The sequence below is a fragment of the Tachyglossus aculeatus genome, chromosome 7 (assembly GCF_015852505.1).
Source record: "Tachyglossus aculeatus isolate mTacAcu1 chromosome 7, mTacAcu1.pri, whole genome shotgun sequence".
Classification (NCBI taxonomy): domain Eukaryota; kingdom Metazoa; phylum Chordata; class Mammalia; order Monotremata; family Tachyglossidae; genus Tachyglossus; species Tachyglossus aculeatus.
In genome coordinates this window covers 37,041,460-37,329,817 of record NC_052072.1, presented here as the reverse complement: position 1 = coordinate 37,329,817, position 288,358 = coordinate 37,041,460, and the positions used below count along the sequence as shown (strand labels likewise).

At 43.3% G+C, this 288,358-nt stretch overlaps 1 protein-coding gene across 13 annotated transcripts; it reads left to right on the top strand.

The window, feature by feature from the left end:
- The first annotated feature begins 45,628 nt into the window (after positions 1 to 45,628).
- Positions 45,629 to 286,809, top strand: DLG1 (discs large MAGUK scaffold protein 1). Of its 13 annotated transcripts, none has more exons than XM_038749481.1 (25): positions 45,629 to 46,271; positions 49,235 to 49,366; positions 69,220 to 69,386; positions 121,276 to 121,440; positions 178,270 to 178,368; positions 185,692 to 185,745; positions 198,053 to 198,103; positions 201,148 to 201,272; positions 208,734 to 208,903; positions 211,349 to 211,485; positions 211,738 to 211,882; positions 219,386 to 219,506; positions 231,493 to 231,649; positions 234,012 to 234,114; positions 251,303 to 251,417; positions 254,332 to 254,508; positions 255,366 to 255,435; positions 268,869 to 268,965; positions 273,520 to 273,561; positions 276,100 to 276,150; positions 278,274 to 278,375; positions 278,632 to 278,804; positions 280,084 to 280,193; positions 280,879 to 280,970; positions 285,038 to 286,809. In XM_038749481.1, the coding sequence occupies exons 1-25, from the start codon at positions 46,253 to 46,255 to the stop codon at positions 285,142 to 285,144; spliced, it is 2,781 nt and encodes a 926-aa protein (XP_038605409.1). In that variant the 5' UTR covers positions 45,629 to 46,252; the 3' UTR covers positions 285,145 to 286,809. The 13 variants fall into 13 exon arrangements, with proteins under 13 accessions (XP_038605409.1, XP_038605408.1, XP_038605411.1 ...); XM_038749480.1 differs by having other exon boundaries at positions 268,866 to 268,965; XM_038749483.1 differs by lacking the exon at positions 268,869 to 268,965 and adding an exon at positions 269,556 to 269,589 and having other exon boundaries at positions 45,630 to 46,271.
- The last annotated feature ends 1,549 nt before the right edge of the window (positions 286,810 to 288,358 follow it).

The following is a 288,358-nucleotide window of genomic DNA, read 5'->3' as shown; positions in this document are numbered from 1 at the left end:
ACAACAATGCAGCAATGCTGTAATGGCATTATGGATGGCGTGCTCCTTCACACAGCCCCCAAATCCTACTATTAGGGCAGCCTGCTATTGCAAGAAACGATGTTTGGAAACTTGGAACATCAGCTCTGGGAGGAGAGAGGATTCAGCCTGAAATCAAAGATCAGTGGCTACTGCTATCCAGACACGAGGCATAGACCCCCATGCCAAGCCATAGAAAACCATTCCAACTAGTTTCTCTAATAATGGTGATTTTTTAAAATCTCCTACTATGTGTCAAGTGCTGTAGTAAACACTGGCGCAGATACAAGATAATCAGGCCAGTCACATGGGGTTCACAGTCTTTATCTCCAGGGGATAGCTGGCATAAAATACAGTTTTATGCCAGCAATGGAAGCACGGTAGGTGAAGAGTGGCTCTAAGTCTGGAATCAATCAATCAATCGTATTTATTGAGCGCTTACTGTGTGCAGAACACTGTACTAAGCCCTTGGGAAGTCCAAGTTGGCAACATACAGAGACAGTCCCTACCCAACAGTGGGCTCACAGTCTAAAAGGGGGAGACAGAGAACAAAACCAAACATACTAACAAAATAAAATAAATAGAATATGAATTAGTGCCAAGCTTGTCTTGCGTCACAAGCCTCACACCTTGGCCTCTCCCTGTGTGTCTTGCAACGCATTGGAGGCGACAGGATCCAAGTCTGGCCCCCATTTCCATCAGGGGACTCCATCACGATCAACCTCAAAATGACAGGAAGTCGCTGGTGTCCCATCATTAAAATCGAACATCTTCTCCTAAGGGAATCTGGGCTAGAAGCTCTTTGTTCCAATCGGGAATGCGATGAGTTGCAGGGAAAGCTTAATAGCAAAAGTGAGAAATGCAAAATGACAGAGATTAAAGTGCCATTATTCCACAGAAGAGGTGACAGCAATAGCAGCAAGTAATTCATTTTATAAAATATTCATGGTTCTTTGGCACTTGATAAGAACAGGCATGGAGCCCTGGGGACTGAATTCTTGCTTTGATATAGACTCGATTGCCTTTCTAAGCCCAGAGAGGTGGAGCCATCTGAAACTAGATTCTTCTCTTCAGGCCCTTTTTGGGACTTCATTCTCATCTGCTGAGCTGGTTTAGCCACAGTCTCTGACCTGAAGTCGGGGGAATGGATTGAATGATCTCTTGCGGTCCCTTCCTGACTTGTGATTCTAAGATTTCTTTAAATCCCACGAGCCGTGCCGGCCACAAGTCTTTTGAAAATGAACGAGGACTGGGTTGCTAGCCAAAAAGGGCAGCAAATGACGAACCATAAATGGAAATAGGTGCCTGAACCGAAAAGGATTTGTAGTTGTGGTTTCCTCTTGCCGACGACCTTGCAGTTATTCTTTTAGCTAGAGGAACGTGAATTAAAAAAAAGAAGTAAAATCAGTAGAAGTCAGTAGGCAGAAGAATTGCATCATCATCATCATCATCATCATCAATCATATTTATTGAGCGCTTACTGTGTGCAGAGCACTGTACTAAGCGCTTGGGAAGTACAAATTGGCAACATATAGAGACAGTCCCTACCCAACAGTGGGCTCACAGTCTAAAAGGGGGAGACAAAACAAAACATACTAACAAAATAAAATAGAATATATATGTACAAGTAAAATAAATAGAGTAATAAATATGTACAACATATATACATATATACAGGTGCTGTGGGGAAGGGAAGGAGGTAAGATGGGGAGACCATCATGGGCAGACCTGACCTTAGGGGAGGGCCAGTTGGAAAAATGTCCGAGACCCCCACTCCAGGACCAAGGTGGGTACTGATGATGCCTATGGTTACTGGAGAAGCAGCGTGGCTCATTGAGAAGAGCCAGGACTTTGGAGTCAGAGGTCATGGGTTCAAATCCCAGCTCTGCCAATTGTCAGCTGTGTGACTTTGGGCAAGTCACTTAACTTCTCTGGGCCTCAGTTACCTCATCTGAAAAATGGGATTAAGACTATGAGCCCCCTGTGGGGCAACCTGATCACCTTGTAACCTCCCCAGCGCTTAGAACAGTGCTTTGCACATAGTAAGTGCTTAAAAAATGCCATCATATTATTATTATTATTACTGCACATGAATCTGTGAGTGTTAACTGGACACACACAGCAAAATATAGCAGGAAGCAGCATGGCCTAATGGGCAGAGCAAGGTCCCGGGAGTCAGAAGGACCTGGATTCTAATCCCAGCTCTGCCACTTGTCTGCTGGGTGACCTTGGACAAGTCACTTCATTTCTCTGTGCCTCAGTTACCTCATTGGTAAAATGGGGATTAAGACTGTGAGCTCCATGTGGGACCTGGGCCATGTACAACCCGATTAGTTTATAACTGCCCCAGCACTTAGTACAATGCCTAGCACGTAGTAAATGCATAACAAATACTACGAAAAATTATTTTCACCTGTGTTTATGTTTAAAAGGAATTCCTGCTCTAGAACTGTAGAAAAAGACATGAAAAACACTGCCTCCTTCCTCTTCCTAACCTTTTAAAGTCAGGCAGGGCCTCTCCTGCCTCACCCCAACCCATGGTGGGTAAAAGTGAAAAGAAGCAGATTATCTGAATGATAATAATGGTACTTGTTAAGTGCTTACTATGTGCCAAGCACTGTTTTAAACACCGGGAAAGATATGTTACTTAGGTTGGACACAGTGGTTTAGTGGAAAGAGCATGGGTTTGGGAGCCAGAGAACGTGGGTTCTAATCCCCGCTCCGCCTTTGGTCAGCTGTGTGACTTTAGGCAAGCCACTTAACTTCTCTGTGACTCATTTACCTCATCTGTAAAATGGGGATGAAGACTGTGAGCCCCGCAGGGGACAACCTGATCACTTTGTATCTACCCCAGCGCTTAGAACAGTTCTGGGCACATAGTAATAATAATAATAATAATGATGGCATTTGTTAAGCGCTTACTATGTGCAAGCACTTAACTAATGACATCATTTTTATTATTACATGGGGCTCACAGTCTTCATCCCCATCTTACAGATGAGGTAACTGAGGCCCAGAGACGTGAAGTGACTTGCCCAAGGTCACACAGCAGACATGTGGCAGAGCAGGGATTAGAACCCAGATCCTTTTGACTCCTAGGCTTGGGCATTATCGACTAAACCCTGCTGCTTTGTAAAGGGCTTACTAGGTGCCAAGTACTATACTAAGCACTGGGGTAGATACAAAACTATCAGATCAGAAAGAGTCTCTGTCCCACATGCTGCTACCCTTTCCTCTAGGTTAGCTGGGAGTTCATTTCTCCGCTTCCTCTCCCAGAGAACACAGCACAAACAGAAAGGAACCAGATCAAAGTGGACTCTGCTGGAATCCTGCTTCAGGAATAACTTCAAGGGCATCTTCTAGACTGTGAGCCCGCTGTTGGGTAGGGACCGTCTCTATATGTTGCCAACTTGGACTTCCCAAGCGCTTAGTCCTGTGCTCTGCACACGTAAGTGCTCAATAAATAAGACTGAATGAATGAGTCTGTGGGGAAAAGAATCAGGTCCATGGGTGAGTCTACTGAATGCTCTCTCTCTCTCTCTCTCTCTCTCTCTCTCTCTCTCTCTCTCTCCCTCTCTCTCTCTCTCTCTCTCTCAAAATTGTTCAACAACCTGCCCTTGCATGTGGACTGCTACTTGGTGGAGTGGTTTTTCAATCCCTTCTAGCATGAAATGATATTTTTCACTCCTTTCCTTTCTGAATCTATTTATTTTATTTTGTTAGTATGTTTGGTTTTGTTCTCTGTCTCCCCCTTTTAGACTGTCAGCCCACTGTTGGGTAGGAACTGTCTCTATATGTTGCAAACTTGTACTTCCCAAGCGCTTAGTACAGTGCTCTGCACACAGTAAGCGCTCAATAAATACGATTGATGATGATGAATCAGAGCTCTTAGCTCAGTTTCCATGAGTGTCTACTGAACGCTCTCTCTCTCTCTCTCTCTCTCTCTCTCTCCCCCTCTCTCTCTCTCTCTCTCCCCCCCCTCTATCTCTCTCTCTCTCTCCCTCTCTCTATCTCTCTCTCAAAATTGTTTAACAACCTGCCCTTGCAGGTGGACACTGCTACTTGGTGGAGTGGTTTTTCAATCCCTTCTAGCATGAAATGGCATTTTTCACTCCTTTCCTTTCTGAATCTAATAGAGCTCTTAGCTTAGTTTCCATGAGTGAGCCTACTGAACGCTCTCTCTCTCTCTCTCTCAAAATTGTTCAACAACCTGCCCTTGCAGGTGGACACTGCTACTTGGTGGAGTGGTTTTTCAATCCCTTCTAGCATGAAATGACATTTTTCACTCCTTTCCTTTCTGAATCTAATAGAGCTCTTAGCTCAGTTTCCATGAGTGAGCCTACTGAACGCTCTCTCTCTCTCTCTCTCTCTCTCTCTCTCTCTCTCTCTCTCTCTCTCTCTCTCTCTCTCAAAATTGTTCAACAACCTGCCCTTGCAGGTGGACACTGCTACTTGGTGGAGTGGTTTTTCAATCCCTTCTAGCATGAAATGACATTTTTCACTCCTTTCCTTTCTGAATCTAATAGAGCTCTTAGCTCAGTGACAATATGGATGACTAAAAAGCTCGGTGTATAGACATCTCAAAGGGACACAGGTAGCTCTCCACCTTGAGTGCAATTGATTATTCAGGAGCCTAGGGCTTGAGGCAAGCCTTCAATCATGAACCTTGGAGTAGATATCGTCTGTACTGTTCTCCCTCTCAGTGTGGCTTGTGGAAAGAGCATAGGCTTGGGGGTCAGAGGACGTAGTTTCTGATCCCCCACCTCCGCCACTTGTCTGCTGTGTGACTTTGAGGAAGTCACTTAACTTCTCTGTGCTTCAGTTACCTCACCTGTAAAATGGGAATTAAAAGTGTGACCCCACGTGGGACAACCTGATTACTCTGTATCTACCCCAGTGCTTAGAACATTGCTTAGCTCATAGTAAGAGCTTAACAAATACCATAATTATTTTTATTATTATTATTATCTCTGGTATTAACGTGTAGATCTTTTTTAGCCCACATTTACAGCGGATATCCCAATGAGTGATCAAATATCCAGGGCAGTGCAAGAGATTCTTATCAAATTGGCCTGTTTCCAAGAAAGATGTAATCCTCTGCTTTTCACTCAAAGAATAGCTTCTTTGTTGCAAAAGGACAGATCAGAAGCAACCATTTCTACAATGTCCCCAAATCAATAAATAATTTGTGTCCGTCTCCCCCATTAGACTGTAAAATTCTTGTGCGGGCAAGGATTGTTACGTCTTCCCTAACCTTCAAATCAGGCAAAAACTCCTCACTCTTGGCTTCAAAGCTCTATATCACCTCGCCCCCTCCTACCTCCCCTCCCTTCTCTCCTTCTCCAGCCCAGCCCGCACCCTCCGCTACTCTGCCGCCGCTCACCTCCTCACTGGGCCTCCTTCTCGCCTGTCCCGCTGTCGACCCCCGGCCCACGTCCTTCCCCTGGCCTGGAATGCCCTTCCTCCACACATCCACCAAACTGGCTCTCTTCGTCCCTTCAAAGCCCTACTGAGAGCTCACCTCCTCCAGGAGGCCTTCCCAGACTGAGCCCCCATTTTTTCCTCTCCTCCTCCTCCTCTCCTCCCCATCACCCCCTCCCTCTGCCTTACCCCCTTCCCTTCTCCACAGCACTTGTGTATATTTGTACATATTTATTACTCCATTTTATTAATGATGTATATATACCTATACTTCTATTTATTCTGATGCTATTGATGCCTGTCTACTTGTTTTATTTTGTTGTCGGTCTCCCCCCTTCTAGGCTGCGAGTCCGTTGTTGGGTAGGGATTGTCTCTATCTGTTGAGGAATTGTACTTTCCAGGTGCTTAGTACAGTGCTCTGCACACAGTAAACACTCAATAAATACGATTAAATGAATGAACTCCTCTTCCTCCACTCTCTCCTCATTCCAGTGCATACTTCACTCTGCTGCACCTTTCATTTTTCAAAAAAAAAAAAAAAATTCAGTCCAAGTCTCCCCACACTTCAAAAAAAACCCCCTAATAGTTGCCCATCTACCTCTGCATTAAACAGAAACTCCTTACCAGGGGCTTTAAGGGACTTAGTCAGCTCTCTACTTCCTACCTAATCTCACTAATCTCCAACTACAACCAAGCCCACACACTTAACTCCTCTAGCAGCACCTAATCACCCAACCTCCATCTCATCTCTTTCACTTTCTACCCCTGGCTTACATCTCCCCCTGGCCTGACCCTTTTTTTCCCCCTCCCTATTTGTGTGCCCTTTTGTGCCCACGGGCATGTACCCCTTAAACACTTTGATACTTAACCCAAGCCCAGAACCACAAACCTTATGTATGTATTCTTATATTCAGCCATTTCCTAGATCTGTAATTTATTTGTAAGTTCTTTGAGGGCAGGGATCGTGTCTACCAACAGTATTGCATTGTTCTCTCCCGAGAGTCTAGTACACTACTCTGCACACAGAAATCATTCAGTAAATACCACTTATTGATTGTTGGACTATCTTTCACCTCTGTTATGATGTCTCAAGTATTTAGTACCAATCTCTATATACAGAACAAATACTGCTTGTCGGATGGTGTTCATGCTAAGGCAAAGGCAGAATCTGCTTTGTACAGAAATATGCATTTTTTGATTTTGGAAACTTAGCCTTCTAACTAGCATTAGTTAAGAATTTTCTCCTCTGAATTCCTTGCTCTGCTTTGGCTTCACATTCCTTTGTTTATAGGGTTGGTTAGTTCTAGCTACAGTGGGTTTTTATTTGCTAAAAAAAAAAAAAGCAGTGTAAACTATTCCAAAATTGTTTCCGTGTTTGCTGTGAAGCAGAGGCCCAGGCGGTGCCACGGTTCGGACTCTGACTAGGCCGAGTGTCCTAAGAGTGGAGCCTGTCAAGCTAGGAAGAGAAGAAAGGAGAGAGGGAGGGAGGGAAAATGGGAGAGGGAAAGAGAAAGGTGGAGGGGGAAGAGGGAGATGAAAAGAGGGAGGGGAAGAGGGAGATGAAAAGAGGGAGGGGAAGAGGGAGATGAAAAGAGGGAGGGGAAGAGGGAGATGAAAAGAGGGAGGGGAAGAGGGAGATGAAAAGAGGGAGGGGGAGAGGGAGATGGAAAGAAGAGGAGAGGAAGAGGAAGGGAAGGGGGAGAGGGAGAGGAAAAGAGGATAAGAGGAAGAGGGGAAGAGGAAAAGAGAGAGAGGAGAGGGAGGGAAGGGGGAGAAGAAGGGGAAAGAGGGGGAGAGGGAGAAGACGGAGAAGGGGGAGAAGGCGGACAAACTGGCCCTTCTGCTTCCAGACACTGTGGGGTAAGGCAGCAGGTTCTGGGCTTGCCCAAGGGAGTGTCGGCCCTAACTGAGTGAGTTGGGACCGACTCGGTGGCAATCACAGTACCAACACCGACCCTGGTTTCGGAATGGTGATTGCCACTACAATTACTGTCACTGCAGCTGTGTTCCTGCAAAAATAGCACAAGTATCCAGCTGCTACTTGAGCCTGGGCCTTCTCCAGCTGATTTCCTCTCTTTAAGGAAGTTTTTCTCGTTTTGTTTTTACAATTATTCCCTTCCCTTTCCATATGCTGAACACCTACACATTCTCGCATGCTGTGAACCAGAAATGAATCCGCACACACAGACATGCTCGCACACACTCGCATAAGCAGGAATGCTCTCTCTCTCACTCACACACACACACACACACACACACACACACACACACACAATATCACTGAGGGGAGAACTCTTTCCCCTCCTCTGTCCCATGACACTGAGCCCCACAGCACTCATGTCCGCCGTATTTGTAATGTATTTATTTATATTCATGTATTATATTCTCTTTGCCTCAGTTCCCTCATCTGTAAAATGGGGATGAAGACCGTGAGCCCCCCATGGGACATCCTGATCACCTTGTAACCTCCCCAGTGCTTAGAACAGTGCTTTGCACATAGTAAGCGCTTAATAAATGCCATCATCATTATTATTATTACTTGTCAGCTGGGTGACTTTGGGCACTTCTCTGGGCCTCAGTTCCCTCATCTGTAAAATGGGGATGAAGACCGTGAGCCCCCCACAGGACATCCTGATCACCTTGTAACCTCCCCAGCGGTTAGAACAGTGCTTTGCACATAGTAAGCGCTTAATAAATGCCGTCATTATTATTATTGTTATTACTTGTCAGCTGGGTGACTTTGGGCACTTCTCTGGGCCTCAGTTCCCTCATCTGTACAATGGGGATGAAGACTGTGAGTTCCCCATGGAACATCCTGATCACCTCGTAACATCCCCAGCGCTTAGAACAGTGCTTTGCACATAGTAAGTGCTAAATAAATGCCATTATTATTATTATTATTATTATTACTACTTGTCAGCTGGGTGACTTTGGGCACTTCTCTGGGCCTCAGTTCCCTCATCTGTACAATGGGGATGAAGACTGTGAGTCCCCCATGGGACATCCTGATCACCTTGTAACATCCCCAGCGCTTAGAACAGTACTTTGCACATAGTAAGTGCTTAATAAATGTCATTATTATTATTACTATTATTATTATGTCTGTCTTACCCTCTAGACTATAGAGGACTGTGTCTGTCATATTACCATAGTCAACTCTCCCAAGCACTTAGTATAATACTCTGCATACTAAGCGCTCAATAAATATGATTGACAGGCTGACTGGCTGATTCTGCCCTGTTCCTAGCTCGTTGTGGGCAGGATATGCGTCTGCTTATTATCCTATTGAACTCTCCCAAGCGCTTAGTACAGTGCTTTGCACACAAGTGCTCAATAAGTATGATTGAAGGAATGAATGTTCCTGCTTCCCGCTGTCTCTCTGTCTCTTTCTTTCTCTCTCCCAGGAATTGGCTCAGTACTCCTTCTTTCCCTGAGCAAATCCCTCAGGGAATTGTATTATTATTGCTTTATTGTATTATTGTAGTCTAGTCTCCCAAACACTTAGTATAATGCTGTGCACACTAAGTGCTCAATAAATATGATTGACAGGCTGGCTGGCTGATTCCGCCCTGTTCCTAGCTCGCTGTGGGCAGGAAATGCGTCTGTTTATTATTCTATTGAACTCTCCCAAGCGCTTAGTACAGTGCTTTGCACACAAGTGCTCAATAAATACGATAGAAGGAATGAATGTTCCTGCTTCCCGCTGTCTCTCTGTCTCTTTCTTTCTCTCTCCCGGGAATTGGCTCAGCACTCCTTCTTTCCCTAAGCAAATCACTCAGGGAATTGTATTATTATTGCTTTATTGTATTATTGTAGTCTAGTCTCCCAAACACTTAGCATAATGCTCTGCACATTAGGCACTCAATAAATACAATTGACTGACTGACTCTGCCCTGTTCCTAGCTCACTGTGGGCAGGGAATGCGTCTGTTTATTGTTCTATTGTACTCTCCCAAGGGCTTAGTTCAGTGCTTTGCACACAGTAAGCGCTCAATAAATATGACAAATTTGATAAATATGATATCTTATAAATATGATAAATATGATATGATATAAATATGATAAAGCACTCAATAAATATAAATATGATTGAAAGAATGACTGTTTCCTCTTCCCTTTGTCTCTCTCTGTCTCTCTCTGTCTCTGTCTCTTTCTCCCAGAGACTGGCTCAGCACTCCTTCTTTCCCTGAGCAATCCACATGGTTCAAGATTCTCTCTTCTTCCCTGCTGCTCCTTCTCCTCCTTTCCAAAATAACTTTCTCCTGCCAATTACCCCCTGGAAACCGGCTCTGGGCTAAACAGAGGGCTCTGTGGTGGTAATAATAATAATAATAATAATAATAATAATAATAATAATAATAATAATAATAATAATGATGATGCTATCTATTAAGTGCTTACTATGTGCCAGGCACGGTTTTAAGCGCTGCGGTGGATACAAGCAAATCGGGTTGGAAAAGCAGCATGGCTTAATGGAGAGAGCCCAGGCTTGGGAGTCAGAGGATGCGGGTTCTAATCTCAGTTCCACCATTTGTCTGCTGTGTGACCTTGGGCAAGCCACTTAACTTCTCTGTGCCTCAGTGACCTCCTCTTTAAAATAAGGATTAAGACTGTGTGTCCCCATGTGGGACAACCTGATTACCTTGTATCTACCTCACTGCTTAGAACGGTGCTTGACACATAGTAAGAGCTTAATAAATACCCTAATAGTAATAATTATTATAAAGTCACTATCTCACGTATGGCTCACAGTCTCAATTCCCATTTTACAGATCAGGTAACTGAGGCACAGAAAAGTGAAGTGACTTGCCCAATGTCACACAGCAGACAAGTGGAAGAGCCAGGATTACAGTGACAGATACAACTTCTACTTTTTACATATCATTCCCATTTAATAATAATAATGGCATTTATTAAGCGCTTACTATGTGCAAAGCACTGTTCTAAGCACTGGAGAGGTTGCAAGATGATCAGGTTGTCCCACGGGGGGCTCACAATCTTAATCCCCATTTTACAGATGAGGTAACTGAGGCACAGAGAAGTTAAGTGATTTACCCAAAGTCACACAGCTGACAATTGGTGGAGCCGGGATTCGAACCCCTGACCTCTGACTCCAAAGCCTGGGCTCTTTCCACTGAGCCAAGCTGCTTCCCCATTTAATAGTATGATGGAGTTTAGACAGTGGTCTTTAGCGATTGGAATAATGAAGATACCCTGTATTATGTATTTTAGGTTTTTTATTCAATCATATTTATTGAGCGCTTACTGTGTGCAGAGCACTGTACTAAGCGCTTGGGAAGTCCAAGTTGGCAACATATAGAGATGGTCCCTACACAACAGTGGGCTCACCGTCTAGAAGGGGGAGACAGAGAACAAAACAAAACATATTAACAAAATAAAATAAATAGAATAAATAAGTACAAATAAAATAAATAAATAGAGTAATAAATACGTACAAACATAAATACATATATACAGGTGCTGTGGGGAGTGGAAGGAGAGGAGGGGGAGAGGAAGGAGGGGGCTCAGTCTGGGAAGGCCTCCTAATTTTTATTGGATTATAAAGTAAAAAACATTAGTTTGCACACTCCCAAGAAGAGGTTGCCAACAATTAAATGTAAGCCAATTTAAATACTTCTTAAAATAAATCCGTATCCATTACACTATCCCCTCATGGAAATTAAATAAGTAATTTGAAAAGGAATTTACAAGGCAGGCACATGTTCATAGCTGAGGAAAGGGGGTGATCGCAGAAGCTCCCGAAATTGAAAGCATTAATGCTAGTGAGGGTTTTGTCCAAATAAATAGATATCCTTGAAAAAAGATCAGTTCATAGCTGAGGAAAGGGGTTGATCATAGAAGCTCCCAAAATTGAAAGCATTAATGCTAGTGGAGGGTTTTGTCCAAATAAATAAATATCTTTGAAAAAAGATCAGTTCATAGCTGAGGAAAGGGGGTGATCGTAGAAGCTCCCGAAATTGAAAGCATTAATGCTAGTGGAGGGTTTTGTCCAAATAAATAGATATCTTTGAAAAAAAAAGAGCAACTGTACCAAACTGTACAAACATCCTTTTAGTACCGCCCCAGTGAATGAACAGATGACCTCAAATCACATGCCAATACATTCGCAATTAGACAATTACTCAAGATGCAGCAAAGCACATAAAATGCCTGGTGGTTAAAAACGATTAACAAATGAAGCTTCTGTGTTTTATTCCCTGAAAACAAGGGCATATTCTTCTACGCACTGGAAAGGAAGAGTGGGATTTGGTGGAACGAAAGGGCAAAAGTTAGTCAATCCTCTCATCCCGACGTTTGCTCAGGGCACTGGATCGGAGCAGATCCATCTCCACCTGGTTGGTGTGCGTCGGATTGACCTGTAGATCCATTTTGGAGACTAAAACTTTGACACCGAAGGTGACAGTTCCGAAGGGGTGTTCTTTCTGTTCATTTTTTTTATCTGTTCCAAAATGTTGTTCCTTTTGGCTTCCCTGGTTTGAGGATCTGGGGATGCAGTCTTAAAAGCAGTTAGATTTATCTGCTGAGGGGCTTGTCTGGCATTATTAGAAACATCCAATAATTATGATCAAAGCTCTTTTATACGGCAATAAAATCAGTTTTCTTTTATTATTATTATTATTAATAATAATAATAATAATAATAATAATAGTGGTATTTAAGTGCTTACTATGTGCCAAGCACTGTTCTAAGCTCTGGGGTAGATACAAGCTAATCAGGTTGTCCCACGTGCGACTCACAAGACTGTAAGCTCCTTGTAGGCGGTGATCACATCTACCAATTCCATTGTACTGTAATAAAAATACTAATTGCTATTATGGCATTTATGAAGTGCTTACTATGTGCAAAGCACTGTTCTAAGCACTGGGGAGGTTCCAAGGTGATCAGGTTGTCCCATGGGGGGCTCACAGTCTCCATCCCCATTTTACAGATGAGGTGACTGAGGCCCAGATAAATTAAGTGGCTTGCCCAAAGTCATACAGCTGACAAGTGGTGGAGCCAGGATTTGAACCCATGACCCCTGACTCCAAATAATAATAATAATAATAATGACATTTATTAAGCACTTACTATGTGCAAACCATTGTTCTAAGCGCTGGGGGGTTACAAGGTGATCAGGTTGTCCCACGTGGGGCTCACAGTCTTCATCCCCATTTTACAGATGAGGGAACTGAGGCCCAGAGAAGTTAAGTGACTTGCCTAAAGTCACACAGCTGACTTGTGGCAGATCCGTACTTCCTAAGCCCAACTTGTACTTCCCAAGCCCAGCTTGTACTTTCCAAGCGCTTAGTACAGTGCTCAGCACACAGTAAACGCTCAATAAATATGATTGAATGAATGAATGAAATCCAGGATTTGAACCCATGCTGCTAATAATAATAATAATGGCATTTGTTAAGCGCTTACTATGTGCAGAGCACTGTTCTAAGCGCTGGCACTGTTCCCAAGCCCGGGCTCTTTCCACTGAGCCACACTGCTTCTCATGGTACTTGTGCCTTCCCAAGTGCTTAATGCAATGCTCTGCAAAGAGTAAGTGCTCAATAAATACCACTGATTTATTGATTGATTGATAAACTTTTTTGTATTTAAAAGTAAGACTTGTCAAGTGAACAGCAGTTCCTTCTTTAATAAAAAAATATTTTTAGTCAGTCATATTTATTGAGGACTTATCGTGAGCAGGAGCACTCTACTAAGCGCTTGAGAGAGAACAAGCATGTGATCTGAGAAGCAGCAAGGCTTAGTGGAAAGAGCACGGGGCTTGGGGATCAGAGGATGTGGGTTCTAATCCCAGCTTCGCCACTTGTCTGCTGTGTGACCTTGGGTGAGCCACTTAACATCTCTGTGCCTCAGTGACCTCCTCTGTAAAACGGGGATTAAGATTATGAGCCCCATGTGGGGCAACCTGATTACCTTGTACCTAACCAGAGCTTAGAACAGTGCTCAAGCGCTTAGTACAGTGCTCTGCACATAGTAAGCGCTCAATAAATACGATTGATGATGAACAGTGCTTGACACATAGTGAGCGCTTAACAAATACCAAAATAATAATTATTCCTACAATATAACTTAGACAAGTTTCCTGCCCTTTTCCACCCCATATACATTTGGCTTAGAAGGCTTCTCAAGAGGGATCCAGGGCTTGGCTGACTTTAATTATGTATATATGTTTGTACATATTTATTACTCTATTTATTTATTTATTTTACTTGTACATATCTATTCTATTTATTTTATTTTGTTACTATGTTTGGTTTTGTTCTCTGTCTCCCCCTTCTAGACTGTGAGCCCACTGTTGGGTAGGGACTGTCTCTATATGTTGCCAACTTGTACTTCCCAAGTGCTTAGTACAGTGGTCTACACACAGTAAGCACTCAATAAATACGATTGATTGATTGATTGATTTAATTGGACACTCACTTTAGTTGTTTATGGTTTTCCTCAGAAACTACATACAAGTCCATGTAATTAGCATGTAGTAAAGCTACACTGAGCCCCCTCCTTCCTCTCCCCCTCTTCCCTCTCCATCCCCCCGCCTTACCTCCTTCCCTTCCCCACAGCACCTGTATGTATGTATATATGTTTGTATGGATTTATTACTCTATTTATTTTACTTGTACTTATCTATTCTATTTATTTTATTTTGTTAATATGTTTGGTTTGGTTCTCTGTCTCCCCCTTCTAGACAGTGAGCCCACTGTTGGGTAGGGACCGTCTCTATATGTTGCCAACTTGGACTTCCCAAGCGCTTAGTCCAGTGCTCTGCACACAGTAAGTGCTCAATAAATACGACTGATTGATTGATTGATTGATAAAGCAAAGGATACTACTTCCCAATGTCCCTTGGGGCTCATCGGCTTGGGGATTTTTTTCAGTGTTGGGCTTTTCCCAAGAGGATGACAATCTTTGTAGTTGGCCAGAAACTACGGGAAGCACCCATCTTCCTTGGAAGGGAGAAATTTGGGGGCTGTCTTTGTCTTTAATGGGGACATTCTCCTTCTCCATTCATTCATTCATTCATTCATTCAATCGTATTTATTGAGCACTTACTGTGTGCAGAGCACTGTACTAAGCGCTTGGGAAGTACAAGTTTGCAACAAACTTCTGCATAGCCTAGCCACTTGAATCTGTATCCTTTAAGCTCTCGATATCCACCCCACCTTCAGCTCCACAGCACTTATGTACACATCCGTATTTATTTATTTGATTAATATCTGTCTCCACCTCTAGACTGCAAACTCCTTGGAGGCAGGGAATGTGTCTGCCAACTCTGTTGTATTCTCCAAGTACAGTGCGTATATTCATTCGTTCAATCATATTTATTGAACGCTTACTGTGTGCAGAGCACTGTACTAAGCACTTGGGAAGTACAAGTTGGCAACATTTAGAGACGGTCCCTACCCAACAGTGTAGTACAGTGCTCTGTGCACAGTAAGCACTCAATACATGTCAATGATTGATTGAATGTTTGACATGAGCCTGTGAAGAATAGCATTCATTCATTCAATCGTATTTATTGAGCACTTACTGTGTGCAGAGCACTGTACTATCATCATCAATCATATTTATTGAGCGCTTACTGTGTGCAGAGCACTGTATTAAGCACTTGGGAAGTAAAAGTTGGCAACATATAGAGACGGTCCCTACCCAACAGTGGGCTCACAGTCTAGAAGCATCAGTTTGCCATGTTTCGGATCAGGCCGGAGAATCCCTCTAGGAATCCGTGCCTTGTCCTCAAATAGGCTGCTCAAGAGGAAAAAGCAATTAAAAGGTTTTTGACAGGTTTTTTTTTTTCTGTTCTGGAAGTCTTTAATTACTATCTTCTCCCTGTTCCAGGTATTCCCCCGCTCCTGCTTTCCTGCTGTAAGCTTTTCTTTAGCAAAGTATGTCTTGGGTGTAGTTTCCCTGATTGGAATCTGGCAAGTTGGAGTCAGCATGGTTTGGAAAGATTTGGAGTAACTGAGCTTCTGAAATTTCTGGCTTCTCCCGCCCACTTTGAATTAAGCATAGATTGTAGGGAGGGTTGACCAAACTTGAAATGGAAACTACGTCACTGGCAGCAGAGAAAGGCCTGTGAAGAATATATATACATATATATATGCATATATACTTATATATATGTATATATGTTTGTACATATTTATTACTCTGTTTATTTTACTTGTACATATCTATTCTATTTATTTTATTTTGTTAGTATGTTTGGTTTTGTTCTCTGTCTCCCCCTTTTAGACTGTGAGCCCACTGTTAGGTAGGGACTGTCTCTATATGTTGCCAACTTGTACTTCCCAAGCACTTAGTACAGTGCTCTGCACACAGTAAGCGCTCAATAAATACGATTGATTGATTGATTGATTGAAGTACAGTGTCCATTGGGTGACGCTGACAGTATTTAGCCCCGTGTTTTCCACATTAGGGCCAAAGAAGAGTTTCTGGGGGTCTCTAACTATCCACCCCTCTCAGTCCCCTTGCAGCCCAGACTTTATAATAATAATAATAATAATGATAGCATTTATTAAGCGCTTACTATGTGCAAGGCACTGTTCTAGGCGCTAGGGAGGTTACAAGGTGATCAGGTTGTCCCACGGGGGGCTCACAGTCCTCATCCCCATTTTGCAGATGAGGGAACTGAGGCCCAGAGAAGTGAAGTGACTTGCCCAAAATCACACAGCTGACAAGTGGTGGAGCCGGGATTTGAACCCATGACCTCTGACTCCAAAGCCCGGGCTCTTTCCACTGAGCCACGCTGCTTCTAGGTCTAGGGGGCTCCCAGCCAGTCAGTCAGTCACATTTATTGAGCGCTTACTATGTGCAGAGCACTGTACTAAGCACTTGCTAGAGTACAATATAACAATAAACAGACCCATTCCCTGCCCACAACATGGCGTAGTGGCTAGGGCACCAGCCTGGGAATCAGAAGGTCATGGATTCTAATCCTGGCTCTGCCACCTGTCTGCTGTGTGACCTTGGGCAAGTCACTTCACTTCTCTGTGCCTCAGTTCCCTTATCTGTAAAATGGGGATTGTAACTGTGGGACAAGGGACTGTGTCCAACCCAATTTGCTTGTATCCACCTCAGCGCTTAGCACAGTGCCTGGCACATAGTAAGCTGCTTAACAAATACCATAATTATTTATTTTTATTGTTATTATCACAGTCTGGGAAGGAACAATGAAGAATTGAACCTTCAAGCTTCAAACCTTGAAGGGGAGAAATGATTTTTCAAATTGAAGAATGCCTGAGAGTAGTCTCTGTAACCGTGAGCAAATTGTAAATGCACTAATGCAAATGTAGAGAAGCAGCGTGGCTCAGTGGAAAGAGCCCGGGCTTTGGAGTCAGAGGTCATGGGTTCAAATCCCGGCTCCGCCAATTTTCAGCTGTGTGACTTTGGACAAGTCACTTAACTTCTCTCGGCCTCAGTTACCTCGTCTGTAAAATGGGGATTAAGACTGTGAGCCCCCTGTGGGACAACACGATCACCTTGTAACCTCCCCAGCGCTTAGAACAGTTCTTTGCTCATAGTAAGCGCTTAATAAATGCAATCATTATTATTAAATGTACACTTGGGCCTCCTAATCATTCTGGAATGCAGGCTGGGGAAAATCTCCAGGGAAATCCAGGTTATCAACATTTTCTTTAGTCTACGGCTTGACGTCTTCTGATTTGTGCCTGCCTATCTGTCAAAATTCACACCCGCTTCACACTTGGGCACACAAAATGCACTTGTTTTGGTTCCTACTTCCTTATCGACCTGTGAATTATTTCACAGTAGAGCTTAAGATCTGTGGTCACAACTCCAGGTCAGGAAAAGGCCAAAGATTTTGCCAAGGTAAGAGCTCTCTGTATCTGAAACCCTCCTTTACATGAGAGATCCCAAGCTAGAGAATTCTGGGTTTGGGGAGCAAGTTGATTCTGCAGCCCTTGGACATCTTAATCTTCCAAAGGAGAATCCCAATTTAGTTTCTTTGACCTTCATTCGGTGCCAAGACCTGTGCTAAACACTGGGTTAGGTGCAAGAGAAGCAGCGTGGCTCAGTGGAAAGAGCCCGGGCTTTGGAGTCAGAGGTCACGGGTTCAAATCCCAGCTCTTCCAACTGTCAGCTGTGTGACTTTGGGCAAGTCACTTCACTTCTCTGTGCCTCAGTTACCTCATCTGGAAAATGGGGATTAAGACTGTGAGCCTCCCATGGGACAACCTGATCATCTTTTCATTCATTCATTCAATCATATTTAATCAATCAATCAGTCAGTTGTATTTATTGAGCGCTTACTGTGTGCAGAGCACTGTACTAAGCGCTTGGGAAGTACAAGCTGGCAACATATAGAGACATTCCTAACACTTCCTGTGTGCAGAGCACTGTACTAAGCGCTTGGGAAGTACAAGTTGGTAACATATAGAGACGGTCCCAACCCAACGGCGGGCTCACAGTCTAGATGATCTAGAAGATCTTCTAACCTCCCCAGTGGTTAGAACAGTGCTTTGCACATAGTAAGCGCTTAATAAATGCCATTATTATTATTATTATTATTATTATTATTACTATTATTATTATCATTTTCCCTCCCAAAACCAGAAAAGGAATGTGGGTCCCTAAGTATAAGAATGTAATAGGCGATGGGAGCTTTGGATCAACACGTTTATGTCATTAGTTGATTGATTAGTTCTATTTATTTCAATTAAAATTTTCTTGGCACGACATTTTTCGGTCTGTTGAAACTAGAATAATTAGAAAGTAGAATAAGCCATGTGGCCTAGTAGAAGAAGAACGGGTCTGGGAATCAGAGAACCTGGGTTCTGGCTCTGCTAATTAATTAATTAATTAATAATGGCATTTATTAAGCACTTACTATGTGCACTGTTCTAAGCACTGGGGAGGTTACAAGGTGATCAGGTTGTCCCTCGTGGGGCTCACAGTCTTAATCCCCATTTTACAGATGAGGTAACTGAGGCACAGAGAAGTTAAATGACTTGCCCAAAGTCACACAGCTGACAATTGCTTTCCTGCTGTGTAACCTTGGGCAAATAGCTCAACTTCTCTGTGCCTCAATTTCCTCACCTGTATAATGGGAATTCAATACCCGTTCACCCCGCTGTTTAGACTGGGCACCCCATTTGGGACAAGAACTGTGTCCTACCTTAATAATTATGATATTTTGTTAAAAGCTTACCATATGCCAAGCACAGTTCTAAGCACTGGGGTAGATACCAGGTAATCAGGTTGCCCCACGAGGGACTCAGAGTCCTAATCCCCATTTTACAGATGAGGGAACTGAGGCACAGAGAAGTGAAGTGATCTGCCCAAATCACAGCTGACAAGTGGAAGAGCAGGTAATAGGTCATGGGTTCAAATCCCAGCTCTTCCAGTTGTCAGCTGCGTGACTTTGGGCAAGCCATTCTTTCCACTAAGCCCCACTCCCAAGAGTTTAATAGATTGCACTGCACACAGTAACCATTTAATAAATATGATTAATTGATTGAATCAGCCCCTGTGCTTAGAACAGTGCTGGGCACATAGTGAGCGCTTAACAGACACCAAAATATCTGCTTCAGTCAAACAGGGAGAGGGTGAAAATATTTTGGTCCATTTTATACGTCTATTCGAATTGGATGGAGAAATGGTGAGAGCGAAACAGGATTATGGAGACACACAGAAAATTTAGCACACTGAGTGGGTCCACATGTTTTCTTTTAAGTCTGGATCCTTTTCAGCGTGCTGGCTTATTTTAGACTGGCATTTTAGGAACAAGTAAAAGTAGCTCGAGGAATAGACGTGAAAGGTTAGGAAGTTAGATGAGCAGAGTAATAAGAAGTTTTCCCGAAAGAAAAAGAAAATAGCCAATAACACTTCCACACCCACAACAGAAAATAACAGATATGAACAGACAATTTTCTTTCTTGAGGAACTAGAAAGCCAAAATCCGATTAAATGCCCGTCCTTGAATCTGTGCGATTGCTTTTGTAATCCATTATTCTGATGGCATTTAAGTGCTTTGTTTTCTTTATAGCATTTGTTAAGCACTTACTGTGAGCCAGGCACTAAACTAAGCCTTGGAGTAGATTCATTCATTCATTCAATCGTATTTATTGAGCACTTACTGTGTGCAGAGCACTGTACTAAGAGCTTGGGAAGTACAAGTTGGCGACATACAGAGACGGTCCCTACCCAACAGCGGGCTCACAGCCTAGATGAAAGATATTCAAGTTGGATACAGTACAGGTCTCACGAGGGCTCACAGTCTTCATCCCCATTTTACAGACGAGGGAACTGAGGCACAGAGAAGTTAAGTGACTTGTCCGAGGTCACACTGCAGACATGTGGCACAGTCAGAATTAGAACCCAGGCTTGTGCCGCTTCTCATTAACATTTACATAAGCTGCTCGCACATCAATCCCTTTGCAGGCTCTGTGCGGAAAAACTACTGAGACACAGGAATTCTCCAGGCTTCAGGGGAAATAGGAGTCCTGGGCATTTTAAGTAGAGGAAAAGATAAAACAATTGGCTGTGACATTAGCAAAAATCAATCAATCAGTCAATCAATCGTATTTATTGAGCGCTTACTGTGTGCAGAGCACTGTACTAAGCGCTTGGGAAGTACAAGTCGGCAACACATACAGTCCCTACCCAACATTAGGCTCACGAAACAAAAGGAAAAAGAAAAACACAATCGAAGCAACAGTCCACTACAAGTACATCTTGCTTATTGGATCACTTTTCTGTAATCACTCCTCTCCCCCAAAACAAAAACAACCCCTTTCTCCCCAAAACCATCTCCAATAGCTTCCCATTGTCTCCCACACAAATAAAAGCTCCTTATGCCTTCTTTCTTCCACTTCTGCCCTGTCCTTTGTTGATTTTGGCCTGAGGGATGTCAGCAGCTGCATCAGCAGGAAGCTTTGAATCAATCAGTCAGTGGTATTTATTGAACTCTGACTGTGTGCTTGAAGGCAGCAAATAGTACTATCAATCAATCAATCAATCAATCGTATTTATTGAGCGCTTACTGTGTGCAGAGCACTGTACAATGCGCTTGGGAAGTACAAGTTGGCAACATATAGAGACAGTCCCTACCCAACAGTGGGCTCACGGTCTAAAAAGTACTAGTTATAGTAGTAACAGTATTTATGTGTGCAGGGCAGAGAAGCAGCGTGGCTCAGTGGAAAAAGCCCGGGCTTTGGAGTCAGAGGTCATGGGTTCTAATCCCTTCTCTGCCACTTAGCTGTATGGCCTTGGGCAACTCACTTAACTTCTCAGTGCCTCAGTTACCTCATCTGGACAGTGGGGATTAAGACTGTGAGCCCCACGTGGGACAACCTGATTATCTTGTATCCCCCCCACAGCGCTTAGAACAGTGCTTGGCACAGAGTAAGCACTTAACACCATCATCATCATCGTCATCACTGGGAAAAAATACTCAGGAGGAAATTAGACACAGTCCCTGCCCCTCAGGGAGCTCACCATCAAAAAATTAACCGAAGGGAGAGGGTAATGGAGAGATACATGAGGAGAGATGAAACAAGACACTAAGACAACCTAAAGACAAATAGAGAGCTCCGTGGCTCAGTGGAAAGAGCATGGGCTTTGGAATCAGAGGTCATGAGTTCAAATCCCGACTTCACCAACTGTCAGCTGTGTGACTTTGGGCAAGTCACTTCACTTCTCTGGGCCTCAGTTCCCTTATCTGGAAAACGGGGATTAAGACTGTGAGCCCCCCGTGGGACAGCCTGATTACCCTTGTAACCTCCCCAGCGCTTAGAACAGTGCTTTGCACATAGTAAGCGCTTTCATTCATTCATTCATTCAATTGTATTTATTGAGCACTTCATTCATTCAGTAGTATTTATTGAGCACTTACTGTGTGCAGAGCACTGAACTAAGCGCTTGGGAAGTCCAAGTTGGCAACATATAGAGACGGTCCCTATCCAACAGTGGGCTCACAGTCTAGAAGGGGGAGACAGACAACAAAACAAAAAAACACCATCATTATTAGGGTACTGTGACTAGAGAAGCGGAATTTCAGGCTCCTTACAGGTCTACGGTCACAACCACTTCCACGGCAAGCAGGAACATCCATCCGATCAACCATAGCTGGGTGTTTCTGTGGGGTTGTCTGCTCCACACAGACAGCTAGGAGCCATCTTGGAACAATCGGCAACCTTTATTTGTATGTATTTATTCTATTTATTTTATTTTGTAAATATGTTTTGTTTTGTTCTCTGTCTCCCCCTTCTAGACTGTGAGCCCACTGTTGGGTAGGGACCGACTCGATATGTTGCCAACTTGGACTTCCCAAGCACTTTGTACTCCCCCTCTCCCCCTCGCCCCCCTCTCCATCCCCCCCACCTTACCTCCTTCCCTTCCCCACAGCACCTGTATATATGTTTGTACATATTTATTGCTCTATTTATTTATTTATTTATTTATTTTAATTGTACATATCTATTCTATTTATTTTATTTTGTTAGTATTTTTGGTTTTGTTCTCTGTCACCCCCCTTTAGACTGTGAGCCCACTGTTGGGTAGGGACTGTCTCTATATGTTGCCAACTTGTACTTCCCAAGCGCTTAGTACAGTGCTCTGCACACAGTAAGCGCTCAATAAATACGATTGATTGATTGATTGATTAGTACAGTGCTCTGCACACAGTAAGCGCTCAATAAATACGATTGAATGAATGAATGAATGAAGTCTGCAAGCCCTATTTTGCTCAATCCTGCTCCAACTATCAAGCAATCTATCAGTGGTATTTACTGAGTGCTTTCTGTGTTCAGAGCATTTTATTAAGTGCTTGAACTCTGCTCTGAGATCCCAACTGTCTCCCCAAGGCCAAGGTGGGAACTCTTGATACCTTCCCAGGCTTTTGAGTTCCCAGTAGGCTCTGAGATTGGGAGAAGCAGCGTGGCTCGGCGGAAAAAGAGCCCGGGCTTTGGAGTCAGAGGTCATGGGTTCAAATCCCGGCTCTGCCAATTGTCAGCTGGGTGACTTTGGGCAAGTCACTTCACTTCTCTGGGCCTCAGTTACCTCATCTGTAAAATGGGGATGAAGACTGTGAGCCCTCCGTGGGACAATCTGATCACCTTGTAACCTCCCCAGTGCTTAGAACAGTGCTTTGCATGTAGTAAGTGCTTACTAAATGCCTTCATTATTATTATTATTTTCCTCTCCCCCACCAGCATCTGAGGTCAGCTAGTGTTTTCTGAACTTCCACTGGAAGGCTGGAGAAGGAGAGGAAAGGTTTGAGGTCACAACTCTTCAGAACTCTTCCCAGGCCCTCAAAGCAATTCATCCTGTATATACGTATATATGTTTGTACGTATTTATTACTCTATTTATTGATTTATTTTACTTGTACATATTTATTCTATTTATTTTATTCTGTTAATATGTTTTGTTTTGTTCTCTGTCTCCCCCTTCTAGACTGTGAGCCCACTGGTGGGTAGGGACCGTCTCTAGATGTTGCCAACTTGTACGTCCCAAGCACTTAGTACAGTGCTCTGCACACAGTAAGCGCTCAATAAATACGATTGAATGAATGAATCCTGTACACTCCACTCAGTGTCTGGCCTCCGCCCCCCCCCCCCCCCGTACTCTAAATGCAAAGCTGGCACTCCTTAGTTCCCAGCCAGTGTCCTGTCAATCAATCAATCAATCATATTTATTGAGCGCTTACTGTGTGCAGAGCACTGTACTTGAATCTATTCTTCCAAGTGCTTAGCACAGTGCTCTGCCACACAGATTGCTCCCTTCCCACCACCAACTTTGTGAAGGGCAGCTGTACCACCCTCTTTGAGAGAAGTCAAACGGCCCCTATTTTGGAGAAGGGCCAGTTGACTGCCGTCTTAGAAAGGCCTTCCCCCATTTGGGGGAGGTCCCACGTGGCTGTCCCCAGCTGCCTAGTATTTTCATTTTCCACCTGGAGTCAGACCTAAGAGTGTTAGATGATCGTGTGCTGAGGTGAACTGCAATCAATCAATCAATCAATTGTATTTATTGAGCGCTTACTGTGTGCAGAGCACTGTACTAAGCGCTTAGGAAGTACATGTTGGCAACACATAGAGACAGTCCCTACCCAACAGTGGGCTCACAGTCTAGAAGGGGGAGACAGAGAACAAAACCAAACATATTAACAAAATAAAATAAATAGAATAGATATGTCTTTGGAGCTGAAGCAGCAGGAAAGTAATTTCATCCTTGTCTTGACTGTACTACTCATTTAACAGATACAAGTCATTGTTATTACTACTACTGTATTTGTTAAGTGCTTCCTATGTGTCAAGCAGTATTCTATGCATTGAGGTTGATACAGCTTTATCAGATTAAGAATAATGATAATGATGATGGTATTTATAAGCACTTACTTACACTGAACTAAGCCCTGGGGTTGATACAAGTGAGTCGAGTTGGACACAGTCCCTGTCCCACGTGGGGCTCACGATCTCAATCCCCATGTTACAGATGAGGTAACTGAGGCCCAGAGAAGTGAAGTGACATGTCTAAAGTCACACAGCAGTCAGGGGGTAGAGCCGGGATTAGAACCCATGACCTTGACTCCCAGTTCTGGATATGCTGCTTCTCATGGTTAATCATGTGGCCATCCCTGTTCCACATGGGGTTTACTGTCTAAATAGGAGGGAGAACAGGCATTGAATCCTCATTTTACAGATCAGGAAACTGAGGTACAGAGAAGTTAAGTGACACACCCAAGGTCACAAAACAGGCAGGCAATGGGATTGGGATTAGAATTCAGGTCCTCTGATTCCCAGGGCTGTGTTCTTTCCACTAGCTCACACTCCCAGACACTGTTGGTTAGTAAGTTGCTCAATCTTTCCTAGTTTCCGTTTCCCAGGCAAAACATCAGGGATCATAATTCCATGTCTGGGTGTTGCCTGGGGTTAATTAACACTTGCACAGTATTTTGGGATCTAAGCAGCAGGAAACCTGCCAGTGTCAGCGTAACCATTGTTTCCTATTGCAACCTGTTTATAAAGAACTATATCCTGATCTGCAGTCTCTTAAACACTGGAATCAATTCATACGATTTTCCCTGTCCGTGGGACTCTGATTTCAATACTTGGAGTTATGGCCTTGGACAATTTTAAGCGTTACTGAGAGTCAAATTGAGGTGGTCGTCCATCTCATCTCAGTCTTCCTCTCAGGAAAGGCCCCTGCTTTTCTCTTAGCTGACTAAAAGTAAGAGGTTGTTGGCCAGTAAAAAGTAATTACTAATAACAGCCGGAACATTAAAACTGTAATTAGGAGATACCTGGAATTCCTAATCCAGGTCACCTCTCCATTCCCACCCTTCTAGACTTCATGGAGAGGGTTAATGAGCTGTTGCAGTTGAGTGAGAAGTTGGATGTACAGGGGGCTCAGAGCTGGTTTTGTCGTAACCTTCTGAACTGAGGACTTTGAAGCATCATTCTCCTCTTCGCAAATCTTTTGAATGGTCACTCAATCAGTGGTACTTACTGATTGCTTACTTACTTGGAAGAATAGATTCAAGGACAGGACATTGGCTTGGAAATAAGGAGTGCCAGCTTTGCATTTAGAGTATTCGGGGAGGGGGCAGACACTAGTGGAGTGTGCAGGAGGAATTGCTTTGAGGGCCTGGGAAGAGTTCTGAAGAGGTGCGGCCTCAAACCTCTCCTCTCCTTCTCCAGCCTTCCAGTGGAAGCTCAGAAAGCAGTAGCTGACCTCAGAGGCCGGTTGGGGAGAGAAAAATCTAACCTCAGAGCCTATTGGGAACTCAAAAGCCTGGTAATAATAATAATAATAATAGACTCAATAGATAGGATCGAATGAGTGAACTACTTACGACATTCAGGCTCAAAAAATGCACGTCACCTTAAATTCAGGTGGATGGTAGTCTTGGGCCTGAAATTTCTAGGTAATTGAAGCCCGCTCTGGAGAAATAGAAAACACTGAGGTGATGACTTTGGTCAACGGGATGAGAGTTTGACAAGAATCCAAAAAGCCTGACAAGATGACAATTGCAGTTTTAAAATTTTTGTAGTTTGAGCCCCATTTTCCAGGTCATCCATTCATTCATTTATCGGTCGTATTTATCGGGGGCTTACTATGTGCAGAGCACTGTACTAAGTGCTTGGAAAGTACAATTCGTAAAACAAAAATTGGCAACTGGTATGTTTTGTCACAATTCACCAAGGGAATTTTAGGTTGAGCTCACGGAAAAAAGTCCATGGAGCGAGCCGAGGTATCTGTTTGGGGGAGCCAGGAGCTCTGCCCTCCTTCCTGAGTTCACTGCTGGCTTTTCTGGATCATGGGGACCTCCCTGAGGCCACCAAGCATGAGTGGATCTGGGGATAGGGATGAAGAATGGAAAAGTCAGAGTTTACCCGGGGTTTCTGGGGCAGGCCAAGAGCTTGGGACAAGCGGGTGATACCTCCCTGATGATAGCTGCATCTAAATAGCCCAAACGCTTCGTGGCTAAGTTGGGCCCTGAAAAGTCAAGCTAAAATACAACTTTTTACTTCAGTTTTCTTTGGGCAGAATACCTGTTCCTAGTATGTACATGGCCTGAGGCCAGTATGAATTATCAGTCTGAAGGGCTGGTGGTCGTAATCATCAGCGTTGAGAGGCTTTAGGTGGGTCCTTTTTTTTCATCTATTGCAATAGCCAAAGGGGGAAGAACACAATATTAAAATCATTCATTCATTCATTCATTCATTCAATCGCATTTATTGAGCGCTTACTGTGTGCAGAGCACTGTACTAAGCGCTTGGGAAGTACAAGCCGGCAACATATAGAGACGGTCCCTACCCAACAACGGACTCACGGTCTAGAAGGGGGAGACAGACAACAAAACAGAACATGTAGACAGGTGTCAAAATCGTCAGAACAAATAGAATTATAGCTATATGCACATCATTAATAAAATAAATAGAACAGTAAATGTGTACAAGTAAAATAGAGTAAAACATCTTTACAAATATAAACAAGTGCTGTGGGGAGGGGAAGGAGGTAGGGCGGTGGGGTGGGGAGGAGGAGGCGGAGGAGGTCATGGGTTCTAATATCAGCTCTGTCACTTGTCTACTCTGTCACCTTGGGCAAGTCACTTAACTTTTCTTCAGTGCTTTGCACATAGTAAGCGCTTAACAAATGCCATTATTATTATTATTATTATTATTATTATTTACCTCAGTTCCCTCATCAGTAAAATGGAGATTGAGACTGAGCCCCACCTGGGACAGGGACTGTGTCCAACCCAATTATCTTGTAACCACCCCAGCGCTTAGTAAAGTGTCTGGCGCATAGTAAGCACTTAATAAATACCATAATTATTAGAAGGCGCCCATGAAAGAGAATAAGAATGAGAGTCCAGAAAGATAAGAAGAGAACACGAGAAGACAGTGTCCATGAGGAAACAAACTATGTCTGACACTAAGTCGAGCTAAAATGCAACTTTTTACTTCAATTTACTTTGGGCAGAGTGCCTGTTTCTAGTATGAGAGCAAATATGAGAAGCAGCGTGGCTCAGTGGAAAGAGCACGGGCTTTGGAGTCAGAGGTCAGGGGTTCAAATCCCAGTTTCTCCTGTTGTCAGCTGTGTGACTTTGGGCAAAGTCACTTAACCTCTCTGTGCCTCAGTTACCTCATCTGTAAAATGGGGATTATGACTGTGAGCCCCCGTTGGATAACCTAATCACCTTGTAACCTCCCCAGAGCTTAGAACAGTGCTTTGCACATAGTAAGCGCTTAATAAATGCCATCATTATTATTATTATTAGTATCAATTATCAATCGAAAGGGCTGGTGGTCGTAATTATCAGAGAATTATGAGAATTTGAGAAGCAGCATGGCTTAGTGGAAAGAGCACAGGCTTGGAAGTCAGAGGTCATGGGTTCTAATCCTGGCTCAGCCACTTGTCAGCTGTGTGACCTTGGGCAAGTAACTTAACTTCTCTTTGCCTCAATTACTTCATCTGTAAAATGGGGATGAAGACTGGGAGCCCCACGTGGGATAACCTGATTACCTCGTGTCTAACCCAGTGCTTAGAATAGTGTCTGGCACATCGTAAGTGCTTAACAAATACTAACATTATATTATTATTATTATTATTATTATTATTATCAGCATCAGGCAGACAGTCAGTAAATTGTATTTACTGAGCGCTTACAGAGTGCAGATCACTGTACTAAGGGCTTGGGAGACTACATTATAACAATAAAGAGACATATTCCCCGCCCACAACGACAGTCCAGAGGGGGAGACAGATATTAATATAAATAAATCACTGGAAATCACTGGAATCACTGGAAAGAGCCCAGGCTTGGGAGTCAGAGGCCATGAGTTCAAATCCCGGCTCTGCTGCTTGTCAGCTGTGTGACTTTGGGCAAGTCACTTAACTTCTCTGGGCCTCAGTTCCCCTCATCTGGAAAATGGGGATTAAGACTGTGAGCCCCACCTGATCACCTTGTATCCTCCCCAGCGCTTACAGCAGTGCTTTGCACTTAGTAAGCACTTAACAAATGCCATTATTATTATTATTATTAAATCAATATAAATCAATTACAGTTATGTGCTGTGAGGCTCTGAGTGGGAATGAATACAGGGAGCAAGTCTGGGTGAGCCAGAAGGGAGTGGGAGAAGAGGAAAGAAGGGCTTTCCAAGGAACTCTTGGAGGAGATGTGACTTTGATGTGCCTTTGAAGAAGGGGAGAGTAATTGTCTGTTGGATATGAGAAGGGAGGGAATATCCTACTTATTTTATTTTGTTGGTATGTTTGGTTCTGTTCTCTGTCTCCCCCTTTTAGACTGTGAGCCCACTGTTGGGTAGGGACTGTCTCTATGTGATGCCAATTTGTACTTCCCAAGCGCTTAGTACAGTGCTCTGCACATAGTAAGCGCTCAATAAATACGATTGATTGATTGATTGATTGATTCAGGCCAGAGGCGAGAGGTAAGTGGTGAGATAGATGCGATACTGAGGTACAATGAGAAGGTTAGCATTAGAGAAGCGAAATGTATTGGCTTGACTGAGAAACCTCAGATAGGTCTTATTTTTTTTTAACCTATTGCAATAACCAAAGTGTGAAAAACACAATATTGAAAGAGAAACAGGCACCCATACTTGTTAAAGGTGACTATCCCAACTTCCTTCTTTTCTAGTTCCTTTACTAAATTCACTCTACCTCTTTTCCAGTTTTGCCAAAGACGGCAAGAAGTGAAAAGCTGCTGGAAACCAGCAGACCCACCAAGATATTTTGAGCTTTCAACCTATATTCATCCAGTAAAATGAGGCCCAGTAGAATGTATTTTCTTCAAAATAACATGCTAAGACATGTTTGAGAAAATATATGATTTCCCAGCTATAAATCATTTTTTCTTCTTGAATGCAAATCTGAGGCCTTCCCAGACTGAGCCCCTTCCTTCCTCTCCCCCTCGTCCCCCTCTCCAACCCCCTATCTTACCTCCTTCCCTTCCCCACAGCACCTGTATATATGTATATGTGTTTGTACATATTTATTACTCTATTTATTTTACCTGTACATATCTATTCTATTTATTTTATTTTGTTAGTATGTTTGGCTTTGTTTTCTGTCTCCCCCTTTTAGACTGTGAGCCCACTGTTGGGTAGGGACTGTCTCTATGTATTGCCAACTTGTACTTCCCAAGCGCTTAGGACAGTGCTCTGCACACAGTAAGCGCTCAATAAATACAATAGATTGATTGATTGATTGTATATAATTTACCTGGATTAGTACAGTGCCAAGCGCTTAGTATAGTGCTCTGCACACAGTAAGCGCTCAATAAATACGATTGAATGAATGAATGGATTGACCTTTTCTGTTAACGTTCAGTGCCAGTATTTTCTCTTAAAAGAAGTCACTGTACGGTTAAAAGGTGAAGTAATCATTCATTCAATCTTATTTATTGAGCACTTACTGTGTGCAGAGCACTGTACTAAGCGCTTACAAAGAGAAGGAAACTGGAAGCCAGGAGTTATTCACCCAAGCAATGAGGCAGAGCCCAATTTTAAAGGTTGTACATTTCAAAGGATCCTCTCTCTATTAAATCTGTCCTCAAGTTCGAATGAAAAAAGTGAACCCAATAACTAAACTGAACTCTAGTTCAGACTTCATACTCGTCTCCTGCCTCTTCAAAAACCTCAGCTGATTACCAATGGCCTCTCCACTGCCAACTTGTACTTCCCAAGCGCTCAGTACAGTGCTCTGCACAGAGTAAGCGCTCAATAAATACGATTGAATGAATGAATGAATGAATGCAAACAGAAATTTCTAAACATTTGCCTACCGTAAGGATAAGCTAAGTGCTTGGTTCATTTTGGTAGATGATGGAAATGGAAGGGGTAGGACAGGGCAGATTTTAGGGATTTTGCAAAGCTTGAGTCAATGGGGTTTATGGAGCGTGGCTCAGTGGAAAGAGCCCGGGCTTTGGAGTCAGAGGTCGTGGGTTCAAATCCCGGTTCCGCCAACTGTCAGCTGTGTGACTTTGGGCAAGTCACGTCACTTCTCTGGGCCTCAGTTCCCTCATCTGTAAAATGGCGATTAAAACTGTGAGCCCCCCGTGGGTCAACCTCATCACCTTGTAACCTCCCCAGTGCTTAGAACAGTGTTTTGCACATAGTAAATGCTTAACAAATACCATCATTATCATATTATTCTCTGATCCTCAGTGACCTCATCTGTAAAATGGGAATGAAGACTGTGAGCCCCGTGTGGGACAACCTGATTACCTTGTATCCCCCCAGTGCTTAGAACAGTGCTTTGCACACAGTAAGTGCTTAACAAATGCCATCATTATTATTATTATTATTATGCCACCGCATTGACTCCTACCCATAGCGACTCCATGGACACATCTCTCCCAGAAGGCCCCACTCTCCATTCGAAAAATTATGCTCCTATACACGCTACATCTCCCCTTCCGCCTGGTCAGCCCTTCTCTGTCACTACAGCGCTTTAAGTACACATCCTACACACCCTATGATGTAAGTACTAATTCATATTTGCATATTCCCTTTTTCTTTTTCCTCCTGTCATTCATTTTAGTGTCCATCTCTCCAGCTAGATGGAAAACTCTTTGAGGGCCGGGATTATGCTTACTAATTCTTTGGTTCTCTCCCAAGGACTTAGGTAAAGCTAATCCCGCTTTACCTCCTTCCCTTCCCCACAGCACCTGATATATGTTTTTACGTATTTATTACTCTATTTATTTATTTATTTTACTTGTACATATTCTATTTAATTTATTTTGTTAATATGTTTTGTTTTGTTGTCTGTCTCCCCCTTCTAGACTGTGAGCCCACTGTTGGGTAGGGACCGTCTCTATATGTTGCCAACTTGTACTTCCCAAGTGCTTAGTACAGTGCTCTGCACACAGCAAGCGCTCAATAAATATAATTTATTGACTGATTGATTGGAGGCTTTATCTCTACTTGTCCTCTTAGTGTATCTGAAACCTTTTGTTTCTGATCTAATGAAACACGTGCCTTAGTTGTGGGACCCTTGATACCTTGATCAAAATTCCCTAGTGGAGCACTTTTTCTTCTTGGTGTCCCTCAAAATTTTCAAGACTGATTAATTGATGTTGAAAGAGCGTGTTTATCTGAGCCCTTCCATCCACACAGACTTATTTGCTGTCTTACTTGAGAGCAAGACCGTGGTTTAGTGGAAAGAGCCCGGGCTTGGGAGTCAGAGGTTGTGGGTTCTAATCCTGACTCCACCTCTTGTCAGCTGGGTGGCTTTGGACAACTCTGTGCCTCAGTTGCTTCATCTGTAAAATAGGGGGGTAAGACTGCAAGCGCCACCTGGGACAACCTGATTACCTTGAGAAGCAGCGCAGCTCAGTGGAAAGAGCACAGGCTTTGGAGTCAGAGGTCGTGGGTTCAAATCCCGGCTCTGCCAACTGTCAGTTGTTTGACTTTGGGCAAGTGACTTCACTTCTCTGTGCCTCAGTTACCTCATCTGTAAAATGGGGATTGAAACTGTGACGCCCCCCGTGGGACAACGTGATCACCTTGTAACCTCCCCAGCACTTAGAACAGTGCTTTACACATAGTAAGCGCTTAACAAATACCATCATTATTATTATTATTGTATCTTCCCTAGAAGAGTGCTTGGAACATAGTAACTGCTTAACAAATACCATCATTATTGTCAGTCGCTTAGTACAGTTAGCACACAGTAAGCACTCAATAAATATGAGAATGAATCCCCGCTCTCATTGTCATTATTTACAATGAGCCTCGGCTCTAGCAGAGCACCCTGATGATTTCTCTCCCGTGTCTCCCCTGATGGTGATGATGATGATGGTATTTGTTAAGCACTTACTATGTGCAAAGCACTGTTCTAAGCGCTGGGGAGGTTACAAGGTGATCAGATTGTTCCATGGTGGGGGGGCTAACAGTTTTAATCCCCATTTTACAGAAGAGGTAACTGAGGCACAGAGAAGCGAAGTGACTTGCCCAAAGGCACACAGCTGACAGGGCCAGGATTTGAACCCATGATCTCTGACTCCAAAGCCCCTGTTCCTCTACCTCCTGCCTCCCCTCCACCAGAGATCTCTTCATCCTAGAACGAGAGGAGGCTACAGGAGAGGTGCAACTGGCTGTCAGTCAGTCAGTTGTATTTATTGAGCACTTACTGAGTGCAGAGCACTGTACTAAGCCCTTGAGAGAGTATGATACAACAATAAACAGACACATTCCTTGCCCATAACAAGTTAGAGTGGCACTCTCTCTGAAGGTGTGCCCCGTACCAACCCAAGGAATCAATCAATCAATCATATTTATTTATTTATTTATCTATCTATCTATTTATTTATTTATTCATTTTTAATGGTATTTGCTAAGCACTTATTTATCTATCTATCGATCTAATCTATCTATTTATTTATTCATTTTAATGGTATTTGTTAAGCACTTATTTCTTTATCTATCTATCTATTGATTTATTTATTCATTTTAATGGTATTTGTTAAGCACTTATCTATCTATCTATTTATTTATTCATTTTAATGGTATTTGTTAAGCACTTATCTATCTATTTATTTATTCATTTTAATGGTATTTGTTAAGCACTTATCTATCTATCTATTTATTTATTCATTTTAATGGTATTTGTTAAGCACTTATTTATTTATCCATCTATTGATTTATTTATTCATTTTAATGGTATTTGTTAAGCACTTATTTATCTATCTATTTATTTATTCATTTTTAATGGTATTTGTTAAGCACTTACTATGTGCCAGTCACCGTTCTAAGCTCTGAAGTAGATATAATAATAATAATAAAAATGACGGTATTTGTTAAGTGCTTACTACATGGCAAGTACCGTTCTAAGCGCTAGGGCAGATACAGAGTCATCGGGTTGTCCCACGTGGGGCTCACAGTCTTAATCCCTATTTTACAGGGGAGGTAACTGAGGCACAGAGAAATTAATATGTTTTGTTGTCTGTCTCCCCCTTCTAGACCGTGAGCCCGCTGTTGGGTAGGTACTGTCACTATATGTTGCCAACTTGTACTTCCCAAGCATTTAGTACAGTGCCCTGCGCACAGTAAGTGCTCAATAAATACAATTGAATGAATGAAAGTGACTTGCCCAAGGTCACACAGCAGAAAAGTGGGGGAGGTGGGACTAGAATCCAGGTCCTTCCGACTCCCAAGCCCATGTTTTATCCGTTAGGCCATTTACCGAGTGCTTACTGTATGCAGAGTACGGTGCTGAGCGCTTGGGAGAGTACAGTCTAACAAAGTGGTAGACATATTCCCTGGCCACAGCAAGCTTACAGTTTAGCGGGAGAGACTGATATTATTAGAAATAAATAAATTACTGTATTTATTTATTTATTTATTTATTTTTAATTACATATATATGCTATCAAGCTGAAGGAAGGGTGAATATATATATATATACGCACACACACACACATATATATGTGTGTATATATATATTCACCCTTCCTTCAGCTTGATAGCGTATATATATGTGTGTGTATATATATATAATAATAATAATAATAATGGCATTTGTTAAGCGCTTACTATGTGCGAAGCACTGTTCTAAGCGCTGTGGGGGAGACAAGGTGATCAGGTTGTGCCACATGGGGCTCACAGTCTTAATCCCCATTTTACAAATGAGGGAACTGAGGCTCAGAGAAGTTAAGTGACTTGCCCAAGGTCACACAGCTGACGAGTGGCGGAGCCGGCATTCGAACCCATGACCTGTATATATGTTTGTACATATTTATTACCCTATTTATTTATTTATTTATCTTACATGTACATATCTATTCTATTTATTTTATTTTGTTAGTATGCTTGGTTTTGTTCTCTGTCTCCCCCTTCTAGACTGTGAGCCCACTGTTGGGTAGGGACTGTCTCTATGTGTTGCCGACTTGTACTTCCCAAGCGCTTAGTACAGTGCTCTGCACACAGATTGATTGATTGATTAAATACGATTGATTGACTGATTGATTGATTGACCTCTGGCTCCCAAGCCCGGGCTCCTCCCACTGAGCCACGCTGCTTCTCTCTCTCTCTATATATATATCAAGCTGAAGGAAGGGTGAATAAAGGGTGTAAATCCAAATGCAAGGATAACACAGAAAGTGGGAGAAAAGGAAATGAGGGCTTAGTCAGGGAAGGCCTTTTGGAGGCAATGTGCCTTTGATAAGCACTTAATACAGTGCTTTGCACGCGGTAAGCGCTCAGTAAATATGGTTGAATGAATAAGGCTTTGAAGGTGGGGAGAGTGATTGTTTGTTGGATATTCATTCATTCATATTTATTGAGCGCTTACTGTGTGCAGAGCACTGTACTAAGCTCTTGGGAAGTACAAGTCGGCAACATATCGAGACGGTCCCTACCCAACAATGGGCTCACATGTGAAGAGGGAGGGTGTCCCAGGCCAGAATCAGGGCATGAGGGAGAAGCAGCCTGGCATAATGGAAAGAGCCCGGCCTTGGGAGTCTGAGGGAGTGGGTTCTAATTCTGACCCCATCACTGACCAGCTGTGTGACTTTGGGCAAGTCACTTGACTTCTCTGTGTCTCAGTTACCTCATCTGGAAAATGGGGATTAAGACTTTCAGCCCCACTTGGGACAACCTGGTTACCTTGTATCTACCCCAGCGCTTAGAACTGTGTTTGGCGCATACTAAGCACTTAACAAATTCCATCATCATCATCATCATTATTTTTATAAAGCACTTAGTATTATTAGTATTATTAAGTGCTTAGTACAGTGCTCTGCACACAGTAAGTGCTCAATAAATACGATTGATTGAATGAAGCCCCTGGCCCACGTCCTTCCTCTGGCCTGGAATTCCCTCCCTCCACACATCCACCATGCTAGCTCTCTTCCTCCCTTCAAAGCCCTACTGAGAGCTCACTTCCTCCAGGAGGTCTTCCCACACTGAGCCCCCTTTTTCCTTTCCTCCTCCCCATCTCCCCCACCCTACCTCCTTTCCCTCCCCACAGCACTTGTATATATATTTGTACAGATTTATTACTCTATTGATTCTCCTTGTACATATTTACTATTCTATTGATTTTGTTAATGATGTGCATAGAGCTTTAATTCTACTTGTTCTGACGATTTTGACACCTGTCTACATGTTTTGTTTTGCTGTCTGTCTCCCCCTTCTAGACTGTGAGCCCGTTGTTGGGTAGGGACCGTCTCTATATGTTGCCGACTTGGACATCCCAAGCGCTTAGTACAGTGTTCTGCACACAGTAAGCACTCAACAAATACGATTGAATGAATTAGTGAATATATTTGTACAGATTTATTGCTCTATTTATTCTCCTTGTACATATTTACTATTCTATTTATTTTGTTAATGATGTGCATAGAGCTTTAATTCTATTTGTTCTGACAATTTTGACATCTGTCCACATGTTTCGTTTTGCTGCCTGTCTCCCCCTTCTAGACTGTGAGCCCGTTGTTGGGTAGGGACCGTCTCTATATGCTGCCGACTTGGACATCCCAAGCGCTTAGTACAGTGTTCTGCACACAGTAAACGCTCAATAAATATGAATGAATGAATGATTATCATAGGGGGTACTCTAGGCCACAGGGAAGGCCTGCGATCTTTGCCTTTCTTACACATATTACACACCACACACGTTTCCTCCCACCCTGGTTGGTCAGTCATGGGATGGGTCACAGAAACAGTGAAGATGCTAGATAAACTAATAGGCACTGTATATAAATGTGTGTGCCATTAATTTATATACATATGTCATTGAGAACCCTCTGCATTGCCCAAGCCGTTATTAGAATGCTGCGGTGAATTTGGAAAGGCTCCAACAGGGGCAATGACAATATTACAGGCACGGAAAATGAAATCTAGGAGGAAATTATAAAGGGGTTGCGATTATTTAGCCTGGGGAAGATAGGGAAGAAGGGTGGCTTAATTACCCCCTTCATCTATATGAGGGATAATTAGAAGCAGATGCGCACAACAGGAAATGGGCTTAAATTGTGGCAGGCTGGATTTAAATTAGATATAAAGGAGCTGATGGCTGTGAGGGTTATGAAATGCTGTAATGGATTTCTTGGGAGGATCCTGAAATCCCCAGCTCTTCATAGCATTGAAGAACAGAAGATAAACCAGGCTGCTTCGGGGGGCTAAGGTCGGTCAGATCTGGGATGGTTTCTCCTCCAGGACTTAAATTTCTCCCACCTCGGGAATGTGTTTGTGTGGCTGAAAAGGCCCATGCAGGACCCACAATCCTGGCCTCACTGTGAACCCAAAAAGACTCCCCGCTGTTGTGTTCTTGTTTTCTCAAAACATTTCCTCTGCTCTCTTAGCTTTTGGTTTCCCCATCTCAGCTGTTTCAGAATGCTGCCGTCACTCCTTTTCCTTTTCCTATCCCCCTCGTCCCCCATCCCCCCATCTTACCTCCTTCCCTTCCCCACAGCACCTGTATATATGTTTGTACATATTTATTACTCTATTTTACTTGTACATATCTATTCTATTTTATTTTGTTAGTATGTTTGGTTTTGTTCTCTGTCTTCCCCTTTTAGACTGTGAGCCCACTGTTGGGTAGGGACTGTCTCTATATGTTGCCAACTTGTACTTCCCAAGCACTTAGTACAGTGCTCTGCACACGGTAAGCACTCAATAAATATGATTGATTGATTTCCCTCCCGTGTCCCACTCAAGATAGCTGGGTTAAGGTGTGCGTAACTTCAATCATGGGCCTGTGCATGTGTGATAAATGTATTGGAAACTGGGAATTTGCAAGCACAAAGGATAAATGAGTGAGTGTCGGTGTGCATGTTGGAAACTGGGAGTTTGCAAGCACAAAGGATAAATGAGTGAGTGTAGGTGTGCGTATATGTTTTGGGGGAGCGTGTTTTTCTGCTCCCAATCTGTGAGCAAGAGAGGAATTCTTCCTCTTTAGGAGACCAAAGGAGAGCAAGAGAGATTGACAGAGAGCGTGTCACACTCACTTAGCCACACACATGCACACAACTCATATCCCATGGTTGAAAACTCTTCCCACCTTCAAAGCCTTACTGAAGGCTCATCTTCTCCGAGACCTGTTTCCCAACTAGGTCCTCATTTCTTCTTCTCCCACTCCCTTCGGCATTACCCTTGCACATCTGCACTCTTTATTCATCCCTCCCTCCCTTCAGGGCCCACAGCACTTACGTAAATATCAGTAATGTATTTATTTATATTAACATCTGTCTCCCCCTTTAGACCGTAAGCTTGTTGTGGGCAGGAAACGTGCCTTCCACTCTATTATACTGTAACCTCCCAATAATAATAATAATAATGATGACATTTATTAAGCACTTACTGTGTGCAAAGCACCTAAGTGCTGGGGAGGTTACAAGGTGATCAGGTTGTCCCACGGGGGGGTCTCACAGTCTTCATCCCCATTTTACAGATGAGGGAACTGAGGCCCAGAGAAGTTAAGTGACTTGCCCAAAGTCACACAGCTGACAATTGGCAGGGCAGGGATTTGAACCCATGACCTCTGACTCCAAAGCCCGGGATCTTTCCACTGAGCCACGCTGCTTCTCTGTTTCCCAACTAGGTCCTCATTTCTTCTTCTCCCTCTCCCTTCGGCATTACCCTTGCACCTCTGCACTCTTTATTCATCCCTCCCTCCCTTCAGAGCCCACAACACTTATGTAAATATCAGTAATGTATTTATTTATATTAACATTATTAACACTATATTAACATCTGTCTCCCCCTTTAGACCATAAGCTTGTTGTGGGCAGGAAACATGCCTTCCACTCTATTATATTGTAACCTCCCAATAATAACAATAATAATAATGATGGCATTTATTAAGCACTTACTATGTACAAAGCACCTAAGCACTGGGGAGGTTACAAGGTGATCAGGTTGTCCCACGGGGGGCTCACAGTCTTCATCCCCATTTTACAGATGAGGGAACTGAGGCCCAGAGAAGTGAAGTGACTTGCCCAAAGTCACACAGCTGACAAGTGACAGAGCAGGGATTTGAACCCATGACCTCTGACTCCAAAGCCCGGGCTCTTTCCACTGAGCTACGCTGCTTCTCTGCTGCTGCTTCTAAGTGCTTCCCAATCAATCAATCAATCGTATTTATTGAGCTCTTACTGTATGCAGAGCACTGTACTAAGCGCTTGGGAAGTACAAGTTGGCAATATATAGAGACAGTCCCTACCCAACAGTGGGCTCACAGTCTAGAAGGGGGAGACAGAGTATGGTGTTGTGCACACAGTAAGCACTCGGTAAATACGACTGGTTGATTAACTCGGCGGCACTTACAAATGGATACCCTTTCTGTGATTTCCTTGGCATGGAGTATCAGGAGATGGTAAGAGAAACAATTGCATAATGTGGGTTCTGCTACTATAGGAGCCAGTGAAGTTGTGAATTCTACGCAAGAGTTGGCAATAACTGAGGCATCGGCGCTAGGCTGGGCTTCTCTTTTCTTCTGCCATTGCTGATGCCACTGTTTCTCTGATCAGGGTGTACTCTTCACAGAGCATAGCAGCAAACAATTACCTTTTTCAAGTAGGCTTCCTCTGTGTATACTCTTATTTTTGTTAATATCCATCCGGTCCTCTTCCCGAATTCATTGAACTGTTTTGGACTCAAAGCGTTTTAAATGTGTTGTTTTTTCCTTACTTCTTTTAGTTACATGGCAGCAAATGCAGATGGCAGGAGAAGTGGTGTGGTCTGATGGATAGAGGGCACAAGACTGCCCACTTGTCTGCTGTGTGACTTTGGGCAAGTCATTTAACTTTTGTGAGCCTCAGTTTTCTCATCTGTAAAAGGAGGATAAGAACCTGCTCTCCATCCCCCTTATACTGTGAACTCCAAGTGCTTGGCACACAAGAAGCACTTAACAAATACCACATACCACAGTTATTGTGGTCCATGGCCAATATTACTTGTATTTGTATTATTTAAAAGTACCTGAGATCATACGAAGGCATGACAAAAAAAATAAAAGCTTCTGACAAAGTACTGTACATAGTTATCAATGTTATTTGTTGAGCATTTACTGTAGACAGACAATTGTACTAAGCACTTGAGTGTGTAATGCAGAGTTGGTAAACACTTGGCTACAGCTACAGGCTGTGAGACAAATCTTCATGCCAACCCAAACATTTATGAACAGCTTCATTTTAAAAGAAAGTTTTAGAAGAGGAAATCCTTCAAAATACTCTGGAACAATTAAAAAGAATAATAACAGTTAATAACAGAAAAGTTTTCCATAGTCAGAACTATTAACACCACACCAGCATGAGAGACAGAGACAAAGCCTTCAATAGAGAGGGAACAGGCTACAGGTGAGCCCCCTTAAAGCAGAATAGGACCTTACAAGTGGGGACGGGATAGTAGAGGATGACTAAATGGGGACCAGGAGAGGAACAAACTCATCATAAAGTCCTACCAGGGTCCCTCTCTCTCCAAAAGCTAAAACAGAGCTGCCCCAAACTCTTCCCCTTATGGGGGGGGAAGAGACTTTAAGCTCCTCCTCTAGACTGGAAGCTCCGTTGTGGGCAGGGAATCTGTTTATTGTTATATTGCATTCTCCTAAGCGCTTAGTACAGTGCTCTACACACATTAAGTGCTCAATAAATGCAACTGAATGAGAGATTGAGAGAGAAACAGAAAGACACAGAGAGACAGAGATAGAGAAAGAGATTGAGAGAGATTGAAAGATAGAGAGAATGAGAGACAGAGATTGAGATACAGAGAAAGAGAGACAAAGAGAAAGAGATGTTGAGGCAGAGAGAATGAGACAGAGAAAGGGAGATAAAGAAAAGAGATTGAGAGATAAAGGGAAAGAGACACAGAGAAAGAGAGATTGAGAGACAGAGAAAGAGAATGAGAGATAAAGAGACAGAGATAAAGAGAGAGAAAAGAGAAATTGAGAGATAGAGTGACAAAGAGAGGTTGAGGGAATGAGAGACAGAGAGAGATTGAGAGGCAGAAAGAGACTGAAAGAGACATGAGAGACAGAAAGAGATTGAGAGACGGAGATTGAAAGAGATTGAGATACAGAAAGATTGAGAGATTGAGAGACAGACAGAGATTGAGAGAGATTGAGAGACAGACGAAAAGAGATTGAGAGAAAGACACGAGAGACAGAAAGAGACTGAGTGTCAGAGAGATTGAGACAGACAGAAAGAAATTGAGACACAAGAGACAGAAAGAGATTGAGACAGACAGAAAAAGAGTGAAAGAGACACGAGAGACAGAAAGAGATTGAGACAGAAAGAGATTGAGAGAGATATGAGAGGCTGAAAAATATTGACACAGAGAGAGATTGAGTGTCAGAGAGAGACTGAGAGAGACAGAAAGATTGAGAGAAAGGGACAGGAAAGACAGTAAGAGATTGAGAGAAAGAGACACGAGAGACAGAAAGATACGAGAGACAGAAAGAGACTGAGAGACAGAGAAAGAGCTTGAAAGACACGAGAACCAGAGAGAGATTGAGAGAAACATGAGACAGAAAGAGATTGAGAGACACAGAGAGATGTTGAGAGACACGAGAGACAGAAAGCGATTGAGACAGAGTAAGAGATTGAGAGAAAGATACGGGAGACAGAAAGAGGTTGAGACAGAGATTGAGAGAGAGACAGAAAGATTGAGAGACAGAGAGAGATTGAGATTGAGAGAAATGCACAAGAGAGAAATAGACTGAGATTGAGAGACAGACGGAGACACTGAGACACAAAGAGAAAGGTTGAGAGACAGAGAGATGGAGGCAGACAGAAAGATGAGAGACAGAAAGAGACTGACAGAGAAGTAGATTGAGAGAGATAAAAGAGACAGAAAGAGATTGAGAGACAGAGAGAGGTTGAGGCAGACAGAAAGATAGAAAGAGCAAAAGAGAAATTGATTTCATTCATTCATTCATTCATTCAATCGTATTTATTGAGCGCTTACTGTGTGCAGAGCACTGTGTAAAGTGCTTGGGAAGTACAAGTAGGAGAAGCAGCGTGGCTGAGTGGAAAGAGCCCGGGCTTTGGAGTCAGAGGTCAGAGGTTCGAATCCCTGCTCCGCCAATTGTCAGCTGTGTGACTTTGGGCAGGTCACTTAACTTCTCTGGGCCTCAGTTCCCTCATCTGTAAAATGGGGATTAAGACAACCTGATCACCTTGTATCCCCCCATCGCTTAGAACGGTGCTTTGTACATAACAACCACTTAACAAATACCATCATTATTATTATTATAAGTTGGCAACATCTAGAGACGGTCCCTCCCCAACAACGGGCTCACAGGGGGTTTGTGTGAGAAGGAGGGGGAAGATTTTGCTGAGCCCACCATGGGACAACCTGATCACCTTGTATCCCCCCCAGTGCTTAGAACGGTGCTTTGCACATAGTAAGCACTTAACAAATACCATTATTATGGTATGGTATTATTATTATTCATTCATGCATTCACTCAATTGTATTTATTGAGCGCTTACTGTGTGCAGAGCACTGTACTAAGCGCTTGGGAAGTACAAGTTGGCAATATTTAGAGACGGTTCTTACCCAACAGTGGGCTCACAGTCTAGACAAAACAGCGTGGCTCAGTGGAAAGAGCCCGGGCTTTGGAGTCAGAGGTTGTGGGTTCAAATCCCCTTCCGCCACTTGTCAGCTGGGTGACTTTGGGCAAGTCACTTCACTTCTCTGGGCCTGTTACCTCATCTGGAAAATGGGGATTAAGACTGTGAACCCCACGTGGGACAACCTGATCACCTTGTAACCTCCCCAGCGCTTAGAACAGTGTTTTGCACATAGTAAGTGCTTAATAAATGCTATTAAAAAACATATTAACAAAATAAAATAAATACATAGAAGTTCATTCATTCAATCGTATTTATTGAGCGCTTACTGTGTGCAGAGCACTGGACTAAGCGCTTGGGAAGTCCAAGTTGGCAACATCTAGAGACGGTCCCTACCCAACAGCGGGCTCACAGTCTAGACAAAACAGAACATATTAACAAAATAAAATAAATACGTACAAGTTCATTCGTTCAATCGTATTTATTGAGCGCTTACTGTGTGCAGAGCACTGGACTAAGCGCTTGGGAAGTCCAAGTTGGCAACATCTAGAGACGGTCCCTACCCAACAGCGAGCTCACAGTCTAGACAAAACAGAACATATTAACAAAATAAAATAAATATGTACAAGTTCATTCGGTCAATCGTATTTATTGAGCGCTTACTGTGTGCAGGGCACTGGACTAAGCGCTTGGGAAGTCCAAGTTGGCAACATCTAGAGACGGTCCCTACCCAACAGCGGGCTCACAGTCTAGACAAACCAGACCATATTAACAAAATAAAATAACTCGCTGGCCGGGGCGGGCTGGCTAGCTGGAAAAGGCAAGTGGTAGCCAGGCCCTACTGAGAGCTCAAGGCCCTACTGAGAGCTCACCTCCTCCAGGAGGCCTTCCCAGACTGAGCCCCTTCCTTCCTCTCCCCCTCCTCCCCCCTCCATCCCCCCACATCTTACCTCCTTCCCCTCCCCACAGCACCTGTATATATGTCTGTACATATTTATTACTCTATTTATTTTACTTGTACATATCTATTCTATTTATTTTATTTTGTTAGTATGTTTGGTTTTGTTCTCTGTCTCCCCCTTTGAGCCTGTAAGCCCACTGTTGGGTAGGGACCGTCTCTAGATGTTGCCAACTTGGACTTCCCAAGCACTTAGTCCAGTGCTCTGCACACAGTAAGCGCTCAATAAATCCGATTGATTGATTGACCTATTCTATTTATTTTATTTTGTTAGTATGTTTGGTTTTGTCCTCCGTCTCCCCCTTTTAGACTGTGAGCCCACTGTTGGGTAGGGACTGTCTCTAGATGTTGCCAACTTGGACTTCCCAAGGGTTTAGTCCAGCGCTCTGCACACAGTAAGCGCTCAATAAATACGATTGATGGATTGATTGATCTATTCTATTTATTTTATTCTGTCAGTATGTTTGGTTTTGTTGTCTGTCTCCCCCGTCTAGACTGTGAGCCCACTGTTGGGTAGGGACTGTCTCTATGTGTTGCCAACTTGGACTTCCCAAGGGCTTAGTCCAGTGCTCTGCACACAGTAAGCGCTCAATAAATCCGATTGATTGATTGATTGATCTATTCTATTTATTTTATTTTGTTAGTATGTTTGGTTTTGTTCCTTGTCTCCCCCTTTTAGACTGTGAGCCCACTGTTGGGTAGGGACCATCTCTAGATGTTGCCAACTTGGACTTCCCAAGTGCTTAGTCCAGTGCTCTGCACACAGTAAGTGCTCAATAAATATGATTGATTGATTGATTGATCTATTCTATTTATTTTATTTTGTTAGTATGTTTGGTTTTGTTCCTTGTCTCCCCCTTTTAGACTGTGAGCCCACTGTTGGGTAGGGACCGTCTCTAGATGTTGCCAACTTGGACTTCCCAAGCACTTAGTCCAGTACTCTGCACACAGTAAGTGCTCAATAAATACGATTGATTAATTGATTGATTGATTGATTGATTTTATTTTGTTAATATGTTTTGTTCTCTGTCTCTTCTAGACTGTGAGTCTGTCTGCACTTAAAGCACAATTCCCTTTCAAATTCCCCTGCTCCTCCACATCTTATGTATATATGTTTGTACATAATTATTACTCTATTCATTCATTTATTTTATTTGTACATATTTATTCTCTTTATTTTATTTTGTTAATATGTTTTGTTCTCCGTCTCCCCCTTCTAGACTGTGAGCCCACTGTTGGGTAGGGACTGTCTCTAGATGTTGCCAACTTGGACTTCCCAAGGGTTTAGTCCAGCGCTCTGCACACAGTAAGCGCTCAATAAATACGATTGATGGATTGATTGATCTATTCTATTTATTTTATTCTGTCAGTATGTTTGGTTTTGTTGTCTGTCTCCCCCGTCTAGACTGTGAGCCCACTGTTGGGTAGGGACTGTCTCTATGTGTTGCCAACTTGGACTTCCCAAGGGCTTAGTCCAGTGCTCTGCACACAGTAAGAGCTCAATAAATCCGATTGATTGATTGATCTATTCTATTTATTTTATTTTGTTAGTATGTTTGGTTTTGTTGTCTGTCTCCCCCTTCTAGACTGTGAGCCCACTGTTGGGTAGGGACTGTCTCTATGTGTTGCCAACTAGGACTTCCCAAGGGCTTAGTCCAGCGCTCTGCACACAGTAAGCGCTCAATAAATACGATTGGTTGATTGATTGATCTATTCTATTTATTTTATTCTGTCAGTATGTTTGGTTTTGTTGTCTGTCTCCCCCTTCTAGACTGTGAGCCCACTGTTGGGTAGGGACTGTCTCTATGTGTTGCCAACTTGGACTGCCCAAGGGCTTAGTCCAGTGCTGTGCACACAGTAAGCGCTCAATAAATACGATTGGTTGATTGATTGATCTATTCTATTTATTTTATTTTGTTAGTATGTTTGGTTTTGTTCTCTGTCTCCCCCTTCTAGCCTGTGAGCCCACTGTTGGGTAGGGACTGTCCCTATGTGTTGCCAACTTGGACTTCCCAAGCGTTTAGTCCAGTGCTCTGCACACAGTAAGCGCTCAATAAATACGATTGATTAATTGATTGATTGGATTTTATTTTGTTAATACGTTTTGTTCTGTCTCTTCTAGATTGTGAGTCTATCTGTCTGCACTTAGAGCACAATTCCCTTTCAAATTCCCCTGCTCCTCCTCATCTTATGTATATGTGTTTGTACATATTTATTATTCTATTTATTTATTTATTTTATTTGTACATATTTATTCTCTTTATTTTATTTTGTTAATATGTTTTGTTTTGTTCTCTGTCTCCCCCTTCTAGACTGTGAGCCCACTGTTGGGTAGGGACCGTCTCTATGTGTTGCCAACTTGGACTGCCCAAGCGCTTAGTCCAGCGCTCTGCACACAGTAAGCGCTCAATAAATCCGATTGATTGATTGATCGATCTATTCTATTTATTTTATTTTGTTAGTATGTTTGGTTTTGTTGTCTGTCTCCCCCTTCTAGACTGTGAGCCCACTGTTGGGTAGGGACTGTCTCTATGTGTTGCCAACTTGGACTTCCCAAGGGCTTAGTCCAGAGCTCTGCACACAGTAAGCGCTCAATAAATCCGATTGATTGATTGATCGATCTATTCTATTTATTTTATTCTGTCAGTATGTTTGGTTTTGTTCTCTGTCTCCCCCTTTTAGCCTGTGAGCCCACTGTTGGGTAGGGACCGTCTCTATGTGTTGCCAACTTGGACTTCCCAAGGGCTTAGTCCAGCGTTCTGCACACAGTAAGCGCTCAATAAATCCGATTGATTGATTGATCGATCTATTCTATTTATTTTATTCTGTCAGTATGTTTGGTTTTGTTCTCTGTCTCCCCCTTTTAGCCTGTGAGCCCACTGTTGGGTAGGGACCGTCCCTATGTGTTGCCAACTTGGACTTCCCAAGCGCTTAGTCCAGTGCTCTGCACACAGTAAGCGCTCAATAAATACAATTGATTGATTGATTGATTGATTGATCGATTGAAGGGGGAAGGAGCCGCGAGGGCCCGACCACCTGTGGGGCGGCCCTGAGGCGGCTCCTCCCCGGGCCCGGCCGGTCCCGTCAGGTGGGCGGCCCTCTTGGCCCCGGCCGCCTCCTCACTTGCCATTGGCTGAGGGGCGGGGAAGGCGGTCACGTGACCGCGCGGCCGGCCACCGCCGGCGCCGCCATCTTGGGGGGAAAGTTTGGGGGCCCAATGGAGGCCGGGCCCACGCAGGACCGGGACGACAAGGACGGGCGGGACTGAGGGGAAGGTGGCCTTCTTCCCACACGAATCCCCTCGGCTTGACGGGGGGACGCGGCCCCGAAGGCGGACGACGAGGCAGGGAGGAAGTTTGGGCTGTGGAGGGCATTGCCAAGGGATGTGCTTGACCTCTGACCTCTGACCTCTGACCCGACGAGGAGCCATCGGCCCGGCCTTGTGGGCCCATCCCCTCCCCGATGGGAAGCGGCTAAATCCCGCCGGCTTCCAGGGAAAAACCCGCCCCTCATCCCGAAGACCTGCGGGGGGGAAAAGCCTGCCAAAGGACCGGTTCACCTGGGCCGCCGTTTCCGGTCACTTGCTGAACAACTTTGGCGTCGAAAGTCTGAACAACTTTCTAAAGTCTGAACAACTTCGGCGTCTAAAGTTCCGTTTTTTGTTTTTTTTTTTTAAAAAAAGAAGGGAGGAAAAAAGGAGATCCAACTTGAAGCTGCAGTCCAGGGAAAGGAACTTCCTCCGCCGGAGTTGTTTTAACACTTTGGCTGGGACTTTTGGGGCGCCTTTTTGTGGATGCGTGTGTGGAGAGGCGGGGTGTCTGGGCCTGGGCAAAGATGCCTGTCAGGAAACAAGGTGAGAACGAATAATCGATCAATCAATCGTTTTTATTGAGCGCTTACTGTGTACTAAGCGCTTGGGAAGTCCAAGTTGGCAACATATAGTGATGGCATTTATTAAGCGCTTACTATGTGCAGAGCACTGTTCGGTCCCTACCCAACACTCACAGTCTAGAAGGGGGATAATAATAATGGTATTTAAGCGCTTAGTACGTGCCAAGCACTGTTCTGAGCGCTGGGGTGGGCACTCATTAATTCAGTCGTGTTGAGCAGGGAAGCAGCCTGGCTTAGTGGGAAAAGCCCGGGCTTGGGAGTCAGAGGTCTTGGGTTCTAATCCCGACTTCGCCACTTTGCATTCATCCAGTCGTATTTATTGAGCGCCGACTGTGTGCAGAGCACTGGACTAAGCGCTTGGGAAGTACAAGTCGGCAACATAGACGGTCATTCATTCATTCATTTTTATTGAGCGCTTACTGTGTGCAGAGCCCTGGACTAAGCGCTTGGGAAGTACAAATCGGCAACATAGACGGTCATTCATTCATTTTTATTGAGCGCTGACTGTGTGCAGAGCACTGGACTAAGCGCTTGGGAAGTACAAGTCGGCAACATAGAGAGACGGCCATTCATTCATTCATTTTTATTGAGCGCTGACTGTGCAGAGCACTGGACTAAGCGCTTGGGAAGTACAAGTCGGCAACATAGACGGTCATTCATTCATTCAATCGTATTTATTGAGCGCTGACTGTGTGCAGAGCACTGGACTAAGCGCTTGGGAAGTACAAGTCGGCAACATAAACGGTCATTCATTCAGTCGTTTTTATTCATTCATTCAGTCGTATTTATTGAGCGCTTACTGTGTGCAGAGCACTGTACTAAGCGCTTGGGAAGTACAAATTGGTAACATACAGAGACGGTCCCTACCTAACAGTGGGCTTGTTGAGCGCTGACTGTGTGCAGAGCCCTGGACTAAGGGCTTGGGAAGTACAAGTCGGCAACATAAACGGTCATTCATTCAGTCGTATTCATTCATTCAATCGTATTTATTGAGCGCTTACTGTGTGCAGAGCACTGTACTAAGCGCTTGGGAAGTACAAATTGGCAACATATGGAGACGGTCCCTACCCAACAGTGGGCTTATTGAGCGCTGACTGTGTGCAGAGCACTGGACTAAGCGCTTGGGAAGTACAAGTCGGCAGCATAGAGAGACGGTCATTCATTCAATCATATTTAATGAGCACTTACTGTGTGCAGAGCACTGGACTAAGCGCTTGGGAAGTACAGGTCGGCAACATAGACAGTCATTCATTCATTCATTCAGTCGTATTGAGCGCTGACTGTGTGCAGAGCACTGGACTAAGCGCTTGGGAAGTACAGTTCATTCAGTCGTATTTATTGAGCGCTTACTGTGTGCAGAGCACTGGACTAAGCGCTTGGGAAGTACAAGTTGGGACCATATGGAGACGGTCCCTACCCAACAGCGGGCTCACAGTCTAGAAGTACAAGTCGGCAACATAGAGAAACGGTCATTCATTCATTCATTCAGTCGTATTTATTGAGCGCTTACTGTGTGCAGAGCACTGTACTAAGCGCTTGGGAAGTACAAGTTGGGAACATATAGAGACGGTCTCTACCCAACAACGGGTCTAGAAGGGGGAGCCCGACAACAAAACAAAACATGCTTGCTGTGTGACCTCGGGGAAGTCACTTCACTTCTCTGGGCCTCAGTTCCCTCATCAGTAAAATGGGGATGAAGACTGGGAGCCCCACGCGGAACAACTTGATTACCTTGTAGCAACCCCAGCGCCTAGAACAGTGCTTGACACATAGTAAGCGCTTAACAAATGCTATTATTATTATTATCATCATCGAGCACTTACCGTGTGCAGAGCACTGGACTAAGCGCTTGGGAAGTATGAGAAGCAGCGTGGCTCGGAAAGAGCCCGGGCTTTGGAGTCAGAGATCATGGGTTCAAATCCCGGCTCTGCCAATTGTCAGCTGTGTGACTTTGGGAAAGTCACTTCACTTCTCTGGGCCTCTGTTCCCTCATCTGTAAAATGAGGATGAAGACCGTGAGCCCCACGTGGGGCAATCTGATCACCTTGTATCTTCCCCAGCGCTTAGAACAGTGTTTTGCACATAGTAAGCGCTTAGCAAATGCCATTATTATTATTACCATTATTAAGTGGCGGAGTGGGATTAGAACCCACGACCTCTGACTCCCAAACCCGGGCTCTTTCTACTAAGCCGCGCTGCTTCTCGGTGCAACTCATTGTGCAACATTGGATCACTGTGTTAGTTTTCGGTTTTTTCCTGTTATTTGATAATGTTTTTATTACCTTGAAAGTGAAATCTTTGGTGAATCAGACAATAATATTTTGGCCAGTGAAATAACTGGCGTCCAGACTCACATTGGCCGTTCAAAACAGCATTTCTCTCCTTGCCATTTAGCCGTGTCGGCATTTTTCTGGCTATTGGGAGAAGTGAAAGATGATTTCCACCAAATCTTGTGTTGCTGAACACCTGTGTGATAGTTTGCCGGGTTCCTCATGGAGAAGTAGTTGAGAGTATGTTTTGCTTTGGACTAGCAAGATGATTGTTGAATCAGGCCATTTAATTTTGTGCCTCAGTAGGTTATGAAAGAGAAATTCAAGTTAATCTCTTCCTTGATAAGGTATCATTACAACTTTGCAAGGTGGTGCAAGTGTGTAACAACTCGGTTCACATCTTGCCCCATTCCCCGCCCCTCCCCTCCCCTCGTCGAAATCGTATAAATGTTTTAGACACTTTAGGGAATGGCAGTTAAATAGCCAGTTTGAGAACTGCAAGGGAGAAATTTCAGTCCAGTTTGCAAAGAAGTTCCTCAGGCTAACCCGAATGATTGGATCAAAATTTGGGAATGCCTAGGCGTTTAGATTCAATACTCTAGAGTAGGTGAAAAGTTTGAGATAATTTCAATCATGCTTTGTTTTTCCTTCTTAGATACACAACGAGCTTTGCACCTACTGGAGGAATACCGGTCCAAACTGAGCCAAACAGAGGACAGGCAGCTCAGAAATTCAATAGAGCGTGTCATCAGTATCTTCCAGAGCAATCTCTTTCAGGCTTTAATAGGTAGGAATTCAAACTTTATCCTGTTTTCTATTAAATGTGCTGAAAGACTTAATGCTTGTTGAATCTAGGTAATATATCCTTCTTAATTGAAATAGAAGGGACTAAATAAATCATGGTGATTTCAACAGTTTGAATTTATTTTCAGAGTTCTCTAGTTGTGTATTTTCTTCCCACCCTGCACATTATGCTTTTATCGATCGGAAACATTTTATTTCTAAGCCATTATCTTCTAACAGGTTTTGCCGCTTGCCTTAGCTTTTAAAGTTTGCATGTTACTTGGACTGCTGTAAGTCATCCAAGTTAATTTCTACGTTAAGGCTGGGTCTGTATTGACCAGTGCCTTTCTGTTTGGTTAATGAAGTTGTTTGCCCTTGGCGCTATTAATTTAGCATTTCTGAGGAACCAAGACAGTGAGTTAAACGAAAAGGCTGGGCCGAAGAAGGGAATGGTTTTAAGTTTTATTTGTTTTCTAAGTATGGGCTTGGCCGTAATGCCTTTTAAAATATTACGTTTAGTTGTACTTATGGTCAAATGTGTTAACAAGGCAAGTAGAATGCTGATGCTTAAACAGATTTAAATGGAGGGCCCCTTTCTTTTAAAAGTTCAGAAAAATTGTACATTTAGGGTGGTTTATTTGAAATGAGATTTATATAGGTGAGTTCAGATCTTAAATATCATAGGGATACAAATGACATACATATCTAAGCACAATTTTGGGTGCCGTAGTAGGAATATTGCAGCACATCGCGAGGTGCACCATACTAAATGGGTTACTTATATCAACTCGGGAAAAACAGAGAATAAGTTCCAAGAATGGAATAGTATTTTTGTGTTGTGACTAGAGTCTCAGTTTTTTTGTGCCCCAGGCTCTCTCCTGTTTCAGAGATGGGGTGAGGGACCCTAAACTTAAAAATTGACAGTATTTTCTTGTCATCACTGGCAGTAAAATCTTGAGCAAACCCATCATATAGTCCTACAAATGATATTTAAGTAATCAAAGTAAGTAATATGCGGTGTGTAGTTTAAAGGATGAGTTGCTGGATTTTTTTTTTTCATGGTGCTTTGCTGTGTACTTTAGAGGTTAGAGTTGATTTTCTCATTGTTGAATACAAGTCTGACTATAACTTGGTTTGTAGAGTTGAATAATGCTTTTTTTTTTTGGACTGGAACACATTTCCATATGAAATCACTTTCAATTTTGAGTAGGCACGTATTGAAAAAGTCAGGTTTTAGTGTATCTGATGCTCAAAATAGATAAAGCTTTTGGCTCATTTCTTTATGCTAAAAGAGTTTATAGGCACCCATAGGCTGAGATAGACAGAGTTAATGCTCAATAAAGTGTTCACCCCAGAGTAACTTGAAATTATTGTTATTTTCTCCCTAGTCTTAAAACATTTGTGTTCTAGTACGGCCCAGTAGGTTTCCAGCTTATCTGTCCCCTTTACGAACTTTCTCTTGACATTAAGAGCCAGGGTAGCCTCAGTTTTTTCCCAAATTGTGTAAGAGGAATTTGGGGTGTGGGAATTTGGGGTATGGCGGAGCATCTCAGATGCAGCTGGATCAAGTAGTATTCTTGAAGGAGGTAGAAAGCCTGATTTTGGGAAAGAGGAGAATCCCAGCTCTTCTCTTGGCCTGCTCTGTGACTAGTTCCTTCATCTCTCTGAGGGCAAGTTCCTTATCTGTAAAATGAGAATAAAATATGTGCTCTCCGTACCTCTTAGATTGTGAACCCCACGTGGGACAGGTACTGTTTAATCTGATTGACTTGTTTATCCACCCCAGTGCTCAATATAGTGCAGGGCCCATAACAAAGGGCTTAATAAATGTAAGTAGGTGGCCTTATTTCTGCAGATACTGAACTAGTGCTTCTTAAATGTCAGGTATAAAGTGCCAAAAAAGCTTCTGATTACTTGTAGTGTGGGAGCCAATGTTGGGTGAATTATCTATGGAAAATTCTGAGAGGTGTGTTTCAGTGAAACTCATACTCATCTACTCTAAACTGCTTTTATAGTTTTAAAGTTTATGTAGTGGGACTGTTAGTCCAACGGATGCATTTTTAGTTGCTATATCTTTTAGCTTGGGTGTCATTCTTTTGAAATTCCTCAGATTTAAAGAAATTGTGTCGAGTGTAATTCTCTTAGTAGCTGAAGAGACTTGTTGCTTGTGGTTTTGTATGGGGTATATCAATGCTGGAGTGTTCAAATGAAGCAAATTTTATTAGCGTTCATATGAAAACAAATATATGTTAGAGTTCTATCATAAAATTAAGTATCCCCAGTTAAAGTCTATGAAAACATTTACCCATGGATTTTTAGGGTAAATGTATAGAAGTAAGACATCACTATTCAGATGACTTTGTAAAAGTATATGTAACTTTTTAATATGAATTATTGACAAGGCTTGAAGTTTTATGGTTACTCCTGTAAGATCAGAATTGGCTTGGATGATCTTCAGTTTATTTTTCTGAGTACTGTAGAACATCTTTGGCAATTGTTGCTCTTCTGGGATGAATAAAGATTGTATGAGGCTGACAGTGGTAAGAGTGTTGATTTTATTTTTCACTATGCTTCTTGCTGCCGGACTAGGGAAATTTATGGGTTTATCGATTTTTGGCATTTGGCAAGGCTGTATAAAAGATAAATGTCTAAAAAAGAACTCGTCTTCCCACCCAAATCCTGTCTTCCCCATTTTTCCCACCACTACATAACACTATCCTCCCCTGTCTCACAAATGTGTAGCCTTGGCATTATTCTCAGCTCATCTTTCATTTTGCCCACATATTCAGGAATTGTCACCAAATCTTGTTAGTTCTACCTTCACAACAATGTTAACCGCCCCCCCCCCCTTTCCTCTCTATCCAGACTGCTAGTATGCTGATGCAAGCATTGTACTTACCCCTGCTCTGCCACAAGTCTGCTGTGTGACCTTGGGCAAGTCACTTCTCTGAGCCTCAGTTTCTGTAAAATGGAGATTAAGACTGTGAGCCCCATGTGGGACAACCTGATCACCTTGTATCCCCCCCAGCTCTTAGAACAGTGCTTCGCACATAGTAAGTGCTTAACAAATGCCATTATTATTATTATTATTATCATCCCTCCCTGACTACCACATAAGTCTCCTTGCTGACCTCCCTGTCTTTCTCTCCAGATCATTTTTCTAAAAAAAGTTCAGTCCATGTCTTCCCCCTCCTCAAGAACCTCTACTGATTGCCCAAACTTCCGCATCAAACAGAAACGTTTTACCATCAGCCTTGAAGCACTTAATCGGTTTTCTCCTTTCTTCCATGCCTTGCTGGTTTCTGCCACACTCCAACCTGCACACTTTGATCCTCCAACACCGTCCTGCTCCCATTACCTCGATTTCACCTATCTCAGGGAAGCCACATGGTGTAGGGGTTAGAGCACATCCTGGGAGTCATAATCCCAGCTCCTCTGCTTGTCTCCTGTGTGACCTTGGGCAAGTCACTTCTCTGGGCCTCAGTTACCTCATCTGCAAAATGGGGATTGAGACTATGAGCCCCACGTGGGATAGCAACTGTGTCCAACCCGACTTGCTTGTATTCACCCCCGCCCTTCGTACAGTGCCTGGCACACAGTAAGCACTTTAACCTTACTTAAGTAAGCATCAGCTACATACTTGGAACTTCTTCCTTTAGACCCTTGATATGAAGCCCATTCTCGGCCCCACGGCACTTAGGCACCTCTCTGTAATTTATCTCAATGTCCGTCTTCTCCCTCTAGACTAAGCTCTGTGGGCAGAGAATGTGTCTTCCAACTCTGAATGGTATTCTACCGAATACTGAGTGTGCTTTGCACACAGTAAGCACTCAAATACCATTGATTGATTGTTAATCATGAGCCTGTAAAGAGTGGGCCAGCTTGCAATGTTTCATCTCAGGCCGGGAAGCTAGACCATCTGAAGCTGTGCCCTGTCCCCAAGTGGGCTGAAAGGTGATGCTCAGAGAAAAACAACTGCAGATGTTTTGTTCTGGAAGTCTTTAACTTGGTGAATATTCTGATGCTTTCCTTGGCAAAAACTGCCAGATGCCCATTTTTATAGTAAGATATAATTCTTTTCTGTCCAATTCAGGACCCTTGCCTCAAAAGAAAGATTGGGGGTATTGTTGAGTTTCGAATTAATTCTAGAGTTCAGTACACCCAAGATTACTATGCATACACCATCAGATAGATGGCAAGCGTTCCTTTAGCCATATGCATCCTTTGCGAGCCCACTGTTGGGTAGGGACTGTCTCTATATGTTGCCAACATGTACTTCCCAAGCGCTTAGTACAGCGCTCTGCACACAGTAAGCGCTCAATAAATACGATTGATTGATTTGCAGTGTCAGAAATGAGTACTCCTATCAAAGGAAAAGTTGCCATGCCAAGTTTTTCTGCAAATCATGTCAAATGAAATTTTTGAAATTTGAATCCAAATATTTTACTACGTTAGAAAGAGAAACCAATAACTTCTCCTTAATTATATATTCCCCCAAAATCCATTCCCCAAAGATAATTCCAGGTGATTTTTTTGTCACGCATATACACAATAATCTGACAGTGTTCATAGTATGGAGTCTAGGAATATTAGGTTTTAGAAGTATTTGGTGTTCCACCTTTTTGAAGCACTCTTGATCGTCCTAATTAGAATTAAGTGGAGAAAAACTCAGATTGAGAAGGATTGGATAGGATAGGATTTGAATTTGATGGGGAGTGTGGTGGGTTTTCAGATATGAAGGGGGAGAGAGTCCCAGCTTGGAAGAAGCAATAGAGCATTATGTAGGTGTTATGGGTGTCGGAGGTGAGGAGTACCCAAGCGGTTAAGTGATCTAGGAGTGCTGAAGTGGCAGTTGGGGGATTACGGGGATGTAAAATGAGAGATTAATCAGGGAAGGCCTTCTGGAGGAGATGTGATTTCAGAAAGACCTTAGAGCAGCCGTCTGCCAGATCTGGAGGATGGACTTCCAGACAGAAGGTGAGTCACGACCAAGAAGTCGGCAGTTAGAGGGATGAGAACAAGGCACAGTTAGGTTGGAGGGAGAGAAATGAAGTGAAGACAAATAAGGGGAAGAGAGATAATTTGTCTCATGAAGCCAATGATTAGGAGTTTCTGCTTGATGTCCAGATGAGTGGGCAGCCATTGGACTCTTGAGAAATGGGAAGACTTGCACAGAAAAAGATATTTTAGAAAAGCGATCTGAGTAGCAGAGTGAAGTATGGAGTGGTAGTTGGGAAATGAGTGAGGAAGGGACTGATACAGGGGTTGAGTTGGGACCCCTTGTCTACATCCTCTCTCTGACATAAAAGGAACCATCTTCCCCTTCTTACCTGACAATCCACCACTCTCACCCCCTTCAAAACCCTCCTAAAGCCACATCTCTTTCAAGAGGCCTTCCTTGACTAAATTTTCATTTCTCCTACTCACCCTCCCATCCGAGTCACCCATGTACTTACTTGCAGACCACGGAAGCACTTTGGTATGCAGCACTCTGCCATTTCCCCATCTGTAACTTAATGTTTGCTGTCGCTGTAGACTGTAAGCTCTTTGCAGGCAGAGATTGTGTCTTTCAACTCTATTGGATGATATTTTCCCAAGCACCCAGTACAGTACTCAGGGTACGGTAAGCTCTCGTAAATACGTCTGATCGATGGTGACAAGTGTCTGGATCAGCTTGCTGGCAGTTTGGATGGAGAGGAAGTGTCAGATTCTTGAGATGTTCTGGAGGAAATACTGATAGGACTTGGTGACAGACTGAATAGGAGAGATGAAAGAGAGAGAAGAACCATGGATGATGTCATGGTAATAGGCTGAGTGACAGGAGGATAGGGGTGTTGTCAACTAAAATTGGAAAGTTAGTTGGAGAAGATAGGGAGAGAAGATAAAGAGTTCAGTTTTGGGCATGTTGAGCTTGAGGTGCCAGTGGAGACATCTACGTAAAGATGGTCTGGAGATGAGTTTGAAGAGGAGGTGGGGCCAGGGCTAGTGAGAGAGATTTGGGAGTCATTCATGGCCAGAAGGATTAGGTTCAATCATAATTCAAGGAAAAGGCATTTGGAAGGTCGAGAAGGTGTCCGGCAGAGTGGAATCCATTTGATTTGGTGAGCATTGGTGACTTTTGAGAGAGCAGTCTCAGTAGAGCAAAGTGGTAGAAAAAGGGTCAAGGAAGATGATGGAGGAAAGTGGAGACAGTGGGTGTAAACAGGCCATTTGAGGAGTTTAGATAGGAAAGCTAATGAGATAGGTTGTCAGCTCAGTGGTACAATAGAAGGAAGAGGTGAAGGAAAGTAGACAATGGGGCAGAAGGGTATGGTCTGAGAGGGAGCTCAGAGTTGGTGGAAAGAACCATTCATAATTTTAGAAGTGGAGTAGTGCCAAGTTGTGAGTAGCAATCTGGGTTTTTTTTGGGTGCGTGTGGGTCTAGGAATGAAAACTGTTCAGTAAGTTATTAAATGAGAAAAACTCATTCTAATCTGTTAATGTGGAAAAAACATTAATGTGGTTGTGAGGTTCCTTCCCGCCTGAGGAAGATGGTATTCAAAGAATTTGACGTGAAAGTAATTGCTTTAGGACTAAATGAGAGAGACTCTCCAGCTGCATGATTTTAAGGAACTATGGCAACTCTTTTTTGGATGTCAGTGTTTTGGGGACAGATTAACCTAAAATCTTGGAAAACTACTGCGGCAGATAAGATTTAAGAGCATTTTGTGAAATGCCTTGAAAGCGGGAAGATAGACACTTGTGCCTAAAAGGCAATCAATACTAAATCTAAGATGAGGGGTTATGCCTTTTTTCACATTTCCTATGAGTAGAGCTTTTTCAGTTTTGCTCATACGTGGGATTGTTACATTTCTGAAGTCCATTCCTTCAGTTTCTGTGTTGATTACTTATTAAACCTGAAATCCGTAATCATTTTCTCAAAGTATTTTTTTTTCTGAATCTTTCCCTTTGTATACTTGGCAGAAGGCAAATAGTTCCTTTAGATTAATTCTTTCCATATTAGTAGCATTGACTTCAGGGATATACAGCACAACAAAAGCTTCTTTAAAAAAAACTTAGCTTCAAGGAGTAAATATAACAAATTTTAAATTGCCCCTTGCTTTACAGTTGAAAGAGATAGCGCTTTGAGCACTTTCACTTTTTTTTTCCTTTAGTCTTTTTGAGGAGTGGTAAAATCAGTGTTCTATCCCTTTGAAATTGTTCCAAGGGAGACCGTTAAAATGTTGAGAAGTTATGAGTACCTATCTTTTAAACTTTTGAAACGCCATGGTGAGGAGATATGGCATGGCTTAGGGAAAATGGCTTTGAAAACTACTCCATTTAAAGGTACATGCTACCTTTTTCATGCCAAACCAAAGGCCTATTTTTCCTACTCTATAAACCATAGTGTAGCGTGGAATAACACAGGCTGCTTTGGTTGTTGTATTTTAGAGCGAAATAGAGCTGGAGAAGATACAGGGAAAAGCTTGGGTAAATGGCTTGGGTAAATTAATGGACTGGTGGTTTGCAGTGCATTACTAGAGGGATAAGTTGGGGCTATCAGATGATACAACTTTCATAATTAGGAAAGTTGTCAAGGAAATACAGAATTTCTTCAGCCATCCTGTTGCAGCTGTTGGAAAAATAATTCTGGGTAAAATGTGCGTTTGGTTTGACCCTGGAATTAGCATTCTTATGTTCGTGTGTCTTGCCGAAAGCAAGGCTTAAAACACTACACATAGGAAAGCAAGAAATGCATTATTATCTTGCAGTTCATAATCTTAAGTGAGGCCTACAAAATTTGTGACATGACATGCAGATCAGTCTAAGGAAAATCTCTGAAGGTGGCAGCAATATGGTGTTGATATGTCTTTTTACCCCCAACCTGTAGCGAGCCCTTGTGAAGAATAGCAAGCTGGCCACATGTGAAGACATCATTGTAGCGCTACCTTTTGAGAGTTACAACCGCAATCCAAAACCATGCAAAATGGTTGTAATTGTGGGGTTTTCCTGCAGAAAAGTACAAGCAATAAAGGGAAGGAGTTACTATTCTCGTCTCTGCGTGAGTAATTCTTAAATATGACACAGGATTTTGAAGGTTCCACTGTAATCCCTATTTTCAAGAAGGACTGATTGTGGAAAACACTGCTTTCCAATTGTTGGCAGTATTCTAGCCAATGTTCTTCAGAATTTCTGTTAACCATTTGTACATACTTATTCTATATATTTTATTTTGTTAATATGTTTCATTTTGTTCTCTGTCTCCCCCTTCTAGACTGTGAGCCCACTGTTGGGTAGGGACCGTCTCTATATATTGCAAACTTGTACTTCCCAAGCGCTTAGTACAGTGCTCTGCACACAGTAAGCGCTCAATAAATACGACTGAATGAATGAATGAACCAGGAGAAGCAGCGTGGCCTAGTGGATAGAGCACCATTCTGGGAGTCAGAAGAACCTGGCTTTTAATCCTGGCTCTGCCAATTGTCTGCTGTGACCTTGGGCAAGTCACTTTATTTCTCTGTGGCTCAGTTACTTCATCTGTAAAATGAGAATTGGACTGTGTCCAACCTGATTATCTACTCCAGTGCTGAGTACAGTGCCTGGCACATAGTAAACACTTAACAAATACCATTAAAAAAACTTGACCAAAAAAAAAAAAAAACCCAACAAACAACTTCCCGAGTCACCATGTGGCTTCAGGGCAAAATGCTGACAGCAGACATTAGATTCAGAAGTGCAGGGTGAAACACCAAGATACCTGCTGAATTTGTTGACCTTGCAAATGCTGTTAAAACTGTCAATCAGTGGTATTTATTGAGCGCCTTATTGTGTGCGGAGCATTGGACTAAGCACCTGGAAGAGTACGCTGTAGCAGGTAGGCACAATCCCTGCGCACAAGGAGCTTGCACCATCGCTAGTTCTAGGTGTTGAGCACTACTGAGCAAATTTAGCCGCTCGCAGAAGTGCATCTCCACAATAGAATAGTCAGTGGAGACAGTTGAAGTCCGTGGCTCACCACTTCCATATCGTCTATGGAGAGAAAGCAAAATCCGGGTCTTGCCCAGTCCTGTTCAACCAAGTCTAGTTGTACTATATGAGGATTTGAAGAAGGACCTGGAAGTTTGTCTGAATGTTTGACGTTCAGTTCTTCCAACTCGGCATACGGTAAGCACATCAAGGTGGTCATTCACCGGCCGCTGTGTGCAGTAATATTGCTTTGGAGGGTGTTTAAGAGAAGATAGGAGGCACGTGATGAAGTGTGTATCAATCATTGTGTATTCACATGCAGTGACTACAATAGGCTTGGAGAAAAATGAGCTTTTATACCCACCAGAAACTCTGCACATAAATGGGTTGGTCAAAAGCTGGATGTATTAAACCTAGAGCTACCCCACCCTTGTGGCTTTTGGGGCCTGAAATGGGGCATGAAGGATATCTAGTGTGTCCCACTTACCTCTTGCCGTCCCAAGGGTGAAGACCCATTATGATGGAGTAGGATGCACAGAACTTTGGCTTCTCAACTTGTAGAGTGCTGGGAAAATTGAACTTAAAGTTGGCCCTGCCCGGAGCAGCGAAGAGCCTGAGCTCCCTTTCCTTCCGGCAGTTTTATTCTGGTGTTTTTACCGGTGATTATGATGATGATTTTATTGAATCACCAACCTTGCTGAGTTTGCCCCCGTTTCTTTCCCAGTGTGTCTATCCTGTGTGCCCTTTTTCCCTGCCTTTTAAATCGTGACTCTCCTAAGGACCATTCATGTTGTTTCAGATTTTTGTTCTTTTCCCCAGGAGTTAATACAGTGTTTTGCAGGAAGTACCCAGTCGTATTGAATGCTTTCTGTGTGTCAAAAACTGTACTAAGTGCTTAGAGTACAATAGAATTAGTAATAATAATAATAATAATGATATTAAGCACTTACTATGTGCCAAGCACAGTTCTAAGCACTGGGATAGATACAAGGTGATCAAGTTGTCCCACATGGGGCTCACAGTCTTCATCCCCATTTTACAGATGAGGGAACTGAGGCCCAGAGAAGGGAAGTGACTTGCCTAAAGTCACACAGCTGACAAGTGGCAGAGCTGGGATTTGAACCCACGACTTCTAACTCCCAAGCCTGTGCTCTTGCCCCTAAGCCACACTGCTTCTATAGTAGACACAGTCCCTGCCCTTGAGAAGCATACAATCTAGTGGGGATGGCAGGCGTTTAAATAAATTACAGGTAGGGGAAGCAGCAGAGTATAATGATATATTCATTAAAGCTGTGAGAGTGGGGTGAGTATCAAAGTGCTTAGGAGGTATGGACTTAGGTCCAGAGGTGACACAGAAGGAAAGAAGACTAGGGTGGGGAGATGAGGTTAGTCAGGGAAGGCTTCCTGGAGGAGAAATGATTTTAATAATAATGATGGCATTTGTTAAGCACTTACTGTATGCAAAGCACTGTTCTAAGCATTGGGGGGGGATACCAGGTGATCAGATTGTCCCACATGAGGCTCACAGTCTTAATCCCCATTTTACAGAGGAGGTAACTGAGGCTCAGAGAAGTTAAGTGACTCGCCCAAGGTCACACAGCAGACATGTGGCAGAGGCGGGATTAGAACCCATGACCTCTGACTCCCAAGCCTGGGCTTTGAAGATGGGAAGAGTAGTGGTCCAACGAACATGAAGGGAGAGGCAGCTGCAGGCAGGAGGGAGGATGTGATGAGTGAGGGGTCGGCATCGAGAGAGGTGAAATCCTCCAGAGCAGTTTCTTGTGCTCCTTCATTGTGCTGTGTGTGCTCCTGGGGTTGGACAAGAGTGCACGGGGCTTAGCTGGACAGTGTGACTCTCCCCTCCATCCTCTGCTTCCTCCCAGAAAGCAGCAAATTTGAGTTGTCCGCACTTTACGCTCAGCTCAGTAATGCTGGTTGGACGTGTAAGGAGAAGGAACGATAGCAAGTTAACCAAACACCTGCTCCGTGGAGAGCTGGAAGTGGGAAGCGGTTTTTCCGCTGCAACTTACATTCCCTGTCGCTTACTACACTGCACTGTGCCTGCAGATTATTTTGCTGTCTGACCTAATCCCCGTCTGTCCACTCTCTAAGGATGCACTGGTCATCATCAATGGTATTTGCGTGCTTACTGCGTACTAAGCATTTGGGAGAGTACAGTACATTAAAGTTGGTAGACACGTTCCCTGCCCACAACGAGTTTCCAGTCTAGACAGGGAGACAGGCGTAGGAAACGGGGTAAAAACCCAAATTCAGCCTCTTAGTCTTCCAAAGGATATGCTTACCTTCTGGATAAAATGACCAAGGGCTACCAATTTTATTACCAATTTGAAAACTTTTACAATTTTGAAAGATCTGGGCTCCACACAGAAGGTACATTGTATCAGCCTCCTCACTAATCTCCCTGCCTCCTGTGGTTTTTTAAAAATGATTTTTAAGTGCAAAGCATTGTGGTAAATACAAGTGAATTAGGCTGGACATAGCCCCTGTCCCACATGGGGCTCACAATCTTAATCGCATTTTACAGATGAGGAAACTGGGGCACAGAGAAGTTAACAGACCTGCCCAAGGTTGCACAGCGGACAAGTGGCAGAGCCGGGATTAGAACCCAGGTTCTTTTGACTCCCAGGCATGTGCTGTATCCACTGGGCTATGCTGCTTCTCACAGTGTTGCCCCTTTACAATATATACTCCACACTGTAGCACAGATTATTTCTTTCAAGTGTCATTTGGCAAACATCTCTCCATTACACAGAGCTGGTTAATGGCTTCCCTTTTCCCTCTACATCAAGCAGTGTCTCCCAGTTAGTTTAAAGACTCCCTAACAACTTTCACCATCTTCTGTTTCTACTTTCTTCACCCATTACTCCCCTGTCATTCTCTAATTTTCACTGTACCTAGCTCTCAACTCATCATCATCGTCATCATCAATCGTATTTATTGAGGGCTTACTATGTGCAGAGCACTGTACTAAGCGCTTGGGAAGTACAAATTGGCAACATATAGAGACAGTCCCTACCCAACAGTGGGCTCACAGTCCCTTTGCCCACTCACTCAGGTTGTTCTCTCGGCTTGTACTTCCTCCTTCCCCAAATCTGCCAGATCACAGCTCTCCTCATCAGTCAGTGGTATTTACTATGTGCAGAGCACTGTACTAAACACTTGGGTGAGGGCAGTACAACAGAATTAGCAGTCATGTTCCCTGCCCACAGTGAGTTTACATTCTATTCAAAGTCCTTCAGAAAGTCTCACTTCCTTCAATAAGGCTTCCCCCTTTAACCCCCAAACCCTTAAACTATACAAACACACCATTCATTTCCCGGCTCTGTCAATCAATCAATCAATCGTATTTATTGAGCGCCTACTGTGTGCAGAGCACTGCACTAAGCGCTTGGGAAGTACAAGTTGGCAACATATAGAGACAGTCCCTACCCAACAGTGGGCTCACAGTCTAAAAGGGGGAGCTGTCAATTGTCAGCTGTGTGACTTTGGGCAAATCACTTAACTTCTCTGTTGCTCAGTGACCTCATCTGGAAAATGGGGATTAAGACTGTGAGCCCTACGTGGGACAACCTGATCACCTTGTATCCCCCCAGTGCTTAGAACAGTGCTTTGCACATAGTAAGTACTTAATAAATGCTATTATTATTATTATTTCCAGGACTTAAGTATTTTATACCCATCCTCAGCATGTGCATTTATTTCTTCAATTGTATATTTGATTATCAAGCAACCAATTGTATTCATTGAGCGCCTGCTGTGTGCAGAGCACTGTACTAAATGCTTGGGAGAGAAGCAGAAGCGGCGTGGCTCAGTGGAAAGAGCCTGGGCTTTGGAGTCAGAGGTCATGGGTTCAAATTCTGGCTCCGCCAATTGTCAGCTGTGTGACTTTGGGCAAGTTGCTTAACTTCTCTGAGCCTCAGTTACCTCATCTGTAAAATGGGGATTAAGACTGTGAGCCCCCCGTGGGACAACCTGATCACCTTGTAACCTCCCCAGCACTTAGAACAGTGCTTTGCACATAGTAAGTGCTAAATAAATGCCATTATTATTATTATTATTATTGGGAGAGTACACTTTAACAGAATTGGTAGCCCTGTTCCCAGTCCACGAGGAGCTTGCAGTCTACAGTGTGAGACAGATGTTAATATAAATAATAATAATAATAATAATAATAATAATAATAATGGCATTTATTAAACACTATGTGCAAAGCAGTGTTCGAAGCGCTGAGGAGGTTACAAGGTGGTCAGGTTGTCCCACAGGGGGCTCACAGCCTTAATCCCCATTTTTCAGATGAGGTCACTGAGGCACAGAGAAGTTAAGTGACTTGCCCAAAGTCACACAGCTGATAATTGGCAGAGCCGGGATTTGTACCCATGACCTCCGACTCCAAAGCCCGTGCTTTTTCCACCGAGCCATGCTGCTTCAATTGTAAATGGATATGTACATAAATGGTGTATGGCTAGGAGTGGGATTTTGCTGATTGGAAATATTTTTTATGTATGCCTCTCTGTTAGCGTGTAAGCTCTTTGTGGGCAGGAAGTAAGTCACTTGGTACATTGTAAATTTAGGGCACCCAAGAAATTCTGTTACTTTTTTGAGTAGTTTCAGCTGTTCCTACAGCTTCAACTACAAACCTTAAACAACATCAGGTGTCAGGGAAAGACTACCCACAATGATATCTTGGATGGTGCCAGCTCATCAGTGTGAGGTAATATTGATAGCTGCACAGTTTTGCTGGATGGGTTGTGAGACGAGGCTGGATAGTAGAGAGACTAAAGTGGTTACCGTAAAGTGAATTGAAATGTCAAACCCAAGGAGGGAGAGAAGATCAACCAGTGAAGCATCGTCTTAATGTGATATACTAGCATATTGCAGAGAGGCATAGCAGCAGACATTAGCCTGACATTTGGCAATCTGGAGAAGTGCTTTCTGAGTAAAGATCTGGGGAAGAATGGGAAACAGGGGGGCAGATTGGGGAACAGACAATTGCTGCAAGTTGCAAATCCATCAGCATGTCAAAAGGCATGCCGTGTACATCTGTAGTAGATTGACTGGAGCGGAGGTTCTTGTCAATCCCACAGGCTCTCCCCATCACATCCATGAATCAAATGGCATATATGTGAAGGGTTCATTAATTCCTTGTGCATCTTTAAATTTTAATTACCTTTGACACATGAAAAATACATTTTGAATGACACTATTTCATTTCAGCTGACTGTTGACTTTGTCTTTTATCGCTGCCCTATATTCATAAGGGAGGAATCTGAAATCAAAATTGAGTTTAAATGAGTAGTTTGTAAATTTTAAAAGCAGTAGTGAATTTTTGAATTAAACACCACTGAAAGTTTCTACCATATATACCTGTCAGATGTTACCAGTTTAAAGTTACACGGGAACTTGCATGGTGAAGTAGCACGGCCTAGTGGATAGACCACGTGCCCGGGGTTCAGAAGGTCTTGGATTCTAATCCCAGTAGTTCCGCCTTGTGTCTGCTGTTTGACTGTGGGCAAGTCACTCAACTTCTCTGTGCCCCAGTTCCCTCAGCTGTAAAATGGGGATTCAGACTGTGAGCCCCGTGTGGGACGCGGACTTTGTCCAACCCAATTATCTTGTATCTGCCCCAGTGCTCAGAACAGTACCTGGCACCTAGTAAGCGCTTAACAAATACTGTAATAATTATTATTATTAACTTGACTAACACCAAGTGTGTAAAAATATATACATACCTTGGGGATGTGGCAGGACAGGGAAAAGGTGGGGGGAGAGAGAGAGAGATAACCCGAGGGAAGGTGAGAGTTACTTTGATTTATAGATGAGCCCTTGTGAATTAGGCAAGGGGATAGTCCTTGGGGGCCTGTGACCCCAGTGGGCTTGGCACTGAGGAGGCGAAGCCATCAATTTGTTTCTTTTAGTTTTTGGGCAAGAATGGGCAGCTGTAGGTGGTCCACTTTGCCTCTTGAAGCTGAAAAGGGACCAGAAGCACCCTGTCAACAGGCAGGGGGTGACTGCCACTACTTTCTCACCCTTGCTGGCTTTCAGTGCTGATTCCCTGGCTGCTCTTGCTGAGGTAGCAGCAGATGCCAGAGTGGGAAGCGGCTTGGGGCTGCGGCAAGCTTTAAACCAGCACCATGACTCTTGAGCTGAGACTCCCGCCTTGTCCCTGGAGAGTCTCCCAGCTGTCTGGGTGGACTCAGTGGGGATTGAAGTGGATGGAGAGTCCTCGCAGTAGGTGAGAAGCTGAAGAGGTGATGGTATTTTGAGAGGAAGGTCAGGGGGACTATTTTCTCCCCAACCACCCTCCTTTTTCTCTCCCCTGCCTTCCCCCCTCCGATTCTCTCTTCCCCATCTCTCCTATACTTACTTTGTGCTGCTTTCAACTAAAATGGAGAGACTGTCTTTAAGTGTCTACCTAAACAGCATGGCTCAGTGGAAAGAGCCCAGGCTTGGGAGTCAGAGGTCATGGATTCTAATCCCGGCTCCACCACTTGTCAGCTGTGTGACTTTGGGCAAGTCACTTAACTTGACTTAACTTAACTTGACTCCTTCCTCCCGAGCTCACCGTGCCTAACTCTTGGCTCTCCCGCCTCTATTTCCTTGGTTTTGCAAAGCTTTTCCCATATCTGGAACTTCTTTCCCATTCAGATTATCCACACCGAAACTCTCACAACTTAATCAATCAATCAATCAATCATATTTATTGAGCGCTTACTGTGTGCAGAGCACTGTACTAAGCACTTGGGAAGTACAAGTTGGCAACATAAGCTTATTCACCTGTCCTTAGCACTTACATAACATGATGATGTACAGTAATTTACACTTATCTGCTTATCCTGCCATTTTCTACCATCAGCAGTTGCAGCATTGTTCATTTTCCTGCTGCCAGTGTTTATAAAATCATTTATTCATCTTCTGCAGTTTGATTGTAAGCTCCCTGAGGCTGACAGCTCCTTATTTTAGTTGCGCTCTCTGAAGCAAGTAGTTCCGTGCTTTGCACTCAGTAAGTACTGTGATTGTTGAGTGTGCAGTTATTTAGATTTGTGGGATGGGGGAGAAAGGTTTCTTAGGGCAGAAGGAAAAAACACCGAATCAAGAATAAAAATCACCTGCCAAATATGCAGCTGCATATGTGGATACAGATTTCCTAGAACAGAGCATTTGCAAGTCGGGGTGGTTCTTGCGGAAGGCCCCATGAAAGAGCTCAAAGTTCTGTTTATCCACCCAAAGGCAAACATTCTGTGTCACATCGGTATCTTTGCCATCCATATCTTTGTTAACATGTTTCTAGCATGGTAAATTGAGCTGGAATAGGAGTGGGTCCTGCTACTGCTTAGTAATAATATAGAAACTTTGGCTAGACTTTCTTTGTGTCATTAATTGGGGCTATCTTCTGATCTTAGACTTTTCTAAGTTTCAGTGTCTTGCAGGCTCTTATTTTGCTACTTACCAAATGTTTGGTGTAGGTTTTAGAAATACATGTACGGGCAGTATTGAACTTGATTGACTGTGAATTTAAAATGAAATGTAAATGGAAAGAGAAGTTGATTCAGTGTCAGTGACATGCAGGGGCACATGGGAAAAGCCTACCAAAAAAAAAGATTATTTTCTTTTTTGCCTCATTCATTCATTCATTCATTCATTCAATCGTATTTACTGAGCACTTACTGTGTGCAGAGCACTGTACTAAGCGCTTGGGAAGTACAAGTTGGCAACATATAGAGACAGTCCCTACCCAACAGCGGGCTCACAGACTAGAAGGGGGAGACAGATAATAAAACAAAACATATTAACAAAATAAAATAACTAGAATAAATATGTACAAATAAAATGAATAGAGTAATAAATCCGTACAAACATATATGCATATATACAGGTGCTGTGGGGAGGGGAAGGAGGTAAGGCGGGAGGAGGGGGAGAGGAAGGAGGGGGCTCAATCTGGGAAGGCCTCCTGGAAGAGGTGAGCTCTCAGTAGGGCTTTGAAGGAAGGAAGAGAGCTAGCTTGGTGGATGTGTGGAGGGAGGGCATTCCGGTCCAGGAGGATGACATGGGCCAGGGGTCGACAGCAGGACAGGCGAGAACGAGGCCCAGTGAGGAGATTAGCGGCAGAGGAGGGAAGGGTGCGGGCTGGCTGGAGAACGAGAGAAGGGAGGTGAGGTAGGAGGGGGCGAGGGGATGGACAGCCTTGAAGCCCAGGGTGAGGAGTTTCTGCCTGATGCATAGGTTGATTGGTAGCCAATGGAGATTTTTGAAGAGGGGAGTTACGTGCCCAGAGCGTTTCTGCACAAAGACGATCTGGGCAGCAGCATGAAGTATGGATTGAAATGGGGAGAGACAGGCGGATGGGAGATCAGAGAGGAGGCTAATGCAGTAATCCTGTCGGGATAGGATGAGAGATTGAACAAGCAGGGTAGCGGTTTAGATGGAGAGGAAAGGGCGGATCTTGGCAATGTTGCGGAGGTGAGACCGGCAGGTTTTGGTGACGGATTGGATGTGAGGGGTGAACAAGAGAGCGGAGTCGAGGATGACACCAAGGTTGCGGGCCTGTGAGATGGGAAGGATGGAAGTGCCATCAACAGTGATGGGAAAGTCAGGGAGAGGGCAGGGTTTGGGAGGGAAGATAAGGAGTTCAGTCTTGGACATGCTGAGTTTTAGATGGCGGGCAGACATCCAGATGGAGATGTCCTGAAGGCAGGAGGAGATGTGAGCCTGGAGGGAGGGAGAGAGAGCAGGGGCAGAGATGTAGATCTGAACAGGTTAGGTGAACTTAACTTTTTTTGATGTAGTAGATAAGCTATCGTTTAAAATTTGACATTCATACTAAAATTATAAAAGATGAATGGGAAAATGTCATAAACATCCAGTCTTATGTAAAAGAATTGATTTACACTGCTCTCTCTAGGCTTTTAGGATTAAAATAGATTTTTACAATATAATGCAGGTAGCCACAAGTAGTTATTGGCCAGCTTGTAAGCTACTTGAAAGGGAAGAAGCCTTCATTCAGATGTGGCAGAAAAGGGTACAAATAACAATAGGTTTCAACCCGTTGGTCAGAGTTTCATCTCTGGGGATTAGGGATGCTCTCAAGGAAGTCTTGTTCTGGGCTGTGATTGGCTGTCTTTTGCAGGTCACGTACATGCTAAGGAAAGCATTTTTCAGTTTGGAAAGAAGATTATCATGAGAGAGGGATGGAGAGAGTCAGAAGGAAGGCTTAGGCATAAATACCTTCTGATTCTCTTTTTTTCATTTTTACATTTGTAGTGATAGCTCAGCAGGGAATTCTCTCAGGACACTTTTTCTTATCTGCTCAATAAGAAAGTTGGGCATCTGTGGAAGGCCAGGAAATTTTATTTTCACTTCTACCTGATGATGTGGAGGAGTGATGACATGAGAGCATCATGGGTAGTTGTGGACATTTTTCCAACAGTAATAGGACAAAACACTCCTAAATAGAGTCTATTCCCCAATCACAGAAGATGGAAGTAAGGAAAGAATTGTGTGGTGTTATGTCAGAATAGAGGGACCAGCTATCTTCAATATGCCCTCAATTTCAAGAAGCCCGAGCGTTGCCTCCATGTAAGATCTTATAGTAGTCACCTCTCCAACAATGCATGCACATGCAATTTGTTAGATAAGGCATCTTGAGTCCAAATGGGCTGGCGTTGTCAGCCAAACATTCCCCAATTGGATTCTAGCGAAATTGTGACCTTAAAGCATAGGTTATGGTAGAACTGAGTGTATTGGTTGATGAAGCCCCTAGCTACTAGTGGTTAAGATACTGTTAATTCTCCTATTCATTTTAAGAAGTTTCCTTAGAAAGTTAGTTTATTGAAGCCTTAGATTTGTATTTAATCTTCATTAACACACCCAGTTCTCTTGAAACATCTCCTGTTCACAGCGTCCTCTAGACTGTAAGCTTATTATGGGCACGGACTATGCCTGCTAATTCTCTTGTATTGGACTCTCCCGAGCAGTTAGAATAGTGCTTTGCACATAGTGCACAGTAAATACCATCGATTGATTTTCATCACCGCTGCGTGCATGCACATGTTCCATTAATTTCGAACACCACAGGAGCCCCTTCCCGAACAGTCTCACATCATCAGATGGGACTTTCCCTAATTGTCGGACACGTTCTAGTTAAAACCTATAGTGAAAATATTTATTTTGTCAGATTGGGGAGTGCTGTTGCCACTAAGCAAGGCAAGATCTCTCCCTTCGAAACAGAAAGAATTAAAGGCTCTGATGGGATGCGCAGCTCTAGCACAATTTGCTTCTGGAAAGTGAGTTGGGTTTCTTTCAGCGCTGCCTTTTTTAAAAAGAGGATTAGGGTATTTTCTGATTACAACAATAAAATTAATAATAATAATAATAATAATAATGGTATTTGTTAAGCGCTTACTATGTTCAAAGCACTGTTCTAAGCGCTGGGGAGGTTACAAGGTGATCAGGTGTCCCACGGGGGGCTTACAGTTTTAATCCCCATTTTTACAGGTGAGGTAACCGAGGCCCAAAGAATAATAATAATGATGGTATTTGTTAAGGGCTTACTATGTGCCAAGCACTGTTCTAAGCGCTGGGTAGGTTACAAGGTGATCAGGTTGTCCCACGGGGGGCTCACAGTCTTCATCCCCATTTTGACAGGTGAGGGAACTGAGGCCCAGAGAAGTGATGATCTGGCCCTCTGTATATTTGCTATTTTCTGGGGTAAGTAGAATTTCAAGTTTTTTTGGTAATGATTTACTGATCTGTTTCCATCTTTATACAAGGTGAAAATTCCTGGGTTTTATTTTCTCTATCCCAGAGCCTATATCCACTTATTTAGCAGCTAAGAACTGATTCAATTACTTAAAACACTTCTACAATTTTCACCTTTCTTGCCTCAAATTCCAGATATTCAAGAATTTTATGAAGTGACCTTATTGGATAATCCGAAATGTATTGACCATTCAAAGCCATCTGAACCACTTGAACCTGTGAATACCTGGGAGTTTTCCAGCCTTCCAAGCACTACAGTAACTTCAGATACAGTGCCAAGCAGCCTTAGCCCCGGTGTAGAGGTATGAAGGGTCTGATCTTCATTTTGAAATTGGGTTTTGGTAGAAGAACTATTAACTGCTCTGTTTTAATAAGGCGATTATTTGCTAATTTTTTTCAAGCTTTGGGTATGCCCCCAAATCATATCTTGATTTTTAAAGTGTTATTTAAACAGCCACACCTCACACAAATCTTCTCTTTGGAATTTTGACAGAAACACCTCAACTGTGTGGACATCTGTATTCTCCATTTTTGCCGTTTTTTTTTTTTTTTCCAAGTTTGTATGTGACTGTCATCTATCCTGATATATCCCAGTTATACCTTTTCTCTGGTTTTTACCTTTTGGATCAGTAGCCCGCTTTAGAGGTTCTGACCCCTTTCCCTGCCACAGCTCCTCTCTGCCAAATTCCCTACCTTCTTGCTCTAGTCCACTGCTTTCCATATCCTTATTCTCACCTACTCCAGGTTCCTCAGTTACCCACTTCCAGTCACCCCTAAGGGGTCTTTTGTATATGGGGTACTGTCCTTGATATTCTTTTCCATTATCTACCTCTTTTACTTCCCCTCTTCATGAGTCCCATGGAAATCTCTGTTCAATTTTGGGCAGAATAGTTCTGGACATTCGCCTTTCACACATTTCACCAACTTTCACCTGACCCACTCTTGAAGATTCCCGCATCTCTTATTCTATCACTCGATAATATTTATTGGGTACCTACTGTGTGCAGGGCATTACACTAAGCACGTGGGAGAGTACAAATAGAAATTAGTGTGCATCAGCATTATATATAAGCTTTCCTCAAGAAACTTACAATCTTGTGGGGGAGGGATTACTGAAGTATGTAAGATGCACCTAAGTGCTTAGTTGTGGGTAGGGGGAAGTGCTGATTTCACTCATTGTCATATTTATTGAGCGCTTACTGTGAGCAGAGCAATGTACTAAGCTGTTGGAAAGTACAATTCAGCAATAAAACAATCCCCACCCATGCCAGGCTTCAGAAATAAGGTTGGGGAGAGTAGAAATTAATTGGAGAAGGCATCCTGAGATGTGATTTCAGCTGGGTGTGTATACTACAATATGAATTTTCCTTAATGTGAATTTCAAAAGTGTAAACTCATGATATTGGTGACGTGGCTGTCTTAAAATGTTGAGCGCTGCATCATAATAATGATGGCATTTATTAAGCGCTTACTATGTGCAAAGCACCATTCTAAGCACTGGGGAGGTTACAAGGTGATCAGATTGTCCCATGGGGGGCTCACAGTCTTAATCCCCACTTTACAGATGAGGTCACTGAGGCACAGAGAAGTTGTGACTTGCCTAAAGTCCCGCAGCTGACAGTTGGCAGAGCTGGGATTTGAACTCATGACCTCTGACTCCAAAGCCTGTGCTCTTTCCACTGAGCCATGCTGCTTCTCTAATAGTATCAATCAATAGTATATGTAGATCCAAATAAACTACAGAGAAAAGGACCAGCATTCAAGGCATCTCTGTTCATTTATTATCCTCTAGACTGTAAGCTCCTTGTCGGCAGGGAAAATGTCTACCAGCTCTGCTGTTAGACTCTCCCAAGTGCTTTGTATATTCCCCTATGCACAGTAGACTCTCCATAAATACCTCTGATTTATTGTCACTGCTGTTGATACCTTGATTGACTTTGGAAAATCAAAGCTGTGAATGAGTACATAAAGAAGGGATTTATAAGTCTCTGAAGACAGGCTAGGGAATTTGGGGGGGAAAAATGCATTTCAGCGGAGTTGTCCACCCCAACCTCGACGTTCTTTCTGTGGGGCAGCAAGAGCTGGTGGGAAAAACCCTAGCCTTGGCAATTAGGAGGTGTGGGTGCCAATCCCAATTCTGCCACTGTGACTCTGGGCAAGTCACAGAATTTTTCTACGCCTCAGTTTCCCCATCTGTAAAATACTTACTGCGATGCCTGCTCTCTTATCTTAAATTGTGAACCCCTGGGCTAGGAAAAGCTCTTCTAAGAATATCTTATATCAATAAATCATGTTTATTGAGGGCTTACGGTGTGCAGTGCACTGTACTAAGCACCCAGCAATATAAGAGTTGGTAGACATGTTCCCTGCCCATAAGGACCTTATTCATTCATTCATTCAATCGCATTTATTGAGCGCTTACTGTGTGCAGAGCACTGTACTAAGCGCTTGGGAGGTACAAGTTGGCAACATATAGGGACGGTCCCTACCCAACAGCGGGCTCCCAGTCTAGAAGAGCAGGCTCACAGTCTAGAAGACCTTAGCCCAGTAAGTGCTTAATAAATAGAAGCGGGATGGCCTAGTGGAAAGAGTATCAGCATGGGAGTCAGAGGACCAGGATTCTAATCCTGGCTCCCCTACATTTCCGCTGTGTGTCCTTGGGCTGATCACTTAATTCTCTGTGCCTCATCTGTAAAATGGGGGATTAAATTCTACTCCCTCCTACTTAGACTGTGAGGCCCATCCTGATCACCGGGTAATATAATAATAATAATAATAATCATGATGGCATTTGTTAAGCGCTTACTATGTGCAGAGCACTGTTCTAAGCGCTGGGGGGGATACAAGGTAATCAAGTTGTCCCACGTGGGGCTCACAGTCTTAATCCCCATTTTGCAGATGAGGGAACTGAGGCTCAGAGAAGTTAAGTGACTTGCCCAAGGTCACACAGCGGACATGTGGCAGAGTTGGGACTCGAACCCATGACCTCTGACTCCAAAGCCCGTGCTCTTTCCATTGAGCCACACTGCTTCTCTATAAGCAGTAATGTGTCTACCCCAGTACTTAGAATGGTGCCGGACACATAGTAAGGGCTTAACAAATACTGTAGTAGTAATAATAATAATAACAATAATAATAATAATAATAATAATGATAATAGAAATGAGAATTTAGGGCAGAAGGTTAACATGAAAATTGGCAGCTTGTGTGGGACAGCAGAACAGTGAGACCATAGAGAGCTACTTTGTAATGATTGATTAGAAAAGGAAATGAAAGAAGGAAAGACATTAATTGTTTATCCCCTTTACAATAATAATGGTATTGAGTTCTTACTCCATGCATTGGGGTGGATTCAAGGTAATCAGATTGAATACAGTCTCTGCCCCACCCCAAAGTTCTCAATCTGTGTGGAAATTTCGGAGAACAACTATTTTACTCCCGTTTTCATAAATGAAGAAACCGAAGCACAGAGAAGTTAACCATCTTGCTCAAGGTCATATAGCAAGCAAATGGTGAGTGAAGTGTGTATTATGCCAGTGTACTAAAAAAAGATGCATTTTGCAATCCCTTATGTGGAAAAACTGAGCGTTATATATCTTTTAGTACTATTTGAATAATTATTTTTGAAAAATATTTCAGTGCCAACCTTCTCACTGTACCTCGATCTTGCTGCCGACCTCTCACCCACATCCTGCTTCTGGCATGGAGTGCTCGCCCTCATCGTATCCAACAGCCGATCTCTCCCCACTTCCAAAACCTTTTTGATGACACACCTCTTCCAAGAGTCCACCTCCAACTAGGCCCTTATTCCTCTTCTCCCGTTCCCTTCTGTGTCACCCTTGCACTTGAATTTGCACCTTTTCTTCACCCACCCCTCAGGCCACGGCACTTGGGTACATATTTGTGGTTTATTAATCTATCTCCCCCTCTACAATTTAAGCTCATTGTAGGCAAGGGACTTGTCTACCAACTGCTGTATTGCACTCTCCCTACTACTTAGTACAGTGCTCTGCATGCAGTAAACACTCACTAAATACGATTGATTGATCGACATATTGTAGATTTAGCCTTCTCAAAGAAAATTTGGAGACTTTGCTAACATAAGGTGGGAGCGGGCCAGTTGGTGGAATGGCGTGAGAGAAGGGAACACACACTGATGGTAACACCATCACGATCTTCTGAGCATGCCTCGACTACTGAGACCACAGCCCTTCAAAAACAGAAAAATGACCAAAATGCCCAGGGGTGACTTTAGCTCCAACTTTTGAGGAAGTTGCAACTGCAAACAAGCCCTGAAAATGACTAGGACTAAATGTTTAGATGCCTTTACAAGCCCTTCAACATATGGGGCACTGAAGAAACTCCACGGTCCTTCAGAGATCCATGCTGTTGGCCAAGTGAGGACCAGGTGAGACACAACATGACTGAGCCAGTGCAGTCAATAGTATTTATTGACTGCTGATTGTGTGCAGAGCACTGGACTAAGCCTTTGGGAAAGTACAACAGAACAGAGTCAGCAGACTTGCCCACAGCTAGCTTACAGCCCATCACTACAACTTGGGAAAAACAAAGTCACTGAGGTGAATATGACTGTCCACTTTCCTTCCCTTAGTCCCCTAAATTGTATTCCTATGAAAGTAGTCCCCTCTGAAGACTGTATTCATATGTTAGTGCGTGCCTGCGCGTGTGCACACACAAACACATATGGACCATAATGTAGAGATTGAAAGTCCTCACCATTTTTTTTTTAATGAATGTTGACAACTACTTTAGACTCCCGTGGAGGGACTGGGTAGGGAAGAGCCAATTAGACAGGTAATATATTTGTCCTCTCTGTTCCCGATACCCTAAATGTTCCCTGTGGGTTTTTTTTTTCCCCTTTAAAAGACTGGTCCTGGACGATTTAGTTGGAAAGCTCTTTAGATCCTAGGAAGCTGAATATTCTTTGCTGTTGGCGAATGCCCTATTTTTTTAAAGAGTCTAGTCCATGAGGAATGAGTGGGCTATCTTTTTTGCAAGATGTGCTGGAGAGGGAAAAGCTGGATGGACATTTCTCCTGGAAGTCTTTGGCAGCCACCTCTTTAGACTGTATAATCTAAAGAATATACAGTGTTGCACCTGATAGAGTGATAGATATTTATCCTGATGACTTGACACCTGTCCACATGTTTTGTTGTCTGTCTCCCCCTTCCAGACTGTGAGCCTGTTGTTGGGTAGGGACCGTCTCTATATGTTGCCAACTTGTACTTCCCAAGCGCTTAGTACAGTGTTCTGCCCACAGTAAGCGCTCAATAAATACGATTGAATGAATGAAAGAGTCCTCTTCACATAGGCACTCAGGTAATACTTAGGGCGATGATGATGTTGGTCACATTTTAGTCACATGTGGTCACTTTTTGACATGGTTGCTCAGAGAAGTGATGGATAGAGCTGCTCTTTTGCTTGGACACAAAGGTTGTACTTACGAAGTGTAAGTGTCACTTAAACTGGATCTAATTTCCATCTGTATATTGTCTCCCAGCGCTTAGTACAGGGCTCTGCACCCAGTAAGCACTTAATAAATACCATTACGTAGAGAGACTCACTAGCACATTTTGCAGATTAAAATGTGAAATGAGCAGCAGTGTGTCCTACGGATAGAGCATGGGCCTAGGCAATCAGAAGAACCTAGGTTCCAGTCCCGGCCCTGCCACTTGCCTGCTGTGTGGCCTTGGGCAAGTCACTTCACTTCTCTGTGCCTCAGTTACCTCATCTGTAAAATGGGGATTAAGACTGGGAGCCACCTGTGGGACAGGAACTGGGTCCAGCCTGATTAGCTTGTCTCTCCCCCAGCACTTAGCACAGTGCCTGGCGCATAGTAAGTGCTTACCATTAAAGAAGATGGTGAGAACTGGTCAGACAGACCCAAGGGTGATGTCCAACCTCTTAATGAGGTTGGACAGGGCTGCCTGTTTATGCAAGTGCCATCAGGCCATGCACAGAAATTGTTTCTGCGGGAATGGTGGTGGTTTGTGCTGAGCCGTCGACACTCTCTCCCTCATCCCACCACCACCACCAGCAGCCTGAGCTATGGTTGGGTTTGCTCTGTGAAGGATGGTCAGGGTCCTCTCTCCATGGTAGCAGTAGTCATTTGGGTAACTGTAATAGTGTGAGAGAGTGGGTGAATGACTGCCTAAAAGCCTCCATCTGTTGGCAGTCGAGACCTCGCACTGCTGCTTTTTATTTGGAAGAGTCTGAAAGGCGGGCGGAAAGGCTGACCTTTTGGAGAGTGGAAGGGAAGGCCTGGTCATACGTGCCATTTCTACATATAATTTTTTGCCAAAGGGCAGAGGTGCAGATGTGGGACTTTTTTCACCCGAGGTGTGTGCAGCAGAAATTTTAGGTGATTCCATCTGTGGAGGAAACATCTGCTACCAAGTCTGAGAAACTACAGACCTACAACATTATGGATTAAAGAGGAGAAAATACTTTAAAACCGTTACCAGAAAATCCGTAAATAAATCTAAGTAGGTCCGTTGTTCACTTGGGTAATATATACATCATATCAGACAGTGAGCCCACTGTTGGGTAGGGACCGTCTCTATATGTTGCCAACTTGTACTTCCCAAGCGCTTAGTGCAGTGCTGTGCACACAGTAAGTGCTCAATAAATATGATTGAATGAATGAATATCATGAAGCCCTGTGGGCCATTGAGGAATATGATAAATAAATCAATAAATATTATTGATTGAAGTGACGCACAGTGGCGTTCCTCTTCTTGGAGAGCTAAGGATGGGTGGGAGAAGAGGGTTCAAGCATGCAGCCCCCCTCTGTTCCATAACAAGTTTGGCTTTTGCATGCCATAGTGATGGCATTTATTAAGCGCTTACTCTGTGCAAAGCACTCTACTTTGCAGATGTGCAAAGCCCTCTGTCAGTCGTGTCACCGGAGATGTGTAGATGCTTCCAAGGTGGGTTCCATGCCCTTCTCAACAAGCTGTGCCGCTTTGTTGTCCACCAAGGAGGAAGGCAGATGAGGCGGAGACCTTTGGCAGCTGGGGTGAGAAGCAGTTGGGACGGTGGGGGGTCGTGAAAGAAGAGATGAGGAAGGGAGAAATACCTTCTTGCTCTGGAGGAAAGCGGTGGAGCCACTTGCCTCTGGGAGCAGGGAGAATAAAGAAAAAATGCGGAGCTACCAGAGAGACTTACTTGAGCTTTTAGGGAAAGGAGAGGGGATAACCACAGTCAACAGAGGATCTTATGTGAGCATTGGTGGTTCAGTGGTAGAATTCTCACCTGCCAAGCGGGAGGCCCAGGGTCGATTCCCAGCCAATGCAACAGATGTTTTGAGCGCTTAGAACAGTGCTCTGCACATAGTAAGCGCTTAACAAATGCCATTGTCATTATTATCTTAAAGCGCGGATTATGAAGAGTAAGGGTCAGCCAATCGGCGATGGAAATTAGAGAGGTAGGAGTTCCTGGCCAGCGTTCCATCCAGGCGGGGTAAAAAGAAGTGGGTCGTGGAAATCTAGTGAGATAGTAGTCTTGGCTACGACTGATGGGGTCAGGGGGCGAATGGAGGGGAGTGGGGGCTTGGGGCGCCCAAAGAGTACCGTGGAGTAATTGGGCTGTAATAGCCATGGAATCTTGTGCCAGGTCAAGATGGTACTTCCTACCTTTGTATGTAAAATACAGCTGTACTCTGTACTTGGAGGAGACGCCGCTGATGATGATGTTCACCTACGGGTGCGTAGGACACGGTGGGACCCACGGTCCCCACGGTATCGTGCTCACCGGAAGGTTGTACTGCATGTTGGTAGGGCGTAACGCTGGTTTTAACACTTACCCCTTTGTTGACTCATCATCCCCTTGAATCTTCTCAAAAAGAGCGCCATTTCTTGATTGCCGTGTGGCATTCTCATCTTTCTACCGCTGCTTCTTGGTTTTCAGCAGAAGTGCAGAAGCATCTGAAGCTTTATTTTGCTGCACCCTTAAAGTTTGCTCCGGACCTTTGTTCTTGATAGCATAAGCAGTGTGGCTCAGTGGAAAGAGCACGGGCTTTGGAGTCAGAGGTCATGGGTTCAGATCCTGGCTTTGTCAGCTGTGTGACTTTGGGCAAGTCACTTAACTTCTCTGGGCCTCAGTTACCTCATCTGTAAAGTGGGGATTAAGACTGTGAGCCCCCTGTGGGACAACCTGTTCACCTTGCAACCTCCCCAGTGCTTAGAACAGTGCTTTGCACATAGTAAGCGCTTAACAAATGCCACCATTATTATTATAAGCAGTGTGGCTCAGTGGAAAGAGCACGGGCTTTGGAGTCAGAGGTCATAGGTTCAAATTCTGGCTCCACCAATTAGCTGTTTGACTTTGGGCAAGTCACTTAACTTCTCTGGGCCTCAGTTACCTCATCTGTAAAATGGGGATTAAAACTGTGAGCCCTCCCCCGGACAACCTGATCAACCTTGTAACCTCCCCAGCGCTTAGAACAGTGCTTTGCACATAGTAAGTGCTCAATAAATGCCATCAATATTATTATTATTATAATTATAACTTAACCCTCACCATACTACATTTGTTAAGGAATCCTATTGTTACCTATTCTTTTCAGTTTCCGTTCAGCCAAACTATTTCAAAGGGAGTACAAGGACTGGTTGATTAGTGCTTTTAATTGTTTCCATGAAAAGAGTGCCAAACAAAGCATTATTTCCCATAAGAAGTGCGGTATTCCCTGGACATTGGTGGATTTTTTTTTTTGGTTTGCGTTTTCACCTAATTTGTAGTCGGAGGTCCCAAAACTTAGAATGGTAACCATTGAGAAGCAGCATGGCGTAGTGGATAGAGCATGGGCCTGGGAATCAGAAGGTCATAGGTTCGAATCGCAGCTCTGCCACTTGTCTGCTGTGTGACCGCGGGCAAGCCACTTCATTTCTCTGGGCCTCAGTTACCTCGTTTGAAAACTGGGGATTAAGAGTGTGAGTCCCGTATGGGACAGGGACTTTATCCAATCTGATTTGCTTGTATGTACCGCAGCGCTTAGTACAGTGCCTGGTGCATAGTAAGTGCTTAAAAATACCATAAAAAAAACCAAAAATACAACCATTGGCCCTGCCCCAATACACTGCTGTCTGCTGTCTCTTTGGTTACCATCAGCTGCAGGCCCACCTCTTCACTTGGCCACACATGCCCTCTCCCTCCCTCCCGAAAGCCTGGGGCAGCGGAGAACTGGAGGATAAACTTTCTAGTGCTCTAAGGGTAGCTGCCATCAGGTAGAGGTGGTATTTGCAGTTTAGCCTCATTCGCAGATGGTTCTCTACCCAATCTGCGAGTGCCAAGGAAATACTTTAAGGAAAAATGCACATATTCACTCCCAAGATGGAAAAAAAAGTGACGAAAACACTATAATAAAATGTTTAAAAATTGCTGCACAAGCAAATAGCAATGTTCAAGTGTATCTGTGTTAAAATACGAATTTGTGTGATGAGTATGTATTAACTCATTTTTGGTATGATCTCCCTCAAACTATTCAACAAATGCATACGGTGGTGCTAACAGTTTTGCTAATGCTACATAATTAAAGATCGAACAATTGGAGAGTATTAACTTGAAGTAGTCTAATTATGAGCAGAGAACGTCTACCCAAACTCTATTGTTCTCTCCCAAGTGCTTAGTACCGTGTTTTTTACTCAGATTCCACTGATTCGATATAAATTATTTATATTAATGTCTGTCTCCTCCTCTTGCCTGTAAACTCATTTTGGGCAGGGAATATGTCTGCCAACTGTGTTGTATTGGACTCTCCCAAGCACTTAGTGCGCTCTGCACATAGCGCTGAATGAATGCCGTTGATTGATTGGAACCAGTCTTACAGAGAGACAGCTTGGTCCAAAATGGGAAGATCATCATTCTGGATGGCAAACACGTGGATTCTCGTCCCCCTTCCGCCACTGGCTTGTTGCGTGACCTCAGGCAAAGCACCTGATTTCTCTGTGCCTCAGTTTCTGTAGCTGCCATGGTGGAGATGATTATGTCTACCTCTACACTCACTCCCTTGGTGAACTCATTTGCTCCCACAGCTTCAACTACCATATCTACGCAGATGACGTCCAGACCTGTGTCTCCTCCCCTGTTCTCTCTCCCTCCCTCCAGGCTCGTTATCTCCTCCTGCCTTCAGGACAGCTCTACTTGGATGTCCTCCCGCCACCCAAAACTCAGCATGTCCAAGACAGAACTCCTTATCTTCCCTCCCAAATCCTGTCCCCTCCCTGACTTTTCCGTGACCGTGGACGGCACAACCATCCTTCCCATCTCACAAGCCCGCAACCTTGTTGTCATCCTTGACTCCGCTCTATCCAGTCCATCACCAAAGCCCTTCAGCCTCACCATCACAACATCGCCAAGATCCGCCCTTTCCCCTCCATCCAGACCGCTGCCGTGTTAGTACAATCACTCATCGTATCCCAGCTGGATTATTACATCAGCCTCCTTTCTGACCTCTCAACCTCCTGTCTCTCCCCACTTCAGTCCATACTTCACTCTGCTTCCCAGATTACCTTTCTACAGAAACGTTCTGGACATGTCACCCCCCTCCTCAAAAATCTCCAGTGGTTGCCTATCAACTGCCATATCAAGCAAGAGCATCTCACTATTGGCTTCAAAGCTTTCCATCACCTTGCCCCCTCTTACCTCACCCTCCTTCTCTCCTTCTACATCCTAGCCTGCACACTTTGCTCCTCTGCTTCTGACCTCACTGTGCCTCGTTCTCACCTGTCCTGCCTTTGACCCCCGGCCCACGTCCTACCTCTGGCCTGGAACGTCCTCACTCCTCAAATCCTCCAAACAATCACACTCCCCCCTCCACCTTCAAAGCCCTGCCGAAGGCTCATCTCCTCCAAAAGGCCTTCCCAAACTAAGCCTCCTTTTTCCTCAGCTTCCCACCCCTCCGTGTTGCCCCGACTTGCTCTCTTTGCTCTACTCCCCAGCACTTGTGTGTATACGTACTTATCTGTTTACTTGTTTTGACGTGTATATATCTATAATTTATTTATATTGATGCCTGTTCACTTGTTTTGATGTCTGTCTCCCCCCTTTTAGACTGTAAGCCCGGTGTGGGCAGGGATTGTCTCTCTTTATTTCTGGATTGCATTTTCCAAGTGCTTAGTACAGTGCTCTGCACACAGTAAGTGCTCAATAAATACGATTGATTGAATGAATGATGTGCCGAGGTGAAAGTAAGTTAATTGACAAGAAAATATTTTCGAAAAACAAAAGCACTGTCCAGCTTCAGAGTGGTGTGACAGGTATTAGACTTGATACACTTTTATTGGATAAGTAGCCAAATAAAAGGCGTTGCTGAATAATACATTAGAAATCTGAAAGTATATATTGCTTTCTGAATCCTACTGGGTTTTAATAACTGAATAGAGAGAGGATGGTTTCTTGTGGAGTTGGTTGGGAGATGCTTCTAGACTGTGTTTCAAGTCTTCTAGATTGTGAGCCCATTGTTATATAGGGACCCGTCTCTATATGTTGCCAATTTGTACTTCCCAAGCACTTCGTACAGTGCTCTGCACACAGTAAGCGCTCAGTAAATACGAATGAATGAATGAATGCTTTCTCCTTCGCTCTCTTTCCCTCTCCCGTGGATGGCCGTTCTTATCCTGCAGGAGAGGAGTAGCTTGGTTCAGCTCCAGTTTAGGTTTTTCCTCCTCTGGGACCTCTGTTCTTTCCTTTTCCAGCTGGGCAGGAAAGTGAGTCAGGCAGGTAACGGTTTAAAGCATGGCTGGTTTAACACATTTAATGTAATCTTGTTAGAATCAGTGTCTTCCATTATTTTTGAGTTAGGAGTAGGCTTTTAAAAGTGTGTAGTTCAATTTTTATGCCAGTTTTTCACACTGATTTATTTACAGCACTCTGAAAGATGTGCTCCAGTTGGATTTCATTTAACATGTGCCAGATTGGTGGCTTCATAAATGCTCATTACTTTTATTAGTAACAAGTAATATTCAAGGATCATTTCCACTTTAAGATGCCTTGGTTTCATTCTCTCTGCTCCCCTCTTCAGAAAATGCAGTGGAATATTCCATTCATTACTGCCTGAAAGAGTCAAATATTTTTCAGGCTGCAGATGCTGAAATGGTTTGATGGAAGAATTGTTTCCTTGCAGTAGTTTCTCTGTGCTGGAATGAGGATTGGGGTTTTTTTGGTTTGGTTTGGTTTTTTTTAAAGATCTTGCTCAGAAACAGGGGAAAGTGGATTTTAGAGCTCATGCATCGGACAACCTCCTTGTGTAGCATTTTATCAAATGATTCCTTGTGAATCCCAAGTCTTAAATCCTGAGAGAAACTGCTTCTAAAGGACCTTTGGAATAAACTCTGGCATCTTGCATTGCTTTTTCCCCCTTAGGATGACTTCGAGCTCTTCAGCCAAAGATAAAAGTATATGAGCATGAAAAGAGGGTTTTACGCTGTTCACCGCATTTGGGCTTTGGTGTCTCTTGCTTCAGTTTTAGAATAAAAATTGTTATTACCTCTGAGGATGGGGCTTGAAGAGGGCCTGAGACAAGTTCCACATCTTTGACCCCTGCCTGTCCTTAACTGACTACTTTGTTCAGGCAATTAGCTCACTTAAATAGTTTTTCATTAAGCTGTTTCAATGTGTAAAAAACTTGCTGTTATGGTGGAGTGATGGACTGCCTGTGCATTGTAACCACAAAGGTAAGCGAGAAAATGCTTTCCACAGTTCTCTGTTCGTAGCCACTTTAGTTCAAATTTTATGGTTTAAACTAACTTGTAATGAAATTTTAACCGTGGTACATGTTGGTTTGAAATTGTAATTCGTAGTTTGAATCGTGTACTTTCGGTCAGTGTCTGGTACTGTTCTAAAATGATCATGTTTCTAAGAGCTATTTATGGCAGCACTGGAAAAGCCAAGCCAGGGCAGTAAACTGATGCATTTCTTAGTTCTGCTGAAAACTTTCTTCTCTTTTAAGCAAATTGTAAATGGTTTGGTTTACCTTTCCAGTATAAAGCCTTTATTAGATCCAGATGGCTACTTAGTACATCTCTGGCCCGATTGGCTCCTTATACTTTTTATTTCAATTTTAGGCATAGTACTACTTAATTTCAGTGCTGTGAGGAATGAATGTAATTGGTTTTAAATGGCTGTAATTTTAGGGCTGGCTCTCTTGCAAGAAATATTTTCCATTTGGCAGTGCTTTCCCTCAATTAACGGTAAACATTCAATACCGTCTTGATTTTTGACCTAAAGCAGGGAAGCGACAATGAGTAATTCCTTGGAAATATATTTAATAGGGATCAAAACTATCAACTAGGTAAGCACCCCCTCTCATTCTCCCACTGTATCTCTCTTTTTCTCCTCCGTCTGTCCCCTGATCGAAACATACCTTCCTCAAGTAGCACTAGGTTGTTGGGATCCCACTGAAAGAAAGCACCACGTAAAGACAGAAGATAGAATCTGATGCCTTTTTAAATATCTTTTTCTACAGGTAAATACTGGCAGCTTATAGCTTAGCAATTAGAAAAGAGTATACCTGGAAAAGCTCTTCAAATAGAGTTTTGGTTTTTTTTGACAACCAAAGCGGGTCTCTTGTACCTGTCACTATCATGTCAAATATAACTCTTATCAAAGTGAAGCGCATACTTTAGAGCGTCTCCAGTTTGTAATTCATTACCTGTTATATTAACTTAGCCCTAAGTAATGTGCAAAGCGTTATTCAGAGCTTATAATGTACCTAAGATCTCTGAAAATAGTAAAAAGCTTAAATAGGGATTTAATTCCCTCTCTCTCCCCCAAATGATGAACTGTAATAATAAACTTCTGTGGGGGTTTTTTCCAGCTCTTTTAGCAAGGTATGCCAAACCTGAATTTTGTAAATGGTGAAATGGGTACTACTTAGGATTTGCACCAAGGGAATCGGGTCTCATGAATAGAGAAGGAACAGCAGTCGTCTGGGTACAATACCCAGGTCTGCAGTATTCCCAAACTATTCCCAGGGAATAGCTGTAAAACTTAAAAATTTCCAGCTCTGGGTGTGGGGTACACCTGGTCATGCCTCCTGTTTGTAAATGATTCTTTGTATTCCTTCAGCTGGGAGTTGGTTACTCAAAATAAGGTCATGAGTGTGTAATTCTGGAACAGTCTTTTAAAACTTAACGTTTTTGTCACATAGTGAGCCTAATAACTAGTTGCCCTGGGTGATTTTCTAGCTTGCAGTTTGTACAAGTAATATTTAAGGACCGAGAGAAACCTGACTGCTAAACATCTTCTAATTTGCCCCCTTCCCTTTCAGCTGAGTACTTGCATCATAAGCGATTGTGGCTTTGAATGCACTTATGCATAAATTTAGCTAGTATTTGATTATATAACTTAAAGTAAAAATAGGTGAATGTAGGTTGACAAGGAAGAAGCCTTAAGTTATTTTTTGCCGTGGACAAAGGTGAAATGCATTTTAGTCTTCTTTTCTGTTATAGGAAAAAATGTGTGAGATTTTAGTCATTTCACAGCAGTTACATGAGGAAAAAAAATCCTTTATCATAGGAGCTAGAATTCTGTTAGTCCTTGAAAGTGACACTTGTGTCAGTTTATGAGCTGTCTTTAGGCGTGCATTTAGGGTCTAGCAATTGATTTGCTTTAACTCTCATCCCATTAATAATTAAAGCCTTTTTCCAAGTGAAATGCTTTCACCTTACTCCTACTTCTGTGGGCAAAATGAGTTAGGCATATTTACATCACTGCAACCATGGATACTCTTAAGAACTGGCAAGTGGGTTGAGCAAATGCAACAATGGTGACTTAATTAGCCTTCATTTTTATATCACTACGTACTTTCAGAGGAGGAATCATCTGCGAGGTTTTCAAATTAGTTTTTGGTGAAACTTCACGTCCAATTCATTACTAACCATGAGGTGTCAACTCTGCCTAGGCATATAATGGTATTAATGTCATTTAGCAAGGGCTCGATGACAAATTTTAATAGCTACAGATTCATTCTCTTGGGGTTCATTTGATTTTGAAAGCATATCTGGAAACAGATGCTTCTCTAAAAGTGAGGTAGCAAACAGATCAAATCATGGTGTGAACTCGGCAGAAGTCTGATGGTGGGTAACTTCTGTTCTCACTGCCGACTGAAGCCACCGAGTTAGGATTTTCCTGTCCAGGTTCAAGGCCCCTCCTCTCTGGTCGGGCCTTGGGCAGAGCACACTTTCTCTCCGTGCGCAAGAATATGGAGTCCCTAACCTAGAAAATGTAAAGGCAAAACCTCGATACTGCTCAGCAACAGAAAAAACCCCGGGACGTGACAGAAAAAGCTCAGTAGATGGGAATCGACTCAGTCACCGGTCAGACTTCCTTGGAGGCCGTAACCACCAAAGGGTTCAGGGCAAATTCCCACCTTGAGAGATGAGATCCGGGTTCACAGCCAGTTGAATAAACGGTAGAAATGAAAAAATAAAAATGGGGTGAGTGGGTGAATGTAACAACCGTGAATCACTATTTGGGCAAGATATCAGCGCGTAGAACAGTGCTTTGCACATAGTAAGCGCTTAATAAATGCCATCATTATTATTATTGTTATATCAGTGATAGTATAATATGTGTATATACCCATATGCCCAAATAGTGATTCAAGTGATATGTTTGTGTGTGTGTGTCCTAGTGAATAGAGCTCCAGCCTGGAAGTCATAAGGCCCGGGGTTCTAATCCTGTCTCTGCCACTTGTCTGCTGTGTGACCTTGGGCAACTCACTTGGCTTCTCTGTGCCTCAGCCCCCTCTTTTGTAAGATGGGGCTTAAGACTCCATGTGGGACATGGATTGTGGTAAACCCAATTTGCTTATATCTACCCCAGCGCTTAGTACAGTGCCTGGCACATAGTAAGTGCTTAACAGATGCTACTATTATTACTATTATTGTTATGTGTAATCTCAAAATATCCTCTTCAGCATTTTGTACATGGAAAGCTGTGCTAATGCAGTTATTTCATACAGGGTTTGTCTCTGTTTACAAGCTTGCTCCTTGGTATCCCAGGAGATTACACCTCTTTGAGGGTGCCATTGGGCAACAACCATTTAGCTGTTAGCTGGTCTATGTCAAGTCCTGAGGTGTCTTTGGAAATCCCCAGCTCCTGGGGATGCATTCCTGGTCTCCAAATGCTGGGAGTTGGTCTGCAGGCTTGGAGTCCAAGAATTAGTTTTGTGGATTCACCTATCCTTGAAGCCGTGTGATGTTCATGGGACTTGGAAATGAGTGACTTCAAATATTTCTGTTCATCGAGGACTTCTGGAGTACTGGGGCTTTGTAGATGGTTTGAAGATATTTTTCAAGCTCCTGGTGGGCAGGGAACACATCTACCATCTCTGTTGTAGCATACTCTCCCGAGTGCTTAGTACAGTGCTCTGCACACCATAAGCAGAAGCAGAAGCATAGATTGTGAGCCTGTCTTCTAGACTGTGAGCCTGTTATTGGGTAGGGATTGTCTCTTTGTTACCAAACTGTACTTTCCAAGTGCTTAGTACAGTGCTCTGCACACAATAAGCGCTCAGTAAATACAATAGAATGAATAGGCCCTCAAGAAATACCATCGATTGATTGACAGTAGCACCCTGAGTTTAAAGTGGTGTAATCCTGAACAGAAAGTGAAGTTGATAGGGATCCAGAATCCCATTAAGAACGGGTTGTGATTAGTGCTGAATTGAGAAAGTATTGGATTCTAGGTTCAGCGTGAGTGGGACAGATTGATTGTACACGTCTAGTCCGTGTCGTAAAACATACTGCAGGCCTGCCGTTGGTCCAGAGGAAAGGACACGGCTCTGAATCAGGAGAAATTGGTTCTAATCTCAGTTGGGCCTTTAGCTGGGCTAGCCTGGATGAGGCTCACACACATGTGCTTTGCTATGTGCTGCACCCTCGCCCGCCTTCTTGCTTGTTGCACCCTGCATCCCACTGAGTCTGGAAGAGTATGACTGTCCAAACTCTTAGCCACTATAATCAGCTCCTCCACAGGTTCAGTCCTGAGACCTGAGACACATCAGTTGAGAGTGACTGGAGACCCGACCGTCAAATCATACTGTACGTAGTCAATCGTTTTTCTGGTAGTCTTTCAAAGTTCCTTTTGGTGAGAGCATATCTGGGTGATTTAATCCAGATTTATGAGAGTGGAAGAGGGAATTTTAGAATGACAATCTTGGAAAGGGACCTTTGAGATGTTGTTTAATGGGCCCTCAGCCATCTCGCATGTACAGCCAAACTCTTCATTTGCACAACCTGTGTTAATAACTAATATCGATGTTTTATAACTTTTCACTTTAAACTGAATATCAATCCATCATGCTGGGCCTTACTCCCACTTTCTCGTATTCCCATAACAGAAATGGTTGTGCCAGGCATTGTACTTACTGCTGGGGTAGATAGAGTTGGACACAGCTTCCATGGGGCTCACAGTCTTAATCCACCGTTGTATTGATGAGGTAACTGAGACACAGAAAAGTGAAGTGCAGCCCAAGGTCACACAGCAGACAAGTGCCAGAGCTGGGGATTAGAACCCAGGTCTTTCTGAGTCCTAGGCCTCTGCTCTATCCAAAATCTGGCTCAGAAGCTTTTGTATAATTCCATGAAAATAGCTGAAGATCGCCAAGCAGCTCGCAACCACGTCTGTTCGAAGTTAGATATTGCTACGTTCCCTTTGTCTTTTCGAAATTAATCAGTAGGTATTTATTGACCGTTTCCAAGATGTGTGATGCTGGTTTGTACAAGGCAATAGAAGTGGACTTTTAAGAATAGTGATGGTCTCTGTTCTCAAGGAGTTAATAATATGCTATGGGGGAAAATGGCATACATATGTTTCCTCATAGGATTTCTTTTCTATCCGTTGTGGTTTTCCTGAAAGTTCTTCATGCCTTCTTAAATGGTAGAATCTCAAACTAGATACATTCTAGTCAACATCTGACAGGGCAGACAGTGTAACAGAAGAATTACCTCAAGCTGAAACTTAATATAACTGATATTGCAATCTCATACTTATTTTTTTAGCGTGCCATATCAGAAATAGGGGAGAGCTCTATCAATCCTTCTCTACCTGGGTATTGAACATCCCTGAAGCTGGTTCTTTCTAAGAGGAATCAATTCATAAGTTGTGAAATTGGCCTCACTTCCACACTCCAGCCCCTTGAAACCCAAACCGGTCTCCACAGGTCTGTTGTCTGTCTGTCTCCGCTCTGCTCATTGTCAATTATCAAACCAAATTTGTGGATTGCATTTACTGTGAAAGTCAGAACATGGTGGTTTAATCTAGGTTTAGGACCCCAGAGGAAGTGCCCTAGCTAGGAGAGTTCTTGGAACCACCCCTGTCCCTAGACCTTACCAGATCAATCAATCAATCAATCGTATTTATTGAGCGCTTACTGTGTGCAGAGCGCTGTACTAAGCGCTTGGGAAGTACAAGTTGGCAACATATAGATATGCTATATCCTTTGTAAGTTCTCCACACTAAGGAATGAACTGATAGACAGAGATGCTTTAAAGTAAAAGACATCACCTGTATCTACCATGAGCCGTGGGCAAATTATTGGGTGTGAGAATTCAGGAATATAATTCAGATTTTTTTTCGTTAAATAAACTTCAAAACTCAAAGGAGCTGAACAGTCATTCATTCATTCAATCGTGTTTATTGAGCGCTTACTGTGTGCAGAGCACTGTACTAAGCGCTTGGGAAGTACAAGTTGGCAACATATAGAGACGGTCCCTACCCAACAGTGTAATAGGATTTTGAAGGAATAATTGGCAAGGTAGTAGCTCCTTACTTGAAGATGGAAGTACAAGCAATCAGTAGTATTTATCGGGCACTTACTCTGAACTAAGCCCTTAAAATGTAGTTGGCGTATCCTCAAGAAGGTAACTCTGTGCAAGTTAGTTGGTTTCATCGAAGCACTGTCAATGTTGGAGGCATTTCCTGCCCATATTAGGTTGTTATATAGGTGTCTGAAATGAAAACTTCCCCAACTGAACAAGTTCTATTCGTAGACGTCTCTGCCGGTTGGAATAATTTGTCAACTGCAAAATGGAATTTTTCCTCAAATGCTAAATATTAGTATAGAAATGCTGCCCTCTGCTGTTCCTCAAGATTTTCTTATAATGCAACATTTTGCGACAAGCGGAAATATTTTATTGCAGCATAACTATTGTTAGTGTAAAGTGTAACCTTATTCCGATTCAAAATTCTATTGTTTATTGCTATTTAAATACCATTCAGCAGGTTTTTAGGACCTTCTAGGCCATCTCTTTAGTGTTGAAAATAACCCGATAGAGTGGACTTTGTACATTTCAACTTCTGTCCCTGCCTTCTGTTTCAAAATGGACCTTATTCTTCTTGGACCTTTAATCGCAGATTGAACATGACCTATAGAATCCTGCTTTACTTCATTAGGGATTGTGAGAGGTTCAGATAAATCAGTCAATCAGTGGCATTTATTGAGCTCTTCCCGTGTGCAGGGCATAGTACCAAGCACTTGGGAGAGTAAAGTACAGCAGAGTTGGTTGACACATTCCCTACCCACGGTGAGCTTACAGTCTAGATAAAAGCCCCTTCTGTTTCGATATGGGCAGCTCTGTACCATTGTAGGAGAATCTTAGGATCTTGTCCTTATATGTTGTCCTGCTCATAAAGAGATTTCCTACTTTGAGAAGTAGAAAGAGCCAGCAGTGAACTCCCAGTTAGGAAAACCTGGAATAGTTTTGTGGATTTAATCTGGGGGTAACTGGGGACTCCCTCTCTTTGGCCCATTTGTAAGGGAGAGGACAGCATGCATTTAGTGTTTCCTGAAGGAACCTCAGAATGGCTAACCCCCTATTTCTTTGGAAACACGGTGCATTTTATGTGACTTTTGGGGTACCCGGGCCATGAGAAGCACCGTGGCCTAGTGGAAAGAATCTGGGCCTGAGAGTCAGAGGACTTGAGTTCTGATCCCGGCTCTGCTACTTGTCTGCTGTGTGACCTTGGGCTAGTCACTTAACTGCTCTGGTTTCAGTGCCATTATCATTGAATAGGGATACAGTGCCTATGTTTCCTCTTAGAATGTGAGCCCCATGTGGGACCTGATTATCTTGGGTCTACCCTAGTGCTTAGTACAGTGCTTGACATGTAGGAAGTGCTTAACAAATTTTATTATTATTATTATTATTATTATTCAGGAGTGGCTAGAAATGCAGTCTCTGTATTCATGGATGTAGATCATCATGCCTTCAAGATCATCATGCCTTCAAGCCTCATCAGCCCCTGGGTCGAGGGAAGAGAAGCCCCATTTCATGTGACAACACTCTACTCACATGTACTATTTTGTACTATTATTCTATTTATTTATTACTCTATTTATTTTACTTGTACATGTCTATTCTATTTTTTATTTTGTTAATACGTTTGGTTTTGTTCTCTGTCTCCCCCTTCTAGACTGTGAGCTCACTGTTGGGTAGGGACCGTCTCTATATGTTGCCAATTTGTACTTCCCAAGCGCTTGGTACAGTGCTGTGCACACAGTAAGCACTCAATAAATACGATTGATTGATTAGCCGCTCAGTCCTCTTGAAGATGGAACCTGGAACAACCAGGGGGCTAGAGTTTCCAGTCTCGACTGGCTAATAATAATAATAATAATAATAATAATAGCATGTATTGAGCACTTACTATGTGCAAAGCACTGTTCTAAGCTCCGGGGAGGTTACAAGGTGATCAGGTTGTCCCACGGGGGGCTCACAGTCTTTATCCCCATTTTACAGATGAGGTAACTGGGGCACAGAGAAGTGAAGTGACTTGCCCAAAGTCACCCAGCTGACAGTTGGGAGAGCCGGGATTTGAACCCAGGACCTCTGACTCCAAAGTCCGTGCTCTTTTCCACTGAGCCACGCTGCTTCGCGATCCTGGCCCAGACTGGGTGAGGCTGGAAAAGTCATTCAGTGCTGGGTTTTCCAGATAGTGGGCTTCCCTTCCCCTGACCTGTGAGGAGAATCTCAAACCCCCTGATTCCCCTAAACAACAATAATTATGCTGCTGCATTAAGCACTTACTCTGTGCCAAGAACTATGCTAAGTGCTGGGATAATTACAAGAAAATCAGATGGAACAAAGTGGGGCCCAAAGAGGGAGGAAGAAGAGGAATTTCAACCTCATTTTACTTGAGAAAACCAAGGCACAGAGAAGTTAAGGGACTTGCCAGTGGTCACACAGCAGGCACCGCACACAGAACTCCCAATCTCCTGACTTTAAGTCCCGTGCTCTTTCCATTAGGCCATTCCTGGTTTTAAAAAATTTAAACAGTGGCTTGGGGTGAGCAGTGAGCCCGTTCTCTTGAATTCATATTGGTTGGATCCTTTGTATTCTGCTTAGCTGCTGTACAGAATTTTTCGTGATGATCTCTTTATTAAGTTAAGCATTTGTGCATCATCCATAGTGTTTCATTCAGTCATATTTATTGAGCGCTTATTCATTCATTCAATTGTATTTATTTAGTGCTTACTGTGTGCTGTACTCAGCACTTGGAAAGCACAGTTTACCATGTGCAGAACACTGTACTAAGCACTTGGAGAGTACAACACAGCAATAAAGAGAAACAATTCTGCCCACAATGGGCTCACAATCTAGAGGTGGGGAGAGAGACATCAGTACAAGAAAACAGGCATTAATATAAATAAATGGAATTATAGATATATGCATATATACATAAGTGCTGTGGCGGGGGGGGAGCCAAGGGAGCGAGTCGTGGTGACGCAGGAGGGAGGGGGAGCAGGAGAAAAGCAGGATTGTCTGGGAATAATAATAATAATAATGGCATTTATTAAGCGCTTACTATGTGCAAAGCACTGTTCTAATCGCTGGGGAGGTTACAAGGTGATCAGGTTGTCACATGGGGGGGCTCACAATCTTAATCCTCATTTTACAGGTGAGGTAACTGAGGCACAGTGAAGTTAAGTGACTTGCCCAAAGTCACACAGCTGACAATTGGCAGAGGCACGATTTGAACCCATGGCCTCTTACTCCAAAGTCCGGGCTCTTTCCACGGAGCCACGCTGCTTCTCTGGGAAGAAGTGGGAAGTTTCCATTCCCACTTCTCTCAGCTGTTCAGGTGTGCAGACTTAGATTTAGATGGTGGTCCTGTCCTTTGGTGCGTATTTGTTTTTGGTGGGGGCAGGCAGGATGCTGCTGCCTCAGAAATTCTGTAATCCTATCATGAATTCCTGGTGAATGGGTATTTTCTTGCGAGCAAGCCAAATGCCATATTTATGTGCCGAATTGCCCCATCCCAAAATTGGAGGAGAAAATTAGAGAGTACTTTTGGTATCACATGATTGTAAGTAGTGAGCAAGTTGTGACCCAGGAGAGGAAAAGGAGAATAAGAACGATAGGGCGTTAATTGGGAGAACCTGTCCCTGAGGGAGGGGGGTTTCTTTTTATTCATTCATTCATTCATTCATTCATTCAGTCGTATTTATTGAGCGCTTACTGTGTGCCGAGCACTGTACTAAGTGCTTGGGAAGTACAGGTCGGCAACATATAGAGACGGTCCCTACCCAACAGTGGGCTCGCAGTCTAGAAGGGGGAGACAGAGAACAAAACAAAACATATTAATAAAATAAATAGAATAAATATGCACAAATAAATAGAGTAATAAAACCCCAGTAGTTGTTGAGGAGAAAGAGAAGAAAGTTGGGGAGGTTAATTCCTTGCATGCCTGAAGTGAGAGGGTCTCAAGTGCCTTTTTACTTCTCTCTGCCTTCTCTTTTCTGTTTGATCGGCTCTTCTCCCGCTCCTATTATCGCTAAACGCAATTCTTATATGACCCCATGAAGGAGCCCACCCCTGTTTTAATGTAGCAAAAATGATCATGGGGGCAAGTACATGAGGAAATATGGTAGTATGAAATGGAAATAATTTTTGATTACCTCTCAAGATGTTGAAGCATTTCATGCTGAGTAGAACATCATAGCATTTTCTGACATTTATTTGGGTTCATTGGGTTCTGAGAACTCATAATACGGATTATTTCTGAGTGAAGAATTAATTTCAAAGGAAACCCATTAATAGGACAGGCCAGCAACCCTGTTGACAATATATAAGAATAGTCTTTGTTTGAAAAGAAACCAGTTGGCTGATGTATGCCCTAGGTTTTTGTGGTGTATAAGGAATTTTTGTTGGCCTGAAGGAATATTTGAACTGTTGGGAACTTGTCATTGTGTTCACGGGGCTATTTCAGTATGTTTTTGAGTTGGTTTTGTTATGTTGCGTTCATTAGAATGTCAGCTCCTTGCGGGCCCGGTACAGTGATCGGAGTAGGCAGGGACACTCCCAGCCAGGGAATAAATAGCCTCACTAACAATTAGGTTGGGGGCAAAGGCTAAGTTGGAGTCAGTGGTCATGGGTTCAAATCCTGACTCCGCCAATTATCAGCTGTGGACTTTGGGCAAGTCACTTAAGTTCTCTGTGCCTCAGTTACCTCATCTGTAAAATGAGGATTGACTGTGAGCCCCCCATGGGGCAACCTGATCACCTTGTATCCCCACCAGTGCATAGAACAGTGGTTTGCACATAGTAAGCGCTTAATAAATGCCATCATTAATATTATTATTATTATTACTCTGTTGCCTGAAAATCTACAGCTAACATTATTCTCCTCTTATGATAAAATAATGTACCAGCAAACACAGAACAATGGTGCCCAAGAGAGTGGGTTTGGTTAGCACAAACGGCTCACTATAATTTATTTCTGGATAGATGGCTCAGTGACCTTGTGGTCCATAAATATAGAGTTTCTAGAGGTGAAGAGGCACCCACCGTTTTGACAGAAGAACCCATCATAGCCTTTTCTTCCTTTTTTTCTTTGTAACTGGACTAATTGTGTTGGGCAGCAGCGGCATGGAAGAGAGTCGAGGGCGGAGACTCAAGTTTACTGCACGGAAGGAGGGAATGGTAAACCCCTTCCATATTTTTACCAAGAAAATTCTATGGATACACTACCAGAACGATTGCACGTGAAGGCGGGGCACTCAGGGATAGATGTGTCCATGGCATCACTATGGGTCAGAGACCTGTGAGCCCACTGTTGGGTAGGGACTGTCTCTATATGTTGCCAACTTGTACTTCCCAAGCGCTTAGTACAGTGCTCTGCACACAGTAAGCACTCAATAAATACGATTGATTGATTGACTCGACGGCATAATACAGTAGTGTCAGGATACTGCAGACTGTTTTCTCCTGAAACAAAAATACCATGCCATCATTCACAACTCACGAAGCTCTACATTTGTAAATTGCAATGAAGAAGAGCAATGTTTCTAATAATAATGATGGTATTTGTTAAGCACTTACTGTGTGCAAAGCACTGTTCTAAGCGCTGGGGGGATACAAGGTGATCAGGTTGTCCCACGTGGGGCTCACAGTCTTAATTCCCATTTTACGGATGAGGTAACTGAGTGAGGCCCAGAGAAGTGAAGTGACTTGGCCAAAGTCACACAGCTGAAAAGTGGCGGAGTCGGGATTAGAATAATAATAATAATAATGATGGCATTTATTAAGCGCTTACTTTGTGCAGAGCACTGTTCTAAGCGCTGGGGGTATATATGTATATATGTTTGCACATATTTATTACTCTATTTTATTTGTACATATCTATTCTATTTATTTTATTTTGTTAGTATGTTTGGTTTTGTTCTCTGTCTCCCCCTTTTAGACTGTGAGCCCACTGTTGGGTAGGGACTGTCTCTATATGTTACCAATTTGAACTTCCCAGGCGCTTAGTACAGTGCTCTGCACATAGTAAGCGCTCAATAAATACGATTGATGATGATGATGATGGGGGGGAATACAAGGTGATCCAGTTGTCCCACGTTGGGGCTCACAGTCTTAATCCCCATTTTCCAGATGAGGTAACTGAGGCTCAGAGAAGTTAAGTGACTTGCCCAAGGTCACACAGCAGACATGTAGTGGAGCCAGGATTCGAACCCATGACCTCTGACTCCCAAGCCCGGGCTCTTTCCACTGAGCCGCGCTGCTTTCTCTGCTTCTACCGAGATTGATCACAGGAATGTTAACATCCGACAGGTGACTCCCAGAGGACCTCAATCTTCAAGTTTGTAGAAATATCCAAACACCGAAGGATCACATTAAACTTCATGGGCGAGCGGGGGTGGGTGTCTCTTGCTCAGCAAAGGTGTATCTATCATCTATTGATCACTGCACACAGTAAGTGCTCAATAAATATGATTAAGTAGTTCTTCCTCCTCCGGAAGACCTGATGGGCACATGCATAACAGAAACAACCACATCTCATTTAATTATGGATAATAATAATAATAATGGCATTTATTAAGCCCTTTCTATGTGCAAAGCACTGTTCTAAGCGCCGGGGGAGATACAAGGTGATCAGATTGTTCCACGTGGGGCTCACAGTCTTCACCCCCATTTTGCAGATGAGGGAACTGAGGCCCAGAGAAGTGAAGTGACTTGCCCAAAGTCACACAGCTGACAAGTGGCGGAGCCGGGATTTGAACCCATGACCTCTGACTCCAAAGCCCGGGCTCTTTCCACTGAGCCACGCTGCTTGTCTGGATCTTGGCAGACATGGGTGGAACAGGGAGCTGAACTGACCGTTGTCCGATACATCCAAACTCACACAGAAGATATTCAGTATATCCAAAAATTAGCCTCATGAAGAACAGGACTGTGAGCCCACTGTTGGGTAGGGACCATCTCTATGTGTCGCCAACTTGTACTTCCCAAGCGCTTAGTACAGTGCTGTGCACACAGTAAGCGCCCAATACATGCGATTGAATGAATGAATGAAAGAATCATCCAGGAATTGCTGTGTGAGGGTGACAGTGCCCTAGAGAGCGTGGCTCAGTGGAAAGAGCCCGGGCTTTGGAGTCAGAGGTCATGGGTTCAAATCCCAGCTCCACCAACTGTCAGCTGTGTGACTTTGGGCAAGTCACTTCACTTCTCTGGGCCTCAGTGACCTCATCTGGAAAATGGGGATGAAGACTGTGAGCCCCCCGTGGGACAACCTGATCACTTTGTAACCTCCCCAGTGCTTAGAACAGTGCTTTGCACATAGTAAGCGCTTAATAAATGCCATTATTATTATTATTATTATTATTCTCTGGGCCTCAGTTCCCTCATCTGGAAAATGGGGATGAAGACTGTGAGCCCCAAGTGTGACAACCTGATTAGCTTGTATTGCTTAGAACCGTGCTTGGCACATAGTAAGCGCTTAACAAATATCATCATCATTATTGCAATACAGCAGAAGTAGCAGACACATTCCCTGCCATAACAAGCTTACAGGCTGTCCCTTCTGCGTCGTCTCTCATTTGGGTCTGTGACCTTTGGGCATTTGGCATTGACACCCCCTCCGCCCCCCACACAGCACTTAGGTACATTTCTATAAATTATATATTATAAATTGTTTATATTAGTGCCTCTCTCCCCTCTAGACTGTAAACTTGTAGACAGGGAATGCGTCTACCAACTCTATTGTCCTCTCCCATGTGCTTAGTATACAGTACTCTGCACACAGTAATTGCTCGATAAATACCATTGATCGATTTAATAAAGTCTGTTGTAGAGTGTGCATTACCCCCACCTTCCCAAGATCTAAAAACCACAGACGTATTTTAACCTCTCCCCTTCGAAGCAAACAGTGGGCTCATCCGTGGGCCCCCATCTTCCCTCCTTCCCTTCCCCATAGCACCTGTATATATGTATATATGTTTGTACATATTTATTACTCTATTTATTTTACTTGTACATATCTATTCTATTTATTTTATTTTGTTAGTATGTTTGGTTTTGTTCTCTGTCTCCCCCTTTTAGCCTGTGAGCCCACTATTGGGTAGGGACCGTCTCTATATGTTGCCAACTTGGACTTCCCAAGCGCTTAGTCCAGTGCTCTGCACACAGTAAGCGCTCAATAAATACGATTGATGATGATGATGATTTGAGCATGGTTATTGTTGAGTAAAGACTTGAGCCGTAACATCCGTTTGCCCTTTCAGCGTTGCCTTTTTGGGGCGAGGGGGTTGCGGGGAGACTCCTGAAGTTCAGCGATGGGATCACCAGAGAAATGGATGTGCTTAGACGTGATTTTTAGCGGTCAGTGCCGTCAAAATATATTAACGTTAATATGTCCTCAGCTAACCAGGCCAAAATTAGCTTGCTCTTAGGTCTTCGAACCTTTAAACTGTGAGGGTGGTGTTGAACCAATGCCTCAATTCATATCAGTGGTAATGGTATTTATTAAGTGCTTACTGTGTGCGACGCACTGTTCTGAGTGTTGGAAGAGAGTTTTCTGGCGGGAATTAGGCAAAGACCCTTTCCATCGAGGGGCTCGCAATTACAGGCCACATTCCAGTACAGCGTATCTGCCGAAACTGTAGGTTAGCTAATAATTGGGGATTAAAACCCTCCTCTTCGGACTGGGAGCCCCATTAGGGACAAAGGACTTTGTCCAACCTGATTATCTTCTGTCTATCCCAGTGCTTATTAAAGAACCTAGCACATCTTTTAGACTGTGAGCCCACTGTTGGGTAGGGACCGTCTCTATGTGTTGCCAACTTGTACTTCCCAAGCGCTTAGTACAGCGCTCTGCACACAGTAAGCGCTCAATAAATACGATTGATTGATTGATCTTCTAGACTGTGAGCCCACTGTTGGGTAGGGACCGTCTCTATATGTTGCCAACTTGTACTTCCCAAGCGCTTAGTACAGTGCTCTGCACACAGTAAGCACTCAATAAATACGATTGGTTGATCTTCTAGACTGTGAGCCCGCTGTTGGGTAGGGACCGTCTCTATATGTTGCCAACTTGTACTTCCCAAGCGCTTAGTACAGTGCTCTGCACACAGTAAATGCTCAATAAATACGATTGAATGAATGAATGAATGAATCATAAGCACTGAACAAATACCATAAAACAAAAGCAATATATTTGAGCAGGCAGAAGAATGAAATGAGGAAGAGAAGACATTTCTGAAGCAGTTGCCAAAGCCAGGATGTTTAGGCAAAGTAGAGTGCAGATAAAAAAAAATTCTTTTTTTTTTTTTTTGTCAGCTAAGCCAGTGCTCTTAGTTGTTTTGATAGCAGCATGCCCACTTAGCTCCTTGTAGATAATAATAATAATAATAATAATGGCATTTATTAAGCGCTTACTATGTTCAAAGCACTGTTCTAAGCGCTAGGGAGGTTACAAGGTGATGAGGTTGGCCCACGGCAGGGCTCCCAGTCTTCATCCCCATTTTCCAGATGAGGTCACTGAGGCCTAGAGAAGTGAAGTGACTTGCCCAAAGTCACACAGCTGACAGTTGGCAGAGCCGGGATTTGAACCCACGACCTCTGACTCCAAAGCCGGGGCTCTTTCCACTGAGCCACGCTGCTTCTCAGTCTTTTTTTACAGGTTCACCGCTGTCTGTTAGTTACTGTTTGAAGGGAAGGGAGAAAAACAGTTATGATGTTGAGGAGCTGCTTGGAAGGACTTTCCTTACTACCAGTTACACGCCCTGAATATATATTAATCTTTAGTGCAGCTTTGGTGCTATAGAGGTCTTCAGATTTCTTGCTGATTTCTAGAGCATTCTGTCTTTCCTTCTGCTTGTCACAAGGTTGCAGCGTGGCTCAGTGGAAAGAGCCCGGGCTTTAGAGTCAGCGGTCATGGGTTCAAATCCTGGCTCCACCACTTCATCATCATCAGTCGTATTTATTGAGCGCTTACTATGTGCAGAGCACTGTACTAAGCGCTTGGGAAGTACAAATTGGCAACATATAGAGACAGTCCCTACCCAACAGTGGGCTTACAGTCTAAAAGACCCACTTGTCAGCTGGGTGACTTTGGGCAAGTCGCTTCACTTCTCTGGGCCTCAGTTCCCTCACCTATGCAATGGGGATGAAGACTGTGAGCCCCCTGTGGGACAACCTGATCACCTTGTAACCTCCCTAGCGCTTAGAACAGTGCTTTGCACATAGTAAGTGCATAATAAATGCTATCATTTCATCATCAATCATCAATTCCACTTCATCATCATCAATCGTATTTATTGAGCGCTTACTATGTGCAGAGCACTGTACTAAGCGCTTGGGAAGTACAAATTGGCAACATATAGAGACAGTCCGTAGTGGGCTCACAGTCTAAAAGACCCACTTGTCAGCTGGGTGACTTTGGGCAAGTCGGTTCACTTCTCTGTGCCTCAGTTCCCTCATCTATGCAATGGGGATGAAGACTGTGAGCCCCCCGTGGGACAACCTGATCACCTTGTAACCTCCCTAGCGCTTAGAACAGTGCTCTGCACATAGTAAGCGCTCAATAAATACGATTGATGATGATGATCATTAAGGTTGAGCATTGTCCTGCCCAATTGCTTAATGGAAATGCCCATTTATTTGCTTGGGCATACATCTCTTCTTCCCTTCCAAAAAGAGTGGACACTCATTCGTTCCATTAGCATAGTGCAGCCACATTGTGGTGGGTGCTCCGTCTGTCAGCCGCATTTATTGAGTGCTTACTGTGTGCAGAGCACTGTACTAAGCGCTTGGGAGAGAAGCAGCGTGGCTCAGTGGAAAAAGCACGGGCTTTGGAGTCAAAGGTCATGGATTCAAATCCCCATTCCGCCAGTTGTCAGCTGTATGACTTTGGGCAAGCCACTTTACTTCTCTGGGCCTCAGTTACCTCATCTGTAAAATGGGGATTAAGACTGTGAGCCCCCCGTGGGACAACCTTATTACTTTGTAACCTCCCCAGTGCTTAGAACAGTGCTTTGCACATTGTAAGTGCTTAATAAATGCCATTATTATTATTATTATCACTGTCTGATCTGTGACCTTGGGCGAGCCGCTTCATTTCTTTGTGCCTCAGTTACCTTATCTGGAAAATGGGGATTAAGACTGGGAGCCCCATGTGGGACAGGGACTGTGTCCAACCTGATTACCTTGTATCTAGAGAAGCAGCGTGGCTCAGTGGAAACTTGTACTTCCCAAGCGCTTAGTACAGTGCTCTGCACACAGTAAGCGGTCAATAAATATGATTGAATGAATGAATGAATGAATGAATGGAAAGAGCCCGGGCTGTGGCGTCAGAGGTCATGGGTTCAGATCCCAGCTCCGCCAATTGTCCTCTGGGTGACTTTGGGCAAGTCACTTCACTTCTCTGGGCCTCAGTTCCCTCATCTGGAAAATGGGGATTAAGACTGTGAGCCGCCCGTGGGACAACCTGAGCACCTTGTAACCTTTCCAGCGCTTAGAACAGTGCTTTGCACATAGTAAGCGCTTAATAAGAAATGCCATTATTATTACCCCAGCGCATAGAACAGTTGCCCGGCACATAGTAAGTGCGTAACAAATGCTATTATTACTATAATTATTATCATTACGCACTTACTGCGTGCGGACCGTACGGATATTGTCCCTGCCCCGTACAAGGCTCACAGAGAGGCAAGGGAGAAGGCTTCAACCCTGTTTCGCAGCTGAAGAAATCAAAGTCCAGAGAGGTTGTGGCTTGTCCATAGTCCAGCCAACATCAGGGCTGGAATTCGAATCCCTGCCCGCTGATCCCTGCCCCACTTCCATGACCCGGGCAACGGGAAGCTGCCTCACTCTCTGAAGGCCTTTCAGTCTAGAGAGGGAGATAAACACAGGTTGGAGCCACAGTTCATTCATTCAGTCGTATTTATTCATTCATTCATTCAGTCGTATTTATTGAGCGCTTACTGTGTGCAGAGCACTGTACGAAGCGCTTGGGAAGTACAAGTCGGCAACATATAGAGACGGTCCCTACCCAACAGCGGGCTCACAGTCTAGAAGGGGGAGACGGACGACAAAACAAAACATAGTAACAAAATACAATAAATAGAATAGTACATATGTACAAGTAAAATAGAGTAATAAATATGGGCAAACATATATACAGGCTCATTCATTCATTCAATCGTATTTATTGAGCACTTACTGTGTGCAGAGCACTGCACTAAGCGCTTGGGAAGCACAGGTCGGCAACATTTAGAGACGGTCCCTCATTCATTCATTCATTCAAGTGTATTTAATGAGTGCTTACTGTGTGCAGAGCACTGGACCAAGTGCTTGGGAAGTACAAGTCGGCAACATATAGAGACGAAGTTAGGCAACTTCTCAGGACATTTAATAACTGATTAATAGTTTACAGCCACACTGCACAAAAGTTTAGGTTAGGAAATGAAAGCTGCCCAACTGATCGGGAGAATCTGACCATAAGTGAATATTAAAAGAAAGCACTTTTTATGGTATTTGTAAGCACTTTTGAAATGTCAAGCACTGTACTAAGCCCTAGGGTAATAATAATAATAATAATGATGGCATTTATTAATTGAGCGCTTACTGTGTGCGGAGCACTGGGCTAAGCGCTTGGGAAGTACAAGTCAGCAATATATAGGGACGGTCCCTACCCAACAGCGGGCTCACAGTCTAGAAGGGGGAGACAGGCAACAAAACAGAAAATAGTAACAAAATTAAATAAATAGAATAAGTATGTACAAGTAAATAAATAGAGTAATAAATCTGTACAAATATATATACAGGTGCTGTGGGGAGGGGAAGGAGGTAAGGCGGGGGGATTGGGGAGGGGGAGAGGAAGGAGGGGGCTCAGTCTGGGAAGGCCTAATAGTTTAAATTTAAGTATATAATGATGGCATTTGGTAAGCGCTTACTATTTGCCAAGCACTCGTGGGGGAATACAAGGCAATCAGGTTGTCCCACGGGGGGCTCACAGTCTTAATCCCCATTTTACAGATGAAGTAACTAAGGCCCAGAGAAGTTAAGTAACTTGCCCAAAGTCTCACAGCTGACAAGTGGCGGAACCGGGATTAGAACCGCTGACCTCTGACTCCCAAGCCCGGGCTCTTTCCATTGAACAATTCATTCATTCATTCAGTCGTATTTATTGAGCGCTTACTGTGTGCAGAGCACTGTACTAAGCGCTTGGGAAGTACAAGTCGGCAACATACGGAGACGGCCCCTACCCAATAACGGGCTCACGATCTAGAGAAGCAGCGTGGCACGGTGGAAAGAGCCCGGGCTTTGGAGTCAGAGGTCATGGGTTCAAATTCCGGCTCTGCCAATTGTCGGCTGTGTGACTTTGAGCAAGTCACTTCACTTCTCTGTGCCTCTCAGTTCCCTCATCTGTAAAATGGGGATTAAGATTGTGAACCCCCTGTGGGACAACCTGATCACTTTGTAACCTCCCCAGAGCTTAGAACAGTGCTTTGCACATAGTAAGTGCTTAGCCCCCTCCTTCCTCTCCCCCTCCTCCCCCTTTCCATCCCTCCAGCCTTACCTCCTTCCCCTCCCCACAGCACCTATATATATGTATATATGTTTGTATGGATGTATTACTCTATTTTATTTGTACATATTTATTCTATTTTGTTAATGTGTTTTGTTCTCTGTCTCCCCCTTCTAGATTGTGAGCCCACTGTTGGGTAGGGACCGTCTCTATATGTTGCCAACTTGTACTTCCCAAGCGCTTAGTACAGTGCTCTGCACACAGTAAGCGCTCAATAAATACGATTGATTGAATGAATGAATGAATAATAAATGCCGTTGTTATTATTATTATTATTAGAAGGGGGAGACAGACAACAAAACAACATGTGGATGGGTGTCAAGTCGTCAGAACAAATAGAATTAAAGCTAAATGCGCATCATTAACAAAATAAATAGAATAGCAAATATGTACAAGTAAAATAAATGAGTTATTGAGGATACTGCCAGAAACAGGTAAACTAGATGCTTTCATCCAGAAACTTTTTATAGCATGTTGATGTGAGTTGGCTACATTTCAGTGCACTATAAAAGTTTTGCGTTTTTTTTTTCCAATTGTCATCATCATCATCATCAATCGTATTTATTGAGCGCTTACTATGTGCAGAGCACCGTACTAAGCGCTTGGGAAGTACAAACTGGCAACATATAGAGACAGTCCCTACCCAACAGTGGGCTCACAGTCTAAAAGGGGGAGACGGAGAACAAAACCAAACATACTAACAAAATAAAATAAATAGTCAATCTCCGGGATTCTCATGCCGTACTGAACCTGTGGCCAGCGGAAACCAGCCCCAACTTATTCTCCTGAATAAAGGGTTTGTTCTTCAGTCGTATTTATTGAGCGCTCACTGTGTGCAGGGCACCGGACTATACAGAGATACGTAAACGGTTGTGAACTCAGTGGTGCAGCGTGAAGGCATATGCAGCGCGAGCTTTGAGGCGATGGTTTATGTGGCCGTGTAATGAATCCCTTGCCGTCTTTTCCTCTCCTCTCCCCCCTCCTTATCCGTTGAGCGTAGTGGCCCTGCTTAGAGTTGCCTTTTAGTCTCCCGGAGGAAATCGCCGAGCGCACACTGCAGCAGGTGGAGTGGCTTTGACCCCTGGATGCCGTTTGCAACGATCCCGGCAAGGCTGTGGACCCTGGCGGCCCTTTCACTCCGGTAATTTTACTCCCAATATCACCGAGAGCTGCGGGCTTTCGTATTGAAAACCGAAAAAGGATTTCAGTTCTAGCCCCGGAATGCCGACCTGATTTTTGATTTTTTACTGTGAGAGAGCATCAAAGCTGAAGAATGCAGCATTTTAATGTAAAGCTTTCTGAATGAACGCTGGGACCTAGATTAGATGTTCAGGACAGGCAGCAAGCAACGTTTACAGAGACGTTTTTCTGGAATCTCAATCACCGATCGATCCAAGTGCTCAGGGTCGGAAAAAATGTCTCCTAGCATCAAAAACTTGGATTGCTTTTCTCCGATGCTCTGCCACTGTAAAGTAGCATGCACCAACAGCACGGTATCCTTAATGTTTGGATGTAAGGTGGGTCTGAATAGTATTTTTGGAAAAAAAAACCAGTCCATAATCAAGCATTATTACTCTATTTATTTATTTATTTATTTATTTATTTATTTATTTATTTTACTTGTCCGTATCTATTCTATTTATTTTATTTTGTTAGCATGTTTGGTTTTGTTCTCTGTCTCCCCCTTTTAGACTGTGAGCCCACTGTTGGGTAGGGACTGTCTCTGTATGTTGCCAACTTGTACTTCCCAAGTGCTTAGTACAGTGCTCTGCACACAGTAAGCGCTCAATAAATACGATTGATTGATTGAAGCATGAATTCAGTGAATGTCAGTGCTTAGAACAGTGCTTTGCACATAGTAAGCGCTTAACAAATGCCACCGTTATTATTATTGTTTAATATTTGATATTCAGTTATATTTTTTTAACTAACTTTGGTGTAGGGAATAACATTTAGTGTTTTTTGTGTGTGTGACAAGTATCAAATTCACTAAAGATTGTTTTGCTGAAGGATCCATTGACTTTGATTAATTCTTCACATAGCATGTCATTATTCATTAATTAGCATGTAATGAATTGTTGCACTTGGCCTTCATTTTTTATTTTTTGCAAGTGAGTAAAATATACAAGAGATTCACTGATATGCAAGAATAGAAATGCCTTCTGAAATATTAATAGAAGCAATCCTTAATGGCAGGTTTGGGTTTATTGCGGTGCCTTAGGTAATGCCATTTCAATGCTAAATCATGTGCTTTGGAGAGTTAAGACATAATTTGCTTTTAATTAATGCAGAAATGAAGTATTTTGTTTATGCTAATAATCAAGCACTATACCGTAAAGAAAATTGATACATCTCTTTTCCTCACTTGAGTAAGTGGGTTAATTTTAAGGGCTTTTCCTCTCTACCCAGGAGAAAAAATTATGAGTCTTTGTTTAAGTTGTGATTTTTAAATCTAGCTTCTGCCCCGTGTGAAAAAGTAATCCTTCCTTTTAAACCAATTAAACCAATCATTAGTATTTTAATGTTACACACTGTTCATGGAGTGTAGCATGTCATCATAGAAGAAACCTGTTTTTGCAGAGTTGAAACTTAGTCAAAGGAGCTAAAAGTTAGACATTATTAGCATATATAGATAATTCTTAAGCTGTTTTATTTTTAAAATTCTTTCTCCTGTTTTACTAAACTAGGTAGAGAGGAGACTTGTTTTTTGGTCCCCACTGAGATTTCAGAAATGGTTTTTGGACAGTAATAAAGTAATGTTTAATACTTTTAACTAATTTAAGCAGGCATTTACCATAACACATTTCTTATGTTCAGCTTTAGTTTAAGAAAAACCCAACTAGAATCTTAGCACACTCATTAAGATTTCATTTTGGATAGCCCGGAACTTGATTTTTCTACACATAACTGAACACTGTGAGTTTTAGTTCTCTAATCAATGCTGCACAGATGGACAATTTTTCAAAATAGATCTTTATGGAAATTATTTAGAAATAATGTCTCTGGTGAGACCCTTTAAGAACATCTTTAATTTTGACAAATGCATGCATTTCATGATGAGAATGCTTTGCTAACCTAATAAGTTCATATGTCACTAGTGTATGATTGTGGGTGCCGCCTCTGTTGTCTTGTAGTGCTCTAAATGCTTAGTACAGTGCTCTGCATGTATTCTGAGTGTTGTGTTTATGAGCACTGGATTGACAGTAAGTGATTTTGCTATTGATTTAATTGACTGAGAAGCAGGGCAGAGCCTGGGCCTAGAGTCAGAAGACCTGGGTTCTAATTCCACTCATCTACCGTGTCATCTTGGGCAAGTTACTTCAGTTACCTCTTCCGTAGAATGGGAATTAAGGCTGTGATCACCGTGCGGGACAAAGATTGGGTCCAATTCAGTGCTTAGAGTTTGTGGTACATAATAAGCGCTTAAGAAATACCATTAAACCCCTCCCAAACGTACCATTTGGACAATGTACTGATTTGGGGCACAGCCGACTCAGTAGTGCTAAAGGAATTTTCTCGTGGGCAGCCTCCAAGGTCTCCAAATACTAGTTGAGGGTCATGGTTCCTGTGGGAAAGAAAAAGCTGTGTGGGCATATTATTCAAAGCATTGGAATATGTATTTTGCTTTGGAAGGCTGCGGTGATGATTTTTTGTAACTGTTTCTAGGAAACTGTCATATCATCATCATCATCATCAATCGTATTTATTGAGTGCTTACTGTGTGCAGAGCACTGTACTAAGTGCTTGGGAAGTACAAGTTGGCAACATCTTTTAAGGAACTAATGCAAGAGCTGAGAGATTTTATTACATAGAGAGTTAAACACTTAGCATGATCTGTAATTGCATTTGAAATTATTGACTCATCATGGACAGATATCAGTTTTAGGGGACATGTTTTTTTCCTAACGTCAGGTGTTTTCTTTCAGCTGTTTAAAATTGTAGTAATGAGACATTTTAAACAATAGTAACTGTGCATCATTAATTTGACTGGAATGCTGAGCATCAAGCTTGTCCTTTTTTTCATTTGTTAATTCAGTCTTATTTTTTGAGCGCTTACCATGTGCAGAGCACTGTACTAAGCGCTTGGGAAGTACAAGTGTTATGGTAACCGGCTGTTTAAATAACAGATCCCGTTCAGATGTTCATCATGAACTTTAGTAAAGTAATACTCGGGTTGCAGGTGAAAAGTGAGGCTTTCAAAAGAAAAACTGGGGACTTGGTCCCGTAATTTAAGGATTAAAGCGTAAATGGCAGCGGACTGGGAACAGCTGCCTCTTGGGAACAGCAAGGGAGAGCAAGCTGTTCATCCCCACTCTTACAGAGTAACCTGCTTTTCTTAAAGCAAAGCCAGCTAAATTAGAAGTCGAGTCATTTTCTTGTGTTCCCAGAACCAACTGGAAAATTGATTGCTTCATCAATATTTTGATGAAGAAGCAGTCAGCTGTTCGGGTAAAATTCCAAGGCAAGTAGAAAAATAGCTGACCCTATCACTTTAAAGCGTTGCTCATATAGAACGGTAATGTGTTAACCTCCACTATTTTTGAGTGTTTTTTCACCAAGTGATGTCTTGATGTCCTTGTAACTCTGCCAGTAAGTTGCATGTGCAGTAAAGGAATTAAATCAGGCTTGTAAAATTGACCACACAGAAGTCCAAACACTGTTAAGTGTTAAAACAGCACCGTACAATTTTGCAGTAAGAAAATCACTGCAGTACCAATTTGAGTATCTTTGTAAAGCTAATGGTGTTCTTGGTCTTTCCTGGATCTGAAATTTACCCTAGGGGAATTCCATATTTCTTATCATTATGTTTCCACTGTGGTTTCTCAGATGTTTCCATCCTGATTTGCTTTAGTTGGACAAAAATGGATTAAAGGGATATGTCTCTATATGTTGCCAATTTGTACTTCCCAAGTGCTTAGTACAGTGCTCTGCACATAGTAAGCGCTCAATAAATACGATTGATGATGATATGTTGATCTTCTTCCTGTTATTCTCTTACTGGTTGGATGAATAGGTGAACTGACCTGATAGGTGTGTCACATTTGGTTTGCTGAAACATCCCAATAGCGTTTACAGCATTTAAATCGAACATTCATCAATGTTCTGCGTGAGAATTTAGATGATGGATTTTCCCTTGGCCCTCCATATTTATTTGCTTATTTATTTATTGTCTACTATGTATATGGCAGGCCAAGCTTCCATTTGTCCATCGCGGATCGTTGCAGTATAATATTTGGGATACTGGATTCATGTTGCACGTGATACTTTTAAAAGCGGAATGAACCCAATGTATTACAGATGTCTTTGTTTAATTTCAGTCAGTCAGTTGTATTTATTGAGTGCTTACTGTGTGCAGAACACTGTACTAAGCACTTGGGAAAGTACACTATAACAGTAAACAGACACATTCCCTGCCCACAACGAGCTTTCATACCCTGTTTCAGATTGCCTGAAACAATCAGCGTGGCTCGGTGGAAGAGTCAGAGGTCATGGGTTCCAATCCCGGCCGCCCCACGTGTCTGCTGTGTGATGTTGGGCAAGTCACTTAACTTCTCTGAGCCTCAGTGACCTCTTCTGTAAAATGGGGATTAAGACTGTGAGCCCCACGTGGGACAACCTGATCACCTTGTATCCCCCCCAGCGCTTAGAACAGTGCTTTGCACATAGTAAGCGCTTAACGAATGCCATCATTATTTATTATGTATTTATTGTCTTCTGTGTATTCGGAGGGCCAAGAAGATCTCTGATATGCTTTGGAATTCAAAATATATTTAAATGTTATTCGGATAAGTAAGTGATAGAGAGGAAACTTTAATACCGTGCTATATCAGGCATCCTCCTTGTGGCTGCCATCCTTTAGCTGCTGCCGTTATCCATCTTTAGCTTTCGTGACCGCCCTGTAAGAGAAGCAAGCTGTAATGGCAGTCTTAAATTAGACTGCCGTCTCTACATTGCGCCTCGCTCTTTCTTTTATTTTTAAGGTATTCGTGAAGCCCTTACTATGTGTGCCAGGCGCCGTGCCAGTCTGAATCAGGTTGGACTCTGTCCGTGTCCCACGTAGGGGCTGACAGTCTTCATTCCCGCCTTCCAGGTGGTGGTAACTGAAGCCCCCAGAAATGAAGTGACTTGCCCAAGGTCTCACGGCCGGGATTAGAACTCGGGTCCCTCGGACTTTCCGGTCCGTGCTCTATCCACAAGGCCTCGCTGCTTCTCGGAGTTCTCCTTCGAAGGCCGTTGCTGCAGATATAGGTCGACAGATTTCATTCCCAGCCACTTCTTGTTCCTGTCCCCACCCAAAACAAACATTTAATTTACTCTTGTCCTTCCACCCCTAGGCTGTCTTTGGTAATCATAAGGTGTACGTCCCAAGCGCTTAGTACAGTGCTCTGCACACAGTAAGCGCTCCATAAATACGATTGAATGAATTAGTTGAGGGTTGGGTCAATGGATAGAGGGAAAATATCTATTAAAATAGTTCTGTTGGATTATACAGAGAAGTGAACAGATGCGTGGCTCAGTGGAAAGAGCCCGGGCTTTGGAGTCAGAGGTCATGGGTTCAAATTCCGGCTCCGCCAATTAATAATAATAATAATGATGATGGCATTTGTTAAGCGCTTACTATGTGCCAAGGACTGTTCTAAGCACAGGGATAGATACATGTTCATCAGGTTGTCCCACGTGGGGCTCACAGTCTTCACCCCGATTTTACAGATGAGGTAACAGGCACAGAGAAGTCAAGTGACTTGCCCAAAGTCACACAGCAGACATGTGGCGGAGCCGGGATTCAAACCCACGACCTCTGACTCCAAAGCCCGGGCTCTTTCCACTGAGCCATGCTGCTTCTCTAATTGTCAATTGTCGGCTGTGTGACTTTGGGCAAGTCACTTCACTTCTCTGTGCCTCAGTTCCCTCATCTGTAAAATGGGGATTAAGACTATGAGCCCCCCGTGGGACAACCTGATCACCTTGTAACCTCCCCAGCGCTTAGAACAGGGCTTTGCACATAGTAAGCGCTTAACAAATGCCATCATTATTATTATTATTTGGGCAAGTCACTTAACTTCTCTGTGCCTCAGTTCCCTCGTCTGTAAAATGCGGATTAAGACTGTGAGCCCCAGGTGGGGCAGCCTGGTCACCTTGTATCCCCTCAGCGCTTAGAACAGTGCTTTGCACATAGTAAGCGCTTAGCAAATACCATTATTATTATTATTATTATTATTATTATTATGCTCTGTCACTCACGTGGTTAAAATGAGTTTTTTTGTGAACAGGGAGGGTCAGGGTGTGACTGAGGAGCAGGATGTGTTATCTTTTGGGAGTGCAGTCCAGAGTACAGGGATGGTAAGGAGATGAATGAGTTTCCTTTCTCTCTCTCTCTCTCTCTCACATCCTGTAGCCCATTCATTCATTCATTCATTCAGTCGTATTTATTGAGCGCTTACTGTGGGCAGAGCACTGTACTAAGCGCTTGGGAAGTCCAAGTTGGCAACATAGAGAGACGGTCCCTACCCAACAGTGGGCTCACAGTCTAGAAGGGGGAGACAGACAACAAAACAAAGCATGTGGACAGGTGTCAAGTCATCAGAATAAATAGAAGTAAAGCTAGACGCACTTATTCAATCGTATTTATTGAGCACTTACTGTATGCAGAGCACTGTACTAAACGCTTGGGAACTTTAGGTTGGCAACATATAATCTCACATAGGGTGAGTGTTGTATGCATGTTGCGTCCATCCACTAAGCGCTCCAGCGTGGCTCAATGGAAAGAGCCCGGGCTTGGGAGTCCGAGGTCATGGGTTCAAATCCCTGCTCCCCACTGTGTGACTTTGGGCAAGTCACTTAAGTTCTCTGGGCCTCAGTTCCCTCATCTGTAAAATGGGGATGAAGACTGTGAGCTCTGTGGGCGACAATCTGATCACCTTGTATCCTCCCTCTGCCCTACCTCCTTCCTTCTTTCATTCGTTCAATCCCCTCCCCACAGCACTTGTGTATATTTGTAAATATTTATTATTCTATAGAGAAGCAGCATGACTCAATGGAAAGAGCACCGACTTGAGAGTCAGAGGTCATGGGTTCAAATCCCGGCTCTGCCAATTGTCAGGTTTGTGACTTTGGGCAAGTCATTTCACTTCTCTGGGCCTCAGTTCCCTCATCTGTAAAATGGGGATGAAGACTGTGAGCCCCACGTGGGACAATCTGATCACCTTGTATCCTCCCCAGAGCTTAGAACAGTGCTTTGCACACAGTAAGCACTTAAGAAATGCCATCATCATCATCATCACTAGATTGTAAGCTCCTTGAGGTAAGAGAACACGTCTAGCAACTCCCAAGCACTTATTACAAGTGCTTATTACAGTGCTGTGAACAAAGTAAGCACTCAAATAATGCCACTGATCGATGTTCAGAAAATGTACATAAATGGAAACTATCAATGAGTCACTGTCATTGTTTTCCGGAGAAGCCCAGTATTGACATGGGGAACTACCATTTGCAAGTGACTCTGTCCACGTTAAATTTAACCTAAATAAATTTAGGCCTCGATCTATATGTTACAGATTGGATTTTTACTTCAGTGAATTAGATATAAAATCTCACTGAATCCTCTGTGGTCATTTTTCAATGAGCGTCATTTTTTTCCTCCCCAGGACAGTTACGATAGTCAGTTCTCCTGTAACATGGAGGTTTGAATCTTGAACCTTACGTTATTATTACATTAAGAAAAAAAAATCAGTATAGCATCACGCCTTGACTGATACTGTGCAGATGCCCATAACTGTTTTGTCTTACCTCTGATTACATTCTGTCCAGGCAGGTAAGCGTTATTAGAAGAACATTGTCTTAATTCCTCAGCAGTGCTTTGTCCAAAGTAGGGGGCCAGGGCTTTAAGCGCTCAATAAATATGATTGATTGAATGCTACTGTCCATCACATTGCCTAATTGTGAGTGTTAAGCTGTTGCGGGGTATACCTCCATAGCAAATAGGGGCTCCATGCCCTTAGGGACGTCATAATTTTGTGGGAAAGCAGGCAATCACTATTTACAGAGACTCAGAGGAAGAACAAGGGTAAAGCAGGAAGCAGCTCAAACCCGTTAGGAATCAACCAGTGGAGTTGGTAATTGAATGCATTCATTCATTCAGTTGTATTTATTCTATTTATTGAGCGCTTACTGTGTGTAGAGCACTGGGACAGTACAGTATAATAATAGAGACAGTCCCTGCCCATGACGAGCTCACAGTCCACTTGAATGTCCAGATAAATGTCAATAAATAGCATATGTGTAGGTACAGCCAGAAAAAAACAAATTTAAAAACTACTCATTCAAATTGGAATAATGTAGAAGTGAGAGGGGAGAGAAGCTGTTGTCACCCAAAATTAATTTATCACTTGCAGTTTGAATAAATTATTTTCACTGTAATGGTAAATCTTCAACGTTTTTTAGAAGCTTAAAGTGGAAACTTCATTTTATTGATTTCTGTACAATAGAAACCTGGGTTATGTTTCTAGATATTGTGTTGAGCACTTAGTACAGTGCTCTGCACACAGTAAGTGCTCAGTAAATACGATTGAATATTGTGGCTGCATCATGAATAGTTGTTCTATGGAATGTTCTTTCCCCTATGGATTTACATGCTGTAAATTAGAACCTGTTGTAGAACCCCTGGGAAAATAATCCAAAATCCCTTTATAGGTTATTCACTATAATTAGTAAATGTCCCTAAACTACTGCCTAAACTTTCTTTAAGGATTTCAAACTACATCACCACACAATTTTAAATGAATTGTACTACTGTAAGGAGTCTTTGCAAGTGATTGCAGAAATAGAAGATTATTTCGTGGCTTTGTATGAGCGGCTTTATAACTTCATTATAGTATTTTGTCCAGTTTAGGGTCAACAGCCTACTCATGGTAGGCTTACTCCGAAATGCCTCGGTGCCTCTTGGAACTAGGGGCCTTGTTCGATCAGATTTAAAAGTTCGTTCTTTTCCTTGGAAGTAGATCTGAGAGCCTTTAACCCCCAAATTTTAACTGACGGTAGAGAAACCATAACCACGAAATCCACGTGGGGATCTTGCATTGCCGAATCGGAAAGTTGAAATTCCAACAATTTCTCGGAACGGGATGCAGTTAACTCGGCATCTACGTAGCCCTTTGTAAATTAAGATGCCTCCCTGACTCACCAACTTCTTTGGTGGTTTGCTCAGGGGTCTCTTTTATGATTTACTAGTCCGACACAAAATACGGGCAGCGCTTCCTGCAATATTCATTCGTTGTTGATTGCCTAATTCAGCTAGAATGGAAAGGGATAGGAAGAGGTTTGCGTACCAGTGCTCCACACATAGCCCTTGATAAGTACCATTGATTGATTTTTACTAATAGTGGTCTTGCTGGAACACTGGCATTGGTCAGGCATGTGCATGGTGTAAGGCAATCGTGATAACTGTGGTATTTATTAAGGGTGTACTACAGTCCAAACACTGTGGTAGATGCAACATAATCAGGATGGACCCCGTCCCAACATGGGACTCATAGTCTAAGTAGGAGGAATTGCAGGTATTGAATCCCCGTTTGCAGATGACAGAATTGAGATCAAGAGGAGATGTGATTTGCCCAAGTTCCCAGAGCCGGGATTGGAACCCAGGACTTCTGGCCCCCAGGCCTGTGATCTTTCCACTTTTGTATCAAGCGACACCCACGATGGTTGGGACCTGGGGCGTCCCTGTATTAGGACAGAAAAGAAACAGAGGAGGGCGAACGCTATCGTGACGCAAATGGTCCGAGAAGTTTTCCTCTGGCCTAATCACCGTTGCTTAGATAGTGAAATCGGAGATTCATTCATTCAGTCGTATTTATTGAGCGCTTACTGTGTGCAGAGCACTGTACTCAGCGCTTGGGAAGTACAAGTTGGCAACATATAGAGACGGTCCTGCCATGTACAATTCTTAACTTCAAAAACTAGTATCAGGGATACCCATTCTTCACCAGAATCTAGACTGTGAGCCCGCTGTTGGGTAGGGGCCGTCTCTATATGTTGCCAACTTGTACTTCCCAAGCGCTTAGTACAGTGCTCTGCACTCAGTAAATGCTCAATAAATATGATTGATTGATTAATGAAGTGCTGGAGTTGCTCACACCCTTTCTCTCTTCCTCTCATCCCCAGTGTACCTGAAAGTGGGTTACTCTCTATCTCCCATCCTGTTCGGGAGAGGGCTAATATTGACATATGTGTCATTGTGGTACTCTTGGCACTGTGGGAGTTGTGTAGTGTAGTGCCCGTGCCACTGTGGAAGGGCTCTGTGTCAGTCAGTTGTGTTTATTGAGTGCTTACTATGTGCAGAGCACTGCGCTTATGAGGGTACAAGACACCAATATAACAGACACGTTCCCTGCCCATATAACAAGCTTACAGTCTAGTCTCTGTGTGGGTGTACATATTTATTCTATTTATTTTATTTTGTTAATATGTTTTGTTTCGTTCTCTGTCTCCCCCTTCTAGACTGTGAGCCCACTGTTGGGGAGGGATCGTCTCTCTATGTTGCCAACTTGTACTTCCCAAGTGCTTAGTACAGTCCTCTGCACACAGTAAGCACTCAATAAATACGATTGAATGAGGAAGAGGATAAGAAATACTGGGAATGAGGCAGGAGGGTGTGGAGGCCAGTATAATACGTTCCCAACTGCAGTTAAAGGACAGCAGCTACACGCTGTCTTGTCCTCTCTGAAATGTTTGTGAAATGAAGTGCTGAAAAGCCTCTTCCTGGCAGAGAATTCCTTTCTATATTGGCTCCACTGTCACCGGCTTACCTCCCGGCCAGGAAATGGGGACAAGATCTTTCAGCTGCAAGAAAATGAGGAAGAGGATAAGAAATACTGGGAATGAGGCAGGGGGGTGTGGAGGCCAGGATAATACTTTCCCAACTGCAGTTGAAGGGCAGCAGCTACACGCTGTCTTGTCCTCTCTGAAATGTTTGTGAAATGAAATGCTGAAAAGCCTCTTCCTGGCAGAGAATTTCTTTCTATATTGGCTCCGCTGTCACCGGCCTACCTCCCGGCCAGGAAATGGGGACAAGATCTTTCAAGTGCAAGGTAATGAGGAAGAGGATAAGAAATACTGGGAATGAGGCAGGGGGGTGTGGAGGCCAGGATAATATGTTCCCAACTGCAGTTAAAGGACAGCAGCTACACGCTGTCTTGTCCTCTCTGAAATGTTTTTGAAATGAAATGCTGAAAAGCCTCTTCCTGGCAGAGAATCTCTTTCTATATTGGCTCCGCTGTCACCGGCTTACCTCCCAGCCAGGAAGTGGGGACAAGATCTTTCAAGTGCAAGGTAATGAGGAAGAGGATAAGAAATACTGGGAATGAGGCAGGGGGGCGTGGAGGCCAGGATAATACGCTCCCAACTGCAGTTAAAGGGCAGCAGCTACACTCTGTCTTGTCCTCTCTGAAATGCTTTTGAAATGAAATGCTGAGGCTCGCAGAAGGAGAGCAACACCCGAAGCCTATTTGTTTTCCCCCCTGCCAAATGGTGTTTAAGCATTTACTATGAGCCACGCGCTGTACTAAGCACTGGGGAAGATGCAAGTTACATCAGGTCGGCCACAGTTCACGTCCCACCTGGGGCTCCCAGTCTTTTTAACACATGAGGTAACCGAGGCACAGAGAAGTGACTGGCCCAAGATCACACAGCAGACAGGGGGTGGAGACGAGGTTAGAACTCGGGTCCTCTGGCTCCCAAGCCCTAGAGCAATGTCCCGTACTGACAGGCAGTGGATCGCGTGTTCACTAACTCCCTTTTCGCTTTTCGACTCTAGTAGGGAGGGAAGTAGCAGGTTTCTAGGGGAAGAGCACTGGGCATTGACAAATTTGGGAGTTGGTGCTGATCAAGGCTGGGCTGGGGGAAGGAAGGAAGGAGCCCCAATAAACCCCCATCGTTCCCTGGTCTCGGAGAGGGAATTCGGGGTTTAATCTCTGTGAGCATTTTGTTTTAGCTGACTTAACTAGAATTTGCTTTTATTATTCAAGAGCTCGTTCTTCCGTGCGGCTATTTCGGTACCTCTATTTGAGGATCCGTTTTAGCACCATTCACAGCCCAGTCCCCCAGACATCACCGATTCAGGGTTAAAATGCTCACGCACTGTTGGACCGTTTCTGTTCGGCTATGGATCAGTGTTGACAGGAGGACTCTAATTTCCATGGAAGGAAAAATGATAACTACTATCAAAACAGGGGCCGAAAGACTTCAAGGCAGGGATATTTCAGACAAGAAACTGGAATTTTTCTTATCTAAAATTTCCCTGGAAAAACTGGGTTCATCAGTGGGCTTTATACAAGGTAGTTGGGTTTTGCCGAGATGGTAATGCACAGTCTCCCTCCAGCTTGTGGAAGGGCTGTGGTAAGACGGCCCAGGGGAGCCTCAATCCATCATATTTATTGAGCGCTTACTGTGTGGAGAGTACTGTGCTGAGCACTTGGGAGAGTACAATAGAACAGAGCACATTCCCGCCCCACAATGAGTTTAGTCTAGAAGCGGGGGAGAGACATTAATATAAATAAATATGGATATATACATAATAATAATGATGGCATTTACTAAGCTCTTACTATCAATGAATCAATCAATCGTATTTATTGAGCACTTACTGTGTGCAGAGCACTGTACTAAGCGCTTGGGAAGTCCAAGTTGGCAACATATAGAGACAGTCCCTACCCAACAGTGGGCTCACAGTCTAAAAGGGGGAGAAGTGGGTTGGGATGAGCTAGTTAGGAAGGCAGACGAAGACAAGACTATATAAATTAATGATCATATATTGTGAAGAAGTGTGTATTGGAATTTCTTTGTCCTTCCCACCTGAGTTCTTGTCTTAGGAACACCTAAAAACCGGCGTTCCATCATCTGCCCTTCGTTACTTTCTGGTAAGGATCTCCTGGGCTCGGTCACTTTTCTGATGACTCTGTACTTTCTTCAGGCTTGAAATTAATGCTACTTAGATTTTATCCCTTTGGGTGAGCTTAGCTGGAAAGATCCGTCCCCCATTGATAATCCATTGCACATTATTCAGAGGTTATTATAATGATGTTGCAGTTGCTCTTGGTGATCTTAGATTCTGGCTCTTGGTTTCATTGTCTTCTTACAGCCTCTGCTCTCCAAGATCCACATGGCCCAATCATTGGTATTTCTTGAGCTTTTACTGGGTGCAGAACACTGTATAAAGCGCTTCGGAGAAAGTGTGGCCCAACGTGGCCCAGTGGAAGGACCGTAGACCTGGGAATCAGAGGACCTGTCAGCTGTGTGACTTGGGGCAAATCACTTCACTTCTCTGTGCCTCAGTTCCCCCAACTGTAAAATGGGGATCAAGACTGTGAGCCCCACGGGGGACAACCTGATTACCTTGTATCTCCCCCAGTGCTAAGAACGGTACTCGGCACATAGTAAGCACTTAACCATCATCATCATCATCAATATCGCCATTACTCCCAGCTTCCACATTTGTTGAGTAGGCATTGCCTCTATTTGTTGCTGATTTGTACTTTCCAAGTGCTTAGTACTGTGCTCTGCCAGTAAATATAATTGAATGAGTGAATTTGTCTGCTTTGTGACCTTGGGCTTCTCTGGGCCTCAGTTTCCCCATCTACAAAATGGGGATTCAGTACCCGTTCCCCCTCTTATTTAGGCTGTGAGCCACATGTGGAACCTGATTATCTTGTATCTTCCCCAGTGCTTAGTATAGTGCTTGGCACATAATAAGCACTTAACAAATGCCGCATTTACAATATGATAGAGTGGGATTTTAGAAGCAAAGATTACAGTAGGTTACAGAGAGGGGAAACGACATGGTAGAAGGGTATGCACATAAGTAGTGTGGGGCTGAATATCAAATGCTTAATAATAATAATGGCATTTATTAAGTGCTTACTATGTGCAAAGCAATGTTCTAAGCCCTGGGGAGGTTACAGGGTGATCAGGTTGTCCCACGGGGGGCTCCCAGTCTTCATCCCCATTTTCCAGATGAGGGAACTGAGGCCCAGAGAAGCTAAGCGACTTGTCCAAAGTCACACAGCTGACAGTTGGCGGAGCTGGGATTTGAACCCATGATCTCTGACTCCAAAGCCTGGGCTCTTTCCACTGAGCCACATTGCTTCTCTTAATGGGTACAGAGATTCATTCATTCATTCATTCAATCATATCTATTGAGCGCTTACTGTGAGCAGAGCACTGTACTAAGCTCTTGGGAAGTACAAGTCCCCGTCCTTCCTCTCCCCCTCCTCCCCCTCTGCATCCCCCCACCTTACCTCCTTCCCCTCCCCACAGCACCTGTATATATGTATATGTGTTTGTATGTATTCATTACTCTATTTATTTATTTTATTTGCACATATTTATTCTATTTTATTTGGTGTAGATGTTTAGTTCTGTTGTCTGTCTCCCCCTTCTAGACTGTGAGCCCGCTGTTGGGTAGGGACCGACTCTATATGTTGCCAACTTGGACTTCCCAAGCGCTCTGCACACAGTAAGCGCTCAATAAATGCGATTGAATGAATGAATAACATACAGAGATGGACCCTACCCAACAACGGGCTCTCCAGAAGGGAGGGCAAAGAAGGGAAATGCAGACTTGGTCAGAGAAGACCTCTTAGAGGAGGTGTGATTTTTTTTTTCTTTTTTCTTTTTAGGAGGATTTTAAAGGTGGGGAGAGTATGCAAGGAGTCAGTGGCTAGGTAGACTGTGAGCCCACTGTTGGGTAGGGACTGTCTCTATATGTTGCCAACTTGTACTTCCCAAGCGCTTAGTACAGTGCTCTGCACACAGTAAGCGCTCAATAAATACAATTGATTGATTGATAGGTAGATGAGATCAAGGTACAAAGAGTAGGTTGACATGAAAAGACCAAATCACAGTGGGAGCTTCTCCTCTAGACTGTAAGGTCATTGTGGACCTAGACTGTGAGCCCGCTGTTGGGTAGGGACCGTCTCTATATGTTGCCAAGTTGGACTTCCCAAGCGCTCAGTACAGTGCTCTGCACACAGTAGGCGCTCAATAAATACGATTGACTGAATGAATAAATGACAGGGGACGTGCCGACCAACTCTGTTATATAGAGAAGCAGCATGGCTCAGTGGAAAGAGCACGGGCTTGAGAGTCAGAGGTCATGGGTTCTAATCCCGGCTCCGCCACTTAGCTGTGTCACCTAACTTCTCTGGGCCTCAGTTCCCTCATCTGGAAAATGGGGACGAAGACTGTGAGCCCCACGTGGGATGACTTGATTACTTGGTATCTACCCCAGCGCTTAGGACAGTGCTTGGCACATAGTAAGGGCTTCACAAATGCCGCCGTCATCATCACTGTACTGTACTCTCCGAAGCGCCTAATACAGTGCTCTGCACACAGTACGAGCTCAGTCAATACGATTAACTGTTTGTAGTCTGGGTTATAATAGGAGAGCAATGTGGCGTAGTGGCTAGAGCCCTGGGTTCTAATCCCGGTTTCACCACCTGTCTGCTTTGTGACCTTGGGCAAATTGCTTCATTTGTCTGTGCCTCAGTTACCTCCTTTGTAAAATGGGGATTGCGACTCCGAACCCCACGTGGGACGGAGCCTGTGTCCAACCTGATTTGCTTGTCTCTACCCCATTTCTTAGTACAATGCCTGATGTAGAGTAAATGCTTAGCGAATGTCACTATTACTATTCTTACCATATTATTAATCATCATTTTTACTATCATCGTTATCAGTGAGTTAGGTAGGAGGGAGCAAGCTGATAGAGTGCTTTAAAGTTGGTGGAAAGGAGTTTCCATCTGTGGAGTTGGATGGACAACTGTCGGAGGCTTTTGAGAATTAGGGAGATACGGACCAAACAGTTTTTCAGAAAAATGACCCCGGCGGCAGATCGCAAAAAGCACCAGAGTTTGGAGAGATAGGTGGCAGGAAGGTTAGTGAGGAGGCTGATCATCATCATCATTATCAATCATATTTATTGAGCGCCTACTATGTGCAGAGCACTGTACCAAGCGCTTGGGAAGTACAAATTGGCAACATATAGAGACAGTCCCTACCCAACAGTGGGCTCACAGTCTAAAAGGGGGAGACAGAGAACAAAACCAAACATACCAACAAAATAAAATAAATAGAATAGATATGTACAAGTAAAATAAATAAATAAATAAATAGAGTAATAAATATGTACAAACATATATACATATATACAGGTGCTGTGGGGAAGGGAAGGAGGTAGGAAGGGGGGATGGAGAGGGCGGTGAGGGGGAGAGGAAGGAAGGGGCCCAGTCTGGGAAGGCCTCCTGGAGGAGGTGAGCTCCCAATAGGGCCTTGAAGGGAGGAAGAGAGCGAGCTTGGCAGATGGGCAGAGGGAGGGCATTCCAGGCCCGGGGGATGATGTGGGCCGGGGGTCGATGGTGGGACAGGCGAGAACGAGGTACGGTGAGGAGATTAGCGGCGGAGGAGCGGAGGGTGCGGGCTGGGCTGGAGAAGGAGAGAAGGGAGGTGAGGTAGGAGGGAGCCAGGGGATGGACAGCCTTGAAGCCCAGGGTGAGGAGTTCCTGCCTGATGTATTAATCAAGTTGGGATGTAAGTGCTTGGATCGGTGTGGTAGCGTGGACGGACAGGAATGGACTGATCCCATCCTGGCTGGTAGACTGTAAGCCCGCTGTTGGGTAGGGACCGTCTCTATACGTTGCCAACTGGTACTTTCCAAGCGCTTAGTACAGTGCTCTGCACACAGTAAGCGCTCAATAAATACGATTGAATGAATGAATGAATGAATGGCCAGGATTTGGTGACCTCGAATATGTGGGTTGAATGATAGAGATGCGTTGAGGATGATGCCTAGATAAGAATGGGTTTGTGAGACAAGGAGGATCGGTGTTGTCTACAGTGATGGGGAGGGCAGGTTTTGGGTGGGAAGAGGAGCTCTGTTTTGCACCTGTATATATGTATATATGTTTGTACATATTTATTACTCTATTTATTTTACTTGTACATATCTATTCTATTTATTTTATTTTGTTAGTATGTTTGGTTTTGTTCTCTGTCTCCCCCTTTTAGACTGTGAGCCCACTGTTGGGTAGGGACTGTCTCTATGTGTTGCCAATTTGTACTTCCCAAGCGCTTAGTACAGTGCTCTGCACATAGTAAGTGCTCAGTAAATACTATTGATGATGATGATGATGACATGTTAAGTTGGAGGCACATCCAGGTGGAGTTGTCCTGGTGGCTGGAGGAAATGTGAGGCTGCAGGGTTGGGCTGGTGGATTGGGGCCTCATCCTCATCCATAATAAATACTATTATTATTATTATTGTTATTATTATTATTATTATCATTATTATTATTATTATTATTATTATTATCCATGTAGAGATGCTCGTAGAAGCCGTGGGAGCAAATTAGTTCTCCAAAAGAGTGGATGTAGAGAGAGAGTAGAAAGGAACCCAGAAATGAACCTTGAGGGCCCTCCGGCCCCCTTATACAGAGGAGGAGCCTGCGAGTGACTGAGAAGGAGTGAACAGAGAGATGAGGAGAGCCGGGAGAGAACAGTGTCTGAACCCAGCGCTTAGAACAGTGCTTTGCACATAGTAAGCGCTTAAATAAACACCATCATTATTATAACCCAAGTTTAGATAATCTTTCCGGGAGAAAGGGGGGTGGTCCCACTTTTGAAGGTAGCAGAGAGGTCAGGGAAGAGTAATGATGGCATTTATTAAGCGCTTACTATGTGCAGAGCACTGTTCTAAGCGCTGGTGCCGTAGAGAGGTCTTTGGATCAGACCAAAAGGAGGTCGTCGGTGATCTTACAGAGTGCTGCTTCCATGGAGCGAAAAGGGTGGAACCCGGATTGCAGGGGCTGTAGACGACTCCTCAAGGAGTTTGGAGAGGGCCACTGAGAGGGAGGTGGAGCGGTAGCTAAAGGGTGCTGGGGGATAACAGGAGGGGTTTTTTTGGGGGTGGGAGATATATGAGCGTGTTTGATAGCAGTGGGGAATGCTTTCTAGACTAAGCTTATCGTGGCCAGGGAACTTAGTCTAATAATAATAATAATAATAATAATAATAATAATAATAATAATAATAATAATAGCATTTATTAAGCGCCTACTATGTGCAAAGCACTGTTCTAAGCGCTGCAGAGGTTTACAAGGTGATCAGGTTGTCCCACGGGGGGCTCACAGTCTCCATCCCCATTTTACAGATGAGGGAACTGAGGCCCAGAGCAGTGAAGTGACTTGCCCAAAGTCACACGGCTGACCGTCGAATGTCGTAGTCCCTCACAGATTGGAACATCGTGAGTTACACGATGGCAGTGTGGAGCGACTGCCTGGTTGCCTTTGAAAGTAAACAGGTGCTCCTGTGAAGGTAGTTCTCATTTTTGCATTGGTATTATAGTAAATGCTGAGCTTTCCCTACTCAGCCCCTGTCTCGGATAAACTGGAAATCAGGGAAAATTCGAAAATGTCCTTTGGGCGAGGGAGGAAAGGGTGCCACCCGAGTAGCAGGTAGTGATGCACCAGAGCTGACTAAATCACCAATGTTCCTGTCCGTGCGTCCCACAAAACCTAGAAACACCGCCAACGATATCCCCTTTACACAATTTCAGAAAATGATTTGTAGAATACCTTGCTTCAGTTAACTTTCCTCAATGTCAAATTTGCCATTTAAAAATAAGGAAAACATTTTATATACGAGCGCACAACAGAAGCAATAGCTTAAAACAGTAGTGTATGTGCTAAACCAGTCTGATACCGCCTGTTTGCTCATGGTGGAAAATACCTTCTTTTTACAGTTTGCAAAGTTTCTATACAATTAGTTTGCAAGAATTATTTGTTTAATGATGTTTCTTTTTTTACTTTACAGAAATACAAATACCAGGATGAAGATACACCTCCACAGGAGCATAGTACCCCCCACATTTCCAATGAGGTTACAGGTCCTGAACTGGTTCACATCTCTGAGAAGAACCTGTCAGAAATCGAAAACGTCCACGGATTTGTTTCCCACTCTCATATTTCACCGTTGAAGGTAGAGCATCATTTTTTATTTTTAAGTATTTTCACTGTTCGAAATACCTAGTAACTGCACTTAAATTGTTTCTTAAGAACTTAAGGTTGTACTGTTTCGTTTTGTAGCTTAACCGTAGGAAATTGCCTCATCTTTAGATCGCCGATCACAGCTGTTATTTTTTTTAACGTGTCCTCATCAATCGTATTTATTGAGCGCTTACTGTGTGCAGAGCACTGTACTAAGCGCTTGAAGTGTCATTTCAGTAGTTAATATTTTTCCTCTCTTGGTGGAAGCAGGTCCACTTAGGTCTTAATTCTCTGAACATCCGTCTGCGGGATTTTCACAGTGAGTCATTTTGTTTTCGATTCATGGAGTTGAACGTGTCATTCTCAAACAATAAACGACTGCTTCTCCATATCTTTTGTGACCTGTTAGGGTGAGCGACTCAATCATCCGAGTTATGATTCTTCCCGTTCCCTTTTGGCAAAGACAAGCAGGATCTTAAAATAGAGCTTGAAGCATTTCTTATATATAGAACTGCTCGTCTGCAGTTGCCTACACTTGTAAAATTGCTCGAAGATGAAGGGGAGGCTGGTTCTGGCCCCCGCCACCGTCAGGGCCCGTAAATCCCAAGCGTCTCAACCACGGACTGCCTTCCCGAGAACGACAGCTCTTGGGAGCTGTCTGAGAGGCAGAAGTGACTATGTGGTAGTGTATTCATTCATTCAGTTGTATTTATTGAGCGCTTGCTGTGTGCAGAGCACTGTACTGAGCGCTTGGGAAGGGCAAGTTGGCAACATATAGAGATGGTCCCTACCCAACCACGGGCTCACAGTCTAGAAAGGGGAGACAGGCAACAAAACATATTCACTGCCCTCTGCCCTCACCCATTCCTTCCCCCTTTTCTGCCCCTATTTCTCTGCCCCCAACTTCCCCTCTGCCCTCACCCATCCCGTCCCCCTTTTCTGCCCCTATTCTTCTAGACTATGAGCCCGCTGTTGGGTAGGGACCGTCTCTATATGTTGCCAACTTGGACTTCCCAAGCGCTTAGTCCAGTGCTCTGCACACAGTAAGCGCTCAATAAATATGATTGAATGAATGAATGAATATTATCAAAATAAAATAAATAGAATAAATATGTACAAGTTAAATAAATACATAGAATAATAAATCTGTACAAGCTTATATACATATATACAGGTGCTGTGGGGAGGAGGTGGAGGGGGAGAGGAAGGAGGGGGCTCAGTGTGGGAAGGCCTCCTGGAGGAGGTGAGCTCTCAGTAGGGATTTGAAGAGAGCTAGCTTGGCGGATAGGCGGAGGGAGGACATTCCGGGCCAGGGGGAGGACGTGGGCTGGGGGTCGATGGCGGGACAGGCGAGAACGAGGTACGGTGAGGAGATTAGCGGCGGAGGAGCGGAGGGTGCGGGCTGGGCTGGAGAAGGAGAGAAGGGAGGTGAGGGAGGAGGGGGCCAGGGGATGGACAGCCTGGAAGCCCAGGGTGAGGAGTTTCTGCCTGATGCGCAGATTGATTGGTAGCCACCGGAGGTTTTTGAGGAGGGGAGTAACATGCCCAGAGCGCTTCTGCACAAAGGCAATCCGGGCAGTGTAGAGAAGCAGCATGGTGTAATGGATAGATCACAAGCCTGAGAGACAGAAGGTCATGGGTTCTAATCCCAGCTCTGCCACTTGTCTGCTGTGTGACCTTGGGCAAGTCACTTCACTGCTCTGGGCCTCAGTTCCCTCATCTGTAAAATGGGGATTGAGACTGTGAGCCCCAAGTGGGACAGGGACTGTGTTCAGCCCAATCCGCTTGCATTCATTCATTCATTCAATCGTATTTATTGAGCGCTTACTGTGTGCAGAGCACTGGACTAAGCTCTTGGGAAGTCCAAGTTGGCAACATCTAGAGACGGTCCCTACCCAACAACGGGCTCACCGTCCGGAAGGGGGAGACGGGCGACAAAACAAAACATGTGGACAGGTGGCAAGTCATCAGAATAAATAGAAGTAAAGCTAGATGCACTAGAGAAGCAGCATGGCTCAGTGGAAAGAGCATGGGCTTTGGAGTTAGAGGTCATGTGTTCGAATTCCGACTCCGCCACATGTCTGCTGTGTGATCTTGGGCAAGTCACTTAACTTCTCTGGGCCTCAGTTACCTCATCTGTAAAATGGGGATTAAGACTGTGAGCCCCACGTGGGACAACCTGATCACCCTGTATCCTGCCCAGCGCTTAGAACAGTGCTTTGCACATAGTAAGCGCTTAACAAATGCCAATTATTATTATTATCATTGACAAAATAAATAGAATAGTAAATATGTACAAGGAAAATAAATAGAATAGTAAATATGTACAAGGAAAATAAATAGAGTAATAAATCTGTACAAACATATATACAGGTGCTGTGGGGAGGGGAAGGAGGTAGGGCCGGGGGGATGGGGAGGAGGAGAGGAAAAAGGGGCCTCAGTCTGGGCCCTAGCTCTTAGTACAGTGCCTGGAATGTAGTAAGCACTTAACCAATATCATAATCATCATCGTCATTGTTCTAAATCCACCTGTAGAGAAAGAAAAGAGCCCTTATCATAACCCGAGCCCTCTGAAGGTGTGAGACTAGGCCAGATGATCACGTCCACTTTAGTGCTCACTTCTTTATCGGGATGGACGGTAATTTGGGCTGTCGGGCCACTTGACTGTGTCCGTTATGTTGTTATATTGTACTCTCCCGAATGCTTATTACAGTGCTCTGCACACAGTAAGCACTCAGTAAATACAGTTGAGGGGTTTTAAAGGCCATTTTGCCCTGGCCAGCGTAGAAGTAGCTATTCACCTTCCTGCCTCTGAGCCAGGAGCTCTATTTCACGCTGGCCACAATGATATTTTTCCCCACCCGATCTGCCTGGATTATAAATTTATCAGCCAGGGTTTGGCTCTGTCAAAAAAAAAAAAAACCCAAAAAACTTGAGCAGAAGTGGAGCCGATAAAGAATTCTGGGATTTGTTTCGCCTGATCTTATGTGGAAATGCTTGCTGCCGTCTCTCTTCCTGGGCAATCCCTAGGGGAAAATACCAGAAATGGCCATTGGATATTTTCCCATTGTTTCAGAGAACTCAGATTGACAGATGTATTATTCAGAATTATACCTCTGGAGAAAAAGGAGAAATAGAGATAGAAGGAGCATGACCTAGTGGATAGAGCCCGGGCCTGGGAATCAGAAGGACCCGAGTTCTAGTCCTGACTCCACCTGTTGTCTTCTGTGTAACTTTGGGCCAGTCACTTCACTTCTCTGTGCATTTTACCTCATCTGTAAAGTGGGGATTAAGACTGTGAGCCCCATGTGGATCATGCACGGTGTCTAACCAGATACTTGTTTTGTTCATTCATTCAATCGCATTTACTGAGCGCTTACTGTGGGCAGGACACTGTACTAAGCGCTTGGGAAGTACAAGTTGGCAACGTATGGAGACGGTCCCTACCCGTCTCCCCCTTCTAGACTGTGAGCCCGTTGATGAGTAGGGACTGTCTTTATATGTTGCCGATTTGTACTTCCCAAGCGCTTAGTCCAGTGCTCTGCACACAGTAAGTGCTCAATAAATACAATTCAATGAATTAATTAGTTTATATCGCCCCCAGCACTTAGTACAGTGCCTGGCACATTGTAAAGTAGCTAGCAAATACCATAAAATAAAAGGGAGAGATCCAGGTGGTTAGAAACAAGTGGCTTTCCTTTTCGCGCTTAGTACAGTGCCTGGCACATTGTAAGTAGCTAGCAAATACCATAGAAAGAAAAAGGGAGCGATCCAGGTGGTTAGAAACGAGTGGCTTTCCTTTTCGCGCTCAATACAGTGCCTGGCACATTGTAAGTGGCTAGCAAATACCATAAAAAGAAAAAGGGAGCAATCCAGGTGGTTAGAAACAAGTGGCTTTCCTTTTCGCGCTCAGTACAGTGCCTGGCACATTGTAAGTAGCTAGCAAATGCCATAAAAAGAAAAAGGGAGCGATCCAGGTGGTTAGAAACGAGTGGCTTTCCTTTTTGCGCTTAGTACAGTGCCTGGCACATTGTAAGTAGCTAGCAAATGCCATAAAAAAAAAAAGGGAGAGATCCAGGTGGTTAGAAACGAGTGGCTTTCCTTTTCGCGCTTAGTACAGTGCCTGGCACATTGTAAGTAACTAGCAAATGCCATAAAAAAAAAGGGAGAGATCCGGGTGGTTAGAAACGAGTGGCTTTCCTTTTCGCGCTCAGTACAGTGCCTGTCACATTGTAAGTAGCTAGCAAATACCATAAAAAAAAGGGGGAGATCTGGGTGGTTAGAAATGAGTGGCTTTCCTTTTTGCGCTTAGTACAGTGCCTGGCACATTGTAAGTAGCTAGCAAATACCGTAAAAAAAAGGGGAGATCCGGGTGGTTAGAAATGAGTCGCTTTCCTTTTTGCGCTTAGTACAGTGCCTGGCACATTGTAAGTAGCTAGCAAATACCATAAAAAAGAGGGGGAGATCCGGGTGGTTAGAAACGAGTGGCTTTCCTTTTTGCGCTCAGTTCAGTGCCTGGCACATTGTAAGTAGCTAGCAAATACCATAAAAAGAAAAAGGGAGAGATCCAGGTGGTTAGAAACGAGTGGCTTTCCTTTTCACGTTTAGTACAGTGCCTGGCACATTGTAAGTGGCTAGCAAATACCATAAAAAGAAAAAGGGAGCGATCCAGGTGGTTAGAAACGAGTGGCTTTCCTTTTCACGCTTAGTACAGTGCCTGGCACATTGTAAGTAGCTAGCAAATGCCATAAAAAGAAAAAGGGAGCGATCCAGGTGGTTAGAAACGAGTGGCTTTCCTTTTCGCGCTTAGTACAGTGCCTGGCACATTGTAAGTAGCTAGCAAATACCATAAAAAAAAAAAAGGGGAGATCCGGGTGGTTAGAAACAAGTGGCTTTCCTTTTCGCACTTAGTACAGTGCCTGGCACATTGTAAGTAGCTAGCAAATGCCATAAAAAGAAAAAGGGAGAGATCCGGGTGATCAGAAACGAGTGGCTTTCCTTTTCGCGCTTAGTACAGTGCCTGGCACATTGTAAGTAGCTAGCAAATGCCATCAAAAGAAAAAGGGAGCGATCCAGGTGGTTAGAAACGAGTGGCTTTCCTTTTGAGAAGCACAGGCCTGCCTTCCAGAGCCACATTTGTTTGCTATAAAGTTTCGGTTTTGTGATCAAGTAATACCACTTGTATACAGCAGGGGGCGGTATGGTATTTTCATTCATTCATTCATTCAGTCAGTCAATCGTATTTATTGAGCGCTTACTGTGTGCCGAGCACTGTACTAAGCGCTTGGGAAGTACAAGTTGGCAGTGTATGGAGACGGTCCCTACCCAACCATCTCCCCCTTCTAGACTGTGAGCCTGTTGATGGGTAGGGACCATCTCTATATGTTGCCGATTTGTACTTCCCAAGCGCTTAGTACAGTGCTGTGCACACAGTAAGCTCTCAACTTCTAGACCGTGAGCCCGTTGTTGGGTAGGAATCGTCTCTATATGTTGCCAGACTTGTACTTCCTAAGCGCTTAGTACAGTGCTCTGCACACAGTAAGCACTCAATAAATACGATCGATTGAATGAATTAATTAGCTTATATCTCCCCCAGCGCTTAGTACAGTGCCTGGCACATTGTAAGTAGCTAGCAAATACCATAAAAAAAAGGGAGAGATCCAGGTGGTTAGAAACGAGTGGCTTTCCTTTTCGCGCTTAGTACAGTGCCCGGCACATTGTAAGTAGTTAGCAAATACAATAAAAAAAAGGGAGAGATCCAGGTGGTTAGAAACGAGTGGCTTTCCTTTTTGCGTTTAGTACAGTGCCTGGCACATTGTAAGTAGCTAGCAAATACCATAAAAAAAAGGGAGAGATCCAGGTGGTTAGAAACGAGTGGCTTTCCTTTTTGCATTTAGTACAGTGCCTGGCACATTGTAAGTAGCTAGCAAATACCATTAAAAAAAGGGAGAGATCCAGGTGGTTAGAAACGAGTGGCTTTCCTTTTTGCGCTTAGTACAGTGCCTGGCACATTGTAAGTAGCTAGCAAATACCATAAGAAAAAAAGGGAGAGATCCGGGTGGTTAGAAACGAGTGGCTTTCCTTTTCGCGCTTAGTACAGTTCCTGGCACATTGTAAGTAGCTAGCAAATACCATAAAAAAAAGGGAGAGATCCAGGTGGTTAGAAACGAGTGGCTTTCCTTTTTGCGCTTAGTACAGTGCCTGGCACATTGTAAGTAGCTAGCAAATACCATAAGAAAAAAGGGAGCGATCCAGGTGGTTAGAAACGAGTGGCTTTCCTTTTTGCGCTTAGTACAGTGCCTGGCACATTGTAAGTAACTAGCAAATACCATAAGAAAAAAAGGGAGAGATCTGGGTGGTTAGAAACGAGTGGCTTTCCTTTTCAGAACCAAGGGGCAGATTTGTTTACTGTAAAGTTTAGGCTTTGTGAGCAAGTAGTACTACTTGTGTAAGGCAGCAGGTGGTATGGTATTTTCATTCATTCATTCAATCGTATTTATTGAGCACTTACTGTGTGCAGAGCACTGTACTAAACATTTGGGAAGCACAAGTTGGCAACATATAGAGACGGTCCCTAACCAACAGCGGGCTCACAGTCTAGTTGTATGTTCCAATTGCCCTATTAGGTGTTTATGCGTAGTTATATTTTGTCCTTGGACTCCAGAACAGTGATAATAATAATAACGATGGCATTTATTAAGCGCTTACATGTGCAAAGCACTGTTCTAAGCGCTGGGGAGGTTACAAGGTGATCAGGTTGTCCCACGCGCGGGGGCTCACAGTCTTAATCCCCATTTTCCAGATGAGGGAACTGAGGCCCAGAGAAGTTAAGTGACGTGCCCAGAATCACACAGCTGACAGTTGGCGGAGCCGGGATTCGAACCCATGAACTCTGACTCCAAAGCCCATGCTCTTAGAACAAGGAATATCCAGATAAATATTTAGCATTATCAATGGCCCCGAGGCAGGGTGTCGATGGAAAGCAGCGGCTGTGGGTTTGAAGAAGTGCATTCATTCATTCATTCAATCGTATTTATTGAGCGCTTACTGTGTGCAGAGCACTGTACTAAGCGCTTGGGAAGTACAACTTGGCAACATATAGAGACGGTCCCTACCCAACAGTGGGCTCACAGTCTAGAAGGCTGTCCCACCCGGGCTAGCAGTCTTAATCCCCATTTTCCAGATGAGGTAACTGAGGCACAGAGAAGTGAAGTGACTTGCCCACAGGCACACAGCTGACAATTGGCGGAGTCGGGATTTGAACCCATGACCTTTGGCTCCAAAGCCCACGCTCTTTCCACTGAGCCATTCGCTGCAGATCTAGGACACGTACGCCCTCATCTCTTTTTAAAAGTTTCTTCCCCTTTGCTCTCACTCTCCCCTCTCTCTGTTCTCGCTCACTCTCTTCTCTCTTGCCCGGGGCTTGTTTTCGGACTACTGTATGTACTATTTTAATTTTCGTATGTTCCCATTTCCTTTGGCCCTGATTAGTAATAATAATTGTATTAAATGCTTACTGTGTTCCAAGCACTGTTCTAAGCACTGAGGTAGATACAAGGTTATCAGGTTGTCGCACATTATGTCAGAAAAGCTTCTATTCATTCATTCATTCAGTCGTATTCAGTCAATCAATCAATCAATCGTATTTATTGAGCGCTTACTGTGTGCAGAGCACTGTGCTAAGCGCTTGGGAAGTACAAGTTGGCAACATAAAGAGACGGTCCCTACCCAACAGGGGGCTCACAGTCTAGAAGGGGGAGACAGACAACAAAACCAAACATATTAACAAAATAAAATAAATAGGATATGTGCAAGTAAAATAAATAAATAAATAGAGTAATAAATATATACAAATATATACATATATACAGGTGCTGTGGGGAAGAACGAAGAGGGGGCTTACTGTGTGCAGAGCACTGTACTGAGCGCTTGGGAAGTACTAGTTGGCAACATCTAGAGACGGTCCCTACCCAACAGTGGGCTCACAGTCTAGAAGGGGGAGACAGACAGCAAAACATAACATATTAACCAAATAAAATAAATGGAATAGTAAATATGTACAAGTAAAAAAAAAATAGAGTAATAAATCTGTACGAACATATATACAGATGCTGCGGGGAGGGGAAGGAGGTAGGGAGGGGGAGAGGAAAAAGGGGGCTCAGCCTGGGCTAGACTGTAAGCCCATTTTTGGGTAGGGAACGTCTCTATATGTTGCCAACTAGTACTTCCCAAGCGCTTAGTACAGTGCTCTGCACACAGTAAGCGTTCAAAAAATACGATTGAATGAAAAGCTGCATAGCCAAGGGGTGTTCTATTGCAAAAATACTCTTAGAACAGTGCTTGGCACATAGTAAGCACTTAACAAATACCATTATTATTATTATCATTATTATTATTACTCTTGCCAAGAGGTGTATGCCACCTTGGTGCATTTCAGCATAGCCCTGGGCGTGGCTCAGTGGAAAGAGCCCAGGCTTTGGAGTCAGAGGTTATGGGTTCAAATCCCGGCTCCGCCACACGTCTGCTGTGTGACCTTGGGCAAGTCCCTTCTCTGAGCCTCAGTTACCTCATCTGTAAAATGGGGATTAAGATTGTGAGCCCCACATGGGGCAACCTGATCACCTTGTAGCTTAGAACAGTGCTTTGCACATAGTAAGTGCTTAACAAATACCATTATCATTATTATTATTATTATTATTCAGTTATTACCAGGATTGAGATGGCAGTTGGATGGAACCATTTTCCAGAACTTGGGTGTGGAATAAAGGTTTCAAATTCCTTATAAGATTTTGATTGGGGTGTGTCTGCAATACGGGAAAATGGTGCATGGCCATTTTTTAAGCCAGTTTTTCTACATTTAAACAAAAGGTTTGAAAGAAGGCTTAGTGTTGTCAGTATAAAAAGGCCAACTGGAAGATAATATATTGAACAGGCTAAAAGAAACACTGTGCATTGGGTGTTGGAAAAGAAGTAAGTTGGAAATTGCAGTATTAGAACATCCTTCGAAGTTTCAGAGTTGGCGCAAAGAAATATTAGCCTTTTCCGAATCTTAAAGCATTTTGGGAATTCTTTAGACCAGGATTTATTATGGGGGATTGCAAGCTCTTGCGTCGGTATTGTCTTAAAACTGAGGTGCTTAAATTGGAAGAACCGTCTTTTAAAAATACATTTGTAATTACGGCTTAAATATTTGAGTCAAACTATTCTCTTTTGTAGAATGTAGGGAATGTAGGCACCCCACTCGGCAAGGAAAGTGCATGGATGGGCTAAAATCAGTTGTGATATCTCAGTTTGGCCGCTTTAACAGCACTTGCAGAGGTAAATTCTTCACTTCAAACAAAATTTCTTTATGAGAAAATGCTTTCAACTAATAGTCTGGACCACTAGAGGGTGACCGTACAAAGGGGAATTGGAGTTTTGAGTGTATTTCTGCAAAATGAGGTATTTTCCCATTTCAGTTTTAAGTAAATATATATTTTAATAAAGGGAATTCTGTGATTTTGATTATCCATGAAGACCTTGAATGAGCCCCCTCCTTCCTCTCCCCCTCCTCCTCCTCTCCATCCCCTGCGCCTTACCTCCTTCCCTTCCCCACAGCACCTGTATATATGTATATATGTTTGTACGGATTTATTACTCTATTTTACTTGTACGTAGTTATTCTACTTATTTTGTTAATATGTTTTGTTTTGTTGTCTGTCTCCCGCTCCTAGACTGTGAGACCACTGTTGGGTAGGGATCGTCCCTATATGTTGCCAACTTGTACTTCCCAAGCGCTTAGTCCAGTGCTGTGCATACAGTAAGCGCTCAATAAATACGATTGAATGAATGAATGAACAAAGGAGCAAGGGACTCACAGCTTAGCCGTGCCACACCTAGCCCCGAGCAACTGTCCGTGAGCATATTATTCATCCTTAATTTTCCATCCTTTTTAACATTTTCTTTCTCTTACAAGTTGCTTTTTCCACTTTTTCAAGTCTGTAAACACGATAGAATTTTTACTTGGTAAAATAGATTCACCTGGAGGCTGTGGTTGATTGTCTACCATATTGGCTAAAATTTGGTGCCAAACAAAGATAGTACGTGTGTACCGCTCTATGTTTCCTGCCACTCCCACATTGTGGTACGGAGTGGGAGTTGAAGATGCTGATCCATCAGTGGTATTTATACAACACATTTAATATAAATACAATTGAATGAATGAATGAATAAAATAGAGTAATAAGAATTATAGCTATACTTCTAGACTGTGAGCCCGCTGTTGGGTAGGGACCGTCCCTAGATGTTGCCAACTTGTACTTCCCAAGCGCTTAGTCCAGTGCTGTGCACACAGTAAGCGCTCAATAAATACGATTGAATGAATGAGTGAACTTCGCAAAGGAGCAAGGGACTCACAGCTTAGCCGTGCCACGCCTAGCCCCGAGCAACTGTCTGTGAGCATATTATTCATACTTAATTTTCCATCCTTTTTAACATTTTCTTTCTCTTACAAGTTGCTTTTTCCACTTTTTAAAGTCTATAAACATGGTAGAATTTTTACCTGGTCAAATAGATTCACCTGGAGGCTGTGGTTAATTGTCTACCATATTGGCTAAAATTTGGTGCCAAACAAAGATAGTACGTGTGTACCGTTCTATGTTTCCTGCCACTCCCACATTGTGGTACGGAGTGGGAGTTGAAGATGCTGATCCATCAGTGGTATTTATACAGCGCATTTAATAGAAATACGATTGAATGAATGAATGAATAAAATAGAGTAATAAGAATTATAGCTATACTTCTAGACTGTGAGCCTGCTGTTGGGTAGGGACCGTCCCTAGATGTTGCCCACTTGTACTTCCCAAGCACTTAGTCCAGTGCTGTGCACACAGTAAGTGCTCAATAAATACGATTGAATGAATGAAGGAATGAATGAACAAAGGAGCAAGGGACTCACAGCTTAGCCGTGCCACGCCTAGCCCCGAGCAACTGTCTGTGAGCATATTATTCATCCTTAATTTTCCATCCTTTTTAACATTTTCTTTCTCTTACAAGTTGCTTTTTCCACTTTTTCAAGTCTGTAAACACAGTAGAATTTTTACCTGGTAAAATAGATTCACCTGGAGGCTGTGGTTGATTGTCTACCATATTGGCTAAATTTTGGTGCCAAACAAAGATAGTACGTGTGTACCGCTCTATGTTTCCTGCCACTCCCACATTGTGGTACAGAGTGGGAGTTGAAGATGCTGATCAATCAGTGCTATTTATGCAGCACATTTAATATAAATACGATTGAATGAATGAATGAATAAAATAGAGTAGTAAGAATTATAGCTACACTTCTAGACTGTGAACCCGCCGTTGGGTAGGGACCGTCCCTAGATGTTGCCAACTTGTACTTCCCAAGCGCTTAGTACAGTGCTCTGCACACAGTAAGCGCTCAATAAATACGATTGATTGATTGATTGATTGATTGAGTACTCCTTGGACTTGTATTTCAGGGAGCAGATGATGCACATTGGAAGCAGCCCCCACTGCCAATGTGATTTATCTCGGTCCTAAACCCACAAGTGTTTCTGGAGCCGCCGCGTTTCCAAAAACGCCCCGGCACCCCTGACGGAATAACGCCGGCGTGAATCCCAAGTCCCGGGGCTGCTGACTTGTTTTCCTCTGTCGCCGCAACAGAAATTAAACTTCAGTAGATATATGCCAGCCTCCCCTTCTTTTTTTGTATCAGAGAGTGCACTCTAATTTTTATTATGAGACTTTTCCGTTAGGCAGACAGTTGTTAAATTATGCAGTATTAAAACCAAAATGAGTGAACGCTGTGTCTTTAGGTATAAGGAATATTAGCCACACAAATGAAATACTTTAGAAATTTCTCTATGAGAAGCTAACCCCGAGGAATACCGGCCAGAATGTTCCCCTCCATTCCCTGTTTACTTTTTCTGTTGCTGGACAGCTCTCCATTATATCCATCATCAGCAACATCACCTCAGTTCTTTATTTAAGTGCTCTGTGAAACACAGAGCACTCTTTTAGCTACAAGAGAAATTGTAGCTAAAATCCTGCTTTCAGAGCTCTTTCGATCTAACAGGAGGAGACCACCGATGTTGGAAATTACCAGAAAACCTCCCCAAAACTTTAGCGAAGATTGCGCTAACATGTTAGGAACCGCTCTCCAGCATTCTGAAGGTGAAATTACAGGCTCAGCAAGCTGAACTAAGGGTCGCCACCGTCCCAGAAGATCAGGATTTTAAGGAAATATGCCCAGGGTGCCTTTTTTGTGCTCCGAAGACTGTGGCAAGTGAGGGGTAGGGATATTAAAGAGGGCAACTAACATTCTTGTCTGTTCCTCCCCCTCATCCCCACTTTCCATCCCCCTCAAAGATATCTTTCCTCATCTCTTCCCCCAACTCTTCCTCCACTCCTCCGCACCCTCATCACCTCCAGGAATGGACATCTCTTTCCTCATCTCTTCCCCCAACTCTCCCTATGCTCCTCCCCACCCTCATCACCTCCAGGGATGGACATCTCTTTCCTCATCTCTTCCCCCAACTCTCCCTCCGCTCCTCCGCACCCTCATCACCTCCAGGGATGGACATCTCTTTCCTCATCTCTTCCCCCAACTCTCCCTCCGCTCCTCCGCACCCTCATCACCTCCAGGGATGGGCATCTCTTTCCTCATCTCTTCCCCCAACTCTCCTTCCGCTCCTCCCCACCCTCATCACCTCCAGGGATGGACATCTCTTTCCTCATCTCTTCCCCCAACTCACCCTACGCTCCTTCGCACCCTCATCACCTCCAGGGATGGACATCTCTTTCCTCATCTCTTCCCCCAACTCTTCCTCCGCTCCTCCACACCCTCATCACCTCCAGGGATGGACATCTCTTTCCTCATCTCTTCCCCCAACTCTCCCTCCGCTCCTCCCCACCCTCATCACCTCCAGGGATGGACATCTCTTTCCTCATCTCTTCCCCCAACTCTCCCTCCGCTCCTCCGCACCCTCATCACCTCCAGGGATGGGCATCTCTTTCCTCATCTCTTCCCCCAACTCTCCTTCCGCTCCTCCCCACCCTCATCACCTCCAGGGATGGACATCTCTTTCCTCATCTCTTCCCCCAACTCACCCTACGCTCCTTCGCACCCTCATCACCTCCAGGGATGGACATCTCTTTCCTCATCTCTTCCCCCAACTCTCCCTATGCTCCTACGCACCCTCATCACCTCCAGGGATGGACATCTCTTTCCTCATCTCTTCCCCCAACTCTCCCGATGCTCCTCCGCACCCTCATCACCTCAAGGGATGGACATCTCTTTCCTCATCTCTTCCCCCAACTTTCCCTCTGCTCCTCCGCACCCTCATCACCTCCAGGGATGGACAACCCATAAAACAACAAGATAATGCAGAGAGCATTGCTACGTGCTGTGCTTTTCTTTGCCCTTCCCAGGTCTGCAGCACTTTTATCATTTCATTTCCCACGTCGAGGGGAAGGGAGGCCTGATTGTTGAACTTCTTCCACTGTGCTGGACCTACAGAAAAGTGGAGCAGCCCTGAACACAGTTTCCTTTCTCAGTCAATCAATCAATCAATCAATCGTATTTATTGAGCGCTTACTGTGTGCAGAGCACTGGACTAAGCGCTTGGGAAGTCCAAGTGGGCAACATCTAGAGACGGTCCCTACCCAACAGTGGGCTCACAGTCTAGAAGGGGGAGACTGAGAACAAAACCAAACATATCAACAAAATAAAATGAATAGAATAGATATATACTGTCAGGTGGACTTCATCGCTGCCTAAACCCCACTTTTCCTCATCTTCCACACCCTTCTGCGTCGCCCTGACTCGCTCTCTTTGCTCTTTCCCCCCCTCTCCCATCCCCACAGCTCTTATGTATAGATCTGTAATTTTATTGATTTGTATTGATGTCTGTTTATTTGTATTCATGCTTGCCCCCCCACCCCCCCGCCCCAGAATGGGAGCTTGTTGTGGACAGGGATCGTCACTGTTTATTGTGATATTGTAATAAAAATAATGAAGATGGTATTTGAGAAGCACAAGCGCTTAGTACAGTGCTCAAGTGCTTAGTACAGTGCTTTGCACCCAGTAAGCACTCAATAAATATGATTGATTGATTGATTGATTGAGAAGCAGCGTGGTTCTGTGAAAAGAGCCCGGGCTTTGTAGTCAGAGGTAATGGGTTCAAATCCTGGCTCCGCCAATTGTCAGCTGAGTGACTTTGGGCAAGTCACTTAATCAATCAGTCATATTTATTGAGCGCTTACTGTGTGCGGAGCACTGTACTAAGCGCTTGGGAAGTACAAGTTGGCAACATATAGAGACAGAGACTACCCAGCAGTGGGCACAGTCCAGAAGGGGCCTTAACTTATCTGGTCTATGCCATCATTATTATCTGTAATTTTATTGATTTGTATTGATGTCTGTTATTTGTATTGATGCCCCCCAGAATGGGAGCTTGTTGTGGACAAGGATCGTCACTATTTATTGCTGTAGTAATAATAATGAAGATGGTATTTATTAAGCGCTTACTACTACTACTAATGGCATTTGTTAAGTGCTTACTATGTGCAAAGCCCTGTTCTAAGCTCTGGGGGGGATACAAGGTGATCAGGTTGTCCCACGTGGGGCTCACAGTCTTAATCCCCATTTTCCAGATGAGGTAACTGAGGCTCAGAGAAGTGAAGTGACTTGCCCAGGGTCACACAGCAGACATGTGGTGGAGTCGGGATTCGAACCCATGACCTCTGACTCTAAAGCCCATGCTCCTTCCACTGAGCCACGCTGCTTCTATTGTACTTTCCCAAGTGCTTACTACAGTGCTTTGCACACGGAAAGCGCTCAATAAATATGATTGAACGATTGTATGCAGAACATACAGCAGAGTCCCTTCTTCATGTGGTGGTGGGAGTAAAAATTTCGCTTCCAATTTGGTGGCTGATGGGTCTGGAGGGAGACGTGTGTGACCTTGGGCAAGTCCCTTAGCTTCTCTGTGCCTCAGTTACCTCATCTGTAAAATGGGGATTAAGACTGTGAGCCCCCCCGTGGGACAACCGGATCACCTTGTAACTTCCCCAGTGCTTAGAGTAGTGCTTTGCGCATAGCAAGCGCTTAATAAATGCCATTATTATTATTATTATCATTATTATTATTAGTCCAGCTCTTGATCTGTGAATTGGAGCTTCCAGTGCTGATTTTTTCACAAACTCACCCGTAGACGTGCCACTGTCCTTCAAACCGTCAGATGATTGTCCAGTTTTCTCTGCTTTAAGGAAAGAGTCCAAACCCTTGGCTTCAAGGCTTTCCACCAAACATCCCCCAGAATTTTCTGGAACCAAAGAAGTGGCTCTACTGGGGTCAGAAAGATGTATTTCGCGTGAACCACTTTCTGACAAGTTTTTCTAGTGAAATTAATGTGTAACGTTTTTGCGAGGAAGAAATCACAAATTATTGAAGAGTTCAGTATGCCAGAGTCTGTTGTGGTGTTTTTAAAAATCCGTTAGAATTAGTAGCACTCGGTTCACATCCATTTTTAAGCTAGGTAAATAGTGAATTCTCATGGTGGTAGTAGTTTTGTACTCGGCGTTTTTATAAGGTGTTTTAAAACTCTTGGAGTTTTTATAAGGTGTTTTAAACCGTTTTGTCATCAGAAAGGAATGGAGAAGCAGCATGGCGTAGTGGCTAGAGCATGGGCTTGGGAATCAGAAGGTCATCATCATCATCATCAGTCATATTTATTGAGCGCTTACTATGTGCAGAGCACTGTACTAAGCGCTTGGGAAGTACAAATTGGCAACATATAGAGACAGTCCCTACCCAACAGTGGGCTCACAGTCTAAAAGGGGGAGACAGAGAACAAAACCAAACATACTAACAAAATAAAATAAATAGAATAGATATGTACAAATTAAATAAATAGAGTAATAAATATGTACAAACATATATACATATATACAGGTCATGGGTTCTAATTCTGGCTCCTCCACTTTGGGCAAGTCACTTCACTTCTCTGGGCCTCAGTTCACTCATCTGTAAAATGGGAATTGAGACTGTGAGCACCATGTGGGACCGGGACTGTGGCCAGTCCAATCTGCTTGTCTCCACCCCAGCGCTTAGTACAGTGCCTGGCACGTAGTTAAGTGCTTAACAAATACTATAAAAAAAAAGGAATTAAGATTTTCTTCCACCGCTGTATTACTACTGTATTTTCTGCTTCTGTATTGCCTGAGTAATATCTGACTTGGATTTTAAATGAATGATGGTATCTTCTAGTATTTATTGGTATGTGAAAGCTCTCAAAGTTTCAGTCCAATATTACTTTGTATTTGAGTTGCATCTAAAAACTATTTTAACCCTACTTGATTATGCCGGACTTTGAATCATAAGCTGCTAAGTATTGTCATTTTGTAGCATGGTATGAAGATGATAGAGTGTGCTAAAATATTTTATTCTTATCAGCTAGTAATTTTGAGAGGAATATAAGAACTCTTGTATTTTGGTTGCATCTAAAAATTATTTTAACTGTACTTGATTATGCCGGACTTTGAATCATAAGCTGCTAAGGGTTGTTATTTTGTAGCTTATTCCTAATGCATGGTAGGAAGATGATAGAGTGCGCTAAAATATTTTATTCTTATCAGATAGAAATTTTGAGAGGAATATAAGAACTCTTGTATTTTGGTTGCATCTAAAAACTATTTTAACCCTACTTGATTATGCTGGACTTTGAATCACAAGCTGCTAAGGCTTGTTATTTTGTAGCTTATTCATAATGCATGGTAGGAAGATGATAGAGTGCGCTAAAATATTTTATTCTTATCAGATAGAAATTTTGAGAGGAATATAAGAACTCTTGTATTTTGGTTGCATCTAAAAATTATTTTAACTGTACTTGATTATGCCGGACTTTGAATCATAAGCTGCTAAGGGTTGTTATTTTGTAGCTTATTCATAATGCATGGTATGAAGATGATAGAGTACGCTAAAATATTTTATTCTTAGATAGAAATTTTGAGAGGAATATAAGAACTCTTGTATTTTGGTTGCATCTAAAAATTATTTTAACCCTACTTGATTATGCTGGACTTTGAATCACAAGCTGCTAAGGGTTGTTATTTTGTAGCTTATTCATAATGCATGGTATGAAGATGATAGAGTACGCTAAAATATTTTATTCTGAGGTAGAAATTTCAAGAGGAATATAAGAACTCTTGTATTTTGGTTGCATCTAAAAATTATTTTAACCCTACTTGATTATGCTGGACTTTGAATCACAAGCTGCTAAGGGTTGTTATTTTGTAGCTTATTCATAATGCATGGTATGAAGATGATAGAGTACGCTAAAATATTTTATTCTTATCAAATAGAAATTTTGAGAGGAATGGAAGAACTCATGTAGAGTGTTATATAAACCACAGAAAATAAAGAGCAAACTGAGGTATTTATGATAAAGTTTCTAAAAAGATCTCTTAAAAAGCCAGATATCCTTCCAGAGTGATTAGAGAAGCAGCGTGGCTCAGTGGAAAGAGCCCGGGCTTTGGAGTCAGGGGTCATGCATTCGAATCCCGGCTCTGCCAATTGTCAGCTGTGCGACTTTGGGCAACAGCGTGGCTCAGTGGAAAAGAGCCCGGGCTCTGGAGTCAGAGGTCATGGGTTCAAACCCCGGCTCCGCCAATTGTCAGCTGTGTGACTTTGGGCAAGTCATTTAACTTCTCTGTGCCTCAGTTACCTCATCTATAAAGTGGGGATGAAGACTCTGAGCCCCATGTGGGACAACCTGATCACCTTGTAACCTCCCCACCACATAGAACAGTGCTTTGCACATAGTAAGTGCTTAATAAATGCCATCATCATTATTATTATTGTCACTTCACTTCTCTGTGTCTCAGTTCCCTCATCTGTAAAATGGGGATTGAGGCTTTGAGCCCCCCGTGGGGCAATCTGATCTCCTTGTAACCTCCCCAGCGCTTCGAACAGTGCTTTGCACGTAGTAAGCGCTTAACAAATACCAACATTATCATGATTATTACTAAGCGCTTAGAACAGTGCTTTGCACATAGTAAGCGCTTAACAAATACCAGCATTATTATGATTATTACTATGCGCTTAGAACAGTACTTTGCACATAGTAAGCGCTTAACAAATACCACCATTATTGTGATTATTACTAAGCGCTTAGAACAGTGCTTTGCATATAGTAAGCGCTTAACAAATACCAACATTATTATGATTATTACTAAGCGCTTAGAACAGTGCTTTGCATATAGTAAGCACTTAACAAATACCAACATTATTATGATTATCACTAAGCGCTTAGAACAGGGCTTTGCACATAGTAAGCGCTTAACAAATACCACCATTATTATTATTACTAAGTGCTTAGAACAGTGCTTTGCACATAGTAAACGCTTAACAAATGCCACCATTATTATTATTGCTAAGCGCTTAGAACAGTGCTTTGCACATAGTAAGCGCTTAACAAATACCAACGTTATTATGAGTATTACTAAGCACTTGGAAAGTACAGTTGGGCAACAGAGACAGTCCCTCCCCAATGTGCTCACAGTTTAGAAGGGGGAGAGGGGAACTGAATTAATGCGCCTGTTGACTCCTGATAACCTTTGGGATACATTTGCCTTTTTAGCAGTTTAATTCCATTCAATTTAATCCAGTTACTTAGAGCCCGAAGAAACATTTAAAGAAACTCTGGGATGTGCAGGGTACCCACTTTTCAGTTGGAGCACAGGGGTGAATTTGGGGCGGGACCCGGGGAAGGGAGGGGGGAAAAGGGGAGTAAAAAGAAGAGAGAAAGGAGGGAAAGAAGGACACGGGAGGAGAAGGAAGGAAAAAGGAAGCACTGGTCCTGCCCTCTTTAGGGGTTTCTGTTTGGTGCTAAGGCTGGACACAGGAGGAGAAGGAAGGAAAAGGAAGCACTGGTCCCCTGCCCTCTTTAGGGTTTTTTGTTTGGTGCTAAGGCTGGACACAGGAGGAGAAGGAAGGAAAAAGGAAGCACTGGGCCTGCCCTCTTTAGGGGTTTTTGTTTGGTGCTAAGGATGGACACAGGAGGAGAAGGAAGGACAAAGGAAGCACTGGGCCTGCCCTCTTTAGGGTTTTTGTTTGGTGCTAAGGATGGACACAGGAGGAGAAGGAAGGAAAAAGGAAGCACTGGGCCTGCCCTCTTTAGGGGTTTTTGTTTGGTGCTAAGGCTGGACACAGGAGGAGAAGGAAGGAAAAAGGAAGCACTGGTCCTGTCCTCTTTAGGGGTTTTTGTTTGGTGCTAAGGCTGGACACAGGAGGAGAAGGAAGGAAAAAGGAAGCACTGGTCCTGTCCTCTTTAGGGTTTTTGTTTGGTGCTAAGGCTGGACACAGGAGGAGAAGGAAGGAAAAAGGAAGCACTGGGCCTGCCCTCTGTAGGGTTTTTGTTTGGTGCTAAGGCTGGACACAGGAGGAGAAGGAAGGACAAAGGAAGCACTGGGCCTGCCCTCTTTAGGGGTTTTTGTTTGGTGCTAAGGCTGGACACAGGAGGAGAAGGAAGGAAAAAGGAAGCACTGGGCCTGCCCTCTGTAGGGTTTTTGTTTGGTGCTAAGGATGGACACAGGAGGAGAAGTAGCAGAGGAGGATCAATCAGTCAATCAATCGTATTGAGCGCTTACTGTGTGCAGAGCACTGTACTAAGCGCTTGGGAAGTACAAGTTGGCAACATATAGAGACAGTCCCTACCCAACAGTGGGCTCACAGTCTAAAAGGGGGAGACAGAGAACAAAACCAAACATACTAACAAAATAAAATAGAGTAGATATGTACAAGTAAAATAAATAGAGTAATAAATACGTACAAACATATATACATATATACAGGTGCTGTGGGGAAGGGAAGGAGGTAAGGTGGGGGGTATGGAGAGGGGGAGGAGGGGGAGAGGAAGGAAGGGGCTCAGTCTGGGAAGACCTCCTGGAGGAGGAGGATGCTCTGGGGCCTCCCGGACGTACCGGCTGAGAGCCGTAATCAATAACCAATAATCGAGAAGCAGCGTGGCTCAGTGGAAAGAGCCCGGGCTTTGGAGTCAGAGGTCATGGGTTCGAATGCTGGCTCTGCCACATGTCTGCTGTGTGACCTTAGGCAAGTCACTTAACTTCTCTGAGCCTCAGTTCCCTCATCTGCAAAATGGGGATTAAAACTGAGCCCCACGTGGGACAACTTGATCACCTTGTACCCCACCCCCAGCGCTTAGAACAGTGCTTTGCACATAGTAAGTGCTTAACAAATGCCGTTATTATTATTATTATTATTAATAATCAATCCTGTTGTCTCTGCTTCAGAGTCCCACAGGATGGGGCTCATCCACTTGGCGGGCATCAGATGGGCACCACCGTATCCAGCGGCACAGATGCTGCTCGGTCCTGTGGCCATTCTTACCATTCATTCATTCATTCATTCATTCATTCATTCAATCGTATTTATTGAGCACTTACTGTGTGCAGAGCACTGGACTAAGCGCTCGGGAAGTCCCAGCTGACAACATCGAGAGACGGTCCCTACCCAACAGCGGGCTCACAGTCTGGAAGGGGGAGACAGAGAACAAAACCAAACATAGTAACAAAATAAAATAAGTAGAATAAATATGTACAAATAAAATAGAGTAATAAATCCGTACAAACATATATACAGGTGCTGTGGGGAAGGGAATCAATCAATCGTATTTATTGAGCGCTTACTATGTGCAGAGCACTGGACTAAGCGCTTGGGAAGTACAAGTTGGCAACATATAGAGACAGTCCGGGGGTGGGGGGGGGGGGGGGGGAGATGGGGAGGAGGGGGAGAGGAAGGAGGGGGGCTCATTCAAGGTCTTCATGGATAATCAAAATCACATAATTCCCTTTATTAAAAATATATTTACTTAAAACTGAAATGGGAAAATGTTAAAAAGAATGGAAAATTAAGGATGAATAATATGCTCTCAGACAGTTGCTCGGGGCTAGGTGTGGCACAGCTAAGCCGTGAGTCCCTTGCTCCTTTTCAAAGTTCATTCATGCATTCATTCAATCGTATTTATTGAGCGCTTACTGTGGGCAGAGCACTGTACTAAGCGCTTGGGAAGACCAAGTTGGCAACATATAGAGACGGTCCCTACCCAACAGCGGGCTCACAGTCTAGAAGGGGGAGATAGAGAACAAAACAAAACATATTAACAAAATGAAATAGAATAAATATGTACAAATAAAATAAATAGAGTAATAAATCCGTACAAACATATACATATATTCAGGTGCTGTGGGGAGGGGAAGGAGGTAAGGCAGGGGAAGCAACGTCGCTCAGTGGAAAGAGGCCGGGCTTGGGAGTCCGAGGTCATGGGTTCGAATCCCGGCCCCGCCACTTACCAGCTGTGTGACTTGGGGCCAGTCACTTCACTTCTCCGGGCCTCAGTTACCTCATCTGTAAAATAGGGATGAAAACTGTAAGCATGATCACCTTGTAACCTCCCCAGCTCTTAGAACAGTGCTTGGCACATAGTAAGTGCTTAGCTAGACTGTGAGCCCACTGTTGGGTAGGGACTGTCTGTATATGTTGCCAACTTGTACTTCCCAACCGCGTAGTACAGCGCTCTGCACACAGTAAGCGCTCAATAAATACGATTGATTGATTGATTAACAGATACCTGCTTCCACCCCCACCCCCCCCCACTTAAGCGACCTTCCTTCTAGTGCCCCCCCCAACCCCCCTTCCCTGTCCGGCTCTGACTGACTCCCCCCCACCCCCCCCCACCCCGGGAAAAAGGCCCTTGTTATCACCAAGTTACATTAACGACAACCTCATTCGCACCTACTCAGCCCTCCTGTCCCACCATCGACCCCCGGCCCACGTCCTCCCCCAGGCCTGGAATGCCCTCCCTCTGCCCATCCGCCAAGCTAGCTCTCTTCCTCCCTTCAAGGCCCTACTGAGAGCTCACCTCCTCCAGGAGGCCTTCCCACACTGAGCCCCTTCCTTCCTCTCCCCCTCGTCCCCCTCTCCATCCCCCCATCTTACCTCCTTCCCTTCCCCACAGCACCTGTATATATGTATATATGTTTGTACATATTTATTACTCTATTTATTTTACTTGTACCTATCCTATTTTATTTTGTTAGTATCATCATCATCAATCATATTTATTGGGCGCTTACTATGTGCAGAGCACTGTACTAAGCGCTTGGGAAGTACAAATTGGCAACATGTAGAGACAGTCCCTACCCAACAGTGGGCTCACAGTCTAAAAGGGGGAGACAGAACAAAACCAAACATGCTAACAAAATAAAATAAAAAGAATAGATATGTACAAGCAAAATAAATAAATAAATAGAGTAATAAATATGTACAAACATATATACATATATACAGGTGCTGTGGGGAAGGGAAGGAGGTAAGATGGGGGGGGATGGAGAGGGGGACGAGGGGGAGAGGAAGGAAGGGGCTCAGTCTGGGCCCCTTTAGTATGGCCCCCTGTTAGTACGTTTGGTTTTGTTCTCTGTCTCCCCCTTCTAGTGATGACATTTGTTAAGCGCTTACTATGTGCAGAGCACTGTTCTAAGCGCTGGGGGGGGTACAGGGTGATCAGGTTGTCCCACATGGGGCTCACAGTCTTAATCCCCATTCTCCAGATGAGGGAACTGAGGCTCAGAGAAGTTGAGCGACTTGCCCAAGGTCACACAGCAGACGTGTGGCGGAGTCGGAATTCGAACCCATGACCTGACTCCAAAGCCCGGGCTCTTTCCACTGAGCCACGCTGCTTCTCTAGACTGTGAGCCCGCTGTTGCGCAGGGACCGTCTCTATATGTTGCCAGCTTGTACTTCCCAAGCACTTAGTCCAGCGCTCTGCACACAGTAAGTGCTCAATAAATACAATTGATTGATTGATTGATTGATTATTACCATGGAAGCGCCTTAGGGCGCCGTTGGTCTTTCCCTGGAAAGCCGGTTCACCGGGCGGGCAGATGGCCTCTCTTCTCAGGGTCTGGGAGAGGCGGCGGAGGGAACCGTCGATTCCCCAGCCTCGGGGAGAACCAGCAGAGGAGCAGACAGCATCCTCTGTTGCCGCCATTTAGTTCACCCACACCAGGCTGGACACCATCATCAATCGTATTTATTGAGCGCTTACTATGTGCAGGGCACTGTACTAAGCGCTTGTATCACCATCACAGCTCTGGTTTAGCTACAAGTCACATCTCCTCCACGGGGCCCGCCCTGATTAAACCCTCTTTTCCCCGCCTCACTCTCCCTCCTGTGTCGTCTGCGGCCTTGGATCTGTGACCTTTGGACATTGGATATTCACCCCACCCCAACCCCTCAGCACTGAGGTATAGGTCTTTAAATTATATATTATAAATTACTTCTTTATTCCATATTCATTCATGCATTCAGTCGTATTTATTGAGAGTGTGCAGAGCGCTGGGGAAGTACAAGAAGTACAGAGAAGCAGCATGGCTCAGTGGAAAGAGCCCGGGCTTTGGAGTCAGAGGTCATGGGTTCAAACCCTGGCTCCGCCAGTTGTCAGCTGGGTGACTTTGGGCAAGTCACTTAACTTCTCTGTGCCTGTTACCTCATCCCCTTTTAGACTGTGAGCCCGCTGTTGGGTAGGGACTGTCTCTATATGTTGCCAACTTGTACTTCCCAAGCGCTTAGTACAGTGCTCTGCACACAGTAAGCGCTCAATAAATACGATTGATTGATCTGTAAAATGGGGATGAAGACTGTGAGCCCTCTGTGAGACATCCTGATCACCTTGTGACCTCCCCAGCGCTTGGAACAGTGCTTTGCACATAGTAAGTGCTTAATAAATGTCATTATTATTATTACTATTAAAGTCAGCAACATATAGAGACGATCCCTAACCAACAAAGGGCTCACAGTCTAGAAATATTAACGTCTGTCTCCCCTTCTAGACTATAAGCTTATTATGGACAGGAAACATGCCTGCTAATTCTGTTGCATTGTAGTCTTTCATTGTATATTGTAGTCTTTCACTGTATTTGTTATATATATGTTGCCAACTTGTACTTCCCAAGCACGTAGTACAGTGCTCTGCACACAGTAAGCGCTCAATAAATACGATTGATTGATTGATATAGTACGGTTAGAGACTTTTTCTGCCCCCTTCAAGGTAGTGTACTGAAAGGTTGGCCGAGATTTTCTGTGCAAATAAAGACGTGTAGGCAGATGAAGAAGTTAAGGTCTTTCCACCATCGGCTAAATTATTGCAATAAAAAGTCTTTCATTTTTTCAAGAAAGCAAATGAATATAAATACGATTTGAAAAAGACATCCTTGATGGGAGAGTAGTTCAGAGGGGTCAGAGGTGCTCAAGATGATTTAAGAAGAAGAGAAGCCTGAGCTGGAAAAATTCTTTACTGAAGTTGCAAAAGCAAGACTGTCTTTCTGCCATACCTGTGCTAGGAGAGCCGGAAACTAACCCCGTGGAAATAGAAATAAAGAGGAGACTATCGAGAAGCAGCGTGGCTTAATGGAAAGAGCATGTGGCTGGAAGACAGAGGACGTGGGTTGTAAATCCGGCTTTGCCATTTGTCTGCTGCGTGACCTTGGGCAAGTCACTTAATTTCTCTGTAACTCAGTCTCTTCAACTGTAAAATGGGGATTTAATCTTAGTCCCTTCTGCTTAGACTATGAGCCCCATATAGGACAAGGACTGTGTCCGACCTGATAAATCTGTATTTTCCCCCATGCTTAGAAGATGCTTGACACATAGTAATCACTTAACAGATACCATTAAGAAACAAACCCAAAAGAGGAGTCTAGCCAAGGAGACTCTCCAGTCTCTCAAATCTACCAGATTTGTGGATTTCTTTTTTTGATGGAAAATGCTTTGTTATTAAATCTGTGTCCTGAGGCCCAGACAAAGAAGTCTTGAATCATACCTGCTTCATCATCCTCAGATTACCCTCCCCAACCCCGACTTTTTCCCATTTAGAGTAGTCGCAATGTTCTCATTCCGGGACCCAGACTTGTTTGCATCTCCTGCAGAGAGACCTTTCCCTTTCTTTGTCCTTAACCCTATAAATAATAAATAATAATGAAATTTGTTAAGCGCTTACTATGTGCAAAGCACTGCTCTAAGCATGGGGGAGGATACAAGGTGATCAGGTTGTCCCACGTGGGACTCACAGTCTTAACCACCATTTTACAGACGAGGTAACTGAGGCCCAGAGGAGTTGAGTGACTTGCCCAAGGTCACACAGCTGACAATTGGCGGAGTTGGGATTTGAACCCATGACCTCTGAATCCCAAGCCCAGGCTCTTTCCATTGAGCCACGCTGCCTGTGGGTGAAGACATCGTACCAACCGTGGTGAGGGCCTCCAGGCAAGTGGAACCCAGGTTCGCCCTTGGTGGATCAGACCCCTCTCCAAAACCCATTGAAGTAGGGGGTGAAAAACTATTCAAGCGCTTAGTACAGCGCTCTGCACACAGTAAGCGCTCAATAAGTACGATCGAATGAATGAGCGAATGAATATTGAGCCACGTGAATTCAGCAGTAGGATGATGAGGTAGCTGGGATACATTTTCCATTGCAATCAACGAAGCTGTGAGGGATGCCTTAAAGAAAGAAGTAAAAAAAAATCCTTCCAAGCCATGAACTCCTCAGTGAGGATGGCAAGCTACTTAGTGAGTAATAATAATAATAATAATGGCATTTATTAAGCACTTACTATGTGCAAAGCACTGTTCTAAGCGCTAGGGAGGTTACAAGGCAATCAGGTTGTCCCACAGGGGGCTCATAGTCTTCATCCCCATTGTGCAGATGAGGGAACTGAGGCACAGAGAAGTTAAGTGACGTGCCCAAAGTCACACAGCTGACAATTGGCATAGCCGGGATTTAAATGTGATGGATTACCAAAACAAATGCTAAGTATTTTGTGGGGTTGCCTGTACTTGCTCAACAAGATTCTCCTGGCCTTGAGAACTTGGTAGGGCTTGTGAATTGCAGCTGTGAACTCCTGATTACGGGATTTGTCTGGTGCTTACAATGTGCCAGTCAAGTCAGACACATGTCCCCCATCTTACCTCCTTCCCTTCCCCACAGCACCTGTATATATGTATATATGTTTGTACATATTTATTTCTCTATTTATTTATTTATTTTACTTGTACATATCTATTCTATTTATTTTATTTGCTTGGTATGTTTGGTTTTGCTCTCCGTCTCCCCCTTTTAGACTGTGAGCCCACTATTGGATAGGGACTGTCTCTGTATCTTGCCAACTTGTACTTCCCAAGCGCTTAGTACAGTGCTCTGCACACAGTAAGCGCTCAATAAATACGATTGATGATGATGTCCTCTCCCATATGGGGATCACATTGAAAGTAGGAAGGAGAACATGTATCACATCCCATTTAACAGAAGAGGAAATTGAGGCCCAGAGAAGTTCAGTGACTTGCCCCAAGTCCCACATCAAGCAGAGGATGGAGCAAGGATGAGAACCCAGGTCTTCAAATAACAATAATTTATAATTATGGGATTTGTTAAGCACTTACAGGTCTGTGCTCTTAGGAGGCCGCTCTGACTCTGATAAGCAGTTCTCTCCATGTGTGTGTGTGTGTGTGTGTGTGTCACAAGGATGCAGTTTATTAGAAAGTAGGGGGAAAGCCTTTGGTAGATATTTTTCCCCAGGAATTATCCGTTTTCCTTGTCCAGACAGAGATGAAATTCCACAAAGGTCAGGCTGTTTAATTGATTTATCTTGTTCAGACAAGATGCTAACAAGATGGCTGAGTTATTCTACGCCGAGTATTGTTTGACATTTTCTACCGTTCCTTGGATCATGTATTAGAATATACTCAAACATATTGGTTGAATTGGGGGTGGGATGATGAATCGAGTGCTTGAATGTGCCCAGTCGTAACCTGAGGCTAAACACCTACATTGTTTAATATTTTAACAAAGCCTGAAGACCTAATCGAACTGTCTCGGTATCTTTTTCATTCTGGCAAATGTCCTTTCCTCGCTTAGAAATGCAGGCACATTTTAGTGTTAATGCTGTGCAGATTAGATGACAGAATTTTGTGCTTTGAGACTCTCCAAGAAAATGATTCAATATTCGGCTCTGGCTGAGTAATATGTACAATTTCCAGATTCGGCAGTATGTTTAGAACATTAATCTTCAGACTTCAGATGTTAATTTTAGTAACTCCTTTTTCCTGATGTAATTGCTGAAAGCTTTTGTAAATAGGTTCAAAACCAGTATGTAGCAGAAAATGTCCGAGCTCCATTAAAAATGGAACGTCCCACTGTCGTTAGGTCCTTGTTTCTCCGAGGAAAATACCTGCTCCCTAAAAAAAATCGATGCTATAATGGTCCTCCATCCTGAAGTAGCGTTTTGTGTTAGGAGATTGTCAGAGGCTTTTTGGGGTGAAAAGGTGTGAATCCAAGCCATTGCGGAAACATCTCCTGTCTTATTCAGTTCATATTTATAATTTATACGCAGTGAAGATGTCATTCGATTTTACTACAGGCTGTGATTGAGACTTGGTGATTGTGCTACATGATTTCTCCAGCCGGTGCATTAAATCGAGCCGCCTCGAAGGGTCTCGATCGCCCGGTGCCCGTAAAACCCTACTGTACCTGCTGAACGATCTCCCTTCCCGGATTCCAGTCGCTCTAGTTATCGGCCAACAAAAGAGCGGCAGCTTTTGATCCCCCGAAGAGCTCGGAGAAAGAATGATCGTGAAAAAGCCGAGCGATTTAGGTTTCCTCTTTTGACTCGAACGCAGCCCCGTCAGGCGAGTAACAGAGATAGAAGAACAGTCCAGCTTTCAGCTGGGAAGTACTCGCAGGGAGGCGGCGGGGTGCGGGGGGGGGGGGATGAATGTTCTGGGGATTTTTCATTTCCCTGATGTGCAAGTGATGCTGCCGTAATTCTAGCTGCAGGTTTGTTTTTTTTTTTAACTGATCGTTCACCATTCAGCAGCTGGTAGAGAAGTAGAACTGCCTGGCAACCACCTGCAGGGCCGCAGAGATGAATTACATTTTCGGAAACAACACACTCCTGTACCCTCGCGGCAGTCGAGGCGGCACCGCCAGCTCTAGCCACAGCTCCGTAGGCCCGAAGGCGAAGCACTGGGCCAAAAAGGGCTCCGCAGACGAACTGCGGGCCGAGCCCGAGCCTTCCCGCTGGCAGCAGCTGGTTGCGTTTTTCACTCGCAGGCACAGCTTCATTGACTGCATCTCCGTCGCTGCCAGCTCCGCCCAGGTAACCCTGCCACTTGTTGCAATCCTGTCGGTCCTTCTGTGGGGGCTCAGTAGTCGGGAACGCGACCCTCCCGTGGGTTAGTCCTGATTTCCTAAAGACCGTAAGGGAAGATGTGTGTCGGGTCGCGTGCTCGTGTCGCTTGTCATCGTGAGTGCTCCGAAACGTCCGCCGCACGGCCGGGGATGGAAGATTTAAGCCTGAAGAAGCGATGAGAATATTGCTGCTAAGTGGGGTGGGCTAGATTTGCTTCGAAATACTCGTCTTGTGAACACAGAGAGAGATATAAATTCGTACAGCCAGAGTGAATGCGCCAGCCGTTTTATTTCCAGCATAATGATAGGCGATTAAAATGAGCGCTGGAGGTTGTGCTGTTTCAGAGAACGGGGAAAGCTGATACGGTTTTTAAAAACACTGATTATTGCTACAGATTGCAGTGAGGTCCACTTTATTCCCGAAGGTGAATTCTGTAAATGCTAATTTATTGTTTAGACTGTGAGCCCACTGTTGGGTAGGGACTGTCTCTATATGTTGCCAACTTGTACTTCCCAAGCGCTTAGTACAGTGCTCTGCACACAGTAAGCGCTCAATAAATACGATTGATTGATTGATTGATTATACCATAAGCCTAGAAATGATACAGCTTGGAGCCCTGAGTAAAACCTCATGGCAAAATCATTTTTTATGTTTAATGTCTTCTTAAGCTGTGAAATTAATCACTTGATGGGTTGGTTATTTGAATAGTCTCCTTTCCCCGGAATGTTTTAGTCAGGTAGTTTGGATAAAATTCCTAAATGTCAGTTTACGGAGGGGGGGTGAGTTTGACTTGAAGAGAAAAGCCAGTATTTTCAAGATAGAGAAGGGAATGGAAGATGGGTAACAACAGGAAGGGGAAAATTCCTAATTAGTGTGTGAATTTTAGAGTGAAGAGTGTATAGTAAATATTTTTCTTATAAACTGCCATTAAAATATTGAGCAATAGAAAATAGAACCGAAGAGGCTAGAGGGAAAAAAAACCAACCCCAAAACAAGTTAAGGATGATTTGCTTTTTGAGGAAACTCTAATTTAGATATTTTTAGAATAATTGATGGTAAAGATGGTCAGACTATAATTTTAGTGTGGAAAATGTGCTTAAATATTTTAATGACGGAATTTTATTTCCTCTAAGTACTGGTTTCAGGAAAAAACATAAATCTGTAGAGATGTTTCAGTTCATCTTGGCCCGGCAGACCAATGCTGAGTGAGAAGGTCTTATGTCTAAAAGGTGGACAGCCTGACTTGGATGTTATAAAATCTTTTATTAAATAAAATTAAAACCTTTCATTTGATATTTTGGTTACCATGTAAGCACAATCAGAACCTACTGTTTCGGTTGTCGTATGAAGAAAATCACTACTGGTTTTAAAAAACTGGGAAAAGCACAAAACTTATTGAATAGTTTAAAAATCAAATCGGAGTAATGGTAATGATGGGGTTTGTTTTACCTTTGACCTCTTTGCACGAGAAGTAAGGTGCAAAGATTTTTAATTGAAGCGTCAGTGATTTTTCTTGCCTTGTTTAAAAAAATCATTTGTGCATGCTTTTGTTCCTGGGAGGATGGTGGAGAGATGTGAGCCTGCTGTTGGGTAGGGACCGTCTCTAAATGTTGCCAGCTTGTACTTCCCAAGCGCTTAGTACCGTGCTCTGCACACAGTAAGCGCTCAATAAATACGATTGAATGAATGAATGAGGGGCTTGGCTAGGTGGAATGAGGGTTGAAGATTTTTTCTGAGTGAGATCCTTGATCCCGGAGAGAATTGCCTTTAAGATTTCCACCTGACACTAGGATTTTTCTTATTTTGGTTGTGAAGCTTGCCAGACCTCACTGATTGATTCATTCAGTCATATTTATTGAGCGCTTACTGTGTGCAGAGCACTGGACTAAGCACTGGTGTTTAGCAGTGAACAAAAATCCGCACCACCTCGTCTTCCCCGCTCCACTCGTGAATATGCCCACCGTGAGGGCCACGTTTAATAAGAGCTTACGAAAGTGGCAAGGTCGCGGCAGGGTTTGCTGCTTGAGGAGGTCTTTTCCGTGTCCAGCGTCACTGACCCTACCAACCGACCATTCGATCAATCAATCAATCAATCAATCAATCGTATTGAGCGCTTACTATGTGCAGAGCACTGTACTAAGCGCTTGGGAAGTACAAATTGGCATCACATAGAGACAGTCCCTACCCAACAGTGGGCTCACAGTCTAAAAGGGGGAGACAGAGAACAGAACCAAACATACCAACAAAATAAAATAAGTAGGATAGAAATGTACAAGTAAAATAAATAAATAAATAGAGTAATAAATATGTACAACCATATATACATATATACAGGTGCTGTGGGGAAGGGAAGGAGGTAAAACGGGGGGATGGAGAGGGGGACGAGGGGGAGAGGAAAGAAGGGGGAGAGGAAAGAACCGACCATTCGATCGATCGATCGTATTATTCCGGTGTAGGAGGGAGAGTCCGGTGGTTCGGGGCACCCCGTCACCACTCTTGAAAGACAACTCCGGTGCATATATATGTATATATGCTTGTACATATTTATTACTCTATCTATTTATTTATTTATTTATTTATTTATTTTACTTGTACATAGCTATTCTATTTATTTTATTTTGTTAGTATATTTGGTTTTGTTCTCTGTCTCCCCCTTTTAGACTGTGAGCCCACTGTTGGGTAGGGACTGTCTCTATATGTTGCCAATTTGTACTTCCCAAGCACTTAGTACAGTGCTCTGCACATAGTAAGCGCTCAATAAATACGATTGATGATGATGATGATATCCTGCTCCTGCCGGTAATGGGGTAACTCCCACTCCGCCATCCAAAACCAAAGCCCTACACTAGTGTGCACCCCCATGGTGGTGTCATAGGCGAATGAAGATGAGCCCCGTCGGGCAGCATCCGTGGTGTTTGATCAGCCCTTTATGGATGCAGGACCCCCCTCGCTGTGGGAGGAAGCGGATCCGGTGGAAAGAGCGCAGGAATGGGAGTCGGGAAGACAAGGAGTCGGAAGGTCCCACCTTTGCCATTGGCCTACTGTTTGACGGTGCGCAAGTTGCCTAACCTCGCTGTGTGTAAAGTGTGGATAAGATAGCGAGTCCCGTGTCCCATCCCTTGTGTCTTCTAGCTCAGCACGTGCCACATAGGAAGTATTTAATAAATGCCATCGTTATTAAAAAATAGGCCCTAATTTTGCCCGTAAAGTTGGAAGAGACGATCTTTCAGCGACACTCGTGCACAGTTGAAATCTTACTGTCCCCTGCATCATCTCTGAATGAGAAGGATGGCTATGTGAAATTACACGATAGATACCCGGAGGGACATCATTTCATAGTTCGGACTGAATTCGAATAGTCCTTTAAGTTATTTTAATTTAATGGTGTAAGTACGCTGGACGTTCGCTGAAATATTTTGAAAGTAAGATGTGCCAGTTCAGTAATTTGGACTGATTTTGTTTTGTGGGTTTTTTTTAAGCAAAAGAAATGTGGAAGTGGTAGAGTAGGGTATTCTTTTCTATGGCATTAATAGGATTATAAGGTAAATTGGTTATCCTTAGTCTTGAACTGAAGGACAGTGACCTCCTTCTTGCCAAACCCAACGGCTCTTACTCTGTCCTAATCCTCCTTGACCTCCCAGCTCCCTGTGGGCCACCCCCTTCTCCTCAGCACGCTGTCCAAACTTGGCTTCACAGACTCCATCCTCTCCTGGTTCTCCTCTTATCTCTCCGGCCATTCATTCTCAGTCTTCTTTGTGGGCTCCTCCTCCCCCTCCCATCCCCTTACTGTAGGGGTTCCTCAAGGGTCAGTTCTCGGCCCCCTCTGCTCTCTATCTACACTCACTCCCTTGGTGACCTCATTCGCTCCCACGGCTTCAACTATCATCTCTACGCTGATGACACCCAAATCTCCATCTCTGCCCCTGCTCTCTCTCCCTCCCTTCAGGCTCAGGTCTCCTCCTGCCTTCAGGACATCTCCATCTGGATGTCTGCCCACCATCTAAAGCTCAGTATGTCCAAGACTGAACTCCTTATCTTCCCTCCCAAACCCTGCCCTCTCCCTGACTTTCCCATCACTGTAGACGGCACTGCCATCCTTCCCGTCTCACAAGCCCGCAACCTTGGTGTCATCCTCGACTCCGTTCTCTTGTTTACCCCTCACATCCAATCCGTCACCCAAACCTGCCGGTCTCACCTCCGCAACATTGCCAAGATCCGCCCTTTCCTCTCCATCCAAACCGCTACCCTGCTGGTTCAATCTCTCATCCTGTCCTGACTGGATTACTGCTTCAGCCTCCTCTCCGATCTCCTATCCTTCTGTCTCTCCCCACTTCAGTCTATACTTCACGCCACTGCCCAGATCATCTTTGTGCCGAAACGCTCTGGGCATGTCACTCCCCTCCTCAAAAATCTCCAGTGGCTGCCAGTCAACCTATGCATCAAGCAAAAACTCCTCACTCTCGGCCTCGGGGCTCTTCATCACCTCTCCTACCTCATCTCCCTTCCCTCCTTCTCCAGCCCAGCCCACACCCTCCGCTCCTCTGCCGCTCACCTCCTCACTGGGCCTCGTTCTCGCCTGTCCCGCCATCGACCCCCAACCTCCCCCTGGCCCGGAATGCCCTCCCTCCGCACATCCGCCAAGCTAGCTCTCTTCCTCCCTTCAAAGCCCTACTGAGAGCTCACCTCCTCCAGGAGGCCTTCCCACACTGAGCCCCCCTTTTCCTCTGTTCCTCCCCATCCCCCCCGCCCTACCTCCTTCTCCTCCCCACAGCACCTGTATATATGTTTGTACAGATTTATTACTCTATTTTATTAACTCATTCATTCAGTCATATTTATTGAGTGCTTACTGTGTGCAGAGCACTGTACTAAGCACTGGGGAGGTTACAAGGTGATCAGGTTGTCCCACGGGGGGCTCACGGTCTTAATCCCCATTTTCCAGATGAGGTAACTGAGGCCCAGAGAAGTGAAGTGACTTGCCCAAAGTCACACAGATGACAGGTGGCGGAGCCGGGATTTGAACCCATGACCTCTGACTCCAAAGCCCAGGCTCTCTCCACTGAGCCACGTTGCTGCTTGTACATATTTACTATTTTGTTAATGATGTGCATCTAGCTTTATTTCTGTTTGTTCTGACGACTTGACACCTGTCCACATGTTTTGTTTTGTTGTCTGTCTCCCCCTTCTAGACTGTGAGCCCGTTGTTGGGTAGGGACCGTCTCTATATGTTGCCAACTTGTACTTCCCAAGCGCTTAGTCCAGTGCTCTGCACACAGTAAGCGCTCAGTAAATACGATTGAATGAATGACAAACTCAAAAACCCAGCTATTCTCTCCTAATGCTATCACACATTGTATTCCAATTCGGTCTTAAGCAGTTCTTCCCCTAGATGTGGGGTAGGTTGTCCAGTTGAGGTTGACGTAAAGGTAAAGAATAGTGGAGTTATCCTTTGGGTTTGAATTTAAATCTCCCTAAAGTTTCATTTACTAAGGTTGAGAAGCATTGTGGCCTAATAATTGTTGCCAACTTGTACTTCCCAAGCGCTTAGTCCAGTGCTCTGCACACAGTAAGCACTCAATAAATATGATTGATTGATTGATTGATTAATAGATAGACCACAGGCCTGTGAATCAGGAGTCTTGGGATCCGCCATTTGCCTGCTGTTTACAACTTCGAGCAAGTACTTAATTTCTCTGTGTCACAGTTTCCTCCTTCGTAAAATGGGAATTCATATACATCCTCCCTTTTACTTGGACCGTTTCGCCCTGTGTCCGGCAGGAATTGTGTCTGATCTGATTATCTTGTATTTGCTCCTGCTCTTAGTGTACAGTGCTTGGCACATGCTTAGTTAGCGTACTATTACTATTATTATTCTTTTCCACTGTATTATTAAGTCAGAGAAAATTGTAGGCTCCCACTGAAACCTTTGTATGTGATTGAGGTGAGGAAATAAATGGTGACAGTATTGTCAATTTGAAAATCATTTATAACCCCTAGACTCTCCCATTTTCAAAGATCCTTTATTCCAGAAAGATATTTTGTAAGACTTTATTACTCTATTTTATTTGTGCATATTTATTCTATCTATTTTATTTCGTTAATATGTTTTGTTTTGTTCTCTGTCTCCCTCTTCTAGACTGTGAGCCCACTGTTGGGTAGGGACCGTCTCTATATGTTGCCAACTTGGACTTCCCAAGCGCTAGGTACAGTGCTCTGCACACAGTTAGCACTCAATAAATACGATTGAGTGAATGAATATTTGGATGTAGTCTCTTAAATGACTTTCAGTTGAGAGAGTATCGTAGATTTGATTTTTTTGTGTGTGTGCACCTAGTCTGACCACTCATGACATTATTTTTATTATAGTATTTGTTGAGCACTGTTGTAAGCACTGGGATAGTGCTCTCCCCCTCGTCCCCCTCTCCATCCCCCCCATCTTACCTCCTTCCCCTCCCCACAGCACCTGTATGTATGTATATATGTTTGTACATATTTATTACTCTATTTATTTATTTTACTTGTACATATCTATTCTATTTTATTTTGTTAGTATGTTTGGTTTTGTTCTCTGTCTCCCCCTTTTAGACTGTGAGCCCACTGTTGGGTAGGGACCGTCTCTATATGTTGCCAACTTGTACTTCCCAAGCGCTTAGTACAGTGCTCTGCATACAGTAAGCGCTCAATAAATACGATTGATTGATTGATAGATAGATCAGTTCATCAGGTTGGGCACAGTCCCATATAGGACTCAGTCTAAGTAGGAGGGAGAACAGGCAGTGAACCCCATTTTAAAGCCGAGGAAACTGAGGCTCAGAGAAGTGACTTTTGCAAAGTCGCACAGCAGACAAGTTGGCCAGGCAGGGATTAGAACCCAGGTCCTCTGAGTCCCGGGCCGTTGCTTTTTCCAGTAGGCCAGGCTGTTTACCAAGTTCGCTACATGTAACAATACAAAGTCATAAACCACAAGGCAGTCACTTAAATGAAAAAAAAACCAACAACAACAAACCTCTGATTGTATCTCACTAAATTAGATTTACTTTATTTTTAGTTTGTGTTTTTCAGAAAGCAACCAGGATAATTAGATTGAATTTTATGCTCTTGATAATGTTGGGTTTCTAAATCAGCGATCTCAGTGTTGCGTCAGGTCTACGTGCCGATTTTACCGAATAGAAGAAATTGCTGATTATCGATACGAAATATCGTGTAGCAAGAAGTGGTGACTCAACATAGCCAGTCTTTGGGGTTGCAGGTTTAATAAGTAAATTTTAGTAAATGAATTTTTAAGGCTAAGTTTTTAGCATAGTCAAACAGTTCTAAGTAGTATACAGTACTTCCCACATCCTGCTCTGAATCTGACGTTATTCCCAGCTCTGAGCACGAAAAGGAGCACCGGAATTGGCCCAGAAATGGATGCCTTGCAGAGTAGGGCACACAGGTTGGTGGTGGGCGATTTCCTCTGGGCATGTGAGGGCTGTTAAACTTTATGAGTGCACCCCACATAATGAGAATGGACTATCCTGCTTTGGATTACATTTAATTACGTGACTAATTCTAATTCATACCCCCATTTTGGGTCTAAAAGCTATCCAGTGAAATCGAATGCACCAAATTCATTCATTCATTCAATCGTATTTATTGAGCTCTTACTGTGTGCAGAGCACTGTACTAAGCACTTGGGAAGTACTAGTTGGCAGCGTATAGAGACGGTCCCTACCCAGCAGTGGGCTCACAGTCTAGAAGGGGAGACAGACAACAAAACAAAACATATTAACAAAATAACATAAATAGAATAAATATGTACAAGTAAAATAAATAAATAGAGTAATAAATATGTACAAACATATATACGGGTGTGGTGGGGAGGGGAAGGAGGTAGGATGGGGGATGAGGGGGGAAGAGGAAGGGGGGGCTCAGTCTGCGATAAAGAGGTAAGAGAGAGGTGAAAGATGAGAGAAGAGAGATGACAGAGCAGAGAGATGGAGAGAGACAAAGAGGGAAGAGAGCGATGAAATAGAAGAGAGAAGAGAGACAGAGAGAGGAAAGATGGAGGGGGAAGAGGTGAGAGAGAGGTGAAAGATGAGCAAAGAGATGAGAGATGGCAAGCAGAGAGATGGAGAGAGACAAAGGGGAAAGAGAGATGAAATAAGAGAGGAGACAGAGAGAGAGGAAAGATGGAGGGGGAAGAGATGAAGAGGTGAGGGAGGTGAAGGATGAGAGAAGAGATGAGAGAGAAGCAGAGAGATGAAACAGAAGAGAGAAGAGAGACAGAGAGAAAGGAAAGATGGAGGGGGAAGAGATGAAGAGGTGAAGGATGAGAGGAGATGAGAGATAGCAAGCAGAGAGATGATGAGAGAAAGGGGAGGTAGAGATGAAACAGAGAGAAGAGAGATGGAGAGAGACAGAGAGAGATGAAAGATAGAGAGATGGAGAGAGACAAAGGGGAGAGAGAGAGAGATGAAACAGAAGAGAGATGGAGTCACCTGCTCTACCAGAGAGGGAATTCTTCCCACATCCACAGCATTGCTTTAAACCTCTCGAAGGCGATGTTTTTCATGGTGAGGCCAGTGTCGATGACGGGCCAGGTGAGGTGCCTCTCCACCTCCCAGCCTTTTGGGCTTCACGGAGTCCAGCGTGAGACGTTCCGTCTCCTGGGAGAGGTCAGAGTGCTCGGTGGGGCGACCCGTTGGTCATGGTTCACCTCCGCCCAGCTATCCTGTCCCTTGAACCGAAAGCTCCGTCGCCCTCTAATCCAGCTCATGTTGTCCAACCCCAGTAACGTGATATCGACGCGGAGTTTTGCACCACTTCTCCAGATGCCACAGATATCGTCGGGGCAGGTCCTCGAAACCAGCGGCACCCAGCTGGTGAATTCCCATTGCAGCCGCACGTAAAAATCTGGTTTTAAAAAGAATGTACGTTTGTGGAGCCGCTCCGATTGTGCTTCTAGAAACACCTTATGACATTACCATATTAAACACAGCAGTGAGTGAAGAGAAGGATGGCTAAGAGGAAGAGGGGTTGCCGTTAAATATAGGATCCATCAGGTTTTGGAAGGAGTCACCTTAAATCGAGTTCCATTTAATAACTGTGGTAACCGTTAAGTGCTCACTATGTACTAAGCACTGGGGTAGATACAAATTCATCAGGTCGCAGAGAAGCAGCGTGGCTCAGTGGAAAAGGGCCCGGACTTTGGAGTCGGAGGTCATGGGTTCAAATCCCAGCTCTGCCAATTGTCAGCTGTGGGACTTTGGGCAAGTCACTTCACTCATCTGGGCCTCAGTTACCTCATCCGGAAAATGGGGATTAAAACTGTGAGCCCCACATGGGACAACCTGATCACCTTGTATCCTCCCCAGTGCTTAGAACAGGGCTTTACACATAGTAAGCGCTTAATAAAGGCCATCATTATTAAGTAGGAGGAACAACAGGAATCGACTCTTCATTTTGCAGATGAAAGAACTGAGGTAATAATAATGATATAATAATAATAATAATAATAATGATGTTGGTATTTGTTAATCACTGGCTATGTACCAAGCACTGTTCTAAGCGCTGGGTAGGTACAAGGTGATCAGGTTGTCCCATATGGGGCTCACAGTCTTCATCCCCATTTTACAGATGAAGTAATAATAGTAATAATAATGGCATTTATTAAACACTTACTATGTGCAAAGCACTGTTCTAAGCGCTGGGGAGGTTACAAGGTGATCAGGTTGGCCCAAAGGGGGCTCACAGTCAATCCCCATTGTACAGATGAGGTAACTGAGGCGCAGAGAAGTGAAGTGGCTTGCCCAAAGTCACACAGCCGACAGTTGGCGGAGCCGGGATTTGAACCCATGACAACTGACTCCAAAGCCCGGGCTCTTCCCACTGAGCCACGCTGCTTCTCTGAAGTAACTGAAGCACAGAGATTTGCCCAAAGTCACACAGCTGATAAGTGTCAGAGCCGGGATTAGAACCCAGGACCTCCGACTCCCAAGCCCGGGCTCTTTCCACTAAGCCACGCTGCGGTAAAGTGACTTGCCCAAGGTCACACAGCAGGTTTGTAGGTGGAGCCAGGATTAGAACCCAGGTCGTCTGACTCATTCGTTCATTCGGTCAGATTTATTGAGCGCTTACCCTGTGCGGAGCACTGTATTAAGTTCTCGGGAAAGTACAACAACAAACAGACACATTCCTGCCCACAGTGAGCTTACAGTCTGGAATCCCAGGCCTGTGCCCATTCCACTAGGCAACACTGCTTCCCTGTCTCAGAGTCCGTTTGTTATGGCGCTGGAAGATCATTCTCCCTGTTTAATTTGGCAAAGTGGGCCTGGCTGAAATTAGGTATTGAAAAACCATTCTCTAAAGGGATTAATTAAAAAAGTCAGGAAATTTTGCTTTAGAGATTTGGCACCTGTATCTTGCTCCATTTGTAAATGTTCCTCTTTGGTCTCATAATTCAAGTAAGCGACTACAGGCACACCCCGAAATTTATCGTTAGCATGTCCAAAATGTGGGGGTTTGGTGAAATGTCTGGTGGCGTAGGCTATCCCGGAGGCCTAAGCGTAATTTTGTGTGTTCGGGTTCCCGAACCAGCTCCAAAGGGGTGACCGAAATTATTTAAAATTACTCCGTAGGTCACTCCCCACAGACCCCCTCTGCTCATTTCTTCCTCTCCACGATTCCTCGAGACTTTCTGGACCCCAGCAAACAAAACATGAGCTCCTGCATTGGTCTACCTACCCCCTGGCCACAATTTAAGCCCTATGCTGCTGCTGCTACTGCTTCCAGTTGGGAGGGAGCCCAAAAATGTTGGAAAAATCTCCGCCTGGACCCTGATAACCAGATTCCCTAGTTCTGACCCCACATCCTTGCCTCAAACAGTGACGAGCCAGTTCGGTTTGACCTTGGCCTTTTTCCCTCTTGCTGTTCTCTGCTTGAGTCCAGGTTCTGGCCCTAGCATCTCGTCTGCTTTTGTCACCATGGAGACCAAGCATCCCTTTAGCCCAAGGGCATTTCCAGGTACTTAGCAGCTGAAAGGAAGCGGTAATTAACGGCCACAACTTTCCACTGCTCCCTCCTCCCTTACCCCACCGGTAGCAGCCCTGAACTTTTTTAAAAAAAGTGTTATTGGTTAAGTGCTGTTCTGTGCCAAGAATCAATCAATCAATCATCGTATTTATTGAGCGCTTACTGTGTGCAGAGCACTGTCCTAAGCGCTTGGGAAGTCCAAGTTGGCAACATATAGAGATGGTCCCTACCCAACAGTGGGCTCACAGTCTAGAAGGGGGAGGCAGAGAACAAAACCAAACATATTAACAAAGTAAAATAAATAAAATAGATATGTACAAGTAAAATCTGTAATCAATCAATCAATTGTATTTATTGAGCGCTTACTGTGTGCAGAGCACTGTACTAAGTGCTTGGGAAGTCCAAGTTGGCAACATATAGAGACAGTCCCTACCCAACAGTGGGCTCACAGTCTAGGAGGGGGAGACAGAAGAAAACCAAACATATTAAAATAAAATGAATAGATATGTACAAGTAAAATCTGTGCTAAGCACAGGGGTAGATAGAATCAATCAGTCGTATTTATTGAGCGCTTACTGTGTGCAGAGCACTGGACTAAGCGCTTGGGAAGTCCAAGTTGGCAACATATAGAGACAGTCCCTACCCAACAGTGGGCTCACAGTCTAGAAGGGGGAGGCAGAGAATAAAACCAAACATATTAACAAAATAAAATAAATAGAATAGATATGTCCAAGTAAAATCTGTGCTAAGCACAGGGTAGATAGAAGATAATCAGGTTAGACACAGTCTCTGTCCCTCTGTCTCCCCCTTCTAGACTGTGAGCCCATTGTTGGGTAGGGACTGTCTCTATATGTTGCCGACTTGGACTTCCCAAGCGCTTAGTACAGTGCTCTACACACAGTAAGTGCTCAATAAATACGATTGAATGAATGAATGAGGCTTACAATTTAAGGGGGAGGGAGAACAGGCACTGAATCCCCATTTTGCAGCTGTGAAAACTGAGACACAGAGAAGTGAAGTGACCTGCCCATGCTTTTTAAAAGAGTAGGTTTAGGTCATCGTGACTTTTAGGCAAATGAGGCATCAAGCTTCATTTTCAGTCCAAAATGATAGAGCAGGGATTAGAACCCAGATCCTCTGACTCCCCCGGGGCCCTTTTTGCAGCTTCTCAGCACTGGGGAGGAAGGGAAGGCTGCAATTACTGAATGGAAAATGAGGAATGGGATAGCAGCCAGACGTGGTTGGGTTATTTTCCTGAGGCCAAAGATAGCCCAGATTCAACCAGTCAATCCATAGCATTTATTGAGTTGCTTACAGTGTGCAGATCACTGTACAAGACACTTGAGAGAAGACAATACAACAGAGTTGGTAGACACATTACCTGCCCACAATAATAATAATAATAATAATAATGGTATTTGTTAAGTGCTTACTATGTGCCAAGCACTGTTCTAAGCGCTAGGGGGGATTCATTCAATCATATTTATTCAATCAATCAATCGTATTTATTGAGCGCTTACTGTGTGCAGAGCACTGGACTAAGCGCTTGGGAAGTCCAAGTTGGCAACATATAGAGACAGTCCCAACCAACAGTGGGCTCACAGTCTAAAAGGGGGGGACAGAGAACAAAACCAAACATACCAATAAAATAAATAGAATAGATATGTGCAAGTAAAGTAAGTAAATAGAGTAATAAATATGTACAAACATATATACATATATACAGGTGCTGTGGGGAAGGGAAGGAGGTAAGATGGGGATGGAGAGGGGGAGAGGAAGGAAGGGGCTCAGTCTGGGAAGGCCTCCTGGAGGAGGTGAGCTCTCAGTAGGGCCATTTATTTATTTATTTATTTATTGAGCATTTATTGCGTTTATTATGCATTTATTGAGCGCTTACTGTGTGCAGAGCACTGTATTAAGCGCTTGGGAAGTCCAAGTTGACAACATATAGAGACGGTCCCTACCCACCAGTGGGCTCGCAGTCTAGAAGGGGGAGACAGAGAACAAAACCAAACATACTAACAAAATAAAATAAATAGAATAGATTTGTACAAGTAAAATAAATAAATAAATGGAGTAATAAATATGTACAAACATGGTTCTCCCACTTGTCTCCTGTGTGATCTTGGGCAAGTCACTTAACTTTTCTGGGTAGGGACCGTCTCTCTATGTTGCCAACTTGTACTTCCCAAGCGCTTAGTCCAGTGCTCTGCACACAGTAAGTGCTCAATAAATGCGATTGATTGATTGATTGATTGATTTTCTGTATCTCGGTTACCGTATCTGTAAACTGGGGAATAAGTGTGAGCCCCATGTGGGAGAAGGACTGTGCCTAATCTGATTAGCTTTTGTCTTCCCCAGTGCCGGGCCCATAGTAAGTGCTTAACAAATACAGTGTGGCTCAGTGGAAAGAGCACAGGCTTTGGAGTCAGAGGTCATGGGTTCAAATCCCAGCTCTGCCAGTTGTCAGCTGTGTGACTTTGGGCAAGTCGCTTCACTTGTCTGGGCCTCAGTTACCTCATCTGTAAACTGGGGAATAAGTGTGAGCCCCATGTGGGAGAAGGACTGTGCCTAATCTGATTAGCTTTTGTCTTCCCCAGTGCCTGGCCCATAGTAAGTGCTTAACAAATACAGCGTGGCTCAGTGGAAAGAGCACAGGCTTTGGAGTCAGGGGTCTTGGGTTCAAATCCCGGCTCTGCCAACTGTCAGCTGTGTGACTTTGGGCAAGTCATTTAACTTCTCTGGGCCTCAGTTCCCTCATCTGGAAAATGGGGATGAAGACTGTGAGCCCCCCGTGGGACAACCTGATCACCTTGTAACCTCTCCAGTACTTAGAACAGTGCTTGGCATACGGTAAGCGCAGAGAAGCAGCGTGGCTCAGTAGAGAGAGCCCGGGCTTTGGAGTCAGAGGTCATGGGTTCAAATCCCGGCTCTACCAGTTATCAGCTGTGTGACTTTGGGCAAGCCACTTCACTTCTCTGGGCCTCAGTTACCTCATCTGGAAAATGGGGATTAAGAGTGTGAGCCCCCCTTGGGACAATCTGATCACCTTGTAACCTCTCCAGCGCTTAGAACAGTGCTTGGCACACAGTAAGTGCAGAGAAGCAGTGTGGCTCAGTGGAAAGAGCCCGGGCTTTGGAGTCAGAGGTCATGGGTTCAAATCCTGGCTCCGCCAGTTGTCAGCTGTGTGAGTTTGGGCAAGTCACTTGACTTTTCTGTGCCTCAGTTACCTCATCTGGAAAATGGGGATTAAGACTGTGAGCCCCCCCGTGGGACATCTTGATCACCTTGTAACCTCCCCAGTGCTTAGAACAGTGCTTTGCACATAGTAAGTGCTTAATAAATGCCATTATTATTATTATCATTATCATTATTATCATTATTAGATACCATTTTTTTAAGAAGCTTACATACACTGGTGGCTGATTCCTTATAAATTGTATTTTCAAAAAATCTTTAGGGTTGTAGAAAAGAAAAACAAAATTATTGTGGTTTTGAAACAATGTGGAATTTCAGGGTTTTTATGATCTTTCTTCTTTGAAGTCTGTGAAAAGAAGAAACTAATCTCTTTAGGGGATTTTTGGCACATGCCGTCAAGAAAGGAAAAAAAATGCTAAATGCTTCCATTTTCAAGATATACCATTCTCGTTAACGCAAGGTTCTGTTAATCATCTAAGATATAAATTTAGAGGCTTTTCTGTTAGTGTTGGCTGTGACTTTTCAAGAAAAGAACATGTGTTCTGTAAAATCAAATTTAGATTTGTGTTGGAGCCAGAAGGCACTCAAGTATTTTCAGCACTTCACCATGGTTTAGGTCATCATGACTTTTAGGCAAATGAGGCATCAAGCGTCATTCAAAGTCCCAAAGTCTGTAAGGAGAATAATAATAATGACGGCATTTGTTAAGCGCTTACTATGTGCAGAGCACTGTTGTAAGCGCTGGGGGGGATACAAGGTGATCAGGTTGTCCCACGGGGGGCTCACAGTCTTAATCCCCATTTTACCTATGAGGTCACTGAGGCTCAGAGAAGTGAAGTGACTTGCCCAAGGTCACACAGCAAACGTGGTGGAGTCTAGACTGTGAGCCCACTGTTGGGTAGGGACCGTCTCTATATGTTGCCAACTTATACTTCTCAAGCGCTTAGTACAGTGCTGTGCACACAGTAAGCGCTCAATAAATACCATTGAATGAATGAATGAACGAGTTGGGATTCGAACCCATGACCTCTGACTCCAAAGCCCGTGCTCTTTCCACTGAGCCACGCTGCTTCTCAATGTCATCTCTGTCATCATCGGTGGTATTTATTGAGCGCTTACTGTGTGCAGAGTACTGTACTAAGCATTCATTCATTGTCGTAATTATTGAGCACTTACTGTGTGCAGAGTACTGTACTAAGCATTCATTCATTCAGTCGTAATTATTGAGCACTTACTGTGTGCAGAGTACTGTACTAAGCATTCAGTCATTCAGTCGTAATTATTGAGCACTTACTGTGCAGAGTACTGTACTAAGCATTCATTCATTCAGTCGTAATTATTGAGCGCTTACTGTGTGCAGAGTACTGCACTAAGCATTCAGTCATTCAGTCGTAATTATTGAGCGCTTCCTGTGTGCAGAGTACTGTACTAAGCATTCATTCATTCAGTCGTAATTATTGAGCTCTTACTGTGTGCAGAGTACTGTACTAAGCATTCATTCAGTCGTAATTATTGAGCGCTTACTGTGTGCAGAGTACTGCACTAAGCATTCAGTCATTCAGTCGTAATTATTGAGCGCTTCCTGTGTGCAGAGTACTGTACTAAGCATTCATTCATTCAGTCGTAATTATTGAGCGCTTACTGTGTGCAGAGTACTGTACTAAGCATTCATTCATTCAGTCGTAATTATTGAGCTCTTACTGTGTGCAGAGTACTGTACTAAGCATTCATTCAGTCGTAATTATTGAGCGCTTACTGTGTGCAGAGTACTGCACTAAGCATTCAGTCATTCAGTCTTAATTATTGAGCGCTTCCTGTGTGCAGAGTACTGTACTAAGCATTCATTCATTCAGTCGTAATTATTGAGCGCTTACTGTGTGCAGAGTACTGTACTAAGCATTCATTCATTCAGTCGTAATTATTGAGCGCTTCCTGTGTGCAGAGTACTGTACTAAGCATTCATTCAGTCGTAATTATTGAGTGCTTCCTGTGTGCAGAGTACTGTACTAAGCATTCATTCATTCAGTCATAATTATTGAGCGTTTCCTGTGTGCAGAGTACTGTACTAAGCATTCATTCATTCAGTTGTAATTATTGAGCTCTTACTATGTGCAGAGTCCAGTACTAAGCCTTCAGTCATTCAGTCGTAATTATTGAGCACTTACTGTGCAGAGTACTGTACTAAGCATTCATTCATTCAGTCGTAATTATTGAGCACTTACTGTGTGCAGAGTACCATACTAAGCATTCATTCATTCAGTCATAATTATTGAGCACTTACTATGTGCAGAATACCGTACTAAGCATTCATTCAGTCGTAATTATTGAGCGCTTACTGTGTGCAGAGTACTGCACTAAGCATTCAGTCATTCAGTCGTAATTATTGAGTGCTTACTATGTGCAGCGTACTGCACTAAGCATTGTCATTCAGTTGTAATTATTGAGCGCTTCCTGTGTGCAGAGTACTGTACTAAGCATTCATTCATTCAGTCATAATTATTGATCGCTTCCTGTATGTTAATATGTTTGGTTTTGTTCTCTGTCTCCCCCTTCTAGACTGTAAGCCCCCTGTCGGGTAGGGACCGTCTCTTTGTGTTGCCAACTTGGACTTCCCAAGGGCTTAGTCCAGTGCTGTGCACACAGTAAGCACTCAATAAATACGATTGATTGATTGATCAATTGATTGATCAATTGATTGATTGATACTAAGCACTTGGGAGAGCACAGTGTAACAGAATTGGAAGGCACACCCTGCCCAGAATGAGCGGACAGCTTAGAGGGGGAGACAGACGTTTGTACATATTTATTACTCTATTTATATATTTATTTTACTTGTCCATATCTATTCTATTTATTTTATTTTGTTAGTATGTTTGGTTTTGTTCTCTGTCTCCCCCTTCTAGCCTGTGAGCCCACTGTTGGGTAGGGACCATCTCTATATGTTGCCAACTTGTACCTCCCAAGCGCTTAATCCAGTGTTGTGCACACAGTAAGCGCTCAATAAATACGATTGATTGATCTAAAAAAAATGACGATATATATTTAATGTATAGCTTATAAATTAGGAACTATAGGCCGAGACCTACCAGAGAAGATGCATCCGTCTTCACGAGCAGTTGCACCTGCATCTCCCTGGAAACATGCTCAGTGTCACGCAGAAGGGAAAGAGGACCGGCCCCTGTCCTTGGATGTAGTACGGAGGCATCATTCCCAGGAATGAAGCTTCTCCGGAAGGGAGCACGTGAGGAGGATGGATGCTGACTGTATCCCGAAGCAATAAATAGTTGTCGGTCGCTCTCAACGAAGTCGCCCGTGAGAACGAAGGTATCGAGAAAGCAGCGTGGCCTAGTGGATAATAATAATAATAATAATAATAATAATAATAATAATAATAATGATGGCATCTATTAAGCGCTTACTATGTGCAAAGCACTGTTCTAAGTGCTGGGGAGGTTACAAGGTGATCAGGTGGTCCCACGGGGGGCTCCCAGTCTTAATCCCCATTTGACAGATGAGGTAGCTGAGGCATAGAGAAGTGAAGTGACTTGCCCAAAGTCCCACAGCTGATAATTGGCGGAACCGGGATTTGAACCCATGGCCTCTGACTCCAAAGCCCGGGCTCTTTCCACTGAGCCACGCTGCTTCTCTATAATAATGGCATTTATTAAGGGCTTACTATGTGCAAAGCTCTGTTCTAAGCGCCGGGGAGGAGACAAGGTGATCAGGTTGTCCCACGGAGGGCTCACAGTCTTAATCCCCATTTTCCAGATGAGGGAACTGAAGCACAGAGAAGTTAAGGAGCAGCGTGGCTCGGTGGAAAAGAGCACGGGCTTTGGAGTCTGAGGTCATGGGTTCAAATCCCGGCTTCGCCACTTGTCAGCTGTGTGACTTTGGGCAAGTCACTTCACTTCTCTGTGCCTCATTCCCTCATCTGCAAAATGGGGATGAAGACTGTGAGCCCCACGTGGGACAACCTGATCACCTTGTATCCCCCCCAGCGCTTAGAACAGTGCTTTACACATAGTAAGCGCTTAATAAATGCCATTATTATTATTATTATTATTAAGGGACTTGCCCAAAGTCACACAGCTGACGATTGGCGGAGCCAGGATTTGAACACGTGACCTCTGACTCCAAAGCCCGGGCTCTTTCCACTGAGCCACGCTGCTTCTCTGACTCTGGATAGAGCACTGGGAGTCCGAAGGACCTGGGTTCGAATCCCAGCTCCGCCACTTGTCCGCTGTGTGACCTCGGGCAAGTCGCTACACCCCTCTGGGCCTCAGTGACCTCATCTGGAAATTGGAGATTAAGGCTGTGAGCCCCGTGGGGAACGTGGATGGCGTCCAATCTGATTACCTTGTATCTACACCTGTGCTTAGTACAGTACCCAGCCCACAGAAAGTGCTTAGCAAATAATGGAAAAGGAAATGTGTGATTCATTCAGTCAGTCGGTCGTATTTATTGAGTGCTTACTGTGTGCAGAGCACTGTACTAAGCGCTTGGGAAGTCCAAGTTGGCAACATAATAGAGACAGTCCCTACCCAACAGTGGGCTTGCAGTCTAGAAGGGGGAGACACAGAGAACAACACAAACCATATTAACAAATAAAATAAAATAAAAATAAAATAAAATAATAATAATAATAAAATAAATAGAATATGTACAAGTAAAATGAATAGAGTAACAAATACGTACATACATATATATACAGGTGCTGTGGGGAAGGGAAGGAGGTAAGGATGGAGAGGGGGACGAGGGGATTGTGAGCCCACTGTTGGGTAGGGCCCGTCTCTATATGTTGCCAACTTGGACTTCCCAAGCGCTTAGTACAGTGCTCTGCACACGGTAAGCGCTCAATAAATGTGATTGATTGATTGATTGATTGTATCCAGGCCTTAGTGGCTCCCACAGTTCTGTTCACACAGTGCAATTGGGAAGATTGTCCCCTTGTGCTGTTTTTCCATCCATCTCCTTCTAGACTGTGAGCCCGCTGTTGGGTAGGGACCGTCTCTATGTGTTGCCGACTTGGACTTCCCAAGCGCTTAGTCCAGTGCTCTGCACACAGTAAGCGCTCAATAAATACGATTGATTGATTGATTGATTGATCTCCCTGGACCCCTTTGAAGCTTCCTTTCTTCAGGTGAACTGAAAAGGGGCACAGGCAGCCAAGGAGGGGAAAACAAGCGGAAGAAGTTATTTCAGGAGAAAATGAAAGACTATTCCAAGCAGCCAGACCAGCGTGGCAGGCAGGGGCAGGGGGAAACTGATATTTTAGGAAGTTTGGGGTGCCAAGAGACCATCTCCAGAACAGAGAGAGAACTCGCGTGGGGCCGAAGCATCAGGACGGCAAGGAATGATTTTTATCCCCGAGGATGGCCGAAAAAGACACCAATCACCCACTGGTCTTTTCAGCCACACTTAAATAATAATATTAATGGTATTTGTTAAGCGCTTACTATGTGCAAAGCACTGTTCCTAGCGCTGGGGAGGTTACCAGGTGATCAGGTTGTCTCACCGGGGGCTCACAGTTTTAATCCCCATTTTCCAGATGAGGAACTGAGGCCCAGAGAAGTGAAGTGACTTGCCCAAAGTCACACAGCTTTCAGTTGGTGGAGCCGGGATTTGAACCCCTGACCTCTGACTCCAAAGCCCGTGTTCTTTCATTCATTCATCTATTCAATCGTATTTATTGAGCGCTTACTGTGTGCAGAGCACTGTACTAAGCGCTTTCCGCTGTTGGGTAGGGACTGTCTCTATGTGTTGCCGACTTGTACTTCCCAAGCACTGCAAACAGTAAGCGCTCAATAAATGCGATTGATTGATTGATTGATTTTAAGTGAGAGGACTTAAAATCACCTCACCTACGGTAGCAGCACCTTCCCAAAACAGAGGAGCGCGACGCACATATAGGCAATATCATGAATATGCAAGGTCACAGCAGTAAATGTCCTTAATTCTCCACTTTTAACTCCATGCACGGGGAGCCCTACACATGTCTCGCCTGGTTTTCTAAATTAAACCCGGTCTTTTAGACGCTTTCCTGCCAAAGAGAAAGTTGCGTCCAGACCACTCCTGAGATTCTGGAGTCAGTGGGAGGTGTGTTCCACAGTCGGGTTATGGAACCGAAAAATTGGGGGAATTACATCTATTTTAAGGAAAGAGTTCTTTTCGCCATCCTGCCATATGTAACTTCAGGGTTTACTGTTTCGAGTTTTAAAATTTAAAATTCGGAGCCTCCGACCTTTCGTGTGGCCTAAATTTTGTTTCCTGTCTCATTCTCCTTCCCTTCCCCACAGCACCTGTATATATGTATATATGTTTGTACATATTTATTACTCTATTTATTTATTTATTTTACTTGTACATATCTATTCTATTTATTTTATTTTGTTAGTATGTTTAGTTTTGTTCTCTGTCTCCTCCTTTTAGACTGCGAACCCACTGTTGGGTAGGGACTGTCTCTATATGTTGCCAACTTGTACTTCCCAAGTGCCTAGTACAGTGCTCTGCACACAGTAAGCGCTCAATAAATACGATTGATTGATTCTCTGTACTTGTGGTAGGCATTTGTTATTTGTCAGGGGTCTTGAACCCTACAATTTTAACTCAGTTTTACGAAGTAAGAGAAGCAGCTCGGGAGTCAGACGACCTGGGGGGCTTTGGGGTTTTTTTGATGGTATTTGCTAAGCGCTTACTATGTGCCAAGCACTGTTCTAAGCACTGAGTTCTAATCGTGTCGGTGCTACTCCTCTGCCCCGTGATCTTGAGCAAATCACTGAACTTCTTCGTACCTCAGGCCCCTCATCTGCAAAATGGAGATGTAATGTTCTCCCTCCTACTTAGACTGTGAGCTCCATGTAGGACCTAATTATCTTGTGTACACCCCAGTGCTTAGTACAGTGCTTGGCCCACCTTAAGCGCCTTACAATCAATCAATCGTATTTATTGAGCGCTTACTGTGTGCAGAGCACTGTACTAAGCGCTTGGGAAGTCCACGTTGGCAACATATAGAGACGGTCCCTACCCAACAGTCTAGAAGGGGCTCGCAGTCTTTTGGCATTATCATGATCATTACCATTATTATTCTTATTCATTCATTCATGCAGTCGTATTTATTGAGCGCTTACTGTATGCAGAGCACTGTACTAAGCGCTTGGGAGGTACTACTTCTATCATCATCTGTCCCAACTCGTGTGTTTGCAGTGCTTACCCTAAATGTCCAGAGGCCAGAAAAGGTGACCTAATGTAGCTTCATGGATAAAATGTGCAAGAGAGTCTTCCTGTGCCATTCGTATTTATGGGTGCAACCTTGCCGTCAGTTACGCCGCATTCAAACAGACTGCGAGCCCTCTGTTGGGTAGGGACCATCTCTATATGTTGCCAACTTGTACTTCCCAAGTGCTTAGTACAGTGCTCAGTACACAGTAAGCGCTCAATAAATACGATTGATCGATTGATTGATTCAAACAGGAGGATGTCTTTATCTAGCCAGCTCAGTGGGGAGAAAAACTTGGAAGAGGAAGAGTAAAAATCATCTTCCTTGGCTCCCTGTGAACGATAAACATAATCTTACAGAAATAAAATCAGTTTTAGTCAAGGAAAAAAAATATTGAATTCTAATTTCATTGAACTTTTTATTGGGTTCATTGAATTTTATTGAATGCCATTAAACATTAAGAAGAGACTCCCCTGCCGCTTTACCTCCTTCCCCTCCCCGCAGCACCTGTATATATGTATATATGTTTGTACGAATTTATTACTCTATTTTATTTGTGCATATTTATTCTATTTATTTTGTTAATATGTTTTGTTTTGTTCTCTGTCTCCCCCTTCTAGACTGTGACCCTGCTGTTGGGTAGGGGCCGACTCTATATGTTGCCAACTTGTACTTCCCAAGTGCTTAGTACAGTGCTGTGCACACAGTAAGCGCTCAATAAATACGATTAAATGAAAGAAGAGAAACATTGCCATTACTGGGCCTGATCAAAGGCCACTTATCCCAGTTTACTTGCCCCCATAATGATACTGAAACATGCTTAGAGGAACAATGATGGATGCCTTCCTTGTCGTCTAATAACCAGTCAATCATATTATTGAGTGCTTACTTGAGCAGAGCACTGCACTAAGCACTCGGGAGAGCACAGTCCAACAGAATTATCAGACACATTCATGACCACAACGAGCTTACAGTCTAGAGGAGACAGACATTTATAGGAATAATTGATAATATGTAATTTAAAGGTATGTACACAAGTGCGGTGGGGTTGGGGATTGAGGGGCATCGAACGTCCAAAAGTCACAGGTGGAAATGCATAGACGACGCAGAAGGGAGAGCGAGACGGGAGGAAGAGGGCTTAATTGGGGAATCAATCAATCAATCGTATTGAGCGCTTACTGTGTGCAGAGCACTGTACTAAGCGCTTTGGAAGTACAAGTTGGCAGCACATAGAGACAGTCCCTACCCAACAGCGGGCTCACAGTCTAGAAGTGGGAGACAGAGAACAAAACCAAACATACTGACAAAATAAAATAAATAGAATAGATATGTATAAGTAAGATAAATAGAGTAGACATCTCTGGAGGAGATGTAACCGTAGTAATGCTTTGAAGGTTGGGAGAGTGGCCGTCTGGCATACATGGAGCGGGAGGGACCTGGGAAAAGGGTCGGGGGCGACCTAATAGATTAATCAAAAGTAGAAGAATTTAATATCAAACATAATGAAAGTAAAATGCTTGGCATAGACACATCATATGTATATATGCTTGTACATATTTATTACTCTATTTTATTTTACTTATACATATCTATTCTATTTATTTTATTTTCTTAGTATGGTTTTGTTCTCTGTCTCCCCCTTTTAGACTGTGAGCCCACTGTTGGGTAGGGACTGTCTCTATATGTTGCCAACTTGGACTTCCCAAGCGCTTAGTCCAGTGCTCTGCACACAGTAAGCGCTCAAGAAATACGATTGATGATGATGATGATTTATCATTTTTAATACGAGGTACTAGAAACAAAACCAGCTAACGTGTGAAGTTATGTTTGTGGATGATTTTGTCCCTTAAACATTGCACTAAAACTAAGTTTCTATACATAGTACCAGACCTCTAAAGCAGCAGTGTTGTCGTTCTTCATTATTGGGTCAAATTAGTCATCCATTCAGCTTAATATTCCACCTATAATAGAGATAGCCAAAAATGCCCGGGTGGACGGTTGCCTGCTTAATCACCAGTCTCGTTATTTAAAAATGAACCATTTAACGTCTGTCTTTTCCACTAGTAATCTGTGGATTTATATACTCTCAGTTGATCCAAACCCCACCGATATTCTCGACCTACACAACTTCCTCGGGTAGTAAATTCCAAATGGTTATCACCTACCGGGTAACAAATGAGCCCGCTATTGGGTGCGGACCGTCTCTATATGTTGCCAAGCGCTTAGTACAGTGCCCTGCACACAGTAAGCGCTCAATAAATACGCTTGAATGAATGAATGAACAAATAGTATTTGAACACCTTCTGTGTGCAGAGCATTGAACAGAGAACTAAGCTCTGAGGAGAATGCAGTGGCCACTCAGAGGAGCTTACAGTCTAACAGGGAGATCGATACAAGATCTACAGCCAAGGAAAAGAATGGAAAATGGATAAATGAATTAATAGCTTCTTCAGTGAAAAGGATCTATATTAATTTTTCGGGTGGCTGGGTGTTAAAGTGCTGAAGTGTTAGGGGGACATGACTCGGAGGAAAGAAAATTAATTAAAGAATGTTTCCTGGAGGAAGTAGGGTTTCAGAAGAGTATAGGTGCTAGAGAGAGTCGTTCTCCCGACAGACTGCTGAAAGGAATGGTGATGGGCAGAGTATGCATACTATAACGATGGTTTCCTTAACGTCGCATACTCGCATCAAGAACGTAAACCCTGCTTGACGAGAACTGGGAGTATTGGTGACAGAGAATACCTCACACGATATCGGATAGAAATGGAAAGAAAGACTAAACACAATAATTTAGTTGAGACAAATTAACCAGTTGTCGTTTGTAAAACACCACTCATTTTGTTGTATTGTGCAGAGCTGAAGCTTTCCAATCATTTTATAGAACTTAACTGTTTTCTGCTGGGTAATTGCCGTGAGATTTTTGTTAATGTTACATCACCCTGTTGCTATGGAAGCAAGTCTCTGAAGGCAGCTTCAAAAGTTTCCATGGTAAGGTGTCACCACGGCTAGCATCGGCTGAGCCTCTCTGGAGTTACGTGGTCAAGATTTTTGGAGCTGATTCTATCAAGAGACACAGCTGGGGATGGACAGTGGCGACATCATGGTTTTCTTGGTTTATTAACGAAGACTGTATTTGGGATTTGTTTATCCCTTTGGTAAATCCCTTTCAATCAGTTGTATTAAGTGCTTCCTGTGTGCAGAGTACTGTTCTAAGCACTTGGGAGAGTACAGTATAACAGAGTTGGCTGATACTTTCCCTGCCCACGAGGCAAGGGGAAGATTGACATTAAAAAAAATTACAGATATGTACATAAATAAGTGTTGCGGGGTTGACAAGACAGTTGACAAGTTGAAGGGCGATGAGGGAGTAGAGGAAATGAGGGCTTAGTCAGGGAAGGCTTTTTGGAGGAGATGGAATTTTAATAAGGCTTTGAAGGTGGGGAGAGTGATGGTCTATATTAATCAATCATATTGAGCGCTTACTGTGTGCAAAGCATTGTACTAAGCGCTTAGCACTGTACTAAGCGCTTAGATATGAAGAGGGAGAGACTTCCAGGCCAGAGGCAAGATGTGGGCGAGGAGTGAACGGCAAGTTAGACGGGATGGAGGTACAGTGAGTAGGTGGGCGTTCGAGGAGTGAAGCGAGGTGTTGGTTTGGAGTAGGAAATCAGCAAGGTGAGATGAGGAGGGCACAGTGGTCAGAGGTTTCTCTTTGATGTGGAGGTGGATGGGCGATCGCTGGAAGTTCATAAGCGGGGAAACACGGACCGAACGGAAAACGATCCGGGCCGCAGAGTGAAGTACGGCCTGAAATGGGGAGAGACGGGAGGCAGGGAGGTCAGTGAGGAGGCTAATGCAGTAATCAAGGAGGATCAGTGTGGTAGTTCGGGGAGAGAGGAAAAGGGTGGATTTTATTTTAAAATGATACTTGCTAAGCTCTTTCGATGCACCAGGCACCGTGCTAAGCACTGGAGTAGATGCAAGATAATCAGGTTGGATAGAATCCCTGTCCCATATAGGGCTCACATTCTTACCTGGATATAAAAGCTGCTCCTTATCACACAATCCCTAACCGTTCAGCCATTAGGGATATAATCCTGAAAGCTCTGTCACACTTCCCGTGTCTCATTTCTGTCTCTTCTAACCTTCACAGACTGTCCGAGCTCCATCCAACACAGTCCTCTGGTTCTTTATCTCAACTTTGTGGATAATGGCTTCTGTGTATCCTAGGCTTGGTTCACCTGCGCCACATAGTTCTCTCATAGTGGTGTTTGAGAGATGTGGTTTAGCCAGTAGAGTGGGTGACACCATTTTTAATTATTTCCCCCATTAGGGTAGATATAGGCCTACTTGTATGTTATATAAAGAACAGTCAGTTCTCCTGTAATGCATGTTGTCTTTATGTATTTTGGATAGAACACTGTTAAGGATTTAGATATTGCCGCTCCCGATGGAAGACAATCCAATGTCGTGCATCGTTCAAGGCAAGCGTACGGTCCGTGGGCTTTCTTTTACATGGGGTTTGATAAAAACGTGATCCCAGCCCAATGTCGTGCATCATTCAAGGCAAGCGTACGGTCCACGGGCTTTCTTTTACATGGGGTTTGATAAAAACGTGATCCCGGCATCATTAGAGAACTGATGGGACTTCCAATTCTACTGCACTAAGTGTTATCGAGACTATTGCAGAGCATTTGTCGTAGAAATCCAGTTGTGTGACATAGGTTAGAAGTGGTGGAGAAAGCCAAAGCCCAACACAGTTTCTTTGTTTTTTATGGTCTTTAAGTGCTTACTTTGTGTTCTAAGCCCTGGGGTAGGTTCGGGTTAATTAAGTCGAACGTATTCCCCATCCCACAAGGGATATTATAGTATCCCGTAGTGTTCTTTGGGGCTTACAGTGTAAGTGTGAGGGAGAACGGGTTTTACAGTTCTACCATTTTACAGCGGAAGAAACCGAGGCAACAGAGAAGGTAAGTGATTTGTCCAGAGTCACACAGCACGCGATTGGCAGATCTGGGATTAGAAACCGGGTTCTTTTAACTCCCAGGCTCCTGCTTGCTCAAGTATCCCATACTGCTCTTCGCTACTTATTTGTTTAGACTGTTGTTTCTTTTTTAGTTGATTTTTAGCTAGCTTCAGTTTGGGTAACCGGTTAGTGGATCTAAGACTTTCCCTTAAAGCCCTGAGTTGTACCTGCTGTTAACCAGTATGAATTGTCAATCATCATGGGGAATCCTGTTACCCCACTTTAAGCACCTGTTGTTTGGGAAAATGGAATGATTTTTATTAAAAAAAACCTTAATGATTTTAGTCATTGCATGGAGGCACTTTACAGATTTTTACAGATGTTTGGGGGAAATGGTCAGTTGTGTACTTTAGCTTCGGTGGTATTCATCATTTTTTGGTGGTATTCATCGGTGCTACCTTAAAAACTATTGAGATTCAACCTATGGCTATGGTAAAAGGACTTAGTGTATAGGAAGTTTCACTTCAGGTTCATGCCAAGGTATGAACTCAAAATCCTCATAGCATTTAACCAAGACTAAGGCGACCAAAAATCTAGCATTTTTCCGGAATTCAGAGGACGTGGGTTCTAGTTCCTGTTCTGCCAGTAGCTGGAAAATGTGACCACTTACGTATTGTTACATAGAACTTTGCTGTACATAGTGCTAAAATAAATCATTTTTAATCTGAGCACTCTTGAAGTATTTTGTACTATTTTGTACTATTACTCTATTTATTACTCTATTTATTTATTACTCTATTTTATTTATTACTCTATTTTACTTGTACATGTCTATTCTATTTATTTTATTTTGTTAATATGTTTTGTTTTGTTCTCTGTCTCCCCCTTCTAGACTGTGAGTCCACTGTTGGGTAGGGACCGTCTCTATATGTTGCCAATTTGTACTTCCCAAGCGCTTAGTACAGTGCTGTGCAAACAGTAAGCGCTCAATAAATACAATTGATTGACTGATTGATTTGTATGCTAAGTGAAATGTGTGCTTCTGCTACTTCATAATAGACTAAAGCTGTCATCAGTTATGATACTCATTTTTTAAAAATCGATGGTTGATTTGATTAAAAGAAATGAAGGTAGTATCGACTCCCCTCTCGCCCCCGCTCCCCCAGCAAGTTGTTCTTGAACTCCTTATATGAATTGAGGATTAAATGTCTGCGTTTCCTAAAGGCAAGATGATTTGGTGGGGTGGGGTGGGGTAGAGAATTATGCAAAATTAAGCTTCACTGAATTTAAAGTCTATTAGGGTAAGTACAGTTACGTTAATCTTGGCAATGTTTTTTTCCACTGAAAGCATTTTATTGCCCTTTGTTGAAATGTTGCAAGCAAATATTTGGTACCCCAGCCATATCTGTTCTGACTGGTGAAATCGTTTTGCTATAAAAATTAAAGCATGTGTAGCGAGGTGTGTCATGAATTTTGTTTGATTCATTCTTTCATTTTTTAAATTAGCAGCATTCTGATAGATTACTAGTTGCGGTCAGAGGCGCTCATTGTTCACATTTCCAGGTTTTAGAATATTCTTTGTAAAATAATTATTTAACTGGAAAATGTTTAAATTGTATAGGCTATACAGAGGAGAGTATAGAACGTGATCATTTTGGGCCATGCTCCCATACTTGAAACCAATGAATTTGTCATAAAACTAAGTACATCCATATAGTTCTTTGCAGGTACAGTATATTTTTAATGGAATCACGAGCCGTTAAGTTGGGGTGAAGTTAATATTAACCCATAGACTTTGATAAGGAGTCCTAAAAGATGTCTTAAAAGATTGAAAAGTGTTGAGTATTTATGACACTTTTTCAGAGGTGCCGTGACCTCAGAAAATAAGCTCCCAGGAATCAGACCATTAAGAAATAGACCAGAGTAGAACTTACTGTTAATAACTTGTAGGTTTAATTAGACCGTGGTCTATGCTTATGAATTTTACTTGAGTTAAAGTGGTCTTAATTTGTCATTTTTCACATTGGTTCTCCGTTCCCCGATGTAATGGCGTATATTTATCTTGCTTGTCTGCAAATGCTCTCTGCTAAAGTCGTTCCTCTCCCCTTCCCCTTCCCCACTTCGTAGTTTTACTTTCCTAACTCTCTCTCATTGATCATTTTTAGCCAACAGAAGCTGTTCCTCCCTCTCCTCCCATTGTCCCTGTGATCCCTGTCCTGCCAGCCCCTGCTGAGAATACTGTCATCCCACCCACCACAGCACAGGTTTTTATTCGTTTGTTCTTTTCTCTTTTGTTTCTTTGGTTTCAAACTTTGTTTTTCAGTTTTTCATTATTGCGTGTTGTTTCTTACGTACTTCGCAGAGTTACCCTATCGTTGGTGTGTCAACAGATTGGTGAAAATGTGGCTGAGTTTACTAAAAAGCCGTGCCTCACAAGTTTTAGTTGAATGGTTTTGGAGTATGAATTGTCAGTCATCATGGGAATCCCATTACCCCACTTTAAGCACCTATTGTTTGGGAAAATTGATTTTTATTAAGAAAAAACCCTTAATGATCTTAGTCATTGCATGCAGGCATTTTACAGATTTTTACAGATATTTGGGGAAAATGGTCAGTTATGTACTTTAGCTTTGGTGGTGTTCATCATTTTTTTGGTGGTATTCATCAGTGCTACCTTAAAAACTGTTGAGATTCAACCTATGACTGTGGTGAAAGGACTTAATGTATATGAAGTTTCACTTTAGGTTCATGCCAAGGTATGAACTTGAAATCCTCATAGCATTTAACCAAGACTGAGGCAACCAAAAATCTAGTCACCGCGGGTAAGTATTATGGAGAGCCAAAATGGCAGGTTCTGAAAAGTAAATGGGACAAAGAGAAGGGAGCCAAAGGGGAAATGAGTAGATGAGAGGGAGAAAAAATCAAGAGGAGAAGACAGTAGGCGAGTTCACCTAGAATCAGAGCCATTGTTCTTCCCATGTTGAAGTAGCTGGACAATGATAATGTCAAAAAATCCATGTAGAATGGAAGAAATTTTAAAAAAATCATACCCCACGGTGTTAACCCGGCTTCCCTCCCTGCTTCACTACTCTGACCCCTTCAAGGGTAGATCAGTCAGCCTCGCATAACTACTTCTGTACTTCCATGTTGGATGACGCTAAAAGGTACGTTGTAGCTGATTTCACATATGCCTCTCATCACCTGAGTAACTCTTTCAACTCAGCAGGCTTTGATGGTGATGGTATTTGTTAAGCGTTTACTATGTGCCAAGCACTGTTCTTAGAGCTGGGGCAGATACAAGGTTATCAGGTTGTCCCAGTTGGGGCTCACAAATGAGATAACTGAGGCACAGAGAAGTTAAGTGACTTGCCTAAAGTCACACAGCTGACAAGCGGCTGAGTGGGATTCGAACCCATGACTTCGGACTCCCAAGCCTGTGCTTCCCAAGCGCTTAGTACAGTGCTCTGCACACAGTAAGCGCTCAATAAATACGATTGATGATGTGCTCTTTCCACTAAGCCACACTGCTTCTCTCTGCTTCGCTGCATCATCCAGAGTCCTTGAAACAGTCATTCATTCGTTCATTCATTGTCGTATTTACTGAGCGCTTACTGTGTGCAGAGCACTGGACTAAGCACTTGGGAAGTACAAGTTGGCAACATATAGAGACGGTCTCTACCCAACAGCAGGCTCACAGTCTAGAAGGGGGAGACAGACGATAAAACAAAGCATATTAACAAAATAAAATAAATAGAATAGTAAATATGTACAAGTATAATAAATAGAGTAAAAAATCTGTACAAACATATATACGAGTGCTGTGGGGAGGTGAAGGAGGTAAGGCAGGGGGGATGGGGAGAGGAAGGAGGGGGCTCAGTCTGGGAAGGCCTCCTGGAGGAGGTGAGCTCTCAGGGCTTTGAAGGGAGGAAGAGAGGGCGGAGGGAGGGCATTCCAGGCCAGGGGGAGGACGTGGGCTGGAGGTCGACAGCGGGACAGGCGAGAACGAGGCACGGTGAGGAGGTTAGTGGCAGATGAGCGGAGGGTACAGGCTGGGCTGGAGAAGGAAAGAAGAGAGTTGAGGTAGGAAGGGGTGAGGTGATGGACAGCCTGGAAGCCGAGAGTGAGGAGTTTTTGCATGATGTGTAGGTTGATTGGTAGCCACTGGAGATTTTTTAAAGGGCAGTAACATGCCCAGAGCGTTTCTGCACAAAGACGATCTGGGCAGCAGCGTGAAGTATAGATTGAAGCAGGGAGAGACAGGAGGATGGGAGATTGGAGAGGAGGCCGATGCAGTAATCCAGTCGGGATAGGATGAGAGATTGAACGAGCAGGGTAGCGGTTTGGATGGAGAGGAAAGGGCGGATCTTGGCGAGGTTGCGGAGGTGAGACCGGCAGGTTTGGGTGACGGATTGGATGCGAGGGGTGAACGAGAGAGCGGAGTCGAGGATGACACCGAGGTCGCGGGCTTGTGAGACGGGAAGGATGGTAGTGCCGTCAACAGTGATGGGAAAGCCAGGGAAAGGGCAGGGTTTGGGAGGGAAGATAAGGAGTTCAGTCGTGGACATATTGAGTTTTAGGTGGCGGGCAGACATCCAGATGGAGATGTCTTGAAGGCAGGAGGAGACCCGAGCCTGAAGGGAGGGAGAGAGAGCAGGGGCAGAGATGTAGATTTGGGTGTCATCGGCGTAGAGATGATAGTTGAAGCCGTGGGAGCGAATGAGTTCACCAAGGGAGTGAGTGTAGATCGAGAACAGAAGGGGACCGAGAACTGACCCTTGAGGTACCCCCACAGTAAGAGGGTGGCGGGGGAGGAGGAGCCCACAAAAGAGACTGAGAATGAACAGCCGGAGAGATGAGGAGAACCAGGAGAGGATGGAGTCTGTGAAGCCATGGTTGGATAGCGTGCTGAGGAGAAGGGGGTGGTCCACAGTGTCGAAGGCAGCTGAGAGGTCTAGAAGGATTAGGATAGAGTAGGAGCCTTTGGATTTGGCAAGCAGGAGGTCATTGGTGACCTTTGAGATGGCAGTTTCCGTGGAATGTAGGGGACGGAATCCAGATTGGAGGGGATCGAGGAGAGAGTTGGCGTTGAGGAATTTGAGACATTGCGTGTAGACGACTCATTCAAGGAGTTTGAAAAGGAATGGTAGGAGGGAGACAGGGCGATAACTAGAAGGTGAGGTGGGGTCAAGAGAGGGTTTTTTTAGGATGGGAGAGATGTGGGCATGTTTGAAGGCAGAGGGGAAGGAACCGGTGGAGAGGGAGCGGTTGAACATGGAAGTTAAGGAGGGGAGGAGGGACGGAGCGAGAGATTTCATAAGACCCAGGGACTGCTGGTGACTGTGCTCTAAAAGCACATACAAGAAGACGTTGATGATAATGAATTGCCCAGAGATATGGAATGACAACGAGGTGATAGCGGGAAATCCTTTCCACATACCTACGTTTTTCATTGGTAGCACAGAATTTAGCATTTACTGAAGTTTGTCACCCAAGCAGTAAACAAAGGAATTAGCAAAAAAAATCCAAAAGGGAGAGTAACAGTAAGTGGTGTCTCCCCACCCCGACTGCCGGATGGTAAGCCCCTTGAAGGCAAGGATCCTAACTATTGTACTCTCTCAAGTACCTAGTGCAATGCTCTGCACATACTAATCTCTCAATAAATACCATTCAATACTACAGAATATGATGGGAGGCTTCATTTTTTTTAGAAGAGAATAAGAAGCAAGAGTATTGTAATATTGTTTCTTTTCAATATCCTTTACTCCTTCCAGGAAAAATAAATAAATAAATGAGTATCAGTAGCAAAAAGAGTAGAAAAAGCACATTTTTTTCTAAATCTAGTAAACTGTATTCATAAATGAAAGCTGGTTCTCCATTGCTAGAGGAGACTAGTTTTTGTCATTAATGCAGTAAGTTCACACAGAAGTGGCAGAAGTTTAGGCTCAAAATGTCATTGCATAAAACAGTCAATTTCAAAAGGTGAATGTTTTATAACTGCTGTGCGTACAATCGTGCTTTTTATACCATTTCACCTCCTTCAGCTATAACTTTCCCATTTGTTTTATTAAATAATATTCATCAAAGTCCTCACCCCTTCTTTTGCCCATCTCCCTTCTTCTTGCCTTCTCTTCCTGTCTCTCTCTTCCTTTCCAATTTTAACATAGGAAGCACGCAGTCTGGCCTCAGTTGTGCATTCTTAATCCATAGGATTAGGTTTCTGTCTGTTGTCTTCTTTTAGTTTTACTCTGAAGGGAGACATGGACATGATGTTTTCTCCAGTGGAGGATGAAGGAACAGGCCAGATAACCATTCTAGCCTTCGCTTTGGATAGTCCCAGGATTTGTCCTTGTAAAGCTCCAAGAGACTGTTTTATTTGGAGAGCATGCAGTCCCTGACCAGTCCTAAATCAAGCTTTAGCGCTCCCAGATGCTAAGCAATTTTTCCTTGGGATGCTCTGTAGCAAGGATCTCCAAAAAATAGGCATTCATTTTGGCCAGAGGAAAGGCAGGTGGGTGGGGGAAAAGAGATTATGCCAGTGACACAAGTAAACTAGGACTAATCCCTTCCATGTTTTTGCCGGAGAAGTCTCCAGCATTCCGCTTCCCTTTTCCCCTTCGTGCACCGTGGTCGGTGCCCCCCACCCCCTCCCTCCATTTCTGAAGCAACACTGGCCCAAGCCAGCAGACCTTCCCAAGAGCAGTCAATCCAAGGTGAAACCAGGGTATTTATTGAGCGCTTACTGTGGGCAGAACACTGTTCGAAGCGCTCCGGAGGGAACAGTACAACAGAGTTGGTAGGGATGTTCCCTTCCCACGAGTTTACAGTCGAGATCAGAAGCAGCGTGGCGTAGTGGTTAGAGCACGGGCCTGCCCAGAAGGTCGTGGGTTCTAATCCAGCTCCACCGCTTGTCTGGTCTGGGACCTTGGGCAAGTCGTTTCACTTCTGTGCTTCAGTTCCCTCATCTGTAAAAGGGGGATTGAGACTGTGAGCCCCACGTGGGACAGGGACCATGTCAACCCGATTTGTTTGCATCCCCCCAAGTTGCTTAGTACAGTGCCTGGCGCACAATAAGAGCTTAACAAATACCCCAATTATCATTATTATTAGAGGGGATGAAAACTTTCCTTTTAGCAGGCAGAATCTGCACGGTACAGGGATCATGTCCATTCTTGAGAAAGACGTATATGTGAGGAAAAAGTCGTGTAAAAAAGGATGCCCTGTTAGTCATCGAAAGGACATGCAGTTATAGGAGAATAACAAACCGCAGAACACGACAGCACCATAAACAATAACAGAACTGCAGGTAATTCAGGCAGCTGCAGATTATTCAGTTCCCGTCAAAAGCCAGTAATTACAAAACCACACTTGCTGCAAAAATCAGGCTGCGTTTCATCTCAAGATCTTTATCGCTGCAACAAAGCAGGCTACCAGTAATCAGTAGGTTACCCCAGCTCAACTGTAAGGTAATTGAGGGCAGGGCTCATTTCTGCCAACTGTTTTATATTCTGGGACACTTAGTACAGTGGTCTGCACCAAATGAACGCTCCGTAGATACTATTGATTGAGCAGTAGATTTTATAATTTCACGTGGCAACTGTACTTTCTGTGGTTGACACAGTCTCACACAAGACTCACCAGAAGAAAAGTTGCAGATGGAACTGGTTCTGAAAAGTTGTTAATGAGCTCTAGATCAGGCAGTAATAAATTGGAAGATGGAACAGTCCATAACTACAATGTCTTGAAATTTAGAAGATTGGCATTTCATATACCAGTGGCGTGATAAGTGTCAGATCATGTTCAAGAGCTACAGTCCAATGTCATCATTCGATATGGGTCAATGTGCGTATGTTGAAGCCATGACCATGACTGAGGATACTAAGCTCTTGAGGGGACTTAAGTTTTTTAGGATACGGCAGACACAGACCTGTTGGCAAAGGGGAAGTTTAGCAGAGTGAGCAGTTGAGGATTCAATCATAAACCACTGATGAAAGCCCAGTCTGTATTTTCAGTAATTCAGCAGAGACTTCATGTTGTGTATAAAAGTATTTTTATTTTAGCTGCTAAATGTACTTTAGCAGCACTTGATACTGCAGGTCACAGTATCCACAGCCACGTCTTTGAAAATGAAGAGCTCTCTGACACACGTATCTGTGTTTTATTGGAATGTCGGCATTACATAATTAATATTTTAACATTTCTGACAGGAAATAACTGCTACATTACAACTGAGAATTAACCGTTCTCTTACACATGTATCTGTGTTTTATTACATAATTAATATTTTAACATTTCTGACAGGAAATAACTGCTACATTACAACTGAGAATTAACCTCCTACCCACTGGGGTTCCCAACAAAGCTTTCTGTTATATAATGACGGATTGGTGACAACATCATCACCACCAATGGTATTTATTGAGTGTTTTCAGTGTGTAGCGCCCTGTATTGAACGCTTGGAAGTGTACAGTACAACAGAGTTGGTGAACATTGCCTGCCCTCATCAGGTTTACAGTCTAGAGGACTCTATTTGACTGGAGCTGTGTAATCAATTGTCAGTGCGTTGACACCCCGTCAAGCACAAACGAGTTATTTCTATCTCCACCTTTTTTTCTGGAGGCAACTGTAACATCGTGTCACTCCACGAATGGTTTGGGAGAGTAGGTGGAGAATATTGGTTCATCCTAGCTAAAGCCATTTGAAAGTTTTCCTTTTGAGGGATAATGAGGAAATTACCGTGCAGTTGATATGCCGCAGGAGCCAAGAGAATTATTATTTGTAGATATCCAACCCAGCTCTAGGCAGACCTAGCCATATCCCTGTCTCCTGCATCTTCCCATTTCGATGGTGAACTTGGTGATATCACCAAGCTGTGATAGAGCCATCATCATCATCAATCATATTTATTGAGCGCTTACTGTGTGCAGAGCACTGTACTAAGCGCTTGGGAAGTCCAAGTTGGCAACATATAGAGACAGTCCCTACCCAACAGTGGGCTCACAGTCTAAAAGGGGGAGACATGAGGCAGTTGGTTCAGGTTGTATGGCCGTTTCCAATTTGGCAGCCCCGAATCGGCCGCAGCTAATTCTGAGCAGAGCCCTATGTACCTGGCAGGGATCCTGCAAACTCTCCTTGGAAGAGTGTGTAAATGAGAGGGAATTTATAACCCTAGCTCGGAGAACGAAACGACTGACACGTTTGTAGAATCATCCAGGAGCAAACCAAGTGATGCTTCCTCTAAATCACTCAGGAGCAGTGTATTTTGCGATGAGCAGTAAGGGACTTGATGAAGATGTTATCAGCTGGTACATTTTCATTAGCGGTAATGATGTACTCGTGAATCCGATTGAGTTTTCAGAGATAAGAAACCCATGAATTCAAATTATTTTTCAGAAGCAAAGTTTCCAACAGGAGCCATGCAGTTAGACAATCTTTGTAAGCCAGTGACGTATGTTTTTAAGAAATGAGGCCGCATTTTCTTTAAAAGTACCGTTTTGTGAATTCATTTTAACTTCATGGGGTTCTTTTTTGTGATATTACTCTTAATGGTTTTATTGTGTGCTTAACACCTAAAATTCTCTTTTCAATAGGCAAATCCTCCTCCAGTTTTGGTGAATACTGACAGTTTGGAGACTCCAGCATATGTAAGTTTGTATTGTTCTCAAACTCCAATAATTTTTACCTAATTCACTCTTCTGATAAGCCCTTTTTATAGATAATAATAATAATGATGATGGCATTTATTAAGCGCTTACTATGTGCAAAGCACTGTTCTAAGCGATGACACAGAAGTCTGTGGAAGTGTATTATCTTCAGATTTTGAATTCTCGTATAAATTTGTGTTAGCCAAGAGGTCCTCATAATTAACGAGTGTATCCTATACTAATTGATCATGGTAGTTGCAGTGACTGAAACAACCCTGATTCAAGGTTAGTCCTCTAATGGAGGAGTTCCATTCTTGGCAAACCTCATGTTAAGGATAATTCACTGTATAGTCAAGTTTTGATTGCTCCTCGACGCATATACCCAGCATTCTTCCAACAGGGCATCCCATTCTATGAGATGTACGTTATGGGAACAGTATTCACTAATCCTCCAATATCCAGTCCCAAATGTTCAGTTGAAACCCATGTTGTATGTAGTAGAACTCACCGGGAATAATTAATTCCGTAATTTCACCCTTAGTGGAAAGTTTGGGCCTATACTCGAGGATTTTAAAACTCTTACTAACATGCCCCAGAAGCTTTGCCTGTTAATGTTATCACAGGTATTAGGAAAAGTACATTTAACTCCCAATTTGCCATATGGGCAAATAAGAAGATATCTTTTATACTAGAGAGAATTTTAGGAACCCGTTTGCAAAACTGGTCAGTATTCATTATGGTTTTGCTAGTGTCGCTCCCAGAACCAGTGCGTTTGGAAACTCTGAACAGCTTTTTAAAGGAAATAATTAAAAAGAGGAGAGAAATGCATAGGGTCAGGCCCCAAAATCCTGATCCTCCAGTTAAATTACACGTTCTCCAGGTTATTGGACTTTTACATGCCAATATTTGACCGATACTCTTTAGTTTCACCTGCTGCTAGAATCAGTAACTTTAATTTTGTAACTTTAGGGAAGCTTTGTTCTCTCAGTGAATGCTGTCCTCTTAACTTTCTCATCATTCAATCACTGATGCCTTTTAAGTACTTAATGTGTACCAAACACTGTGCTAAGAGCTGGGGAGAATGTATGTTAATTGCTTCTGACAACCTAGAGAATACTGACTCCTGAGGAAAAATAACAGGATTTCCATGGGGAAAAATAACAGGATTTCCATCAGTTCAAAAATGACAATAAGAATAAGGATTCATTATTGCTAGGAGGTAAGAGTCTCTGGGGTCCTTCACTGCACCAGGTGAAGCCATCCTTGATCCTAGGACCTGTTGGGAAGATAGGCCTCCACTTTCCACCCCCATGATGGTAAGTGTTGGGCTGTGAGGCTGCCCTGCCCATCAAATCATTCTCCGTACTCTTGGAATAATAATAATGGCATTTATTAAACGCTTACTATGTGCAAAGCACTCTTCTAAGCGCTGGGGAGGTTACAGGGTGATCAGGGTGTCCCACGAGGGGCTCACAGTCTTAATCCTCATTTTACAGATGAGGTAACTGAGGCACAGAGAAGTGAAGTGACTTGCCCAAAGTCACCCAGCTGACAAGTGGCGGAGCCGGGATTTGAACCCATGACCTCTGACCCCAAAGCCCAGGCTCTTTCCACTGAGCCACGCTGCTTAGAAGACCCCCTTAGTGGTGAGGAGGCTTGGGGCTGCCTGGTTTCTGCCCTCCTTCTATTCCTGCAACTTCTCGTTGCTTAAATAGTTTTCCGTCATCACATCCATTATGCAGATTCACTTTTAAACTACTGCATTTTGATGCCCTGCAGTATTTTGGAGTTGTGAAAAGGCATTTTTGTATCATTTTAGGAAAAAGCTCAGAGATGCCAAACAAAGAATGCAACATGTCCCTTTCCCAAAAGGAGATTACCACCTCACGAGGGACATTGGAAAGTGTATTTGCAGGTAGTGAGAATCGGAGGGAGAAGAAAGGTAAAATCAGAAGTAGAAGGAATATGTGAGGATGAAATAGCAGAATAAAATGAATATATGCAAATGCTGAGGGCAGGCATAAAGTACTAGCATGACTTGGGATGATACAGCTGGTTTTTGCATATTAATTAGGGAAGGATAATCCAGGCTAGGAGAAACTCTTGGGTAAGTTGTTGGAGGTAAATAATAATAATATTAATGATGGCATTTGTTAAGCGCTTACTATGTGTGATACACTGTTCTAAGCGCTGGTGGGGATACAGGGTGATCAGGTTGTCCCACGTGGACAAGGAGATGCAACATGGCCTAGACCACGAGGCTGGGAGTCAGAAGGATATGGGTTCTAATCCTGCCCCCACCACTTATCTTCTGTGTGACCATTTGCAAGTCACTTAACTTCTCTGCCTGTTTCCTCATCTGTAAAATGGAGATGGACTGTGAGCCCCTTGAGGGACGTGGACTGTTTCCAACCTGATTAACTTGTATGTACTCCAGTACTTAGTACAGTGCCTGTCACATAGTAAGCACTTAATAAGTAGTGTAAAAAAAAACAACAACAGTAGTGTGTGGAGTTCAGTTAGTTGCGCTTGGGAGGAGTGAAGAACGCAAGTTGAGGACTAATCGGGAAAGGGACCGTAAATCTATGATCGGGAAAGCCTTGAAGCCAATATTAAAGGAGTTACTGTTCGTTGAAGATGAAGTTGGGCAGACACTGGGATTTTTTCGGGGTGCGAGGCACAGATAGATGCTATAAAAGGGCGGCTCTTTGCCACCATTAGCACATCTGCCCCCTACTTTTTCTGATAAACCTGAATTAAATTTCTTGATTTAGTCTGTACAGACCACTGGCCATCCTGACTTGAAAGGGATGGAAAATCTAGGAGTAGAACATGAGGGGGAAAAGGGTCAGCAACAGCCACAAGGAACAACAAAACCAAAAACGAGGAAACAGGCACGTCGATAAGTACGACAAGGAGTAGAGCATGCGAGCTACAGAAAACAGTTTGAAGCGATTCGTGGCAGTCCACCCAAATGATCTTGTTGTATTAGTTCCACCTATTTATTCATTCTCTGAGGTTTGATGGTGACCTTGCTCTCAATTACAGTCACGTACATGGAGTAGTTTATGCATCACCTCCTCTGGGAAACTTGTTGTCAAGCTAGGGCCTAACTGTGTCTTAGCATTTGAATTGTTGAGATTATGCAGTTATTTCCTCTAGACTGTAACCTTGTTGTGGCCGGGATCGTGTCTGCTTACTATTGTTCTGTACTCTCCTGAGCGCCAGTAATAATAATAATAATGATGATGATGGCATTTGTTAAGCACTTACTATGTGCAAAGCACTGTTCTAAGCGCTGGGGGGCTACATGGTGATCAAGTTGTCCCACGTGCGGCTCACAGTCTTAATCCCCATTTTACAGATGAGGTAACTGAGGCTCCGAGAAGTTGTGACTTGCCCAAGGTCACACAGCAAACATGTGGCAGAGCCGGGATTAGAACCCATGACCTCTGACTCCCAAGCCCGGGCTCTTTCCACTGAGCCCCGCTGCTTCTTCTAGTACAGTGCTCCATACGTAGTACGCGTTCAGTAAATACCGTTGATTTATTCTTTCCTCTTTCTTCGTCTTGCCCACCAAAAAAAAGCCTGGTTGATGCCCAGTTCACTCTTTTGAGTAAGCATCCCATTTCAAAAATAATTAAGCAGAAACCAGTAATCAAATCCTGTTGCTACACATTTTCTTTCATATCATCATCATCAATCGTATTTTTTGAGCGCTTACTGTGTGCAGAGCACTGTACTAAGCGCTTGGGAAGTACAAGTTGGCAACACATAAAGACAGTCCCTACCCAACAGTGGGCTCACAGTCTAAAAGGCTAAAAGGCTCACAGTCTAAAAGGAAATTGTTTCATATGAAACAATTACACAAGCACTGTGGGGTATGAAAACAACAATTGGAGTATAACATAGTACTTCCTCTAAGAAATTAAGTTTAAAGCTAGTTACCATTTACTTCATTGTTTACATTGCTAAAAAATTAAAATGCTTACTTTTAACTCAATATGCCCTTCACGATAAAGTGCTGCCACTTATCTGAAAATAAATAGTTGCTATTTCTCTCCAAACCCCTTCTACCTTGCTATAGGGCAACAAAGCTAAAGAGATGTATTTTGGTTTTGTCTTTTGCATAACATTTTTCCATTTTTATAGAATCCCTCTCCTCTCCCTTGCCTCCATTTGCTTATATTTCATGACTCTTTTACTCTCTTAATATTTAGGAAGGTCCTCCTTGCCTATTAGAACAGTAAACTAGCGGGAATTAAACCAACCCCAGCAGGATATCAACTCCGTCTCATTATGGGAGGTAACGGCTTTTAAAACTGAAGGGGAAACAGTTAGGTCCTCCCATTCCATAGGTTTCCAGAGAAGCTACCAGTAGCTTACTCTGATTTGGACCCAGGCTTAGTGAGAGAAGGAGAAATAGGAGGGCTTTTTGTCCCAGCAGAATGGTAACTGCATCCTTAGAGAGTTGAATTATTTACCAAATCATAGAACCGCTTCTTGATAAGCATACAGGACCAGTGGGGTTCATCGGTGGTGTTTATTCACTGGTCCAAGTAACAAAAGCTTTTGAGAAGTTCGGGTGAATTTTCTATCTTTAAATCTTCAAACTCCATATGTTGAAAGCAGGAAGATTCTTCAGTACAATTTTATTCACTGGTTTAAGTCCAGGTGACAAAAGCTTTTGAGAAGTTCGGGTGAATTTTATATCTTTAAATCTTCAAACTCCATATGTTGAAGGCAGGAAGATTCTTCAGTACACTTTGCCCGTAGGTTATTTGTTTTTAAAATGGTAAAGCCACGCCACCGTTAAGCTTTTAGTGTTACCGATTTTTCCTAAATTATAGGTATGTTTTCACAAAACACCATATTAAGGAAAATTCACGCTATAGTATTTATGATGTCCAGTACTGTCTTGGCTTGCATTTTTGGAAGAACTGTGAGGAGCAGGACGCCGTGGTGGATAGAGCATAGGCTGGGAGTCAGAGGACCTGGGTTCTAATCCTGTTTTGCCAGTTGCCCGAGGCACAGAGAAGTCAAGTGACCAGCCAAAGCTTAGAACAGTGCTTTGCACGTAGTAAGCGCTTAATAAATGCCATTATTATTATTATTATTATTATCTCCAACTAGGCAAGCGGCAGAGCCGGAATTAGAATCCAGTTCCTCCAACTCCTTGCTTGTGCTCTTTCTACTGGGCCACCCTGCTTCCGAAGCTGTTAACGTCCGGAAGATTTTCTTTTTGTCCGATATCTGGTGACCAACCTAAACAAGAAAGTCAGCTGCTTGGAGAAGCAGCGTGGCTCAGTGGAAAGAGCACGGACTTTGGAGTCAGAGGTCATGGGTTCAAATCCCGGCTCTGTCAGCTGTGTGACTTTGGGCAAGTCACTTAACTTCTCTGGGCCTCAGTCCCCTCATCTGTAAAATGAGGATGAAAACTGTGAACCCCCTGTGGGACAACCCGATCACCTTGTAACCTCCCCAGCGCTTAGAACAGTGCTTTGCACATAGTAAGGCTTAACAAATCATTATTATTAAATAGATTTGTTGATCTGGTGAAGGAATAATGTTTTTGTGTTGTGGTGACACTTATCCACCCAGATATCAGCGTTTAGAACGGTGCTTGGCGCATCGTAAGCGCTTAATAAATGCCATTATTAATATTATTATTGTAACATTAACAGGTGAAGAAACAGGTACTTTACAGTGACCAAGTTTCCCAAGGTCATCCAGTAGGCTAAAGCGCAGGTATCCTGACTTGGAAATTTATTTTCTTGCCAGTAGACTAAGCTGCCATTAATCTCTACCGTAAAATCATACTGCAGCATAGCCCGCTCCGACCGAGTTGATGAGGCTATGATACTGGGAGAAGCTGACTGCCCGTTGTCTTCCAGAACAATCAAGAGATGAATGGCAGTGGGTTTCACCTTTGTCGGACAAAAGGCCTGGAAACTTAGTCCGACGCACCCAACCAAACCCACGTAAACTGAGGAGGGCAGCCGTGGAGTCCCTGGGGGAGAGCGCTGGAGCGGGGAGAAACGGGATCGAGCAGGAGCCGGAGGTCATCGGAAAGCTGATAGTCCAACACTGTCTTCCGAGAAAGCCCGGGAAAACTTGTAACAGGAGCCAGCTCTCGGGAGAAAGATCCGGAACTGTCTGCACCGAGTAGAGATGTGGAATGGAAGGGTGCTCGGGTGGTGTAGAGCGATCTTTGAGCTAAGATTGTCAGAGCTAAGGCTGTCATTCATTCATTCAATTGTATTTATTGAGCGCTTACTGTGTGCAGAGCACTGTACTAAGCGCTTGGGAAGTACAAGTCGGCAACAGAGACGGTCCCTACCCAACAGTGGGATCATCATCATCATCAATCGTATTTATTGAGCGCTTACTGTGTGCAGAGCACTGTACTAAGCGCTTGGGAAGTACAAGTCGGCAACGAATAGAGACGGTCCCTACCCAACAATGGGATCATCATCATCATCAATCGTATTTATTGAGCGCTTACTGTGTGCAGAGCACTGTACTAAGCGCTTGGGAAGTACAAGTCGGCAACGAATAGAGACGGTCCCTACCCAACAATGGGATCATCATCATCATCAATCGTATTTATTGAGCACTTACTGTGTGCAGAGCACTGTACTAAGCGCTTGGGAAGTACAAGTCGGCAACGAATAGAGACGGTCCCTACCCAACAATGGGATCATCATCATCATCAATCGTATTTATTGAGCGCTTACTGTGTGCAGAGCACTGTACTAAGCGCTTGGGAAGTGCAAGTCGGCAACTTATAGAGACGGTCCCTACCCAACAATGGGATCACAGCCTAGAAGGGGGAGACAGACAACAAAACAAGCAGACATCTTGTTAGGTGTATATATGTATTTACCCGTTCAAGTGTGATTTCTTCATATTCATAATCTGCTGACAGAGATGCAGGGTGGCCTGGTTGCCAACTTGTACTTCCCAAGCGCTTAGCGTAGTGCTCTGCACACGGGAAGTGCTCAATAAATATGATTGAATGAATGAATGAATGAATTGGGCCTGGGAATCAGGAAACATTGTCATTGAGCAGTGTAGTAATTCCTTGGGAGAGTAAAATACTGTAAAAGCCCCTGTTCCTTCAAGGAACTTATAAAGCACTTTGGAAGTACTTTTTTTAATAAAAAACACTCTTGGCATTAAAAGGTTTTACTACAATTTAGCTGGGAAGATCAGGCAGGCGCAAATTATTTACAGATAGAAGCAGTGGAAAGAGAATGGGCTTTGGAGTCAGAAGTCAGGGGTTCAAATCCCGGCTCCGCCACTTGTCAGCTGTGTGACTTTGGGCAAGTCACTTCACTTCTCTGGGCCTCAGTTCCCTCATCTGCAAAATGGGGATTAAGACTGTGAGCCCCACATGGGACAACCTGATTACCTTGGATCTACCCCAGCGCTTAGAACAGTGCTTGGCAAATAGTAAGCGCTTAACAAATACCAACATTATTATTCAGCGCTTAGAACAGTGCTCTGCACATAGTAAGCGCTTAACAAATGCGAACATTATTATTCAGCGCTTAGAACAGTGCTCTGCACATAGTAAGCGCTTAAGAAATACCAACATTATTAATGCTTAGAACAGTGCTCTGCACATAGTAAGCGCTTAACAAATACGAACATTATTATTCAGCGCTTAGAACAGTGCTCTGCACATAGTAAGCGCTTAAGAAATACCAACATTATTAACGCTTAGAACAGTGCTCTGCACATAGTAAGCGCTTAACAAATGCCATTATCATCAAGAAGCTATACTACAGACCCATATAAGAGATCTGGTAAAGAGGTTAAATAACGTTTCTAATCCTTATTGCTCCGAGGGTAAACGATCCTTTGTCTACCACAGCACTGAGTACAGTGTGTGACACATCAGACAAGACCTGGAGCTTAAGAGGAAATGTCTTCCTCTTAAATTGGGATTTTTGGAGGGCTCTGAAGATGGGGGAGAAACTGTGATCTTAGAGATTTGAAGAATTCACAGGTAGGAGGAGGGGCATGAAGAGTCAAGAACAAGGCACAATGAAAAGTTGAACTTGGGAAGAACGTGGAGTGTGAGCTGGGGCGTAGTAGGAAAAGAATGGTTAGGTAAGGAGAGACTTTTAAGGAATTGAGTCGTTCCTTTCCCTCCTCAACTTCACCGCTCTCCCAGTACAACCCAGTCCGCACACTTCACTCCTCAAACACCAGTTATTTCCTGTGCCGCAGCCTTGTCTTTCTCGCCATCTTTCTCACGCAGTCCCACCTCCCCGGACCTCATTCCCCCATCATATCCCCCAGACTTCCACTCACCCCATATTTGAAAGCCTGATTAAAATCATGCCTCTTTCAAGAAGCCTTCCCTAATTAACCTGTCATCTCCCCGCCCCACCCTTCTCCCTCCCTACAGCAGCACGGTGCTCTCCAAGCTCTCAATATAGTACTCTCCCAAGCACTTTTAAGACAAGTGCCCTGCACACAGTAAGTGTTCAGTAAATACCAGTGATTGAGCTGACGTGTGTCATAAATCCACTAGTCCCAGGTTTCTGCTTGATGGGCTGAGAAATGCATTAACCCTGAGAGTATTTGGAACTCCTTACTCCATATCCAACAACACAATGGGAAATATGCTGAAGAACATTTAGAAAAATGGGCCAGGCAGCCAAGGCAAATAGGGACTAGAGGGGAGATAGGCAGAAAACAGAAAAACCACCAGGTCCGATATAGTAGCCCAGCCTGGCCGTGACGAGCGCTTGGCCCAAGGTTGTGGCGGTTTGAATGGCGATGCGGATGCAGGAAATGTCGCTGACGAAAAACAGGCAGGATTTCGCGTCAGGCTGAGTGTGAGGAATTGAGGTTTGACACCGTGGTCGTGAGCTTCTGGCGCAAAGGAAATGGGGTGGTGTTTCAAGGAGACCAACGACAAGGCCGAACTGGACCACCAGCGAAAGAAAGTCAGCACCGTCATCGGAAGGAGAATGGAAGTTGATGGGGCTGAAGGCAGAAGACCTAAAATAGGAGTCTCGAGTACCGCCCTGGGCCGAACCTTTGCAGCTCAGGTTGGGGCAGGCATGCTGGTTAGTGCCCTGGTGCTGTTCCCAGGGAGGCTGAGGAAGTAGCAGTTTAGTGACTGATTGCATCGACCTCCTGCATCCTGTCTCTCCCCTCTCCAGTCCATACTTCACTCTGCTGCAGATTATTTTTCAAAAAATCATTCGGGCCTTATCTCCTCAGTCTTCAGAAATCGCCAATAGTGGCCCATCTACCTCCACATCAAGCAGGAATTCCTTCCCATCAATGCTAAGTCACTCCATCAACTCTCTCACCCCTACCTATCCCTCGTCCATACTTCACTCTGCTGCAGATTATTTTTCAAAAAATCATTCAGGCCTTATCTCCTCAGTCCTCAGAAGTCTCCAATAGTGGCCCATCTACCTCCACATCAAGCAGGAATTCCTTCCCATCAGTGCTAAATCACTCCATCAACTCTCTCACCCCTACCTATCCCTCGTTAATCCTCTGCTATAACCCAATCCACACACCTCACTCCTCTCTGGAACCCGATCTCATCTAGCCCATTGCTGACCACTTGCTCACATTATTTTAGACTGTGAGCCCACTGTTGGGTAGGGACTGTCTCTATATGTTGCCAACTTGGACATCCCAAGCGCTTAGTACAGTGCTCTGCACACAGTAAGTGCTCAGTAAATACGATTGATTTATTGATTGATTATTCCTCAAGCCCAAAACTCCCTCCTCCTTCAGGCCCAAAAGTCCACCACTCTGCTCACCTTCAGAACCGTCCTAAAATCACGTATCCTCTGAGAGGCTTTCCCTGACTAAGCCCTCATTTTCCCCATGAGCCTTCCCCTGTGCCATCGACTGTGCACTTAGCGTGGCTCAGTGGAATGAGCAGTCAGAGGTCATGGGTTCGAATCCCAGCTCTGCCACTTAGCTGTGTGACTTTGGGCAAGTCACTTCTCTGTACCTCAGTAAAATGGGGAATTAAGACTGTGAGCCCCACATGGGACAACCTGATCACCTTGTAACCTCCCCAGCGCTTAGAACAGTGCTTTGCACATAGTAAGCGCTTAATAAATGCCATTATTATTATTATTGTTATTATTATTATTCCCCTTAGAGCACTTCATATTCACCCCGGCCCCAGAGCAGTTACGTACTTATTCTGTAATCTGTAATTTATTGTAATGACTGCCTGTACCTGGGGACTGTGAACTCCTTGTCGGTAGGGATGGCATCTGTCAACTCCGGTGTTGTACAATCCTAAATTCTTAGTATGGCGCTCTACATGCAGTAAATGCTCAATATATGCCATTGAGTGATTGATTAATTAATTAATTGAGTAGTATTGACTGTGATGGGAAAGTTAGAAGGAGGAGAGGGATTGGGAGTCAGAAGGACCTAAATTCTAATCCTGACTCCGCCATTTGTCTGCTGTGTGACCTTGGCAGGTTCCTTAACTTCTCTGTGTTTGTTTTCTCATCTGTATAATGGGAATTCAATCCTGGGTCTCCCTCCTACTTAGTCTGCAAGCCCCATGTGGGACAAGGACTCTGTCCAACATGATTTTCATGCATCTACCCAAACACTTAGTACAGTGCTTGGCTGATAATAAGCACTTAACAAATCCATCAGCTGTTATTATTACATTATCATGATTAACTTCAACTCCGACAACAGCTGAATTTGCATGTTGGGCATCACCTCTGCTCAGAAATTCTTTATTCTTTTAATAAATGTGTTTACGGTCAGCCCTTGAACTGCCACACAGTTGTTTCTTTGTAGTCAGAACATAGTAGGAGCCAATTTTCCCAGAGGGACAATGTTATCAATGGGGAATTGGTTCCTAAACCATGGTTGGAAACCTTATTTTTGCCAGAATTGCCTAGAGTAGTGTACTTATTCAGTTGCAGACGGCTAATATAACTGCATTGCAGTCTTTACATTGAGTTAGTTTCCAAAATAAGGTATTCTACTTGAACTTTATCCCAAATCAAGTGGACATGTTGGCTGTCGTCAACAACTCCTCCTGGGCTGTAGGCTCGCTGTGGGCAGCGAGTCTGTCGGCTAACTCAGTTGTATTGTCATTCATTCAGTCGTATTTATTGAGCGCTTACTGGGTGCAGAGCACTGTACTAAGCGCTTGGGAAGTACAAGTTGGCAACATATAGAGACGGTCAACAGCGGGCTCACAGTCTAGTGCAGTGCTAGGGTAAGCACTCAATAAATGCCATTAATGCTGATAATTCCCCTTCTCTCCCACGCTGCTCCACCCTCTTTAAACTTTTCTTTTTATTTCCCTGCTACGTGCATACGTGTCCCCATCCACTCAAGCCTTGGCATCCATCTCTTGGGTCCCCCTGGGCCCCTCAGGATCTCCCCTCTCCTCCCCAACATGGAGCCGCAATACCACTGTTGGGTAGGGACTGTCTCTCTATGTTGCCGGCTTGTACTTCCCAAGCGCTTAGTACAGTGCTCTGCACACAGTAAGCGCTTAATAAATACGATTGATTGATTGATTGAAGTTTCTTTTTATTAGCAGCTCGTTATGGGCGGGGGATGTGCCTGCTGATTCCGTTGTACTGTCAAGCTCTTAGTGCAGTGCTCTGCACACAGTAAGCGCTCAATAAATACGATTGAGTGAATGGTAAGCCCTCATCAATCAATCAATCGTATTTATTGAGCGCTTACTGTGTGCAGAGCAGTGGACTAAGCGCTTGGGAAGTCCAAGTTGGCAACATATAGAGACAGCCCCTACCCAGCAGTGGGCTCACAGTCTAAAAGGGGGAGACAGAGAACGAAACCAAACATACTAACAAAATAAAATAAATAGAATAGATATGTACAGGTAAAATGAATAAATAGAGTAATAAATATGTACAAACGTATATACAGGTGCTGTGGGGAAGTTTGATTAATTAACTTGCTTCACAGCCCTTACCCAACTGCAGCTTCATTCTTCTCTTTTTCCCATCTTCAGTCTCACCCCCCCATCACCCCTTCTGCCACCAGATTTCAATGGCCAGAAAAATGATAAGGTAAAAAAGAAAGAAACCCCGTCGTCCAGCTGTCAACTTGGTGGTGAACACGCCAGTGACCGAAGCCAAGTATTCTGTTACTAGGGATTAATAAAAATTTATTTCCATGTTGTAAAGCAGTAGATTATTCAATCAGTATCATTCTAAATATTGAGAGTCATTCAGCATTCAAAAGCTCCTCCCATTCTACCTTTTTGAAAGCATTTTATCATTGACGATCCTTTTTTTTTTTCTGTTAGGTCAATGGCACCGACGCAGATTATGAATATGAAGAAATCACACTTGAACGGGTAAATATACCCAACAAGATGTCTGCTTGTTTTGTTGTCTGTCTCCCCCTTCTAGACTGTGATCCCATTGTTGGATAGGGGCCGTCCCTATTTGTTGCCGACTTGTACTTCCCAAGCGCTTAGTACAGTGCTCTGCACACTGTAAGCGCTCAATAAATACGATTGAATGAACGTGTTAAGGATTTTCATTGTGCAGCATTAGAGAAAAGTAAATGAAGATTATTTCTGAGATTTATCCAGTTGTGAGGATTTAGAGCTTTTTAATTTCTCTGTAGGTACTAGTTAAACCAGTTAAAGATGTGTAAGGAGTCTACAGAGATATTTTATATGGCCACAAAACAAATTATTTAGTAGTCAAAAATTTCTGAAGTAATTTTGACCAGTAATTTATTTTCTGTTGCCGAAAGTTTAGAAATGAGAATTTCTAATAACATTTCTATAATGTGATCTTTCGAAAAATGATAATAAAGTTTATAAATGTAAAATAAAGTTTATAAATGCCTAGTTATAGCATTTGAGGCAGTGTGCTGTTATATTTGAAACCTTCTTTGCTTCTGATTTGCAATTTTATCTTTAATGTGTGGTCTTTTTTGGTGTTAGGTGGAACGATCTACCTTGAGTTCTAATGAGCTTTATTACGAAAAGGACCTTTTTCCAGGTCAAAATTTTGAATGTTTTGTTCCCAAAGTGATTTTCATAGACTTTTTCAAAAACCGTTCAAGTTCTGTACTGTAAAACAACTTTTACGTTCGAGAGGATTTTCCTATCACAGTTCCTATTAATAACAAACCTTTGTGTATGAGAGTGTGGCAGAGTTTACTTTTTTATGAAGTAAATTAGTCGGTCATTCCTCCACTTGCTGATGACCAGGTCATCTCCAGCCTTAACTTGTCCTCTCCCGCCTCCTATAGCACTTATGTCCTCCCTATCCTTATGCTGCCCTTAGGCCTGTAGTAGCCTTTCCTTTCCTTTTCCTTTTCCTTACCTTTCCTTTTCCCTTTCCTTTCCTTTCCTTTCTTTTCCTTTCCTTTCCTTTCCTTTCCTTTCCTTTCCTTTCCTTTCCTTTCCTTTCCTTTCCTTTCCTTTCCTTTCCCTGTCCTGTCCTGTCCTGTCCTGTCCTGTCCTGTCCTGTCCTTTCCTTTCCTTTCCCCTTGGGAGAGTACGGCAGAGGTCCTGTCCTGTCCTGTCCTGTCCTGTCCTTTCCTTTCCTTTCCTTTCCCCTTGGGAGAGTACAGCAGAGGTCCTGTCCTGTCCTGTCCTGTCCTTTCCTTTCCTTTCCCCTTGGAAGAGTACGGCAGAGTTCCTGTCCTTTCCTGTCCTGTCCTTTCCTTTCCTTTCCTTTCCTTTCCTTTCCTTTCCTTTCCTTTCCTTTCCTTTCCTTTCCTTTCCTTTCCCCTTGGAAGAGTATGGCAGAGTTCCTGTCCTTTCCTGTCCTGTCCTGTCCTGTCCTGTCCTGTCCTGTCCTGTCCTGTCCTTTCCTTTCCTTTCCTTTCCTTTCCTTTCCTTTCCTTTCCTTTCCTTTCCTTTCCTTTCCTTTCCTTTCCTTTCCTTTCCTTTCCTTTCCTTTCCTTTCCTTTCCCCTTGGGACAGTCTGGCAGAGTTCAGCGCCCTGCACACAGTAAACGCTCAATAAATGCAACTCATTGATCGATCGAGAGTTGGTAGACACAGTCCCTAGCATCAAGGAGCTTACGGTTTTACAGACCACCGGAACCGAACTTGTCCATGACCTGTTGTGGCCAAACGGGACAGCCCCCTCCCTGGCTTCATCTCCCGTTCTCTCCAGCTCCTTCTCCATCATCTGGTAGCAGGGGACGAGGCCGTAGCAGTGAAGCAGTACAGAGGCCATGCAGAAGAGCTTTGACCTTTCGCAGTTCTCTCATTCAGATTCTTGATCAGTAGTATTACCACCAAGCCCGAAATCCTGGAGCTAATCCTGAAATCCCGGGGACCTTCGAGAGGCTGGTTATGTGGAGAGGAGAAGGCAACAGCTGACTGACTGCGGCCTGAAAAAATTCTAAATAAATGCCCTAAAAGAAAATGTCCAAGCAGCCACCGACAGCTACAAACCTCAGCACCCCACAACACCAACGTAGCCATCTGAGATGGGATTCACTTTATCAGTCCGAGTAACATCATGTCATAATAGCCCGTTGTTGGGTGGGGACCGTCCCTGTATGTTGCCGACTCGTACTTCCCAAGCGCTTAGTACAGTGCTCTGCACACAGTAAGCGCTCAGTAAATACGATAGAATGAATGGTAGTACCAATTTGCAGCTCCACAGAAACACCAACTATGTATCTTGTCAATGGACAAGCTATATAATTTCCTAGTACAACATTGTTGCAGATAAATTATTGGTCTTTCGCCATATTCTGTGAATATTCCCCATCATTCGGAAAAGGACACATTGTGAAAAATCTGTCAGTTTCAAAGTTAAAATAAGTTGAGTGTACCGTATGTTAAAAAATAATGTGGATTTTATTAGATTGCCTCCCCCACTATAGTATTGTTTTCTTCTCCTGTCAATCAACCAAGGACTGTAAGCTCCCTCTAGACTGTAAGCTCTTAATGGGCAGGGATTGTGTCTGCTAATTCTGTTGTATTGTACCCTCCCGAGCACTTAGTACAGTGCTCTGCACTTAATAAGCACTCAATAAATGCCATCGATTGATTTATTGAGCACATATTACCTACCGAGGCCTGTACTAAGTGCTTGGGAGGGTACAGTACAACAGAGTTGGTAGACACATCCCTGCTGAAGTAGTAGTATTATTATTGTCATTATTATTATTAACATTATTACTATTACTGTTATCATTATCATCTGGCACTTACTGGGGTACGGGATGTATACCACCCTGCTAATTCTGATCATTGTAAAGGTAACTGTATGCCATACTATTGAAATTTTTGTAGTGAATGCTTTTTAGTTGTAGAAAATAATTCCAGTTTCAAAGCTAGAAATTCCGTCTTACGGCTTAATTGTTTTAACATTTAAAAAAAAAATCAATTACTTAAAAGCAAATTGAATTGTTTTTCAGGGAAATTCAGGGCTGGGTTTTAGCATTGCAGGTGGCACAGACAACCCCCACATTGGAGATGATTCAAGTATTTTCATTACGAAAATCATTGCCGGCGGAGCAGCTGCACAGGATGGAAGATTACGGTAGGTTGGCCGTTCATGTTACGATGCAGAAGTCCTCCCCTTTCATTGAAATGTAATGGGCCCAGAATGGTTGCAGCTTTTCATTTCTTTTTTCCTAATACCAGCTTGGTAAGGAAACATTAAAATTGCCAAATAGGTTCTCAGGTAAGGTGAACTAAGATTTACTAAAGATTTGATGTATTGCTTGAAGATGTTATTAAATGAGTCTTCTTGGGTAGACACCCCATGCGTTATTTTACAAATATTTGACTTTTTCTTAATACTTGGTTAATATTTGGGTACAGATTAGAAATCAGTTATCGAATGTCTACAGATATTTTGGAAAGTAATACTCCCTCTTTTATCAGTACCGTTTTCTTAATTATTCTAATTTGCCGTCTGACTATAGTACCACGCTGGCCTTGCCTCCAGGAATTCAAAGAAAATGAATGGAACTCAGACCTAAAAGAAATGGACCAGAATTTAATAATACCGAATTAAATTATCCTTAGACTTGTTCTTTTCCTGAAAATTTTTGCTTTGAATGAAGTTGCTCCCCGGGGTCTTTTTATATATTGCCCTTCTATTTTCATGAATCTTATTTGCAGGATCATTTAGCACTCTCATTAACATGGGTAGGAGGTAGATTCAATATTTGTTTTCTTCCTTTATAATCGTTTTTTTTTTTTCCTCAGTGTGCAGCCCTTTGAGTAACACAGTAAAGCTTAGTCTTTTCAGATGTTTTCCTAACCTAAATCATCAGAAAGTAGTAAAGCGTTTAAAGTAAACACCTGGGAGACTTTTGAAAAAACTTATCATTGTGCAGTTTAAATGAAAGGGGTGATAATAGTGATGGTTCTGGCTAAACACTTACTCTGTGCCAAGCACTGTTCTAAGTGCTGGGGAAGATAGAAGATAATCAGGTCGGATTCAGTTCCAGTCATCATCATCATCATCAATCGTATTTATTGAGCGCTTACTAGGTGCAGAGCACTGTACTAAGCGCTTGGGAAGTGCAAATTGGCAACATATAGAGACAGTCCCTACCCAACAGTGGGCTCACAGTCTAAAAGGGGGAGACAGAGAACAAAACCAAATATACTAACAAAATAAAATAAATAGAATAGATATGTACAAGTAGAATAAATAAATAAATAAATAAATAGTCCCACTTGGGGCTCACAGTCTTGATCCCCATTTTACAGGTGAGGTAACAGGTACAGAGAAGGGAAATGACTTGCACAAGGTTACACGGCAGACCATTGGTATATGTATATATCTGTATATATATATATATGTTTGTACGTATTTATTACTCTATTTTATTTGTACATATTTATTCTATTTTATTTTGTTAATATGTTTGGTTTTGTTCTCTATCTCCCCGTTCTAGACTGTGAGCCCACTGTTGGGTAGGGACCGTCTCTCTATGTTGCCAACTTGGACTTCCCAAGCGCTTAGTACAGTGCTCTGCACACAGGAAGCGCTCAATAAATACGATTGAATGAATGAATTGGTAGAGCTGGGATGAGAAGCCATGACCTTCCAACTCCAGGCCCGTGCTGTGTCCTCTGCGCCGCGCTGCTTCTCTTCATTATTCACTCATCAACCAATCAATCAATCAATCGTATTTATTGAGCGCTTACTGTGTGCAGAGCACTGTACTAAGCGCTTGGGAAGTACGAGTTGGCGCTTGGGAAGTACACATCATTATTGGTATTTTTTTTAAGAAACGGTTGGCATAGAGCGTACTGTGTGCCAGTCACAGTATTAAGCACAAGAGTAGATCAATCAGTCAATCGTATTTATTGAGCGCTTACTGTGTGCAGAGCACTGTACTAAGCGCTTAGCACTGAACTAAGCGCTTAGCACTGTACTAAGCGCTTAGCACTGTACTAAGGTAGATACAAGGTAATCTAAGAGTAGATACAAGGTCATCAGTTTGGGCACAGTCCATGTCCCTCACGGGGTTCACAGTCTTAGTCCTCATTTTACAGATGAGGTAACTGAGCCACAGAGAAGTGAAGTGACTTGACCAAGGTCACACAGCAGACGAGAACCCAGGTCCTGACACCCAGGCTGTCTCCACTAGGCCACGCTGCTTTTTGAGCTCCTACTTGATTTGGGTGCTACTGAGAATAACAAAGATGAAGCCACGGTTGGCAAGACTTTATGCAAGTGACAGAGGGACTTCAGTGAATACTCCACCCTACCATAATGTGCTTTTAACTGCTCATTTTGGCTAAAGCATGACTGTAGAATCAGGGAACGTCCTTCCAACAATGTGGGCCTTTCTGAATACAACGTAGTGTTGTGAGAAATGGTTATTTCATTCATTCATTCACTCATTCAATCGCATTTATTGAGCGCTTACTGTGTGCAGAGCACTGTCCTAGGCGCTTGGGAAGTACAAGTTGGCAACATATAGAGTCGATCCCTACCCAACAGTGGGCTCCCAGTCTAGAAGGGGGAGACAGACAACGAAGCAAAACATATTAACAAAATAAAATAAATAGAATAAATATGATGATGATGATGATGGCATTTATTAAGCGCTTACTATGTGCAAAGCACTGTTCTAAGCGCTGGGGGAAATGCAAGGTGATCAGGTTGTCCCACGGGGGGCTCACAGTCTTCATCCCCATTTTACAGATGAGGGAACTGAGGCCCAGAGGAGTTAAGTGACGTGCCCAAAGTCACACAGCTGAAAAGTGGCGGAGCCGGGATTTGAACCCCTGACCTCTGACTCCAAAGCCTGGGCTCTTTCCATTGAGCCACGCTGCTTCTCTATATCATCATCATCAATCGTATTTATTGAGCGCTTACTGTATGTACAAATAAAATAGAGTAATAAATACGTACGTACATATATACAGGTGCTGTGGGGAGGGAAAGGAGGTAGGGATTAATTTGCAGTGTCAGGCATGATGAGTACAATGCAAATTTTCCGTTATGCTGGATTCTGCAGGACCATCACCCAGAATTTTATAGGCAGACTCAGTGTAGCAGGAAAATGCAGTCATCTGCACTTGTAGAGCCTTTTGTAGAGCCACAGATGCACTTAATCTTGTATCTACCCCAGGGCCTAATAAAGTGCTTGGTACTAAGTAAACACAAATACCACTTAATGAGTACATGTCATTTTAATACCTGCTTGGTTGTGCTCAACCTCTGGGGAGATGCAGACTTCTGATCCCCCTTTGCAGAAATGTGACTAGATAAAATAATCCCCACTGCCTGCCCTCAATTACCAAGGTTATCCAGAGTTTTGTCGGGCTCGTTTCTTCTAATAATGACGATGGCATCCGTTAAGCGCTTACTATGTGTGGAGCGCCGTTCTAAGCGCCGGGAGGATACAAGGTGATCAGGTTGTCCCACATGGGGCTCACAGTCTTCATCCCCAGTTTCCAGATGAGGGAACTGAGGCCCAGAGAAGTGAAGCGATTTGCCCAAGGTCACACAGCTGACGAGTGGCGGAGCTGGGATTAGAACCCATGACCTCTAACTCCCGAGCCATGTTGTTGATGTACTCATGTACTCAGGTTGTTAATTTACTGCCTTTTTATTCTAGTAAGCACAACATTTTCTGACATCATTGTATTGTAAATGATTTTGCTTACCATTCTTGGAAATGATTCGACAGACTTAGTGAAAGGGTGCTAACTTTAACTTCTCCATTAGCGCGGTGCTGAGCAGTTTGCTTTTGTTCCAGATAAAATCCTAGAAGAAATGGCAGTATATTGCGTGTGTCGTCTCCATCATTGAAACAAGATCAGTAATAATCTTACCCCAGATGGTTTCAGGTGTTCTCAATGAGATTAGTGACAATTTTGGCACATCCTTAGGCAACTCAGAAGCATTGTGGTAAATGCCATTTTCTCCTATCCTCGTGCATCCCCAAGGCACAGGGTCCAAAGTGCAGGTCTCTCCAAGTCTGGTAAGGTCTAATCTGCCTCCAGGGCCCCTTTTCAGGAATGCAGGAGCCTTGAATTTATCATCTTCGGTAGTAGCTGGTTTCTCTAAAACCCCTGCCTCACACTATTAACGAAAATAAGAAGTTTAATGCTTAGGAGAATTTACATGAGGATTTCAGACACATACTGTACAAATGGAAACCGAAAACAATAGTAGTTATTTGAGAATTGAAATGACTTTAGCCATCCATTATTAATCCTGTGTCTGGAAGCAGTGTCTCCTGAAGCAGCGTGGCTCAGTGGAAAGAGCTCGGGCTTTGGAGTCGGAGGTCGGGGGTTCAAATCCCGGCTCCGCCACTTGTCAGCTGTGTGACTTTGGGCAAGTCACTTCACTTCTCTGGGCCTCAGTTCCCTCAGCTGGAAAATGGGGATTAAGTCTGTGAGCCCCAGGTGGGACAACTTGATTACCTTGCATCTACCCCAGCGCTTAGAACAGTGCCTTGCACATAGTAAGCGCTTAATAAATGCCGTCATTATTATTTTGTTGTCAACATTTGCATGCCAGACTTTCTGTGAGATTGTTTCGAGAGTAGAAGTAAATGAGTAATAATTTAAGGTCACCCTTTATTTGAATAGTACTTACCCAACATTTCAACTAAACGACTTTAGACCTTAAAATACCTGATTTCAGATAAATAACATGCCCAGGTAATAATTGGACAAGGTGATTGAAAAATAAAATGATCTGTCCCGTGTAAAGTCACAGGTGGAGCACTCCTGTTGATCGTGTAATTCGGCTGCCCCTCACCTTCCCCCAAAAGACTGCACAATGTTCATCTCAAGCGCTTAGTACAGTGCTCTGCACATAGTAAGCGCTCAATAAATACGATTGATGATGATGATCTCAAAAAAGCAAGCCTGCCAATTTGCTAAGTTCATTCACTCAGCTGTATTTATTGAGTGCTTACCTGTGCAGAGCATTGTACTAAGCGCTTGGGAGAGTATAGTATAACAATTAACAGACACAGCACCTGCCCATAATGAATTTATAGTCTAGGGGGCGGGGAGAAGTGTATCAATCAATCAGTCGTATTTATTGAGCGCTTACCGTGTGCAGAGCACTCTACTAAGCGCTTGGGAATGTAATCACCATAGTTCTCCCACTGCCTAGAATAATTTCTACTTAATATTGGACAGTAGGATTAGCAAAACTGAATTACGAGAGATGTCATTCATTCAGTCAGTCATATTTATTAAGTGCTTACAGTGTGCCGAGCACTGTACTAAGCACTTGGGAAAGTACAGTAGAACAATGTCCTAGTGTTTATTTAAGCAGTGAGGCCCATCAGTGTTGTTTGTTGAGCACTAACTGGGTGCAGAGCACTGTACTAAGTGCTTGGGAGGGTACAGTACGACAGAAGTAGTAGTTAAATACGCTTCCCGCAATGAGCTTACAGTCTGAAGGGGGAGATAGACATTAATATAAATAAATATCTGGGGTGTTTTGGTGTATACAGCAGACATTAATTGACGTGCCGAAAAATGAAGCCCAGGATGAAAATTATTGGTAGGCTTCAGTGCCAGAGAATAGGACCTGTGGTTTTTGGATGGGGTCTAATACAAAGTTGTAAAGCAAATAGGGTAGAATAGGCAACAGAGGTATTGGCATCCAATCAATCAATCGTATTTATTGAGCGCTTACTGTGTGCAGAGCACTGTACTAAGCGCTTGGGAAGTACAAGTTGGCAACATATAGAGACAGTCCCTACCCAACAGTGGGCTCACAGTCTAGACGTGAAAGAATCCAGGATTCTTTCATGCCAGTAGGTATAACATTGCAGAAGAAGCCACAGGGTTTCATACTAGTTTGCCAGGCATGTGGTTGTAATAATAATAATTATGGTATTTAAGCACTTACTATGTGGCAGGCACTGTATTAAGTGCCAGAGTGGATACAAGCAAATCGGGTTGGACGCAGTCCCAGTCCCCATCCCATTAGGGCTCACAGTCTCAATCCCCATTTTATACATTCAGTCATATTTTTTCATTGCCGTATTTTACATATAACTGAGGCACAGAGAATAATAATAATAATAATGATGGCATTTATTAAGTGCTTACTATGTGCAAAGCACTGTTCTAAGTGCTGGGGAGGTTCCAAGGTGGTCAGATTGTCCCACGGGGGGCTCACAGTTTTAATCCCCATTTTACAGATAAGGGAACTGAGGCCCAGAGAAGTGAAGTGTCTTGCCCAAGGTCACACAGCAGACAAGTGGCCAAGCCGGGATTAGAACCCATGACCTTCCTACTCCCAGACCCGTGTTTTATCCACTGTGCCACGCTGCTTCTCTGCGCTTACTGGTTGTGAGCTCGTCCTCTAGACTTTAAGCTCGTGGATGGGGAATGTGTCCACCCTTTCCTCTCCATCCAAACCGCTACCCTGCTAATTCAAGCTCTCATCCTATCCCGTCTAGACTACTGCACTAGCCTTCTCTCTGATCTCCCATCCTCGTGTCTCTCTCCACTTCAATCCATACTTCATGCTGCTGCCCGGATTATCTTTGTCCAGAAACGCTCTGGACATATTACTCCCCTCCTCAAAAACCTCCAATGGCTACCGATCAATCTGCGCATCAGGCAGAAACTCCTCACCCTGGGCTTCAAGGCTGTCCATCACCTCGCCCCCTCCTACCTCACCTCCCTTCTGTCCTTCTCCAGCCCAGCCCGCACCCTCTGCTCCTCCGCCGCTAATCTCCTCACCGTACCTCACTCTCGCCTGTCCCGCCATCGACCCCCGGCCCACGTCATCCCCCGGGCCTGGAATGCCCTCCCTCTGCCCATCCGCCAAGCTAGCTCTCTTCCTCCCTTCAAGGCCCTGCTGAGAGCTCACCTCCTCCAGGAGGCCTTCCCAGACTGAGCCCCTTCTTTCCTCTCCCCCTCGTCCCCCTCTCCATCCCCCCGTCTTACCTCCTTCCCTTCCCCACAGCACCAGTATATATGTATATATGGTTGTACATATTTATTACTCTATTTATTTATTTTACTTGTACATTTCTATCCTACTTATTTTATTTTGTTGGTATGTTTGGTTCAGTTCTCTGTCTCCCCCTTTTAGACTGTGAGCCCACTGTTGGGTAGGGACTGTCTCTATGTGATGCCAATTTGTACTTCCCAAGCGCTTAGTACAGTGCTCTGCACATAGTAAGCACTCAATAAATACGATTGATTGATTGATTGATTTATTATTGTTATATTGTACTCTTCCAAGTGCTTAGTATACAGTGTTTTGCACGCGGTGAGCACTCAATAAATACGATGAGTGAATGTTATGGAATGATTTTTTTTGTATGTTTTCCTCTCTTAAAACTTAGATCATCCTCTCTTGGCCAATCAGGTGTTCCTGAAATACAATTGAAAATAGTTCAGTGAAAGTTGTGTAGAAAAATGCCATTCTTTAACGCGTCTCTGCAGTTTAAGCAAGCGCCCCCAATATTCAACATCTGTTGTGTGGTTGATGGTATATTCAGGTACACTGTGTATTTCAACTCATCAAATCATCTTTTCTCAGGGTTAATGATTGTATATTACGAGTAAACGAAGTTGATGTCCGGGATGTGACACATAGCAAAGCGGTTGAAGCTTTGAAAGAAGCAGGATCTATTGTGCGGTTGTATGTCAAAAGACGGAAACCAGTCACAGAAAAGATAATGGAGATAAAGCTCGTAAAAGGTCCTAAAGGTATGGAAGAAGTATGGAGTGCATTGCTGGAAAAAAAAAAAAAACCCTTTTTACCAAACTGAAGTACAAAGCCTTTGAAATAGCAAATTTTGGACTTGTTTCTAGTAGCTATTTGTTCCCTTCGCAGGTAAATGTTTCGTTGTATAGCTTAAGATCTTAATGAAATTGGTTTCACATTAACAGTGAGATTCTGTTCCCCCATCAGCTGAGCTGGTTGAAAAGGGAGAAAGGTGGAGACGCAGAGATTAGAATGAAAAACTAGACAATTATAAAAGTGACCTTGCTAAAATGCTTAGAATGAGAAGATCGGTAGCCCTTCACACATCCAGGCACTCAAAAGGAAGAAGAGTTAAGTGTTCTGGCCAAAGTCTGAGAGGAAACTCAGCCTGAACTACTTTGACCACAAAACTGGGATTACATTTGTGTGATAATGAATTATATTTTAATCCGGTTCTTTTGAAACTAATGCGGGGAAGTAATTGCAAATTAAAGAATTTTAAGCCACCAACTATGGTTTACACCAGAAAAACTCCAACATAGATCATCAACACCCTCTTCCCTGGCCTTCCTTCCCATCATCTTTATTGCGGGACGTGACTTTCTTACCCTTGTGAAAACAGTTTTGCAGAGCTAGGTGAGACCTCTCTTCACTCAAGCAGCTCCAGTAGAGAAAAAAGAGGGAAAGGGAGATATATGTCTTTACCTTTGCCAAGGAATCTCAGAGGACTTGCACACTCTGATGCAAAAAAAGATAGAGTGGGCCCCTCTGTTCCTGGGAAATGTAGTTCCTTGTTTCCTTCTCTGAATGTGGCTGTTACATCGCACTCTCCCAAGCGCTTAGTACAGCGGGCTGCACACAGTGAGTGCTCGATATATAAGATGGATTAATTTTCTTGCCAGATCTCAGCAGGATCTTTGAATGTTTTAAACACACCCACGCACCACTCTCGCTCAAAAAACTGGTCATAACACATCATAGTCTGCCTTTGTATGGGTAGAAAACACAAAGGTTGGGGAGGAGCAAGAACCAGTCAGACTGTATGGGACGGTTAGAAAATAATTTTCTACTTTGGATCGATTCTGCCGTTTTTGTACTTTAGGAACACCTTCCATAGCAGATTGAAATATGCTTTTTACAGGTGGAAAAATTGCTTTAATGCTGATGGTTTCTTAAACCTACAACTTGCGTATTCGATTAGGATATTTGATTCTTCCTCATTCACAGGGTTGACATGAATACTTAGTTCAGTTTTACTGTTCCGAGCAAGAGGGAATGGTTTATAGCACTGTAGTTACCTAAATCTTTTTTTTTTCAGTTGCAAAGATATTTCCATTATAAAATGGCATTTAATATTAGATTTCACAAATTTTCTAATCATTTAAGTCCCTTATGTATGATTAACCTTGTGGTATGCTTTTAACATACATAGTTTGTGGGTTATTTTGGTTTTTTGTTTTTTTTTTTTTTCCCCCATTTAGGAAGTTGGCAATCCCAGAAAAGGGGGTATCTTGCCATTGCCAAAATCTACCTCCTCTTTCTGGCACCTAAGATCGGTGTTTTTGAGGAATCATCTTCCTTTATCCAGTTCAGCCCCACCAGGCTTTCGGCAGTTCAGGGTCCTTGTTTTTTGAAAGGTAGAAAAAAACCCCACTCTGAATAACTGATCACATATTCCAGATACGCTGAGTGGGTATTTGCATTTGTGGAGGCATATCTTGGTGAATGGCAGTGAGATGTGTAGATTATATTTTTGGAGAATCCAGGATGGGTTATTGAGAAAGTCACCTTGGAATTTCAGAGTATCTTTAATTACGGGCAGGGCAGGAGCTTTCTGTATTTGCATTTGTGGAGGCATGTCTTGGTGAATGGCAGTGAGATGTGTAGATTACATTTTTGGAGAATCCAGGATGGGTTATAGAGAAAGTCACCTTGGAATTTCAGAATATTTTTAATTACGGGCAGGGCAGGAGCTTTGTGAGGTGGGAGAGTGAGGACATTCACCTTGCATATGGTCAACATTGAATGCTTAGCTTTGAAATTTCCAGAAACGTTAGTTTACGTGTGCAAAATCAAGTGCCATATAGTTTAATGCGTGGGCAGTAATAGAGCAGGTTTGAGTCTCATCAGGAATCCCATGACTGCCAATTCATGCCCCTCAGCCTCCTCCAGAGTCAGAAGTAGGACCCACAGCTCCCTGGAACTGGAACTTACCCCAAGGTCAGAAAGTGGGAATTCAGCATCTGTGTTGTTCAGCAGTGAAGAGAGATATTGGGAAGACATAAGGGCGCCTGGCCTTTATCGTTCTTTATAGCTCAGGTTTTACAAGGACCACTGCAGCTTCATTTTTGGTAATAGTGTTTCTATAAATGCTGATTTCAGGGCACGTCTAAATGTTTGCGCTTGCCAGCAAGCAGACGCTCACAACTTCTTTGTCTCCTAAATAGGACTTGGATTCAGTATAGCTGGAGGAGTTGGAAATCAGCATATTCCTGGGGATAATAGCATCTACGTGACCAAAATTATCGAAGGGGGGGCCGCGCATAAAGATGGCAAACTTCAGATTGGAGACAAACTTCTAGCCGTAAGTAAATGTTGCTTTCCCCTTTGCCATGGTTTTCGGACTTTTCCTATATAATCGCCTAAAGTTTAAATGTTGAAAACTACACCATACTATTCAATGAGACCTAACGCTAAAAACTTGAATTGGATGGGGGTTTGGGGGCGGGGGGAACATGTGAGGGAGGGGTGCTTCAGAAAATGCACTTCGGGATAGAAACATGTATATGTGTGACTTGACATTATATGCTAATGCTTGGAGTGTTTACCGTTTTAGGTTAACAGCGTCTGCTTAGAAGAAGTTACTCATGAAGAAGCAGTAACTGCTTTAAAAAACACATCTGACTTTGTTTATCTGAAAGTGGCTAAGCCCACAACCATATACATGAATGATAGTTATGCCCCACCAGATATCACCAATTGTAAGTTGCTGCCAGTACACCTTATTTTTCTTTCTCTGAACTTTGGGTTGCTTCCTCTTTTCAGTTTTGCTTCTTCAATGGGAATTCTCCTATAAACTGGACAAACAGCGTAAAAGGTGTTTTAATAGCAGACTAACACTCAGGCAGTCTTCCTCTTATAAATTCTGGGCCAGAATTTTTATTCTATAGGTAGGCTGCACTAAAAATATGGATTTCTTCCCATGATATGACTATCGAGATAGCCATGGTAAGAAGGGGAGAGACCTTAGAGTAAATATGTTAATATGTGTTGTTTTGTTGTCTGTCTCCCACTTCTAGACTGTGAGCCCGCTACTGGGTAGGGACCGTCTCTATATGTTACCAACTTGTACTTTCCAAGCGCTTAGTACAGTGCTCTGCACACGGTAAGCGCTCAATAAATACGATTGAATGAATAAATGAAAAATACCGAGCCCAGAAATTGCATGTTCTAGAGCCAACGGTCCTAGAATTTAAAAGACTTTATATGATCCAGTGGTAGAAATGCCATCCCATTTAGGATGGCTTGGAAAATGTTTAACTTGTGAACTGGGTTGTATACTGAACGTCTAATAATATACAATGACTGGTGGGATAAGTGTACTCAGTTAATTTTTAATTGTTTTGCTAAGGGGAGAAACTAAATACACAGAGAATCCGGTTAGCTTTAAGCCACATTTCCCCAACACAGCTGCTTACCCAGTAACTAATTGGCTACCTATGTCTTCACTTTCTCTCCCTCCCTTTAAATAGAGTTTATTTCTATATTTGAAAATGGCTCTTGACGGTGAGTCCTGCCCATGAGCAGGTAGCGTGAAAAACTAGTGCATTGCACAGAGTCCCTTCCATATTATTCATATGTAACTCCTGGTGCTATTATCTAGTGAAATAGCCAAGGGAGGGAAAAAGAAAAGAAGAGAAAATTGACCCATGTGGAAATATAATGGCCCGCGAATTACTGAAAAAATGATTGTAATGTGTCTAGCTCTGTCTGCCTGGCAGCTACTATATTATTTTGGATAAACCTAGCATTATTATGAGGCCATTAGCCTAATTTGTTCAATTTGCCAAATCCTTTGATTCTAGAGGGAAAGATTCCTCTGCCAATCACATGTTCAGAGCCCTGCATATTCCATCTCCTCGACCTCCTTGTAACTCTCTTGTAACCCTCCAAGTATCCCAGCCCCAGTTTGCAGAGTTTTGATTAAAGTAATAAGCCAAAGCAGAAATAATAATAATAATAATAATAATAATAATATACCCCACAACTGCCTTAGGGAGACCTGGTTAGAAATTGACACTACAATACATAAGGTTGTGTACAGCCTCTTCTATTCGAGCATATTTTCATAACCCTGTGGTTAACAATTCCATCATGATTTTACAGTGAAGAGATACTGTTGCACCTAGAGCCACTGACATTATTTGAGGGTCCATATGTTAAATATTTTTTTTTATTTGGAGACTGTTTCCTAATTTGAGCATTTTAGGACTATTCCACTTTCATTTTAATAAACCTTCCTGTGTTGACTTTTTGTACCAGACAATACCAGAGGGAGGTGTGGGGAATCACTATGTAATAACTTGATCCTGTATGGTAGGAAAACTAAATTGTCCCTGTGACTTCAACATCATTACTGTGGGGATGATTCCCAAATCTACATGCATAGCCCTGATCTCTCTCTTTCTCTGCAATCTCGCATTTCCTCCTGCCTTCAGGACATCTCTACAAGAAAGTCTTGCTGATACCTCAGACTTAACATGTCCAAAACAGAACTCCTTCTCTACTCACCCTATCCCTGTCCTCACCACCCATGACTTTCTCTTCATTGTAGTCAGCACCACCTCCCTCCCTGTCTCACAAACCTGTAACCTTGGCATTATCCTCAACTCATCTTCCTCATTCAACCCAGATATTCAATCTGTCACCAAATCCTGTCGCTTGAACCTTCGTAGCATTGTTAACAGCCACCCTTTCCCCTCCGTCCAAACCGCTACCACGTTAATCCAAGCACTTATCCTATTCCACCTGGATTACGTACTTCATTAGCTTCCTTGCTGACCTCCCTGCCTCCCCTCTCCCCACTCAGGTCCATACTGCACTGTGCTACCTGGATCAGTTTTCTACCAAACGGTTCAGGCCATGCTTCCCCACTTCTCAAGAACCTCCAGTGTTGGCCCATCGACCTCCACATCAAACAGGAATTCCTTACCATCGATTTTAAAGCACTCAATTGCCTTGTCCATTCCCGCCTTACCTCCCTGATTTCCTCCTACAACCCAAACTGCACACTTCATTCCTCTAAATACCATCCCCTCGTCCAACTTCTGCCTCTGGCCTGAAACACACTCCCTCTTCTTATCTGACGGACGATCGTTCTCACCGCCATCAAAGCCTTATGAAAAGACTGTCCTCAACTAAGCTGTCATTTTCTCTTCTCCCACTCTTCTGTATCATCCTTACACTTGGACTTTCACCCTTTATTCACCCCTCCCTCCGCCTCGTAGCATTTACGTACATAGCCAGAATTTATTTATTTTGTATCATTCTCCATCCCCCACCTCTAGCCTGTAAGGTCAATGTTGTCAGGGAACATGTCCACCAACTCTATTTTATTGTACTCTCTGAAATGCTTAGTACAATGGTCTGCAGACAGTAAGCACCGAACAAACATGGTCGATTGATTTTTCCGAAAAATCATTCATTCCATATGTCCTCCATCCCCCCCACCCTACAAATCCCTCCAATCGTTGCCCATGCACCTCCTCTATCAGTCAAACAAAAATTCCTTACCATAGGCTTTCAGATACTCAATCTGCTCTCTCTCCTTGTAACATAACTTGCTGATCTCCTCCCATTACAACCCAGTGGGCACACTTCGCTTCTCTCACGCCAACCTGCTGATAATAATAATAATAATAATAATAATAATAATAATAGCATTTATTAAGCGCTTACTATGTGCAAAGCACTGTTCTAAGCGCTGGGGAGGATGCAAGGTGATCAGGTTGGCCCCCAGCGGGCTCACAGTCTTAATCCCCATTTTCCAGATGAGGTAACTGAGGCCCAGAGAAGTTAAGTGACTTGCCCAAAGTCACACAGCTGACAATTGGTGGAGCTGAGATCTGAACCCATGACCTCTGACTCCAAAGCCCGGGCTCTTTCCAATGAGCCATGCTGCATCTATAATAATAATAATAGTATTTGTTAAGGAGTTACTATGTGCAAAGCACTGTTCTAAGCACTGGGGGGATACAAGGTGATCAGGTTGTCCCACGTGGGGCTCACAGTCTTAATCCCCATTTTCCAGATGAGGGAACTGAGGCCCAGAGAAGTGAAGTGACTTGCCCAAAGTCGCACAGCTGACAATTGGTGGAGCCGGGATTTGAACCCATGACCTCTGACTCCAGAGCCCGGGCTCTTTACACTGAGCCACGCTGCGTCTATAGCACAGTCATGTCTATCCCTCTCCTTGCCCCGTCCTTCCTCTTCAAATCCGTAGTCCACCACTCTCCCCACCTTCACATCTCACATCTCCTTCAAGAGACCGTCCCCTACCCGCTTTCCCATCTGTGTTGCCCGTGAACCGCACTTTGATACTCACCCCAGCCTCACAGGACTTACGAGGAGGAGTGTGGCTTAGTCACACACTTGGGAGTCGGAGGTCGTGGGTTTTAATCCTGGTTTCACCCCTTGCCTGCTGTGTGACCTTGGGCAAGTCACTTAACTTCTCTGTGTCCATTACCTCATCTGTAAAATGGGGATTGAGACTGTGAGCCCCGTGTGGGACGATCTGATTGCCCTGTATTTACCCCAGCGCTTAGAACAGTGCTTGGCAGGTAGTAAACACTTAAGAAATACCATCATTGTTATTATTATTAAATACATAGCCTTACACTCTTCTATTTCCCCTATCTCTAATCTATTTTAATGTCTGTTTTCCCCAGTAGATTAAGTTCCTTCTGGTCAGGGATCATACCTACCAACTTTATTGTATTGAACATTCCCAAGTAAATAGTATAGTGCTCGGCACACAGTAGCACTAACTCAGTGCCACTGATTAATTTTGATGTCAGTATCGATGCTGAGAAGGGTCTCGTTTTAGCTTGGATCGCTTGATTGGTGATTTAATTTTACTCTGTTGAGAAGGGAAGACAAATCAGCTGTGGCTCAAAGTCCTTAATCCATCCTGGGGACACTAAGCAGAGCATCCCTAAGCTCCTCTGAGGAAGTGACTGCTGGGACGGTCCCAACAATAGCCCGTCCAGACAGTCCAAACACCATAAGCAATCAATCAATCAATCAATCGTATTTATTGAGCACTTACTGTGTGCAGAACACTGTACTAAGCGCTTGGGAAGTACAAATTGGAAACATATAGAGACGGTCCCTACCCAACAGTGGGCTTACAGTCTAGAAGGGGGGGACAGAGAACAAAACAAAACATATTAACAAAATAAAATAAATAGAATAGATATGCACAAGTAAGATAAATAAATAAATAGAGCAATAAATATGTACAAACATATATACATATATGCAGGATATATATATATATATACATATATATGTGTGTGTGTGTGTGTGTGTGAATATATATATATATATATATATATATATATATATATATATATATATATATATATATATGCATACAGACATAAGGACCCTTATGATTTGTGGGGTCCTATTTGACTTTATAAGGAGCTCTGTTTCCTTGGAAATCAGGTATTTTGGGAAACATTGCGTCCATGTGAACATTGTGTCTGCTGTGTGGCCTTGGGCAAGTTACTTAACTTCTCCTGTAAATTCTGTTGATTGATTGTGCCTCAGTTACCTCATCTAAAGACAGTGAGCCCCATGTGGAACATGGACGGTGTCCAACCTAATTATCTTGTGCAGCGCGTGGCACATAGCAAGCACTTAACAGATACCATAAGAACAGAACAAAAAAAGGCCCCCCAAACCACCCTGTTTTCCGTATTTGAGAGTTGGATGTAGTGCCAGCGTGTGCATTTCTAGGAGAATCTGGCCCCTAGAGAGTCTGTCTTTTCCAAATGCGGAACAGCCTGCCTTAGGACTTCAAAGCCACTTATTCCGGTTAGGACTGTATTTTACGAGGGGCTTATAACATGGATTAATGGCTGACTTTCAAACTCTGATCTCGAGGAAATTGGTTCTTAGGTATTTGCACCAGAGTTATCTTGAAAAATGCGAATTATGGTTACCGGCAAGATATTGAATGTCCTTTGCATTTCCATTATATTTCATATCTGGACCCCTCCTTTGTATCTAGACCTTGCGGGTTTTTTCTTTCATTGGTATGACTTCTAAAAATTGGTATGACTTTTCCACCCTTAAAAACCCTTACAGTGTGGTTAATCTGCTCCTAGCTATTCTGGCTTTTTTTTTTTTCCAATTCAGTCAGTCTTGATGTTTGAAATTTTTATGATTCTCCACTATCAATCAATCAGTTTATTTACTGAGCCCTCACTGTGTGCAGAGCAGTGTACTAAGCGCTTGGGAGGGTGCAGTTCAACATTGTTGATAGACATGTTACCTGCCCACAATAAGCTTAGACTACTGATATTCCCTAGCTGTTCTTGGTTAGGTTTTCCCAGCTCTATTTAAATTCTGATTCATCTCTTAATGAATCTTATGCCTCAGTTACTTATACTGCAACTGATTTATCCTCATGTCTTATTCATTTTATCTGGAAACGTTTGCCAATATTGATTTCCTCTGCTCATTCTGTACAAGCGAAAGCACTGACTGTTGTAATAATATTTAAGCTTATGACGGGCTTTATGAATGGCACTTTCTTTAAATTGCTGCAATTATCTCTCCCGTTCATTCTCCTTAAATGGTGTCCATTAATAATAATATTGTAGCCCTGATGTATAAATTTCTGTGTGCCAGCTTTGAGGCTCACCCGCCATTAATAATGCCAGTGACCATCTAATTTCTAAGGTTGTGATATGCAAACTCTGTCCTTCTGCCCTTTGATCATCAAACTATAAAATCCCTTTCAAGTCAGTCGTTTCGGTATTTATATTAATGAGAGGTGGGAAGTGGGAAGAGTTGTCAAGAAGTGAGACTGGAGGAGTTGTCAGTATAATAAGAGAATCAAGTGAGGACCAGGTCAGCTACATGAAGGATTAAAAATATCCCGAGAAGGGAACGGATCCTTCTGTGCGGTGTCGGGCTGCAGAGAAGCCAAGGAGTAGGATAGAGTAGAGCCTACTGGACTTGACTTCGAGGAGGCCGTTCGTGGCCTTGGAACTGGCATTCTCAGTGGATTGAATGGTTTGAAAACCTCAATTCGCAGGGAATTGAGTAGAAATTGGGCGGCGAGGCAACGAGAAAAGCAGTGAGCATTCCGGAAGCTTGACAGGAGTGGGAGGGATGGCTAGGGGTGCCAGTGAAATCCAGTGAAGGCATGTTTAGTACCGAGGACACTTGAGCATCTTTGAAGACGATGGAGAGCAAGAAGCCATTTGAGCAGAAGAAAATAGAGAGCAGTAAGGTGGATGAGGAGTAGGGCCAAGCATCTTTCGAGGGTGAGACGGAATGAGGTCAGAGGCGAAACCTAGAAAGGGCCGCTGTAGAGAGCGCATGGAAGACTGCTTGAGAGACAGCTGCGAAGGAGGAAACCAGAGAAAGGGAGGTATTTTAGTGAGGAGAAGATGCAGTTCAGAGAAAGGGGGGTATTTTAGTGAGTTCACACCCAGTGAATTTTTCCAGCAAAGGTCATCGAAGGGCTAGGGAGGGCGGCAGTGGAACTGGAGGGAGCTGCCGGAGAGTGTGAAAGTTTCCACAATGAGAACGGTGCCTCCCACATAGTAAGCGCTTAACAAATGCCATCATTATTATCATTATTTGGTGTACAGGCTGCCTGTCTGGAAATAAATGAGGGCGAGGAAGAAAAGGTTGTGTGATAACCCAATTTGACTGTGATAGAAACGTCCATTAGACAACATGGCCCTCGTGAAAGGCCAATATAGATATTTAAAGGCTTGTATTTATTCAATATGGATGAAATTTCCATTTCCCGAAGCTGTAATTTTCATAGATACCCAATTTGTGTTAGTGGCCCGGGCCACCCGTTTTTTTATAGTGGCATTTTCCATTTGGTACAGGCAAGATGGCGTTTTTATAAGAATTCGGCTCACTGGAGCTAGGAACAGTTTTATATTACACTTCTGAAAGAAATCCTTCAAGAGCTTCTGTGATTCCGGGAATAGCAGATTTGTCATCAGATGTGCTTTCCGTGAAAGTGACCTATCAGAACTCTGATCTAATTTCACTTTCTTTGACAGTTAACCAAATTGAAGAACATTTGTTGGTTATTGTGCATGTTGTTTTTAATCAGGTAAATGATAAATGGGTGATTATACCAAGTCAGCTTTAAAGTAGACATTATATTGCATCTATAGTGGAGTGATTTCATCAACTGAAGTGTGCGTGTTTGTTATTTTTGAAAGCTTATTCTCAGGCCGTGGATAACCATGTCAGTCCGTCTACCTACTTGGGGCAAACACCAACATCACCATCCAGATATTCCCCAGTTTCCAAAGGGATGCTTGGAGATGATGAAATTACCAGGTTAGTATCTAAAAATCCATATTCACTTGAAGGTTAACTAGAATTGTATGGGGGCTTGACTCGGTGGGGGGGACACGTGAGGGAGGGGTGCAGGTTGAAGGTTCATTCATTGTTCATTTGTCCATTGTGTTGCTACAGACCCTTAAACATTTTCTTCAGTGATTCCCACTAAAAGGGGGCCAAAGTTCAAGATTTTCTTTCACCAAATCTTGACTTTATTTGTCAAAGCAGTTCATTCAAACATAAGACCACCTTTTTTTTAAATGGTATTTAAGCATTCCCTATGTGCCAGGCACTATACTAGACACTGGGGTAGGCACAAGCTAATCAGGTTGGACATTTTTCATGTCCCACATGGGACTCACAGTTTTAATCCCCATTTTACAGAGGGGCTAACTGAGGCATGAAGAAATGAAGTGACTATCCCAAGGTCTTACAACACGCAAGTAGTGGAGCTAGGTTAGAACTCGGGTCATGGCTTCCAGGCCTGTTCTTTATCCACTAGGCAACACTAGTTCCCAGGTCTTAAGACTTGATCTTAAGGATGCACATATTAAATATATGTAGTTATATTTACGTAGCAATCTCCCCTTTCAGTTGCTCTCTCACTTGCTAGCACTACAAAATTTAATTTGCTTTAATCACCCTCCTTTCTCTTGAATAGGGGGAATTGGAGCCCATTTCAGTTTAGTCTAGATAATGGCAGGTCTATTTGGTGTAGACTGTCAGGAGGCAAGGTCTGTGAGAATTTCTCCCCCCAAGAACTATGTTTAACGGCTTTGTTTTACGTTGTTTTCTGTGTAACTTATTTAGCTTTCCACTGATGTTGATCTGTGTGTCTGTCTGATCCCATTTAGGTTGTGGAGACCGTAGTGGAACAGGACCATGGTCTAAATGTATTTATTCCAGTGCTTGGTGCATGACACATAGTAAAAACTTAGATAATACCTTTGCTACTTCTGCCTTTTGGCTGAATGAAAGATAACACCTTTAAACTTAAGTACGTTATGTGCAGTAAATAGAAAAGATATTTAATTCTTGGTACATATCTGTGTTTGGTCATGTATTTTGAATCACGTTTATTGCCATGGTAGAATATCTTTCCTTTCCCCTCTGATCAGAGACAGTATTGTATACCTCTAAGGGCTAGTCAGTGGCCCGGTGTAATAGCCAGCGGAATTTCTGTCTCTCCCTTGGTAGGTGTCCAGAGAGTTGGTCAGGATAGCAATTACGTCTTGAGACCATGGAACAATATCTCTGAGGAATTTCGGCAGCAGACACTTCTGTAGCCTCAGCTCTTTCACAAAATAATAAATAATAATGATGGCATTTATTAAGCGCTTCCTATGTGCCAAGCACTGATCTAAGCACTGGGGTAGATAAAAGGTAATTGAGCCCACTGTTGGGTAGAGACTGTCTCTATATGTTGCCAACTTGTACTTCCCAAGTGCTTAGTACAGTGCTCTGCACACAGTAAGCGCTCAATAAATACGATTGATGATGATGAGGTTGTCCCGCGTGGGGCTCACAGACTTAATCCCCATTTTACAGACGAGGTAATTGAGGCCCAGAGAAGTGAAGTGACTTGCCCGAAGTCACCCAGCTGACAAGTGGCGGAGCTGGGATTGGAACCCATGACCTCTGACTCCAAAGCCCGGGCTCTTTCCACTGAGCCACGCTGCTTCTCATTGAGCAGAACACCGGGGTTGGCTTTCTTAATGCTGCTGAAACAGTAAGAGCACTGTACTGGGTGCTTGGAAGAGGACAATAAAATTGGTAAACATGATTCCTGCCCACGAGGAGCTAACAATTTAGCAGGGTAGACAGACCCTAAAGTAAAATGCAGATAGGAGCCAATATTATAGTCTAAAGATAGGCACATATATGCTACGTGGCTGTGCGAGTACCCAGATGCTTACTCATTTATTCATTCATTCAGTCGTATTTCAATTGAGAAGCAGCGTGGCTCAGTGGAAAGAGCACGGGCTTTGGAGTCAGAGGTCCTGGGTTCAAATCCCAACTCCGCCAGTTGTCAGCTGTGTGACTTTGGGCAAGTCACTTCACTTCTCTGTGCCCCACTTACCTCATCTGTAAAATGGGGATTAAGACTGTGAGCCCCCCGTGGGACAAACTGATCACCTTGTAACCTCCCCAGCGCCTACAACAGTGCTTTGCAAATAGCAAGCGCTTAATAAATACCATCATCATTATTATTATGTACTTACTGTGTGCAGAGCACTGTACTAAGTGCTTGGGAAGTACAGTTCAGCAACAAATAGAGATGATTCCTGCCCACAATGAGCTCACAATCTAGAAGAGGGAAGACAGACATCAAAACAAGAAAACGTGCTTCAGTAGCGTCATTATGAATAAAAAGAATTATAGATCTATACACATCATTAATAACAATAAATAGGATTATAATTATAAATATGTACATATATACAGAAGTGCTATGGGGCGGGGAGGGGCGGTAGATCAAAGGGAGCGAGTCAGGGTGATATGGGAGCGAGTCAGGGTGATTTGAGGGGGGGACAGAGGAAAAGGGGGGCTTAATCTGGTAAGGCCTAAAGGGGGTGAGGTTTCAGTAGGGCTTTGATGGGGGATAGTGTGCTAGTTTGGTGGATTTGAGGAGGAGGGCATTCCAGGCTAGGGGTTGACAGCGGGACAGGTGAGAACGAGGCACAGTGAGACAGCGTGCGGGCTGGGCTGTAGAAGGAGTGAAGGGAGGTGAGGTAAGAAGGGGCAAGGTGATGGAGAGCTCTGAAGCCAGTAGTGATGTGGAAGAGAAGAATGGATAAATAGGAAGGCGAGAGCCGATTGAGTGCCTGAAAGTTAATGGCCAGGAGATTCTGCTTGATGCAGAGAGGAGTGGGGAGACGTGCCAAAAGGAGAAAATGGAGATGAGCAACAGAGTGAAGAGTGGATGAAAGGGAAGACTAGAGCAGGGAAATCAACAAGGAGAGTGATGCAGAGTGAAACGTGGTAGGTGCTTGGATGGAGTCTGTAAATAGGGTGCAGGAAGAACCGACAAGATTTGGCAGCAAAATTAACGTAGGGGGAGGTTGAAAGAGAGGCGGAAGTAAAGGATAAATGCCGAGGTGGTGGGCTCGAGAGATAGGAAGAATGGTAGTTGCTCTCCACTGGGATCGGTAAGTTAGTTGGAGGAGAAAATTAGGGAGTTGAGGCGTTCCGTTTGGCACATATTGTGTTTGAAATGTTACCGAAATACCCGTGCAGCTCCGTCCTGGAAGCAGGAGAAAATGTGCAATTGCTAGGAAGGAGAAAGACCAAAGCAGGAAAGGTAGCTTTGGGAATCCTCTACAAAGAGGAGGCAGTTGAAGCCATGGGAGGAGGCGAGTTTCCCAAGCGAGTGAATGTAAATTGAGACGAGAAGGGGACCCAGAATAGAGCCTTTAAAGCACACTCCAGTTAGGGAGTGATTTTATATGTACTTGGGGTGTTTTTGTAGATGGGGTTGTGGTCTGTAGTGAGCTACTCACTCTCCTTTGCCAGTCCCCTTGGCCCAACCGCATACAATGTGTGGTGATTAGTTGGGATAAGGACTGTGGCTGTGGAACAAATGGTCTCTGAGTGACCCTCTCAAGAGCAGGCAGTGCTTGGTCCTCCCTCATCTGGTTCTTATTTCGTTGTTGCCGAATGGAGGACGTCGGGGATCCCAATATTGGGAATGTTTGCTTAAAATCCAGTGGTTTGAGAATTGGTCTGTATCCAACAGGGAATCAAACCTATGGGTAGTCTGAGAAAAGAGAATGGGCTGAAATAAAAATTTACAGTTTACAGTTGCCTGTCTTTTGGGGGTGCACGATTTCTAGGGCCCAGTCATCTGCAAACAGCAATTGGTGAATGACGGTTTCTAGGACTTCAGATGATGTTTGCTATTTGAGTGGGCAGTTTCCCAAAAGAAGGAGGTTTTCTCTAACCCCTCCATGCCGGGCATGTTGCATCGTCCAGCTTGGCTGTGGAGAATAAGGTGTTCAGAACTAGGCCCAATGAACAGGCCTGTTTTGTTCCACTGGTGGTTTGCTCACTTTGGCAGTACAGATTATAGTGGCGTGAACGGTAGGGAAAGGGCCCAGAAAGTGGACGAGGTCAGCTCAAGCAACTTTTACCCTCCAAATCAATCAATCAATCGTATTTATTGAGCGCTTACTGTGTGCAGAGCACTGTGCTAAGCGCTTGGGAAGTACAAGTCGGCAACATATAGAGACAGTCCCTACCCAACAGTGGGCTCCAAAGTGAGCAGCTGCTATTGTTGATGGTGATGATGATAATGATGGCATTTATTAAGCGCTTACTATGTGCAAAGCACCGTTCTAAGCGCTGGGGAGATTACAAGGTGATCAGGTTGTCCCCCGGGGGGCTCACAGACTTAATCCCCATTTTACAGGTGAGGTAACTGAAGCACAGAGAAGTTAAGTGACTTGCCCAAAGTCACACAGCTGACAGCTGGCAGAGCGCCTGGATTTGAACCCATGACCTCTGACTCCAAAGCCCGGGCTCTTTTCCACTGAGCCACGCTGCTTCTTTAATGTTCTCTATTGTTGCCACCGCTGCTACCACCCAACGGCTGTTCGGAACTCAGAGGGCCCTGATGCTCTTCCTGGAGGTTCAAACTCTGGGTTTAAGAAGCATCTATCTACACGGCAATTGGAAAATCAGTGCAGATAAAGAATACGGACAGATCATTCCGTTATTTGTGAGAAGCAGCATGGCTCAGTGGAAAGAGCCCGGGCTTCGGAGTCAGAGGTCAGGGGTTCAAATCCCAGCTCTACCAATTGTCAGCTGGGTGACTTTGGGCAAGTCACTTCACTTCTCTGTGCCTCAGTTCCCTCATCTGTAAAAATGGGGATTAAGACTGTGAGCCCCACGTGGGACAGCTTGGTCACCTTGTATCCCCCCCAGCGCTTAGAACAGTGCTTTGCACATAGTAAGCGCTTAACAAATACCATCATTATTATTAAATACGGTACTTTGCAAGGTACCCTAATCTGAGCTGGATGAGGTGGTTTTAATATCTTGAAGTTGAGGTGGGAGGAGGGGGGTGGAACATCTCGAGTTTTCTTGACCAAAGAAAATGTCCTGAACAGTTCTTTCTCGTAAATTTATTTTATTGTTTGTGCATTCATTCATTCAGTCGTATTTATTGAGCGCTTACTGTGTGCAGAGCACCAGCTTGGGAAGTCCAAGTTGGAAACAGAGAGACAGTCCCTACCCAACAGCGGGCTCACAGTCTAGAAGGGGGAGACAGACAACAAAACAAAACATATTAACAAAATAAAATAAATAGAATAAATATGTACAAATAAATAGAGTAATAAATACGTACAAACATATATACAGGACATACATACATATTTTGTTAATGATGTGCATCTAGCTTTACTTCTATTTGTTCTGGCGACTTGACACCCGTCCACATGTTTTGTTTTGTTTTGCTTGTCTCCCCCTTCTAGACTGTGCATAAGAAATTCATAATGTAAATTTGCAAACTTTCAACCGGAATTGGCGAAGGGGATGGAAATGCCAGTTTCTGGTTATGCTTGGGTAAAGGGAGTAGATTCATTAAATCCTAAGTGGTTATTAATCTCAACTCCCCTGTCCTTCCAGTGTGACCCAGCCCTCTCCACACATCTTTCCCCTTTCCTCATTCTCAGACTACGTATAATGTTAAGTATTTTTCCCTGGAAGGTACTCAGATTCTTGGCAGTGACTGGCAGATTTCAAGTGCACCAATATTAAAAGGCATTTCACCTGCAATTTCAGGGCATTCCCATAAGGGAGGCATTGACTTGATAGGTTTTAATCCAAGTATTAAAGTCTTCAGATGGCTATAAAACTTGAACGAACAAACTTTTGAACAGTTAGGCATATGGGCTTCAGGCGGATAACAGCAGGACAAACAAGTTCATGTTAGCAGTAAAGGGGCCAGTAATATCGAGCTTTATGAATTCCTCCTAAACCGAGGTCTCAGTCTTTCTACCCCAAAATGCGTAAACTCTTGGTTCAGTTCATTTGTATATGCTTGCAAATAGTTTGTATGTTATCCCTGTATTGGAAGGTACTCAGATTCTTGGCAGTGACTGGCAGATTTCAAGTGCACCAATATTAAAAGGCATTTCACCTGTAATTTCAGGGCATTCCCATAAGGAAGGCATTTACTTGATAGGTTTTAATCCAAGTATTAAAGTCTTCAGATGGCTATAAAACTTGAACGAAGAAACTTTTGAACAGTTAGGCATATGGGCTTCGAGCGGATAACAGCAGGACAAAAAAGTTCATGTTAGCAGTAAAGGGGCCAGTAATATCGAGCTTTATGAATTCCTCCTAAACCCAGGTCTCAGTCTTTCTACCCCAAAATGCTTTAACTCTTGATTCAGTTCATTTGTATATGCTTGCAAATAGTTTGTATGTTATCCCTGTATTGGAAGGTACTCAGATTCTTGGCAGTGACTGGCAGATTTCAAGTGCACCAATATTAAAAGGTATTTCACCTGCAATTTCAGGGCATTCCCATAAGGGAGGCATTTACTTAGAACAGTGCTTTGCACATAGTAAGCGCTTAATAAATGCCATTATTATTATTATTATTATTATTTACTTGATAGGTTTTAATCCAAGTATTAAAGTCTTCAGATGGCTATAAAACTTGAACGAACAAACTTTTGAACAGTTAGGCATATGGGCTTCAGGCGGATAACAGCAAGACAAAAAAGTTCATGTTAGCAGTAAAGGGGCCAGTAATATCGAGCTTTATGAATTCCTCCTAAACCGAGGTCTCAGTCTTTCTACCCCAAAATGCTTAAACTCTTGGTTCAGTTAATTTGTATACGCTTGCAAATAGTTTGTATGTTATCCCTGTATTGGAAGGTACTCAGATTCATGGCAGTGACTGGCAGATTTCAAGTGCACCAATATTAAAAGGTATTTCACCTGCAATTTCAGGGCATTCCCATAAGGGAGGCATTTACTTGATAGGTTTTAATCCAAGTATTAAAGTCTTCAGATGGCTATAAAACTTGAACGAAGAAACTTTTGAACAGTTAGGCATATGGGCTTCGAGCGGATAACAGCAGGACAAAAAAGTTCATGTTAGCAGTAAAGGGGCCAGTAATATCGAGCTTTATGAATCCCTCTTAAACCGAGGTCTCAGTCTTTCTACCCCAAAATGCTTAACCTCTTGGTTCAGTTCATTTGTATATGCTTGCAAATAGTTTGTATGTTATCCCTGTATTGGCTTGATGTACAAACAACTACCGTCTCTATATGTTGCCAACTTGTACTTCCCAAGTGCTTAGTACAGTGCTCTGCACACAGTTAAGCGCTCAATAAATACGATTGAATGAATGTGTGTTTCTTGCACCAGCTTGAAAGCATCATGTCTACAGTGACCCAGGAGCTATGTTAATTTACCTCTGTGTGAGTATCTCTGTGTGAGTCTTTTAGACTGTGAGCCCACTGTTGGGTAGGGACTGTCTCTATATGGTGCCAACTTGTACTTCCCAAGCGCTTAGTACAGTGCCCTGCACACAGTAAGCGCTCAATAAATACGATTGATGATGATGATGAGTAGAATCTTCCAGGCATGGATGAGAACGACTACTTAAGGTTTAGTCTAGGTGATTAAAGTGATCAAATCAGAAAAAAACGTCAGTGATTACTCTGGATCCCTCATTTATTGGTTCCCGTATTTCTTTCTTGCTAAAAGTTGATAGTTTCAAGACACTCCCGGATTCCGAGTTTCTCATCTAATCTAGTTTGTATGTTCGTATGTATGTTTGTATAATCTAGTGCTTATCTTAATAGGCCCAGTGGGGCCTATTCTTCTCTTTTAGACTGTGAGCCCACTGTTGGGTGGGGACTGTCTCTATATGTTGCCAACTTGTACTTCCCAAGCGCTTAGTACAGTGCCCTGCACACAGTAAGCGCTCAATAAATACGATTGATGAAGATGATGAGTAGAATCTTCCAGGCATGGATGAGAATGACTACTTAAGGTTTAGTCTAGGTGATTAAAGTGATCAAATCAGAAAAAAAACCATCAGTGATTACTCTGGATCCCTCATTTATTGGTTCCCGTTTTTCTTTCTTGCTAAAAGTTGATAGTTTCAAGACACTCCCGGATTCCGAGTTTCTCATCTAATGTAGTTTGTTTGTATGTTCGTATGTATGTTTGTATAATCTAGTGCTTATCTTAATAGGCCCAGTGGGGCCTATTCGTCTCTTTTAGACTGTGAGCCCACTGTTGGGTAGGGACTGTCTCTATATGTTGCCAACTTGTACTTCCCAAGCGCTTAGTACAGTGCCCTGCACACAGTAAGCGCTCAATAAATACGATTGATGAAGATGATGAGTAGAATCTTCCAGGCATGGATGAGAATGACTACTTAAGGTTTAGTCTAGGTGATTAAAGTGATCAAATCAGAAAAAAAACCATCAGTGATTACTCTGGATCCCTCATTTATTGGTTCCCGTTTTTCTTTCTTGCTAAAAGTTGATAGTTTCAAGACACTCCCGGATTCTGAGTTTCTCATCTAATGTAGTTTGTATGATCGTATGTATGTTTGTATAATCTAGTGCTTATCTTAATAGGCCCAGTGGGGCCTATTCGTCTCTTTTAGACTGTGAGCCCACTGTTGGGTGGGGACTGTCTCTATATGTTGCCAACTTGTACTTCCCAAGCGCTTAGTACAGTGCTCTGCACTGTAAGCGCTCAATAAATACGATTGATTGATTGATTGATCTTAATAGAGAAGGCTGTGCGGTACAGAGATGGCAGCAGATTCATCTCCCCGCAGTTAGCCTGACCTTCGTAACTAGATGCTGCATTAGGGGACTGTGCTGCTCCGTGTGTTTTTCCCTGAGGACTCCCGAAAAATGCAGCTGCTCCAGACAGCCAAATCTCCCTCCGTATAGCTGTTTTCATATCACTCACTATCAGATGCGTTTCACGGAGCTACATATTTTCATTTTATAATTCGTGTTTTAGTACGAGGCCTAGATTGGCCCTGAACTGCTGCTCTTCCTGCACCGCAATTGTGATTTGCCCGTTTGCTTGTTAATCACTTAGGAAGCACACATAACCAGAGGTCGCTGTGATAAGTTTCTCCTTTTTTTTTTTATAGGATGAAAGTGAGATCCATTTTTATTATCTTTATTGTTAGCATTATTATTATATTTGTTAGTACTTACCACCTAGAGAAGCAGCGTGGCTCAATGGAAAGAGCCCGGGCTTGGGAGTCAAAGGTCAAGGGTTCGAATCCCGGCTCCGCCACTTGTCTGCTGTGTGACCTTGGGCAAGCCACTTAACTTCTCCGGGCCTCAGTTCCCTCATCTGTAAAATGGGGATTAAAACTGTGAGCCCCACGTGGGACAACGTGATCACCTTGTATCCCCCCCCCAGCACTTAGAACAGTGCTTTGCACATAGTAAGCGCATAGTAAGTGCATGGGGAAGCAGCGTGGCTCAGTGGAAAGAGCCTGGGCTTTGGAGTCAGAGGTCATGGGTTCAAATCAATCAATCAATCGTATTTATTGAGCGCTTACTACGTGCAGAGCAAATCCTATGTGCAAATACTATGTGGAGTTCAAATCCTGGCTCCGCCACTTGTCAGCTGGGTGACTTTGGGCAAGTCACTTCACTTCTCTGGGCCTCAGTTCCCTCATCTGCAAAATGGGGATTAAGACTGTGAGCCCCCCGGGGGACAACCTGATCACCTTGTAACCTCCCCAGCGCTTAGAACAGTGTTTTGCACATAGTAAGCGCTTAATAAATGCCATCATTATTATTATTATTATTAACAAATGCTATTATTATTATTATGTGTCCAGCACTGTGACAAGTTAATCAGGTCGGATGCAGTCCCTATCCCACATGGGGCTCATAGTCTAAGTAGGAGGGAAAACAGGCACTAAATTCCCATTTTACAGATGAGGAATCTGAGGCACAAGAGAAGCTTGCCTTGCCCCAAGTCATATTGCAGGCAGTTGGCAGAGGGTGGATTAGAACCCAGATCCCCTGACTCGTGCTACTAGGCCACACTGCTCCTCAGTTCACTTACATTCGCTTTCAAGAATCTTGGCTGTGAATTGAGAACATGGTGGCAGAATGAGGGAGCATTCTTCCAATAACAGTCATGTCTCTGATTTACAGTGTGACAGGTTTTTGGAAGAAGTGGTTGTGTGCATACACCCAGCTTCAGGCACACAGCGACTTCCTCACCGCAAGTAATCCTTAAAGTGGGTTTTTTGCAAGAACACAAGCCTTGTGTGTGCACCTTGCCCCCCACTTCTATGGTACTTGTTGAACACTTACTATGTGCCAAGCACTGTTCTAAGCACTAGGGCGGTTATAAGGCAAGTTTAGGCACAATCCCTGTCCCACATGTGGCCAAGTAAGAAGGAGTAGGATTTAATCCTCGTTTTACAGATGAGGTAATTGAGGCACTGAGTAGTCCCCTCCTTCCTCTCCCCCTCGACCCCCCTTCCATCCCCCCGTTTTACCTCCTTCCCTTCCCCACAGCACCTGTATATATGTATATATGTTTGTACATATTTATTATTCCATTTATTTTTTTATTTTACTTACATATCGATTCTATTTATTTTATTTTTTTAATATGTTTGGTTTTGTTCTCTGTCTCCCCCTTCTAGACTGTGAGCCCACTGTTTGGTAGGGACTATCTCTGTATGTTGCCAACTTGTACTTCCCAAGCGCTTAGTACAGTGCTGTGCACACAGTGAGTGCTCAATGAATACGATTGATTGTGTTATGGGAAAGGTGGTTATAAACTTAATTTCTTGTACTCCTCGCCCTTAATTTGAGTCTGGGAGTCAGGGAATCTGGGTTCTAATCCAGTCTCTGGATTTTTTTAAATATGATTCTGCACACGTCTCCCAGCAAGTTTCCAATGGCTGCCCGTTCCTCTCGACATCGAGAAAGTCCTATCATTGGCTTTAAAGCATTTGGTCGGCTCTCTTCCTCCTAAATTACCCATTCTCTTCTCCCACTCCATCCCCTCAATCTCCCATATTCATTACCCTCTTTCTCATCTCTCCGGTTGCCGACTCTTGCTCAGATTTCCCCCTCAACTTAGTGGAAAGAGCCCGGGCTTGGGAGTCAGAGGTCGTGGATTCTAATCCCGGCTCCACCACTTGTCCCCTGTGTGACTTTGGGCAAATCACTCGATTTTTTGTGCCTCAGTTACCTCATCTGTAAAATGGGGATGAAGACTGTGAGCCCCCCGTGGGACTACGTGATCATCTTGTAACCTCCCCAGCGCTTAGAACAGTGCTTTGCACATAGTAAGAGCTTAATAAATGCCATCATTATTATTAATATTAAGAAATACCAACATTATTATTATTGTTATTATTAATAGGCACTCTGTGTAGATTGCCTTTTGTGCCTGGCTTTCATAATTTGTGCTGTGCTTAGAGGAAGTGAATGTGTAGCATTTTCAGTTGACAGCCAATGGTATTTATTGAATTTTCATTGTGCGTAGACCTCTGTACTAAGTGCTCATACTGTGTCTACAACAAAGTTGGTAGACATATCAGTGCCCACAGGGAGTACAGAGTCACAGCTGGACTTAAGTGATAATTACATTTAAGAATTTAAATGCAGGTACACCTGTGATCCTGAATTGGGTTTGTTGGGGGTTTTTTTATGGGTATTTCATTCATTCAGTCAGGCTTATTTATTGAGCGCTTACTATGTGTAGAGCACTGTACTAAGCTCTTGGATTTAAGTTCTTACTATGTGCCAGGCACTGTACTAAGTGCTGGGGTAGATAGAAGCTAATCGAGTTGGACACAGTCCAGGTCCCACATAGGGCCCACAGTCTTAATCAGCATTTCACAAACGAGGAAATTGAGGCACAGAGACGTGAAGGTTTAGATCAATTTACAAAAAATGCCATGTTTAAGTGACTGATTTCTGAAATGCCTGGTGTTTCCATTTTCAGGGAACCTCGAAAAGTTGTCCTCCACCGTGGATCGACAGGCCTCGGTTTTAACATTGTAGGAGGAGAAGACGGAGAAGGGATTTTTATTTCTTTTATCCTAGCTGGAGGCCCAGCTGACCTCAGCGGAGAGCTAAGGAAAGGAGATCGAATTATATCGGTAGGATTTAACAACTAAACGTTTCTTTACTGTTCAGGAAATGGGCTTAACTGGAGTGCGGGACGCAGATCATGGATGGGGCATGGGTTACATTAATGCATATTTGTATTATAAACTGAAGGAATCTGACCTAGATGAATTCAGCATAACTATTAAAAGGCTAACATTGAGAATACATGCATACTATAGCCCATAACCAGCACATTTGAGTAATGTTGGTATGTGAGAGCACAAGATGGAAAGCAGCGTGGCTTAGTGGAAAGAGCCCGGGCTTGGAAGTCAAAGGAAGTTGGTTCTAATTCCGGTTCTGCCACTTGTCTGCTGGGTGACGTTGGGCAAGCCACTTAACTTCTCTGTGCCCCAGTCACCTCATCTGTAAAATGGGGATTAAGACTGTGAACCCCACGTGGGACAACCTCATTACCTTGTATCTACCCAAGCGCTTAGAACAGTGCTTGCCGCATAGTGCGCGTTTACCAAAAACCATAATTATCGCTATTATTAATAGCTGTGGGAAAAAATGAATTCCAGAAAGGAACGAGGATAGGAACGAGTGAGTAGATAAAGGATCAATGTAACTTGCATGGATTGGAGGCTTCTGCAGTCCCCAAAATCTCAAGAGTTTCCAGGAGAAGGACTGATCCTCGTGTCAAAGGCAGAGGAGAGGTGGAGGAGAATTAGTAGGGAATAGATTTGGCAAGGATGGGGTCGTTAGAGACTTTGGAGAGAGAGGCCTCACCGGAGTGAAGGAGTTGGGAACTGGATTGTAGAGATTCAAGTTGGAAGTGGGGACCGTGGGTGTCTACACCCCACTCAAGGAGTTTATTGGACAGGAATGCGAGGAGGGCTAGATGATGCCTTGCGGTCCAGGGAAGTTTTTTGGGATTTCTTTAAAATAGGGACGACACGGGTGCGTTTCAAGGCAGAACAGAAGGAGCCTTCTGAGAGTGAGCCAACTGATGAAGATGGCAATCAGGGAGGGAAAGAAGAGAGGGTGCAAGTGTTTTTAGTAGGTGAGAAGGGATGAGGTCAGAGGCGTGGATGGAAGGGGAGGAATTTTGCAAGCAGACTGAAGATCTCCTCTTGAGAGGCAGCCAAGAAGGATAAGGATATGGCTATGGGGGTGGGATGGGATTCGGGAAGTGAGGGGGAGAGCTTGGAGAATTTGTGAATTCATCAGTCTCTGCTTTCACACCTCCTGTTAAAATTCCATTACCCTTTTGAGAGACTTGTAAAACTTCTGAAAAACCAAATTTTTCCGACGCCTGATTTGTTCTGCTGAGGTAAGTAGTCTTTATGTTCTCAGCAGGGCTATTTATGCATTGTGACTCGACTATTCTCGCAGTTTGATTCCTCTGAGAATCTTCCACAGTAACCACGAGTAAAATGTATATAAATATATATTTTAAAATTTAATGAAGAGGAAAAAGCCCTGTATAAATTTTAACTCCCCCTGTGATTGCTGTTTAACATCATTTTGGCTGAAAAAATGGATGGTCATCCCTATCTTTCCTAAAATGATGACGCATCTTTAGAAAAATGAAGGGCTAATTAATTGAAAGGGTTTTATGTAACAGTTCTCTTAGTAAACGATAAGGTGATGTGATATAATCTTTCACTGCATCCAGGAATCTTCCAAGCATCTACAGGAGAGTGTGATCGTTTGCAATGTTAGTGTAAATGGTTCAAGTTCATCTGCTCTTATGAAGTGCTCATGAGGAATAGTAGAAATTCATAAGTAAAGAAAATGGCTTTCTTACAAATGTGTCCATTTTTTAATCTTATCCAAGTGGTCAAATAACTGAAACCGCTGCCAAGTGAAACAAAATGTACTTAAATCCACATTGTGTTGATTTTGAACGCAGTGAAAGCAAATTATTTAGCACAATTGTCAACTTTCTAGAAAACCCCTTCTTGGAAGAACTTAATAGATGCCATCGTCGCGTAAGTGTAGGTATGTGCCTATGTGAGGTGAAAGGGATAAACATGCTTAAATCAATAATCAAAGGTATTTACCGAGTGCTTACTATGTGCAGAACACTGTACTAAGGGCTTGGGAGAGTACAGTCCAGTGGGATTGGTAGACATGTTCCCTGTCCATAATGAGCTTAACGTTTAGAGGCTTAAAGTCAGTTATCAGTTGTCTGTAAGTCCATAATTACTCAGTTGATGCGTATCTACACTTTGAATTTCATTTTTTCTAAGCAACACTTTCCGCGTCCAACTCCTCAAGACAATTTCCGATGGCAACAAGATCGCCAGAGTGGTTTTGAATCAGCCCCTATGGTAAAAGTGCATCCGATACTGATTTCTAATCAATACGATCATTTCACCTCTGATTAAATTTCTGCCTGATTTGCAGGTAAATAGTGTTGACCTGAGATCTGCCACACATGAACAAGCAGCAGCGGCTTTAAAGAACGCAGGGCAAGCCGTCACCATCGTTGCACAGTATCGTCCTGAAGGTGAGACAGATGGCTCCCATCTGACCTGACGAAATCATACCCACCCCAGCACTTAAAACAGTGTCTGAAGAATAGTAAGCGCTTAATAAATGCCATCGTCATCAGCATAATGGATTTGCTTTCTCCTCACGGTTTGGGTTTCTTTATCGTTTCAAGGATATTTCCAATTTAGCTCTTTGATTTTCTTTTTTTTGGTGCGTTTTGACCAGACCATTTATGATAAAATCAAATTCAATTGTGTTTTTTTGCGGGGGCGGGTGGGGGAGTGGAGTCAACTTTACGGTGAAATTCACTTATATAATAATAATAATGATGATATTTGTTAAGTGCTTACTATGTGCAAAGCACTGTTCTGAGTGCTGGGGGGGATACGAGGTGATCAGGTTGTCCCACATGGGGCTCACAGTCTTCATTCCCATTTTACAGGTAAGGGAACTGAGGCACAGAGACGATAATAACAATAATGGTATTTGTTAAGTGCTTACTATGTGCAAAGCACTGTTCTAAGCACTGGGGGGATACAGGTTGATTAGGTTGTCCCATGTGGGGCTCGCAATCTTAATTCCCATTTTACAGATGAGGTAACTGAGGCACAGAGAAATTAAGTGACTTGCCCAAAGTCACACAGCTGACAAGCAGCGGAGCCGGGATTAGAACCCCTGACCTCTGACTCTGAAGCCCGGGCTCTTTCCACTGAGCCATGCTGCTTCTCTATATGATATTATGATGGGAAAATATTTTTTTTATCCTATTCATGTGATGCTCGTGATATTCGTGTGCCTTCTTCTCGTTTCAAATTCATAGAAATGGCCTGCCATTTTACCTGTATGTTCAAGCAAGAGTTATTTGGTGATTCTGGAATACGAGCATCCCACTAATAAGAACAAACACAAGTTAGATAGGTTCATCATTCATTCACTCATTCAATCGTATTTATTGAGCGCTTACTGTGTGCAGAGCACTGTACTAAGCACTTGGGAAGTCCAAGTTGGCAACATATAGAGACGGTCCGTACCCGACAGCGGGCTCACAGTCTAGAAGGGGGAGACAGACAACAAAACAAAACATATTAACAGAATAAAATAAATAGAATAAATATGTACAAATAAAATAGAGTAATAAATCCGTACAAACATATATACAGGTGCTATGGGGAGGGGAAGGACGTAAGACAGGGGGATGGGGAAGGGGAGGAGGGGGAGAAGAAGGAAGAGTAGAAGGGAGATAAGGAAGTAGGCGGAATTCAGCAGAGACATAAATGAAATGCTAGCTGATTGCACAATATAAGGAAATAACGCCGTTATCTAGGAACATAATCACACAAGTGAAGCTTTCCGAAATCTGCATCATGACTTGCAAATCCAATTAAAGGGCCAGGCAGCTTGCTGCAAAACTAGAAGCCCCTGCACATCCCCACACAGTGGGACCTTGCATGAAAAGAGTATCCTGCTGACTCTTTCCAGCCCTATTTCCGCACCCACAATCTTCTAGTTGCCGAACCCGAGTCTTCGTGACCCGTGGTGCCAGTCCCGAGCTGACATTACTAATAGGTGAAATGTTCCTTGAGCCTTAAAAAGCAACCCCACACGATGCAACGTACAGATATTCCCGTCTCCGTGATTTATAGGGAGGATTTCTCAGTTTCGACATTCCCCGCTATCCACTTGGGTGGCTTCAAGGCAAATCCTGAGATTCCATACGGGCCGTTGTTGGGAGACCTTTACAATCCGATGCCAATCGTGGGACTTCCCAGATCAACCAGGAAGCCTGCTTTGTTAGACCTCTGTGAACCAAGAAGCAGTGGATGACTCTATGAGTGACTCTATGAGCCAAGAAGTAGGCCCAGTGGATGTTTATTTTACTTTAATATGTTTTGTTTTGTTGTCTATCTCCCCCTTCTAGCCTGTGAGCCCGCTGTTGGGTAGGGACCGTCTCTAGATGTTGCCAACTTGTACTTCCCAAGTGCTTAGTCCAGTGCTCTGCACACAGTAAGCGCTCAATAAATACAAATGAATGAATCCCTAAAGACATCGTTCGGCCCTTTTCGGGCCATCACGTTATCTGGGAAGCATGAAGATGGCTCCAATCTCATCCCAAAGGAGGGAATCCTAAAGAGATGGCAAGAACGTTGTAGCCCACCCACCCCTGCCCTCATCGTGCCTTCTACTGTTGAAGATATGGTCCTCCAGGATGGGCATCTGGGGCACCTGCACAGCAACTGGGGAATAATAATAATGATAATAATAATTTGGTATTTGTTAAGCGCTTACTATGTGCCAAGCACTGTTCTAAGCGCTGGGCGAGATACAAGGCGATCAGATTGTCCCACAGGGGGCTCACAGTCTTAATCCCCATTTTACAGGTGAGGTAACTGAGGCACAGAGATGTTAAGTGACTTGCCCAAAGTCACATGGCTGACAGGTGGCGGAGCCGGGATTCGAACCCATGACCTCTGACTCCCAAGCCCGGGATCTTTCCACTGAGCCACGCTGGGGGGAAGCCACTCCCGCGGTCAGAGCCGTGAAAAATAGAAAGATGCCACCACAGGTGCCCAGCAACTGGGCAAGTCGGAGGTCATGGGTTCAAATCCCGGCTCCACCAATGGTCAGCTGTGTGACTGGCCAAGTCGCTTCACTTCTCTGTGCCTCAGTTACCTCATCCGTAAAATGGGGATGAAGACTGTGAGCCCCACGTGGGGCAACCTGATCACCTCGTAACCTCCCCAGCGCTTAGAACAGTGCTTTGCACATAGTAAGTGCTTAATAAATGCCATTATTATTATTATTAAGTCACTCCCGCAGCCAGAGCTATGAAAATCGGAAGACGCCACCATCAACAAGTATGGACGGCGTTCCCTGCTTCAAGCACGTATTTCATTCATTCAGTCGTATTTATTGAGCGCTTCCTGTGTGCAGAGCACTGTACTAAGCGCTTAGTGTATAATATTACAGTGATGATGGTATAGGATCGTAGTGTGCAATTGCGTATATGATGGTACACACAGTCGCAACGATGGTCTTTGTCCAGCGCTTGCTCTGTGCCGAGCGCTGTTCTAAGCGCTTGGGAGAAATGCAGAGTGATGGGTTGAGCTCCGTTATTCCCTTCTGCATTACCGTTGCACTTGGGTCACCCCTCCCTCTGTCCCACAGCACTTAGGTACACAGCCATAATTTATATATATTGCCTGTATCCCCCTGTAGACCGTCAACTCGACATGGGCGGGAAACTCGTCTACCGACTCTGTTATATTGGATTCTCCGAAGAGCTTAATACAGTGCCGTGCGCTCAGTAAATACGATTGAGTGTTACTGAGCACCTATTCCACTCACAGCGCTGTACCAAGCTCTTCGGAGAATATACTGGAATGAATGTACACAGACCTCACCTTCAGTCCAAATCATAGTAATAATTATGGTACTTGTTAAGGGCTTACCACGCGCCAAGCAGTGTTCTAAGCGCTGAGGGCGATACAAGTTTGGACGCAGTCCCTGTCCCACATGGGGCTCACAATCTTAATCCCCGTTTTACAGATGGGGTAACTGAGGTCCAGAGAAGTGAGGCGACTTGCCCACGGTCACACAGCCGGCAAGTGGCGAACCCAGGTCCTTCTGACTCCTTAGCTTGTGCCCTCCCCACTAAGCCACGCTGCTTCTTAAGGAGGGACAAACACCTAACTGGAAGTAATCGAGCATCTAAAATATGAATATAAGTTCTGTGGGGGTTGTGAGTTCTTAAGTGCTTCGGTGGCCCGGAAGGGCTGAAGTGGCACTTGTGAGAGATTAATCAGGGAGGGATGTGCTTTCAGAAGGGCTTTCAAGGTGGAGATAGTGGGAAAGGGGAAAGTATTCAGGCAGGGGAGAGGGGGAGAGCGAGAGATCAGTGGCGGGAGAGAGGAGAAAAAGCCTTGGTACATAGGATAGCTTGAGAGGAATAAGGAGTGCAAATTGAGGTGTGGTGGGAGGAAAGGGTAGGTATGATTGGGTGTTTTAGAGTCAATTAGCTGGAGTTTCTATATTGGATGTGATGAAGCACAACCCTTGGGGGTTTTTTTGTAAGAGAGGAGAGATGTGTGCAGAATGATGCTTTAGAAAAATGACCCAGGCAACAGGGGTAAAGAATGGACTGGAGAGAGGAAAGATAAGCAGGGAGATGAGCAAGGAGGCTGAGACTAATGTCTTTCTAAAACCTGTCTCGGAGGTTTGCTTCTCAGTGAAGACACACAACAAGACAGAAAGGTAATATGTGACCTAGAACTATTGTTTTTTCATACCCAACCTGCCCTCTTCTGTTATTTAGCTCTTGGCCTTTTTTTTTTTTAATCATTTCTACCCCTACCTCCAGGTCCAACTTATCATCATCATCATCATCAATCGTATTTATTGAGCGCTTACTATGTGCAGAGCACTGTACTAAGCGCTTGGGAAGTACAAATTGGCAACATATAGAGACAGTCCCTACCCAACAGTGGGCTCACAGTCTAAAAGGGGGAGACAGAGAACAAAACCAAACATACTAATAAAATAAATAGAATAGATATGTACAAATAAAATAAATAGAGTAAAAAATATGTACAAACATATATACATATATACAGGTGCTGTGGGGAAGGGAAGGAGGTAAGATGGGGGTAAGATGACAACTTATGATGTCAGTTATAGGGTAATTAGATTTGGGATTTTTGCAGTTTTATCCAGTGTTCCCATTTCTATCCCCTTTTATTGATTTTTTCAAAATTTAATTCACCTCCCTGGAAACACGGTTTAGATGGCTCTACCCGTGCAAAGCCCTCTGAAGATCTGTCCTGTGTGGTGTAGATTTGTCACTCAGCACTGATTCTTCCCTCTCTGTCTTCTACCCCAATACAACCCTTCCCTTCCTCTTTTCTTCTCTCCCTCCACTTCCCCTCCCAGCGTGGATGCTGAGCTGAGTGAAGCATCTCTTGGGGACAGAAAGCCATTCATTCATTCATTCAATCGTATTTAGTGAGCGCTTACTGTGTGCAGAGCACTGTACTAAGCACTTGAAGCCAGAGAGAGAGAGAGAGACAGACTTCTCTTATTTAGTAGAGAACCCCAGCTATCACTGCTCCTGCACATTACTACCCCATATCTACTACTCTACTCCCTTATTGCCCCAACAGTAGGTAAGCGGCATAGGTGCCAATTCCTCCCATACCTCCCTTTGGACAGATTTCTTGGACTGGGAAACCTTTTATGAAGAAGACAGAATAGTTTTTGGTGGTGCTTTTGGTTTTTTAAAAATTGAAATTTACATCCAGTTCCCTGGAATGTGAAAAATCAATATGGAAATCCGATAACTTCCTCAATTAGGTGCCTTATTTTTTTTAACACATATTGTGTGAGTGTTCAAATGTCACCTAACGTTTAGGAAGTGAATGGTAGAGAATCTAAATGTTCCCACGAACCATTGAGTCCTGTGACTTGGGGAAGTTCCAGGTCCTATCCACTTACATCACATTTGCCAATTAAGTCCCGTCAGCCTGGGCTGACCACAGCCGGACAGCGTCGGTGGTGTTTCCGAGCTCTCCTCCTGCACTTTATGTGCCTCACTTGAACGGTACAGGCATCATTTGAGATAGGAGAGAGCCAGGGCAACGACAGCGGTCTGTTTCCAATCCTTTTAAATTCAATTTGAACCCATCCGTTGCATTTCAGTCATCTTTAACTAGATCTTCATCTAATTTCGTGTGGCTTCCTGCGGCTCCGTTTCAGGAGTTTCCTGCTCCAGTAGTTGAATTACTGCTGGCCTGTTTTTTGACGAGGTCAATAAACTGAAAAAAGAGCCTCACTTTTGCTGCCTTCTCTGGTGTTTGCGAGAGTGTCCTGTATCTTCCTATAGTCCAAGTTAGCTGTTTGAGAACTTTTGGAAGAATCAGAATGTGGTTTAAAATACCCTCTGCCATATTAAGGAGTAAACTTAGATGTTCGGTTTAACTATTTTGGCCTTGTTTGTGTTAGTGTTGTGCTATTTTTAATGACTGTTCCCTAGCAGTGAATAGGTACTTCTTCACAGGATCAAGTAGAAGGCTGCTATGGAAACACTTCCTGAGAGAATTCAAATACCACCCTCCCAGCTTGTTCAGGAACCCTGCAGCCAAGCATCTCTAATGGCTCGATATCTCCTCATTAGGCACTAACTTCCTGATAGTTTCCAGGCATCTCTCTCCCCTTATAGAAAGAGGATGGCGTCTTTGAAACCTATGGCATTTTCTCAGTGTTTCTAAGAAGAAGAGCCTGTGAAAATGGCATAAATATCTCCCCCCACGGCTTGGAGGGGTCTGCTGGGGGAGCATTGGCGCCAGTAGTTTGCTTTAGCCCTGACTGCACGCGTGACTTCATGAAGCGTTGGAGCAAAAGCTGTATTTTCGTCGGGTGTCATCGGTAGTGGAAGTTGCAGTCGGTTCTTGTGGATGTCATCTTGCCATAATTTGAAGATTGTTCTTTGTTTTTGACAGAGTGCGTCCTCTTTGGGGAGAAGAGTTGCTCAGGTTGTTTCTTGTCTGCAGAGCCTTGAATAATAATAATAATAATAATAGTGATGGTATTTAAGCGCTTACTCTGTGCAGAGCACTGTTCTAAGCTTTGGGGAGGTTACAAGGTGATCAGGTTGTCCCACGGGGGGCTCACACTTTCAATCCCAATTTTACAGATGAGGTAACTGAGGCCCAGAGAAGTTAAGTGACTTGCCCAAAGTCACACAGCTGACAGTTGCCGGAGCCGGGATTTGAACCCAGGACCTCTTGACTCCAAAGCCCGTGCTCTTTCCACTGATAATAATAATAATGTTAGTATTTGTTAAGTGCTTACTATGTGTCAAGCACTGTTCTAAGCGCTGGGGGAGATCAGGTTGCCCCACGTGGGGCTCACAGTCTCCATCCCCATTTTAAAGATGAGGTAACTGAGGCCCAGAGAGGTTAAGTGACTTGCCCAAAGTCACACAGCTGACAGTTGCCGGAGCCGGGATTTGAACCCAGGACCTCTTGACTCCAAAGCCCGCGCTGTTTCCACTAATAATAATAATAATGTTAGTATTTGTTAAGTGCTTACTATGTGTCAAGCACTGTTCTAAGCGCTGGGGGAGATCAGGTTGCCCCATGTGAGGCTCACAGACTCCATCCCCATTTTAAAGATGAGGTAACTGAGGCACAGAGAGGTTAAGTGATTTGTCCAAGGTCACACAGCTCACATGTGGCAGAGCCGGGATTAGAACCCACGACCTCTGACCCCTAAGGCCGTGCTCTTTCCACTAAGCCACGCTGCTGCTTGTATCTTTTCAGGCATGCCATCCAACCACTTGTCCAGCGTTTCACAGTGTAAGCTTCAATAAATGCCCTTTAGTGGGTTGGGAGGACATATAGGTTGTGATCTTGATATGTTACCTGTATCCCTTTGATCTTGGAGTCAATCTCATCAAATTACCGATGTTTCTTCCAGCAACACACTCTGACATAAAGGTTGCTTATTTAAGGGTCTCTTTAAGACTGTGTTTCACATGAGTAGAGGTAAATGCCATTTCTTCCCACTATAAACTGCATCAACGTTATTAAAAGGTTCTTTGCATGTTGCTTATTCTGCAGGAATTTGACTTTTTGGCCACCTGGGTCGATTAGAAATGACTTTGCAATACAGGTGTTCCTCCTCCCGCAGCATAGTAGTCGCAGTCCTGCAAAACCCTGATGTTATCTAAAAGAATAGTGTTGTCAGCAGTTGTTCAGGGGAAGGTGGTTCGGAGACATTTAATATAATACTTGGCTCAATCGCATTGGATGAAATTCCAGAAGGTTATGGAGGACCAAACCATTTTTTTTACGGTTGTTTCAAGGTTTATAAGGCTAAAATCCGAAATGAACTATTGTGCTCCCTTTCTTTTGACATTTATTTAGCACCAGTCGTCATTATCATTCATTGTCATATATTTTGAACTCTTGCTGTGTGCAGAGCACCGCACTGATTGCTTGGGAAAATACAATATAACAATGAAAAGGCACATTCCCTGCCCGCAGTGGGCCTGCAGTCCCTTACAGGGAACCAATCGGCATTGCCTAAAATCAGTTAACAGTGAATTGTGAGCCCACTGTTGGGTAGGGACCGTCTCTATATGTTGCCAACTTGGACTTCCCAAGCGCTTAGTACAGTGCTCTGCACACAGTAAGTGCTCAATAAATGTGAATGAATGAATTTTAAAGAGTTGTATTAGGGTCACTTGGCAGTGCTAATGAAGGGCTGGTAAGAGGACTGATAATCTTTCTATCTTTAAATTCTATATTATAAATTATAAATATAAGTCTCCCCCATAGACTGTACGCTCATGACGGGCAGGGAACATGTCTGCTAATTCTGTCGTACTCTGCAGTGGTCCGCACATAGCAAGCGCTCAATAAGTACGATTGATTGAAGAGGTTGCCACGGGGCTTCAGTCGGCTTCAAACAGCATTCCTGGAAAAACACCCTACCATTAGAGCCACTTCCCAGCCCTGTAAAGGTAGTCCCCTATATGTCCATCCTATTCCTAATCAAGTAAGGAAAGCATGTGTACAACAGAAGAAAATGTCTATTGGCTTTTTCAGTTGCGAAAGTTTGAGTAATGTCATCAGTCTAGCTTCTGCCGAACTAAAAATTGGTGGCCCTTTATGGCACCAAAATTGGTAGCTATATTAATTTTAGTATATCTGAATTGTTTTGTCCGGTGTCTTGGTTTTACATTATTTCCAAGGAGACATAGACATTAGACATAGAGAAGCAGCGTGGCTCAATGGAAAGAGCACGGGCTTTGGAGTCAGAGGTCATGAGTTCAAATCTTGGCTCTGCCAATTAGCTGTGTGGCTTTGGGCAAGTCACTTAACTTCTTTGTGCCTCAGTTACCTCATCTGTAAAATGGGGATTAAGACTGTGAGCCCCCGGTGGGACAACCTGATCACCTTGTAACCTCCCCAGCTCTAGAACAGTGCTTTGTACATAGTAAGTGCTTAATAAATGCCATTATTATTATTATTATTATTATTATTATCAAGCACTCTTTAATCCTCCATTTTCACTGGTCATTGAAGACCACTGAACAAGTTATATTAATAATGCTATTTTCTTTGTGTTCAGTAAGCTTTTATTTGAGTTTGAACTGCCAGATTAAGATCCACCAGTCATGGTCTCTTGGTGATCATAGTTTGAAGCTGGCAACTTTTAGGGATTCCTCTTCTAATCACTCCTCCCCCCCCCACCAACCCTTTCCTTGTTGGGGATTAAAGTCAGTAAAATCCATTTGGGGGAGGAAGAAAAAGATGGAGATGGGAAGAAATCGAATGGGGTTAGATACCCATTAGTACTGCACAGTGAAGTTATTGTAAAGAACTTTTAGTATGTACAAGTTCCCCAGATAATGCTAAATAACTACAGATTCAGGAAGGGTATGCAGCACAGAGCAAATTGATTGCCAGAGGTAGTAAATGAGTGCAGCCAACCTGAAATAAGCATAATTCTTAGCCACAGAAAACCGTGGTTACTCAAAACTACTTAACATGGCAGTCCAAATGACACTCAGTATATTGAGTACTTATATCATGTTTGCCGAGAAACTTCCTGTTCTCTTTCAATATTTCTTGAATCTAAAATAATTAACATCACCACTATTAATACCAACTTTTTACAGTGCTCTGCATACAGTAAGTCCTCAGTAAATACTATCAATCATATTTATTGAGCGCTTTCTGTGTGCAGAGCACTGTACTAAGCGCTTGGGAAGTACAAGTTAGCAACATATAGAGACGGTCCCTACCCAACAGTGGGCTCACAGTCTAGAAGACTAGTCTAGTCTAAAATACTACTGAGTAAATAATATATTTTCTCCCATATATTTTTACCTTCCTAAAAATCAGGACTTCTCATCGACTTTCCTGTGGCCATTTAGCAAGCATGTGAAGCGTGCCCCCGAAGCCTAATGCTCTATATTCTTTTTGCAGATCCCTGGAAAAATGTTATAAATGTTTTACAGTGCTCTGTTCAGCCTATGAACTATTTGCAGAGCTGTGTGGAAGCCGTAGCTTTTCCCAGAGCGTATTTCATGAAAATGTAGCCCACTAACTAATTGAGGGAAAATGGTTTAGGCTAGTTAAATACATCGAGTCGGAAATATTTATGTAAGTCCCTCTACCACGGTCCCGAGACACAAATGCTAAAACATACACATCAGCTCCCCTCCAGCCTCGTTGGACGAGAATTGTCCTGCTCGATCGGTCCCCCGGTTTTTGGCTCCCAGGAGTATCTCCATTCTAGCCACACCATTCCCCCAACCTCATTTTAATCCATATGGACAAGTACTTTCAACTTTTCCCCTTCAGTTGTTTCCCCGTCCCTCCCCACCCCATTCAAAACTGCTGAAATACATTATTCTGTGCAGGCATCACCACGTATAAATACCATCAACTAGCACTCAGTTTCCAGTGAAAGACACAAGCCATCTGACGGTTTTAAGGTAGAAGATTAATTGTACATTTCACTTGAACCGTTAAACGATGAAGCACATCACTACAGAGAATCGTTTTATTTTAACACCCCAAAGACATGAAACAGGAAATAGAGGAATTTAATTTTAATTTTAATTTTAAAATTAAGTCGAGGAAGAAACTCACGTTGCCTTACCGAAGCTGCCCTGCCATTGACTGTACAAGAAATCAAAGTCTGAAGTACAGATTGAAGAGTAGTTGTGAGAAGCAGCATGGCCTAACGGAGGGCACATGGGTCTGGGAATCAGTTGGACCTGGGTTCTAATCCAGCTCCACCACATGTCTACTGTGCGACCTTGGGCGAGTCACTTCACTTCTCTGTGCCTTAATTGTCTCTCCAGTAAAAAGGGGGATTAAGACTGTGATCCCCATGCGGGACATGGACCGTGTCCCACCTGATAAGTTCGTATCTACTCCAGCGCTTAGTACAGTGCCTGGCACATGGTAAGTGCTTAACAAATTACCATAAGAAAAAAAGAGAGAAGAGGTTCCACAAATTTTCATTCAACTTGACTGCTCACACAAGGCAGAGTGAAGGTAGGAGTTAATAATAATTACGTGATGGCATTTCTTAAGAGCTTACTATGTGTAAAGCACTGTTCTAAGCACTGAGGTAGGTACAAGGTCATCAGGGCGCCCAACGTAGGGACAACAGGCTTCATCCCCATTTTACAGATGAGGGCACCGAGGCCCAGAGAAGTTAAGTGACTTGCCCAGAGTCACACAGCTGACAAGTGGCAGAAGTGGAATTAGAACCCATGACCTCAGACTCTCAAGCCCGGGCTCTATCCACCAAGCCACACTGCCCCCAAGCATCCTGTTGTCAGTGTTAGAGAAAGAACACAAGACTGTACGGATAATTGGTCTGAACCAGAAATGGTATTTCTTATGATTTTTATCTCCAAATGGACCGGTTCCATGCCTGGGAAAATTATATGTATAAACCAAAATCAACATCAATTTTTTTGGGAGTCAGTAATAATTGTCAGGTACTGCGCCTAAAGATTTGTGAAGAGAATTAGCCCAACTTGATGAGCTTGCAGATTGGTAGGTGTGGACGGTAGTGTTTAGGGAAACATCATCTGGAATTTGAGAACTAAACCCTATTCAGTTGCGATTCTCTGCCTCACTGATTTTAAGAAAAGCAGGGTAAGGTACTGTGGCATTGCAGTAACTTCCCTAGTAAAAAGCAAAATAGCAGCTTTTTATCACTTCCTAGTGCTGATTTAAGGCCCCCCCGACGGCCGTGATCTGTCCGAATTCATGAGGTAACCCTGCTTTAATGGAGTTCAGGAAACAAACTGGCCCTGTTAAGGGATTGGCACTTTTTCTCTTTCTTTATTTGTGGTAATGTACTTAGTGCTACCCTGCTCAGCTTATCAGTTTGGACAAAGTGGTTTACAACTTACTTTTGAGGTGATCTGTGAAGGGAGGATAGTCGCTTGATTGGAAAATAAGATACAGAACAGGAGGTGGTGTATAGGGGTCTGTGAAGGGAGGAAAATAGCTTGATTAGAAAATAAGATAAAGGACAGGAGGTGGTGTATAGGGGTCTGTGAAGGGAGGAAAGTAGCTTGATTAGAAAATAAGATAAAGGACAGGAGGTGATGTATAGGGGTCTGTGAAGGGAGGAAAGTAGCTTGATTAGAAAATAAGATAAAGGACAGGAGGTGGTGTATAGGGGTCTGTGAAGGGAGGAAAATAGCTTGATGGGATAATAAGATAAAGGACGGGAGGTGATGTAAAGGCATAAATGAGGCAAAGAGAAAATGATCTAGATTTAAAGATAGGATTGAGAAGTGCTGGTGCAGTGCTTTGAAAGAGAGGATGAGAGGTTTAAATTATATTGTGCAGGCCCTGGAAAGCTAGCGGAGGGCTTGGAAGACAGCCGAAAGTATCAAAAGCAGTGAGTAAGAAAATAATTACAGCATTTTGGAATGCTTAGGAGGAGAAAGGAGCAGAGGCCGGAGGAGCGGATAGGGATGATTGTACAATAGTGCAGTGATGAGAAGAGGGAATAAATAATGTCGGGAAGAAAAGAGTATAGGTGGCCGTGAAGTGACGTGCCTGATGACGCGTAGGGCCACCGATCTGGCGGAGGAGACACACTTGCTCAGGGGAATGGCTTTGAGAGAAGTAGATCAGAAAGTTCTTGCTAGTGGGTTCAGTTGTAAGTGGCAGTTTGTAATCCAAGCAGAGAAATCCATGAACCGTACTTTACGTGTATTTCCAAATTCACACTGTCTAGACGGTGCCCAAGGAGACGAAAGATGGCAGCGCAAGAGCAATAACAGGAGTAGAATAAGATACAGGAAGGCGGTGATAACAAATTGATTAGGGGGTTGATTGATGTTTTCTCCTAGAAGGAGTTTGAAAGAGGGGGAGTGGAAGAAGCAATGGCATTGGAGAACACACCAATCGGAGGGTTAATTGGTTTCTAATTTTCTAGAAAGGAATGAGTGAGAGATTTCTTGAAAATGTTTGTGGCTGATGTTCATTAGCTGTCAGATTATCCTATATTAAAACAACAAATAAATTTGACTAGGAAACTGTGCTTGTTAATTGCTGTGGTTCATAATTATTTCATCCTAGGCAACAGAATATGTTGCTTTTTTGGGCCTGCATTAAACAATTGCCCAATAAATCTGTCAAACTTCACTGCGTTGCAGCTGCAGTCTTTCAAAATACTCTCACGAAATAGCGTCTTCTGAGTAATCGAGATGACGGAAAATAGGGCTTCAGTTTTAGGGGTTTGGGATTTTTCGTTATTCTTTTTAAAACCAATATCTAGAGGCAGCATTCGTAATCAGTAGTGTTTTGAGTTTGTACCACGTTTAGTGCTGTATTAAGAGAAGCAGCGTGGCTCAGTGGAAAGAGCACGGGCTCTGGAGTCGGAGATCATGGGTTCAAATCCCGGCTCCGCCACTTGTCAGCTGTGTGACTTGGGCAAGGCACTTCACTTCTCTGTGCCTCAGTTCCCTCATCTGGAAAATGGGGATTAAGACTGTGAGGCCCCCGTGGGACAACCTGATCACCTTGTATCCCCCCAACGCTTAGAACAGTGCTTTGCTCATAGTAAGCGCTTAACAAATACCATCATTATTATTATTATTAAGTGCTTAAGAGATTTAAAGAAGTAAAAGACAGAAGTCCCTGCCATCTTAAGAAGCTTACATTCTGATAGAGAGACAGATACCCTATACAATTGGTTGAGTGCACAAGCAGAACTAAAACTTCCATGGAGTTAGTGATGCCGAGGCCTGGAATGGCTATAGAAATTCCATGAATGCGTTAGATAGGGATTAGCCACGGTCCCTCGCTCCGGCCGCGGCGGTAGCTGGGCATCTGATCAGGTGTGCAAGGCCCCTGCGTCGCCACAGTTCTGTCACCTGGCCCATCTCCATGTGTTCAACCAGGATAATAATAGAATAATAATAATGATGGCATTTATTAAGCGCATACTATGTGCAAGGCACTGTTCTAAGCGCTGGGGAGATTACAAGGTGATCAGGTTGTCCCACGGGGGGCTCACAGTCTTAATCCCCCACAAGGGTCTCCACCCAGCACCTGGCGGTCCAGGAGGAAAGGAAGGGCACCTATTCTTCCTCGCAGCCAGCGCGCCTCATTGTCACCTTCCTCCTCTAAGACTTGAAGCTCCTTGTGGGCAGGGAACGTGTCTACTAACAAGTGCCTGTTACTGTACTGGCCGGATTATTGAGCGTGCTGAGCAATTACGATGAAAGAAGATGACCCAGTCGATGCCCTTGGATTAAATTCTGTTACTACTACCAGCTAATGAGTGTTAGAAAAAAAAGGGGGGGGCTTTGGGACACACAGGGACAGGGATCAAAGATTGGGGGGAGCAAAAGATGGCTGAGGTAGCGGCAGATGATCATCTCCTAGGCGCTGCCAGTTGGCCAACCAGTGGGAAGAGACAGGAGAGAGAAGAGTGCAGTCAAGGTCATACCTATCATGCTTTGCCATCAGTCCACTTTGCTACTCCATAGTACCGATGCTGCAGCCATTCCGAGAATTCCCGTCAAGGTTTTCCACTGCTGGGAGGCCGCTCCGAGTCGCAGCCCCCCGAGACGCTGAAGCGCAGTCCCTGGCAGAGGTGAGGGAGGGTGAAGCCACCCTGGCTCCATCTGCCCCCTCTCTACAATCCAGCTGTCCTTTGCCGGACAGAGACAACGTGAACGGCTGAAATTTTTTAAAAAAATTCCCTTCTGCGCCTTCGTCCCCAATCATGTTTAGTTGAAATGTAGCTCCGGAGGCTTTATCTCTGTGCTGCACCGTTTGGTAAGCTCTGGGCGATGGATATAAAGCATGCTGTGGTAAATGTATTTCTGAAATCAGAGAGTTGAAGCCTTGCTATATAGTGTTTTTTGTCGCTCAAAAATTTGCCGTATATTAAGAGCTTAACCATTTTCTGTAGTTCTATTGCTACTCCTTATTTTGCCCTTTATGACCTTGTCGGGGTGTGATTTGGAAGTCCCCCTACAGCCAAAACATTTGTATTCGGTCTAATGCATTATTGATGTGCCTGAGGTTTTATTATCTGGTTGAACTGCCTTTTTGGAATTGTTTTGTGGATTTACATCTACTTCTAGATAAGCTTCTCTCTTAGATTAATTTTTTCTTTGGCACAAGTGAGTGGTTGGTTTTCGTTGTCCCAGTTGGGAACAGATTGTCTTTTTCTCAAAACGGAATGAATTTTAACTTGATTTTACAGTGACTACCTTCAGAGCTATATAGCGCTTTGTCGGGTCATTTTCCTTAACTAGACACAAAAATCGAAGGACTTAATTACCCAATGCTTTTTAAACGAGGACATATTTACAGATATGGTTCAGACTTGGCCTTGTGATGGGAGGCAACCAACCACCCACAGCCGTCACCGCCTTTTCTCTTTTTCCCGTGCCGTTTTCTCCTTGTCTCTTCCCCGTGCTTTCCATTATGCAGCCAAGAGATACTGTATTGAGTCCATAAACGTGTAATTCCGCGCTCTACACACAGTATCATCGTCAATGGTATTTATTGAGCGCTTACTGTGGGCCGAGCACCATACTGAGAAACCTGGGAGAGTATAATACGACTGAGTTGGCAAACACGTCCCCTGTCCACAACGAGCTCACAGTCTAGAAGCGGGGGCACCCAATAAATGGTATTATTTAGTGGGGAAAATGGGAAATTGGACCTTTGGCAGGTACGAGAGGCCAGAATCTGAATACGTGAATGGCTTCTGGAGTGAGCCGTTTCTGATTTGTGGTTCCATGATGCTTTCTATACAACGGCCCCAGTTGGAACCGTGTGCTGAGTGAGTTTTCCGTCTCGTTGAAAGGCGTAGTTTGCATTGTGCTTCTGGGTCACATAACTATAACAGTCTGATTCCTCTCCTTAATTGATGAAGGCTTTTTTATTCAAAAGCAACGTGAGGAAATCTTAGGTTTAGCGGTTCAGGATTTTTTTTTTTAATCGAAAAATGCACGTAGTGTGCAGGATAAGAGGTAAGATTTCAGGAGTATTTTGTCATCTTTTTTTTTTGTCTTGACTTTTGATGACCTTCTCAAACACCAACTAAATGAGAACTGTTGGTATGTGGGGAAGAGACTACCTCAGCACTCCTTTGGAAAGTCTTTCTTCGCTCTTTAATCACAGAGAAGATTTCTGGAGTTGATCTCCATCCAAGCTAGGTGTCTGAAAGAGCAGTTGTTCAATTTGTGTAGACCCTATTCGGTGACGGTAGCGCGTAAGTACAGGATGTTAAAAATAGGCTGTCTTGGTAACTAAAATCATGTTCTGAATTTTTAATGATTGCATGGTGCTTCATAAGAGAACCGCCTATTTGCGTTTGGGTTAGTGCTCAACAAAATATGTAAATACATTGGTTTAAAATGCTGCTTTTCAGCAGATCAAAAATGATTGCAGAGTTCTTAAGGGTGAATTTTTGAGTTGAATGAATTTCAAATTAAGGTTTGTCGGGAAAATATTTGCATTTTCAAATTTACAGATTCCTTTTTATGAGTAACTTAACATTATTTGACATGTCTGAAATTCTGTATTGTAAAATAGCTTCTTCATTATACTTCTTCAACAACTGTAACACTTTTCGTAGCCAGCTTCATTTTAAGTATGGTCTTTGTTTTTATTGTACCTAATCTTAGGTTGATATACATAATTAATATGCTTTATATTAGCAACTCCTGCAAAAAGTAGTTTGTGAACGACTCATTAAGGAACCATGGTTATCAGGTTTTCTGTTGGAAAATATGTGTATAAAAACAATAAGAAGCAAAATACGCTGTTTAAATTTTTATGTGGGATAGTCTTCACCGTTTAAAAAAAAGTCTACCCGAGTACGTGACATCGAAAACATAAATACTAGAGAGGAGCAGGTCCAGTTTTGTTTTTTTTTTACAAATTGTTCACAGTGCTAATGTCACGAGGGTTTTTTTTATTTTTATAGATTATAGATTGAATGGGTGTAGTAAGACTAATTTTTAGCACTGGTGGAATTGGCTTTTATCATGTTGTGCTTTTAAGGTTGGAACCCATTTTGAGAAGTGCCTTCATTTTCTAAAATATCCCTCACTTTCAAAACTTTCCATCTTCTGAAGTAGTTTTATTTCCCAGGACTGTCTTTACTAGGGATTCTCTTTCTTTTCATTTCAGAATACAGTCGTTTTGAAGCAAAAATACATGATTTACGAGAGCAGATGATGAACAGTAGCATCAGTTCAGGATCAGGATCTCTACGAACTAGCCAGAAGCGATCTCTCTATGTCAGGTAATTACCCATTCATCTCCAATTATGACAACTTTCGGGTTTTTGTTTGCAAAAGGTTGCCTTGCTTATCTAATTGGATTTCTCAATTAACACTCTGTGAACAGATTAATTGGATTTGGGGAGCTAATGGAATTTTTTTTTTAGTTTACCTTCTGACATTCCTGTGCTTACTCTCATGGTAATGTAATGTAGTGTATTAAATGAATGGCATAATTAATATGAAAATGGGAAAGTAATGAAAGTGCTCAGTGTTAAAACGTAGTTACATTCTTTTAACTCTTCCATCAACAGTACTGTTTCCTATGCCCTGAATCGTGGGATGTTAATTTTGTTTCAGTGCAATCTGTTAATGTATGTATTGCAGAAATTACCATAGTAATTGAAAGTACGGGGGAGAATTTATAGAGACAGTCTAATATGGAAACAAGAATATCTTTGAGTAGACAAGAATCAGTAAGTGCGTAAATATGTAAAATCAAACTTGAAAGATAAAAAGGCTCTAAGTGGCGCTTCATGGGAAATGTGGGATTTTTGTCCTTTGCTTAATATTGATTTGGTATTTAAATGTTAAATACTATTTTATTATTTTTACATGTTACGTAGTGTAGCGTTTTTGTTTTTTAAAATGCAGATGCCACAATATGTAAACTGAAAGAACGTGCACTGGATAGTAAGACCGCGTTAGTTCAGTATCGATGCCCTTAGGTATCAGCGCCAACTTTTCATTTTGCGTGTGGATGCGAAAAAATCCCAGGATTGGAATGGGAAGGGAAACTGAAAGGGACAGGCCTCAGGGAGTTAATAGGCCGGGAAGCTACGCTTTGGAGTCTTTTCGGCCTCGATTAGAAGCCGTCAGGTGTCATCAGAACCTGGGGCCGATCAAGTCCGGCTCAAACAACTCGGGCAGGCGATCACCCCGGAGTTTGGTCCCTTGTGCCTACGGGAATGTTGGATAGAAGGGAGATGTCTTTTCCGACCTGGAAGTAAGAGACTTCCATTGTGCTATGGTAAAAGGACTTAATGTATATGAAGTTTCACTTTAGGTTCATGCCAAGGTATGAACTCAAAATCCTCATAGCATTTAACCAAAACTAAGGCAACCAAAAATCTAGCATTTTTCCGGGATTCAGAAGACCTGGTTTCTAGTTCCTGTTCTGGCAGTAGCTGGAAAATGTGACCACTTACATATCGTTACATACAGCTTTGCTGTGTACATAGTGCTAAAAGAAATCATTTTTTTATCCGAGCACTCTTGAAGTATTTTGTACTATTTTGTACTATTACTCTATTTATTTATTTATTACTCTATTTTACTTGTACATGTCTATTCTATTTATTTTATTTTGTTAATATGTTTGGTTTTGTTCTCTATCTCCCGCTTCTAGACTGTGAGCCCACTGTTGGGTAGGGACCGTCTCTATATGTTGCAAATTTGTACTTCCCAAGCGCTTAGTACAGTGCTCTGCACACAGTAAGCGCTTAATAAGTACGATTGATTGATTGATTGATTGATGTCTGTTACACAGGCTATGCCCTGAAATGTTGTGGGGTAGCCAGTAACCGTTTACGGAAGTCCACGGATCCTAGTGTCTGCTTCCCCGAGGAACCCCTGACCCCCCCCCAGATTTTGTTCCGTAGCCTTTGGATTCCTTCCAGGTCCCTGCCAACGGGCATCAATTCTGTTCCGTGGAATTCAGTGGCAGGGGCGGAGCAGAAGGAGGTCAAGGCACAAAGAGATCCGTGGCCATATCCCTAACGGGCAGGGTACAGACCAGCCAAAACTGGGCTGTCTGCTGTAAAACCGGACAAATGGCCACCTCTCCTGTACACCCAGTTATGGTAACTGGTCATCCGTTTGCGGTTCCAAAACTTCCTCTCGGGTCTCTTGGATCCCATTCATCTTAATAACATCCTCATGAGGTTTTGGGAAACAGAAATCCTCTCCAAATCCTTGTGTTCAGGAATGGCGGTGGGGATCCGGGTTTCAGAAGCAAGGCTGGAAGGTTGGAAATACCAAATGAGTTCAGGGGGAGCCAGAAATCCCATATGCCTAGTATCCCAGCATTCCCAGGACGACAACTACTTTTGGAGCCTTTTAGTTTTACAGTGAACCCAGGCACAACCAGGGCAGATTGTAAAACAACCCCATCGCAATCCAGAGTTCAAGGATCTTAAACCACAGACCTGCAAAAAGCCTCAAGGCAAGTCTCGTAACTTCCCTGGGGCTAGGTTATTTCTTCTAATTGAACAAACAATGTAAGTCCATTTATTATTCTCGTGTCATAAGCCTTTTAATTAGGTGCACAATTCCCATTTCAATAATTCAAAAGCAAAGGACTCGGAGATCTTCCGGGTGAGACGCTTTTCTAATTCTCATCGCTACAGTTTTAAATTTCTCTGTTCACAACAAACGATCTAAGCGTCTTTTTTAAAAACGGGCTCCCTCCCCCCCGTAACTGGCTGTGTGCCAAGCCACTTTTACATTCTCGTTTTGCCATGTGAGACAAAGTAGGGGGTCAGAGGAGTGGGCAAGGAAGATTCCAGGTTCCTGGTGGGAGCTGTGGTCCCAGTGCAGCTGCTTTCTGTCTCCGTATCTAAGCCACCGTCCTGGAACCGAGCCACGCCATCCTGAATGCCATATGGTTCTCCTGCCGCCCTGCCTGAAGTGCATGTGGGGCAAGGAGCAGAGCGATGAAAGAGACCCCAGACAAGCACAGGTTTTGAAAAGTGGCAGCATCTGAATTGCAATCCGTCTCCATTCCAGTTGTCCTCTACCCTGCACATTTTATTGGATTGTGCAAAGTGCCTTGTTCATTGAATAAATTAGGGGCGAGGGCAGGACTTACAGCCGTCAACCCTTTTACTGAGTCGGCTCCACCCGTCCCACTGATGTAATTTTTCATCTGTTATCTAGAGCGCTTTTCGACTATGACAAGACTAAAGACAGCGGCCTTCCCAGTCAGGGCTTGAACTTTAGATTCGGGGACATCCTTCACGTCATCAATGCTTCTGACGATGAATGGTGGCAAGCCAGGCAGGTTACTCCAGATGGTGAAAGTGATGAAGTTGGAGTCATTCCGAGCAAACGCAGGTAACTTTGACTATATTTCGGGCTTTCCCCTTTGGAAGACCAAGTGGAAAGGCAAAATTGGGAGCCCACGAGATCTACTTCTGATTATTTCTCTCTCTTTGGACGTGGCATTTTTACAAGCAAACGCATCTCTACGTACAATGATGGTGGTATTTATTAAGCTCTTCCTAGGTGCCAAGTTTCATGTTGAGTGCTGGGGTGGAAACAAGATAATAAGGTCCTATACAGTCCGTATATAGTCCGTATCCCACGTGTAATCTATGTTTCACAAGCATATATAATATTGAGATGTGCCACCTATTAAAACGACACGTAAACATGGGTGTGATAATTCCCCATTATGGAGTGTATTTCTTTCTCATTTACTTGAAGTGTTCAAAATGTCGTATTCAAGATTCTGTTGGTTCTCTGCCCCTTCAAAGAATATTACATATTTGGAGCAATTCTGAAAACAAGAAGGCAGTTGGCAAACAAGAAACATTAATTCACCCATATGTTTAATAGTCTTGTAAATTAAGGACCAAGTTACCTTTTTTGGTGTTTTGAATTCCTAGGTAATTTTGATTTGAGGGTTGAAGTAAACTACATTCCATGATTGAACTTTCAGAAATGAAAATTCTGAAAGCAGAAACTCCGAGGACATCAGACTCGATAATGTTGGCTATTCCTGGTATTCCTAAGACAACATCGTCATAGTGGTTATCATTACTTATTGAGCGTTTACCATGTGCAGAGCCCACAAGGAGCTTACAGTCTAGAGGGGGGAGAAAGCCATCAATATAAATAAATAATATATAGTATATAATTAATAGACATGTACATAATAGTGCTTGCTTTATTTTGCCCTTTTTCAATAGGGTTGAGAAGAAAGAACGGGCACGATTAAAAACGGTGAAATTCAATTCCAAAACAAGAGGAGATAAAGGGGTGAGTGGATAAATGAAATATTTTGTTTTTTCAATGATTTATGATGGCACTTAACTTGATTTCATCTTTGGAGGGAATCGTGGTATTGAGTTGAAAATGCTCCTTTGTTTGAAAAGTTAAAAACAAATAAAAACCCACGCGTCAGAGACCCGCTCTTTTCAAAAAAAGTATATTTCAGTCTATTCCCGTCGTACCTGCCCCCCGAGGAATCGGCACTGTGGAATGAAGTCAGTGGCTTAATAATGATAATGATGGCATTTATTAAGCACTTACTATGTGCAAAGCACTGTTCTAAGCGCTAAGCTGCATCTGCATCAGCATTTTGGGCAGGGCTGGAAGCCAAAATCAGCCTTTCTTGCCCCTGCCTGACTAGCAGCAGCACCAAAGTAGCAGTTTCTGGTTTTGCCCTGCTGGCAGGCCATGTTTTCAGTGAAACCCACTGGGTTTCCTTCTTCCCAGCTGAACAGCGTGGCAGAGCCCTCGTCCCCTGGTTGCCATATCACCTCTATCATTATTATTATTAGTAGTAGTATGGTATTAAGAGCATACTATGTGCCGAGCACTGTTCTAAGCGCTGGGGTGGAGAAGGTAATCACGTGGGGCTCACAGTTTTAATCCCCTTTCTACGAAGGAGGTAACTGAGGCACAGAGAAGTTAAGCAGCTTGCCCAAGATCACACAGCAGACAAGTGGCGGAGCCGTGGTTAGAACCCCGTCCTGACTCCCAAAGCCAGGCTCTTTCTGCTAAGCCACACTGTTTTCCCCCTCTGTTATTATCAGTAGCAGTATTATTATTATGGTATTAAGAGCATACTATGTGCCGAGCACTGTTCTAAGCACTGGGGTGGATAGAAGGTAAACAGCGTGTCCCACATGGGGCTCACAGTTTTAATCCCCCTTTTACAGGTGAGGTAACTGAGGCACAGAGAAGTTAAGTGGCTTGCCCAAGGTCACACAGCAGACAAGTGGCGGAGCCGTGGTTAGAACCCCGTCCTGACTCCCAAACCCAGGCTCTTTCTGCTAAGCCACACTGTTTTCCCCCTCTATTATTATCAGTAGCAGTATTATTATTATGGTATTAAGAGCATACTATGTGCCGAGCACTGTTCTAAGCACTGGGGTGGATAGAAGGTAAACAGCGTGTCCCACATGGGGCTCACAGTTTTAATCCCCCTTTTACAGGTGAGGTAACTGAGGCACAGAGAAGTTAAGCGGCTTGCCCAAGGTCACACAGCAGACAAGTGGCGGAGCCGTGGTTAGAACCCCGTCCTGACTCCCAAACCCAGGCTCTTTCTGCTAAGCCACACTGTTTTTCCCCTCTATTATTATCAGTAGCAGTATTATTATTATGGTATTAAGAGCATACTATGTGCCGAGCACTGTTCTAAGCACTGGGGTGGATAGAAGGTAAACAGCGTGTCCCACATGGGGCTCACAGTTTTAATCCCCCTTTTACAGGTGAGGTAACTGAGGCACAGAGAAGTTAAGTGGCTTGCCCAAGGTCACACAGCAGACAAGTGGCGGAGCCGTGGTTAGAACCCCGTCCTGACTCCCAAACCCAGGCTCTTTCTGCTAAGCCACACTGTTTTCCCCCCTCTATTATTATCAGTAGCAGTATTATTATTATGGTATTAAGAGCATACTATGTGCCGAGCACTGTTCTAAGCACTGGGGTGGATAGAAGGTAAACAGCGTGTCCCACATGGGGCTCACAGTTTTAATCCCCCTTTTACAGGTGAGGTAACTGAGGCACAGAGAAGTTAAGCGGCTTGCCCAAGGTCACACAGCAGACAAGTGGCGGAGCCGGCATTAGAACCCCCGTCCTCCGACTCCCAAACCCGGGCTCTTTCCACTAAGCCACACTGTTTCCCCTCTCTATTATTATCAGTAGCAGTATTATTATTATGGTATTAAGAGCATACCATGTGCCGAGCACTGTTCTAAGCACTGGGGTGGATAGAGGGTAGTCAGCAAGTCCCATGTGGGGCTCACAGTTTTAATCCCCTTTTTCCAGATGAGGTAGCTGAGGCCCAGAGAAGTTAAGCGGCTTGCCCAAGGTCACACAGCAGACAAGTGGCGGAGCCGTGGTTAGAACCCCGTCCTGACTCCCAAACCCAGGCTCTTTCTGCTAAGCCACACTGTTTTTCCCCTCTATTATTATCAGTAGCAGTATTATTATTATGGTATTAAGAGCATACTATGTGCCGAGCACTGTTCTAAGCACTGGGGTGGATAGAAGGTAAACAGCGTGTCCCACATGGGGCTCACAGTTTTAATCCCCCTTTTACAGGTGAGGTAACTGAGGCACAGAGAAGTTAAGCGGCTTGCCCAAGGTCACACAGCAGACAAGTGGCGGAGCCGGCATTAGAACCCCCGTCCTCCGACTCCCAAACCCGGGCTCTTTCCACTAAGCCACACTGTTTCCCCTCTCTATTATTATCAGTAGCAGTATTATTATTATGGTATTAAGAGCATACCATGTGCCGAGCACTGTTCTAAGCACTGGGGTGGATAGAGGGTAGTCAGCAAGTCCCATGTGGGGCTCACAGTTTTAATCCCCTTTTTCCAGATGAGGTAGCTGAGGCCCAGAGAAGTTAAGCGGCTTGCCCAAGGTCACACAGCAGACAAGTGGCGGAGCCGTGGTTAGAACCCCGTCCTGACTCCCAAACCCAGGCTCTTTCTGCTAAGCCACACTGTTTTTCCCCTCTATTATTATCAGTAGCAGTATTATTATTATGGTATTAAGAGCATACTATGTGCCGAGCACTGTTCTAAGCGCTGGGGTGGATAGAAGGTAATCAGCGTGTCCCACGTGGGGCTTACAGTTTTAATCCCCCTTTTCCAGATGAGGTAACTGAGGCACAGAGAAGTTAAGCGGCTTGCCCAAGGTCACACAGCAGACAAGTGGCGGAGCCGTGGTTAGAACCCCGTCCTGACTCCCAAACCCAGGCTCTTTCTGCTAAGCCACACTGTTTTCCCCCTCTATTATTATCAGTAGCAGTATTATTATTATGGTATTAAGAGCATACTATGTGCCGAGCACTGTTCTAAGCACTGGGGTGGATAGAAGGTAAACAGCGTGTCCCACATGGGGCTCACAGTTTTAATCCCCCTTTTACAGATGAGGTAACTGAGGCACAGAGAAGTTAAGCGGCTTGCCCAAGGTCACACAGCAGACAAGTGGCGGAGCCGTGGTTAGAACCCCGTCCTGACTCCCAAACCCAGGCTCTTTCTGCTAAGCCACACTGTTTTTCCCCTCTATTATTATCAGTAGCAGTATTATTATTATGGTATTAAGAGCATACTATGTGCCGAGCACTGTTCTAAGCACTGGGGTGGATAGAAGGTAAACAGCGTGTCCCACATGGGGCTCACAGTTTTAATCCCCTTTTTCCAGATGAGGTAGCTGAGGCCCAGAGAAGTTAAGCAGCTTGCCCAAGATCACACAGCAGACAAGTGGCAGAGCCGGGATTAGAACCCCCGTCCTCCGACTCCCAAACCCGGGCTCTTTCCACTAAGCCACGCTGTTTCCCCCTCTGTTATTATCAGTAGCAGTATTATTATTATGGTATTAAGAGCATACTATGTGCCGAGCACTGTTCTAAGTGCTGGGGTGGATGGAAGGTAATCAGTGTGTCCCACGTGGGGCTTACAGTTTTAATCCCCTTTTTACAGATGAGGTAACCGAGGTACAGAGAAGTTAAGCGGCTTGCCCAAGGTCACACAGCAGACAAGTGGCAGAGCCGCGGTTAGAACCCTGTCCACTGATTCCCAAACCCAGGCTCTTTCCGCTAAGCAACGCTGTTTCCCCCCTCTATTATTAGTAGTAGCAGTATTATTATTATGATATTAAGAGCATTCTATGTGCCCAGCACTGTTCTAAGCGCTGGGGTGGATAGAAAGTAATCAGCGTGTCCCACGTGGGGCTCACAGTTTTAATCCCCTTTTTCCAGATGAGATAACTGAGACACAGAGAAGTTAAGCGGCTTGCCCAAGGTCACACAGCAGACAAGTGGCGGAGCCGCGGTTAGAGCCCCGTCCTGACTCCCAAACTCAGGCTCTTTCCACTAAGCCACGCTGGTTTTCCCCCTCTGTTATTATTAGTAGCAGTATTATTATTATGATATTAAGAGCATACTATGTGCCAAACACTGTTCTAAGCGCTGGGTTGGATAGAAGGTAATCAGCGTGTCCCACGTGGGGCTCACAGTTTTAATCCCCTTTTTCCAGATGAGATAACTGAGGCACAGAGAAGTTAAGCGGCTTGCCTAAGGTCACACAGCAGACAAGTGGCGGAGCCGGGATTAGAACCCCGTCCACTGACTCCCAAACCCGGGCTCTTTCCGCTAAGCCACGCTGTTCCCCCCCTGTATTATTAGTAGTAGCAGTATTATTATTATGATATTAAGAGCATTCTATGTGCCCAGCACTGTTCTAAGCGCTGGGGTGGATAGAAAGTAATCAGCGTGTCCCATGTGGGGCTCACAGTTTTAATCCCCCTTTTACAGATGAGGTAACTGAGGCACAGAAAAGTTAAGCGGCTTGCCTAAGGTCACACAGCAGACAAGTGGCGGAGCCGGGATTAGAACCCCCGTCCCCCAAGTCCCAAACCCGGGCTCTTTCCGCTGAGAGCCACGCCGTTTCCCCAAGGGCTTCAATTCAGCCCTAAATTCACCCCATGGTGAAAATGACAAGTTGGAACCGCTGGTGGTGTCGTAACCTGTCGGACTAATAAGGATAGCCCTTCTGGAGCACTCACTGTGTGCCAAGCACTGGGGTAGGTGCACGCTAATCAGGTCGGACCCCGTCCGTGTACCTTGGGATACTGAGGCCCTAAGAGAAAGGGAAACCTGAGTCCGACTGGGAGGCCCACGTGGGGCAGGGACTGCGTTACACGCGATTAACTTGTAACGTCTCCTCAAGAGCCTCCAGTGGTTGCTAGTCTACTTCCACGTGAAACAGAAACTCCTCACCACCGGCTTTAAAGCACTCAATCAGCTCCTACCATAGTTCGGTGATTTCCTACTATATATACTACTATAGTACTGGTATGGTAGTATGTACTAGTATAGTACTATAGTATATAGTATAGTATATACTAGTATAGGACTACAGTATAGTATATATAACATATATAGTATATATATAGCATAGTAGTACTACACTATACTATGTATAATATATATACTGCTACATATAGTATAGTATGATGTATATAGTGTAGTAGTGCTATATATAGTATAGTCGTGTGTATATATATATAAATATATATACTATGTATAGTATGGTATAATATACTATATATACTACTATATATACTATGCTATAGTATAGTATATGTAGTATAGTAGTGCTATGCTATGCTACTATACTATATATTAGTATAGTATATGATATATGTAGTGTAGTAGTGCTGTATATACTATATATATAATATATATAGTATAATATATAATATTATCACTAATCTCCTCACCATACCTCGCTCTCACCTGTCCCGCCATCAACCCCCGGCCCACGTCCTCCCCCGGGCCTGGAATGCCCTCCCTCCGCCCTCTCTTCCTCCCTTCAAGGCCCTGCTGAGAGCTCACCTCCTCCAGGAGGCCTTCCCACACTGAGCCCCCTCCTTCCTCCCTTTCCCCCTCCCCCCTGCCCTACCTCCTTCCCCTCCCCACAGCACCTGTATATATGTATATATGTTTGTACAGATTTATTACTCTATTTTATTTGTACATATCTATTCTATTTATTTTATTTTGTTAGTATGTTTGGTTTTGTTCTCTGTCTCCTCCTTTTAGACTGTGAGCCCGCTGTTGGGTAGGGACTGTCTCTATATGTTGCCAATTTGTACTTCCCAAGAGCTTATTACAGTGCTCTGCACATAGTAAGCGCTCAATAAATACGATTGATGATGATGATGATATATAGTATGGTAGTACATATATATATATATACACAAGCACTTAGTACAGTGCTCTGCACACTGAGTGCTCAATAAATACGATTGATGATATAGTATGGTATAATGTACTATATATATATACTGCTATGTATGCTATACTATAGTATAATATACTATATATACTACTGTATATGCTATACTATGGTATGGTATATACAGTATAGTAGTGCTATACTATGCTAGTATACTATATATATAGTATATATATAGATTCATTCATTCAATCGTATTTATTGAGCGCTTACTGTGTGCAGAGCACTGTACTAAGCGCTTGGGAAGTCCAAGTTGGCGACATATAGAGACGGTCCCTACCCAGCAGTGGGCTCACAGTCTAGCACGGGGAGGCAGAGAACAAAACAAAATAAAATAAATAGAATAAATATGAACAAATAAAATAAATAGAGAAATAAATTCGTACAAACATATATACATATATACGTATATATATACATATATATATATAATGGTATTTATTAAGTGCTTACTATGTGCAGAGCACTGTTCTAAGCTACTACAACTCAATCGGCGCGCTTCATGCCTCTAACATCAATTTACTCACTGTACTTAATGATGATAATAATTATGGTACTTGCTAAGCGCTTACTATGTGCTCAGCACCGTTCTAAGCGCTGGGCAGGATGCAAGTTAATCGGGTTGGACCCGGTCCCTGCCCCACATGGGCCACACAGTCTTAATCCCCATTTTACAGATGAGGGAACGGAGGCACAGAGAAGGGAAATGACTTGCCCAAGGTCACACAGCAGATGGGGCGGAGCCGGGATTAGAACCCAGGTCCTTCAGACTCCCCAACCTGTGCTGTATCCACTAAGCAACGCTGCTGCCTCTGTCTCGGCCGCCGATCCCTTGATCAGGTCTCCCCTCTGGCTTGGAACTCTTCCTCCCCCCTTTATATGTGACAGACCACCACTCTCCCTTCCTTCCGTTACGTGTAATTCATTCATTCAGTCGTATTTATTGAGCGCTTACTGTGTGCAGAGCACTGTACTAAGCACCTGGGAAGTCCAAGTTGGCAACATATAGAGACGGTCCCTACCCAACAGCGGGCTCACAGTCTAGAAAGGAAATCACATCTTCTCCAAGAGGCCTTCCCTGATTAAGTCCTCTTTTCCTCTTTCATTCATTCATTCATTCATCCAGTTGTATTTATTGAGCGCTTACTGTGTGCAGAGCACTGGACTAAGCGCCTGGGAAGTACAAGTTGGCAACATATAGAGACGGTCGCTACCCAACAGCGGGCTCACAGTCTAGAAATGAAATCACATCTTCTCCAAGAGGCCTTCCCCGATTAAGTCCTCTTTTCCTCTTTAATTCATTCATTCAGTCAGTCATATTTATTGAGCACTTACTGTGTGCACAGCACTGTACTAAGCGCTTAGGAAGTACAAGTTGGCAACATACAGAGACAGTCCCTACCCAACAGCGGGCTCACAGTCTAGAAATCAAATCACATCTTCTCCAAGAGGCCTTCCCCGATTAAGTCCTCTTTTCCTTTCATTCATTCATTCAGTCATATTTATTGAGCTCTTACTGTGTGCAGAGCACTGTACTAAGCGCCTGGGAAGTCCAAGTTGGCAACATATAGAGACAGTCCCTACCCAACAGCGGGCTCACAGTCTAGAAATGAAATCACATCTTCTCCAAGAGGCCTTCCCCGTTAAGTCCTCTTTTCCTCTTTCATTCATTCATTCAGTCGTATGTATTGAGCGCTTACTGTGTGCAGAGCACTGTACTAAGCGCCTGGGAAGTCCAAGTTGGCAACATATAGAGACGGTCCCTACCCAACAGTGGGCTACGTATTTATTACTCTATTTATTTATTTTACTTATACATATCTGTTCTATTTATTTTATTTGGTTAGTATGTTTGGTTTTGTTCTCTGTCTCCCCCTTCTAGACTGGGAGCCCACTGTTGGGTAGGGACTGTCTCTATATGTTGCCAACTTGTACTTCCCAAGCGCTTAGTACAGTGCTCTGCACACAGTAAGCGCTCAATAAATACGATTGATTGATTGATTGATAGAAGGGGGCTCTCCTCCCGTTTGCATCGCCTAGGCACTTGGATTTCTACCTTTTAAGCACTAGATATTCACCCCACCTATAGCTCCCACGGCACTTAATGTGCCCATCCATAATTTATCTTAATTCCCGTCTCCCCCTCTGGACTGGGAGCTCTTTGTGGGCAGGAAATGTGTCTTCTCTTTTGTACTTTACTCTCCCAGACGCCTAGTACAGTGCTGTTTATTCAGTAAATACCACTGATTGATTGGGGTACCTAGTACAGTGCTCTGCATTCAGTAAATATCACTGATTGATCGATATCTATGCCCATGCTTAGAACCACGCTTGACACATACTAAGCACCTAAAATACCATCCTAGTAAAATCCAAGGTCGACTAGACAGTTTTCCTGTCGTGAATGTAGTTTGTTAGACAGTAACATCTTTTTTTAAAAAAATGAGCCAAATGGTAAATTTTAGGACAGGTGGACATGCGTTTATTATTTTGAAATTAAATTTATTGAACTAGGGGTGTTTTCTTTTCTCTTGGGAGTTATCCAAGAAACAGAGAAGCAGCCTGGCTGAGGGGAAAGGGCTCGGGCTTGGGAGTCGGAGGTTGTGGGTTCTAATCCCGGCTCTGCCACTTAGCAGCTGTGTGACTTTGGGTAAGTCACTTAACCTCTCTGTGCCTGTTCCCTCATCTGTAAAATGGGGATTAAGACTGTGAGCCCCACATGGGACAACCCGATCACCTTGTATCTACCTCAGCGCTTAGAACAGTGTTTGGCCCATAGTAAGTGCTTAAAAATACCATCATTATAATTATTAAAATGCTTAAAATGAGGTGATTTTATGTTTAAGCATTTGGTTAAGCAGTCTTCTAGACTGTGAGCCCACTGTTGGGTAGGGACCGTCTCTATATGTTGCCAACTTGGACTTCCCAAGCGCTTAGTACAGTGCTCTGCACACAGTAAGTGCTCAATAAATATGAATGAATGAATGGTTGGGATTTTTTCCTTTTTTTTTTTGAAATTTTGTTGTTTTTAATAGAAATTAGAGTCTTGAAAACTAGAAAAGCCTTAAGAATTTGGCAATGCAGCATACATGCCACGTGACATAGAGTAAATATTTTGCTTTTGAACATGCTGTAGTGGATTTTTGTTGGTAAACCTTAAAGATCAAAGTAACCTTTTCGAAACCATTTCGAAAGTGTATTTTGAAAGAAGCATTTTTAGCCAGAAACTTCAAAGCAGATAGAAAAATCTGTTTTCACCTACACCAATAGCCACGTGTGTTCGTATCTCCAAGGAGTACATACTTAAATAATAACTCAGCCCTGCTTTTTGTTATATTTTAAATTCAAACTCTGAGACTTGGGATTTAGAAACTAGCATCTGAAAAATCTTTTTTTAATCAACTAGTGGTATATATTGTGCACTAATTATAAGCAGAGACTGTACCCAATGCTCAGGAGAATACATTCCAATATAGTTGGGTGACAGGTTCCCGGAAAAGAGGAATTTCAAAGGAGTATTTTGTTTAGCAAAAGTCAAGCGTGTTTTTTGAATAAATCAGAGTATTCTACTTTGGGGAGGGGGAAATGCCTCTATTTCTCTACGCCCAAGACCCTCCCGCGGTGTAGGGAGAGCATCTTCTCTTAATTCTTAAGTCGCTATTAGTTTCCTTCCATCTCCAGGCCAATATTACAAATATTACAAATTTTTCCTCTCTCTGAGGAAAAAAAGGAACGCAATAAGCGCTCATTGAAAACCACTGATTGATCGATTGATTGGAGGTCTGTGGAGAGGCCCAAATGAAGAAGGCTCGTCGACTTTTACCTAATAAACCCAGCTGGCCACCTGTAGTCTTGGGTTCCGTTACTTAGACTGCGCTGGAATAATTTTCACAAATTCAATCCATGTTCATTGTCAGCACCAAACTGCTTTTGGAATTAAACAATACCATAGCGCTTTTGCAATCCTCATATGTGCTTTAGAGTAGCCTATAATATTTTTCTTAGTTTCCCCTAGATTATTAAAAAAAAAATCATTGGCAGTCCAATACGACGTCACTATTCTTTAGCCCTAAATACGATACTTCTGTCAGATTAGTCCTCGAGTGAAAAAAACGGAGTATTTATTTTAACCACTCCTTCCATAGAATTTGATTGAATTGCTCATGTTTGCCGCAGTTTTTCTGAATTTGGAATTAGATTTGAGAAGGCATTTTAATTCACGATTGGTATTTTATAAGCAAGTTGAAATACGTGACCCATTGACAATGCAAGATGCTCGAATTTGATAGCGTTCATTAAAAAATGGGCAGTGTATTAAATAGTGGGAAAATTAATGACAGGACACATTACGTGTCCCCACAGGAAAAAAAAAAGGTGTATCTGTAATGATTTTGTGATTGTGTTTCATTCATGTCTGTAAACAATAACTTGGGGCAGTGTTATTGTACAGTGAATTATATGATAAGGAATTGCATGTTGTGACTTATCTACTAGAAAACCGTAAGCAGTTAACTTGAATTAACGATATATTTCAGCCTTGTTCGTTGACTGTAACCAAGTTTGTTCACAGTCACTGTGTTCTAACACAGCACAAAAATATGCATGAGATTCTGAGTGGGGGAAAAATACGCTTGCCATTGATATAGAACTGCACTTCTCTATTTAAAATAGATTTCCCATTCCATGTTTTCTCGTTTCTTCAACTCTTCATGGGCCTTATTTCAACTGCAACCCTTGAGGATTTCAGTTTCTCGTTTGAATAATTAGACTTTCATATGGATATTTTAAGGTATCAAATATGAAAGGTATACCTAGTTGTTTAACATGCTCTCATCATTAATATGACTTGTGGTATTTTTACAAACTCTTCAAACACGTAAATTACCACATTTCCAAATACAGTATTAATGATTCAACTGCCACTTCCAAGTTTTGACTGGGGCGAATGGAGAAACTGAAGCTAGCATGACTTGCGTTGTCCGTACCTGTATTGTCTTGTTTAACCTTTGCTGCTATTAATTGTAATAAGTTATTGCTTTAACGGCCTCTGGGTTTGTGGAGGATTTGTCATTAAATATAATTAATAAATCTCCAACTAACAGTGATTTCTTTCTATCCTATATTCTTGGGGTATCTAAAAGATACCATTTTTGCTGATCTCAAACATGAATCGAACATTTTTTTTTTAATTTCATATTTCCTTTGGTTGTTTGCTATGGAACTGACTCTGACCACTGTATTTGCAGTTGACTGAGGGGAAGTCTGTAGAGGCAATCACTCTCTTCAAGGTGATTGAAAAGATTTCAAATATTGCCCTCAACATAAAAGTTTGAAAATTCTGATACATTGAAACCCGTAATTTCACTACTCTTGCCATTTTATACTAGATTTCAAATTAGCATTTATTTTCACTTAACCTTGTTTAGGGATATACAGGCCCCTTGTTTGGGGCCTGCAGAATTCTAATATTGATTCCCTGGCGCAAGAAGTATTGAGCTGCAAAATAATTTTGGTCTTTGAGTTTTTAGAGAAAGCACGGTGCCAGAGTAAATAGCTGTACCCTTGTTTAGGGATATACAGTGATTTTTTTGGTCCTGCAGAATTCTAATATTGATTCCCTGGCGCAAGAAGTATTGAGCTACAAAATAATTTTGGTCTTTGAGTTTTTAGAGAAAGCATGGTGCCAGAGTAAATAGCTGTGCCTATTTGGGTGTTTCACAGTTTTTGATAACAACAAATGATTTATAATGTCTGTAGCATACTACTTGAAGGAGAGGAGAGCACAAGAAAATGCTACTGCAGAATTGCTCTCAGCAGATGTACAGTTGTTGGTTTGCCAACCCTGCATTTCAGACCCTTTTTCTTTAAAGCCAAACGGTAAAAGTTTTATGGATAAGCTTTATAGATCCGTTGCATAATTTGTTCAGGAAGTCGTCCTCCCCCTGAGCCAAGCCCCCTTGGTTCCCACCCACTTGTAAAATCTGTTCAAGTAAAAGTGGAAAATGCAATTTTTGAGTAGGAATAAGTCAGTGCTCGATTATCCAACACATGATGTTAGGCTCTTTGCTACCTCTTCTCCTCCCTCTCCCCTTTCTCCCTCCCACCCCTTTTTCCACTCACCTCAGAAAGTGATTGGAAAGACTCCCAGGACACACATCTACAGACCCCTATAGTTGGTCACCTCCTTTAATTTAATGTCCTCTCCGCTGCTACGTTGTAAGCTCCCTGAGGGCAAGAATCATGCCTGCTCGTTCTATCGAACTCTCTCAAGCGCTTAGTAAAGTACTCTGCTCTGCGAATACCCAGAAGGTAATGTTTTTGCTGAAAACCTATAATAAATGATCTTGGGTTCATTATTTTAGATTTAAACTTACTCTAATTCTTGTAGCTATTTTCTGTGATATACATTTACACCATTATTGCTGAGATACGAGGTCGCCTGTTCTGATCGCCTCTAGTACGTAAACAAAAGATAAATCAAAACAAAAACAAGACAAATTCTTTTAGATGCCTTTTCTTGAAACTTTTTTCCCAAATTTTAGTTGGTCTTTCATTTACTCCCCCATTCCACTTTCCTCCAGGCCCTCAACTTCTTTCCCCCCGATCTCCCCCCACAAGGGACAGAGAACATGTTTATTGCCCACCTGAATATTCTTTTCCAGCAATTAAAGTACTCAACACACATTAATTCTTAATCATCATCAATCGTATTTATTGGGCGCTTACTGTGTTAATAAGTACTGTTACTACTACTTTGACTTTTCCATTTTCCAATCACCTCACCTCCACCAAAAACAAAGGGAAGGAGGAGAGAAACATCCAAATTCGAAACTTTAGAAAAATTCTAAAATAATTAAATGAGCTTTGCCAGGGTCACTGTTTTTTAGTTTAATAGATCTTTGGCCTTGAGTTCTCATCCAGAAATGAACCCTGAAAAAAATGAGCACGCAAAGAGCTGTGTTAATTAGAATTATTCAGGAAAACAGCATACAAGCAGCCAGTGTAATATTTTGGGTGTGTGCGCAGGTTTTGGTTGGTTGGGAACAAATTTTTCTTGGTTATTTTTTTAGGAAGGAGATGTTAACCATTCGAGATTTTACTTGTTATAGTCCATATTTTTTTTTTTTGTTAAGTGTGACACACTGTGAATTTTGGCAACCAAATGGCTCGTTTTTCTAAACCGGAAAACTTGCAATACTTTCAAGTTGCAAACGTTTAAAACTATAGAGGGCACTGCGCAAAACAAAGACCTACTCACATTTCTGATTTAAAATGAATTAAAATAAATTTAAAATTAAAATTTAAATTTAAAATAAATGTGAACCGAAACTGCATAGTGTGGTTACAGGAGTCAGCTTCCACAGAGCTGCTTAGGGTGGGCCTTTTGTTCACGGACATTAGACATCCCTTTGTTTTGCCCCTCCTTCTCTTCTTCAGCAGTCATTCAATGACAAGCGTAAAAAGAACCTCTTTTCCCGAAAATTTCCCTTCTACAAGAACAAGGACCAGAGTGAGCAGGAAACCAGTGATGTTGACCGTAAGTATGTGAAGTCCAGTGGAGAATTGCAACACACCTGTAGAAGGGCCTGCTACCTGCAGTTGGTCGTTACCATGGAGACAGTTTCAAGAGCTGCAACAGGTTAATGGACCTCCAACATGATGACTGGCAAGAAATCGATTTTATAAACCAGCAGGTGGTCACCTGTGCAAATCCCTAAACTCTTTTCGTCAAGCAGTTCCTCGTTCGTAGCCAACTAGATGCTGATTGAAGTTCCATGTGCAATAGTTTTCATTTGGAACCAGGATTGAGTTTGGAAATTCTTGCCATAATCTGAATATTTTAGAGAGAAAACATATGACCGAAAAAAATCTGTCGTATACAATCCATTTAAGTTCTTTTGACCATTTTACTTTTAAAATCATCGAGGGTGGTATTCATATACCGGCCTTTGCTTTCCCAGTGCAAGGGGGCTCTTTGAATCGCAAAGGTTCCATTTAGGGACAAAACGCACACCTGTAATGGTCTTGAAACTGTCTCTAATCGTAGGGCCAATTTTATATATTACTGACAACTATTTTCTTTGATTATCTTTTTATTGCTTGCTCTCTGGGGACTACTCTCTGCAGGAGTTCCCTGACGACATGGGATCAAAAGGCCTGAGTAAGTGATCAAAATACCCCCAAGTTTATTTTTAACCTCCCCACCTACAAGCCTACCTTTTTCAGATACATTTTGAGATTGGTGGTAGCACTGTTCTGGCATAAGGAGGTTCATTATTTAGATTGCCTATAGAGTTTCCATGATAACATTCTTGAACTTCTTTATTTACCACAAAATGCAACTTTTCATTTTGTTGTGCCATGCATATTTTATTCATTTTTGTAGTTTTGACGTTTAGTTGTCTCGTGATCTGTTTTTCCATTTTTTTTAGCTTTCAAGTGGTGAAAATTAATACCAGTCCTTATGGGGGTTAGAAAGTCTTCTCTGCCTATTTAGGTTTAAAACTATTATCTTACCTGACACCCTCTTTCCCCTCCCCCCGATAAAATTAGTAGGTCCTGGAGTAAAAGTCAGAAATGTCCTCAAAGTGCAAAACAGGTAGAAAGGAATTTAGATACTAGGAAGTTTTCGAAATGCCCAATGATTTGCGTTTTTAAAGTTTAAAAAAAAAAGATGTGGAAAAAGATAAAAAGAGGATGTGACCAAAAACTACCAGCATTAGCCTCTCCGTTAGTTAAATTGGTAGGAGCGGTGAGTTAGTCGATAGTTATTTCTTGGACTTGCATTGTGTGCTAGAGCATTCTGGGACTCATCTCTTGAAATGGTGATTCATATCTCTGATGCATCTGGGCTTGGTAATGATGACACTGTTATCACCACACATCCAAATTCATTATAAATGTAACATTGCAGAATTATCTCTGAGGTTTAGCACTTTTTTATTGCAAAAATTAAGCAGCGTTTGAGCAGTTTTCTCCATTGTCAAGAGATGCCATTGAATGTCCCAACATAGAGCTCTATGTCATAAAGTAAGATTAAGGAGACTAAATTCAAGCATTTATAAAGTAATAGTTGAAAACCTTGCTTTATTTTAGTGTACTTGTAAAAATGTATTTCATGGGTTAGATGGTTTTAAGCAAAGAGATATTCTTGAACTTCTTAAAATGTATCCATAGTTATGTCCTGACACCTCCTTACTGGAAACGGGGTGCTTGATTCCAGTTAAAATGACCCAACTTTCATATTAGAACTGCGATCTAGGTGGGCAGATTCTGAATTTCATAAACCGATATTTTTTTTTTTTTTTGCATTAAGGCTAGATTAAAGTGCCTTACATCAGAATGCTTGGCTTAGGAAGCAGATTTTCACAGTTGCAAGCTTTTCTGTTGCCCTCCTGACTGGAAACAGGGTGCTTGATTCCAGTTAAAATGACCCAACTTTCATATTAGAACTGCGATCTAGGTGGGCAGATTCTGAATTCATAAACCGATATTTTTTTTTTGCATTAAGGCTAGATTTAAGTGCCTTACATCAGAATGTGTGGCTTAGGGTTTGAGGGAAGTGATTTTTGTACAGGGGTATATTTTCAAAGAAAAAGATAGACATCTTTTTCCTAGGTATTAGGTGCAAAGATGGGCAAATTATTTCAAAGCAAACAGAAGGATCTTCCCTATAACGTGTCCAGTCGTGAACCTAATGACAGTTATTTTGTATGACTGAAAATACCCAAACATTACTTAAAGATGCATTTATGTAATATACTGAGGTACGTTCAGGCCGTAGTAGCTCAACCGATCGAATTTATTGAGTGCTTACTATGTGCACAACGCTGTACAAAGCACTTGGGACAGTTGGCATGTTCCCCGCCCACAACGAGCTTAAGTCTTGGACACTGAGGCAGAGACCATCTTCCTTGCCGCCTCCAACTTATTCCGTGCCCATGGGCAAGTCATTTACCACAATTGATCACGAGATTTCTCATTTGTAATAGAGAGCTGTGGCCAAATAGAAGCTTAGTGGCCCTCTCCCTTTTATTGAGTCAATAGATAAGAATTCTCTGTTCTTCAGTTGACACTAACCCACATATCATATATATATATTTTGTCACATTTTCATAATTTTTGGTGACAATAATAGACTCTTTAAACGAAGTTTTTGACCAGGGTTAATGATTGTGGTGTTTCAGAATGCCAACTACATATTCAGAGCGGCAAATAAAGCCTTTGAATTCTGTCCTCAGTGTAATTGTCAGAACTCTGATTTAAAAAGCCCCAATTTAAAATATATAGGTCTGTGTTTACGAAGATTTTTCTTCATGTTGCTGAGTTGCCAAGAAGATTTGGCCTTTTTTCCGCACTGAATAATGTCTTAGTTATTTTCTCTGTTCCTCAGGCAAGTTCCTGACTATGTGTCTCTTTTATTCTATCCCAAAGGCATCCATTTCTTCTTTATGGCGTAGCATTTTTCTTTTGTTTCTTTTAGAATTTTTTAGGCTTCTAATTGTATTTTCTGGCTACACAGGCACCAGGCTATGTTTCCTTCTCAAACTTCACTTAACTTGCAATTTCCTAACAATAAGTTTTACTACTTTTTATTCTATATATGTTGGGGGTCAGATTTTCAATTCTACTCCTGCTGAAATTCCCTTAGCATCTAGAATGCTCTTTTAACTTGAAGGGATCAAAGGGAGCTCTTGAGTACCAGCTGAGTGAGGTAAATTTGTTGGTGTGCTTAATTTCCCTATCATACGCTACCTGATGTCTTTCCCAAGAAATGTGATTCCTTTCCAGAGATGTGTTTTTATCTCATCCAGTCTGTGCTCTCACTGCCGGTCAAAGGAACAAAATATCTTGTTTTATCTCTGTCGTCTGTAAGCAAAACAAAAATCCCTGTTTATTAAGATCCATTTGATTATCGGAACCAACCAAAATGCTTTCTGCTGCTGCTTCCTCGGAGCAGACAGAGAAGAGAGTGCTTCTGGAAACGGCTCCACAGTCCTTCTGACCCTTTTCTGGACTAGCTCTTTCTCTGCTAAATAACCTTGCTGCTCTCTCACCCAGCAGGTTATGTGATAGAGCCTTTAGGCTAGTTAAATATCAATTTGCCCAAGGTATTTTGTACATGGAATTTGCACAGCAGTTGGGCGAAGAAAAGTAAGGCCTCATTTAATTTTAACAGAACCAAGGTATACATACTGTCGTTTAATAAACTGTCATTTATTGGCGGCCACTCAAAAATTAAACAATTTCAGATACATTTGCCTACCAGTGTTATTAGTTTAATAATTATAATCCATAATCTCATTGATGAGATCTTGCTGTTTTAAGCGTAGATTGATCCTCCAGGGTTACCATTTGATGCGTTTTGAGGAATCTGACCATGGGACCTCAAAAGTGTTTTTAATATGTCAGAAACACAGGATTTGGTTGATTTGCAGTTAGACAAAGCTGGGATCAGAGCAGGATCCCTTATTTTGCACCCAATCAATCAATCTTATTTATCGAGCGCTTACTGTGTGCAGAGCACTGTACTAAGCGCTTGGGCAGTACAGGTTGGCAACATATAGAGACAGTCCCTACCCAACAGTGGGCTCACCGTCTAAAAGACCCAAAGATCTGCAATAAAAATACACAATTTTTGTTGGTCCTCAGGTAAAAATATCGTCTTTGATATTGTTTACTGTAGTGTTATTGGACTGCAAGTTGTGTCAAATTGCATTTTGCGTGCCTGTTAAATGACAAATTCAAGGTAGAAAAGATAGATTAAAAGCGTCTATCCTCTTATCAGGCCTTAGATCTTGCTAAGGATTTCAGATTATCTTAGTGTGTTATACCAACTTAGTAAATGGAATATTGTACTAATAAGGAGTCCCTTTTCTGAGATGATTTAGGGTCCTTTGTCTGAAATGACCTCAATAAGGTAATCAGTAATAATTTTTTTTTTAATTTTGCTTTTATGCTTTACATGTTTATATGTATGCCTCAATTCTTTTTTAATGGTCAGCTTTTCTTCATGTTTGATTTTTGTCAGTCTTCTTTTGAACTCATGACATTTCATGTTTTTCATTTTTTTTCATTGTTGCAATTTCAGAGCATATAACTTCTAATGCCAGCGATAGTGAAAGTAGTTACCGTAAGTGTTTTAAATTCTTTGTAATCCCTGTTATGTTGTTGGTTTGTTGTTGTTGTTGCTTTGTTTGGGGGTTTTTGTTTTTTTGTCTTCAGATTTTTTCTGAATTTTGAAACTTAGATGTTTTGCATTTAGATGGGTAATTGGGGAGAGGTGGGAAAAATGGTTCTTATTAGTATTCCAAAAGTAATAAAAAATCTCTCCAACTCATAACAGAGCTCTATTTTTGCTCTAGTTGCCTTCAGATGCCTGAAAGTTTTAATTTTGCTGCTGCGGCATTTTCAGGACCTAAAGTTAATTTTGGAAAACATAAATTTATCATTTCCATTTATCATTTATCATATATCAAAGAAAATTATCTTCATTAATTTCATTCTTTTTCTGATGTTTTCTTCATCCTTGGGGTACCCTTGATCCATTTTTTAGGTGAAACATCTGAGTATTGTAGATTATATGAAAGGAATTTTATGGCTTTTATTTTGGTATGGCACTTTAAATTAAAATACTTTCTAATTTCTTTTTACTGCTCTCTATTCTGAAAGTAATCTTGATTACAGATGAGTATGGCTGTTCAAAAGGGCCACTTTATTAATATCTTTCTATGTACATCCATACTGACAATATATACTTTTGGCCCTCATTCAGTGGCCTTTAATTTATATTTTTTCTTTTTATGTCCATTGTTCTGCCTAACTGGTTTTTGAATTCCTAGCAAATTGATGTCTTGGGTAAACATTTTCATGGCTTTTATCTGGAGAAACTTCCATAGGTTAGATGAGTTGAGTGAATTTTCAGTATAAAAGTGGTTATGAAAGTATGTACCATCTTATCTAGCTCATTTGCATTAGTTATTTGAAGGTTAGTAACATCCAAGTTGCATGTTTTTGCCTTAAATTGTAACATGGCATTTTTACGAGCAGTTCCTCAAGAATAAACTTTAAAATATTTGCTCACCCATTGCTATAAAAACTTGACATCGGAGTAAGACTTAATATTCTTGATTTCTGAGGTTAAAATAGGGTAAGTGCTCCATGCTTCAGAAAGAGAGAAAATGTTTTTTTCTGCCAATATACAAGATTGGAAGACTTTCATCTGCCACGTGTATCATTTTAATGTAAATGGTACGTGAATGTGTTGAAATGAGTTTACTCATTTCTGGAACACGCCGGAATTTCCAAGCCAAAGTTTTTCAAGATTGATGGCTTTAGGTCAATTATTCTTTCTCCAAATCGCCTCCAGTGGTTTCTTTGTATGTTTTGATAATGGAAAAAACTTAAAATTGTAATCATTGATAAATTGACATGGCCAAATGGCCAAATTAAATTCAGATATTTTTGCAACATCCATCCACTAGTTTGAAGATGTCTTTTGTGAAAACATTTTTTTATTAAAACTTCTTGCAGAGCACTAAAACTTTTTTGAAAAGAGCATGTGGCTGCTGAAGTGTATTTCAGATGCTTGCATTTAAAGTGTTAGAACTTGTGATTATTTTAGAGCGAAACAGAGTTTACTGTCCCTCCTTTACGGCTGGTACGCTTTCATCTGTTGGCGAAAGGGTACGGTATAATCTCTGACATTCTTTCTAACTCAAAGATTTGTTGAGAAGTAGGTGGCTTCATCAACATTTCTTGGAACATTTTTTCAAGTAAACCCAGTAATGTACGAGCTAGTTCAGAAAATAGAATTCTATGGAAGGTTTCTTTACTATGAAAGAGCCATTATGCATGTGTGTCTTTCATTTATATATATATTTACCTAGTAATAATAATAATGGTATTTGTTAAGCGCTTACTGTGTACCAAGCACTGTTCTAAACACCAGGGGAGATGCAAGGTGATCACGTTGTCCCACATGGGGCTCACAGTCCATCCCCATTTTACAGATGAGGTAACTGAGGCCCGGAAAAGTGAAGTGACTTGCCCAAAGTCACCCAGCTGACAAGTGGCGGAGCCAGGATTAGAACCCACAACCTCCGACTCCCAAGCCCGTGCTCTTTTCCACGAAGCCATGCTGCTTCTATTAATACATAGATGTAGAGAGAGATTATAGATTAGCTGTTCTTCTAAACAGTGTTCCTCACAGGAGATAAGGAATAGAGCAGTTATGGCAGTGAATGCCGCAGCTTAGGGGTACTGTATAATTGCTTAGGAAAGTATTGGTTAAAATCATTTTAATGTTGCCTAAATTCTCATACCACTATGTGTGGAAAATTGATGCAGAAATGTGGTATTGTGCCTTACTTTGACAACGCCTAAATAGAAGGTTAGCAAAATTGGCCAGAATATAAGTATAAAACAAATTATTTTAGATAGCTTGCATATCATTGTGTTCCTTTGTATATTTCAAGGCCTGGCATCATTTGCCAACACGTTTTATTTCAAGCATCTTTCCATAACTACTCTGGGAAGTGAAACAGGGAACTTTCCAACACCTCCATTTCTTTCTCAAGGAATGGAAAAAGGTTTTATGTATGTGCTGAATTACATGATTAAGCAATCTCCTTTGCAGAGTTCTTCATCCATATTTCTAACTTTCTTATAGGTGGTCAAGAAGAATATGTCTTGTCTTATGAACCTGTGAATCAGCAAGAAGGTTCGTGAAGTCCACCGAATACTTTTCTTTCTGTGCTCCCAAAGAAACTATACAAAAAAGGAGAGTAAGATATTTCTTAATTTTGAATCAAGGAACAATTCAATCATTTCTTTTATATACACTCCTGAGAATTCGAAACTTTAAAAGATTGATCAATCAGTGGTATTTATTGGGCATTACTTGGGAGAGTGCAGCGCAACAGAGTTAGCAGATATGTTCCCTGCCTGCAACGAGCTTACAGTCTGGATGAAGGGATTGGTCCCAGTTCTTGTCACTGTAGAATTTAGAACCTGTGGAGGAAGCCAAGAAAAAGTAAAATATCTCTTAATGGCATTAAAAAAGAGTCATTCTTTTATTCATTCGGATTTACTGAGCACTTACCATGTGCAAAGCACTGTACTAAGTGCTTGGGAAAGTACAATACAGCAACAGGCACATTCGCTGCCCACAACAAGCTCACAGTCTCGAGGATAAGAAGTGAATGTGGCTAGGACTTCAAATATGATTGGTCCCAGTTCTTGTCCCTATAGAATTTAGAATCTGTGGAGGAAGCCAAGAAAAAGTAAAATATCTCTTAATGGCATTAAAAAAGAGTCATTCTTTTATTCATTCGGATTTACCCAGCACTTGCTGTGTGCAAAGCACTGTACTAAGTGCTTGGGAAAGTACAATACAGCAACAGACACATTCGCTGCCCACAACAAGCTCACAGTCTCGAGGATAAGAAGTGAATGTGGCTAGGACTTCAAATATGATTGCACTGTGAGCACTCTCCCAGCCACAGAGTCCACTGAGAAATTTTCTCTTTCCTGAAGAAGCTTTTTTGTTTTTGCTCCTCTCACTAAAGCCTCCTCCATTAATATCTCAGAATAATTGGATGAAAGTTTCAGCATTTGAAATTTGACACATACAAATGGTGCAAGAGCACCTCTTCATCAAGTAGAAGTGGAGTGTGCTATTGTAGAAGAGTGAGGGGAAAAATGGCAGTTTTTTAAATTATGCCGCTGCCTCTCTCTTCTCCGCACCATCACCGTAGCTCCTCACAGCTCCCTCCCCAGCCCCTCTCACATCTGCAGGGAGGCAGATGGGACTTGAACAGGCTGGCTATTAAAAATAATAATAATAATGGCATTTATTAAGTGCTTACTATGTGCAAAGCACTATTCTAAGCGCTGGGGAGGTTACAACGTGATCAGGTTGTCCCACGGGGGGCTCACAGTCTTAATCTCCATTTTACAGATGAGGGCACAGAGAAGTTAAGTGACTTGCCCATGGTCACACAGCTGACAAGTGGCAGAGCTGGGATTTGAACCTCTGACTCCAAAGCCCGAGCTCTTTCCACTGAGCCACGCTGCTTCCCCTGTTGCAACTCTACCCACTGAAGTAGCTCATCCTGATCCAACATTCCTGAATTGTGTCCAATCCTTGCGCACTTGTAGATTAAACATATGCGGGGAAAATGTTTTCAGGACCATACAAGAGTTTTATCTGGAAAGAGATTAATGCATTTGAAAAATTATGCATTGTCTTATATGAATATGCATGGAGAGAATAAATATCAAATATGATTAATAATGATGGTATTTGTTAAACGCTTACTATGTGCAAAGCACTGTTCTAAGCGCTGGGGAGGTTTACAAGGTGATCAGGGTGTCCCACGGGGGGCTCACAGTTTTAATCCCCATTTTACAGATGAGGTAACTGAGGCCCAGAGAAGTAAAGTGACTTGCCCAAATCAATCAATCGTATTTATTGAGCGCTTACTGTGTGCAGAGCACTGTACTAAGTGCTTGGGAAGTACAAGGTGGCAACATATAGAGACGGTCCCTACCCTACAGTGGGCTCACAATCTAGAAGGGAGAGACAGGGAACAAAACAAAACATATTAATAAAATAAATAGAATAGATATGTACAAGCAAAATAAATAAATAAATAAAGTGATACGTTCAAAGTCAAACAACTGACAGTTGGCGGAGTCAGGATTTGAACCCATGACCTCTGACTCCAAAGCCCGGACTCTTTCCACTGAACCACGCTGCTTCTCCTTTTATTGATTTATCTTTCGGTAAATTATTAAAATTATCATTAAAACTAAAGATAAATTATCGATTTATCTTTCTAGTTAGTTATACCCGACCAGTGATCATTTTGGGACCCATGAAAGACCGAATAAATGACGATCTGATTTCCGAGTTTCCAGACAAATTTGGTTCGTGCGTTCCACGTGAGTATCAGGAAATCTCTTTGCCATTTTTAGTAACATTATTTCTTTAATTGTGACCCCTAGATAAAAGTTGTGTTCATTGTATAAACTTTCTTTTCTAGTCCCCAGGCCAGTGAACACTTCAGATGATTTCTTCTGAATTTTATAGTGATCACTCTCCTTCTCTTTGGTTTCTAATTTGCCTAGAAGTGGCTTAAATGGAACAGTAGTGGATAAGCGTCGTTGTGCTTCACATTGACACAGTGTTTCTCTTTAGACACAACTAGACCAAAACGAGATTATGAGGTAGATGGACGGGATTATCATTTTGTCACCTCCCGCGAGCAGATGGAGAAAGATATCCAGGATCACAAGTTCATAGAAGCCGGCCAGTACAACAATCATCTCTATGGGACAAGCGTTCAGTCTGTGCGAGAAGTAGCAGAAAAGGTAAGCGTTAAATTGGGTTGGGTATAGCTTCCAACGGGTTACGCTGCCTGATAGAAATGAGAGTCCAACCTTGCAAAATCAGATTAGTTCAAGAACGCCCAACACCACACCGTATAAGCTTCTTTAAAGAAATTTTGTCATATCGTCGTCCTCATCATCATCAGTGGTATTTACCGAGCCCTTACTGTATTCATTCAGTCGTATCTGAGCGCTTACTGTGTGCAGAGCACTGTACTAATCGCTTGAGCACTGTACTAAACACTCGGGAGAGTACAGTACAACAGAGTCGGAAGGCATGTTGCCTGCCCACAGCAAGTTTAGAGTCTAGAGGTTGACCCGGACATTAGCATAAATAACTTATAACTTCATCTTCTCTTCATTTTAAATTAGGGGCTCAAAATGGTACCCATCCAAAATTGAACAGAAGTGGCAAGTTCAGGAAATCTAGAGTAGGCAGGAAAAGACAGGTCCAAAATCAAACGTATTAAATAGCTATCAAAAGTCAAGACGGTGCCTTAACCCTTATGAATCTGGCAGTTAATGTACAAGGCAGTAAGCGTGACTGATGTGTGAAGAAATGTAGTTTTTTCCTCAGTTCCAGTTTTCAGGCTTCTCATAAAGTAGACAAGAATACTTTCTTTAGTGTCCCTCTTCTACAAAGCGGTTTCCCCTCAAGTTTGGATAATTTCTCCAACATTTTGGGTTGAAAATAGTCTTCTTGGGGGGAAACCGTTTTGTAGAAGAGGGATGTTAAAGAAAGTATTCTTGTCTACTTTATGAGAAGCCTGAAAAATGTAATCGAGGGAAAAGAATTTCTCCAACATTTTGTGTTGAAAATAGTTTTCATTGAGTGTTTTAGCCCATTAATCATTCTCCTAAAATGTAGATTTAATATGCTAAAGTTGTGATGCAGCAAGACTTTTGCCCTGCCACAAGGTTGTTTGTGTTCCTGCAGATGCCTATTTTAGCAAAAAAATTGTGCTGTCTCATCCATTGTTTCAAAGGGAAATGAAGCATTAGCGTGAAGGTGGCTCAAAAAGCATTGAAGTTACACCCGGTAAAATTCTTAGTAAGGTTTGACAGCAATTAGTGAGATGCACCATTATTTTATATCTTAATTGCATTTCCTCTCCCGAACTTTGGAAGAGAGGTGGAAGAACATCGAACAAGCAGGAAGATCAAATTAGAAAGCCAGGCTTTGTAACTCTCGGAAATGTATTCCCGAAGTGATTGAAAGTGTGCTCCTGCATTTACATATCCTCCTTTTGTCCTGTTTTAGGGTAAACATTGCATTCTCGATGTGTCTGGGAATGCCATCAAGAGGTTGCAGATTGCCCAGCTGTATCCAATCTCCGTTTTTATTAAACCGAAATCAGTGGAAAACATTATGTGAGTTTAAAATGAAAAATAAATGATATAAATGGTATTTGTTGAGCGTTTACTATGTGCAGAGCACTGTACTAAGTGCTTGGGGGAGCACAGTACAACAGAGTTAGCAGACATTCCATGTCCGCAACAAGTTTACTCTAATTCAGCGCTTAGAACAGTGCTTTGCACATAGTAAGCACTTAATAAATAATAATAATAATAATAATAATGGCATTTATTAAGCACTTACTATGTAGAAAGCACTGTTCTAAGCGCTGGGGGGGTTACAAGGAGATCAGCTTGTCCCACAGGGGGCTCACAGTCTTAATACCCATTTTACAGATGAAGGAACTGAGGCACAGAGAAGTTACGTGACTTACCCAAAGTCACACAGCTGAAATTGGCAGAGCCGGGATTTGAACCCATGACCCCGACTCCAGAGCCCGGGCTCTTTCCACTGAGCCACGCTGCTTCTCTGCAAATGCCATTATAATCCTAGTTGCAATCCTTTTTCAGAGTATGAAGTGTTCTAAAATGGAAGGGGGATCTGTCCCCCCCCCCCAAAAAAAAAAAAATTCTTAAATGGATTATTTAGGTAGCCCTCTTGATATAGTCAAAGTTTTCACCAAACTCAAGCTTTGATTAAAATAGGAGTGCTTGGATTTTACAGGATTGATAATTGCCCTTGTGTAACTTTTCATCACAGGGAAATGAATAAACGTCTACAAGAGGAACAAGCCAGGAAAACGTTTGAAAGAGCCATGAAACTGGAACAAGAATTTACTGAACATTTCACAGGTTTGCATGACTTGGGCCATACTGGGCATAAACTTATTAGGGGACTATGAGAATTGAAACGTTATTATAGTTTGGTTTTAACACTCTCCTGTTTCCCGTAAACTAATATCCATCACTTTCCATCCCCTTGCCCCCTTCTACCTCACCTCCCTTCTCTCCTTCTCCAGCCCATCCCGCACCCTCCGCTCCTCCGCCGCTCACCTCTTCACTGGGCCTCGTTCTCGCCTGTCCCGCCGTCGACTCCCGGCCCACGTCCTCCCCCTGGCTTGGAATTCCCTCCCTCCGCACGTCCGCCAAACTATCTCTCTTCCCCCCTTCCAAGCCCTACTAAGAGCTCACCTCCTCCAGGAGGCCTTCCCAGACTGAGCCCCCCTTATTCTCTGCTCCTCCTCCCCTCCCCATCACCCCCACTCCCTCCCTCTGCCGTACCCCTTCCCCCTCCCCACAGCACTGGTGTATATTTGTACATATTTATTACTCTATTTTATTAATGATGTGTATATATCTATAATTCTATTTATTTTGATGGTCTTGACACCTGTCTACTTGTTCTGTTTTGCTGTCGTGTCTCCCCCTTCTAGACTGTGAGCCCGTTGTTGGGTAGGGATTGTCTCTATATGTTGCCAAGTTGTACTTTCCAAGCGCTTAGTACAGTGCTCTGCACACAGTAACCACTCAGTAAATACAGTTGATTGAATGAATGATGTCAGTCGATCAGTGGTGTTTATTGAGCGCTTACTACGTGCAGAGCACTGTACCAAGCCCGTGGGAAAATACAATACAAAGAGTTTGTAGGTGTGATCCAAGGAGCTTACCGGCTGCATCAAGTGAAAGCAGAAAGTTCTTCCAGTTTGTTTAATTTGGTCAAAGTAGGATTTGGGGAAAACCTTAGTCTAAACATATCCACCCCAGCACTTAGTGCCCGGCACTTAGTAAGTGCTTAATAAATACCATTTTCTCTCTCTGTCTCTTGCTCTGTCTCTCTTCTTCCTTCCTTCTGTCCCTCCCTTCCTCTCTCCCCTTTCCCCCTTCTCTCTCTTCTCCCTCCACCCCCAGATTAACAGTGATTTCCATCGGTGATCATGCCAACTTGTACTTCCCAAGCGCTTAGTCCAGTGCTCTGCACACAGTAAGCGCTCAATAAATTCGATTGAATGAGTGAACCTAATGTCTTGAAATAAAAGAACATAATTTCTGTTCTCTGGTTCCTATTTCTCAGGTCAGTTACTGATTCCTTCCACTAGTAATTAGGAAAATATGCCTAACCTGTTTGATTTCAGTTGGCTTGAGGCTACAAAAGCAATACTTTACCGTTAAACTTTCCTTTCATTCTAAGTTTTATCATCCCCCTAATTTAAAAATCTCTCTTTCCTATTATCGTTTATGTCCCTTGATTTTTCCCTGTTTTTGGGTAGTCTCTTAAATCTTCACTTTTGTTGAGTGAGCGGTATCAGGAAAATCATCCCTTCTGTTAATTCCTTGATCTTTCTTTTTCCCCCCTTTCCAAACTGGTGGCAAACTCAATGCTCTATTCAAGATCAGTAATACAAATTTTCTTAGGATCTATTGTACCTAGAGTCATCTTGACTGGGAAAATGAAATTCCCAGCTCAGAAAACCCTGGCATTTACAGTGGTTGTACAGTTCTTGCTGCCATTGAATCATTTTGCTGGTTTCAGTGCTTCCCCTTTTTTTTCCAGTCTTCTGCAGTTTTCTGAACACCATTAATTTTAGAGCAACATAATAATAATAATGATGGCATTTATTAAGCGCTTACTATGTGCAAAGCACTGTACCACTCATACCATCTTCTGTTTTGAATGGACCTTTTTGCTTGGGTCCAACATAGTTCTCCGTTGAGTATTTAGACTGTATTTGTAAGCTCTTCAGTTGGACCAGAGTAGAGAAGCACCGTGGCTTAGTGGAGAGCATGGACTTGGGATTCAGAGGACAAGGATTCTAATCCCGGCTCTTCCACTTGTCTGCTGTTTGTCCTTAGACAAGCCACTCAACTTCTCAGTGCCTCAGTCGCCTCATCTGTAAAAATGGGGATTAAGACTGTGAGCCCCATGTGGGACAACATGATTACCCTGTATCTCCCCTAGTGCTTGGCACATAGTAAGCACTTAACAAATACCATTATTATTATTATTATTAAACGGTTTCTTTACTTTTTTATTTTTAATTTTACTTAAATTTTAAAAAATTTACTTTCTCACATATGTCAACTTGATTTCTCTGGGTTTTAAGTAACAGCGATTCTACTACTGATCATCATGTCCAAAAGAAGGATCACTTTTCATTCTATCCATTAAAGTACAAGTGTTAAGTACTGGGACATATATAAGGGAAAGAGTCCACCTAGTTTTCTTTCACTGTAGGTGTATTTTTCTAATGTAAGTAATGCAGTCTTCCAGAGTAAGCTTCTCCCACTCTTTCTTTTTGAAAGGAGATGCTAGCAGGACTAAGTTTAGTTCTGAAAATAAATGAAAGAAAAGTTACCCGCCTAAGGCACCCTGAACGTGCCCAATCTCATCTGATCTCGGAAGCTGAGCAGGGTTGGGCCTGGTTAGTACTTGGATGGGAAACCATTTGGGAAAACCGGGTGCTGTAGGCTTCAGCTCTGAGAGCAGTGCTTGACACATAGTAAGCGCTTAACAAATACCATCCTTGTTCTGATCATTTTCATTATTTCTCCTGGAAATCGCACCAATAGCGAAAATACTAAAAATGTAAGTCAGTCTCTTTTCCATTTGCCCAGAGCTGCGTGGCTCAGTGGAAAGAGCCCGGGTTTGGGAGCCAGAGATCGTGGGTTCTGATCCCGGCTCCGCCACTTGTCAGCTGTGTGACTTTGGGCAAGTCACTTCACTTCTCCGTGCCTCAGTTACCTCATCTGTAAAATGGGGATTAAGACTGTGAGCCCCATGTGGGACAACCTGATCACCTTGTATCTACCTCAGCCCTCAGAACGGTGCTTGGCACATAGCGCTTAACAAATACCATCATTATTCTTGTCATTATTATTATTACTTTCCCTGGGCAGGTCATCAAGACTCTCTTTCCAAGGCCGATTTGTACCTTCGCCAGTAGCCCTGTTTTTGCTCACACTGCTCTGGGAATCAGGAAACCTGGGTTCTTAAACCCGTTCTGCCCCCAGGTGAAGTTCAGCACACTTTCTTGGCAATGTGCTACACCCTTGTTGGCCTTGTCACTTCCTGCGCTCCGTGCTTCGGTGGGAAAGTGAGCAGCAGGGACGAGAGAGAGCCTGAGTGGTGTTGGGCCATCCCCGACACTGTAATCCATTCCTGTGGACAGGTTCCCATTTCTGAAAAATAAAAAAAAATAATAATGATGATGATGGTATCTGTTAGGCGCCTACTATGTGCCAAGCACTGTTCTAAGCACTGAGGGTGGTACAAGGTGATCAGGTTGTCCCACGTGGGGCTCACAGCCTTAATCCCCATTTTGCAAACGAAGGAACTGAGGCACAGAGCAGTTCAGTGACTTGCCCATAGTCACGGAGCTGGGATTCGAACCCATGACCTCTGACACCCAAGCCCTTGTTCTTTCCACAGAGCCACGCTGCTTCTCAGGATGGAGGCTCATCCGTCGCCTTTCCCGACAGGAAACTCTTCCCATCCCTTTTCGGCTAAACCTGCTAGGATCAAGTAGTCCATGGGTGGGATTTTATTGAGCACTTACTGTGTGCAGAGCCCTGTACTAAGCGCTCGGGAGACTGCAACAGAGTCAGCAGACAGGTTCCCTGCCTACAACAAGCTTACGGTCCCGAGGGGGAGGCAGGCGTGAACAGAAATAACACCCGTCTACTTGTTTTGTTGTGTTGTGTGTCTCCCCCTTCTAGACGATGAGCCCGTTGTTGAGTAGGGACCGTCTCTATATGTTGCCGATTTGTACCTCCCAAGCGCGTAGTACGGTGCTCCGCACACAGTAAGCGCTCACTAAATACGATTGAACGAAATGAACGGACACGGCGTGTAATTAAGATCTGTACCTACGTGCTTTGGATGTGCAGCTGGCTCGTTTCTCACTCTCTTTTCTGCGGTACAGCTATTGTACAGGGCGACACGCTGGAAGAAATTTACAACCAAGTGAAGCAGATCATAGAAGAGCAGTCTGGCTCTTACATCTGGGTCCCAGCCAAGGAGAAGTTATGAGGACGGACGCCGTTTTTTCTCGACTTTTCCCGATGCCATTTACTTCGTTTGGTACCTCTTATGCTCCCTTACCCCCGGGGTCTGCCTTCAGCGCACACATCGCGTCGGGTCACCCGTCCATCACGTTCTGCAGTCCCCCTCATCTCTAGCATCTGGTATCCCTTTGAGTTCGATCATCTCCGTCATCGTGCGTCACCGTTGGTTTGTTGCCATTTTTCCCAAAATGAAGGTGGAATGGCCTGGCCAGCTATTAAGGGCATGCGGGGGGGGGGGTGGGGGGAATTGTGGAAAATTCCTTAATGTTTAAGGGAAAGTAACTTTCAGAGATTTCCAGAAAAGCTTTATATGAACCTTCTTTTAAAATTTCATAACAAAAGTGGTCTTACTCAGTTATTTAGTAATTTATGAGCAACTTTGCACGCTTGACTTTAATAGCATGGTTTGGCCAACGTAGATTGCAAGTTTTGGTTTTTCCTGAATTCTCTTGTCACATCCGATACGTTCCGTTGCAGGCAGTGAAGGAAAATCTTTAGTTTTTTATTTCGAAATTAACATCTGGAGTAACGTTCATAATTTCACGAGGGATATTCATTTTCATAAGGATTATTCTTATAGTCTATTTTTTCATATTTTTTGCCAATACAGTTGGCTAGGAATAATGATATTACATGTTTTTAATCCTGCTCACGCAGCACTATTTACAATGTCTTACAAAGTTGTTTATAGATAATCATCACATTTTCTGAACTGAGGCCGTCTTTAGGTGCTAAGAGAAATCACCTTTTACACGTAAGGATAACAAAATTTCATAGGCAAAAAAACAGACATCACGGGTAGTGATGCAGTGATCATTATGGCAGATGGAAAAGGAGTGTGATTCATAGCCTGAAACTCCAAGTGTATTCTTAGGGGTCAGATTTTAATGAGTATTTTACCCACAATAACTGCCTATTTTGTTATAATAAGATATATATTAAACTTTCTTTAACTAAACTCTGTAACTGTGGGAATTATTTTCTTTACATAGTTGCACACACAAACACACACACATATATATATATACATATATATATATATAAAATATATATTTTTCTTTTACCACCTACTCCTAACTTTTTGTTTTGTTTTGAGAATAAATATAAATTAGAATTTATCTTAATCGTATGAAATGCAATGGGGTCTGGTGACTGGATAAAAACCATTCGGGGCAAAGGAGCTGCAAGAAAACGTTTGGGCAGGTTCTCCTCTTTTCTGCAAATAATTTCAAAATGTTTTCTTTGGTCCCTTCCCTTGCCCTCATTCTCTTCTCCCTATACCAAATAGACCGGTCAGGGGCAAAACTCCATTTTTTGTGTACATTTTCACCTCTAGACTGTATGCGTCTCATATCTTAGGTGCTCTGCACTGGAGTTGCACAGGTCTGGTGCTGAGCAGTTCAAAGCAGTTGAGCAAAATGTTAGAACCGTCTTCAGGCGTACATTTCTCCGGTCCTAATATTGTTGGTATTTTGCCCACTGCTTATTTGGAATTGATTGTTTATTGAAGGCATGTTTCGACAGCCTCCTCCCAACTGTTGATAAACCAAATCAACAAGACTTGTCCCATGTTGTCCATTCCGTTTGTCAGAAAGGGGAGAACAGCTAATAAACTTTATCGTATGACATACTTGTTGAATGTGTCTTTAATCCACGTGGTTCTGCCGATGGTGAATTCTCAGGAACGGGTCACGTAAGGAATAAACCAGCCGTGAATTCTTCAGCCATCGTTCGGCGAGGCAGTTGGAGAGATGCTTTGAGTCTTGGGGTGGGTTAAAAGGCACGGCTCGTATTTTAGAGTTGCAGGGAATGTGTTGGATCAAGTCATCAGCAGTGCCTGCTTTTCATTTGGGGCTCAGGTGAAAGTGGGGTGAGAATTTCGGGGGGCGGCGGTTGGGTTGGGGAGTAAAGTTTCAAAGCGATGATAGCACAGGATGCCACCATCTGGGGTCGTTTCCATCTTGACTAGAAACTCTCGGGTCTAGTTAGAGACGAGAGATGAGCATGTCCCGAGGGCCCATTGCCCCTGGGGAGTGGGTAGCTGTGCTTGCCCTGGGGTTAATAAATTGAGTTTTTGCATATGTGTTATTTTGGGGGAGTTTGGAACCATTTTTCTTTGGACATTCATTCAGGGCCAAGAGACCGGGAAACTCTTATAATGATCCTAATTTAGCCAACTGAATGAAAGAAGTTAGGTAAAACGAATACAGGTTAGCACTTTCCTATCCATAATAAGCTTACATTATTTCAAGGCTATTTTTTTAAAAAGGAATGATTCTCTGCCATTGATATCATTTAGTTCAGATGCAGTTCAGTGATTGCGAACTTAATCAATCAATCAATCGTATTTATTGAGTGCTTACTGTGTGCAGAGCACTGTACTAAGCGCTTGGGAAGTACAAGTTGGCAACATAGTTGCCAACTTAAAGTAACCGGTAACCAAGATTTGCCATTCTCTGAGACCTGTGTGGGACAGGGAGTGTGCCGACCTGATGATCTTGAATCTCTCCGCGTGTTTAGTTCAATGCGGGCACATAGTAAGTGCTTTAAAAATATTACTTTTTTCTACTACTGTTATTATTATTATTATCATCGTCATCATTATTACCAATCCTCAGGAAGTAATCTCAAGGGTTTGTTTGCTATCAGTGCTTTGGCTTTCATGACTGAAGCCCGTTGTTGGGTAGGGACCGTCTCTCTATGTTGCCGATTTGTACTTCCCAAGCGCTTAGTACAGTGTTCTGCAAACAGTAAGCACTCGAATGAATAATGAGGCTCACCTCTGAAAAGAAGGATTGAGGCAGCATATTTCCTTATCTGGTGTGCACATTTTAAGTAGACCATTTCTTCACCAGGAAAGCTACTCGACCTTTTGAGCCCCTTGAATGGGTTACGCAGGGATGGTTCATTGATTCTGGACGGAGATTGTGTGGTCTTCCATTCATTCATTCATTCATTCATTCAATCATATTTATTGAGCGCTTACTGTGTGCAGAGCACTGTAATAAGCGCTTGGGAAGTACAAGTTGGCAACATATAGAGACAGTCCCTACCCAATAGCGGGCTCACAGTCTAGAAGGGGGAGATAGACAGCAAAACAAAACATATTAACAAAATAAATAGAATAGTAAATATGTACAAGTAAAATAGAGTAATAAATCTGTACAAACGCGTATGCA

Bases quoted from the DNA above. Each gene is read 5' to 3' on its own strand.
- DLG1 (XM_038749480.1), top strand. The intron at 49,367-69,219 runs GTAGGAATTCAA...CTCAAATTCCAG, and splicing joins TCTCTTTCAGGCTTTAATAG to ATATTCAAGAATTTTATGAA. The intron at 178,369-185,691 runs GTTTTTATTCGT...TCTTTTCAATAG, and splicing joins TCCCACCCACCACAGCACAG to GCAAATCCTCCTCCAGTTTT.